Genomic DNA, 288,358 nt, shown 5'->3' on the forward strand with positions numbered 1-288,358 from the left:
ATCAAGTCACATCTAACACGGCAATACAAAAAGAACAATCAGAATGACTTTCTTCTCAATGATAACATACTTGCAAACACCAAATGGAAGTGAAATCCAGGGAGGATAAAGGAGTAATACCAATGGCATGCACCTACAAGGAATAACCTTCCTGTTTTCAGCAATGTGATCTACCCAAGCACCAGCAAACCTCAATGTGCATCTTCTGTGAAATAAGAGGACAATGTAGCCTCAGCAAAGATTTTATTACTCTTTCAGATCAATAGAAGTTCAGAAGTAGTTTATTAATAAAAAAAAAATAAAGAAAAAAAATGAAAGAAAAAAAGTAAAAAACAGGCTTTTTCCTGATTTCTATGAGAGCACAATTTTCTCTCTACTGCATTTAGCTGCAAACATTGCATGCCACTCTCCTTTCACCTGGCTCCCACTAGAGCTGACCGCGGCAAAACTAGTTTGCCTCATTACTGCAAAGCACTGATTTAGCTGAATTATTTTTTGGTATGAAACTAACACAGTTCAGATGAGGGACACTTTTAATAGTTCTTGGAAAGCCAGATATCAAGGCTAATAGGAGTTAGAGCATTTCCAACAACTAGCAAAAGTAGAAGAAGCTCAAAGAAATATACCATACAAGTGTGAGACTGTCAAAACCATATTTAAGCCATAACATAATAATGAGAAGGAGCCATGGTGGCACATTCAGCTCTTTGCTTCCTTTTTGGAACTGTCATTCTATAAATTCTGTTTATCATCTCTTCTTTAGCTAAGGGTTGATTGAAACTAATCTTAACCAAGACCACTCACTCACCCATAGTTTCATAGCATGGTAATAGGGTTTGAGAAGCATGAGTGGTTTTGCACAGGGTTTGTGGACATATCCGCTGGGGGGGAGGAAAAATTATTTTTAGACATATTCTGATGCATCATGGTGTTTATGTAGAAAATTTAAAAACAGTTGGTCAAAGAAATTTTGACTTTTACCATGTTAGCACATGAGTGAGAGCTGACTCATTTTTATTATCTGAGTGGGTCTCATCTACTGGAACCATCATTTCCAGTACTCATATCTTTTATTTCTCACATCATCAGTTATTCATCTGCTGCATCTGTCTCCCACACATATTTCAACTTTCAAGAACCAAGAATAAGGGAAGTGGGAACACCCTATTCATTCCAGTATGCAACATAAACCACTGCTTTGGGGTTTAAATATGAAAAGTAGTTGCAGAACATTATGAATACTAGTCAGTTAGCATTTCCCAACTGCTTTGTGCAAAGGTGCTACTGAGCACAAAAAGAAGCCCCAGCAAGCAGAGGCTTTAACAGAGAAGAAATCTTTGCTAAAGTATTTCAAATAAAGTAAGTTATGAGTGATCTTTAATAGAAAAAAATGTACTTTTCACAGAGGCATTTTCACTTACTTGAACATTAATAAACCTGAGAGTTTTGTTGCATGAGATAAATAATCACAGAACCATAAACCTGAAAGACAACTGAAGACATCATGTAATGAACACTCCCACCCTAGGACAGAACAAGCCCTAAATTTGTTAGTTCTTCAAAACCTTTATCAAGCCTCTCTCGTTTTCAGTGATGGAAACTGTGCCATTTTCCCAGGCATTCCTGTCCAAGCGATTCACTATTAATTTCTTTTCTAAGTTTATTCAAACCCAGTCCTTCTTGTCCTAATCATTAATGGTGTGAGGACCAGAGTTTTCCTTCTAAGATCACTGCTTACTGTTACTGCTTACTGCTTACTGCTTACTGTTATGGAAAACAAGTAATTTTGAGTAAAAGCTAACCTTTTTTTTTTTTTTTTAAATAAAATCTAGTATTTGAGATTTCAAAACATGAATGTTTTTGTTTTTGTTTTTGTTTTTGTTTTCTTTTACACATGCCTTTACTTGCTGGTTTTGCTTTAAAAAAAATGCAATAAATCAGACAAGGCAGACTACTCTCATGAGACTAGAAGGCTGATTTCTACACCAGTATGGTTTCAGAAAAGTTAAGCTTTTAGATTTTTATCTAAACCAAGCTATTTGAGGTTCACCCATCACTTGCTAGTAATCTAGCTTTTCACCTCTAGAGACTTCAGTTTAAATCCTGGTTTAGGTCACAGTGAAAATGACTTTGGTGGTTTGCATCCTAGCGGACTTTTATCAACATTGAAAAACCACCACACAATCCAGCACAATGGGAAATTTTTGCTTAAAAGAAAGCCTGGACTGGAATACCAGAGGTCATTACAAGCGGAGACAGAAATACAAGGCTATAAGTACATGGAGAATTTTGAACAGCACCTGACACAATGAAGTCTAGCAACAAACAATATAAATTATCTGCTACCTTAACAGGGGCATATTTATTATATATTACACTCATACCTTTTTGACTTAGTAACTTCATGTATCGTTCAAAAAATCTCTTGAGAACCTCATAATGAGCAATGATAAGAGAAAAGAATCTTAGACACTGTACTGTAAATTAAATGGTTAGCAATATGATTTACCATTGCCCCACAGAACCTAGCTGCTAAGAAAATGATTTGTTGTACAAAAATATAGCTGTATGAAGGTATGTTAAAAAGATTGATTCTGTTGATCTCAAGGGAAACACAGAAATTAAGCACAGTCAGAGAAAATGGCAATTTTTAGGCCAGGGTATGGATTTGACATTTAATGTTAATGTCTTCCTCATCTTTCACTCCTGTTACCCTACCCTTTCTCCTTCAACCACATAAAAATTCATCCTCAGCTGCCTTGTAATAAATAGACAGAAAATGAAATAGAGACACGCTCATATAAAGACTGGTGCTAAGAAAGAGTTCCTTCATTCAGCTGTTCTAAAGCTGCAGATGACAACAGCAAAAGAGAGAGCTTTCCTGTAACTCAAGCAATTAAATGAATTTTCCACCAATTTTCCTAAAAAGTTCACATATGGTTTTGGAGTAGATATGAGAAGATTTTTTCCCCAAGCAAGGGTCTGAGGAAAAACTGAACAATTTTACACTGTGAGAATCAATGTCCTTTCAGCTACAGGCAGAACGCTGCAAATTCTATGATTTGTGGTGCTGGAGTTTCTGGCACATTTCGTCATAGGCTACAGGTGGCTTTCCAAAAAATCTTAGCTTGTATCAAATAGAATAAATAAATCAAATAAAAAAGAACAACTGCTCTCATTTTTCCTACCATGGTTGCAGTAGTAGGTTTGTATTTTGGAGGGCCACCTAAATATTAACAAAGCCATTTTCCTGACTTTGCAGTCTGCCTTAATCAAGATTGGCACGTGTGAAATGTCACATACATGTCAGCAGAACATTAGCCATCAATAAAGAGGAAGACATCAGAGTGACCCACACCACTTTTAGAAGTGGACCCTCACCATAATTTTCAAACAAAATTTAATAAAAAGATAAAAACAAACCACATGAGAACTAATGATTTTATCATTAATTTACAAATGTAAATTTAAAAACATCTATTTCTCTGGTGCTACCACGGCTTTATCTATAGTTATATTTCTGAAGAATTCTAGTTCAAGGTACCTTATACCTTAATGACAGCTTTCCCATACAATTGAATCTATGGCATAATGCAATAAGCTGAAAAACAAACAAAAACATGAACATGTTGCTACAATAGTTTTCTTCTACTCATTTCACAATTTTAATAACAAAATATCAGTTGTGAAGCTGGATCAAAATCCAGCTGTTCAGTCCCTTGTAAAGGGGCCAATAGTTTCGACAATGGAAAAAATTAAAAGTATTTACTCAAAGGTAAAATCACAGAGAAGTATTACAACAGAAACAAAAGAACTTACAGAAAAGGGAAACCATTCAAAAGTTATGAGCATTAGCAGAAAAAATGCCCCATGGGATTGTCACTCCAGTGCTCCTAGAACAGGAGGGAGGACAAGTTACAACAGGAAAACAACTTTTCCAGAGAGTTAGAAAATCAAAGGCTGCAAAGAAATCATGTACAAAGAAACACCCTCAAAGTAGCTGCACTGAAAAACGACACAGCAAATGCACACCTGACTTCTGTAGGTGAGAGTACAGTCAGAGGGACCACTGATGCACAGCTAGTGTATGAACCTGTGGAGGAACAGGGAAATCTCATGAACTGGAAAATATGAAGATGATACAATTTAAATTGAGAGGCCCTGGTGGCTTACGCTATTATAATTTAATAATTTGATCCAGAGCAGGACCAAACAGAGTTGAGTCCCACCTCTCACATTCAGTACTATATGTTGCCACTGCTCATGAGGCTAAGGTACTAAGATTTAACATTTTTCTTAGAGTGACTTAACAAATTATAGGCTTGATTGCCATAGAGGAGAAAACAATAAAAAGATCTATGGGGACTGAAGAGAACAGTACTTGGAAAACTGGTATTTAGGCGAGAGTTGTAAGTGTTGATTCACAAAAGAAATATCAAGCCCTAGTGCCTTCCAAGGAAAACCAGAGTAACAGGGCAGGGAAGCCCTACACATATTTGACTAGAGACTTCTGCTTTTGTGACCGGCCATTTTTTTTTTTCCAGTCTACAAAATCAGTTAGTTTAATTTTGTGAATGAGCAACAGCATTGGTTACTGGCAATTATTTTTATTTTAGGGTTGGATCAGTTTAGAGGGCACAACAGATGAGTATGAATGATTTGTGATTAAGCCACAGATGTACTTACCAGTAAGGGTTTACAACACTGAATTTTACTGATCTCCAAATATGTATCAGCTGGTGACAGGTAAAAGAGTTAACATTCTCAGTAATTTATGGAAACAGTGAAATAAAAATGAATGTAAATTAAATATTATTAAAGTTAAAATACATTATTCTATTTTTAAATGGGGACACAGGAGAGCAGATGGTATGCAAGTAAAATGCCCTTAAAACAAAAAGGCTCTTAAAAGCCTTTCTGCTGCAATGGAAGATAATTTGTGGAATAAATAAAAGAACCTATGTTCAAATTTTAAAAGAGTTCTTTTGTCACTACAAGCAGAGAAATTTTTTTTCTCTTTTATGATGGCATTTTTGATGTTCTACATAGTTTTACTTTCATGGTTGCTGATGCCCATCTCAGAAACATGAGGGACCAGCTTTCTGCATTTGACATGTCTGATCATAACCCCATTAACTTTCATCAGGACAATCTAGGAAGCCTCATGCTGTAATGCCTTCAAGGACAGGAGTGGCTCATCTAGCAAGCACCTGCTTCTCAGTTCACAGCCCTGTTGATAGTGCTTCTTTTTGGATGAAAATTAATCAGAAGATTTGATTTGCTTCTTTTGGACCATTAAACTTTTCAATGTGTTTTGTTTTTTTTGGTTTTTTTCTTTTTTTTCCTTCTCTCAAGAACATAAATTACCAGATAGGATTTCTGCACCAAATTCCATTTCAGACAATGACAGCTTGATGAAGACCTACATGCCCTTTTGATTTGATATATCTTTTCTATTGTCAATGTGCTTCCTTGCTGTAATTTTCAACTTAACTGTAGATGCATTTCAGTGATTGGTAAAGTGTTCTTGAGCACATTCAGGATCTTTGGCAAGCTGTAGCCTGCTTCCAAATACCTTATAAATGCATATCCAATGCAATTATGAGATAGTAGCTTTAAAAACAGAGGAAATAGTTTCTCACAGAACATATAAATAAATTGTAGACTTCACTGATACAGGTTTATGGGTTGAGTTAAAAAAAAAAAATACTTCAGATAAATCCACGGACAATGCATCTGTCAGCAGCTATTAAAAACAGTAGAACAGACTGAACTTGTGGCTAAGAAAGTACTTATGCCTCTGACAGCTAGAGCCTGCGAGGGTACTGTGGGAAAATATTGTTAACTGGCATCCATTAGTGCCCATGTTGGAGACAAAATACACAGGGCCAAAATACAGGGCTGGGACAGAAATCATTATGGCCAATAAGAGAACTGAAACAAGGATTCTCTAGTCCTTACTATATACTAAACAACCTCTGACAACTAATACGAGTTGCTGATGTTAACCTAAATAACCTTAGAGATGCGGCAAGAGAAGTATCTAATGGATAATATACAATTTTGAGGGGATGCCTATTCACAGGCATGTGCTTTCTTCTCCTGTCTCCTGCAGAGGTGAGCCAATAATCAGAAAGGAAGCAAGTACCATTACAAGAATAGACAGTCATGTAAAATTGCATCCGTTCTCCATCTGTTGTCATTATGGGAACGCTAAGCTTTCTGCCTCCAGAACACAGCTACAACATGAGGAACAGCCGCAGCACATGGCGAGCTTTGTCTTCATGCCAGGAAAGGCTACAGCAAAGCTTACAGTTAGTCTTGCGACTATTGGCTGCACACTCCATAGCTGCTCCACATGTTAGTAGAGATTTTACAGGAGATATAGGAGCTTTTCCTTCCTCTTGCTTGTCAGCCACACCTCCAGATAAAGTCAGTAAGAAGCAATGGGACTGCAGTTACCCGGATTTCTTGAGCAGTCCCCAGCTCAAGGATAAATTTGGTAATACTGTATTCCAGTGTATATTAACTTATATATTTCTTAACAATTATAGAGGAGGACATACCATGTTTGCAGTGTTGGAAAATTATACACATCATAGATTATAGTTAACAAAAGCACTCTAATCACTAGTACTGTAAGCATGGGTGAGTTATATACTATAGTCACTACTTAGAATCATGGAATAATGGAATGGCTTGGGTTGGAGGGGACCTTAAAGATCATCCAGTTCCAACCTCCCTGCCATAGGCAGGGACACTGACCACTAGATCAAAGCCCCAACCAACCTGGCCTTGAACACCTCCAGGGATGGAGCATCCACAGCTGCTCTGGGCAACCTGTGCCAGTGCTTCACCGCCCTCATAGTAAAGAACTTCTTCTTAATATCTAATCTAAATCTACCCTTTTTTAGTTTAAAGCCAATCCCCCCTTGTCCTGTCACTACACTCCCTTAAAAAAGTCCTTCCCCAGCTTTCCTGTAGGCCCCTTTTAGGTACTGAAATGCTGTTACAAAGTCTCCTTGGAGCCTTCTCTTCTCCAGGCTGAACAACTCCAACTCTCTCAGCCTGTCTTCATAGGAGAGGTGCTCAAGCCCTCTGATCATCTTTGCAGCCGTTCTCATTCTAATAGGTCCACTTCCTGGATACAATGCAAATCTGTTTATTGTACATATTAATTACTGAACAGAATATTTTAGAGACAAAAGAAGTCTAGATCTACATATAAAATCACTTAGTAAAATATGCATTCTCTAGGTCATTTCCTAACGTGGTATCTTGGCTCTTTCAGAGTCACTGGCAAAATTACATAAACATATGTAAAATGGAACTCCACATAAACATTTTCAGTGAAGACTGGATGTTAAAGTGTCAGATTAGACGAACAATATTCTGCAAGATTCCATCCCAGTGATAAGAATGACTGAATGAGCAGGCTGGGGAGAAGTCAGAGCACTGAGATACTTGGGTTTGTCTTTCTGCAATTACAAAGATGAATTTAGTTGAAACTGTTCTGCTGTCTGTGGCTTTAATGAAGACCACTTGCTTTGCCTAATCAAAAAAAAAAAAAAAGTATATATTTGAAAACCAAAAATATCTTGGTTTAATGACGCACATAGGCAGAAGTTTTTAAGTGGGTAAACTGCATAGCCTCAGTGCACCTGTGCAACAACTGGATTTAATCTATTGAGGACTGTATTTTAGAAGCCATTGCTGGATTTTAGGCTGGAAACTAAAGAGTGCCCCACCCAGTCATGTCCCAGCCCACAAACTACTTTTAACATTTCAGTGAGGGTAGAACAATCTTATTCTGTGGGTTAAAGAAATCCAGGGATGATTTATATGTTGTCAGGAGTTTAAAGAGGAGAAAAGGCAACAGGGAAGTTCTGCTGACAAGAAAATAACCTAATCATCTGGGCTAGTGCAGCAAACCAGAAGATCTAAACTTATCAATAAGTGTGATTGGTATTTATGCTAGATTCATTACAGAACAGATATGTACAAACAGGATTCTGATCAATACCATGCAAGTCAATAATATACACATTTTCATGAGAAATGAGCTGCACTTCCTCCATATCTTTCAACTGTCATACACGTGTCAGTATTTTAACAGTCTGTACCAACAAACATATATGTTAGACATAAAGATCAAACACTCTGCCCAAGGACCAAGGACAAATAACTATCAGCCAAATGACAGAACAGTAAGAGAGGCTCTGAAGCTTCAAGGCTTTTTCAGCAGTGATTTAGGAAACCTATCTTTGGACTCTTTTTTTTTTTTCTTCTTTTTTTACCCTTCCAATCATGGGTAAAATCTTGATACCACTGATATAAGTGGAGCCAGATTTTTAACTGTTAGCCCTACCATACAAATCCATCTGTTAAACAGATGGTATGAGATCATACCCTGATCTCATACCTTCTCATGCACAGTATCAAGCCCATGTGATTACATCTGAAGCATCTAGAGCAAAGGATCTGAACACAACACAACCACCTCAGCACCATTGCTTCATCAGGAAGATGAGCAGAGCTCTCTTTGCAGCCTTGCAGAGGCTTTTCAAACAAGACCATCAAAATGTTGTCGCCTGCTTTGTAAGCTCTGAGACTTTGACACTTTCTAAAGCTGAGGGCTGGACCAACTCCTTGATAAACTGCCCTTTCTCCCTTCTATTTTTGAAACCTCTCTACCAGCATTAAGTGTGACTAGACTGAACAGTGATATACATTGTAGTAAAATTAATGTAAACTATTACTGAAAAAGTGTCTCCCCTTACCATTATGATTAAACAGTAAATCTATGGCCATCTGGAAAAAAATATTCCACAAGGAGTGAATCTGATCTTGTGACCTTTCCTACTTGTCCAGGTGCTAATGTCACTTTATGCTCTAAGACAACATCTTAATATTACTCAGCAATGTTCTACTTTATATAATTTTTTGAGGATTTTTTTATTTCTTGACCTTCCCTTTAGATTACCTACAGAACAAAATCCTATCTCATATTCTGGCTCAACAAATACCTGATAATAAAGTGAAGATTTTCTTCAGGAGGGGTTGATGAAAACACACTTATCCTGCAGCCTTCACATCCCAGTGGTTAGACATCCATCTAGGGGTGGGACCCTGGATTGTGTTCCCTGTTTTGGGGCCTAATTATATGTGACCTGAAGAGCTATTGCAACAGAGATTAAGAAACCTCCAGAGCCCAGAGACCAGGACCTAGCTCTGGGAGAAGCTCTGCATTAGATCAAATAGGTCATTCAAGGCTGAATGAAGTGGGAACACTTCCTTTTCATTTTAATGAGTGAGAGGGAGCGATAGGGAGGGAAACTTTCTGCAGTTGACCTGAAGCTAGTGTTTTTTCTAAAAGTTTTGCTGAACTGGAAAATCAACTTTTCACAAAGCCCCTAATCAACATAGGCTTTCATGTTAAATACAGATGGATTAAAAAAAAAAAAAAAGTATATTATATATTTTTCTTAGATATACTATTATATTATTTTTTTCTTTCTCTGCTAAACTTTCTCCCTGGAATTAGCTTTGCTAAAAGTTTGACCTCAGCCACTTAAATGTGCAAGGTGAGTCTCCTAATCCTATAGTGCAGCCAATCTATGGAAATAGTAAACCTTCTCATTTTACAGATTTACCAATGTCTTTCAGTTAATGATGCAGAAAAGAAGGATTTCAGCCTGTGTATAACTGAATTCTGAAAGGAAAAGCAACATACTATAAACGTGCATTTGAAAATACAAAATAATCAAATTCCCAACCCTTTCCCCGAGTAAAACAGATCTCTGAGTCGCCAGTGATCTCGGGCGAGAAGACCAAGTCAAATTCCCACAGTTTGAGAACATGTATATGCCATTTACATCTGGAAACACACAAATTGTGGTATTATTTGTAGCCTGAAGGTTTTGCCACAATAGAAAATGAGAGGGTCTTTCTATCAGTGACAAGCCCTTTCACATGTCCTTGCACTGAAAAGAAAGGAATGCCAACACACCAAGTCCCTTCTGCATCCCCTGTTACCATATTTTTCTTTCCCATGCTCATCTTAGCCAGCTGTTACATTGTTCCAGCTCATCTTTATTTGAACAGCTTGATGATATTCTGGAACAGCAAGGTGGACTGCGAAGCAGTTCCCACCCTGACACACTTCTCTTGCTGGTCTCGGCCATATTTCATCACACAGATACACAGGGACAGACAAACAGCTAACTTAACAGCAAAATCTTGACATAAGTATCTAATGTTCTCAAGTTTGTTGTATCTAATGTTTCTCAGTGTTCCTGATGTTGGAGGCCGAGATACTACTGCAGTATTATATTTAGCCCTGTTCACCCATCCCATTGCACTTATATTGTCATGAAAAACTTTGCAAAGTGAGTTCACAGAGGATGGTTAAATGCTCCCACTTTGGTTCTATAGCATATTACAAGGGAATGAAAGCAACTGAAACTGAAACACAAAGGGAGGAACGGATTTTGTAGTCTTTATTTATTTGTTTGTTTGTTTGTTTTTAGATAAATCCACCAGCCAAAAAGGAACCATACTGCCATAGCTAGTATTGATGACTGCATGTCCAGAAAAGGTAATATAAATGGATAGACTTGAAATCAGTGAATCTACGTTGAGGTTTAATCTGCTGATGAAGGCTTTGCTTTATATCTCTGAAAACTCTATACTGCACAGCTCTGTTTTTTTATCACTTCTTGTATAGAAAATCAAAACAAAAACTTAACACCTTATCCTGCAAAATGCAGCACAACTCACTCCTGACAATGAGAAAAGGAACAATACTCTATTAACTTAGTCCAGGAGTATGCTAGTCACAATCATTGCTTCAAAATAATTCAGCTTTCAATTTAAGGAATGGCTTTCAACTCTAATTTGCTCAGAAACCACAAAAACTATGAAAAATATCTGTGAGATAGTTTCACACCTAGATACTTGTAACTCTCATTTGGGCAGAATAACTGACTAATGATGGGGCACTGGTTGCTGTGAGCTGCAGCTTTAGGCACAGAGAAAGACCTGTCCCACAGAAGAATAAATTGTCACTAAAAAGCTGCCAGCCTCAGAGAGCAAAACACTGTGTTATCCAGAGGATGGAGGCACTAGAGAAACGGAAGCATAAGAAATGTTAATTCTCTGGCTGCGGGAAGGTATAACAGCATGTGTTACTAAATCAATGTACTTGCTGTTGTGCTGTTCCTTCCCAAAACAGGAAACATAACTCCTGTAGAAAATTACTGCCAGTCAGAAGATTATGTGCACCTACTCAGGCAATTACATTCGATAGCTAAATATCATGATTTGCTTTAAGAAAAGCGGATCACTTTGGCCAAGTCCTCCCTCTTGCCAGAAATGACAAATCTCTCTGTTAGCTACATGCCTTGCTCCCAAGCCATTCATCTCACAATAGGTTCAGTTGCGACGGATGTAACTTGTACTGGCAACCACCAGCACATATCATCGTGCTTCTTATGCAGCTGCTCATAACTCCAGGCCTCTCCACAGCAATGAGCCTTCAATCAAAACAAATTGTTTGTTTCTTTCTGACCACAAGAAGAAGTCTGGTTTCTTTGTTTGCTTTGGCTACATTGCCTGAGTAAAAACACTATAATGCTAGGAACGCCACTCAGCCCTCTCCAAAGTTAAAGCCATAAGGTTACAGTTTACAGTTCTGACTGACAAAGCAAAATAATTCACAACCACTTTTGAGGCCATGGCCCTCATCAAGGAACCCTTCTCTGTAGGCTTTATTCATACCAAACTCCCAAAAAAGCACGAAGGTGAAGATACTGAAGGGTTTCAAAGGGTGGCATGAGAAAGGGGTTTCAAGGATGGCATAGCTCACAACACAGGGACACCTGAGCTGGCTTGGGAATGAAAAGCAACTCAGGGACTGGTTCACTCTGTCCCCAGCTCCCATGCCTCCTCCACTCACCCTGGGCTGTGCTACAGGGTAGACATACCAAGGGGAAATGATCTGCTTTCCCTCCTCTATCAACAGGCTAGAAACAGAAAGAATAATAACATTTGGAAAACTTATTTTCTGATTTTCTGATTCTTATTTTCTTACTTCACCTGGCTGCTAGAAGAGCTATTCTGAAACCTCCCATTCCTTCATGCTCTGCTCTCTGCCCTCCAAGTCTCCAGATCCCTGGCACATCTTGTTTCAAAACAAAGCCACCCGCAGAAACATGATAAGCATGGGTCCAATGCAACAACTAATGGAGACAGAGAAAAACTACACCAGCCTGGGACAAATCTGTAAATTTAAATACCATCTTTTATATCATCTAATGGTATGTCAGAAGATTGTTACACAATCTGAAAGAGGGTAACACAATGTGGTTTCCTGACACTGGGAGGGACTGGAGCCAGTGACTCAGGAGGTCCCATCCCTGCCCATGCTCTTCTTTTCTTTCCATGCTCCTTTCTTGCTGCCATGCATCTAAATTTAGGCTGTAAACTAATTTTAATTGTAAGGGGCATGGGGTTGATTCCTTTGAGTGTCAAACACACTGTAGGAGCAGGATAACTAAAACACAAATGCTTATGTAAATTCATCTTTGATTTTGCAATCAATTTAGTTCACTAATTTGTTGCAGAAATTGGCTGAAGTAACGTGCCAGAATTTTTACTGCCTCTGCCATAAAACTGACAAGCCTAGGTTTTCTGTTTTTGTTTTTGCTTCCTTTCAAACGCAATAACTTCCCTTTTCATAAAATGCCAACATATTCTTTTAAAACTGTCAGGCTGCCATCAACCTGGTCATGATCCAGTGCCAGGCCATAGCCAGACAAGATGAGTTACAAGGTAATCTTTTACCTGCCAAATAATACAAAGATATTGGCACCTTTCTCACGGCTGCAAATCCGCTCAAGGGGCCACAGAAATTAAAAACCTAAGAATCACTTCTTCCTGTTTTTGGTGTTTGCCTTGCAAGAAATGTGTCGTTCTGCAATGAATCTAATGTTTTCATTAATAGCATGCTGGTTTCTTCCCTTTCTCCAAGCCCTTTCCTCCACAAAAGTCTTGGATATGATTTTAAAGAAATTGAGGATACCCTGCCCCCTCCAAGTTACACACTAGATTCCTGAAAACTGGTTTCAAGGAAATGCTACTCTGGAGATGAAATACAAAGCAGCTGCAGAACTTTGGCATGGGAGACTGTACAAATGCCACCAAAAACTGAATCATTGTCTCTGCCTAACTGGAAGTGTATCAGTATTCCTATCCAGGAAGGCCATGCAGCAGTGGAGATTGTCCCTTACATCATGTAGAAAGAATAGTACAGAAGGCCACAGACCTTGAGTATTGATTCAGTTTCTTCTACATAATAGTGACATTGCAAACTGTGGCTCTTAAAGTCTATCAGCAGGTAAATTAACACATCAATGTAGTCAGAGTTTTAACAGAGATCTTTAAAGCAGTGATAGCTTCTAGTTTCAGGACTGCTCCTTCTTTATTGGCTGCTACAGTACCTCTGCATTCCTGCTGCTTTTAAATGAATCATTTGAGATGTACTTGAGCAGTACTGAATTTCCACCTCCTACCTTTGTCCCTCATCTGAGATCTCAAAGGAGGACACATAAGGAATTTCATCATTCTGAAACAGCATCAAGAATTGGGATGAAAAAAAGTGTCTCCATATACCACTTAGCCCACTACTCATGGAGCCTGTGGACTTGCATGTGCAAAGAATGTATAGGGATTGCAAGAATATCCATTTAAGTGCTGCTGGAAGAATTCTTCTCCTCCTCCTCCTCCTCCTCCTCCTCCTCCTCCTCCTCCTCCTCCTCCTCCTCCTCCTCCTCCTCCTCCTCCTCCTCCTCCTCCTCCTTCTCCTTCTCCTTTTTTCTCCATGATCTTAATTGTATAACCATAAAGTATACAGAGACCATAGCAACAGTAGTGCATCAACCCTTTGCATGCTAGTTTATCGAGCAGAATGGTATTTCTGGTTGCCAAGCTGAGAGAAGTTAGTCTGGACCCTGACTGAAGTCAAGCTGGTTTTCATTTGGCTTACATACCACCACCAAAACCAGAGATTCTTAGAATCAATCAACTCAATATGGACAACTGCCTGTTTCTAATGAGGTAGAAAAAAATTAAATAAAAGGCAAGCTTTGCATTCATAGTAGCAAAATAGTTAACAATGCCAAGACTTGCTCCAAAACTGAAATACCTGCACACTTGGGCAATGCCCACAGCAATAAAAATAATAAATATTATTTTCTTCCACTACAATAAGCATATAGGTATATGTTATCAGGTGTTTGCTAATAATTGTATGTTACAGAGCAATAACGAAGCAGAATGACTTTCCAAGGTAGAAACATCCTCTGGAAAGCACTGGTTTAAATAGAATACTATTGATAATTACTTGCTATTAGCACAAATTTATAGGTGCATCCACACGTGCTACTTGTAAAAATGTCCATACAAAAATTATACTATCCATCACACATATCAATTTTGAAAATTGGGATGATCATTGGAGTTTAGTAAGCTCTGGACTCTACACCTATTATTTAGCAACAGGCCATATACATTTAATGAAGGATTTGGGTGAAGTATCATCTCTGGAAAACTTGAATAAGAACTCAGAGTAGTAGGTTGTGGCCCCCAGGCTCACCAATCCCAAGGCATGCAAGAGAGATGGTAGTTGACTATCAAACATGCTAATTTTAGGCTGTGAAGTTTGAGACAGGTATGCAGATGATGACAGTAAAAGTTTTTCAATCCTGCTACCCAGCTCAATCATCCCAGAAGCAGGAAAGGAATGATTAAAGGACAGAAAAAGAGAAAGGTCACGCAGCTCAATTAAAGCATGAAATGATTCAGGAGTTTGTCTAGTTCAGGCTCAAGAAGTCCTACGAACCACTCACCAAGGGAAACTGATATCCAATAAGGAACAGCAATCAGATGAATACACAATTTACACACCATCTAGATAAGAGATATTTACCTTCAGATAAGTTTAAATTCAACTACTGAAATCAAGTATTTCTGGTCTCCAAAACTTTCATGACTTAGACCAACATCTTAATAGCTCTAATCCATGTATCTGGGGACAGGGAATAAGAAAAATAAAAGTCACCACAAAACAAATTTAAAAAAAAAAATCAAAATCAAACATACCTTGAGGTACCTTATGCTCCAAATCAGTCTGTTACTGGATACAGAGCAAGATAAGGTACATTCAGTGAGGAAGTCCTCAAGCAATCTTCTGGCTATACAGTACTCCAAAAAAGTAGTCCTCTTTTGCTTGCTCAGTTTATTTCATCTGAAGTGTTTAACTAGAAAATGGGATTATATTAAAAAGAAATTTCCAGGGACAGTTTCAATTCGGCTGCACTCCAAAGCTCAGTGCAAAATATTAGACATGCAAGTTATAATGATGGAGAAACCAAAATTTCCACTCTTAAATTTATATAGTATAATTAGTAACAAATCTCTGTGGAAAAATATTTTAAAAAGATTTTAGTGGTTAAACAGCACCTTCTTTTCTTATGACATAATGCTATTCTTTACATCAAATCTAACCTCACTCAATGGTTACTTTAGATTTTAAAGTGGAGCCTAGTAGTATGAGAGGATATTAAAAGTGATGTAAAATTCAATTTTACATGCTCTTCAAGGCATCTTTAAAAAGTGGTAAAGGTTGTCTTGATGTTACTGGAAGCCAGTTTCTTTGCTAATATATGAAAAACTTTTAAAGGTTACATTCATCTGGGAAGCAGCAACATACTAGCATAAGACTTGCCAGTGAATCATGTAAACCAGATGAAAACATACCCACTGGATTTCAGTGTGCCAGGAATCAACACCAGAAGCATTCTTCTCTTGAACTCTCTGTTAGTCTCTGAAATGGCCCATTTTAATCCCAAAGAACTCAGGCAGACAAAACACCGACTACCCTATTTTGTACATCATGACCACAGCTCCAATGATTTTGGACAAAAGCAGTGTGGAAGAGAGTTGGGCAGAATTAAAAGGGAAAGTCTGAAAAGTGTCTCAGTGAGCTGACCATCTCTTCTTCGAGGTGAAACCATGTGAAAGTACCACTGCTTTTGTGCCAAAGCTGCAATGACAGAAAAAAAAAACCAAAAGACTAAACTTATAAAAGACTAACCAAACTTCATTCTTAAGCAAAGGATTCCTTCTTCTAAGAAATATGATGTTAGATGTATGGATACTGAGAATTAATTACGGACAGGGATGTAGGTGCTGTATGCGCACAGAATATAAAGTTGGTTCTTTTTTCAAAGGACTTCCAAACAAAAAGTTCAAGGGAGAAGATGTAGATCCAGGCAGACAGGTAAAGGACAAAAGATGCACAGGGACAAAGAAGAAGAAAAAAACATTATGAAAGTAGCAGCAACTAGCTACAGGCAAAACTTTCTTTATATGCGTTCTTGTAGAACAAAGGGTCATCAAAGAATTTGAAGCAAAATGACATCATATATGATTCTGTACGATTATATAAGAATCCTCTAAGTTATGAATAGCAGCAGTAGGAGGGAAGCTTGACATACTCAGTATATGGCAATGCATCATTTTTAATAATCTTTGATAAAATAACTCAAAATATCATCAACACACCTTGAGCATATGGTGATTTTATAAAATTCTTCTTATTTGTTTTGACATTTCAGCCTTCACTATTTCTATATTTTTTAACATCAATGTTGGTTCACTCTTGCTTTATTTTATCAGGCAACATTTCATTAACACTTTAAAACTACAAGTTTCCTCAGAAATGCCTTCAAACATGCAATTTGGATGACTGCCAGTCATGAAAACCCACCTCTAACTGAAAAGTATTAAAAAATGGAATGGACTTTGGAATGGAGAATATGTCATTTCAGTTGCCCAAGTCTTACAAAAATATAGCAAACATGAGGAGTAAATGGTGTGCCACAGAGAAAAGTCTTACAGAAGTTGCTTGCTTAAACCAACATTTTTTTCATGGGTGCATTCACACTCACGTGTTACTGGTGAGTAAGGCAGTGCCAGTGCTCTGAATATTACCAATGCCAATTGGAACTTTAACTGTATTGAACATATCTGCATCAAAGGAAATATTCCCACAGTAGTTTCACAGTCTACATCAATCCCTCCACCCATCTTGCATGCTACAAATGGGAAATGATCATTTTTCTCAACATAAAAGGGTGTGAGAAAAGCCTAAAAATCATTTGAAACATTTAGCTAGCAACTGTTTAACAAGTAGTTAACCTTTGATATGTATCCTGTTTTCCACCATGTTCTATAAGCATGGCAGAGCTCACAGCAACACTGAAGTAACTTTCTCCACTTGAAATCTAAAGGTATTTGTAAACCTTGACAACTTTTTTTTTTTTTTCCTCTTGGGTCATTCACTTCAAAGAGAAAAGGAAAAAATCAAATGAAGAAAAACAGGGCACAGCATTAGCACTGTCCTTTTCACTCCTGTTGCTGACCAGGATTTAGGATTAGCTTCCTTTCAGAAATCCTCTAGTGTTTACCCTCTGCAGGCCCAAAGAGAAATAATGAAATTTTGCTTGTTCCTCTTGCTGGAGGTTTAAAACATGACCAGATTTTAGGAACTGAGCTAACAGAAGCAGGAAATATTTCTCACAACTAAGTGCTTTCATTGCATTCTTTCCCAGCATTCATGGGACAGGAGAAAAAATCAAACAAACAAAAATGAACAAACAAACAAACAAACAAAAAAAACAGAAGACCAGAATTAAGTAGAATAAAGTGCTTACCCTGACACCTGGTCATTATTAATTACATAGTTAATCAAACTGGAAAGGCCACACAACCTCCTAATTTAAGCAGAAACTTGGACAAAAATCTCTTCTTTTTTTTATTTTTTTTTGTAGTGTTTATCTTCCATTGCTTTGTGTGTGTAGGCAATCAGAAGCTGTCATTTTCAGAATGTGTTGGGTGGGCAAGAGTCAGAACTGACATATTTAACTTGGGAGGAGGAAAGGTGAGATTTACAGTGAATGGCAGGAGGCAGTAAAAAACTAAACACCTGTCATATTAAATTGAAAGAAACCTGCTATCTACCAAAACTCTGCTGAGCACAGTCTGACCCCGCCTACGAGGAGCTTGAATTACAGGATATTTCTTGCAGTGAACAGAAAAATACTAGGGAACCCAAGTCAGGAGTCAGGCCGGGGAGTATGCTGTCTGTCTGTCCCCAGGGTGACAACTTTTCTCCCAGTGCAAAAGGAAACCCAGCCAAGGAAGAATTTTCTATTCGCATAGCAAACTTCCTTTTTCTCCCTTGGCTCCAAGGCTGGGAGGAGGGTAGTTGTCCTATCATCCATAGCAATGGTCACCTGTGAAGCACTGCCCCCTTCTCGTGTAGGGAACCTGAGACAAAATGTGCTGTATGAAGTTCAGATTCTTCAAAAAGCCAGGGAAAGGATAGGTTTGTCAACAGGGAGAAACACCGCTGGATACATAGTCAGTGTACAGTGGCAGAGGGAAGTGGGGAATGTCCTTGCATCTCTGTTCTCCTTCATTTACAAGAACAGAATTACAATAACGCTGTCCATTTTGTGCTAGGTGAGAAAGCATTTCTTACCTTCCCAAATCTATAAATAACCACTTGGAGAATGCTTCCCAATGACCAACACGAAGGTCCTCATCAGAACAACTTGGGGAAATCAGAACTCATGCATCCAGAACTGGCCTAGTGCAGCAAGAAGCTGGATTGCTGCATGCATGCGGGGCATACACTGAGTTCTTGGACCTCAGCTTATCGCTGTGTTTTGTGGCTTGCTGATGAGAGACTATGGCCACAGTTCTCTTATCAAAAAAAAAATAAAATATAATAATCTGAAGCAGGACTAACATCATCAGAAGTACTACATCAGGGCACAGGTGTTAGGAAAATAACAAGCTCTGTGATTACTTGACAGAAGGATGAAAAAACAGATCCACTAAAAACTACTACATAAGAGCATGCTAGGTTAGACCAAACAACTGTCTGACCCAATACCCTGCCTCTGATGGTATCCAGTGACAGATGCCTTAGAGTAGGTGTATAAGAATTGTGGCAAGAATAAAACAATCTTCCTTGAAATATTCCTTGCCAGCTTCCAGCAATCCAGGCTATTATGGGGAGATTTAGAAAAAAATATATATATATATTGTGCTGATGTGCTTTATGAACCTGTGCTAATTGCTATCCTTCTGTACCTATCCTAGCATGCTCTCCTTTCTTCTGCCCTTTAGACTGAAGCACACATGAATGGCATGTATTACGAGTATACAGAAAAAAAAAAAAGTATCCTAAAACATTTTTTTTTCCACAATATTTGTTTGTTTGTTTCCATATATCATCAACAACAGAGACCAAATTCAGAAATTAAACTGAAATACAGGAGATATAATGTAGGAGCTACTCCTTCTGCATTTGCAAGAACTAAACCATTTGATGAGCCATTAAAGAGCTAAGCACGGATGACTGAGAGGTCTATCACTGACTTTTAAATACATACTGAATATGCTATAATTATTTTCATCATCTTATTTACAAATTAGTCAAAAACTTATCTGAAGGCACAGTTACTTGTAGGAAGTAATGGCAAGTATAAGTCACAGCCTTAGCAGAAACTACTTGCTTTCAAATGTATTTGGATACCATTATCAAAAGTGCATGCATGCAGCTGAAAGGTTGAATAGCTATAATTGAGGGGAAAATTTGGCCTGGTCTCTAAAATCAGGCTAAAATTACAGTTAGAGACATATTAAGTACAACTTTTTTTTTTTTTTTTTCCCCCTAAAGCATCAAAACCATTAGTTTCCTAGCTTAAATCTCTCCCTGAAAATGCACTTTAGAATCTGATACTAAACAGCCCAGCCATAGTCTCGATACAAAATACAGTACTACAGATGACACACTGGGAAAAATAAAACAAAATTAACATACCAGTGTTTGTGGCTGGACCACTATACCATTACTGGCATTTTGCTTATGTAGTGATTCCATTGGTGTTTTGCATTACATGGCAAAACCATAGGTTCCCCTTCTAAGAAAAGAATTGCTTAATGTGCCAAATGGTACATCTGGAGAGAAGTACTGCCAGACTGTAGTGCTTAAAAAGAAAAGAAAAGAAAAAAAGAAAAGACAGAGGCCTGCTGGTTGTTTCTAAATGATGCTCCTCACAAAATTCCTACTGAGAATCATATTTTGGTATTGCCTAAAGCTTTCCGGCTGGAAAGCATCTTTAATCTATTATTCTATGGCTTTTTATTTTGTTGGCAAATCTTGTAGCTGCAGGGGAGACGAGTGTGGTTTTGGTGAGATAACATTTGTTAGTAGTGCTTTGCTTTAGCTTTTTAATTAAAATATTCTGTTGCCTTCCACTGTCAGAGACACTATGAGGCATAGAATTTGTTTGATCTTTGAACAAGTAGTGTAAAATGAAGCCTTTTGCCTTACCAGTGTGGATTTAACATCATATGGTATTCAAGGTTCAGCACATGTGTCTGAAAAAACAGAGGTAGAAAGAACCTACTAGATCATATGTGGTCTATTATAACATTTCTCTGAAGTACATTACACTACTTCTGTATGAAAGGTAGGCAGCCCTTCCAAGCAGTGACTTCTGCTACTTCTTTGGCAGGTTATTGCACAAATCAAGCTGCTACTGGCAATGAGACCTCTGCCGCGGGGGGCCTCTGTGCCCCTTGTCTATGGTTAGAAGTCTCTGTGTGGCTGAAAGACTCTGACTGCAACACCAAGTGGAGACCTGAGGTGTAGCAGAGCTCCATCCAAGGTTTTTTATTTCAGTTATCTTCAAATTAGGCCTCCCTGTTAACAATGTATGGTTTCCAACAGTTTCACAGAAAGAAAAAAAAATCTCAAACGTTTAAGACTGGGAACTCAAGTTTGTATAGAATGATCCAAGCACTGGACAGAACTGCTATGAATTAAATCCAGTGATATAAAATATAACCTCTCTCAGCAAAAGTAACATAACATACGTTGTAGAAGATGCTAACGCAGCAAGGCACACAGGTAGTTAGTTCATGGTAGGTTCAAGACATCACCGAACACAGCTGTCCCAGCAGACAAGGAAGGGATAAAAAGACTCCTCAGAGCTTCACTGTGTTACTAAAGCTGTGCCAAACCATCTGAGAACACAACTGTGCAAAGCTTCAGTAGTTTCAGAAGCCAAAGGAGCTCTCTGGTTTTGAGGTTTTTAACAGCCCCTGCATTACAAAAGGCAATCCAAAGGATATGTATGATTTGTTTCCAGTAAAGGTGAGTGATATTTCCAGCTGAATACCTTCCTGATTTGATGGTTCTAGGCTTACTTTCTAGAGTTTTTGGAAAGAGACTTAAATTATAGATCTCCAAGCAAAGGTTCCCCAAAATATTTCTGTACAGTAATTTTGTAACCAGCCTGAAATAGTCTGTGGGCCATATTAAATTCTCAGCGGAGAACAGATGATGCCTTCTCCCAGAGTATTTAACCCCACCAAAATTTTAGAGAGGAAGCTGAGATAGCTGAGACAGGCTACTTAATCTGACAGTACGAATGCTTCAGGGATTACAAATTGGTGCATGTGACAATGTAGACACTTTGCAGTTAGAATATTTTAAAAATCTATAAAGCATCGTGTCACTATTACTAGCTCACATCATTTGTTTATGGCTGGAAGGGGGAGGCAAGACATACCTTTCAGGGTTATGTCACTTGGAACTTGCCATTATACTGCGAAATTTCCTATCAGTTAGAACTAGGACACTCATAGAGCCAGGTTGGTTAGACTGCTGGTTTTGAGTGCCACTGTACTGAATGCCACTGTTGAATGTACTGCAACACTGACTGCTTCACTGCCAGTTCAGGCATCTGATTGTGTTACAGATGTCCCTTCAGTTCTGCTGGGTAGATAGACTAGTCCAGTCTTTTATTAGGTAATTATCACTTCCCATAGTATTAATGAATACTTAAAATTTTAATGAATAAAATATTGACCTTTTCAAGAGTCTCTATCACCATCTTCCCAACACGGACACACTGCCAACCTAAACAGGACATTTCCATTTCTTTATGTGAATAGTGTGGATTGGTTTGACATTCATCAGTGCTTCATACTTCTGGAAGCACCTTGACACAAATATACTATGCCCATTAAAACAGAGACTAATTTTGCAAATAAGTCTACTTCGGGCAATAGGAGCTAGTTACTCATCTGTCCTCTAAATATAGTGACGTTTTTCCTTCTTAGACTTCAGTTCCATTATTTTTAGCAAAGATCATAATTTTTACATTCCAGGTGGTAGTTTTGAGGATCACTCTTTAGTTCCTGAAGGAACATGTTTGAACATTGATCTTACCTAAGATATTTCCCTTCTTTGCCACAGAATATTAATGGAAAGTTGAATGAAGAATTCAGAGCAGTGTGCCTGTCTGCAGGTGGATGACACTGGGTCTACATTTAGACATAATTCGCTAAACGTTTAGAACAGCTTTGGAAGACTGATAATTGCAGAGACTGATGTTATTTATTTTTATTGTTATTTGTTTATTGTTTATTGTAACCTGTGCTTCATTTTAACAATCAGCTCTGAAGTCTTTCCAGTGACATTAAAGCTGCATCTCTTATTTTTGTGTCAGACATAAGGTCTGCAAGTATTGCTCTCACAACATACCTCATGAATTTCTGTTATACTTATTTGTATGTAGTGAAAACATTATTTTTGAGGAAAAAAAACAATGTAATATAAAAAGAACAAAGATCACAGTGAGAATAGATGTGGCATAGTTTTATCCCATGATAATGTAACAGTTCCTTAATATTTAACTTTTACAATATCAGCTAAATTAGATACATGCTTTCAGAGACAAACTGTTCCAAGACTAGCTGTTTCACAGACGGTGGATGCAGAGATTAAGAGACTGGCTGCAAGTAAAACAGGAAGTCTGTGGCAAAGTCAAAAACTGATCCAAGAACTCCTAATTCCTATCCAGTGTCTGAACCACAAGACTATCATGTCCTCCAACTCGTATTATTATCTTATACCTGTATATATTGTCTGTTTTCAACATACTCTATTAAAAGAGCTCAACACCATTAGAAAACATCAGTTTTTATCTCCTGTAACCCCCATGTTTGGCCTCACAAGCCCTTACCCCACCCAAAACTGGATGGACGTCTAGGAGCCCTTTCCATCACTGCTCCAAGACACGCAGCACTGACAGCCCACCTTGTGCCAGTCCTATAAACACATCCCCACAGACCTCCCATCACCTCCCAACCTCCTGAACACAACCTGCCTTGCAATCCATTTGCTAAACGTGCAAATTTGGCCATATTGCTGTTGATCTATGTGTGGTACGTGAGGCATCTCTGCCCGTTAGTGTGGGCAAGGTACTTGTGGTTGGAGGCCTCTCTCCTACCTGGTCTGGGAGGTCCACACTCACCCTGGTGCCCAGCAGCTTCATCTAGCCAGCTCTCGCTGAAGGAAGGAGCTGCCAGCACTCTTGGAGGATTCACGCAGTAGATCTCATCTCAGAACTTAAACTGTAAATGTGTTTCTGCAGAACTTAAATTCCAGAGGAGAAAACCCCAAAGCTTTCACCTTTTATTTGGGATAACTGAGAATATGGAAACTGAGTGATTGTAAGGGAAGGATTCAGAAAAATTACAATCAGCTGTTAACCACTTAATGTTACTGCTTGTCAATGGGAAATAAATACCAGACATTTGTGTCTTTGAAAGCCTCACTGATGTGATTTGTCTAGAACTGCAAAACACACACCAGAAATAAAATTCAGGAATTCCCTACCATCTTATCCTGCCACCAGTCACCACAAAACATCTCTCTGCATCTTGATTCAAACAGAGAGTGCCTCACGTTCTTGCTAAGTGAAAAGGGATTGCAGAGGTTCAGAAGCCAACAAATCCAGCTTCCATCGATCTGGTAGAAATGCTGGGGGAAAAAATAAATCTGAAAAATATTTTCTGTAGAGCAATAAATTAATACAGAAGACTATGGTAATTACAAAATTGTCTTTTAAATGGTAGTTATTTCCCTTTTAAAAAATTCCTTAATTTTCACTAACATACATACATGTGGTTATTGTGCCATAAACCAGTTCATCCAGGTTTGCTTCTATTAGACAGATTCCATAACTTATGGTAGATCAAAAATGGGTAGCTGGATCCTGTCAATGGACACCAGGCAACTTGCAATTAAAAAAGATTTTTGGAATGGACTTTCCTAAGTAACCATGCAAAAACCTCATATTGATTATTCGAGTTCAGTGTTCTCCCTTTCCCAAGGGAAAGAACGTAAAAAACATGCATTTGTTAACATCAGTCAGAAAGGAAGTGGTAGAAAGAATGTCTCTTGATGCTGTTCTGTCAAATGTTATTTCCCAGCTCTCAGTATATACTGATGTTTGAAGTGAATCTGTGTAAAGGGTAACTTTGCTAAACTTCTCAAAATACCCACTATGTTGATTATTTCTGAACAACAAAATCAAAAGTAGGTGATAAAAGATATACAAAAACAATGACACGTTCTCTATCTTAATCCATCAGCAGGAGCTTACAGAGCCTATCTGACATTGTATTTGAATTCCATCAGCACCAATGGGAATATGTAATTCAGAACAAGAGTTTATTTCAATACTACTCCTAATTTCTGGCTCCCTTGTCTAGTTTGACCAGAGAAAAGTGAGGCAGCTGTGCAATGGCAATGACAACACGTAAGGAAAGAGGATTATCATTAAATAGACTTTATCACATTATTTATATCACAGACATAGAAATGCCAAGAAAATACTAACTTCAAACTATTGAGATAGTCTAAGGGTGATCACTCTGAAAAACAGAATACCTTACTTGTGCTACTCATGAATTTATTTGTGTTCATCTTAACAACCATAAAGCAGAAACAAACAGGTCTACTGTGGAGACTAATGCTGTTAATCTGATCAGAAACCCCTGGAAGACAACATGTCATTGGTACGTTATCCTCTTGTTGCATACCATATCTGACAATTTATTGATAATTTATTTCTCTGACTATTTATTATTACTCCTCGGTAGATCATGCACATTGAACTCCAGTGAACAACAGGCTCCAAAACAGCACACTCCTAAATTTACAGTCTTATGTGCTCTGGTAATGATTAAAATGAGAAGGGACAAAATGTAGAGTATTTTCTGTGAGGGTTCATCTATGCAATAATTCACACAATTGGATTTGTAATCCCATTGACATTGTTATCTCAATAATAAGCCAGGTTTTATTTTTAGGGAGTGACAGGAAATACTGTGACAATAGTGTATGAAATAGGATGTATCTATTTGGCATTCAGTACCTGATAATTGCTAATGCTGAGGGTTCGAACAGTTCAATCAATGATTTCTCTTAAAAGAGAGAGAGGAGGAAAAAAATCATAAATGAAAGGAGATACGTGACTGCCACTGAAGAGCAATTAGGGTCCAGCATTTGGAGAACAGTCAGTGTATTAGGCACTCAAGCATTACTCTTCCCTTTGTATCAGCTTCTACACAATCCTCCTCCCATCTCTAACACATTCTTCACAGCAACAAATTGTCCCTGGCATGACCCATGTTTCCAGCTAATGAAGTTCTCCTCTGTTCCCCCTCATTCCCTCAGAAGGCATCAGTTTTCTATTTTAAAAATATCAAGTCACCCTATCTCAGCTGCATTATAAACAAAGACAAACAAAACAACCCAAAACAGTTTTGTGTGTGTGGAACAAGAACAAAACACTTCAAACCCAAAGAAGTTTCCAATAAGCCACTCATTGAAATTCAGGAAGAAAAAAACCCAAAGGGTAAAAATACCCCCACGTATCCAAGTTCTCTGAGGCCATTTCTTTTCCTCATCTGTGTTCCATCATCTTCTTCCTTATCCAAAAAAGTTGTGGTGTCCGTGGGAGTATGAAAAAACATTGGTGTGACCACCAGAAGGAACTCTCTGGCAGCATAAAGCCATGCGTTATCCCGTCTCCAGGAACTCAGCCTCACTTCGACAGTCATAAATATTCTCTGATGAGAAAGCAAAGGGTAGTCATTCATCTAGACTGAATAATACTTTAAAACCTTGAAAAAAACACACTGGGATCCATGCTCTGTCAAGAGACAGAACTTAATATCCATGGGAAGCAACTTCTGATTGGCTTTGCGTGGCAATTACAGCCTGTGGGACACTCAAAACTGCCCACCTCCAATGCTGGGATAATCCAGGCTGGGAAGAGTGCTGGGCCTTGCCATTTCAAAGGTCCCATCCCACGTGGAGGTCATTACATTTATCTGAGGGCAGGATGAAACTTAAAAACCTTCCCAATTCTTTCCCTCGTTAGAATACTTTCCATCCATTTTTGCTGGTCTCATCCCATGTTTAATATTTGTTCGAAGCCAGTCTTCACATTATGCAGGCCTCATTAGGTGTAGCTCCACAGGGTAGCAAACTAAAATACTGTATCGGCGAGAGTGATAAGCCTCGACTACATCACTAAATGACACACAGATGCATGCAGGCTGAAGGAAGCATCCAAGCACAGGATAGCTTATAAATGATAGCTAATGTATACTATTAAAGGGTACCCAGAAAGTTAGGTCACCCTTTCAGATAAGCACTGCCTTTGGAAATTTTCAAAACTTTACAAAACATTTATGTACATGTTTTTAAATGAGAAAGATAGAGAAAAGACTCATTACTGATTTAACTGTATGCTGAACCATGTATTCAGAGATCTAAATTCCACGAGAGCATTACCTGACATCTTGCTACATAAATATTCTGCTTGTGCAAGCAGATCCACAAATGATCATTAATGTAGTCATAGTCTTGCAAAAATTATTGATGAGAAAATTATCTTTACGGCCAGCTTTCATTTAGTCAAGGAAATTAACAAGGAAATTTAAAAAAAAAAAAAAAAAAAGAGAGGAAAAAAAAGATCTAAATGTAAATCACTCTTCTCCCTTGGCCTCCCTTTCCATCTCCCACTGAATAAGTTAATATATTTACTATGAATAAATAATAACTTTATACTCACCTTCTCCTTTTATGTTAGTCTTTTACATTAAATGTAATGTTGGCACTCAAGGTAGAAACAGGTAATAAAACTGACCTGGTTATTAGTCAGTGTAGTTTCAGAACTATATTCACATTTCTTCCTTTGAGAATGTAACTGATTGTTGACACAATGGAGGCCAAGCATGCATTTATGGTGCATGATATCATTGTGTGGATAATAGAGGGAGTTTACTTATTCCACAGATGACTGCCACAAGAGAATGTAATTGCTCAATAATGTGTTGATGTACCCATGGGAAGGATTTAAGTCATCTGAGACCTGTATTGGTAACTTGCCAGGAAACCCAGCAGTAAATTTAATTTGCATGAAATGGAAGAATTGTAGCCATCTTCCACAATAAAGATAAACAGAAGAAGGGAGGAAGTCAGGAAGAGCCAAAAAGACACCAAAAATCCAGAAATCGGTTAGACTTTCAGTCATCATAAGTAACTTGGAGGCATAGTGCTTAAAATAAATAAATAAATAAAGTTATCAAGTTTCTGATTTAAAAGACTAAGAAAAAAAACACATTAGATTAAAAATAAAGTTTCTTTATTATTATTATTTCTTTTAATAGAGGTCCAGGATGTGGAGGGTATTGCCAAGTAGCCATAAGATTTTGGAAAATGTCGTCATTTTCCATGAGGAGACATCTATGTTGCTATCATCTATCATGCATCTTAGCATCTATCATGCTACTTAAAGAAAAAAAAAATGGAAAATTGAATGCAAAGTAAAAGAGGCAAAAAAACAGTTACCTGGATGCAGGAAATAAAAGCTCTAAGTGTAGAAAATTTTTAAGAGGAGAAGTCAACACAAGTGCAGTGTACTCCAGAACATAAGCTGAAAAACTATTTATGGATGACAAAATCTTTGTACCACTTGCAACATTACTTTATTTTTTTTTTTTTAATATATCAAGTTAAAGCAGAATATCTGGCTGATAAAGTACGAGTGAGACAAAAAAACACACAAAGTAACAGCCAAAGCAGAGTTAAGAGCTCACTGAACATTACAAATCTAGTAGCATAACACAGGATCAAGCCAATAAATAGGAATATTTTCAACTTCTTAAGGACACGAAGAGTCATAGGGTGAGAATATAGCTTAGTAGATGCTCAGTTTTAAGAACCTAACTCCTTCCATTGATTTTGAGAAGGCTTTCCAAACACTTAAATTTCAGGTACATCCATCCACTTTTTTTTTTTTTTTTTTTTTAGTGCATGGAGTTCTTGATAAAGAATTAATCTTTGGATATGTTGAGAAGCATTTTAAGCCAATGGAAATTGCAGCTCTCTCCTGTAATGAAACCCCTAACAATGTAAAGAAACCGTGATGTTATAACAAAGAATGACCCAGAGAGCCCTCGCTGTCTAGGACTAACTTGGAATTTAAAGCCTGTCCCAGTGTCTGCCTGGAGTATTATTCCTGGATTTTCAAAACCGATCTCCACAAGACACAGCTCAGAGGAACCTACCCATTCTTAGCATAAAATAGTTCAGACCTCCGCCCCCACTCTAAGTCAAATGATCTGATCCAATGAGATACATCATGTTATGATGTGATGCTCAGATAAGGGCCCAAACGTAACCTACTCTACTGAATAATAAATAATAATAATAAATCCTGTACTACTATGGCTAATTTCAGGTTATTTTTTCCAGTGGGTCTTTTCCTCACAGCCCTCACTCTATCCCTTCCCCTCTTCCCCTAATCTGATTTTTCCTATTTTCAAACATGATTTAGAAAACTGCTTAATGGCAGGTGGGTGGAGGCACTCCAGATAGCATGTTTATTGGTAGCTCAGCAGTTATTTGTGGTTGGCGTTTTTGGTTGCCCACAGGAATTTCCAGGGTGTTGTAAACAGATGTGGGTTCTTTTCTGCTATATAGATCACACCATAGAAAGATATCAAATGGAAAAAACAGATTATGAATAATGCACTAGTGGCAGTGTTTGAAGCTCAAAACTTTAAAGACTAGCCTTCAAAGTTATGGTTTTAGTTGTTAGGTATGGACATTTAGGCTACTGGATAGCTTTTGAAATCAGAACATCACTGAGAAGTTTTCCAAGTATTTGGAGTTCCATACAAATGAGGTGAAAGTGGGTTGAATACCATAATTTCAAAGCTAGTTGCGCACTCACAGCACTGCCCTAATCCCAAATACTGCTTCTTGCCTTCTTCTCCTAGGTATCACACTCATTTTCTTTTATGTTAGTGAGACACCTAAATAAATCTTCCACAATATTTTGCCATTGTAGTGTTGGCAAACTAAAGAGGAGGGCCTTAAGGGTATGAGTGACAAGGTAGACCAGCTGCTGGTACAGATTAGTAAAGCTCCACTGATCTCAGGCTAGCTCACATTAGCCAAGAAATTTTACTCCTTGTTCTCTTTTACACTTTTACTGGTACAATTATGCATAAATTACTTTTGCCATGTGATTTGTGTGTGCCACGTGCTCACACAACAGACATATGGTGGCCTTTCTTCCCTTGAGGTTAACAAGCAGCACATGATTAAAATCACGTTAACTCAACAGTCACTCTTACTCTGGAATTGCCAGTTAATGCTTTTTCCGTCATTTATTTTTTCAGGAGGGTTTGTATACATTTGTGTCATTCAATTTTAGTGCATGGCAGGTTACAGCAGAGCTTTGATTCATAGCCGGACATAGATTATTTTAAGCAGAAGGAAAAATGAATCCTGGTTTCAATAGCATTGTACTGTCATCTTGCGGTCGCAATGCTTGGTTCCTAACCCTTATTTGGAAATGCCTTGAACAAGAATTTGATGTGAGCAGGAAGAAATAGTGATTGCCTCACTCCTGGGGCTTTGGTTTGTTTGGAGGCCTTCTTCCTGCGGCTCTTGCGACAAGAGAGAGATTGACCTTGCCAACTGTTCCCACTTCAGTTCTCTCCATCTCCTTCCTTCATGAGAGGACAGCATGACTTCCTCCATAAAATCATCATTATTTAGAAGACTCCATCTCCTCAGGCCTCCAGCACTATAAACACTTAGTCTAAGAGAGATTTTCAGTGCAGTGCTGTGTACAGCTCTCCTTCCTGCATAAGCTTTAAAGGTGGAATGCTTTACTTCTGTCTGCTACTGATATGCATCCGTTTCACAACTCAGGAAAATCATTCCAAACATCTTCTTGGCTTAATTCACTTTTTCCAACTTGCAAACAGCAACCTTTTTTGCTTTATCTTGACTGCTCAAGATACCAGCCAATGCAGGATTCTCCCAGTAGACTCTTCCACTCAGCTCAAGAGTGAATTTCTTGAGATTTACTAAAACAAGAAGAGAAAGCTGTGAGCTAGGCTGCCCTTCAACTCCAATTGTGCTGCTCCCAAGCTAATGCATTGCTCTCCCATCTGCCTCCTTGCATCCCCCTACAGGCTACAAAGCCATATTTCAGAAAGACGCACAATGTACATTCAGTCCCAGTGATGTCTGACATAGTCATCCATCAGTGCATGAACAGAAACAAAGAAATAATAGTTGGCTTAACTAGTTACCTGGAAGTGTGTAGTGTGAGGATATCCCTACCCTAAATCAGACTCCAAATGAACCCTGTCCTTCTCCTTTAGAGACAATATATAAATCTCTTCTTATGCAGATTCTTCATGACTCTTTCACAAATACCAGGAATAAAAAGCTTAAAATCTCCATTTCTTGTTTCTATTTGCAGTCTTCACTGTAGTCATTTCACTCATTAGAGAAAAACACTAGTACAGTCACTATTGTTACCTTCAGTTTCAGCTTTTGTGTTTGGGCTACCAATACTTTGAGAGAATGTTTATTTTTGCAGAAACAACTGTTAACACTAAAACTTTAGGGAAAATTCACAACCACATTGCTACAGTGCTCAGTTCACTATCTGGGAGGAAAAACATTGTATTTTGGTTAGAATTGTGTTACTATTGATCCCTTACATGGAATTCTAAGTATGCATATTGAATTCCACATTTTCAGAAAGAATTACATACAGCTTAAAATGTTGTAAACCATGTTTACTTCAACTATTTCCATATAGAGATTGTTATGATCTTGCAATGGGTTTCCACAGATAGACTTATGCATATGTCTGATGCATAATAGGCATCAATCAACTTAGTACCAGAAGGGGTATCCTCTGTGGGCTCTGGGATCCACTTGTGAACCTATCAGAGTACACAAGAGGGTTATACTCTAAAACTTCCCAAAGACAGTATATTGACTGCAATTTATTTATTTATTTATTTATTTTTATTTTTTTAGCTGTACATATTTTAAAACGTTGGAATTACTCACTTTACCCTCACACCTTCAATATGGCTAAATTTTATTTTGGCTTCAGAACAGAATTAAACTACTTGCAGAGAAAAAAAAATGTAAAAATGCTTCAGAAAGAGATGACTGCAAAATGATGGGGATAGTGTGGAAACTTGCAACTGACAGCTTCTACTGGTATGACAGATGACAGAAAATAGAATGAAATATCAAGAATCCTAATTGTGGTAGACTTAGCACAGATGTTAGGGGACCGATCTCATCAATGATTGGTCCAACCACCAGGTATGGAGATGTTAATGAATGCAGGAATTGATAAACTGCAGAGGAAAAGCAAAACAACAGCAGAGTAGTGACAAGGCTGACAGACAAATACTGTGGGAGTAGCAAAAGTTTGTCTCCCCAGAGGGACAAAACACACATGCATATGCAACCCAGACAATGTCAAAGCCAAGTTTCTGCTACAAGACTCCAATAGCATGGTGCCTTGGCTCTGCTTCGGGAAAGACCACCTCTAACAGCTGAAGACAGTTCAATGGCTAATTCGGTTCTTTGCCTCACTTACTGATACTGCCAACAAGGCTGCTGATTAGTACTAACTGTGATGGTGGTTTCTGTGATGTGGACAGATGCTTGCGAAAAGCTGGATGGAGACCACCAACTCTCTTCATATAGGCCACTAAACAGCCATCTGAGGGTAACCACTAGGTCGCTGGCAACTTGGGTTAGATTCAAACTAGTGACTTCGAGGTGAAAAGGCTCCATATTCAATTACCAGTCCCCTGAGTCATCCCATCCACCCTCTATAGTTATTTCAGAATGCTTTGGTAAGCAATATCTGAGGACATTACATGTGTTCAAAATGCTAAAAATACACATCTAAGAGGGAAGGGAAAAGATCAGATAACCCCAAAGTAAATTTTCCTTTATTTTGGTCAAAAAGAAATAATTATCCTAATGATTTAGGATATCCCATCTATTATCCTAACACTCCCCACCCCTCCTCCCCCCCCATATGAAAGGGCTTTTTTCTCCCCCTTTGCTGCCCCAATTCATTTATTGCAAATATTATTAGAATACTAAGAAAAGAGAGAGTGTTTTGGGAAAAAAATATATATTTCTTTTACTTATTTTCTAAACAGTCAAATCAGCAGTAGAAAGAATGGAAATGTACTTGATGGTGGGGGGTGTGGGAAGGGATTAAAAAAAGCCCAGCACTAAAAACGACGACTCCCAGGGATTCTGCCTAGGGCTTCTCAAAATTGCAGACTTGTTTTAAGAGTGACAGTGCCCTCTGGTACCCCTGGGATATGGTATTTTCAATGCAACTCCAGAGTTCCAGCAATCTATTTTTGTCACCTATCCTGGGATCTGACAACTCTCACCAGGGGCTCAGTTAAACAAGCCTCCAGTTTTTAAACAAAGTGGATTTTAATTGAGAAACACCTGTGGTGAGAGAGCCCACTGGCATTATTAAAAAGCAAATTTATCACAGTGAATCATAGAGGCAGGGGGAGGGGGGTGAATAAGCAGGGAGGGGGTGTGGGAGGGATGTCCAAGCATACGTCATACCTGCAGCACAGTACCATTCCTTTCATAAAACTCCCTTGAAGAAATGTGTAGAATTTGACTGCACACCATGAAGAGTGTTTTTCCCAACAAGCTGTTCCCAGGGTGTTGAAAAGCTATCATTCATAAAAAATTATTGAGGGGGAAGGAGGTAGCAAAGGGGAGTTCAGAAGGCCAGGGATGCCAATGGAAACCACAGAATGAGACCCTCTGTAAAGCACACACCTGTTTATGGCCACCATAATAGCTTAACTAGAAAGCTTAAAGTTCCAAATTGCGAGGGGTAGGAGAAGGGGAGAAAGAGAGAAAACATAATGAAAGCTTGTTCTAACATCAAAATACACTTTAACCCATGGAGTGCAGACTGACAATGGATGGCTGCAATTTAGAAGAAAGCACTGACAATGCAAAATACACTTCAGACACATCTTGGTATCATTAGATAGACATGAGCTCAGGCCACAGATTGGAAGAAGCACCACTTTATAGAGTATGTGGCTAAAAAAAAAGAAGATCTTTAAATAATATTTAGTGTTGGCCTAGACAGCAGTTGACAATAGAGTAAGTTCCAAGGTCTGTCTAAATGCATTGGTAACTCCTGTGACAAAGACTTTACAAAGCAAGTAGAAGAGAGTGAAGCATCAGCCACCCTGCAAAGATTTGCACGATATGCAAATGTTTAGAATGACAAAGAATGTGCTGTAATTTTAATGACAGTGTTAGTGAAATCCCTTGGTCATTTGTAATAGCGTTATGCATGCACTCTGTCCTCAGTGAACAGTAAAAATGACGTACACAAGCTTGCTGGCCCAGGTGAGAAGACTTGACATTAAGAATGAGATTTTTCACAGGTATTAGTGAGTAAGTATGCTGGTTTCCAAAAAGCAGCTAGGCATTTTCATCCATTATTCCTTTATGAAGTGGTTTTGTTGTCATTTTTACCAAGAGTTCCCAAAACTTCTTGAGAAAACAAATCTCAGAGTGAATTGAGGGAAACCACAGGCAGAGTGAATAGACATATCTTGCACTGAGCAGGGTTTCAATCATTCTTCCTCTAAGCCTTTATCTCAGGTATTCTGAGCAAGGCTGGAAGGTGGCTTTTGATGCAGCGATCTTAGTCTTGTTCATAAATGAGCACTTCTGGCGGAACCCATCATGATGGGCCTAGAAAAAGCAGAACATGAGTTTTGCTGTAGGTCTTTGATGAGGAACATAGGGTAATAAAAGACAGTCGTATGTATGCCTCCCAGTTTCTTTTCACTAATGATGCTGTCCCCTTTTTCTTCCCCTTCTTGAGTGTGCACACATTACATTTTTTCTTTTGCCTTTTTCTTACGAACAAGCCTTCTGAACATTGCTTCTAATCAGAAATAGGGACAGTCCATGGTGTGCAGAAGATCCTTTTCACATGATTATTTCTCTGAACTTATGTTTGTTTCCACTCAAAAATGATAGGAAACTTTCAGGTTTAGTATAAATGTTATGAAAATCACCTGACATTTAAACAAGACCAAATTCAACGCAGTGTTTCTTACTAACGAAGCTTCAGTGATGTCTCTAAGACATACAAAGCAGTATTGGGTTTTGGTGTTTCTGAACTCAGATGTGATCAAGTATGCAGCAAAAAGAAGGTGGGGTTAATTTTAAATGCTCTTGATTTCCATGTCTTTACCTTCAGCTGCTTTTACCTTTCCTACAAAAGATGTGAAAAGATATAAATTCTGATTTAAATATTTTGTTTTCTATTTACATATTTTAAATAAGTAATTATTTTCTGAATTACATATGACTACTAGAGTAAGCTGTAAGGCTGCAAAAAACGCTGAGCCAGACAGCAGAATATCTTTGATTCTAATAAAGCAACAGAAAGACACAGGTAGCTAATCCTGTCCAAAATAAACTTGGTGTGAAAGTAGATATTGCTTTGATCTTAGACTGGAGAAGGAAGGATCTTCCTAAAGGCAGTTTTGGGTTACAAAAATCTGAAACTGTCAGAGTCTGGAAAGAATGATGCTAAATAATCATACTCCCTGGTTTGTTTTTACAAACAGAATGCTAATGCATTCCCAATCCTCTAGTAGTCCTCTCTTGGTTTTGAACTACCAGAACTACTCCCTTTCTCACCCTGTAGGGTCCACTTTTATTTGTTGCTGCAATCTCCAGTTTGAGTGGTTCCTTACTCCATGTTAGATGGACATCAGCAGGCAGCCCACAGAAAAGTGCAGAGAAGCTCTCAGTTTTTGATTTCTTTTGCCAGCAACACGCTAGTCAGGAGCAATAGCTGTTGAAAATGGCCATGACTGGAACAAAGACAATGCAAAAGCAAATTCAGCAAACAGTGGCTTGGCCCTCCCAAGTCTCCATTGGGAATGCATGAACTAAGGTTTTCCAAAGCTTACAACGTGGACAAATTTGAACTGGATTATGACAGAAGGAAAATACATAGCCATCATTTATATGAGGAATAGTTAAGTCTTTTAAAAATTTACTTTAAGGATACTATTAACATATGCCAAAAAAAAAAAAAAAAAGCATTAGCTTCTCATTTTCATAAATTACTGCATCTTATCAGAAATCACCATAAGAGAAAGTTCCTGTAAAGAAACTAATTAACCCTGAAGAGGCATGGAAAATTTCCACTTGAAAGGTTACAATTTCACCAAGCTACAAGCAACTGGAAATGGATCTCAACATGGAAAACATTATTTAACCCTAAAGAGGGACACTGCTAACAGGTCTGCCCATAAACAGCAATCACGACCTAAATATCTTCCACATGTAACTGAATAAGAAACACTCGTTTTGGGGTATACTGTAAGAACAGTGCACAAACACTTTTATCCAGCTGTGACTTCAACATACTGCAAAGCAACCCAGAAGGAAATCAGGAGAATGGAGGCAATCCACCTAACAAAATTGCTTCTTTCCTTAATGATGCCGGTGACTTGTCCGTCTCCGCACCCAAGCAGCAAGGCACAAGGGTCCAGCACCTTGGACAGCTCTGCCGGGCCTCCACGTGAGCGAGGCATGGAGGCCTCGGAGGCTTCGCCCACCACTGCACTTCTGGGCCTCCCCTTGGCTGGCCCAGCAGCTCTCCAATACCAAAATGGTGCACACTGCAGAAGGAAACCATAGTGATTTTAAGGAGGAAGCCTAAAGGGAAGGGAAAATGGCTTCTTTTGCATTACTTCACAATTTCTCACCCCTCTCTGCTCCCAACATTTACTATGAAGAAGTTTATTTACCGTACTGTAAGAAGACAGCAAATTCTAAGTCAATATAAAACAGTGATGCAGATAAGGCTAGGTACAAAGAAACGTTTAAAATAGTTTTAGGTACAGCCTCATATTTAGATTGCTTTTATTTGGAAATAAAGGGGAGAATTTTTGGAGTCTTACTACCCAAACACTTATATCAACTTCAAAAGATATATCAAACTTCAAAAAAAATCAATTGTTAAATAAAGATTGTGACAATGGCACTAAGTGCCAGGGATTATTTTTTGTTCGTTGCATTTACAAAAGTTTTACAAGTACTTTAGGTAAAACAAACACAACTTACTAGAAGGAGTAAAAATTCAGAACTCTGCAAACTTTTAAACTTATTTCTCGCAACTGATAAGAAAGCTTTTTAAAAAGCTCATGATGAAAAACTAACTCCTTATTTGCTTTTAATAAAAAAATGGACCTTAAAAAAAAAGATCTGATCACTACTGTTTGGAAGCACTCGAAAGCAATAAGATGGTCACAAGACTTGATCTAACTGTTCTGCCCCTTTACAAACTCAATAAAGCTTGCTTTTTATGACTGATTGCTGTGCTGTATTAATCCTCTAGCATATAAAACAAGCCTATTGGAGACTTGGACTGCACTGGGGGAGGACAGGGAAGCTGTTGTGTTCTGAGAATTAATCCATCTAGGAAAATCAAAAGCCAGCCACTCACAATACAGTAATCAGCATGTTCTCTACTGTGAAAGCCCTACATTTCCCATTTAGAAAACACAACTATTACTGCATTATACACTGAAACACACAAAACCCTTTTAGTTATTTGTGTTTGTTATTATTTGGTTTATATTTATGGGTTTGTGTGTATTCCTTTGGTGGGTGCACAACCATCAAGTTTAAAAAAAAAAGTTCCCTATTGCTTAAAAGGAAAAAGGGACTCCCACCGCTTTTTACACAACCCAAGTTCTTTCTGGATTTGCTTTGTGAACAGGATTTTAACTCTTTATTACCCTAAGTAAAAGGAAATTCTTTGCATTTTTTCCTTCACATATGAAGTTCATTTTTTGTTCAGGATAATTACTTTTTCTCACTTTGTTAAATTATCTAACATGAGTTTCCTAACTAGCATTGCTAAAATAAATGTGCCTGAGGTTTTATCATTCCTCAATTGAAATCTGCTTCACTTTATTCTAGGTACTATTATATTTGATGCTCCTTTGTTAATAAAAGCTTCATTCTTTCCTTTTAGAGTTGAAAGATGTAGCCTTCCAAATAAAAAAAGTGTGTTTTTATAGTAAATTTTTGGGAGGGGTTATTTAGGTGCTAGAACTATGAATTTTCAATTGTGCTGTGAAGATGAAAATTAAAAACAAAGGAACAAACAAAAAACAGAAAACCGTCTGTAAATATTATGTAACATAGTAATTTAACTGTTAAATTAATTCTGGCCTAACTATAAGAATTAAGGCTTAGGAAAATCATTCAGAAACCACAATCTTATAGAGCACATGCTCAGGAAGAAACAAAACCATATCTTTTTCCATTCAGGTAGCAAAAAAACACCTGTATAAGAAATGACTTTATAAAGTTGGCATTTAAACACAACCATTTTAAACATCCTCTGAAATGTTCTTGTCAAATTATTAAAAAAAAAAAGTGTTTTCTAAAACAATACTTTTCTCCATTTCTTTTTAATTAGGTTGTCACTAAAAGCAACAAAACTTAAGAGTCTTTATTCCTATTGCCATCATCCCTTTATACACATTCTTTACTTAATAAAAGGCTAAAGAATTAGCAGTTTTGTATCATTGCCTTGAAAACCAGAAGGTAAAATCCCCCTAGATCAATTCCATTCCCATCTGGTCAGCATGGTAGATACTAAAGCCTTATGACTAAACTGAGAAGATCTTAGTAGTCTGGCTACACTCCTAATCATTACTATACATTTCTTATAGTTCAAGGTACTACATACTTTTTCCAGTTTTGAAGTCAAAAATGGGATTTGAGGAGCTGATGCACATGGCTCAGTGTCTGTTACACATAGTTTAAGGACACAAACTTGTTTTTCCAGTGAGAGTGGGATTAAATGACAACAACATGAACAATTTAACTTTTCTGGGACCTTTCTGCTAGACAGAATTGAGGAAAACCAAATGACAGCAATGGCAAAGATCTAGAAACATTAATCTGCAATTCTTGTTTGGTTTATACATGGAGGCTTACATTTCTTGACTGCCAGGACAAGGTATGGCACACACAGAGTTAACCTTGACCCCCCCCCCCCCCCCCCCCGCACCCCACCCCAGACCTCCTCCCCTTTCTCAGCCCCCCTTCTCCCACCCATCTCATTCATGCCACATTCCACAGTGGCAGGGTCCAACAACAATATAGGAGGGTACCCAAAATGAAGAGGCAGGGCCTTCCATTCTTCTGCCTCTCTTGAATTAATTAACTGGAAATGAGTTTTGTCAATGTTTTGGAAAGGCAGAGGGGTGAAAAGAAACTGCTAGAATTAATCACAGTGAGAAACTACCTCTTCAGCAGTCTGCCAGAGTTCAGAAAACCCATGAGAAGTGCAAAATAAAAGGAAAGTGGGCTGACTTACCATCCAAAGGAACAAATAAAATTCAAACAAACACCGAAGTCTCCAAAACAGAGACATGCCCCAGTGCAAAGGAATGTAGCATCTGTTGCTGCAACAGCTACAGCCTTGTTTTTAATATACTTGTCATGAAGACTGAAAGGTACCAAGGTAAAAAGACATTTTACTAACAATTTAAATTGCTGAAGGCATGTTGTTTAATTCACTAAATATTTACGTACATCCAGTGTTCCACTGTTCTTTATATAATATAGGTATTTAAGCACCATGGTAGAAGACAAGCAACTTTCATTGTTTTGCCCTGATTCAGCACAGATCTTTTAAACACAGAAGGCAAATTGCAAGGCAGATATTTTTGCTATGTTTTTAATGATAGTTATCTTCAGGTTCATGGAAATTGTAACAACTCAATATCGCATGCATGACATCTTTCTACTAATGAAATGAGAAAGTAATGAAATTTCAATCATCTGAAAAGAAGGATTTTTTCCATAAATTCATTTACATTTCTTGACTACCAGGACGAGGTATGACATGTATTTAGAAAAAAATGTACTATGCTGTATACTGTAAATTACTATACTGTAAAAATGTACTATGTATTTAGAAAAAGCGTAAGTGTCCTTTTGTTTACAATAGTGAGGGAGAACAGTTGTTTGGTGATTTCTCTGAGAATGAACAGAATGCATCCAACTGACTGGAAATAAAACTGAAGAAGCCTTGATTGTTTCAGCAGGAAAAATATTTCAAATGAGAAATCTTTTAATGATTCGACTGTTCTTAATTTTTTGTTCACAAAGGCTTTTTTCTGACAGATCTCAGAAGTAACTTATCATCTTGTTTCTCTATCTCTAAACCCATATGCTCAAGGACTGAATTGTCGGCCAATCCTTTCTCCTCCATCCGTGCAATAAGCTCTTGGTTTCTCTCATTTTGTTCAGTGAGATTTCGGATAGCATATACTGCCCACTGGTTCACAACTGTTGCACAAAGTTAAGGATCATTTTTTTGTGTGTTTGTTTGTTTTTCTTTCTTTTCTTGTAAAGATGAAACAATGATTTATTAACATTTCCCCCCAATCCATCAAGCCCAGAAAAACAGTAGAAATCTAGTGTTTGAAAAAGACACATACAGATTATGATTCTGAACTTGCAAATACTTGCATACGAGATAATTTAAGCTTAAATGAGGTATATCCATTAACTTCAGGCAAATTTACTAGGTTTTACCTTGAATAAAAAACACACACACAAACACACAAAAACAAACACATGAACTGCAGGAATTGAAAGGACATTTTTTAAAAACAGAATTATAGTTAATTGAAATGTTCTAATGATCTTCCTAGCATTATTAAAAACAAACAAACAAACAAACAAAAAATCATTGTACTTACAGTCCTAACACCTCTACACTGCACATTCAAGAACTGGCATAATAAGCTGTAAGTCAGGTACAAGAAAGAGGACTACTTTCACCAAAAAAGTTGAAATGTGGGAAAAGAGAAATACATGTTAACAACTGAAAATAGCACAAATAATGTGGGAGACCCTTAAAAAATATTAACCTCTAATACTATCTATGTCCAGTTCTTTGCGCCTGGGTACTTCTACAAACTCGCCAACAGACAAGACACTATGATCACCAGCAGGTAGCTCCTACTCACGTTTAAATGGGCACAAGCTGCAACTTATTCACTTTCTAAGGTGGTCCCTTGAGGCCAGGATTGAGGCACATGTCAGGGCCATAGACAAAGGATTTAAATTCCCAGGATTATCAGTCAGGCATCTTCCAAGTGAACTACAGTGTTCATTTTATGAAGTGTCAAAGATGTTAGCTCCAATTCTGCAGCTGAAAAGCTATGTGATGATATAATCTTTCCCAAGTTACCCATATGGGAAGCAAGCCATTCTGAATCACATGAAAGTGGTTTGCCTGCAGGGCACCAATTATTTACTACATGTAGCTTCACATCCAGTAGAAGAATATGCTTAATTTACTCATCTCCTTGACGTCTTTTGGGTTGGACAGTGTCTAAGCACAGAGATGAGATAGTGCTCTTACAGGCATTTGCCAGGGGGTGACTGGAGGGGAAAACTCAACGGGGGAAGATGGGAACTTCAGACAAACGAATAAAATGCATGAACTGGACTTTCTTACACAATCTATCATAACAGCATTTGGAAAATCCAGCACCACTGCACACGTTCTTACAGTAGCAGTCTTATTACTTTGTAAGTGTACCTTACACTGACTGCTGTGCCTACCTTGCTCCCATCTCCAACTGCCCCTTAGCTTTACACTCATTCCGCAAAGGCAGTCTGTCATGATAGGCTGTTTAATGCAACAAGCAATGTGAATGAACATCAGCATGTGACAGGAGCAGCTTTCTTAACATGAGACCTTATCCAGCCTTCACAACCTTAATTTTAAGACAGGAAATGACACAAAAGAATAAGGAAGACAAAAAATAAATAAATAAAATATGAGACATAAGCTAACCACAGCGCTACTTAGATGCCAAAAGAGAATAGAGAAAGGACTGAAATAAAAAGCGTATATGGAATCCTCAACAGAGAGAAAGGTTTAAATGAAGAGTAGCTTGGCCAAATGTCACAGGAAACACACATGCTAGGGAAAAATTCTGTATTGCCGTGAATCTGTGAAACAGCCCATTACCTTTTAATAGTAGTTTACATTTATTTTCACATTCAAGCAGCCCAGAATTGGAAATCAAAAGTGGTAAAGGAGTAACAACCGCAGGGCTTTTTTCTGACAGTTTTTCAGACCATCAGGAAACATGCTGCACATCTCCACCATTAAAAAATATATATATATATATACTTGCATAAGCAGGATCCAGATGGGATAGTGACAGAGTAGAGAAATTAGGAAAAAAAAAATCACATCAAGCCCAAATAGATGAACATGATAGAGAGAGTATCAATGTATTGTCTTCTGTCCATGCATCACTACTATGGGTTAGATGAAAAGAAAAGTGCCAAAATACATATATGTTATAAGTTGAATACTTCTACTAAAGATTACATTTGAGTATATAAACCAACAATAAAATATCAAAAAAAAAAACAAAAAAAACCAGAAGCAGAATCTCATTCAACAGCCCCAAAGGTAAGAATGAATTTCGGAACGCTAAAGTATACCAGATGATGAATGCAGATGAACAAGCAGAGGTGGAAGAAGGCTGATACTAGCAGGTCTTCCCTGGGTCTTGTTTAGGGCATTTCACAAGTGCCAGAAAGTAACATGAAGGTCTCCCAGCAAGCTGTGAGAAACATGCTATCACCCTCCTTGGCTCTGCTCCTGGGATGAGGTGCAGATTTCTCCCATGTTTCTAAAACACAACACTGAACTCCACTTGCATAAGAGAACACTTCCCTTAATAAAACTAATAATAATTTAAAAAGCAATTTTAAAACAGTGACAGTTTTCAATAATGCAAAGAGTCACACAGGAAAAAAAAAATACTTTTTTTTTTGTATTGGCCTTGGGAATAATCCTGTTTCCATCATCTTTATGTTCTTCAACACAAAAACACTGCTAAAACGCACAGCAAATGATGTTCTCCTATTATCATATCCATTCATGCCTACATAATATCTAAGACATCCCCATTATCTTATGAACTCTATCATCATTATGGTATTTATCATTATTGACTACTGTAGCTGAAGCTGCAAAATGTTTTCAATAACGTTTTCACTCATTCAAAAACTCTTTTCTGCATGTAGGTTTTCCATTGCAAATTCAATCATGAATATGCATGATTTCCCTTGTTCACATGCTGTGTGAGGCTAAGACCTTTGGATGGCTGTGTGCAGACCTAGACAGACTTAAGTGTCAGCAGAGATTAAAGCTAGTCGCCAGCTAATATTCACATTACCCTCTTGCTCCTCTCCAAAGATAGAGACACAGAAAGAAAATTAAACATATTCTAGAGTCTCTAATCCTACCAACACTTTAAGCACTTTATTGTATGCTCAGCTTTAGAAAGAGAGCTTCTAAAGTTTCCATAGTTACTACAAATAAGAGCATGAGCCTGTTTGTTGTGAAACTGCATAAAGGAAAAGAACTGCAGCAAGCACAGTAGATCTCACTGTATAGCACTGTCCAGATTTCTCCAGCAGTATATACTGCAATGTCAAATTAATTAATATTATAGACAAGGAAGTGAAAATTACATCTCTCTGTCACAGTGGAGAGGGCATACAGAAGAAGTTAAAATTTTCATTTCATTTTACAGGAGCTTCACTACTGGACTACTTGTGTTTAGGTAATGAAAGTAAACATTTGTATACATTTATAGCAACTCTTTTCCAAAACCATTCTGTACTGTATGCTATGGGATTCTTAAGTTATTTATACTTATACAAACAATAATAAAACTGAACCAACTTCCTCTGTGTTCCATACTCATGTAAGAAATTTTCAAATAGCAATTTAAAGTTAATCATCTAAACTGCTCTGGGTCATTACTTCAATTGGCAGGGAGGAGGCATATAGGGGGAAAGGAAAGGTGGTGTCTGTCCTAAAGGATGAAAAATGTTGCTATGTGGAACCAGCAAACTATGAAAAACTAAACCCCTTGAATTCTGTAGAAGTTTTGCCATTGACTGCAAAGAGAACTTCTCACAATTCTGTTGTTTCTTTTCTTATGGATTCTGCTACAACAGGTTGCCAGAATCAATGCTAGCAATAGCATAGCTACTAATTCAGGAGTTTAATGCTACATGAAAGTACAATTGCCTGCTGTCAGGAGTCACTAACGAACACCCTATTGAGACGAATTACTAGAAGGAGGACTTATAAAACATTTCCCAAGGAGAGTATTCCAGCTCTTCATTCTCATATCAGGTGCCCCAATTTGGACAAAATGTTATTGGTAAGACTATTGCATCCATCACCTCTATGAAATATTCTATAAAAAAATTTGGATTCTACAGATGAAAAATAGTGGACATAATTATTAATGAGGCTTGAATCTGACTAGGTAAATACACAAGAATGCCTAAGTAATGTTGAAAGTACACTGCTTGAAAAAGGCAAGTGGCCAGTTTTCAAGCAAGTTTAGGATTATCATTAACTAATATAGGCTACTGAAGGGTATGGCAAGACTGATATACATATGTTGCTATTCTTAAGTCCCCTTCATATTTATTATTTCTAAATATAACATCCTTGGTGAAGAGTTTGATATACTACATAGTTTATATACACACACACACATATATATATATATTTGGTCTGTTTGTTTCAGTTTGACAGTTTCCTGAACTACATTAGACTTTCTGTAACTAAATGATTACTTAGGAAACTATCTTCCATAAGAGTCAATTTTCTGCATTTAAAAAAAAAAAAAAAAAAAGGATATTCTTTGTGTGATTCTATTACCTCATTTAAATCAGATTTTGGACTATTTAAACATTAACTTCATTTAAACCAAATATAGGAAGAGATACAAAACCTTAATAAGGCAGACAACCCACGCAGTTTGGAACTGCAAGAGCTAGAGCTGTCCTTCTTCTCTAAGAGCTTTTCTGGAACAGGTCTATAGGACTAGAAATCAGAGATAATGAAAATACAGTCCTTGCTAACTATATTGCTTTCCTGTCTTCAACACACAATCCAATTCTCACTGAATGTTCTACAGACAAGAATGAAATACTAAAGCATCACAGTAAAAGAATCACTTCCACTTACAGGCCTGACTGGACTACACTGAAATGAAATAAATGATCTTTTCAAGAATTTCAAGTCCTTTTAAGTACTTTTGTATCACAGCAACTTGAAGACAATTCTTCTCACTATTTAAAGAGGTCTATAAACAGTGACTGGCACTGTTAATCACAATTCAGATCAATGTGCCGTGGTTGACCACACATAGTAGACAGTCAGGATTTTGGTCCCTCACTTAACAGCCAAATTGCTTACAGAGTGCTACAAGTTTATTTCTATTGGTGATTTTAGTAGTTTTATGCTGTCCTAGAAGCTGTATAAGTTGACAGAAATTCCTTAAAACTGTTCCTTTACTTTTACAGACCTTTTACTTCTGTTTAAGACATTATCAGAAAAAGCAATCACAGAAAACAAAGATCTAAGAGTACCATCTCAATGTATTTACTTATTTTGAAGAAGTATTTCATATTTTTAGAATGTATGCTTGGGAATCCATTTATTCCTGACATTACATTATCAGCATCAGAAAAATTCAGGAATTCAGCCTAGCAAACTTGAAATTCTCTGCCTAGAATTTACAATAAAGAGGCCTTAAATATTTTGGTTTCCTGTAGTTTTACTTAGCAGATTCCATAGCAGTTAACATCATCTATGATTGCAGTTGCCACATTCTGGATTTAAAAGCTGGAAACAGGCAATGTGCTATCGTCCAGAAATGTCCTTCCCTCCCCTGCTGGACCTGGTTCTTGCAGAGAAAACACAGTACAGCCCATGTTATATAAGCGCCTCCGAGGTGGAGAGACGCTGGAAGAGGCATTTATTCCTTATCACATTTTCTAAGGATAAGTTTTGCAGCACCGGAGAACCGAGAGCAGAGGTTCACTTCTACTGCAACTCCCACCTGCTTTAAGAGATCAGTAGGAGGGTTGGACCATCCATCTCCAAATTAGCTTCAATCTCCACCACTATGTGGCAGCAAAGCTTCACTGGAAATGCACGAATAAGGTACCTGCAACCAGCCCTTCTTACTCCTCCTAGCTACCTTTATTTACATCAGTGTCCAAACGTCCTACCTATTAGCTGTTTCTTAAAGCCTACCATATGGTATACAGGTTCCTTTAAAATGGGATTGATGTATGACAACAGAAAGGCGTGTTATATCTCATATATAACTTCAACTGAAAGTTAATCTGTCTAAACATCTACAGCCAACAAATATACTTTAAGACCAAAATGGACAATTACAACTATTTTGTCCAATGCATCTGCTTTGAATACAGACCACTGAAATATAAGTCACTCTTGAAATCAAGTCAATCAGTTTTGTTTTATGTACAAGATATTTTTGTGCCATTTTCTGAAACATATCTAATCTTGACCAGGAGATTTCACTGTGTCCCTGAATAAATTATTCCAGTGGGTAAATATTTTCATTCATTATAGCCTGAGATTTTTTTTTTTAGTTTACATTTATTTAAAATTGTTTCCAAACACTGATTTCTATTCTAGATCTAAAAAAAATAAAAATAAAAATAAAAATCACAGATCCTGATCAAAGCACTTGGTAAGGATCTTTTGAGAAACTGAGGAAGATACACCAAGCTTTGCAAAATTCTTGCACCTCTTCCTTACATTTGTATTTTTCAGTGTTCCCTCTGAAGCACATTATGCTCAAATTTGCTAATTGGCTGATTACAGACGAAACATGACTTGTCAACCCCTTTTGGCTTTTCTCTCAGTAATTCCAATACAGTGAAAAACAAAGCCAGACAACATCCAGCTACCCTTTCACGCCTAGCTACGTTCCAGCAAATAAGAGTCCTAGCTCTTCATTTGGAAATACTTTTTCAGCACTGCTCAATTATGAGGCAGACAGACCCATGTCAGGATGCTCCTTACTTCCAAGACTTGCTTGTCTGCTTGGAACTACACACAGCACACATCAGTGATGTTCAGCTAAATAGTACCCAACGTTCACTAAATGGCTGTTTACTACTGCAGTAATTCGGGTTACTAAGCCATTCATATCTAGAGAAATTTTGGTTAACAGGTCACACCATTTATATACCCAGACATTTGATCCATACCCTATGTGCCTCCTTTCATTTTCTACAGGACTTAAAAAGAGAATACCAACACACCTTAGCATACTAAGAAATTAAACAATTTCTGTCAAGTACTATAGAGCTACTAAAACCATAGTACGTGTTTAGCTATGTCAGGCTATTTTTTATAATAATGTTTTATGCCAAAACTTAAAAAACTTCAAATAAAATAAAGCCATAACCTCTAGTTTGTTTTACTTTTTCCTGTACTCAGACTTGTAATACTAGCTTAAAACCATGAATATGACACATTCATTTTTACTGCTTAGGCTGCCAAATTTTTAAAAAATTATGACTTACATGTTTAATAGAAACCCATAATTTATGAGTAACTATAAATCATCTGTTTTAAAACAAAGAATCACACTCTTGATCAATTTCAAGCTAATGTGCTACAGTTACAATATTCTGTTCTTACAGACCCTTCTATTACACTAATCCCATTTTAAGAATTCATGACAACTAAACCTAAGTGCCAGTTATCTATAACAGAGAGTTAGCAAACTGTTACATCAAAGAAAAAAAGCTTCAATTTGCTGTTACTTAACTGTTAAAATTGCCTCAGCTTACTTTCTTTTCCCAGGCACAGAAAAAAATATAAAATTCCATTAAGCTGAAACTCACATATCAAATTATTATTAAAACCTACCACAGGCATTGAGATGTAAAGCACTGAAGCACAGGGGGGTGGTAATTGTGTTCACAAACTGACTAAATATCAGGCAGACTATAGTAATTTCAACTTTCCTTGGACGTGTAAAGAAAAAAGCTCCACCTGCACAAATATATTCATGTGAATTTATATGCATTCACACACACAAACAAACAGCTTTTCTAAAACCCTTTTAAAATGGAAATCATAGAAGTCAAATAAAATTCTCAAAAATCTGGCACTAGACTGGAAAACACAACTTAGTTAATACCTAAGAGGTGATCAAGCTAATTCCAATTTATCACTCAGAAGGCTAAGGTAGATGATGAGATAAACTGACTTACAATTTGGATAGAAACTTTTTCTATTTATAAACTCTAGAAATTCGTCTACATATATAGATTCTGCAAGGATCTGTATGCTAACTCATCTGTCAGCATTGTACTCAAGCATTTTGTTCACTCAAGGTCTCTGAATAATGTATGTGGCATAATTCCCACCCCTGATGCTTTCAGTAATTTCAAATGTCACTTATAATCAAATCACAAACAATCAAAACAATGAAGGTAAGTGAAACTCCAATTCCAGTCTCATAGACACTAGATGATATTCAGTGTGCATCTAAAAATAACATCAGTCAAACAAATGGGTGTTTTGAAAGATGCAACTAAATCATAACCAAGTTTTTTCTCATGTTTTGCAAATAGCCATTAGCCACAATTGTATCTGCTATAATTTCAGGAAATGCTTGCATCTCCTTGAAGAAATCTCAAAACACAAACAGACAAGAACAAATAAACAGGATCAGTGGTATGGACTGCAAATATATCCTTAGTGAGACAGAAAGGAAAGGCTATATTTTGGAAATAGAAAGAACAAAGTCTAAGCAAAGATCTGGGATAGAGACGGAAAAAGATTTAAGGATCAGGAAGGAGCTACATATGACAATGCACCCACCAGCTGAAATTACAGATTGGTTTAATAACAATGGCAGAAAATGGAACAGCAGAAAAAAGTCAGAATAAAGATGTTATGCAGAGCATTGGCCGTATTACATCTGAATATTCCTTGGAGGTGTGCAAGAAACAATGTCAAGACGACAGACTGAAATATGATAAGGCGGTCATAGAAGGCAGTCCATTCTCAACAATATTTTTGAACCACTCCCAACTTTATTAAAAAACAAAACAAAACAAAACAAAAAAACTTTGGGTCTCAAATTTCTAGTGCTCTGTCGCAGCCCAGAGGGGAATTTTTCAAAAAGTCTACAGAAAAATCAATCAAACTGTTTGAGCTATAAAAGCAGTGAAATATTATATTTTCTCTGTTTCTTTTTTTTTTTTTTTTGGTGCTTCTGGTAACTAAAGATCCACTTTCTTTCAAGAATTCAAGGCTGTCATGGATTTAAATCCACCAAGAGAATTAGGACAGAGGACAAATATGACAATATTTGGCTTAGAAATAGAATTATTAACTTTAATTCCTTACATTTCCATGCATGAGTTGGTGCCTACAGAGATTATTCTTCTCAAGGGATTGCACATATTATAATGTAACATTTCAAAGAGCCTTCTTGCATTCTGTATACCTCTGTTAAACATCCTCCAGCTCTAAGAGGGATCCCGTACATCACACACATTTATTAATGAAGATAGATGTCATTTGCTGGAGCTGTGTAGAAGTAATACACTGAAGAATAGACTCTATATTTACATGTCCTCAAAACTGTTTTGGCATTTTATATATTCTCAAGAAAACCAATACAAACTTTCTTGTGAAATTTGAATTCAAGTATTTTTATTACCAATCATACCTCAAATTGAGGAATCAGCAACCTGAGATATGCCATTAGGAATTAAAACTTTGTTAAATGTCCAAACAAAATTAATCCATGAACAGTTTTGAAAGAAAAATATCTATAAATTAATTCTGAGAATTATTTTAGACATTTTCACCAGTGTGTGTTAGGCAACAACCCCAATGTGCTTGGCAATTACGAGCTAATTAAGACTTCACAATGTAGCATCACTTTGATTTACCAGGAAAGTACCCTAAAGTACACAGTGCTCTAAAGAACCTGATAAAATCATATTATATATGAAATGCAGCTAGAAATTTAATGCCAGAAGCCTAACTCCCAATGTTCTTTCCCAATCAAGAAGCTGTAAAAAGAGAGACAGAAATTTCGTTTCCCAGACAATCTTTTCGTGCAATGCACACTGCATGCTTCCTGTGGTCTAATTTAAAGGGGACTTTGCATTTGACAAAAAAATATATTTTATTCTTTGGCAACAGTGTGAATTACTGATCAAGCTAATAGATAGAGATGTAGAACATCTCACAAGAAAAACCTACATTTTTTGTCTCATTCTGAAGTAGGTAGATATCTTCTTGAAACAAAACAAAAATTTCAGAAGTGCTGTCCACGTCAGAATTTATATCTACCAAATATAATGCTTAAAACTGATGAAGCAGCTTTTTTCTTGGTTCTTCTGTCACCTTTAGGTGAGTTCTGTTCAGAGTTTTCAACATACAGAAAAGACAAACAGCAGCTTAGGACATGGAAGCTACATTATCCAAACTCTTCAGACGTGAAGTCAATCTCAAGAGTAATCCAAAGTAGAATTAAATTACACAAAGGCCTCCTGTACCTCCTCAACAGGGACCATGGACTCAGATCCTGCCTCCTTATAATAGTCCCACCTTGGACACCCCATTCAATATCCTATAGAAAAATCCCGATTAGCATGGAATCCAAACCTCTCCAGTCCACCAACACCTCTGTAAGAACAAGACCAGATACTCGCAATGAGTATAAAGACACCCTGATGCATAAGTGCCAGAAATCAGTATTGGTCGAAAGATGACCTTCAAAACTAAAACCAGAAGCTTTATTTGGGAATAGCTGTCTTTTTCCCTTTTCACCATGAGGAATAACAAGAAGGCTGAAGTCTTCTGGGAACCATTTTCAAAATGGGCCCACTACTGCTGCTGAAGAATCTGTTATTATACAACACTAAAGGATTCCCTAGTGAACCACACAGATCCCATTGGCTCCATTAGAATCAAAAAAAAAGTACAGCTATAAGGAATTCACGGTAACCTGAAGGAACAGGATTTGGTCTGTTGAATATGGTGAAAGAAATAAGCCCCTCTCAGAGATCATTCTTATTCGATAAATAACAATACTTGTACCTGTTCCAGCTTCTAGCCTGATCAGTTCACCTGAATGTAAGTGTAAGATACAAAGAAGAAGCTAAAGTTTGTGTATATGCCATCAATCAGAAATCCTCTACAACTTTCAGGGTTTTAAAGAAGAATTCTCAGCACATAGGAGTTGAATTGAATTTAATTTTCATTCTAGTTCCACCTATAGTAATTGGCTGCTACTGAGCTGCTATTTTATGTTGTCTTTGGCACTAGGAACCTCTAAATCCATGTCAACAAATTTTGGATCTTCACCTGTGCTGACAAGTCCCATTCTTAAATTGCCAACCTGTAGGTCCTCAGCCACTGCTGAGTCACTAGAAATTGAGTTGATACCTTTTTATTAGTGTCATAGTGACAATCAGCACTGGTTTACAGCAAATAAGATTCTAACAGTGCTCCGTGTCTAAGCATAAGGGCTACAGTAGCAGCAACCTGTGATAATGCAAAACTGCAGCCCTCTGCCAAAGAATAAACTTCTGTTTATCTCAGGTAGCCTTCAGATTTGTGCAGCAAAGCAGCTGTCAATGGGATGAGGAAATGGGCAGTTTCTTCCAAGTGGACAGAACTTCACAGGGCATGGAGAGAGTGATCATTACTGTTTTCAGCAGTACTCTAGTTCCTTTGAACTAACTGTATCCACTGAAATAATGTTATTTTATGTATGCTTATGAAAATAGAGTCAAACAGTTCACCTCAAATTGGTGAATGCACTGACAGTGCCTACAGCAAGTTTTCCAAAGAAAGGCAACCAGTACTGATGGAACATTATCCTGCTTTTTCTTGCCAACATAAAAGATTTCACATCTTCATGAAAATGCTCAACTATATCATAGTTTATTCTAAAAAGTCAACTTGCACTCATATTTTTGCTTTCCACTGGCTTCTATTCAGCTGTGAGGCTTTTTCACTCTATGTGGCCTGTTTTAGGTTGTACTCTGTAACTTAGGAATAAAATGTCTGTCAGTTCCCCCAAAAGTCTTTGCTGGCATCTCACAAAAACAAACTGCCATCGCTGTAGACCATAGCAACTTGATTTCTTCTAGCTTCAGCCAAAAGTTTCATGAACCACAATTATACTTGCTGTTGCCATCAAGTCAGAAGTATTTTCAATCTACCTCTTAGATGACTTTCAGACTGAATATAAACTTCAGACTGAAGCTTAGGCAAGGAGTATCTGAAAATTAACTCGTATTTTCTACACTTTCATCCATTATTCAGACTAAGGACTCTATGTATGGATATCCACAGCAACCACAGTTTTCCCTTTTACTAAAATTCTTATTGCTGAAAAATAAGCAGCTGGGTGTACTCATACATGCAAAAATGCACATGCACACATACTACACCATTTTTTTTTCTTCAAGTATGACTTCAGTTTTGACTAACAGAAAAAGATGCCTGATTAGGGATAACATAATACGGACACTTACATAAGGATAAGGTCTATTCCAATTCAATTCAGTCACAAAATCAATTTGAGAAATCAAATTGAGAAACCCACTATAAGAATCTCATAAATTTAAGATTGGTAAGCATCCTGAAAAATCAAGAATATTCCACTTTCAAAGCTGCATTTCACTTCTCATCTTCAAATTCTATCATTAACTAACAGGTATCACTTTGAGTGCCTATTTATTTATGATAAACTGAAAACTCTTCAATAATAAACCGGACAGTTTATTTGCAGTTTTTAATAAACACCGTTTTTGTATGATTAGAGTCAACAATGCTTTAATGCTTCGATCTGAATGGGCTGGCCTCCCGCCTTTTGTTTGTGGTAAGCAAGTGGTATCTGTGAAAGGTCAGAAAGGAAGCTAGAAGGAACAGTAAGAAATGAGGAAGAGGTCAAAGACAATGATGAAAAGAAGGGTTCTTGTCTGATACTACTGCCTATCAGAGATGAGGAAGATGGTGGCTCAGGAAACAGAACAGAAGACTTTTTATTCTAGATCACTTTTTCAGCCTAAGTAATCTGAAAAGCTGGATCTGGAATAAACTTTAACTGATATTACCCAGATAGGCATTTCAAATCCACTTTGCTCTTTAGCAGCAGGTTTTATTTATTTATTTGCAAACACAAGGCACATAAATAAAACCAGAATGCTCCCAACTTCGCAGATGTAGAGCAAGAAACTGAATTTTCAAAGAACCTATCCTTAATCTAAAGGTAAACAAGTAGTTTACTTGTCCAGAAACACCTTTTTCTTTCTTTTGAATACAGAAGGACAACTATGATTAGGATATGACAAATACAAGACAGAACATTTAAAGGGCACAGAAAAAGTTAAAGTGGCATTCAGCCTTCTTTGACGTTTAACTCTTCTGACCCCAAGGTCTATAACAAACCTTATCCCCCACATCTTTAATTATTTACATTTTCCCCCTATACTAAAAGCCTGATAAGTAAAAGTTGAAAATCTAGCATCTCTCAGTATTACTCCAGTCAATTTATCTGGAACCATGCAAAGTTACAGTAGTTGAAAATTTAACATGCTAATTTAAATCTTTGCAAGATGTACAGAAAGTTTGTTCTTTGGGGTTCATTATCATCTTCACATCCATTATTACTGAGAGTCTTTTATTGTTGTTATATCGTAACAATTCCTATAGGAAAAACTACTGCTTGTTAGCACAAATTTGAAAGATATAAGTCTGTTAGAGATGTAATTAGACAAGGTAACACTGATGCACCAAAAGAATTCAAAACCAGAAAGCTGAAGTAACACAAACATGCCAGCTGAACTTCAGTTAACAATCTTATAAGCAATGAACCTCCTGATATTTCTATGCATATAACAAAGTAGTTCAAGAACTCAAAGGACGTGATTTTAAGGCAATGACAGCTTTACACGGGAATTTATTTTGAGATAAGAGCAGACCTATTTAGTCTTTCACTATGCTTACATATGCTATAAATAAAAAGATTTATTAAAGGATTTCTCCTCTCAAAGGTAATAAAAAGCTCTTAACATCTAACACGGCAGTCCACCTTTTCCTCATGAACTGCATACTTTATTAATTTTTTTCCCCACCCAGAAAAGGATCATGTCACTTCTACCACAACTACACCTTTCTTTAGAAGATTTTGTAGGTATGACTAAGAGGTTGATAAACCTCAGTTGATAAAATCTACAAAATCTGTATATTAACTCTATTTTTAAGTGAAAAATATAATAATATCTAAACTGTAGAGCTTGGATGTCTCCAAACCAGACATAGCTCAAATGAATATGTGCATCTACAAAGACTCTAGGAGGAAATTTAAGATGTTCTCATATTAAAGGAAGCTGGTTGAAACTTTTCCAGTTGGCTTTACACAAGGAGATGTGAACAACACAGCCTGAAACCACAAAAACAGGCACTAGAAACAAGAATGTAAAGAGAAGTTTCTGTACAAGACTTCCCAAAGAAACCCTTGCTGAAGAGCTACATCAAGCTTTCCCTTGCTGAATTCTACATCCTCTTGGCAAACTGCAGCATCATTGAGTGGTAGTATACCAATTTCAGCAACTCTCTCAACATTTAGCTCAAGTTGCCTAAATATTTCCTTTTAATTAATCCTCCTTAAAAAGAGAAAAGAGACAAAATATATTCACTCTGGATCACAGAGTTAGATTTTGGGCAATTTTAAGGCGTTTCAATTTCAAGTAAGTAGGCTTTCAAATCAGTATTGCTCTGTTTTACAAGCATCACAAAACAGATTTGTTCCAAGCAGAATGGGGTGCACAGGGGGAGAAGGGAATCAGTCATATCTCTTCAGAGGAATGTTATGCAATGGAGCTGGACACCTACATGCTACTGAGGCCTTGGTTTGTGGTGTCTGTTAGTATCAGAGCGTGCTACAAAGCAGATAAAAGCAGAGATGGATACGAACTTCAAACTCCTCTTTCGTTTTCCCACATAAGACATGCTGAGAACACAGTAGACAAGGCATGTTAAAGAGACAGTAGAGAAGCAGGAAAGCATTAACTTCATGCAACACAACAGTGCTTGGAATAATAACTTTACACCAAAACAATAAAATAGTAGCCAGGAACTGTTCACCAAAAGCTGACACAGTAAACCTTGCAACAGCAGGCTAGTACTTTTCCATGTACCTGCAAACTGCATGCTATGAACCAGTGATGAAAGCTCATAATAAGAGGTGTCACTATGACAAGTAAGTCTTTAAAATTAAGTTTTATCTTCTGGTAAGAGGTTTATAGTTCAGCCATAAATTAACAGCCTGTATCAAAAGGTGTAAGAAGTTTCACATCGCCCAAAATGCAGTAAAGGCTCCCACTTGGTATTTTATTTTCATTTCACTCAAGGTTGTAAATTACAACTCTATCCTTTGAAGACTTCAAATTTTATTCTATTTTACTAACAGCTAAAATGAAGGAATAATTGTAGAAAGAGATTCTAAACGTTGCTGCATAAGCCGTGCTTTCCAGCAAAGTAACAGTCATTCAGGTTCAAAACTCCTTACTAGGTTTTCTCAAGGCCGTTCTTCTGTTTGGAGAAGAATAACTTCTGCCCTTCCCTCTGCATCCCTGCAGTGCCTCTTACCAGAATGGGACCATAGAAATACTACTCTACTACTCAGTGCACTGTCAAGAAACACACTATCAAGTCTCCCTCTATATGAAAAATGATGAATGTAAAAACAGTGCACATAAAGCAACAGTGATAACTCAGATGACGCTCTCAATTATACACATTTTCATTCTGCAGCTTGCTAGCCTTGTTTCTGTGCTTAGAATAAGTTCTCCACAGGCAGATTTAGTAAGCACATAGAACTGATGGGGTACTTATTACAGTCTACTGAATAGACATCAGTTGAAACATAAACTCCAGATCTGACACAATGACAAAACAGCCTTAATTCAGATTTCTATCACAGTTAGCTGTGTGAATTTACATTGTAAAACAGTAATATTAATTATTTTAGGAAACAGAATACAACATTTCAACTAAGTGTCCAGTTCATGAATCCATTTTCACAAATTCACTCGCTTCTCAACCAAGCATTTAAAAACAAGCTAGAATCCTAAGGCCAGTTAGACTTAGGTACCAAGTGAAAGCAATGCTAACAAACATATATTAAGCTCCTCTGTCTTTTTTCTTTTACTTTCCAAAAATATGTCATATTCAATAGATTTGAATTCTTCCATAAAGGATACAAGGATTGTTGTCATCAATGCTGCAGTTATCCAGGATCAGGGGAATGCCATCTAACTCATATACCTAAATAAAAACAAAAGATTAATTTAACAAATTGCTCAGGAATACTAACTATGTTTCATGCAAGAAATAATGCAAAAATGTAAAAGGGACATCTGTTTCATTGAAAATATTAGCAAAAATAAATTGCAGAGTAAATTAGGTATTATTAACAGAAATTATCACAAAATAGTATTAAAAGCAGATATTAATTAATTAATTCCTCCTTCAGCTACCACATGTTTGATTGAGGTATTTTTCCATTAAAGTTCGGTGTCATATGCTCCTCGCACTGAGCCAGAAAAGCTACACTTACTTGAAAGGTAACGCCTGCTTTCAGGAAGAATCATGGAAAACTACCACGTGAATAAAAACATAAGAAAAAAGTTGTAAAATACATATACACATACACACGCAACTGCTAGCTAGTGTGGAGCCGCTTGTCCTCTTTATCTTCTGCACACAACCTTCAAAAGCAATGTGTTATCCGTATATACCTAAGCACAAATTCTTTGTATCAAATGAGAGTCACTGACTTTTTTCCTTTGATAAGGTCTTCATTACAGTAATGGCAAACAAGTAAAGATGACATCTGTCTTTTTTATTTTATATATACAAAAATGTGAATTCTTGAACACCAATTTATTCAAGTTTTGTGGATGACATAATGGCACAGAGTTCTAATGGATTCATACATGCATACCTAACCTCATTACCAAGAAGTGAGGTAAAGTTGGTGTTAACAATACATCCATAGCATAGGTATTTTAAGAAAAATACATTCCATAAGAAAATTACCTATTATTTTAAGATACAATATAATACCATACATTGTCATGCATATTTATAGCTTTAGGAATTGTTACCTACTTAAACAAAAACCTGTTCTGAACTTTCTGTGGAGTTTCAACCTTTGAAATACCTTCTTAAAACATAAGCATTTATTTTTAAATGACAAAATAATGCTATTTTAAGAAAACTTAACCACATGAGGATTAATTATATCCACATATTGTTAATATTCTTTAAGCTGTCTGGACATAGTTGTGAGCAACCTGTTCTAGATGAACCTGCTTTTGAACAGGGAACTTGGACAAGAGGTTCCTCCAGAGGCCCCTTCCAATCTCAGCCATTCTGTGATTCTGTGATATCTAAATCATACTTGTTCAAATCTTTTTCTTTCATTTTTTTTTTAATTCCTTGAAATTTAATTTAAAACCAAGAACTGTTGCACAAAGGATTTTAGGTAGAATATCAATTCAGGTTGTGTCATTCAAATTTGGCATTTCTCTCTCTCATCTTTTTTGCCCAAGGTCAAAAGCATTTCTATGTATCATATACAACAGTGGATCAAAATTTATTCTGCAGGATGGATCAGCTTTCTGACATGGTAAGAGAGTGAAATTGGGTAGGAGGAAATTAAGATGTGATATCCAAAACATATTACCAATCAGAAAAACAAGTTCAGAGAGAAATTTGAACATACTCTTATGAGTTCTTCTTTAGATAATCTCAAATTCTAACATAAGAAAGTAACAATAGCAGAGACAGAGAAGGTTTAAATTCAAAAAAAAGCAAAGAGCATTGCCTGGTCTTAAGACCTAACTGGTAGATCTGTGCTAACATGCATGACTATACCTATATGAAATGCAGTTAATAAAGCAAGTTTTAAAATATTAATTCTTTCCACAACATTTTTGTGTGCTTTCCAAATGTCATGCATCACGTATGATGTCATACTTCAAAGCTTGAACAAATGCTGACCTTTTAATAATACAGTGGTTGTGCATGTTTGGAAAACATTAGTTCTTTGATTTTTATGCTGTAGCAAGACCCTGATATGCCTGTAACGCTACCTTTTATTTTTCACCAGTGTAATGTTGAACAGTACGAATTAATCTAGATTAAGCACTGTCAGCTAAAATAAAGTATGTAATCTGTTTCAGTGTGATTCAAACAAGACATTCAATTAACAAAGTAAGTATTCTGCAAAAAGTAAAATTAAAAAAAAAAAATGCTTCAAAAATTACAGTGGGATTATAATGAGATTCGTTCAAAGTGAAAACAGGAGCATCAGACCACAACCTTAGCGATACCTTAATTTAAAAACAACTCACTAACAACCACAGTGTTACACACCCACTGAGAGTCTCTTGAACAGCATGCAGTTTTACCAAGTTAAGTCTAGCTTTTGTTACGAGTACCCCAGCTTTAGTATGTCATCCGTGACTTATTACACAGTGAAATGCAACAAGGAAAAGAAACCTTGCCATGTGCCCAGGACAAATCTATATACTTCTCAGAGAGACTCGTGAGGTCAACTCCAAGAGCTCTGATTCCTGAGCAACCACTGCTGGAGAACTTCCAGTTCATATTGGCTGTTCATGAACCACCAGCTGATCCATCAAAACTGCATTTTATGGTAACCTAAAATTCATGCCAGTGTACTGTAATAATCTGGGCTGCAATGTAAGCCAGTTCAGCTCTCCATGTAGTAGAGCCAAAAATGGAGTGCCACAGATCAAAGGAAAGAATCACCGTCCCCCACCAGGCTGACCCACTTGCATGTTGAATCTCTCTCAAATCTTCTCATTCTCATCAGCCTGAAGAAAGGGCAGTTACTGTAACCTTCCACAATGGCAGATTTTGTAAATACCAAGAAAAACGTCATCCTAAGCCTCAACTTCTTACACAGATTTATTGAAACTGTACTGCCCAATATGAAGAGTTTAGTGAATTTTTCCAAGTAATTATTGGCCTTAGAGTTCTTCCTTTGAAGATAAATGCAGTATGGAGTAAGGCTGTGTACCTTTTCCAGAGACCTTCTGCAATGCTTGGGAAAGGAGTCAGTATTGTGCAAGCCTCAGATCTCACTTAACATAAAGTGCAAAAATATCCTGAAAAGAAAACATGTAGCAGCTGGTGTGAAACTGGCTGTAATCCAACCAGATTTCCAAAGAAAATATAGGCAGAAACTAAGGAATAGGACAGTTTCGGTGTCTGTCTTATTATTCACATTACCTTGTGTTACAAAAGATCATTAAATCTATTCTCCATTTACATTACCAACAGCATAGCTGGCCAATAGCATGGAATTGCACTAGACCTTAAAAACACTAGGTTATTTTATTATGTAGAACTATGGTTTTACATACACATACAAGATATACACACACACAATATATATACATATGAGATGTACATATATCTTAATCTCATACGTACACACATATACATATATCTGAGATTATAAACCATACACAAATATTTATATATGGTTTATTCTGAATGCATTTAAATATTAAAGGAAGCTGCAGTCTATGTGTAGGCTGAAATCTTTATGTAAATTTAAAAAGTTACTTAAAACAAGCTTAAACTTAAAAGCATATAGCTCTGTGGTAGTGATCTCTAGTGCTTCAGTCAAGTCAATACTGCAAATTTTGCCTTAGTGTTATTGCGTCAGTTTCTGAAGTTGTTTTCTAAAAACCAGAAAAATGGAAGACTCAGCATTCAAAAGCAGGTGTCTTTCTCTGTCGGTTAAGAAAGATATCTTTCATAACATAGCTTTATACTACCTTTAACTTGTTTTCTGTACTTGCCTTGAAACACCATGAAGATCTATATCATGTCAGTGAGAAATTTAACTGTAGGACACTTAAAAGAAAATGCTTTCCCTAGGGACGGAGTGATTGCTGTATTTTTTCCTCACATAATTTCTCTTTCTCTTTACCTGTAATTTAATAGTCTATTTCAATTACTTAAAACAGACACTAAGCAGAATGATTTCAACCCACATACACAAAGCTACTACATAAATATTAAACAAGAGCTTATGAAAGTCACCAAACCAGACCATATATGCCCACTGCTCTCAAAGCCAAGGAATAATATATCGTGTTTTATTTGGATGGTTTGGGATATGCAAGTCCTGAGGGAAAAGGCATGCTTTTTCTCTTGAAAAACAATGAAAAAAAAATCAGATCCAAACTAAACCTTTTATGTTATCCCACAAAATTTGCATATATAATACAATATGTAACTACAGTCGCTAATATATAAAGACACTATCATACTTCAAGAGATTCATCTGAGCAGGACTACCTCTGATAATCTCTCTGTATTTTCTTATGAAGTTCATATAAGTAATTATCATTAACATAATCATTCACAGCAGAGCCCAAAGAATGTATAGATTAATCATATATTGTTTCTTGAATCTTTCCCTCTAACAGCAATGGAGCCAAGCTTGGGGTAAGAATGCAAATTCTCTAAGCATGACAGTGCTTGTTGCAGAACAAGAAACCTGCATACATCTAGCAAAATGCAACCAGAATGTCCAGGTCCAGTAGCTATACAGACAACAGCGAAACCTCCATCAAAAATACTCTCTTCAAACAATCACCAACACTTCTGGCATTAGAAACATTATCTAGTCAACTAAAATAGTAGTATTACACAGTAAGAACGTTTATGCCTTTAGATAACAACAGCTTCAACATAAATTTTCTGCCAGAATGCAATTGAGTCAGTCTCTAATCAATGCAGAAGGCAGAATCAGAAGTATGCTTGTTTCAACCACAGAAATACTTCTATTTCTTAGAAGTTCTGTTTGCTGTAACTACAGATAAGCAAAAGGAAATGTGTTCTCACAAATAGAAATGGACTACTAATAGTTTCAATAATCCCTGCTAACACTGTCACTCTTTTTACATATTACTGACAAGCACATTGACAAATAGCAAGACAAGGTTGTAGCTTTAAAAAGTGTGTTGGGGGTGTGGGTAATGGCAGTAAAACACACCTCTCTAGAAACAAGTTGAAAAACAGAAACAAGCAATAATTATTTACATGAAGAAACTCCAGATACTACATTCTTTACAGATGACCAATTTCCAGCCAGAAAGAAGTTGTGTCCAACAATGCTTAGCTCCAGAGTATTAAATTTTGATTCATATTATGGAACATTATGGAAGAAAAAAAAAGGTTTCTGTGAACTACTGAACCAACATACTTCATGTTTTTATGGACTTGGTTCCTTTACTTCACTCTCTGTAATGCTCCTAGTTCTGCCACACAGCTGAATGTGTAGAAACACCCAAGAACACATGGTTCAGAGGTACATTTGCTGATCAGCTGCCAAACATCAGCCTTAGTTTGCAATGGATCAGGGATTGATCTGCCACTATTCAACCTCCCCTACCATGATCATTGCTTTGGCTTTCTCATTTACCTATTCACTCATTCTCATTTCTGGTACCCATATAGATACATTTTTTTGTTAAATTTGATTTAAACCAGCTAATGGATATAAGAGCCGGAGGAGGAAAAGGAAGGGAGAAGGGAAAGAATAACACATCTGGGATGGCACAACCACAGAAAACCTAAAGGACATATTAAGGTCATTGAAAAACCTATTGACTGTATTTTCCCTTTTCTCTTATTACCCTAGATTATAAAAATTATCTTCTTTCAACATATGTTTTGAGCTGAATCATCAAAATACCAACATTGATCTTACATGAAGCAACAGATGGATTTAGTTAATCTTTGAACTTACCTTCTAAGGAAACTACATTTTTTTCCCTACTGTGTAGCATGATGTATGCCTGATAAGCTTTTCAGAGGAGATGCATGAACCTTGTCATTTGAGACAGCAAAGAATCTATTCAGATAGTTTCTGTCCAAATCGATAATTCTATGAAGTTTCAGAAAAATCAAAGAGAATTAGGGGATCAAGGCTGAAGCATCAGACAAAGGGTTGTTGCTACTGGTTTGTACTTTACTTGAAGGTTGATGCAGGCAGAGAGAGTTCCTATCCTGTTTAAGATCTTTATCAGAGAGCTGGAGGAAGAGAGAGAATGCACCCTCACAAAATTTGGAACAACTCCATACTGCTGATACTATTAAGAACCTCTCAAAATTCAGTGATGACAAATGCAAAGACCTGTGCCTGGAATAGACTAATTTCTGACAAAGATGCATGCTGGGGACTGGCTGGCTGTATATGCAGCTCGGCTGAAAAGGAGTCGGGGACAGTAGGCCAAAAATAAGCCAGCATGCTCTGGTAGTGATGAAGGCAAACAGCATCATAAGCTGTATCAACAGGAACACAGCCAGTAGATCAAGTGAAGCAATTATTCTCCTTGGTACTCATTAAGCTGCAATCAACTGAACGGGCTGAGGCTATGCAATGTGAAAAGAAGTTGAGGGAACTATTTTTATTTTTTTTTTAGGTTGGAGAGAAAAAAGCTTCAGGAGAACCTGATAGATAGCAGCCTTCCATGCCTACAAGGCAGAAGACTGAGCCACTCTCCTAACTCAGGTTTGCAGTGGTTTATCAGAGAAAATACAGTCATAAAAATGAAACAGAGAAGGTTCAGACTGGATATAAAGAAAAAAAATTTACTATGAGGATATGGAGCAGGTTGCTCACTGACACTGTGGATTCTCTCTCCTGGGGGTCTTCAGGACTTGTCTGGATAAAGATCTGAGCAACCTGATCTGAATTGCAGAGAGATCTGGACAGATTGGAGAGCTGGGCAAACACCAACCACATGAAGTTTAACAAAAGCAAGTGCCGGGTCCTGCACTTGGGACTGGGCAACCCTGGCTATATGTACAGACTGGGCGACGAGACGCTGGAGAGCAGCCCCACAGAGAGGGATCTGGGGGTTGTGGTTGACAGCAAGTTGAATATGAGCCAGCAGTGTGCCCTGGCAGCCAGGAGGGCCAACCGCATCCTGGGATGCATCAAGCACGGCATTGCTAGTCAGTCGAGGAAAGCGATTGTCTCGCTCTACTCTGCGCTGGTGCGGCCTCACCTCGAGTACTGTGTGCAGTTCTGGGCACCACAGTACAAAAAGGACATTAAACTATTGGAGAGTGTCCAGAGGAAGGCGACAAAGATGGTGAAGGGCCTAGAGGGGAAGACATATGAGGAGCAGCTGAGGTCACTGGGTCTATTCAGCCTGGAGAAGAGGAGGCTGAGGGGGGACCTCATCGCAGTCTACAACTTCCTCGCGAGGGGGAGTGGAGAGGCAGGTGACCTATTCTCCGTTATCACCAGTGACAGGACCCGCGGGAACGGTGTTAAGCTGAGGCAGGGGAAGTTTAGGTTGGACATCAGGAAGAGGTTCTTCACCGAAAGGGTGGTTGCACACTGGAACAGGCTCCCCAGTGAAGTAGTCACTGCACCGAGCCTGTCTGAATTTAAGGAGAGATTGGACTGTGCACTTAGTCACATGGTCTAAACTTTTGGGCAGACCTGTGCGGTGCCAGGAGTTGGACTTGATGATCCTTATGGGTCCCTTCCAACTCGGGATATTCTATGATTCTATGATTCTATGATTCTAATTCAGTTTTGAACAGGAGGATGAACTACAGATCTCCTGAAATCCCTTCCAGCCTGTATGACTGTAAGGGTAAGACACTTCCATCTCACCCCAACAAAAATAAAAGGGCTAAGACCATGAGAAGAAGCATAAGCCCATTATTTACTTTCCATTTGTTCAAGACAAGGTTCATTCTACCCTAATATGAACTTTTTCTTTTGGTTATAAAGCTGGAAAGAGTAGCTAGAATATTTATCAGATTATGTAACAACCAGAAATAGTTCTAGAAAATATATTATGATTCTTGCCCATTAGTGGAATAATCCTGCATATTCATTGACCTCTCACAACAGAGAAATCTTAAAAACAACATATATTTAAGATGCCAGAGTGTTCATTTAAATGTATTCTTATATATATTATATATATATTCATATATCTTTGAATTAATTATCTGTGAATGAATAAATTGGATTTCTCAACGATCCAAACTAAAACAAGCACATCTTTTCTAGACTACAAGGTTAAGAGTTTTGCACAATCCAATGTATTGAAAAATAATTGAGCTGGCTGGAAAGAAAACAAATAAAGTAATCAAAGTGAGGTCTAAGACCGTGATACACGACAAAAGAGAGCAAAAGCAACATGGTTAACCTAATGCAGAAGTTTGCTAGGGAATACAATATCCTTTAAATAGCTTCAAGGAAAAAAAGTATACTGTCTATAGTACAAGAAATAATGGGCCTAAAGGAGAGAACATTCATATTACACGTTCAGAAAATATTTTTTTAACAGTAATGGTTAGTCAAACACTGCAATGCACTGAAACATGAGACCTGAAGACTCCTGGAGTAGGTTTCAATATTGCAAATCTCCACAGATGAACAGTCAAATCTTAACCATGAATACTCTAACCACTCCTGCTCTGGACAGGTGAATAGTTATGACCCATTAAATCCCATCTTTCTGCAAGTCTGCAGGACTTTTCCAGACAGAAAATCATACTAGACTAGGTCACGCCAAAGAAAAGTGTCACCATGAAGTGCATGCTAGGGATTTGCTAACAATCTTTGGTCACTGTTAAAGATATGTTTAAAGACTTCTGAATGTACCTTATCGGAACTACGTAATGACCACGCAATGAGAAATATATCCTTGAGGCCCTGCCACCAGACAGGCTCACCAAGAGGAGTCACTTTTCCTCTAACACCTGTTCAACAAGACAGGTGATAAGTAAGAGTAATTGAACATCTGGACAGAATACGGCATTCAGATTTGTGTAACAGAGCAGCTTAATAGGAGGAGGAATAAATCAGCTGATTAGGTTCTTCCACACCTATGATGGTGCTGAAAAAAAGATTTCATCTTGTTAATTTGTGAGTTTGTTTTTTGTTTGTTTTGTTTATCCAAGCAGCAGAAGTGACAGGAGATACACAGATTTTACTTCAAAGCAAAAAAGAACACTTCAGTCCCTTAGTGCTAGTGTATTCCTAGGCCTACTGCAGACTACAGGCACTTTGGCATAGAATAGAGGTAGTTGTGGCTTGCAGCAATCAAGTCTATTATTGGACTTCACCACATCCTGCAGATCTACTGAAATACTTGTGGACAGAGGCTCCTTTCTCCAGCAGACTTGCCTGGCTAGTCTGAGAGCTACTTGCACTACTGTGAATGACTCTGAGTGCTATCTTTATGTCCATTTAAGTGAAGGCAGTGTCCCCAGAATACTCTTCCCCTTACTGTACTGTTAAGCCTGTACGGCAAAATCGGCCAACTGTTTTAATATCTGAAATTCAGAAGTCATGGCAACAAAGCTTATTGCTACTGCTACATTAACTTTGGATATATTCTCTCTCTACTAACATTATTTCCTGGATAGACATTAGGTTTATTTCAGCTCTCCCAAAAAAGGTGACCCTTTCATCTTTCTGGGATGAAAATAAAATTTAGAATCTAAAAGCAGGATTTCTTTGTGATATCCTAAAACTCTCTGAAGAGGACTGGTTTAGAAGATAAAGATTTTATCCTTACAGAGGTGGAAGGAAAAAGAAGGTACCTAGCAGTCAATTACGACTCAGCCAAAAAAAGCAGAAGCTAAAGAGTGTCCAGCTACTAGAAAAGGGTAACAAGCCACTTCAGTTGCTGAATATTTTTTCCATTAGTCTTTCCAAGGCAAAACACAGGAGTTTCCAGCCATTGAGATGATAATATAAACACTTGAGAATTCAGAACAGGTTCCCACAAAAGACAGTAACACAATTGGTTCATTTGTTTTTAAACAATTCAGCTTTCATCATTCACTTATTTACAGTTCCTGAAACAGAAACCGCTTTTCATGAACAAATAGATACTGCCACAAGGAGCAGCCTTTTTTTTTTTTTAAAAAAAAGGGTTAGATCTGCTACTTAAATGGATAAAGTAAGGTCTAACACAGCTGGATTTCACTTGAAATACCAAATATTTTCTAGTGCAGTCTTTGCCTATCCTAGCAGCTGGAGTAAGAAAAAGTGATGCTAAGTATCACCCAGTATTAAATCCCTGTGATTTATATCACTTGAATTTGTACAAATTTGCATCAACAACAGAGTATACATGACTATTTCTAGTCACTCACTATCTTATTCTCAGCCCACTAAAGCCAGTAATCAGACTGTCTTTGTTGATTTTCAAAACACTGTCATAAAAGAGGTTCTCCTAATTTTTCTTCTTTCACTGGAACAAAAGAAAAAAGAAAGTTAAAGGAAATTAAATGTAAAAATCAGCAATGTGACTAGAACTGTGCTGAGGACAAATAAAATATCATTGAAATTTCAAGATTGCATTTTGTTCCAAATCAGAGTGAAAATGAAAGACTTCAAACTATTCCAGAATTATGAAAAAATACTGAGATAAAGGTTGGGCAAATCACATGATTCATTTCAGCCATTATAACTATCAGTCCAATATGAAATTCCAAGCCATTTGGGCAAGCTGCCACTGTTTCCATGGCTAGGATATTTTTGCCTTCCTTGTCAAGATTAGCAAAGCATTTTAGGCGTCTCTCAATTAAAATGAGGGAGTTTTGTTTATTGGTTTTTGTATTTTAAGTTGCTCATATGTAATATATATATCATGCTGGAATAAATTTTCTTCTGGATAAAAATTCCAGACATTCAATAAAATATCCCAATTATGAAAATCATTTAAAGAAAAATAGCTTACCACCAAACATTTCTGTTGATTTCCTCATTATCTTTTACGCATGATAACACTCTTCTAGCCACAAACTGTCAAAACAGTTGTGAGAACCTCTATTAGCCTCTTCACTCTATTATCACAGTATCACAGTATCACAGATTTCTAGGTTGGAAGAGACCTCAAGATCATCGAGTCCAACCTCCGACCTAACACTAAGTACTCCACTAAACCATATCGCTAAGCTCTACATCTAAACGTCTTTTAAAGACCTCCAGGGATGGTGACTCCACCACCTCCCTGGGCAGCCCATTCCAATGCTTAATAACCCTTTCGGTAAAGAAGTACTTCCTAACATCCAACCTAAAACTCCCCTGTCGCAACTTTCACCCATTCCCCCTCGTCCTGTCACCAGGCACGTAGGAGAACAGACCAACCCCCACCTCTTTACAGCCTCCTTTAAGGTAACTGTAGAGAGCAATAAGGTCGCCCCTGAGCCTCCTCTTCTCCAGGCTGAACAAGCCCAGCTCCCTCAGCCGCTCCTCGTAAGACTTGTTCTCCAGACCCCTCACCAGCTTGGTCGCCCTTCTCTGGACTCGCTCGAGCACGTCCATGTCCTTCCTGTAGCGAGGGGCCCAAAACTGAACACAGTACTCGAGGTGCGGCCTCACCAGAGCCGAGTACAGGGGCACAATCACTTCCCTAGACCTGCTGGCCACACTGCTTCTTATGCAGGCCAGGATGCTGTTGGCCTTCTTGGCCACCTGGGCACACTGCTGGCTCATATTCAGCCGACTATCAACCAATACTCCCAGGTCCCTCTCGGCCAGGCAGCTTTCCAGCCACTCATCTCCCAGCCTGTAGCTCTGCTTGGGGTTGTTGCGCCCCAGGTGCAGGACCCGGCACTTGGCCTTGTTGAACTTCATACAGTTGACCTCAGCCCGTCGCTCCAGCCTATCCAGATCCTCCTGCAGAGCCTTCCTGCCCTCGAGCAGATCGACACACGCACTTAGCTTGGTGTCATCTGCAAACTTACTGAGGGTGCACTGGACGCCCTCATCCAGATCATCGATAAAGATATTAAAGAGCACCGGCCCCAGTACCGAGCCCTGGGGGACACCACTAGTGACCGGCCTCCAACCAGATTTGACTCCATTCACCACAACTCTCTGGGCCCGGCTATCCAGCCAGTTTCTAACCCAGCGAAGCGTACGCCAGTCCAAGCCCCGAGCAGCCAGTTTCTTGAGGAGAATGATGTGGGGAACTGTGTCAAAAGCCTTACTGAGGTCAAGGTAAACCACATCCACAGCCTTTCCCTCATCCACCAAGCGCGTCACTTGGTCATAGAAGGAGATCAGGTTCGTCAAGCAGGACCTGCCTTTCATAAACCCATGCTGACTGGGCCTGATCGCCTGCTTGCCCTGCAAGTGCCGCGTGATGACCCTCAAGATAATCTGCTCCATGAGCTTTCCTGGCACTGAGGTCAAACTGACAGGCCTATAGTTCCCCGGGTCTGCCCTGCAGCCCTTCTTATAGATGGGCGTCACATTGGCTAGCCGCCAGTCAACTGGGACCTCCCCCGATAGCCAGGACTTCCGATAAATGATGGTAAGCGGCTCGGCCAGCTCCTCCGCCAGTTCTTTCAGTACCCTCGGGTGCATCCCATCTGGCCCCATCGACTTGCGCACATCCAAGCTCCGTAGCAGGTCGCCAACCATTTCCTCATGGATAGCGAAGGCCACATCCTGCTCCCCATCCCCTTCCACCAGCTCAAGGCACTGGGTATCCAGAGAACAACCGGTATTGCCGCTAAAGACTGAGGCAAAGGCAGCATTAAGCACCTCAGCCTTTTCCTCATCCTTAGTAACTAGGTTTCCCCTCGCATCCAGTAAAGGATGGAGATTCTCCTTAGTCCTCCGTTTCGCGTTGATATATTTGTAAAAGGATTTTTTGTTGTCTTTAACGGCAGTAGCCAGGTTGAGCTCCAGATGAGCTTTGGCCTTTCTAATTTTCTCCCTGCACAGCCTCGCTACATCCTTGTAGTCCTCCTCAGTGGCCCGCCCTTTTTTCCAAAGATTATAAACCCTCTTTTTTCTGCTAAGCACAAGCCGCAACTCTCTGTTGAGCCAGGCCGGTCTTCTTCCACGCCGGCTCGTCTTTGGACACGTGGGGACGGACCGCTCCTGTGCCATCACGATTTCCTTCTTGAGGAGCGCCCAGCCTTCCTGGAATCCTCTGCCCTTCAGAACCACCTCCCAAGGGACTCGGCCAACCAGCGTCCTGAGCAGCTCAAAGTCAGCCCTCCGGAAGTCCAATACAGCAGTTTTACTGGTCCCCTTCCTGGCCTCGCCAAGAATAGAGAACTCTACCATTTCGTGGTCACTCTGCCCAAGACAGTTTCCGACCACCACATCTCCCACCAGTCCTTCTCTGTTTGTGAAGAGAAGGTCTAGCGGGGCACCACCCCTGGTAGGTTCGGTGACCAGCTGCGTCAGGAAGCTATCTCCCACGCTCTCCAGAAACCTCCTAGACTGCTTTCTCTGTGCCGTGTTGTGTTTCCAGGATATGTCCGGGAAGTTGAAGTCCCCCACGAGGACAAGCGCCGACGATTTTGCAACTTCTGTCAGTTGCCTATAAAACTCCTCATCCGTCTCCTCATCCTGGTTCGGCGGTCTATAACAGACCCCGACCAGGAAGCTAGCCTTGCCGGCCTTCCCGTGGATCCTAACCCACAGGGATTCAACCTTATCATTCCCAGCCTGGAGTTCCACAACATCAACATCAAAAGATTCTCTAATGTAGAGAGCCACGCCACCACCCCCTCTGTGCTGCCTGTCCCTCCTGAAGAGCCGATAGCCAGGCATTGCAGCACTCCAGTCGTGGGAGCGGTCCCACTATGTCTCCGTGATGGCAACCAAGTCGTAGCCTGCCTGCTGCACCATGGCTTCCAGCTCCTCCTGTTTGTTACCCATGCTGCGTGCATTAGTGTGGATGCACTTCAGCTGGGCCATCGCCTTCTTCCCCGGCCTAGCCATCGTTTCCCCCGGCACAGCTCCAACAAGCCTTGTTTGAGCCCCGTCCCTCTTCTTACCTAGTTTAAAGCGCTCTCTATGAGTCCCGCCAGCTCCTGGCCTAGGATCCGTTTTCCCTTTGGAGATAGGGACCCATCTGGGGCCATCAGGCCGGGTGCCGAGAAAAGCTCCCCATGGTGAAAAAACCCAAAATTTCTGTGCTGTCATATTACTCATGACAACTTTGGTACTTCACGTCTCCCACGACAGCCTGCATACCTGCTTTGGTGCTACACTCTCTCAGTATTTCAATTGCTCCTTGAAACCCAGTTCAGCTGAAATAACCCTGAAAACTGCCAACTGCTTACAACTTTGAGTAGAAATGGAAAAGAAGCCAAAACAATTCAAATTCATACCTGTACTCTCTTGATTAATACATACCCTCACTGAGGCCACATGTCATCACTTTCTCCCATTAACACAGTATTCTGAAACTCCCAACATTAGGGATCAAAACACTTCCTCAGAACTGTTTGAATTCAGCAAGCAAAAATAAATACCAGATACACTATGCTCCAACAATGACTTTAGTAGTGTCCAGGATTACTTGACATTCTCTTTTTATTTCAGATTGAACCAAGGGTTTAAAAAAAATCAGTGTCACACATATAAACTAATCTGTGGCAAAGATATCAACACAATACTCAAATGATGAAAATAACACGTGGAAATAAATCCAGGATTATTTCAAAACATATAATGAATCGTGCTTGTGATTGCTGCATTTCATGGTAAATTTCTGCAGCTAAATACAACAGCATGTCATACTGAATTGCAATGTTTGGAGCGCACTGACAGACATAAGACTAGAAGCAAAGTACTACCACCCAAGTGGTGGCAATTTCCCATAATAACACACCCCAGAGTTTCCTATTGCAATTATGAAATGACTTTAGTAGTAAAAAAATGTTTTAAGGAACTGTAAAGAGTAAGTTCAGCATATTTATATCATCCCAAACTTCACAGCCAAGAAGTGGGGGAAAAAAAGGAAAACAGGAGAAAGCTAGTAGGCTTGAAAATTGAAAACAGCACAAAGACATTATTAATGATATTTACTATTCTGTTTCCACATTCCCTTGTATGCAGGGCTTACAAGATTTTAGTGATGAGTCAAAGAACAAACCACCAATTTTCTACTATGTGTGTAAACGATGTGCACTCTATTACATGCAAGTGTAAAGCTATCTTTGATGGCAATTATATTTTCACTAGGTTAAAGCATAGTAAAATAAAGCAAGTGTTTCAGGAAAGGACTGTAAAATACCTTTCTATAACTCTACAGAGACTGTAAATGGTAGATTGCAGGACTCAACTGATTACTAAAGGCAGAAGACAGTTCAATGGTGTTTGCTGTTTGTGTTTTAAATCAGACCAGCCAAGGAAGCCTTCAGAAGACTTACAATGTGACACAACTTCATTTCTTAATACTACAGGACAGAATACTTCTGACTGAACAATGCCAACCCTACCCATCATTTTGTAAGAAATGTTACTTTTTCCAATAAACATATAAATAACAGAATTATGTTTTTTCTTTCCAAAAGAAAAAAAAAAAAAAAAAAACAGATCTTGCAATTACAGTAATTGCTTTGTTTCAGGACTACAAGCTGTGGTCTCAAATTTCTGCAAGGCAGTAAGTACAGCCTGCTGGGGACAGCTTGAAAGGAAATCAATGCAGGTGCCTAAGTCTGAAGTTGTGGGGAAGGAAGTTTCAGAGTTTCAGATCTACAGTGTTTGGCTGAGACTGTTTTATATCTTCTTCCCAATGACTAACTTTATTTCCATATGTTACCTTCACGTCACAGTGTGTTCTTCATCCAAAACAGAACAGGTGGCACATCTTTTCAAACAAAGCAAAGCAAGAACGCTTTCTTTCATTTTTCAAAAAATAAATTGGCTTCTTTTTTATCTTACAAGCCAATACAAAGTATCAGTTCTGTCTTAGTACTTCCACTTAAAGGTCTTCCATTTCTTCCAAGAAATTTTATAACCAAATTCATCATTTTTTCATTTATTTATTCAATGCGTAGTACACAAACCCCAACAACTTTTACTGCAACAATCAGTAAAGGTAAGAGAATGTTGAAATGTTCTGCTTAACTTCATAACAAGGACTAGGTCATCTTTTAAGGATGATCCAACATCCTGCTCTTTTCAATCCTCTTTCACAAGCTCTGAAAACTCAGCTACCAGTTTCTTCCCCCAACCTTGAACAGAAATTAAAACCTATCACATTTGTTTCACACATAGCAATAACAGACTGACTGACAAGTGCTGCAGTTCACATATTAACTTTTTATGCCTCTTTCTGCAATTGTGCTTTTGTAGAAAGCACCTACTGCAAAGTAAAACAAACTGTTTGTAAGCAGTGTCAAAAATAAGAAGTGTTATCATAAATTAAATGACTATAAAATGAACAGAGTGACCTTTGGTGCAGTGTTTACAAGGCAGACAATTTATTCTTTCATGACTGAAATAATGCCACAAACTACTTCAGCAACATTTTTGCTGGGAAAACTAGTCATACAATTTACAAATAAAAAACGCTTTTGCTTAAGAACACTGCCTGATGAAGATCACTCTCTTGAAAACAGAGTATTTGAGACAGCCTAAATGATTTCTTACACATTGAAACCAAATATCAAAAGAAACCAGAAAACTTTCACTGAAGTATTTAAGAGATTTCATGATTTTAATACAAGGGAAAGGTGTGGCATGAAAAAAACACTTTTCAACAGAAAAAGTGTTAAAACACATTAAGAGAGGCTTTATTCAAGTTAACAATAAGTAACAGGATGAGTATATTCTTCTCGTGGCATGGCACCCTGTGAAAAAAACAACGACTTTCAACAAGTATTATTTTGCAAATTTGATTTTTAGCATTTATTTCTCAACAGTTGTTTTATATAAACTAGTCACTTAATGAGAAGTAGGGACACAAAGGTGTTTTGCACTGCTAACCTACTGTGGTGTGGCTAGCAGTACTACATGCAAATAAGAAAGTGAAAATATCAATGTATGAGAACATGACAAAGCAGCTTTTTCTGTCATTTAAGGGAAAAATATTAACCTAAGGTTTCTAAACTAGTAATAGTTGCGTTAAAGTGTAATTCTTTACGAGCTTAACTAAATATGTGGGGGAAAACCCTCTATGAGCATACTATTCAAGCATTTAATGTTCCTCACATTTTAGAATAAAAAGGTTTTGCTTTGGAGTCTTTTCTTTGTAGCTCGTATACAAACATATCCTCCAGCATTTTGCTAATAACGGTATTTCATTTTTAACTGAAAAATGAATCTGAATGTTGATCCTTTAGTTACTGTTCATCATTTTTGATACATGCAACATCTTTTGCTAACCTAACTGCAGCTTAAACTGCTAGAGAATTTTCCCATTGACAAACACTACACTGCGCAATTCTGATGGCATAAAGTTTTTATAACTTTTCCATTATAGTTTTGGAAAGTCCCAAATTATCAATGGCAAACCACAAAAGGATTCAGAAAGTAAACTAAATTGTACTCTGTATAATAGTTAGCACTTGGACCTTTCCAACAGTTCTGTTAACTGTACCACTTTTACAAACTTCTACAAACAATACATAAGAGCAGAGTAAAATCCTTATATCTTACAGTACACTCTTGTGACAGCTGAGGAAATCAGCTATCAAATGACATGGTCCACTTGCTTCATAGCTCATCTAAACTGCATACTAAAATGCCACTACAAACTCTGTATGGCTGTCCCCCAAAGCACCCTTTGACAAACAGATAAATGCAACACTCAAACTTCCTGCAGGGTGAGAGCTATCTGTGTTTTCAGACCTATTTTAAAGAAAAACAAGCTACTGAAAAGGTTAGAAAATACAGAATGCCACAGTCGTTAATAGAGGAGCAGGGTATAGCAGCTTCAAAACCATGTTCTGTAATTCAAGAGACCTAGAAATGAACTAATAAGTTGTCAAATGTTTACCTGCAAAGAACTTGATTTCAAGTGAGTGCCTCGATTTTAGATGGCTCAAGCCAATGAGACCTGAGGTCTAGTTCCTCCTACTGTGATCAAAACAACTACAAGAATCATTACAGAAGATGTAGAACATTGGGTAGAAGAAAGAGAAAGAATCATCAATTGTTAGCTAAACAATATACTAGTGAAATCTGAAGGCTCCAACAAACTTGGCTTGTTCCAGCTCATTTCAGCAGAGTTTCTAATTGCATTAGAAGAAGATACAGGGTACCAGGCTTCAGCACTGGCTTGTGGCTGCCCAGTTTGTCTACTGTTAGGGTGGTCCCTGAGTGGCTGCTGACTCATGACAACTAACACTCCTCTAGACAACATTTGGGACTGGTTGGGTATACAGCACAGGCCTTGGACTCTTCCCAGCGAGCGGTATGGGAAAGGCAGTTCTGTGATTTAATTTTGGTGCGGAAAGACTGAGGTGGACGTGCCCTAAAAGGACAGTTCTTTCATGTGGATGTGAGCCATGCCGCATTTGGCAACTTGCCCTCAAGGTTAGAAATGGTCCCTAACACATTTTATTTACTGTATCTGCTAGGGACTAGCCCAGACCTCACATGACATTGACTGTATTTCTTTGCTGACAATCCTGACTTATGGAAAGTCAAATGATTATTCACTACATTTACCTGAAATTCTGAGAATATGCATTTTCCTTTAACGATTCAGCAACCGTAACCTTTGCACAGGATCAGAATCTCTTATTAAGATAAATTTAGCCACCTTCTTGAGATTAAGATCAACTTCACATTTAGTAAAGAACCCTGATGTTGTGATTTATACATCTAAAAAAGCCATATATTTAGTATGTATGATATACAATAACTCAGGTATGCATGCTCTAGCACTAGATTTCATGTTGAAAGCTTGCTAATGCCTCAGGCTCTTCAACGAGATGATACATGAAGCTGTACATAAGTAGACTACATACCAGTTTCTTAATTTACCTCTAAATTACAACTATCAGAGTTTTTTTCAAGTGTTTGTGTCTAAATTTCTTGCAGTCTGGTAATAACAACTGCAGGTACTGTGAAAGTAAAATTCCCAGCTTCTAGCTGAATTCATGCATCTGTGATGAACAGAATTCTATTTTTTTGCAAATGAATTTGTAATGGTGTTGTTCAAATTGTTTTAACAAGTCTATAATAAATACATCCTTCAAAACAGACAATTTAAGTAAAAATATCTTGTAAAACAAGGTATATATATCCACAGGCAGAAAGCAAATTGTATACAAAACTTAAAATATTTTCTTTAGTTTTATTTATATTCTTATTTCCTTTCCCCTCTTGCAACAAATCATGAACTTCACTACAGGTTTGTATCTATGAAATCAAGACTGCAGATTCTATCTGAAATCTAGAAAGACCTCTTCAAGGTAGCTTCATTACTCTACATTAAATGTATATATATAAATAAAACACACACAGCTATTACAGCTTCTTGAAATGAAATACACATATGCACAGGAAGTCTTCCTAACAAAGTCCATGAAAGAAAAAAATGCTATCTCATGAATGGAGCCAGAGGGTCCATTTCAATAGCTGAAATGTGTTTAAAAAATAAAATAGTGCAAAGACAGATAAGAAATGATTCTTTTTGAATTCTTAAGGTCTACAAATCACTATACATTCTTTTTCTGGGGGGGTTATTTTGTTGGTTGATGCTTGTTTTTTGTTTTCATTTTAAGAACAAAGAAAACATCTATAGGATTTTATTAATAAACACTTTTCTTTGAAGTTGATTTTCAAAGGGACAGGTCGACACTTTTATAGAAAAGCCTGAAGGAGTAGGTTGACAGTAATGGTGGGTCAGAAGGTGAGAGCAGAAAAAGCACTGAATCAGAACACTGAAAAAGAACTGAATCAGCTGCCACCAGTCCGGTCTGTCATGGGGGCATTAAAAATTACATTTTTACTTTATAAATGAAAAAAGCATTTTTTAAGCTTTTCTCAGCAGCTGCAAATTCTAAAAGCACTTTAAAGAAATGCATGAAATAGTGAGGTGCTCATATGAAACTATGACTCAAAACCTGGAAATAAAAGAAGGGACTCCCAACCACCAAATTCTCCAGTTGCACTGCAAGTTCCAGAAGAACTGGCAGTAGTGAATGTCCTCTTAAACTGCATCAACTTCTCATGACTGGAGCTGTGGGGAGCTGGCATAACTGAGGGCACTAATTAGACCTCATTGGAAACACACCATTACATTAACATCTTAAGTTCAAGGGAACATAAGCTAGACCTAAGTTCAAGGGAACTTATCAGTTCTATTACTAATTTTCACTCAATTATTTCCATTTTTGTTGCAGGCAAAACACTACATTTCTGTTTATTATTTTTTGTTACTACAGTGTAGAACAACTGCCTGAAATAAATCCTGGAATATTCCTGAATCAAAATGCAAAATCTTAACTTTCCTTGACCTACAGGGTGAAAGAACTTTAGAAAAGCTAGAAATTGTTCTAAAAAAAAAAAAAAAAAGGAAAAAATTTGGAGGTAAACGTTGCAGTACCATTACTACAACTGAACAGAAATGTCACCAACTTCAGTATGAATTCACTGAACTCCATAATTATGCTTTAGAACAGTAATTTCTAGACCAAAATCTGATCCTTTCTTACTTTGTCACAGAAAAAAAAAAAGTAAGCAACTCAAATATTTATTTTGTGAATAATACAAAAACTTTGATTTTCTAAAGATAAAGCTAATCCACATCTTAACTGCAATTTCACTATTTTGAAATATCAGTCAGATTGTAATAACGTAAAATAGTAAAAATAGTCTGAATATACCACCTAAATAGTTACTGGACTGAAATGAAAAATACTGGATATTTTTACTTCAGAGATAGTCAACAATCTAGCAGTTTTTGTTACACTTAAAAGCAGAAAAACTATATTCCTGAAGTTATACAAGCAGAATGAATCTCTAACTCAAAATACTGCAACAACATTGGTTATATCCGTAAAGATTCCAAACAGAACATTTACATTGATTGCTTTGTTCCTCAGAAAACTGTCCTCAGAGGATAATCATTTCCATGATTTGCACTGTATCTAAATTGCACAGTAAAATACATACAGTGCTTGCGACTTGCATAGTTTTTGGCATTTGCAGTTTGCAAAGTACAGATGATTTGTAAAGTAAGAATTTTCAGCCTCTGTAAATTCACATAATTTATGTTCATATTTTTTTCTTATTTTCATATATTTTTTTCAGTGATTATTAGTTTTTGCTTTTCACATCACTAAGACTGCCCCATAGATCATTTTGAGAGATGACCCAAAACAGCGTCTTTCCACCAATGCAAAAAGAGCTAACAAGGTACACAGAACTTACTCTGTATTTCCCTTTGAACTTAGTAAAGCATCTTTTTCCCAGATACAGACCAAAAGTTATGATTTTTACTTAAGAAATTAGTCTCATATTTAGAAATTTATTTCACAGCATGTACTGAGAAATACAATCTAAACACCACTTGTGGGAAGATCAGTAATCAAGTACATATAATAATGCAATTAGTTTCAAACAGAAATATGCATCGCCTTCCATATTTTTCAAGGCACACACATGGTAGTAGATTGCAGCAATTGATGAGTCTGGGGTGAGGAGAATGTATATTTATGCATATGTTTATGTATTATACACACACATACTTGTGTATACATACACGTATAAATTATACGGATTACAGACATAGAATCAGAAATTGGCTAATTTCTATTGATTATCAATTTCCTTATCCCCTAAAATTATGGAAAATGCCTTGTTTCAAAAATAGGAAAAATACACAGTAAAACGGGAACACCATTTTGATAGGTTATATCTGCGATTTTGGAAACAAACTGTTACAAGCACGAGTGAGTAGTCAACTTACACACAAAACTAGAGCTCTCTTCTGTACTTCTTCAGATTACTAATTTTTTTCATCTAGCAAGACATTTATGATAACCCACAAGAATGGTTATGTAATAGTTACTATATTGAACTTTAAACTTGCTTTATTTTGCAAAGAATGATTTTTGGCTCAAACCATCCCTTAATCATGTATCAAAACTGCCAACAATTTGTATACGTATTTTAGCCGTTTGGAACCTTCACATGCACATTTGTTTTCTCTCAATTCCCAATCAGTGGCAAAAAAAAAAATGTGCATTCAGAATTTGAGACTGTGAACATGCATTTGAAAATTTAGCAAGTCAGTCTTGGAGACAAGGACGGTCTGGGCATCCCATGTTTGTATTACAAGTTCTCTTTTCCAAGCAGATGCATTGCTGCTAGAGGTGGGTAAACAGGTGTGCAATACTGTTGTCTGTTCGGTCGCATCATCTCGTTCAGTCCATTATCAACAAACACTTAACCTTTTCCTATTCAGTAATAAACTTACTTGCAAGAAAAAAATGCCATTTGAGTCATGGTTGTTTTCTTGGATTAGAGAAGGAATGTATGACAGAAGCAGTCCATCAGGATGTGTGATGGAAGCAGTCTGTGTTGTGGCATTTTCCAATGAGAACATGTGGAGAGATGACTGCAGAAACCTTACTCTAATCAACTGAAGCTTAAATCAAGCCCTTATCTTGGCTTTTACAAATCCAGCTCATTCTGCATTTCACAAATAGCAGCAGATTAATTCAATACCTTGGTGCTCTGAATGTCAGTGCAGATCACTTGACAAAGTATTTTGGCATAGCTCGCACTCCTGTACTACCTACATACAGACAGTGATCCACTCAAGAAACTTAAATAAAAATCAATAGGTTTTCCAGTGCAATTAATAGATCTTTGGTCAGTATCCCTCAATGACCTTTCAAAATCCTTCCAGTAAACCACTTCTGCCATAACAATATGAACAGGTCTGACTGACTGCACATATGATGTGTGAACTTGGAGACATGAAACTCTAAATATGCAAATGTTAAATAATGAGTATATTTTTTTTTTATCTTTGCCACTTCTTCACGAAAGCATCCAGGGTCTTTTTGATTAAAGAATATTTTTTTTTAAAACACGCAGTCAGTGCAAATTGCCAAAATAAAAATACCAAAAGACTGTGTAAAGGGAATATTAAGGCCATTCTGCAAAACTCAGAGAGAAGATCCTTGCTATCTATGAAGTCACTGAGCAACGTGACAATTAAAATACTTGATCAAAATCTCCTTAAAGACTATGACAAGTTTTCCTCTGCTCACTAGTTCTACCACCACATAGAAAAAAGAAGGCATGAAAAGCTAGCTTTCTTCCAGTTCTTGGCTGTTGATAGCAAGGATATTAGATAATCTATAGCTAATAAAAGGATGCCAAAGTAATCACCACTGTTATTTTAATGTTATCAGAACCCTTTAATAATATCAGGGCTCTTCAGATAGATAGCCCTGCATTTCAAACAGAAAGGTAACTGAATGGAATCCTGAAAACAAGACCAGAACAGATAGCACCTTTGCCTACATGGACATGTGCATCTTCCTTTCCAGTCCCCCTCCCTCCTCCCTACATGCAAATGAACAGCAGCACATGTTCACCTAGTGAAGATACTACTTAACACGATCTGTGACACTGTACTATGGAAATATCTCTCAAATGTCTAGTTTAAAAGAGCAAAACATGAACACAGAGAATACTGAATGCCAACTAGGATGATGCTTAAAAACACTTTGGTGCAGCAATGTTTTACTAAATCTATAGCAATGGACAAGGAAGGACTTTTGCTTTCACAATGTTCACTTGTAACCTTCCCTCCTCAAAATTATATATTCGTATTTATTATGATTTCCTAAGAAATCTCTTTATTTATCAGATTTGACAAGCATTTCCCAAGTTGCCATCTATTCACAGTTGTAGTATGCGCTTCTTTTAACTTTGAAAGAACACCCTTCACAGGTTACCTGCATCTCAAATACTAGAACTGCATATTTAACAGAGCAGCACTAGCTCAGCACCACAGGGGCAGCTCTCTGCACTCCCTGCTTCTATCAATTATATCACCACAGAGAATTTGCGGTGCTACTAACCTGTTGAGGGATGCAAGAGACAAACAGCAAGTTTGTTGCCTGCAAGTAGTTGTGGGTCACTCTGTCTTTCCATTCCCACTGCCCCCAGCCCCACAGGGGTCAGGAAACCCACTTTGACAGGAGTTTGTTTGTTTCTCTTTTCCTTCTTATATAAGTATGATCTTATGAGTGTAAATTTACAGCTGTTAATCACAGTCTCCCCTTCTTGCTGCAGAAATGATAAAAACAAAACAGAATTAGGTTTTTGGCTGCCCATGTGCTACAGGAATAATATAACACTGATGTCACACCAGTGTATCAACTCATTTCAACAAGTAGCAAAACCAAAACACTTTTCTGTTCTTTAATATTTCTCAAGTGTTAGCTATGATCAACAGATTCAAATCGTAAATACTGCAATAGACACATATAAAAGGATGTGGAGTGCATAAACTCCTCAAGTGGCCAGAATGAAGAATTTTTATACTGTTTTTGACTTCCAAAGATTAGAAATAAAATTTTACCAGAACACAACACATACAGCACATAGGCTGTTAGTGTAATTGCTCATCTGGTGGGAGGGAAAAGCAGCCTTTACTACTATTTTATCTTGTACCCTTTAAATTTATCTTATTGCTTCCACCTGCAAAGCACAATAAATGTAGCAAGTCAAGTCACTAAGTCATTTAATGGACCCAAATTGTTTACGGAGAATTTGTGAGCTGTTTTTCAGGTCTGATACCAATATTTTTCCTTTTACAAATCTGAATGATGTAGGAACTGTACAGAAAATTTTGGTCCAAAATAACAAGAAAAGTCAAGCTTCAGTATCCAGATATATCACTCTCTTCAATAAGTGAAGTATCTATATTTGAGAAAATAATTAGAAGCCTGGTAACAAATAAGTGAAAATGAAACTATCTGGGACGGTTTATGTTGGAAAGGCTGCACAATTTCAACAGACCCATTTCCTCTATGCCCTAACATGATCATGACATGCTGAAAAAAATAGGCTTAACACTCAGCCAGGTAGATTCTCACTGTCTAGGAGAGCACACACACTAAAAGCACTTAAAAAAAAAACCCTTAAAGTAAAAAAAAAAAAAGAAAAAAGGGTGTTTTCCCCCCACAGTCTTTCCTTCTGCAGCCTTTAATAAGGCTATTCAAGTACTTTGTTCTCTTTGAGCACCAGCATCACTAAAATTCATTCAAATATTGCCATGCTGAACAGCAAGGAGCAGAACACTCTAGAACTACAATTCAGAACAAACAGCATCACCTAACGGCAGAAATTCAAAATTGCAGGTTACAGACTGCATTTTCCTTTCTCTTCCCCAAGAAAAACAGGGTAAGAGGGGGAAAAAAAAAATAAATGCTCGGTTTCTTCCTAAAGACTAGGTGCTCTGATTTGGCCTCATGTGTTTCAACAGAAGTTTCAGCAAACAATTTTCTGGGCTGGCAAGAGAAGGTATACTGGTTAAAGACAAACAGGCAAAGAGAACTGAAGGCTCACAGCTGCTTTTTTGAGAAGGCAAAGCCAGGCTCAAGTCTTCAAGACATTACAGCTCTAGAGAATCTGATGAAAGGCTGCAACAGGAGTCCTTTTGTACACATTTGGTACAGATGTACAAAGGCACAAAAGTCTCCATGTGCTCTTTACACTGAATGTTGCACGGAGAACCACTAAAACCAACAGTTACTGCAGCAAATTCATCACAAAATGTGATCTATCACATATGTCATGCTCCATTTCCCTACTGAAACTATTTCATTGGTGCTTCCAACATATGAACTGAACTAACAGATTACAAGTCATGCTGATCAAATCTCAGCATCCAAGAAAACAAGAAAGCCTCTTTTTTTTGCTTGCAGCTATGTTTACAAACTTTAGGATTGTCATAAAAAATAGAAGCTGAGAAACTTCAGTATCTCATAATACCCCAAACTGTAGTAACTATCCAGGAAACAGATTAAAAGATGACTGATTCTTGTGGCTCACAGATAATTAAAACAGCAAACACATCTTCTTGTAAATGCAAAGGAAGAGAAAGTTGTATTTATCCAAAGGGAACATATTCAACACTCAAAGCATTATATCATCATCCCATTGTGAAGTCTGGTAAACTTTAAAAAAAAAGTTATATGTGTGATGACAGTCAAGAAAAAACACGGGGAAATACAAAGTTCATGCTGAGGTTAGAACAATGAAAAACAACACAAAACTAATGAAATTCCCTGTTATAGTAATGGAAAATATATGTCACTCATATCCGACACCAATAAAACTGGAAAGAATTTGGATTAACAGTTCAAATCTGAGCTAGAGAAAAAGTATTAAAAAAGGTAAATATTCTTCCACAGATGGTGGTCTTGCCCCCAGCAATCAATAATATGTGCAAAAAGCAGGAAGCACATATTAACTCCTTTCCTGCAATACAAGGCACTGTAAGTCTTTTGAACCTACTTTTTGTATTATGTTAGCCACATCAGAAGGTGGTGATTTTAGTAACAGTTTTCCCAACATTGAGTATCCCAACCAAATTCCATTCTTCACCTAGGAAAGAAGAAGAAACATTGCTGGCTGATACATTGCTCTTCACTTAGCTCTGAGTGGTATATGGAACAAAAAAAAAAATAAAAAAAAAATTGAAAAGAAAACAACCAACCTCTTTTTTAATACTGCAAATACTTCACAAGCTACTATAATTTTAACATTCCATGATGTCTTGCTAAAGCATCTGAATCCATACTTGGAGAAGTAAAAAACAAGTTGTCATGACTTCCATACTCATTCTCTAGAACTTAGGACACATCACCTCTTATTTTCATTGTCTCAAAATATAAACCTGGAAAATGAAATGATCAGGCTGATCGAGACAGCTGAAAAAAGTAAAGACATTTTCTGATTTCAGTGGACTTTAAACCAGGGCATTTGCTCAAAAGATGCCGAGGCTATTCTTGAAGACAGAGTATGGCTGTAAAGCCCAAGAGAACACTCATTTGTGTCATAATGAGGGTAAAAGTAATACACTGTAGGAACTGCCTGCAAAATCCAAGGACATCTTATTATAAACCACACATTATACAGGTATGCTGATTTATTCTGGTTTTACAGAGACGATTCCAGGCAACAATGACTGCCACACAGTGCACATTCCAGGTAAGTATTATACCAGGCCGTTCTATAAACCAAGTCTAAAAAGCCTGTAACAGAATGAAATGCTCTCCAGCAAACACTGAATTTAATTCATGTCTGCCACGTGCCTTATGAATATCACTCAGCCTACTAGACTGAGAAATAAGTTGTAGGAACTTCTGAGAATTCTTCCTTATAAAGGTCAATATCTTTTTAGATTTTGGTCTGCATTAAAATGAGTCCACAAACTACTTGTCTTGAACAGGCACATTAAATATCAATGTTATATATGCAGCTTCAAGCACTTGGAATAAGTGCTTATTATAACTGCTTGAAAAAAGTATGGAAACAACTGTTTGACTACGGCACACTGAGCTTTCACTTTAAAAGAGTCCTGTGCTGCACCACTATAGTAATAAGGTTCAACACTAAACAGGGTTCAAAAATAGAACAGGTCAACAGGCCTAGAAGTTGGTACTGACTGTTTAGAAATGTATGCAGAGTCATCTTGTTTCAATTTTGAATCTCAGAAGACATCTAGCCATTTTACTCTTTTCTATTATTTCTGTGCACTAAAATTAATTGCTTTGATTTAAACTTCTAGAGCAATCCAACATCTTAATTTAAAACACTATGAACATCAAAAGAACAATCCTCCTTGCACAATGTTTCTTTTACTCCATAACATCCAAGTTCTGTTCTTGCTTCTGGCAAATGTATGTTGCATAAAACCATTATTCAACAGCCACATTCACATAGCCAGAAGAAAATCTAGATTACGTTTGTGTATATTTGATGTTTGGTCAGAGTCTCAGCCTATGATTCTTGAGAACATAATATATGGATTGATCTTTATACTCCTTTACCTGTTAGATGATTAGAGTAATCCTCCACATGAAGCAGGCCAATGATAATCAGTACTAGAAAGGAAATAGGGTACTCTGCATATGCCAACCTTCACCTGATCATTGAGGATATCCAGACAATCAATATGTGAAGATGTGCGTACATAGTATACAATTTATATACTAACTGGAAAGTGTTTAAAATAAAAACTAAGAAAAAACAACAAAAATAGATTATGAGCTATTAAAGTTATCTTTAATATGAAAATGTGACTGCACCTAGTGCACCTGAGTTATTTGCAAGAGAAGTTTCAATGCACTATATGATCAAGGCTTCAAGTGTAATGGGTCAAAATGTACAAGTCACAAGGAGCCACTGGATCAATCGCCAAACATTGGTGGAGGGGAGTGGGGAGTAGGGACAGGACATGATTGAACATTAACTTGTTGCCTATATAGGGGCAACATAACAGAACAGAGCATTGTATTAGTCTCTAACAACAAATGAAAGACATTTGCATAAACAGAATTCAGCACTTTATAAACTATACTGCATGAGGCATGCATCTCTGATCTCAGGGAATAAACACCAACACTTTATTGCTCATGTTGTTCCACCACTTAGAGATCTCTTTTTTTTTTTTAATTACTTTTTTTAGACAGTCTCCAGCACGTGGATGAAAATCTTTAGTGGATTTGGCACTTCACTAAGACTTTCTGATTGGGATAAGAGCTGAAGACTAACATAAAATCCATACATGTATAGGACTAGAAACAGTTACATTATATGTTGCAACAGATACTTTAAAGACCCTCAAACTTTCTACTGGTGGTATCTCAATACTATGTAGGCACATAGCTCATTTCCATAGCAAAACCTAGGCTTTTAAAGCACTTGTGTGAGAAAATTGATTTTAAGCTTTAATGATGACTTTTACAGTGCTATAGCTAGACAAAACTTAGTTAAAGGGCTCAGTCCTGCAGCACCCTGAACATTCTTTTAGCAAAGCCTCGAAACATACGGATAGCTACAATACCAGAATGGTCCCATCCAAACATTTCAGTCAGTGAAACTCTGCATATTTTTACAGTTAAGCATGCAACAGTTCACCACTTTACAGAGTTCAGATCCAAAAGACTCCTCTTTTCTTTGCTCAACTTTAAACCAAGAAATGCTTCAATTTTAGGAATGTTTTACATTAGGAAAAAACAAACACACTGATTTCTTCCTTTAGAAATTATGTATCAGCAGTTTAATTCTATTCTCCCTCTCTCAACACTGTATGTAGATAAATGTGGGATGATCTTCGTTGTAAGTAACTCCAAATACTCCCATGCCATGCCGGGAGGAATATAATTACTTAAAATAGTTAAGTTAAACCTGAACAACTGTAACAGATAAGCACATACAATCTTCAAGACAAACTCAGGTGAGAAAGCCGTTTGTAAAAATAAAGCAAGATATTAGTCTTCAGTTCGAAACCTTCTATTTTATAGTCACTACAGCAAAAGAACTAAGTTAAGAACCTGAATGGTGACAATTTGATCTATGAATACTGGCATCTTTTTCTAATTGCATTCTAACTGGATTCACTGCACACCCTGCCCCAGCAAAGGAGAGAAAGGAAAACTGAATTCCAAACAAGACAAATCTTGTTCATATTTTCAGGCAGAACAGTCTTCAAATTAAGGGACAAGTCTTATATAAAACAATTTGGCTTAAATGTATATTAAAAAAATCCAGGTTATGTTAAACGGCATCCAAATCTTTTACTTGTTACTTTGGTTAAGACTAATGTAAACTGTAGAAGCTTTTTTTTTTCCTTTTCTCACAAAAAAAAAACCCAAAACTTCCTTTCTCACTGTTGCATTGAGAAAAGAAGAAAAAAAATATATTAGCAGAACTATTGCTGTCACCTCAAATAATAAACAGGCCTGTCAAAAAAATTTCCCTCATAAATTGTTCACCTTATTAGAATGATACCATTTAGGTAAGAAGGTGCCAGTCAGATACCAAAGACAACTCCATATTTTCTCCTACAGAAACAACTGAATAACATTACCAATAAAACACATTCTGAAATCAATATCCTATCAGCGTGTCCATCAGCATCCCAATTAACCAAAATGTTCTTGGCATAAGGATATGGATTGCTTTCCTTCCTTCTAAAGTGATCAGTTTGTGTCACATTGATTAAGAGACATCTCGAAATCATACCGATGCAGATTCACCAGTCTGCAGGGGACAGAGATCTCTCAGTGGGTATCAAATTGGCCCAGCATATTAACTTTACTACTAGACAAAGTAAGCAAGTAGTAATAAACTATCATATCGGTAATGACAGTGAAAGACATCAAAGCCAGCACAACCAGATTACAGCTCCAAACCCAAGCTAACTGCTTTGTTCTTACTAAGTTAGGCTTAACCTTGCATTCAGAAACACCACGATTTTTCCCTTCAGGATCTCTCTCAAAAGGTAACTGTACAGAATGGTCTCATCATGCTGCTGTTCTGCCAGCTGGCTGCTTCACCTTTGCAATGAACACAGCCCCTGTCTCACATTTAGTTTATTCCAGACAACTTTGCATCCCTCAGTGACGGTTTTCACTGGACAGAAACCCTAGGCGATTCAGATTCCCCCGTTTGATCTCAGATGTAACAGTGAACTAGAGTTGAAGAGTGAATAAAGATGGCAATTAAACTTTGTTAATCCTTCTACTTCTTTTCAGTTCCCTATTTACTAACTCCAGCAAGGTTATGTGATTGAAGTCTAGGCAATTCCTCTCCTTTTATAAAAGAAGAAGGAGGAAGGAGGGAAGAGGGAAGAGGGAAGAGGAAGGAAACAATGTAGAGTAATGTCTACATTATTCTGTTCATTATTCAAGAACTGATGACATTTACTACTAAATGAAATCAGTTATATTAAACAAGTCATACTGCATAAACATCTAACAATATAAACAACACTTTAGGGAAAGTTAATAAGGTTGTTCAGAGCAGTATCACAATAGGGAACAAAATTAGTCATCTGAAAATAAATGCCTAAGGCATCCCTCCGAGTAAACAGCACAGATTATGTCCACATGGCAACACTGAGGTGCTCAGAAGGCAAAACAAATGAATTTTCACTTTTCCTTTTGACAGCTTCATTCATCAACCACCAGCCAAAACTCCACTCCTTGGTCAGCCTGAGAGTTCACCTCCTTCCTTCCTATATATTTAATTAAATGCATCTTTGTGAAAGAAGCACTGTAGTGGGTTTACGTGGCAAGGTTTTGGTAGCAGGGGGCCATAGCGGTGTTTTTTTGTGAGAAAGATCTAGAAGTTGCCCCATGTTTGGTAAGGGCCCCACTGCTGGCCAGAGCTGAGCCAATAAGTGATGTTGTTTTGCACCTCTGTGAGAGCATATTTAAGACAGGGAAAAAAAAAAAAAAAACAAAAAAAACGCTGCGCCACACAGCAGCTGGGAGAGTGAGAGGAGTGAGGAACAGCCTCGCAGGCACCAAGGTCAGTGAAGAAGGAGGGGGAGAGGTGCTCCAGGCGCTGGAGCAGAAGTTCCCTGCGGCCTGTGGTGAGGACCATGGTGAAGCAGGTTGTCCCCCTGCAGCCCATGGAGTACCACGGTGGAGCAGGGTTCCACACTGCAGCCCATGGAAGAGACCACGGTGGAGCAGGTGGACCTGCACCGACGGAGGCTGCAGCCTGTGGAAGACCCCTGCCAGAGCAGATTCCGGGCCGGACCTGTAGCCTGTGGAGAGGAGCCCACGCAGGAGCAGGTGACCTGGCAGGAGCTGCTGCCAGTGGGGGATCCGGGTTGGAGCAGTTTGCTTCTGAGGGATGGACCCCATGGTACGGACCCATATCTGGAGCAGTTCTTGAAGAGCTGCTGCCTGTGGGCAGCCCACGCCGGATCAGTTCAGCAAGGACAGCATCCCATGGGAGGGACCCCACAGCACAGGGGACAAGAGTGACCAAGAAGGAGCAGCGGAGAAGCTCTATAGACTGACCATAACCCCCATTCCCCTGTTCCCCTGCGCCGCTCGGGGGAAGGAGGTGGAAGAGGGTGGATGGGGGGGAAGGTGCTTTTGGTTTCTTTCCTTTGTTTCTCGCTTCTCTAGCTTGATAGTAACAGGAAGTAAATTTTACTGTCTCCCTATGCTGAGTCTGTTTTGCCCGTCACGATAATTACTGTGCGACCTCCCTGTCCTTATCTCAACCCTTGAGCCCTTTTCGTCATATTTTCTCCCCATTCCTCTTTGAGGAGGGGGAGTGAGAGAGCGGTTGTGGTGGAGCTCGGCTGCCCACCTGAGTAAAACCACCACAGCCACATGTATGACAATAACTTGACAGCTTTTCCTCCTACAGCGAAGCACAGAAAGCACAGAACTGCACACCCAGTGCAGGATCTTTGCAAGTTCAACATGCAATTAGCTCGACAATTGGTATCTTGCATACAACCACTTTATTTGTTCTTCTCTCCTCTTCCTGGAAATACGTCTGCAATTCAGGACTGTTCAGTAAAAGAAAAAAAGGAAATAATCATACCTTATAAAGAGTTACCTCAAATATTACTGGTTGCTTATTCTTAATTATGACAGCACTCAGTAAAAACCATGCAATGACAATCCTTTTTTCTGTAAGGCATGTTAGAGATGCCAGAATGTACTGCTGACAGAATGTACCCAACTTGTATCAGTCCATACTGAACGTTATCAAACACTTTTCTTACAAATATCAAACCATCCAGCCTAACAAAACATGGAAGTGGGCAGTAAGCTTGGCAAGACCAATTTTTATAACTGCATCTCAGTTTACAGCTTGAATTTCTGTCCACTCCCTTATATCTTCAGAACTTGTCACAATAGCGTAAGTAAAACTATGAGGAAGAAAGTTGTAAGGAATGCATTCCTAATTCTAACAGAATAGAAGCTAAAGAATGCATTATAAAAACAAATAACTTTAAAACAAAATGAACAAGTAATAAAGCACTGGTAAGATATTTTGCTGTTCCAAAGTATTACAAGATTTTTCACAACTGCCAAAACAGTACACTAAGACCCTGCAACTATTGTTCTTACAGCACGTGGAGACCACAAACGGAGACAGAGAAGAAGCATTTGCAGAGTAATTATCCTCCCACTACTGGCACTCTCTGTTTTAAAGCAACAGAACTGTCACTAGTTCTCCATGCAGTAGGACTGCACCGTCATGCTTCAGGACACACACTGCATGAGGTGTAGGCTGGCTCAAGACCCACTTCCCGGAGAACATGCAGGTTATCACTTGGCTCTTGAAGATGCCCCAGAAACAGTAATGCAACTCTGTCCACTCAGACGGCTTAGTCCAACCCACCGTTTGAGCCCAGAGTCATTGGGAGCTACTTATATTTTCAGAACAAGTCAGGCAGGCCAATGCCATGCATGGATCACTAAGGTTACACTGTTTAAAACACATATAGCTCCTATTATATTAGTGCTTTTATTATTAAGGGTGTGATTACTGCATTTATTAATGCTTTATTATTGTTACTGGGAAAAGAGGTCTACTGGGACTGAAAGTTACAGAGAAATATTAGATAAAACAAGTGTGAAAGCCTCAGCTCGTTAAAGAGAGTCAGGATATTAACAGTTCTGTTTAACAGTTTCTCATAAGCCACATGTGATCGTCTCATGTCAGGCAAACAGCAAAACTGACTGAAGAGGAAGTCACTTCCCAGCTTGTGCCACAGTAAGTCACGCAAAAGCAACAGCCAATGGTACAGCCCAAGGTCTCAGCCACGTTAATAAGATACTTGGTTTGTTATATAAAACACAACCCACCTTGCATTTTATGTTACTTTTGCTCTGTAGATGCAGTACCGTATATAAAAGTAAGACCTACACTGTGAGATATTATTCTGAAGAGGGAGTCTGAAGAGAGACTTAGGAACTCAGGAACCAACTTATTTCCATTCAGTTCTAGGTATGACACATGCATCACTTTGAAAAATTCATTCACGTCTCAAAACTGCAGTTTTCTTATTTCTGCAGTGAGATGGGGGCTATTTGCCTCATCTTCACAAGCACGTGTTTATGTATGGACACTGCCTTAACAATGACAAGTGCATTTATTAGAAGAAATTTAAAATGCATGAGATATGCTGAAGGTATACACGTGTTATCATACTGTTGGCATTTCTAAAGTTTCAACAGCACTCAAATAGCATTCCATGATATCACACACAAGAATCTAAGTAATTTTCATGACAGCATAAAGCAATAATATTTGCAAGCAGTTTAAGGCAAGTTAATATCCATCTTCCACTGAAATCACTGTCTGCATGCCTAATTGCTCCAGGGGCCTTTGAAAATGCCAGCAAAAATGAACATAAGTAGTAGAATCATCACTTTCAAAATGAAAGCAAGCTCCACCTCCCACCCCCAATATCATAAGGTATTCCACAAAAACACATTTCATTTACTTAAACACCTATTACATCATAAAGGGTCAGAGACAGAGCTAAACAAGAGCATATAAGAGGATTAATAATTTTTCAGAATATTCAAATTCTTTATTCTGTATGGAAACATGAATGGGAAAAGGGATCATCATCACCATATTTCTCATCCATATGCCTGTATTATTATCACATGTGAAACAGGCTAGCATTTATCAGATTTTCCATCTTTCCATCCTCTAGGAAAAAATAAAAAGACTAAACTGGAGCTGTCTGTCATACACCATGAAAATGCCCTACTGCTGATTATAAATGTCTATCTTGGTAGACACTGCAGCAGTTGAAAACAGATTTGATGGCATCAGTACAAAACAAAGCACCACCTCTGTAAAATGAAGAAATCACAAAGAAAATATTTATGAAACAAGCTTCTAGCAGATTGATTTTTCAGTACTCACTATCTTGATAGCTCCTTGGTAACACAGAATTAGACTCAGTATCTCATCATATGCAACTTCCTGCAGAGTAACCAGTATTAATTATTGTATTTTTAGTACTTGCTGACATGGGCCTCATTTAAGCACCATAAGAGGGAAGTAAAAGTACTCCATTATCTTCTCTACTCATTCTTTGATACAGTCTCTCTTGTATGCTTTTCATTTTCTAGCCTAAAAACTGCTTCTTTGAGAGCAGGTGAAAACTTTGATTCAAATTAATAAAATAATGAAATAAAGGGAACTGTGTACATATTTCCCTGTACACAGCAACCTGTTTGATTTTCTTAAGTGCTCAGATGAACCATAAGACAACATTTTTTAATTACTGCATTTCCTGCTGAAATTAAATTAGTCTAACAAATCTTGGAGGAAAAAGTTTCATAGTTAAGAACATTCTGCTATTCCCCTTTTTTTCCTCACTGGAAAGCAAAACTGATTTTCCATAAAGGAATTCCAAAGATAAAGGGATCAAAGTGATTTGAAGGAAGCAGACCTACATTTTTTAAAGGGCATGAAAAATTAAAGGGAAATAAAAAATCAATAGGGACTAATTTAAAGATTAAAATTAAGTTTGTGCAATAATTGCCACCTATTTTCCTTCAAAGTGAGGTTGAAGTTTAGTCTCAGACATTTTAAACAACATGCAAATATGAAAACAATAAAGGAATCAGGTACTGACTTGCAGTCTACAGGACTGATGCAAAGTGTAGACAGGCACACATTATACCGCTGTTAAAAAGTTAACATACCTGTTACAGTACTTCAAGTACACTCCAAAAAAATCACCTCTTTTACAAACCTAGTTTTAACCTCTATTTGTAGAACAACAGTATCTTTTAATCAGTAATTAAAGTCGTGGATTAATGTAGACATCTGTTCACATGTGAGGGTTTTGTGAGAAAAAAGCATAAACTTACCTTGTCTTGGTTTCCCTTACTTTTGTAACACAAATTTCCAATCAAACGAATGAGATGAGATTTAAAACCCACAGCTGGATGTGAAATTTCTTCTTGCCCTGTCATTGCATGTGTAGCAGTGAAAATATTTACAGCCTGTTTCCCAGCAAGATGAGTTAATCTCAGGATATCTACAGAAAACAAGAACATTTTATTTCATTACCAAATGAAAATTAGTATTACTTTGCAAAGAGCTTTACTACCATTTCTTAATTGTTTCACTCAAGAAAGTCAACATGATTTCATACATCTAGGAATATATCAAAAGAACTTCACAAGTTTCCTTAATTTATATTTCTTAATTTGTGTCAGTATATACCATACAAGGCCGTCCCCAAGGTCAGAAGGTATTCTGGAATCCCTTTCACACACTTACATAGTTTACACATGAAGGCTGAAGGCTGGTTCCAACCATCTTTATTTGCACAGTCACAACTTGTGGGCTGTTGATAATTCTGGCATCATAAATGCAATCTGCTTCTTGGTTTAAAAAAGTCATTTTCTAGAAAACTTGTTTTAGTTCAAACTTCTCACATCAACAAAACTTATAGAATAACTTTTTTCTTTCTTCTCCAGCCTGTTCCAGCTCTGTAGGATGAGAAAGGATTTCCAGTACATCTAGCACCTTGATGCATCATGATAAAACACTGAATGTCATAATTCTGTCAACTGGGAAATAGTAATTTATATGCATGGTAAATGCTAGTTTAGAGCAACTAGGATTTTTTTTTTTTCCTGAGATGGTCAGAAGAGAAACCAGGAAGAAGTGAAACTCATATAGTACGTTTCATAATCTGTGAAAACAACATTCTACAAAGACCAGACCATGAAGAAAAGTTGAAATCATATGAACATCTGAGAATTCATACAGCTGAGAAGTGAATTCACTAAAGGCTGTACCAATATTTAAAAATTAAGAAGTACTTTTCCTTTAAAGCAACCTGCAATACTAACAGGTGGCCCAACATGCCACTGTCCCTCAGACAACTGAATGACAAATTGATGCTTCAGGCAACTTCATTGGAACAATAAAAATGTAGCAAAAACAGGTTATATCACTGATCAATTTAGTAATTAAACCCTATGCTCTTTCTGCTCCAAATATGACAACATCCATAGCAGAATGTACACTAGATTTCCTGGACTTAAATTAGAAGAAACTTTCTAAGTCCTCATAGGATTATTTCATTCACAAATGTCTGAACCTAGAAGAAAAAAGAATCTCTGTGCTGATCTGGAGTTAACTAAGTCTCTGGTATTTTTAAATATAAAGCTGTAATAGGGCCTAGTGGCCCTATTGTGGCCTCCCATATGAGAGTTAGCACTTATATTTGTTCCAATTTTTGAACTAGGAAAACCAAGATCTCCTGACCCTTGGAAAGAAGGAAACAATCAAAGAGTAGTAGCCCCTAAATAATGTCATTGGAAAGTAGCTGATAACTCAATCTTCTTTCATGGAAATTCGCTTGTTTTTTTTAAATTCAGAAAAATCAGCATTATTCTGCATACTTCTCATCACGCTCACTTTGCATGCTTTTTTTCCTTATGATCTTGCTATTTTCCCACACACAAACAAGGAATTCTGTGGTATTCCCAAACCTTCTGCCCTTCCCTTAAGGGGGACAAGCAGAAGAAAAGATTTAAGAACGAACACAACAAATCCAATAAAACTCAAAGTTTTATTATAGTCCAGATAAAATGCAATGAGGAACGCATCTACAGCGCAGAAAAAGGTGGAAGAACAGCAAGACTGGCCTAAACTGGTTGCTAAACTTACTGATCTGCAACTCCTTGAAATTCTTTTGCATAGAAAGACATATACAAGCATTCAGATGATACAATGCACAATATTGCATTTCCTCAAAACACACACACATAAGATATACCTTACTTCAGTCATCTTAATGTAAGCGGCAAAGTTATACACCTGTCATCAAACAGAGATGTGTTGCTGTTGGTTTTTTGGCTTTTTTTTTTTTTTTTTGCAGCAAGGACACAGACTACCCCAAAATATTCATAATTAATATCTGTTTCAGCCATTTTTTAAGGCAAAATACTTAACATTTCTCTTTAATATCCATCAAATTTTTACAAGTTATTCAGAAAATGGTACCATATATCAGCCTCAGAAAGTGCTACCATTTAGAAAGGCACAAGTCAGTATACGTACATATACTGACTTATATACATATGCACATCCCCCTTCCTCCTTGAGTATATAGGGTCTTTCTGGACCATCCTGGCTTCCTTTTATATGTGTACAAACCTTAAGTTTGTTGTTTCTTGGCAAAAGAAAGCTTCTTTTAAACTAACCTTTCAAAATCACAAAATTTGGCTAAGAACTTTCAAACTGTACTTAATTTCAGGAATTTGGGAAACAGAATGGAACAGGCATGGAAAAGTCCTTTTTCTTCTTCTTGAGGAACTTCTTCCACACGCATTCAGTCAGTGGAAGAACATAGGAAGCAGTTGTCCTTTTGCACAACTCTTACTGTATAAATAGCGTATTGCTGAGAGTTGAATAAAGGCTTTGTTGGGTAATAGCGGTCAACAGAGCAAGTAGAGCAGCAAAAAAATTCCAAGAACAAATCAAATATTTGAAAATGTAGATTAATTCAATCTCCTATTTATTTATTTTATTAAAAGGTCAGAATCGTAATTACCACCAGTTGCAAAAAACATGTTTTCATTTACTGAGCAACATGATTTGAAGCCAGGCAACAGCTAATGAACTCTGCAGCTTTCACTTACCTATTGCTGTTTCAAGTAAACCAGGCGAAGCCTGTAGATGCTCTAGTTGGCCGTTGTTTGATGTCATTTCACAAAGAACATCAAGAAGTCGAACTGTAACCAGGGCTTCCTATAGATGAAAACTACATTTCTGAAAATGTTTTATGAGGGATCACATAAGAACATAAAAATACGACAATCTACTAGAGGACAGGAATTCTCAGCACCTCAGTTTCTTTGCAGGTCTTCTCAACTGCCAAGAAAATTTGTCTAAAATAAGGGTGTCTTTCTACAATAATGTATTACATTGCAGTAATTCCTTTTTCTACTAACAGTGTTAAGTGTGCCCTAAAAAATCATGGGGAAAACAAAAGAGAGCAATATGGGATTTTTTTTTAAACAAAAACACAGTATCTTCCAAATGCAGAAAATTACTAGCTGAGAAAATTATTTCTGTATAAATGTTTTCTTTAAGTTTATTCAGTAGGACCGTCCCACTTTACAGACACAAACACCGTCTGCAAGACACTAATTTGTTATCCGCAGGAATTCTGTAAAGTTCTGTGGTCAAATGAACTTTGGCTGTGAGAATTTACATTATTCTTGGGTAAACAGGATTGGGATCATAGATGCAGCACTTTGGTTAGGTATGACACACACTATTTTATTTGCGTATTATTTATTCAACCAGAGAACTATTTTTTTCTCACGGGCTGAGTTGATGCGTGCTTAGAATGACAATCCAGCACTTACAGAAACTACCTTAGGATTGAACAGCATAATTTTGAACACCGCATATTACTCACGAACCACATCACGACTGCAAGATAATTCTATGGAAGGTACAGTATGTAAACTAGAAGTAGCCCTAAAAAGGTTCAGACACAGGTTTCATTAATTATTCCTGCATGTCTTTTTTTCTTCATATCCAGGATAAAAAGATGTTTACATACCAATAGCATAATACTTTGAATCCAAATAAACAATATAGTATAATTTAAATAATTGGCACCATTATTTAGTGATTAAGGACTAAGATTATATTCATTCTTTGCCCCTTCCAACAGTCTTTGAATGACAGCAAATGGCTATATAGTCCAGATGCTAAAACCGTATTTCTACTTTCTTCCTCACACAGGTGTACAATCCATCTTGCCCTAATTATTCAATAAATTGCTTTTAACAGCAGCAAAACAGTTTTTGAATAAATTGTTCACTGTACTAGCATAAACATTGAATACCCCAACTGTATTTCAGAGAAAGTAAGCCAATATTTGCATTTTTCATCTCATTTTGCATTGTAACAAGACAGCAGCTTAACCAAAAGACTCTTTCAGCTCATATGCTTAATGCTTGTCTTTGAGCAACAAATAGTTATCACAGAACCACAAATTGGTTTAGGTTGAAAGGAACCTCTAGAGGTTATCTGGTCCAAACCCCCCCGTAACTCAAGCAAGGCCACCTAACGCAGGTTGCCCAAGACCATGTCCAGATGGCTTTTCAGTATCTCCAAAAAGGGAAACTCCACAACCCCTCTGGGAAGAGTTGCGCTTCACAGCTGTAATGCAAACTAGTATCAATAGGCAACTATAAATCAACAGCCCTTACTGCCTATGTGTGCCCCACTGCGCACTTACATAAAACAAGCTCTGTAGCAGCTGACATTACGACTAAGGTGTGGATTTTCCTTTTCTCCCCACCCCACAAATCTCTGTGGTTATTTTTCCCCCGGGTTTCTTTTTCCTCTATTCCTGCAGAAAAGAAAGTCAACAAGGTAGGATGCTCTCTTATCAAGCTTAGCAACAAGATACTATTGAAAAAACAAAGTATTTTGAAGCCTGACAGACATCTTCACTTGGATATAATCTGAAGAGTAAGGAAATGATTGACAAGTTTTTAAATAAACACATTTTGAGAGAGATCCAGAAAAGGGTTTCTTAAAAAGAGATGAAATAACTCAAAATCAAGGGAAGGGTTTTATTTTACAAATATAGTTGAAAGTTAGTGAAACCAAACTGATGTTGAAGTCAGGCTTATGATGGAAAAGCTATTTTAAACATTGGTTTAAGCACTGCAGAAGCATATGATTAGCTTTTCATTGGTTTAAGATGGAAGCTACAAGACCTGAGGCTCCTTAGGAAAAAAAAAAAAAAAAAGCAGAGTCTACATATAACAAATTAAACTGGACTGGACACCGAGATGACATTTGGGGAGTCAGGCCAGGTCAAGGACTATTCCCATAAGACAGTTTTCAAATGTGACCTCCTAGTTTTGGAGGCTAAGACAGCTTACTAGTACAGACATTGCCTGACCAAAGCACTTGGTTTCAGGGACAAAGTGAAGTCCAGGCAGAGTTTAGTTTAACATCATAGATGTTGCCTAAAACATTTTTAAATGACAAACCCTACATGTACAATTTTTTTCTTTTTAAGTTAACTCTTAGGCAAAACCTACAATATTTACCTAATCAAAGAGAAATTGGTGCAATTTTTCATCACTTTTAGTATGAAAGTTTTAATAACTTTTTTCTTTTCCCACGGCAAGCATGTGTCATGAATAAATATATATAAACAATATACAAATAACACACACTTCTTAAAAGTTATCCTTGACATTTATCTCCCTTTATTCAACTCTTTATGACTTACTTTGGGGTCATTAAATGACCCACATTACCCACCAAATAGTGGTGCTCAACTTATCATATGTCATTTTTATATGAGAGAAGGATAAAAAGTCAGTGTCAAGCAGGGAAAGTTATACAGTAATATTGTCAATACTGCTGTCCTAGCACCTTCAAGTTGGACAGAGACCTCCTTCTACTAGGCACAAACAAAAGTTTTTTTCCAAGAACTGAAACCACGGAATTCTTGGAAAGCAGCCACGTAGGATTAGAAAGGAAAAAAAAGAAAAATGAATAAAAAAAGATAAAATTGTCTCAGTATATTTCCTCTTACTGAGAAGCTGATACGTTTTCCAGAAGTAGTCGATTAAGTTTTGTAACTTAGACTATGCAGTCAGTTGAGTTTCAGGGAGAGTGGGAGAAGTGGAAGTTGTCCTCCTTAGACAAATAAGGAAAGACTCCTGTGTGTTCTTTTTCTTTCACACCCAGCTATCATCTCCTTCTAAGGTGGTTTTTGGTATCTCTTCATAACACTTCTCAACATACATGCAAAAATCTTGCACCTACTTAAACTAGGAAAAAATCAGGAAGCACAGCGCTAGCATGATTATGTAAAAGCATAGAAAGATAAATATGTTTCACTTTTATCATAAATTACAGCTATGACAGCTGTTGAGAAGAGTTTCTACAAATTAAACTATTACAGATTAATTTCCTTTAATGATAAAAGCTTCCAACTACATGCATAGTAGCAATTTCAGCACGCCAGTGTTCATCTGTCAAGACAAAAGCTAGCTGTAACTTCTTTTTTAAATGTATTTTTTGAATTATATGAAAATACATTAATTATACTTCTGAAACAAAGCATAATTAATTGGCAAGAATTGGTGTTTAACTAAGCATATGATTGACTGAAGTGTATTTGGTTTCTCAGGCTTTGAGTTTTCTGGCTAGTTGTCTTAAAAAAACAACTTGTCCTCAGTTGAGCTGAAAAGATGTAAAACTATATGAAAGACATCAAGAACTGAGACCAATATTACTGGCACCGCCTGCTCAGAATACAATGACCTAGCACAACACAAATAAGGTCACTGCAAGTTACAGTGTCAGTTGTTTTCTGTGCTCCCAAAGGCATTGTTAGGTCTTTAAGCAGCTTGTTGAAAGTAAAAGGAATAACAGGACACCAGATTATTGGAAAAGATCTTTCTACCCTTCGATAGCCTAAACCTCCTTACTGTACTATATGGTGTGCCAAGTAGCCAGCAACTCTTGGATACTTCATAAATAGGAAATAAAACAAGGCCATCCAGAACGCAGCTCTGCATCAGATACTCCCAAAATGCAGCCCACAAGCCATTTGTGACCTATAAAAGTCAGAGGAAAAAGGGAATTCACTGTGGCTATCCTCAGCAGAACCAGTTCATTAAGTCTGAAGCAATAATAGATTTCTTCCAACTGGACTGGAGTTCGGGCAAGTGTCTGTGTGCTCAGGAGACAGGAGCTATCTGCCACTAAGAACCCTGCAAGCTCTGCAACTTGATGCTGTGGACCCAAGCTGGCCCCAGGAGTATCACCTTGTTAGAAGCATGCAAGGCCCACTAAAGAGCCCCAGATCATCGGGAAACAGGGAAGAGTCCGTAACTAAAGCCCTCACTTCCATGAAGGATCACCACACATTTCAGACAGCTTCCCTGTATTGAGCCACTCACACAAACAGCTTTCCATGATCAGAACTTGATGTTCTGGGTCCTGAAATGACTTGGAAATCACCTGTCAAAAAAGCAGCCAAATGCATTGTCAAAAATAATATTTGGGAGCTTACTGATGAATGAAATATTAAATGACCACCAGTTATTTAACAAAAACAAACAAACAAAAAAGCCCTAAGATTTACTTACTTTAGTACTGCTAAACGGAATTTACCTAATTTTTACCCCAATTTTAAGGAAGAAAAAAAAATAGATGCTGCTTTCCACCTATGAAATAAATATTTTAAGTTCTGATACATCTTTGAATAAAATATAATTGACAGACTAGAACTATAGAAGTGATCCCTAGTAAATAAATAATGATACTAAAATCCAAGCATGTGACAACTTGAACATTTTTAAAATTTTGAGACCTTTAACATTGTGGTAGATTTGTTTCTGTCTCAAAGTATCAGATCCTTGGTCATCCTCAAAAGCAAAATTAGGCTGCTGTCTTACATATTCTCTTGTGAATCCTACCATTGCTTTTCCAAGAAAGAAAACTTGTGAATGTGGTTAAGAAGTAACCGTGATTTTAGGTACTAGTGGCAATGAACCCACTTCAGATTCCAATTCTGTGTTTGTTTGCTTGTTTGCTTTAATTAGTCATACCTCATCTTCTGCATCTGCTGCAGATGTTAACTTGAGTACAGCTTCACATTTATCTCGGAAACAGCTTGCAAGGAAGTCAGCAATTCTCATGAACACATTCATTTCTTCACTGGTAACTGAGTTCTTCTCACTCACTTTTGACATTATCAGCTCTAAAAAAGTAACTCTAGAATCAGAAGACAACTTGTTAATCAAATTCACTAAGCCTTATAGAATTATCAGTGGAATAAGCAAACAGTTCTTTAAAATGATCTAAATAACCAGCATGCTACTAACACAGCAGACTTTAAAAAATAAATGAACACTGCCAATCACTTCCTATTCAAAGGTTTATTTCTGCATACCATTAATTTAATTTGTCATCTAATAAATACAATCTAGCCAGATGGTCAAGTCAATATTTTTCTCAAGTCTACTTCAATTTCTAACTTCTTATGTTCTAACATAACATTAATGTGAGTGCATATTCTGAGTGTCTAAAATTTCCACCAAAACAGCTTTCATAAACTGTTGTTAAGTTCAGTGAAACAAACGCATCCTCTTTGACAGCTTCTATTTGAAAATATCAGCTTTTCAGAGCCCTTGCCTTGTACACAGTCCTTTACTAGTTCTCCTCCCCAACCCAAAACCAATTCAGAGCAGAAACAGGGGGAAAAAAAAATATGTACACTCAGCTCCATGCAGCTGTTTTACAACTGCCTCTAGATGGACTATAGTAAATCCAAGTTAATTATTCATATACCCAGTGAGAGTAATTCAGTGTATTAAAAGTAAGTGGATACATAACATAGCTGCTTTATAAAACATACTCAGGTCATTTATTTGAATGGCTTTAATGTTGTTTTATTTCCAATATCCCTTCATGCTGTTAGGGCAAATTCAGAGTATTTTGTGGAAAGAGAACTTCAACATGGCAGAGGTGTACTGCAGCTTTGCTGCTAAACTTGAGCACAGAAGGGAGCATGGGTTAGTGGATTTACACTGTAATTCTCTCAGTCTGAAAGAGGTCTATTTATTGAATGAATTCAAGAGCAGGCTCAGGCGTTTCTTTGACTAAAATATTTGTAATTCAGATGGAATGACTGACATTTAGACATTTAAACATGTGGAGTAATTCAAATGCTTTTTTTCCTTTTTTTTTTTTTTTTTAATTTACCAAGCTGCTTGTCACAAGGGGGAGAAAAATGTCTTTTTCTGTGGAAAATTCATGGTCATTGCTTTATTAACCTCAAAGAGCTCACCCCTATTAATCAAGTAACAGCTACTCAGTTCTTACTAAACTCAATCCCAAATGTCATTAATATAAATGCATTAAACAATCACCTGAATGAGCACAAAAAGCTTTCTCAACACGGTAGCACAGAAATGTACTCAACACGGTAGCACAGAAATGTACTCAACACGTTTGGGAAATGGTGGACTCAAGACAGAAGGCTGTCAAACACCAGTAACCTCTCTCAGGCCTCACTTAAAGAGCACCAACACAGTACAGTCATTATGTTTTTCCTCTGGGTTAAAACTGGGTACCACATACTTGCCCGTGTACAAACTAGCAGTCATCCAACATCCCTAACTGAACAAAGGTTTTCAGATTTGGCATGCTATACTAAAATAAAGTTAACTGCACAGTTATGTCATTCATCCCCAAAGCAATTTTATACGCCAGTTTTTACTGCGTTTAGAGCCTCCTTTCAAGTGTATGCTCAGCTAAGAAAACAGGCTACTCACAGACTTTATAATTACAGGAATTATTCAGATAAAATATTATCTTCTGCATGACAGCATCCCAGACAGCTATCATTGCACCAATAATCCAAGTAATACATGTTTAAAATAGACAAGCAATCCTTCTGTAATGAAGTTGGAGGGTCACCCCATACTTGCATAAAATGTATTAGTGACACAGAATTATTGCCAATAAGAAAATTTTTAGCATTACCTTTCCTCTTGCAATATAATTAGGTGCCCTGTTAGGCAACAATAATCCTTCTGGAGAAACAGGAGTGCCATTTAGAAGAAATTACATGCAGGTGGTGGTTTAAGTTCTTCTGTTCTCTTCAGGTATTTATATGTCAAGACTGTTTTCCTAAATTGTCTTCCAGGCACAGTCATTCAGGACATGCCCATTTTTCCTCTGAATTTCAAGCAAGTCTTTCCAATCAGCCAACAATTGCCTGAGAACAACGTTTTTTGTTCTGATGCAAGTTCCCTTACATTCCTTTCTTCTATTGTCCCTTCCAGTTTTCTTCCAAGACTCCCTAGATTTTTTTCTAAGTTAGTTATCCCTAATAATGCAATTCACTCTTTTCTTTTACACAATCTCACAACTGTTCAGCCATTCAGGTGATAACTAAATGCAAACATGAACAAACTAACTGCCACAACAGATATGACAACTGTTAATATCAGTAATAGCATGTCTCACCATGAATTTTGGTAACACACAGTTCAATATCTGAATATAAAATTGTATGATATGATTATTATATTTCTGTTTGGAAATGATCATGCCGGTAAGTGTCATCTTCCTTTTCTTTAGGCACCACTTAGGAAGATCCTTGTCAATCTCCTGCTTTTTTTTCCCCATATTCAAATTTAATCCACTTTGTCCTTAATCTGACCAAACTGGCAAGAACTTAGAACAATTATTATAAAGTATTTGCAATCATCAATAAACACATCACTGCCTCTCAAAGTCTGCAAATAAACCATAGCCTTAATGTACAACTTAAATGTAGAAGTCCATTATCACAAATTAAAGTGAAGCTAAGCTCATCTAAAAACAGTATTGTAAAATTCCATCAATTTTATTATCAATAAATAATTTTTGCAGCAAGTGCAAACAGTTTATACCATCTTAAATGCCAGACACTTTGGACATTCCTTCTCTGAGACTGGGACTCCTCTACCCTGAAGCACTTCACTAACAACAACGGTTCTGTAAGACAAGTTAGGCCCTGTCTCAAAATACTCCGACTTTTCTGGATATGTACTCCAACGTCCAGATGTGTAGAGACGGGATCAGGAAAGCCAAGGCACAGATGGAGCTGAACTTGGCAAAGGATGTGAAGAATAACAAGAAGGGGTTCTACAGATACATAGGCAGGAGGAGACAGGCCAAGGAGAGTGTTCCCCCTCTGATAAATGAGATGGGAGAACTGGCTTCCTCAGACATGGAAAAAGCTGAGGTACTCAATAAGTGCTTTGCCTCAGTCTTCACTGGTGGTCAAGTTTCCTATGTCTGTCAGGACCCTGAACCTCGAGGAGAGGGTGAGAGGAGCAGATTCTGTCCCACTGTGACAGTGGAACAAGTCCAGGATCGCCTAAGGAAATTGGATGTGCATAAGTCCATGGGGCCAGATGGTATACAACCCAGGGTGCAGAGAGAGATGGCTGATGTGGTTGCCGAGCTGCTCTCCATCATATTTGAAAAATCATGGCTGTCGGATGAAGTCCCTGGTGACTGGAAAAAGAGAAACATTACTCCCATTTTTAAGAAAGGGAGAAAGGAAGACCCGGGGAACCACAGGCCAGTGAGCCTCACCTCTGTGCCTGGGAAGATCATGGAGCAGATCCTCCTGGAAGACATGTTAAGGCATGCACGAGATAAAGAGGTGATCAGAGACAGCCAGCATGGCCTCACCAAAGGCAGACCTTGCCTAACCAATCTGGTGGAGATCACTTCTATGATGGAGTGACAGCATCGGTGGACAAAGCAAGGGCAATTGATATATCATCTACCTGGGCTTGAGCGAAGCCTTTGATATGGTCCCTCACCACATTCTTCTCTAAATTGGAGAGGTATGGATTTGAAGGATGGACTGTTAGGTGGATGAAGAATTGGTTGGCTGGTCGCAGCCAAAGGGTTGTGGTCAACGGTTCTGTGTCTGGGTGGAGGCCGGTCACAAGTGGTGTCCCTCAGGGGTCGGTCTTGGGACCGGTGCTCTTCAACATCTTTATCAATGACATAGACGACAGAATCGAGTGCACCCTCAGCAAGTTTGCAGATGACACCAAGCTGAGCGGTGCAGTCGATATAATAGAGGGAAGGGATGCCATCCAGAGGGACGCGGACAGCCTGGAGAAGTGGGCCCATGAGAACCTGATGAGTTTCAACAAGGCCAAAAGCAAGGTGTTGCACTTGGGCTGGAGCAATCCCAGGTATTTATATAGACTGGGAGAAGAAGAACTTGAGAGCAGTCCTGCAGAAAAGGACTTGGGGGTCCTGATGGACAAGAAGCTGGACATGAGCCAGTAGTGTGCGCCTGCAGCCCAGAAGGCCAGCTATGTCCTGGGCTGCATCAAAAAAGGGGTGGCCAGCAGGGAGAGGGAGGTGATTGTCCCCCTCTACTCTGCTCTTGTGAGACCCCACCTCAAATACTGCGTGCAGGCCTGGGGCCCCCAGCACAAGAAAGATGTGAAGCTCTTGGAATGGGTCCAGAGGAAGGCCACTAAGATGATTAGACAGCTGGAGGACCTCTCCTATGCAGAAAGGTTGAAGGAACTGGGCTTGTTTAGCTTGGAGAAGAGAAGGCTCCGGGGAGACCTCATTGCGATCTTCCAGTACTTGAAGGGAGCGTATAAACAGGAGGGGGAACGCCTGTTTATATGTGCTGAAACCCAGAAACCCAGAATTTACCTTCAGCTATTTTGGACCTGTAAGTATTACAAGATCAAAAACCCACCCTAAGATAGACATAAGCAGCCCTGTAGCAAGAAGTGGTTCCAGTTATACTACTTGAGTACCCATTTCATTGCTAGCAATTTGATCAGTGGCTACATCATCCACTGAGGATACTTCACATGAAAAAACACAAAATCAAAACTAAAGATGCCAATAGTCATGCATCCTAAAAACACCTGAAAAATTTGTTCTGTATTTTTGCTATTAATTAAAGCAAGTACCCTTCTTAAAAGGGTTCTACGCAGACTTGTGCATTTTGAAGATTTTCCTATGTAATTCAGACTATCAAGGTATTAACTTATGTTGAACACACTCAAGGCTAACTTGGATTAAAGCAGTATAGGCTTTTTCTAAATACTTCTGCCAAACACTTGCACACATGCAGGGGAATCTCAAACCTGGCAAAGAATTCAAGTATCGTTACAATCTATTGGCTCAATACCATAGAGTTTCCACAATAATCACTTGCAGAAACAGCAGGCATTGTCACATCATCATACATTTTTCAGAGTGAGAATACCATTAAAAGAGCTAATCACATTTTCACAGTATTTATTCCAGGACGTGCACACTCAGACATACAACACCAAATTGCTTGTATTTATTTGGAAATAAAGCAAAATTGCCCAGAAGTCAGGAATTTGTCTTTTAATTGGAAATTCAGATTCCAGATCCACTTCTACAAAATGAAGAGCTACTTCATGGCACACACCATGGCCACAATATCACAAATGTACTAGATTTCAATTACAGGAAATTCTTTGAATAGTGCAAATAGTGCAAATACTGCGGTTATGCAACTGCATATATTTTGGTTATCTAAGGCAACTGCCAACTTAAAGAGTCACTACTAATGTATGTATTAGCAAACTCTCTCAGCGTAGTTCTTTTCAGTAAATATATTTAAATTAAACATATTTAATGTGCATGATAGAAAACACTAGCTGAGAATTACCATTTATTCATGAGTTCAAGCTGCCTTTCCCAGACACCTCAATACCGCATCTGTCCTTTCTTCATTTAATATGACTCAGTCAGCCTTACTGGACACCAATGCGGCACTCTTGCGGTGAAGGCTCCTTGCCTCATTTTGAAACAATGAATTCCCTATGCTTTGGTTTATACGGTCACTTTTTTCTTTAGTTAATGACAGTCAAAATGTTTTTATCTGAATTGGATTTGTCTCCTCATATATCTCAAAAGAATGCATTCTTAAATATGCTACAAAGTTACATAGAAAGATGCCATTGTAGGTTTTTCTTTTAGCTGAGATGTTAAAGCATTATTTCTGTAACACTTACTTGCATACATTTGACAGTAAATTAAGAAGCATCAAATTCACAACAAACTGAACTGCAGTTCTTTTTGAAAATGAGTTCTTTTTGAAACTGCAGTTTTCTTTTTGAAAAACGTAATGGAGTTTGATTTGCAGAACTCTTGGGACTGGTGATAAATTCAGTGAAAATGCTGCAAAAAGCCATCCCACATGTGAACATACATACGTCTACACAAATATACCTTCTGTCAATGTAGCTGATCACCATCTGCAGCACAGTGCATGCAATGAACCCAGCTGAGACCTTTCTAGAACTGATTAGGTCTACTGCTGTAAAAGCAAATAAACAACCTAACCCAGTCCTGGCTGTCCTCAAGGGGATTACAAAAACAAACAAAATACCATTCATAACACCCACAAAAGAATTAAATCTAGCTCATTCACTTAAAACAGAATTTTCCACTAAATACTTGGTAAAGGAACCCCTACCTCCAGGCATGGTAAGCACACACCTCATATTAGTTCCCATTTGGCCAACCTGAATAAAGGGAGAAAGACAGTATGTCCCTCCTTGTCATTCCCATCCCTTACCTATACATTAATAATATTTTATCTAGAGGTCTCAATCATACACTTTTTCTTTTGTTTCTTTATAGTCTGTCTGAACCATCATTTGTGATCACACTGCGGCTTTAATCACACCAAAACCACAGAAAAAACGAGATACAGACAGCTTTGTTTACTGCTTTGTGTTTCACCTGCAAAAACCATGGGAAAAACTTGCAGTTTCCCTGGGCTATTGGGGAATGAAGCAGCCGTTTTGAATACATGAATGTATGATCACAAGATGTGATAATATTTTAATAATATTTTCAGTAATGAAAATATTAAAAGATTGAGTAATCATGGGCATCTGTACTTTTTTTTTTTTTAGTTTATTTTTTTTAAAGGTTCTGCTAACCAGTATTAGTTGTAATTCCAAGTTTAGTAAAAGCTTTCTTTCAATATCTTGTAATTACAACAGGGGCATGAGCAGCTGAGGACACTTCATATACAGCTATAAAACACTGCAGGGTGTGGTGCTCTTATGAAGTCAAGGCACAGGCATGAAATCTTGTCTTTTTTTTTTTTTTTTGAAGTATTTCTTTACCAAGTAACGGCGCCAACCTGGATTCTGCAACCCTACATAAATCACTGCCAGTTGTGGCTAAGCTGTAATGTTAACCAACCAATTTAAAACCATTACTAACATTGAAACATGTATTTAGAGATTTTGTGCCAACTATGAAACCACACAGTTTTTCAGTCATGTGAACAGGATACTCTATATGGAATGCTAAATACTAAAAGCCACATTGGTTTTTGGGGTTACCTTTCTTGATTGCTCAGTTTGGCATAGAGGACTTTTACCAGCTCTGGACATTTTAGCAAATGGTCTGTAACAATCAGGAACCTAAGGAGAAAAAAAAATAAATATATATATATATATATATATATTACTGGTTCTACAAAAAAAAACAAACAAGCGTCTACATATACTCCAACTGGTGCTGCCGTAGATGACTATGTGACATGCTTCTTGCCCTATTTGCTGATAGATACAAATTGTCATAAACTAATTGAATATTGTTCTCCCAACATTTTCCCTATGATAGCAATGGCCATTTCCAAACAATTCAGCACACTTTTACTCAAATGCTTGAAGGAAAGCTAGTTAAATTATTTTGCCAGTTACAGAAAAGGAACACCACAATTCCAATAATAAATCACTAATTCAATTTTTACATACCTCAGCAAAAATCCAAAGTTCAAGCTTGAAAACTGTTATAACTATTAAGCTGTTACAACACTGTTTTAAGTCCACCAGTCATGAAAAGTGTCCAAATAAATTTTCTTTTAAAATAAAATAAAGTAAAAATAAATCTAGCAAAGCATCAAAGCAAATGGAAACTGCTTTGTCAGATGTAAGGCAGAAAAATACTGTTCTTAACTTACCAAAATAGTCCCCTTTTTTTAATAGGAATATAAGCCAATATCCAAATCCAACCCCTTGCTCTGTAAGGGGAGGAGGTATGTTCTGCCCTTGTGTTAATGCCAGTATTTACACTGATCACTTTCCCAAGTATCATTCACAACAGCCAATAGTAGATGACAGTCATCTAATTTAAACTCAGCCATGCACCATTAAAAAAAAAAAATCCTCAAATTATATTCCTAGCAGTACTGAGTGTAATGTATACTGCAAAAGCAAACATATACCTACCTATGAATTTTTGAATCAGTGTATTACATACAAAATCATTACTGAACAAATCTTAGAACGTCCTCTGAGCTTGTGAAGCTACTGTTAAAGAATAGCTAAAGCACGATGAAAACCAAGCATTTTCAATATTCCCTCCATGTCCTCCCAACATTCCACTTTCCAAATAGCCTATTGAGTATCAGTAACATACTACATAGCTAAGAGGAAGATGACATAGAAACCTTATAGCTTTAACAAAGTATTTTTAGGACAAATATTCAATGATAACTGGGCAAATAGGAGAACAAGAAGTCCAAAGATAGCTATAATATTTCTAATGATAACTGTGAACTTAGCTAGCATCTAGTTCAGTTATTGTAAAGTAGACTTTTTTTTTGGGGGGGGGTGGATATTTTATGTTGTCCTTATTTACTGATATTTGTATACACATTTAAAGAAAAAATAATATAGTCATATGAAATCATCAACTTAAATTTGGCATTCTGAGCAGCGTAGCACTGATCCAAGAGTTTTCTAACACAAATCTGAACGTATAGACTTCCCCACAGTCACCGGCACAAATACATTCCAACACTGAGAAGCACAGACACAGACATAACACCACAATTTCATCAAACCATCAGCATGGCAGTCAAGGGAAATACTTCCACCGTTCCTGAACTGTTATTCATGGCATAACAGCCATCTACAGTTAAACCTTCAGGACGATAACTGATGGCATTTCTTAAGGATTAGAGAGGAAGCACAGGCTTCTATCTGGAGCCATAAAAGGAAACAGAAAACCACAATAACTTTAGCTGTGCAGAACACAGTAGTATTTACCCTCATAATGTGCAACTTTCAGCTGACAATGAAGCACAGTAAAATTGCATTTAAGGAACAATATGAGCCCCAATTTTTCAATTTTACAGTTGCAACTGTAAGTTTATACCTTATTTTGTGATTGATATTACTTTAGGAGAATCTTGACTATTTGTTCTGTAGTTAAAAATAATCAATAATTACCACAAAGATCTATAATGCTACTAAGTGCACATTAGTGATTACTACTGTGAAGTGGTAGATCTGTATTTTAGTCATTATTTGGTCTAGACTCTTGCATTTATTCATCTGCATCTTTCACATGCTATGGACTAGACCTCTACTGCCTGAGAAGCTTGCAGTATTTCAGAACAAAGTTTCTGCTTATAAAGGTGCATATACTTCTGTATGTGCTTCTTATCCTTTTAATCTCAAGAAAATATGTAAACCCTCAGAAATTCCTCCTTCTATATTTGATTTTCTCGTTTACCTTATCCACTTCCTACATTACTGCATCATAAAGAATACAGCACAAACAAATTTTACAGGAGCATCACCAAGAGAAGTCAACAGAAGAATTACTAGTGGACTAAAGCACTTAACTCGAGCTATCATGTCCAGAAATTCTGGTGGTAGTTAAACAAGGGTGCAAGAAATTAAAGTTGATATTTTTAGTCCTCAGCTCTCCTGTTTTTCATTTGGGGTAAAGGAGAAGAAGAAGAGGGAAAGTAAGACCATCCAGAAGTTTGAAATAAAAAAGACATTTGGTTTTGGATTACTGACTGAATACGGCATTTCAGATGCACACAAAAGGCTTTGGTAGTAGACTTAAATTCTCTTTGGGGGCCAACAGCAGACTACTGGGATAACTGGGATAAACTGAGGACCACTGTAATTTAGTGAAGGAAATGGTGAAAATTAAAGTTGTTATGCAAGTGTAACACAGTAACAAATGAATAGTGTTAAATATGCCAATTTTCTTGACTTAAAATTAAAGTTAAAAATTGTTTGGCTAAAATCCTAAAAAAATCAAGTGCTTACATAGTAGATAATAGAGGAGATGTTCAGTTCAAAGACTTAACAATAGCACAAGGGCTGCATTGTACCACATGGAACTTGAGCAGCAGCCAAAACGAAATGGTATAAGCTGTATTTGCACTCAGTATATTCCAAATGGCCACTAAGCTTGCTCCAATCAAAGGCGGGTGTAAGCAATCAGCTTTATCATAAAACGTCATGCTCCATATTAAGTTGATTTGATCCCATTAGCAAGTTTAGAGAACAGTGTCCTTGGTCTCAGAAAATGAGGGGAAAAGTATAAATGTTTTAGTAGAAAGAAGAAAGATATTGCGATTCTGTTTGATCAGCAAACTTCTCTTCTGATCTCAAAAAAAAAAAAAAGTGTATTTCACCATCCCACAATAAAGCCACACCATCCAAAATACTTAAGAATGAAATAGCATTTTTTACTTGAACAAACAAGCATGACAAAATCACCCAAATTTTAAAGAAAAGAAGAAAAATTAATCAGACAGCCTTTCAAAGCTATATCACAAGCCTTTTCACATTTTTAAAACCAAACAAAAACAAAAACAAACAAATGCCACACCACAACAAAAACCAATGTGCTTCATACAGAACTGTTTGTAACCATAACACATTTGAGAAGCAGAAGTATTTTCTGGCCTTGCACAAGAACATAAGCACTCTATCAAAACCATTTTAAACAAGCTATTTAATAACAGAGTACATGTGGTGTTAAAGATCTCTAGAAACAAGATAATTCACTCTACTCAAACACCAGCATTAAAGCACTTCTTGCTCAAAAAAAAAGAGTAAGAAAAAATATTTCCATATTTAGAGCTCAACATCAGAATGTTCTTCTCCTGTGTTGAAGAGAGCACAACAGGGAATTCTCTTCCTTCTTCAAAAGTCGTTACCCATAATGAATACATACTCCTTGTAGGCCACAACATGGTCCACTAAGTCAACTCTCACATCTAGAAGACTGAGTTCAGATGACCTGTACTGTTTCTCTGATTCAGAATACACTCCTGTTCAACTTGATAGCTACACCTGAGAGGCACTGAAGAGATTTATTTTTACTTATATGCAAAGTTGGAATATTATTTTTTTCTGAAGAGTTACCAAGAAAAAAATGGAAGATTATTACCAAAAGAATTACTTCCCATTCCTCTGTCTCCATAAAATATACACAAAGAAAGAGGTGACAAGACAAATAAACATGTGAGGCTGAGCTTTGAAGGACTGGGAAAATCTGTGCCAATACCCTGCTACTGCAAATAGAAAAAAGCTACTCAGATCTCTACAATTAAAGAGACTTTTCCAATTGTCAGTACTATTTAAAACCACAGTTGAACTTGGAACCTGCAACATAACTCTAACTTTCCTAGAATTAAAAATAAGAATTACTTGCCGTAGAGTAGAAGGGGGCGGGGGACACCCTGGACTGTCAGAGAGAAGAGACAGAGCTGCCAGCCCAAAGTGAAAAAAAGGTAACATATTCTGGTCTCTGTACCACATGCATATCAATTAAGCAACGAGCACTCTACTGAGAAGTTCCATCTTTGCCTTTAAATATGTGCCCATGGGCGAGACTCCTTGCCACAGGAGCACTAGTTTCTGTCCACACTTCTTTCCATAAGCCAGGACAAAATAACCAAAGGCAAAAAATGGGGAGGGGGTGCCCCGCATCCTAATCTTTACAGTCATCATTCAGCTGTGGTCTCAAAAAGAGAAAGTGGATGTTCAGAAAATCTTACTTCCAATGCCAAACAGCTGACCACACTCTTAATATCATTTTTCTGGAAGCCAAAAGGCATACTATGCTTCTTTTTAAAATGAAGGATTTTTGTTCCTCGCTCTTCAGGAATCAAAAATACAACCTGTTTTTTCTTTTCATAGTAGCTACACTGCCCTGTGCACACACTTGGAAAAACTGATGACACAAGCTATACACTCATCTCTAATGGAGCCACCAAACTATTTCTAAAATAAACAGCTTTTAGAATACACATTGGTCTCAGTTAGGATAAATTATAATGTACTTTTGTACTACTTTTTTCCTAATTATTTTACAAAACACATATGTTTGCAGGTTCAATATTCTAAAGTAGATTTCATGTAGCATTCTGTGCTGGTTTCTCTTCCAAATACAGTAGCTTCTAAACTGTGCAACACACTTTGCTGCTGATGATTAATACCAACCCAAAAGGGAGTAGATGTGGATGTTTGGGGAAACACAGAGGAATGCCTTTTTAAAGGCTGCACAATTTTCCAGAGCCTAAGGCACAGCTCTCTGCACTTTTAAAACAAAAAAGTTTTTACAGAAAAAAATGGCAACGCTTGGCAGGCCTTTCATCACACTGCATATATAACACCGGATACCACTTGTGCTTTCTTCTTCCCTTGGAACTGCAGCAGAGAGAGTTATAGAGGGCTTTTCAAACTTTGGTAGTAATCACAAGGGAATAGATTGAGTAGGAAACATTTCAGTTACTGAACAGTGTGTTCCAGCTTTGTTTCCTAAGGGAAGGATCTGTCCAATTCCCAGACAGCATCCTTAGGTAGGCAACAGCTGTCAAAAGAAAGCAGCACTGCAAAAAGAATATTAGCTTATGGAGTAAGTATAGTTGCTTACATGTTTAAGATATGTTCAACTTAATGTGTCAACACTTTAAGAGAAGAATACTATGCATGAAAATACTATTATGGAGGTATATTGGAAAGATGAAGATACACAGAAAATAAATTATTGTCTCACAGGGGCTTGAAAACCACACTTATTCATTTGAATGGAATATAGGGTGGAGAAAGTAAAGCCAAAAGATGCATAATGTAGAAAGACTGATCATTGTTTAACAGACAGATCTGTTGTTACTGAACAGATAAAAGAGAACTAACACTAAAAGAAAAAAAGAATCACAAGAAGGTGGAAGAAAAACAGAAGAAATTTAGAGGTTTAAAAGCTCTCCACTTGCAAGACAGAATGCGAATCCCACAACTGTGAGCATGAGCAGAGCAAGCTGGAAGCCAAAGAACATAATCAACCCCTCAAACAAGGAGCCTGCATTAAAGGACAAGGTCTCAGGACTAAGGACAGGAACAATCACTTGTACACCCAAGCTGTAGCAGCATGGAAGTTTTCCCACCAAAGTTAGCAATTATTTGCTCCTAAGCTAACAGCCTAAATAGTAAATGCACAGTAAAAAGGTCCATGCATTTTCTAGAAAACAACTGCACAGCAAAGAACACTTGAACAGACAGGATCATTTAATTAGTGTATGACATAAATCAAACTAAAGAAAGGATACTTACTAACTTGTTTCTGCAGAGCCAGTGTCTTTGCAAAGATATACACTTTGATGTATATTCTTTAACATAATTCGCCTTGAAACATTCTGAATGCAGCAAGCTCTGAGCACTCTTTACAAGCCCAAATAGAGATCCAAACATTCAGGACAAGACAGGTAAGTTTCAACAGCTTTCAGTCCTGAAAACTTCTAGTTTCTTCTTGCTCTAACATTTTAGCCAAAGGCTACAAAACAAAGGGGTATACATCCAGTCAGATTATGTTTTGAAGAACCTCGGTTAGAGATGCATGATCTGCCTCCTCGGATCATTGCTGCTGGTCTAACTCCCAAGAGCAATCTCAGAAGAGTGCCTGGTATTCAAAATTACAGGACTGCTAGCCTGAAACAAGTTAAGGAGCTGTGTTGACTAGAAGCAGTTTAAAAATACATTGCCTAATATATGTTAATTAAATCTATTTTAAAGTGCCATTCAGCATCTAATATTAAAGATGGCAAAGGCAGCAATGATAAAAAAAACTTGGAGCTGTTCAGAGGATCAAGCTTCCAAAAAAGAGGAGGAGGTTCTTAAATCAATAAATATTTATTAAATGTGGGAATTACATTCTGCAACTTCACAGATTTCAGAGATAGAAGCATTTCTGAAGCTTACAAGTAACCACAAGCTTAATGAAATGGGACTTCAGATCATCTAGTATGGATAAGGAGGTATGATCACACAAAAGCTGAATACAAAATTTGACTGGGGCATTCCTTATTGAACCAACTTAGGTCTTAAATATAGCTGTTTCTTAGCTCAAAGCATGCTACAGAAAACACTTAATAAAAAGTATGTATCACTCAAAGACACACATAGGTATGCATCACAGTTTTCATCTAAGTTCTGAGGCAATTTGTTATGCTGTCAACCTACAAACATCTTCTCAAAACACATCAAAAATCTCAACATGCCAATCATAAAACACCCTTTTTGTTTCAAAAAATGCTTAGAAAGTGGATGTCTTGCTTCCCCCCCCACTGAATAGATTCATAAATTGCCAATCTGAGGCCTTCTCTCTCATAAGGCACCCCCTTAAGAAAGTACAGCCACCAACCTGCAACACTCCAGACATTTCCTCTTTACCAACAGGAAATCCTTGTTTTCTACTGAACAGCTCTTGATTCAAGAAGTAGACAAAAGTGACAGGGGAATCCCGAAAACTACGTCCTGCCTTCAGAGATGCTTCCTTTGCTCTTTAACTGGAAAAGTGTGTTATTGCAGACAGCACAGGAATTACAGAAGGTCTGCTACCAACAGCTGCTTCTAGAAAAGGAAGCTCTGAAAAACTGTTTATCATAATCTCAGATTTTCTCTGACAAAGCCTTTCCCTACAGAACTGTTGCAAGACTGGAGGGAGAACTACTTAACAGAAGTCAAAGGCATCACACTTTGGAAGAGGTTCCTCCTAAAGTCTCACCTAAGAACTCTTCCAGCTTGGACATGGAAAACTGGACCTGTAAACATAAATGCAGGATCACAAACAGAGGAGGAATTGCCAATTCACTGAAAAAAAAAAAAAAAGATTTTAAAGATGTGCTTCCCCCTGTTATACATCAAGAGCAGAAAACCCAACACTTATTACTGGAATGAAGTAGTAAGGACACCATGAGAGAAACTACAGTTAGGCTAACGGCCGTAAATACAAGCATTCATCTTGGATATTCTCTTTGTCTTAATGATTCACGGCAGCAACTGGAAAAATAACTTGAGCATCACAAGTGTTTATTTGTGGAATTCATTGGAAACTAACTTCAGAGGAAAATTAATTCATAAGTTTCAGTACATGATAAACAGAAGAAAATCATGAATAATTGGTTTGCCTATAACCAAAACTGTCCCGATATTCAAAGAAAGATTATCAATACTTAAAAGCAGCATTTGACAGCAAGAAAGCACAGCCAAGATGAATAAACACACATACACTTTTTAAGCGATGTAATACGAATCCGGATGCTCAAACTGAGACACAAGAAGGTAGGCAGGAATTAAGTAATATTTTTAACTTTACAAGTAAGAACATCCTAAACACAGTCATATATGAATCTGGCAGTGAGCATAACCTCCTGGAAGAAGAATAGTTTGTATTTCGGCTCAGCCAAAAAACGCCAAAATAGCCACTTCAAAATGGTTGCTGTGCACTGTGGTAGCCATGGCACAAGGGACCCAAACCTTTACAACAAAGTACTGGTTTTGTTGCAAATACCACAGCTATGTAAATTCATTTAAGCAATCCTAGTGGTATGTACTGCAGTGAGAACTGAAGTACAGCTCCAAAATTTTCAATGAATTGCTGACAAAATATTTTTTCTACGGTCCAGCCAGAGAGCTTAGCTTAACCTTCTTAAGAAAAGGGACAGAAATCTCTTTATGCATTTTTACCTGATTGTATCTCACACACAGTTTTCCATATCAGAAAGCAACTTAATTCGCAGATGAGAAAAAATGTGTTTAGTAATGAACCAAGACTGAGTCCAACCTGAGAAGACTATATGAAATAACAAAAATGAACCCAAAGCAACAGCAGCAATAATATGCCAGAGTCCAAACTTACACTAACCTCAAAGCAACAGCAGCAATAATACATCAGAGTCCAAACCTCAATATCCTCAAAGCAACAACTGCATTTGACTTTCACACATTTCATTGCAGAAAAGTACAATTCATTCAATATCCAAAAATGGCTCATAAACAGAAGACTCTTATTGAAAGAATAGCTGTTCATTATCAGTGTAAGGCACAGGAAAACCTGCACAACTGTAGAAATGCTGTCTCCTTAGGACAGCTTTTACATGTCAGGATCAACACTGACCCAAGGACAAATCTTAGCTCTCTACTTATCCTTGTCAGAAAGTGTTCTTATCACCAAGATAAGAACATACAACTTTCCTCAGCCAGAGTAAATACCATTATTTCTATCAAAATAAGAAATCCTGTTTATTGCTCAGCTCTTCTCTTCACAACAGAGTACGTGTTAGGGAGTCACTTCTGGACACCGTCAAATCTAGTTTAAATTATAGTTCAGGCCATTCACACCTCAAAAGCTCATGCATGAAAGAGCTGAGTGCACTTTCTCTGCCTGATCACAGGAGAGGAACTGCACTTTACGATACTAAATGGAGCAATGAGAAGTCCACAGCAGGTTTCCTAGAGAAAGCAGATGCAACATGTTTGGAATCAGTAGAACTTTGTCCTAAATTTGAAGAACCAGCAAAGAAAACTGCTGGAGTATGCAGGAACTGAGAAAGTCAGCAGAAGAGCTGGCTGGCTTACTTCCTGGTGCTCGGCAATAGGAGCAAGAAAGTGAGACAGAGGGAGGGGGGGACAGAGGGAGAAGGGTTAACCCGATAGCATCATTATATTACGTGGATATATCTGTCCATATTTCACAGCAGGAGAATTAGTGGTAATAAAGGAAACAGGCTTTCAGACCCACCTGAAGACAAATTATATTCTCACACTCTAGAAAAAAAAGAAAAATCTTTGGGTGAGAAAGGTTGGCTGTGTGGCATCAGGTGGAATAATCCTAAAAGCTCTTACACTATGTGCTTTACAAATTGAAAAAGGCAAGAAGATAAGAAGAATCCAAAGTACAAGGTCGCAGTTACCTTGTGAAAACGTAGCCAGCTATTCACAGGATTAAGTGAATTCTTTGTATTCCTCTCTAATTAAAGCTAAGTAAGAACAACTTGTTGTCTGTGAAATACATTGTGTTAATACTGCCAAGACAGCCGAAAAAAAAACCTCTTAATAATTCGTGATACAGATACTTTAAAAAAATTTACAATGGTTATTTTATTTGAAACAAGACTACTAACTTGCTAGGCTCTCCCTGATCTTTGAGTACTCAGAACTACACTACATAGCATAGGGTCCACAAGTTGCATTGTCTGGTCTAAGATCAAAGCATGATGTTAGTATTAACACAGTGACTAATGGCTAACTGGAATAACAAAAAAAATCATAACCAAAACCAGAAAACAAGATTTTATTTCAATCAGCATTCCATAAGACATGGAACTTACTAGCAAATTCCCACTGAAAATACAAAAAATAAACCTTTTACACCAACAAACCTTTTCTGTTTGGATGTTTTTCATTTTGTTTTGTTTTTAAAAATAAAGAAGTACATGAAAATGTTACTTTCTTACCTCTACCCCACACCGAATAGTCCGACGATAATCCATGCACTCAAATATCTAAATACTGTAGTTGCTTAAAGAATAGATTCTTTTATTTATTTATTTATTTATTTTTAAGTCAGCTCTAACATGAAGAAAGAACATATTTTGCCATCTAAGTTGCCCTCAGCTGTGACATACTATCCACAGTAAGAACAGATGAGCACAAGGAAGAACCAGGGAATAACCATGTTTCTTGAGACAGGAAAAGAAAATGGAGAATTAAGAAGCATAAACACAGGGAGGACAATGAAATGGTGAAACAATTACAAGATGCATCAAACAAAAAAGCTAGAGCTATGAAGAGACAGAAAAGGCAGCACCTGTTATTCTCTTTTTCCACTTTCAAGGTAATGTTGTTTGAATACCTATTACATATTTGATACTGCACTGTTGAAATATACTTTGTTTTGTTTACATTTTACCTGTGCTGACTCTGAGAAGTGCCTGCATTACTGAAATAAAATGCTAAGAAACATATACTACAAACTCATGACTTTCTTTCACATGGGAAAAATGATAATTAGGTTTGAAACTAAACCAGCCAACATTAAAGTACTATGAAAGAAAAATGAACATATAATTTTCTTAATGCATGGTAGATACTCCTTTTTTTCTGTATATTTACTATATGAGAAAAATCAATACTCTGAAAGGAATTAGAAGACAAACATTTCATAACCGTGTTATGACAGAAATACTCTTCTCTACTCGTCTCTTCTCCTTCATCATGGTCTTGCATGGAAATTTGCCCCTTTTTAATCTCGAGACTGAAGAAGAAAGACTTTCTCTGAAGAAAGACCATTTCCCACCCACAGCAAACATGCAGAGCAGAGTTAAGATATTGACTTTATAAGTTAATAGAATGCACTTCAGACTAGAAAGATCAGAGAAACGGATAGCTCAATTTATTTTGCTGCTGCATTTATTCTGCAATTGCCTTCAAAATACAAATTTGATAGCATGACAACCTCTTCCAACCCTCCCTGGCTTTCATATCTTAGTCAAAATATATTTTAGCATATCTTCAATACATAAAGAAAATGAAGGATAATCCAGATAATTATCTGAAAAGCAATCTATTTCACATGTGTTTATATTGACAGGCCAAAATTAAAGACTCAGTTTGTCACTTTTGAAATAGAAGTCTGGTCACCCGACTCTGAAACTTTAAGTTTGCTTTCTGAAAACAATTTATGTCATAAGCAAATTGACCTGGTTATAAAAAAAAGCCCAGCCACAAACAAATTTTGAAGTAATTTTTTCAATACCGAAGCAAGCTATTAAATGACATTTGCTTTTCATTCAATCATCTTAACTCTGTTTAGAAGACTTTCCAAATAACTAGTAAAGCCTCAACAATTATTCCTAATTAAATTTTGAATTTAAACATGACCTTCAAAAGAAAGATACAAAAATATACAGAGTTTTGTTTTCATTATCCTTTTTCCCCCCCACTTGGAATGCCTCATAAAAATTAAACCGAATTATTATGTGCATCCTTGCTGACAAACAGAACATTTCTGAAATGCATAACTGACAATAATATTTACAAAAATGGCCATTAGCAAAGAAATAAAATAAAAAGCTCAGTAGAACAATGGAATAAAACCACTGATTATATACTCTTAAATTAAGAAAAATCAAGCTTAAAAGATTTGCAAACAAAATGTGTTTCTGTTTCAATATGAAAATGATTACATGTTGCACTAGACAACAGATTTGTAAAAAAAAAACACAACACCTTTTCCATAGTACTCACAAACCATTAGTCATACATGTCTTTTGAGTATCCAATAGCAAGAGTCTGTAAGACTATATTCTGACTTAGCCTTCTTTCAAAAATCTCCACAGATCATCATATAGGTATAACTAACTTGCATTCTGGAACCCTGTTTCATTAACAAAACAATTCAAAAACATTGATTTTAGAATTTGTCTACATCGTCAACAAATCATAGTCTTATTTTAACAGAAAAAGTCAGTAAAAGTATTCTGGAAGTTATCGCTATACCAAATTAATAGCTTCTACATAGATCTTCATTTGCTACTTAGAGTCACAAATTTAGATATTTTAATATCGAGACTGATGCTAGGAGAACCCTTATTTAAGAAGGAAAAAAAAAGTCTAAAGATACATACGACCACTCAGACTCCAACTGCTCTTTGTAGACTTTCAGGACACGAAGAGCCACAGTCAAGTTCTCAGGATCCAGTAGTTCTCTCACTTTCTCTGAATTAAGGCAGGTAAACAAGACCATACAACAATAGGCAACAATTTTCTCATCGCTGTAAGTTAAGCAGGTCCTTCAAGAGAAAATGACGTTAAGAGAGTAGGTTAAAACTCATGCTGGAAAAACACACTAGGGACATTCAGCGTGTTGAGTTGTTCTTGTCTGATGTCTTTTTGTGAATCGTGAGTTTGCCATTGCTTAAGAGAAGTCAAGAAGAAAGAAAACTTAAGAAGTCCGCTGCAAAGAAAAAATCAGATTCTGAAGGCCAAACTTAACAGGCAATTTACAAAACCAGTACTAGATTTGAGCTACCTGAAGTTTTAAGAACTGAGTGAAACTGTAAAAATTGTAATTATCTGTTTCTATAACCGTAAGATCTTCCTACACCCAGCGCTGACAAGTGGGCTCCAAAAACAGAATCAGAATGAGTACCAAATTCAATAAATATGCCTTTGTTATTAGCCCATTATGAAAGATTTTGCCGAATACACTAATAATATTGTCACGTGTCAGTATAAAATGGTTTATGTAGTATTTCATGACACATACGTCATCAACCTCTGGGAAGATATTTTCATAAGGTTAGGATAGGGGCAAAGGAATCAGAAGACACAAGGATTAAGTTTTGTTCTTGGAAGCGACCCGCTTATAACTAATAGAAAACAACTCTGAAATAAAGTTTATGATTGAAGATCATCATTTTAAACATAATTTTCTTCCAGTTTGTGTTAAATGAAATCAATTTACTGTCAGTTCAGAACAAGCAGGTTTTTAAAGGACCTGACCCTGAGGTTGACTAACAAAAAAAACATCTACAGGATATGGTCTCAGCCACCCCATTTTCCCCAAAGTTATTTTTCAAAGCTTTATGGTGCTAGTAGAGACACAACTGTTGCATACAAAAGATTTGAATATAACCACAGAAACTACAGTATAAAAAAAAAACAAAACACATCCATGCTTACAAGAAGAGATCTGGGAAAGCACACTTCCAAATGCTATTCTGGGAATCTCCATTTCCTGCTGCAATGTTTCCAAGAAACTGGAGGCTACAACGAAAAGCTGGAAAAACAAACAAACAAACAAACAAAAAACACAGAAAATATTAACATTCTGGAATTGTAACCAGAACAAAACATTTTTTTTTTCCAATTCAACTTACATTAATATCAAATATTGGCCACTAGTGATTACAAAAACTAAATGAGTCTGCAAATGTTTAAGACAGATCAAAATCAATGAAAGCTTAGAGTTACAATTAGTGCAAACTGAAGCAGATCCATGCTGAGCCAGTAGCTGCCACATGGCAGTGGCCATTTTGCCCCTTCCAGATTTGAGGTGGCTTTCTTCCTACTATTAAATTAACACAAATAGGCTGCTTGTCAACACTCGAACTCTGCAAATGCTACTCTGCCTGCTACTAAGGAAGCTCCCCAGGTACTCTCCCCAAGCTGGCCAAGAGATTGCTTGAAAAATTAGTTTCAGTAGGTAAAGCCAGAGCAGGAGAACCCAATCCATTCCCTTGCTACCCACTCTAAGTTCTAGGTAGCTGGACGAATCTTTACATGACAATGTACTCAACACTTTCAGATTTCTACCCCAGAGAAATTAAAGCCAGTACACCAAACAACTTTGCATCCCATTTTAACACTACTTAATATGGCGTATTTCAACTATTATTGCAAATGATTTATTTCAGCCTCCTCTCAATACAGGCTTAAAATCCAGAAACAAGATACTTCATCATACATGTTCACATCCAAGAACGCCCCCCTCCTCCCAAGTCAAAAGATGTGAACTAAGGTAAAACAAAAGCATGAACTCACAGACTTCACAAAATTAAACATTTTTGGCACTAGCGACAACTTTCAATAGCCTGATCCTTCTTTAACGTTGTCAAAGTAACTTAAAATCAAATACTACAATGCAGTTTAGCAGATATTATAAACAGCAGCCTGTTACAGATGGAGGTGACTAATAATGTCACATTCTGAAAACATAAAATATGGTATCTTTGAAAGGTGCTGTGCCAGCTAGCAGACAGATCTCCTACAGAGGTCTTGGCATATGTCCTCCTGGGAACAAAAAGAAAGCAAGTCTAAAGTGATGACACTTGGGCTTAAAGAATAGTAAATTTTCTTCTTCCGTGTAACTTATTTACACGCAAAATATGTATGTCCTTTCCATAATGCATTTTGAATCCTCTTCTCCTTTTCTCTTTGGTTCTTAGTATCTCTGTTCTCTTTACCTGCACATCTGCAGGTTTGTTTGGTTTTTTTGTGTGTTCTTTTTTTCCCCTCTGCCCATCATTGTTCTTCCATTTCTCCCATCCATCTGGGAGACTGCTGACTCAGTTTTTCTGAAGGACAGCAAGCATGGGCACGCTACTCTTCTAGCAGACATCTTATGGAAATATTTATCTCCTAGAAAAAAACTAACAAGGCAGAAGTCCTAGGAATAGGGTATATTTCTCTTGGTGAACTCTATTCTACTGTGAGAAAGACCTCTTGAATAGGAATGAGGTTATTTGGTTACACTCTGATCTTTACCTGACATTTGCTTGACCTTTTCCAGACATCAGTTACACTTCTCATTAGAGACTAAGCTGTCAAAAATACCTCAGATTAGAGAAAAAAATAAAGATCCTTTAAATATTGCCATTCTTACTGTAACAACTGTAATAAGAAAATATTTGCAATATCATAATAAATTAACTACAAATTCTCCATTAATCACACATTGGAGTCAGTATTTGTGAAAGCAATCAATCAGCACAGTCCTCCTTTGATCCTGATTTCCTGAACAAGTAAGAAGGATCCAGGAAAGATCATGATTCTGCCAATGCACCATGAAAAATGAAAGAGTTTAATATTTAAGCGCCTGTTTTTAACCAACAGTGGCTAACATTTTTCTTTCAATTAGAGGACACAAATCAATATATGAGTAAGTGCATAATCTGTGAGACAACAGCAATTGTATCTATTCACAATTAAGCAGAAAACGATGTCTCAATATTGCAATGTTTCCTTATGCAAGTAATCTAACTGTGAAGAATCTCAGCAATTCAAAAGAAATGTGTGATTCTACAAACACCTGATGTAACTGACCTATTCCAGGAGTAAAGAGAATGGAAAACAGTACCTAGCTCAGAATCCGTCCAACCAAATCATATGCTCCATCACAGCAACAACACAACTGCTGCACTGCTTCTACAGTGCCTGGACTTCTTTTTCCTGCCCACCCCCCAAAAAATATTTACATAAAAATATTTTTCTCAGAGTGCTCAGTGTGATGTCAGCTCAATGGCACATGCCAACCATGGTTAGTGTACTTAAGTGTGAATTCTCATCTAGTAGTCACAGGTGGAAAGCCAACTATGAACAGGGGGTGAAGAGCATTCAAGGTCGTTATGGCAGCACAACCAGAGCAGCTCACCACAGAATGTTCTCTGAATCACACTGCACTAGTATTTGCATAGATATGCATAAGAGAAAAAGAGAAAAAGTGAAAAAGCACACTACTACCACATACGTACACACCTCAGAGGTGCACTTTGTGATGGTGGAACACACAAATATCGGATAGGTCGCATTTATATCCAAAGATGATTTCACATAAAATGTACTAACCTAGTACCAATACCAGCTAACTACTTTTGATCTGAGCACTGAAAAGCTATACACTGGCATTTACATTTAAAAAAGTGGGGGGGGGGGGGGGGGGGGGGCACAAAAACAATAAAGCAACTAATTGTTAATTCATAGCATGAGTCACAGGTATGCATGAGTTAAAAAAAAACAAAAAATAACACACTACAATAAAAGTGAAGTATTGCATTCCTAATGTTGGAAGTTTTTTTGTAGCATTCAACTTGCATGCTTCTCTAGTTTGTTTTGCATCTGGTGGACTTGAATGCTGCAACACATCATCCAACTGTGCTTAGAAATCTCTAGAATAAATTTACTGCTTTTCTCCTCTCCAATAGCTCATTGTCCTTTCAGCAAAAACAACAAAAATCAAGAAGTTGATTATTAGGTCAGAGTTTATTACACAGTATACCAGCTGAAACAATGTTGCTATGCATTTAATAATATTTTCTGAAAAAGAGGGAAAAAAAGACTATTTCACTTTTTTCCTGAAAGCTTACAGATCTTTATGAAGCTAAAAATGATTGCCAAACACTCTTTCCAGCATTAGCTATTATTTAGGAAATACTGCTCAAAACAATTATACAACAGTGTGTCCTTTCCATAGGAACGATTTCTTTAACACCTAAGTCCATCCCCCTAGCCGTTGGTATCTATAAGCACTGACTTTAACAAATGATTCTGTATCTACATGCACAGCTAAATTTTAATTTAAAAAAAAAAGTTACACTGTGTGTGGTCAACAAGACTATTTTTAAGCTGATGGTCAACCACTGCAAAATTACATGTACTAAGATTAAACTTCTGATAAACAGATTAACCCCAGAGTTGAAGTTTTTCCCCCATTGAGATTTCAATGGTTCCTATAAAAGCAGGATGTTCTTTAGCAAATGCAAATACTCAGATTACACATTGCTTTCACAACCAGCCTGCATTGGTTATGGAGGATTTTCTAGGTTCTACAAAAAAAAACTCTTTATAAAACAGGGCAACACGTACAATGGGAAACATTTTTCCTAATGTATTTTGGTATGTTTGTCTACATGTAAACTGATGTTTTAGAATCACTCAGTACCATCCATGGAACAGGTGAGTCAATTGGTATTATACAGCTCTGCACAAGGATAGCTTAAATGCACTACAGCAGCTCAGTACCTTCAAGAACATAGCTCCATTTTTTCCTTTCAGTCTCTTACAATCATGTACAAACTGAATCAAACTATAGTACACATTTTTCACTTAATTATAATGCAGTACTACCCAGACAGTCTGAAAAACAGATGTGAAGATTTCACAGGCCTGACCCTGCATCTTGCTCCTTACACTTCAAAAGTAATTTCAAAGCATCATTTTCATTTGCAGAATCAGATGAAAACAAATACTTGAAGTTATTCACACATTTAAGCATCATGTTTTAAAAGTAATACACTGTTTCCTTCTGCTCCACATTATTAGGTGATAATATTTCCAAAAAAGTTACCGAAGTTCCAGTACTGAAGTTAAATGCTTGGTAGCAATAAATTCTTCTGTTAACAAGATTAAATGGAATTTCCCCCCCACAGCCTTCCTGATTGGGCTACTACACACAAACATTATGTTATTATGCAACATATTTTGTTGTAGTGGATATTATTTAGAAGTTTATATTCATACGTGCTTTTTAGGTCCTCCCTACAGAAAGCAAGTTTTTTTCCTGGTGAGTAATTAGAATTGTGTTTTGAATTCCTACTACCTGTTCTCTAGTCGGGAGCAAAGAACCTGTAAACACGCACACCAATCACTTCGAAAAACCCTGACCTCACCTACAGAAACTTGTAACAGTCATGAGAAGAGATTTTCTTTTCTTTTTATTTGGGGCAGACAGCACAGATAGCTATAAATACATTACTTAGTCTTTTGCTTTCCTCGCTCATCAGAAAGGCCATCTATGTAATGAATTGTCCAATCGTAAACTGGCATTACGTAAGCATATAAAATAAATCCAATCCAAGCATGTATGAAGACATACAACATCAAATGCCAGGCTGCAAACATAAGGCTAGTGAACTTGCAAATCTCTTAATGTTTTGCTAGCCATTAGCTATGCATGAAGAGATAGTCGGTGTGCCCTCTCTACCCTGGCTGCATGCACAAAGATTTACAAGTCACCACCTGCTGACAAACTGCACACCTTTTAAGAAGCCTGTGAGCTTTGCAAATCTGATTTGTGGACTGTAAGACATAACATAGACCTCCTTCCATTGTTTGTAAACAATTGCAATATGTTTTGTGATATGTCACTATCACTGGAAAAATAAAACCTTCAACTCAGCATAAGGTGTAGACCTCCATTAATATAAAATGTTAGTTTCCACCACTATCATCCAGTCATTGCTTTGTTTCCTTGTGGCTGCAAGTTAAAGCAACTTCCAGCCATAAAAAGAGTTATTTGCCTCTTCACCACCATGAATCATACCACAAATACTGATGAAAATGTATTTTCCTTGGAAAACAGTCTGTCTAGACTACTCAAAATAAATGTACAATACCTATACGGGCTCTGTCATTTAAAGTTATTAAAATAGTGCTTAGTATTTTACTTCTGTAAATAAAATGAACATCTAGCTACAGATTATATTTCTGCCTCGATCGTACTGCACTTGCTGCAATGCAGCCTAATAACCCATTTTTACCATCTGTGGAATACCAAGAATGTTGTGTTTAAAAAGTTTCTGGTCCCACTCTATCTCCTCCACCTTGAAAAGAAAACAAGACTTAATTTTTTTCTTTCCTTCAGAAATGCCAACTCTAATATTAACAGAACATTATGTTCAGTAACTGGACAATAATTCTGGTTTTGAAAGATAAGGGTCTAGGCAAAAGATCAACTTTTTTTTTCTTTTTTTTTTTTTTTGCCACAAAGGAGAATGTGCCTCAAAACAAACAGGAAAAAAAACATGCTTTGCAAATGAAAAGTTACAAGTGAATTAGAAGGGAGCTGGAAGCAATTGTTAGACAACGAAATTAGTCTCTAACATGAACTAAGTTCTAACAAGATCTCAGAATGGTAGATTCCAAAGATTGTATTTGTGCATTTACCAGGAAAAGAGTCAGTTGGACAGTCTACTGCCTACCATGAAATCAGTTTGATACTGATTCTGATTCATACAGCACTAGCAAAAGCTTATTAAATACAATGACTGGACTGTCCTCTTTACGTTCTGTTATTTTAATTGCACTGTTTTATTTTTAGAAAGAAAAAAATAAAGTACATTAATTTCTTTAAAAACTTATCTATTGAAGTCTAAAGGCATAATAAATGGGACTCCTGTTATAACCCCAGAAGTAGCAAAAACACATGCTTGAGATTACTCTCCTATGTAAAGTAAAACATATGTAAGTGCTTGCAGACTTGGGAATTGTATTTATAAGCTTCCTACATGCATCAGGATGTAAAATCTTTTTTTTTTTTTTTTGGTTCAACCTAAAAGTTGAGTCTAAATCTAACCATGTCTCTTTAAAGAGCCTGCTCCAGCAAAATCAGCAAGTTTGAAGTCCTGGGGAGTCTCAACCTGGACTTAAACCATGCCAGGAAACCAAGAAAAATAACAAAAAAGACTGGCCACCCACTATGCGTTATTTGTGGCATCTAACCATATGACACACTACTACATGATACCTTGCACAGGTCTAAAAAATAAAAGGAAATGATTAAAATCTAAAGTACTAACCAAGATTATGACCAAACTTCTCAAATTATTGTTACTATGATTGTTATTTTTGATGGCATACTGTAGACATCATTTCGTTTAAACCAAAATTTCCATTCAAGTGCTTACATTTTCTTTAGAAGAGTTAAATGATCTTTTTCTATGGAAAGGATATCAGACTTTTTTCTACCTTGAACCACTTATATTGTATATTTGGGTAATAACAGATCATGGTCCTTTTGTAATAGGCAGAGATCAACAAATAAACTTACTTTTGGCATAGTTACTTCCATATCCACTTTAATACACAGCAACTGTTTTCATGTACATGTTTTTTGGGCATTACATTTTTATACACATTTAAAGGTTACTTGCTTCTTCTCATCTTCTTGTTACGGTCCCTTCCATATCCCACAACATCAAGTATGCCCAGAGCATGGAAGAAGGGGAATGAACCTGATGTCCTCTGGCACAAATCTTGACACTTCTTCCCTTCTACACTGGCAGTAGAAAGAATTATCATTAAGAAGAGATGGAGAGGCACGAGGCATTTCTCTCACAGCACAAAACTGTTAAAGGAAAGGATGCTGCAGAATGAAAGAGTTTCATAGCTTGTATCTCAAAGGCCACAGTTACAAACAGCCCCTTCCCTTTCCATCAGAATCATGCTCATGTACCTGGAGAGTCTGGAATTTGTGACACAGCTGTGATAATCATAAGGTTTGAAGGATGTCACGGTGAGCTTTTATATAATTTTAACTACTTGGATTTTGATACAAACATGCAACAGTTTATCCAAAGACATGCAGACGCCTCACATTCTTTTTGCCTGGATCATCCTCCAGTTCCCTTCCATCCCCCATACATCTTCACTTTCTCTGCACGAAGGACAGCACTCTTGGACATCTGCAGAAGACTCTTTAGAAAGGGCCCTTCCTCAGTAAAAGTGAAAACAACTAAATATAACATAGACAGAAGAAATTTAAGACACTCTATCTTTGGGAAGCTGTCGGCATTAAAAGACTTGTTTGCCCTGTTCTTCCCATCTTGATCTTGAAGTCCTGGTTGGGAAAAAACAAACAACAACAACAAAATCTTTCTGCGGTCATATCCCGTAATACCATAATGTAATCTTAAATGTAAAGGTATCCTTTATTTCTTCTCCTGCTTCTCCTTCATCACAACCACAAGACTGGAAAGAAGCATGTGGCCCACACTATACAAATCATTGGAAATAACCCCAGGATCCTGTCCAAAGCGTAGCGGCAGGTTATGAAATAAAGACTGGCTCCTCTCTGATATAGAGTGAAGCTAGTAACACAGGCACCAAGCAGATGCCGCAATGTCAGACCATCAGAACTATGATGGCCCGGTTCGTGCTAGAGCTTCCCATGCAGCTGCTGATTCAGCATAGGATATGAGAGCAGAGTAGAAACACCACAGCCTTTTTACCTAAAGAAAGAGACAGGGAAAAGTTTTGTACCCATAATAGAAAAACTATTTTTTTCCACACCTTTACCTTTACAGTAAACCAATGGTCACCATGTTAAATCTACAGATATTTCTGTAAGTTTTGATTCACGTGTATTCATGCCCTGCCTCATTATGAATCTTTCGGACATATTTGCTGGTAGGGTAGGGTATAGCAAAGAGAAAAGTAGGAAGGAAGGGAGGGAGGAAGGAAAGGGCTTACAGAACACCGCGTTTAAAAGTCCACCGAAATACAGACACTGCTGTTCATTTTAAGCCTCAACCAAAGTAACCAGAAACCATTCTAATTAAATAGACATCAGCAAACTCCCATTTCCTTTGTGCTTCCAGTGGATATCAATCCACATTTTAAAACCACTGTGCATGTGTCATAAATCAGCAACATCTTGGCAAGCTATGCTAGAAAGCCTCCAAATTGCAGGAGCAAGAAAAAAGAAATAAAAACACGAAAAAAACCCTACACACACACACACAAAAAAAAAAAGCTATACACAATGCCCAAGAGCAACTAGCAACTAGAAAAAGGAACCCTACAAGGTATCCCACTGATCTACTTGTTACCATTTAAGGATAGATGGATACCATTTAAGGATAGATAAGCTCAGATTAGTCTCTTTCTTCGAAGGAGCTGAATGATCGGCATCAACCCTAAAAGTCACTGTCTGCTGTCCTACCAGTACAGCAATTAAAAAGAATTTCCATGAACACCAGGGAAACATCAGTTTGATCATCAGGACAATCAACACCACACTGTTGGAAAGCACTAGCTTTTTTCTGTCACTGTTACAAAGACTGTTTTCTATTACATCCAATTCAAGCATGTCAGACAGGTGAACCTCTCAAGGTAACACAGTTTAAACTAGTCAATCACTGCAGAAGCAACAGGAATCATGTGGAGAATCAGGCCCAAAGTAGGAGGGGAAAAAAAAGGGAAAAGGGTAGGTATAAAGGGCCACTGGACTCAAACTCGGTAGGAAATTTACATCAGAATTAGGAAAAGGGTGGTGGTTTTTTTTGTTGGTGGTGGTGTTTTTGTTTGTTCTTTTTTTATAAGAAAGCAAGAGTGGAGTTTCCTATGTTCGGACACAAGATTGAACAACTACAATTGCTAGTGGTGTCAGGAGTCTAGAAGTGATTCAGGTCCTCCTCAGGCTTCTGTTCTCAGGTTAAAAGCTCCATCCACTCTCCCCACCCCTCCTTTTTTCTCATCAGCACAAGAAAATATTGTATTTAAATAGTGTCCCTTGTCCTAAACCTGCCTTTTGTCAATGCATTTAAACTTCCTCTCCTCAAACCTCATTCCGCTCAAAGTGTTACAAAATAAGAGAAAGAAATTAAGGCACACGTAAAGTTTCCATATTAATACTAGAAGTCACAGCCACGCCATGTGAACGAACCCAGAGGTATCATGCTGAAAACAATGCAGCACTGACATTTACTCAGAATGACAGTTATTGCTGTCTTACACAGATGCAGTTTACTGTGCGAGACAGGCCAGGCACAGTGATTAAAATCCAGGCCCTCGAGGAGCACGGCAGCCCTGCACAGGGAATTTGTGCCTCATACACTGCACAAGATTCAAAGCGTGCAAGTCCCACTACGCAGTACAAGAGTTAAACCCACAGCACCAGCAGCTGAAGAACTGCAGGCAGAGGCAATACTACATACACAAGAGCTAAAGAGAATTCAGCGTTTGCGAACTCATGACAATTCTGACGTGTAGTAGTCCAGGTTTGGCTTTTTCCTTTCTGTGGACAGCTGAAAGAGGTGTAAAAACTGGCTCTTATTTTGCAGTTCCTGAAAAAAAGCCAAAGAACAAAGACCTGGAACAAAGACCTGAACCAAAGGCCACCCAAGTCAGAGTCCTTCCACTGCCTTTAACGGATTTTGGATCAAACTGTAAAGACAGAGATCCTTCCCATCCACCAAAGGTGACATCATGGTGACATACCTAAGAAGGGTGAAATTTGCATGGCTGTCATCTTTGCAGTAGATGTTCTGAAGACAGACATTTAATTAAAAAGCTGTGAAAATATTCACCAAAAACACAGCACAGAGAATAGTTCTAAAGTTAAAACAGTCGTACAGGCAGGACTGAAGGTGTTGTGTTGTGTTTTGTTTTTTTTTCTACACCTGGTAACTTAAAATCACCCAGCAGAAAAAAGGCCTAAGTCCTCCCTGTACCATTAACTAGCAAAGGGGCAACTGTCTGTCATTAGAAAACCTCATACTTGCCTCATAGCATAGATGTTTCTGGGAGATGCTCACAGTCACCTTTCAAAAGTACCCAGACACACATTTGATTTTGAAAAAAAAATAAAGATTAATGAGTTTAACACAAAGAAACAAAAAAACAAACAAACAAACAAAAAAAAAACAATACCAAGAGAACAAACCAATTGCTTAAAACTTTCCTTTTTGGTAAAGTAGTAAAATGCTCTGAGCTATAATAATTAGGGGATAGCAAAACTCTAAAAACGCAGGATTTTTTAAAGCTATGGAAATATGAGACTAAAATCCCAATACAAGTGCAAATAGCAGTTTACGTCTACCAGATAGTGTATCAACTGATTGTTAGGGCATACACTCTGCAAATGCTACAAAGACCATGAATATCCCAATATTATTTTTACAGACTGGAAAAACACAAAGGCCAAAAACAACACCAATAACTCAAATAAAAACTCTTGCTTATGTTTACATAAAAGTTTGATGAGTATAATATATTCATCACACTCCCACAATTATTCCCCGAAAATACTATAAATATTATTTTGACAATGTAATTATAGTTTTTACTTTAACAGTGGCAGCAAAGTACTGGCACCATTCCCCTACACAAAAAGCCTAGACAGACAAAGCAAAGATCACACATGGAAACTGGCAACTCTTAAGATCAGGGCTGCCTCTTATTTATACAACTAAAAAAAGTCTGTTTAAATTAAAACCTGGTTTATTTAGATTGTAGAACATAAGTAGCTTAATTGTGCTAAGGGTAAGCAAAAGGAAACCCCAAACAAAAAAATAAATAAATGGAGGTGAAGATTTTTAAATTCTCTTTTCCTCTGAGCAACTAAGGCCTGTTCCATTCACGGTGCTTTTGGGAAATTAACCCCATGGATTGTGAACCCATTCAGGAACCTCTCTTTCCCACTTCCTCTCCCTTGAAAGAAAAGCTAATATGACTATGTGCTTAAATTGATAAATTTCAGCTATCAACAATTCAGTATTTTTGACCCTGCAAGACAAGTAAAATGGTTCAAGTTTTGTAAGCATCTACTCTCTTGTTCCATGTAAATCAGCACATATCTGACTTGCACAACAAATTTGCAGCATATTCATTTCCAAGATTTGCTCACAAAAAAAAAAAAGAAAGAAAGAAAGAAACCACAAAACAAACAAACCCAACAACACACACAGAGAGTTTTGTCTACTCCTCCAGAGATAAATATAGAGAGCATAGATGTAGGAAGAGAGGAAGGATTAGCTTTAAGAAGGACAGGCCTGTTGGTTTAAATTTAGTAGCTATTGTGTTTGAGAATCTCCAGGATACAATTGAGAAGTTGCATCTTCTCCAACTGTAGTTACATTACAATCAAAGCCATATAACCAAGTCTGTGTGGAGACGCTTGATGTTAAAACAGCAAGAAGAGGGGGAAAAAAAAAAAGAGGTCTCACTGGGTGAGCACTGGATCTTTGCTCTACTATTAAGTCTGTCCAGTAAAATTTCACTGCTGCATTATGCTTTCCAAGCATATTTAAAAAATATATTTATTTTTCATATATAATATAAAATGCAATCAGTAATTTGGAAATTAAACTGTTCAGTGCAACGCGATTAAAGAACTACAGAAAGCAGTGAAAGCAGAACGCAAATTTTTTAAAGACTAAAACAGGAACATGAAAGATACTGAACAGGAAATAAAACAGAAGCACAACAGATAAGAGACAAACTTCTTTGGTCAATATTGGCATACAGTAAAAAATATTTAGGCTCTGTATTTGACTGTTCTGTTTCTCTTTCCTATTAAAGTACATTGTTGAATGACCAGTAATTCCAAATTATGAGGTATAGGAAAAAAACGAGAAAGTATCAAAAATAAGCCATAGTTTGTTAAAACTCTTAGGCCAGTTATGTAAGCCCTAAATGTCCTGATTTTCAAACTAATTGTTTCTGCACATGAACTAGTTGGATACTTTCTGAAAAAGTCTGAGTATTTACTTCCAGCTCATTTTCCTATTGCCAAGATATAATATTTTTAATGGGACGAAAAAAACTGCTGCTGAGGCAGACTGGCTTGCAGGGGAAGAAAATAAATAAGTAAATAAATAAATAGATTAATAAAAATTGACAAAATTCCAAGAGCAATTAAGGACACAGGACTTCCCATATAAAAATGTAAAAAGGAAAACCAATTTAGTGTTCTTTGGCAGATTTGAGAATGTCACCTTCCTCTGCTTTTCCATACCCTTGAAATTAACCAGTCTCTGTTTTTCAGTGCAATTCCGATTTCCAAATGGCTGACTGCAGATTTAGGAATAGGTTAGAAGAAAGAAACAGCTCATGTTTAATTTTACTCTAAGAGAGGACAGAACTAAAAGGTTTATTTCTTCTCACCTTTCTTGAGGAAGTAGAAATCAATTGAATCAGTAACTGATACTAATTTATTTTTGTTTTCAGGAATACTTTTGCAAAGATAACAACTGTAAGTTTCTTGTTTTATTCTCAAACTCTCTTCAAGAAAAAAATAAATGATTAAACAATCTGTTCTATAAGCCCTTGAAAATGACTTCCGATTGTGGGAATAGAAATGTTGTTTTTGCAGTGTTACATTGTATAGAAGGAAGGAATGTGGTATTGAGATATGCTTACAGTGATAAGAAAGCTCAGCAGGTGACCTCCTAAAATGCAGACAACCAGACTCCTTAGAGCAATCAGGTGAAAATCACTATGTTAAGTCAAGCCAGATAAGGGGAGAAAACATTACCATCTCAAAAACAGGCCGGCAACTGAAGGCCAGGCATTGTCTGTGAAGCATCAGATAGATTGTGAACCTGGATTACCAACTCCAGTGGGGAAACAGGGGAGGGTCCTGTCATCAAAAAGTACATAAACTGTGTTTTGGAACTAGTAGGTGCGCTCCTGCTTGTGGGACGCCCGCCATTGCAATCACAAATAAATCACTACTTCACTGAGATCCTCGCCTGAGCCTAAGTCATTGGCTACGGAGTGTTTCTCACAATTTGGGGGCTCGTCCGGGAGCCAGTCACCTACCGGGGAGCCCCACCGCCGCAGCAGCAGGAAGGCATGCCCTGCTGATTTCAGCGGTCCTGTGCATCGACGGTGGCGGCTCTGCGGAGAGCTGACAGAGGGCCCGAGACTGATTAAAGAGGCAGGATCCGTGAAGGAGTGGGGAAGGGAAGAAGGTAGGCACTCCGGGTTTTAAGAATTGATCCGGTAACTCTGTGCACAGACCAAGGTAAGAAATATTAAGTATTGCCTTGGGGGTCGGGTGAGACTCTGTGTGATGTGTGACGTGTGACTGAGACGTACTTTTGTACGAAGCGAGTGTGGAGTCCTGATCCGCGGTTCCGTAACTCCGCGTGGGGCGCGGCCGGAGACGGACGAAGCGTGAGATAAGGGAGAGAAAGGAAGAGTCTCGGGAAATTTGGTGTATGGTAAGCCCTTGCACAGGGAAGTGCTTAGCAATACACCAGGGAAATTTGGTGTGCGGTAAGCCTCGCACGGGAAAGTGCTTGGCAGTACACCAGGGAAATTTGGTGTACAGTAATCCTTGCACGGGGAAGTGCTCGGCAGTACACCAGGGAATCTGGTAAACTCATAGGTGTGCGGTAGCCCTTGCACGGGGAAGTGCTTGGCAGTACACCCCCATTTTCCAGAATAGGAAAAATGGGAAGTATGAGTTCCAGGGGACAGGGAGATATCCCTGGGGGAGTGCCTACCGAAAGTTCTTCCTGAAGAATTATAAGAAATTGGAAAAATAATCTCAAAATTGGAGGAGATAGTAAAAAAAAAAAAAAATGGTTAAATATTGTGTATTAGTCTGGACAAAAGAACCAATTAAGGAAACAGCAGTATTTTGGCCAAAATACGGGCCTGATGAAAATTCAGGCTTGAAATTTATGTGTAAACAATAAGATTCCTTTTTTTTTGGAGGAGGAGCCAAGTTATGCTCCCTATAATCCTAATATTGCACCGGTGGCAGCAGCAGTCGCTCCAGGAAAGGAGACAGGGACTGCAATTAACGCTGTCCCTAGAGAAGAGCGTACTCTAGGCTCTGGCAAGAATTAGAACAAGGTAGAAGAGGTACTGATAATTTTGCCTTCCCTGATACTAACAGTACTAGCACTAACTGTGTATCCTCTTAAGTGAACTTCCCCCCCTCCTTACCAGCAGAGAGGTTAGGAGTTTCCTAGGACCTGACTTATACTCTTGGGGGGGGAATTATGTATATAAATATGTTGTTTACAGGGAAAGAAATGGGAATGATCAGGAGGAGAGCTGCTATACAAAAATGGGAAAGAACTCATCTTCCAGGACCAGGGGTAATACTGGCAGGGCAGAAATAACCACTTGCCGATCCTGGCTGGAAGAATAATAGTGTGCAACACAGAAATCATATGAGAGACTTGGGGTCAGAATGAGAAAGTACTTGGGGATGAATCCTGAGGACCCGGTATCCCAAGGGCTCTTGAAAGTTCATTTTGTGATTGAAGCCTGGCAAGATGCACAGAAAATGCTCCAGAAGGTGGGGGGATGTAGTGAACAGTCACTGGGGGGCCCTCCTGTGGGAGGCCCTGAACGTGTGTGTCAAGAGGGGAGATGAGAAGGAAAAGCAGAGAGTGAAACTAATGGTATTGACAGTGTAGCAGGTAGTGAGGCAGAGGGTTGGAGAAAGAGGAAGAAAATCTTCAGGAGGAGTCAAGGCCAGGATGGAAAACAGGGGAAGAGAGATGAAGGAATGGCAGGCAAGGAAAGCTACCCGTGTTGTGGCCTGAATCTTAGCAGGGACAGGCTTTGATGGGATGTTTTAAGTGTGGGCAGGCTGGCCACTTCAGGTAGGAATATCCGGAGTGGAAGAAGGAGGAGAGAAGGAAAATGGGATGAGGGAGAAAGGTATGGAATTAAGCTGGCTAATGACTGAGACTTTGGAGAAAGTACAGGCTGGAGAAAGATAGGAAGAAGTGTTAAAAAGGGTTATTAAAGGTGTTAAAGGTGTGGTATGTAATGTTTGACAGAGCTGTTTTTTTGAATGAGTTGGGAAAGTTGAATGAGCAGGGAAAGAGGATGTAGGCATTATCTAAGTAACAGTCTAGAAGTTTTGGTATATTTGCTGTGGTGTTTGGTCAGTTTCCCAAGTATCGAGAAGGGGGGGGCAGGGGGGGCAGCCTGCTCCACCAGGGGCCTCTCCACAGGCCGCAGGGGGCTTCGGCTCCGGCACCTGGAGCGCCTCCACCCCCTCCTTCTGTGCTGACTTTGGTGTCTGCGGGGAGGTTTCTCACTCCTCGCTCTCCCAGCTACTGTTGAGCAGCAGGTTTTTGTTCGTTTTCGTGGATGTGCTCTCACAGAGGCACAGACTGTGTTGCTCATGGCTTGGCTCTGGGCAGCAGTGGGCCCCTCTGGGGCCGGATGAAATTGTCCCTTATCTGCCACAGGGAGGCTTATGGATTCTCCTCGTGGGGGCTGCCACTGCAGCCCCCTCCCGAACCTTGCCATCAAACACAATACACAGGGGCAGCTAGGTCATTACTGGCCTGTAAAGTATCAGGGATTAAATTAACTAATGAAACCCTAAAAGTGATGGGGGTAGAAGGGGCTGGGATAACAGTGCCACCTTTGGGGGATACCAAGCTGAGACTAGGGGATAAAATGATCTCTGGGCAATTATTGTATGTACCCAAGGCAGGGACTAACTTGTTGGGAAGGGATTTGATGATGATATTGGGCATTCAAATAGTAAATTGGTAGACTGGAATAACAGTGGTATTAATGGAGTGCTCTCAGGCCCTGAGAGCAAAGATATATTCACCTCTGACTGGAAAGACTCTGAAGTGGGGGCGGTAGCAACAATACATATGGACAGTTTTACCTCAGGGGTTTACAGGGCCACCGATTAATTTGGGCAAAGTTCTAGAACAGATTTTGGGGCAATTCCAACCTCCCGAGGAGCTATGACTGTTACAAATATGTGGATGATCTTTTATTGTCAGGACAGGAGAAAACAGTTGTGAAGGAAGCTACTAACAAGCTATTCAACTTTCTGGGAAAGCAGGGCTTGGGAGTATTGAAAAATAAATTACAATATGTAGAAAAAGAAGTCAGGTATTTAAGGCATCTAATGTCTGAGGGAAAACTAAGAATAAATCCAGAGATAATTCAGGGAATTGTTGAAAACTAAGAACTAAAAAGTTTTAAGAGAAAGGGTTTTGTTTTTTTAAAGGAATCAGGAGCCACGAAGTCTGAGGGAAAATGGATACTCCCTGATGGGAGAGAAATGCTGAATAAAGCACCAATGAGGCAAATATTAATCGTTTTGCATCAAGAGAGTCATTGGGAGGTGCAAGCAACATGTGATGTTGTGCTAAGAAAGTATGTCTGTGTAGGAATATACACTTCAGTGAAGCAAATATGCAGAGGATGTACCATATGTCAAAAGGCAAATAAAAAGGTCATTTGTAACTAACCTAGAGGGGGACGGGAGCCAGGGATTCGACCTTTAGAAAGTATACAGGTAGACTTTACTGAGTTACGTAAAGGAGGGAGATTTAAGTACTTGTTTGTCCTAATTGACCACGTGACTGGATGGGTGTAAGCTTTCCCCTCTGTATCTGCCACTGCAAACACTGTGGCTAAGGTATCACCGGAGCAAATAGTCCCTAGATATGGGATAGCTGAAAACATTGATTCAGATCAAGGAAGTCATTTCACTTCACAAGTACTGCAAGGGTTAATGCAGGCCTTAGAGATTGAGTGGGCTTTTTCACACCCCCTGGCACCCCTCCTCTTCTGGGAAGGCAAAGCGAATGAACCAGACATTAAAGAAGCAATTAACTAAATTAGCGTTAAAAACCCAACTTCCTTGGGTAAAATGCTTACTTTTAGCACTCCTACAGGTTCAAACAGCACCAAGAAACGATATAGGAATTTCACCGTATGAGATGCTGTTCGGATTACCCTATCTGGGCAGAAGGGATGAGATACCACAATTCGAAACGAGAGAGTTTTCTTAAGAACTGTATTCTGGGGTTGTCCTCTTCTTTGTCATTTCTCAGGACCCGTGGGAAATTGGGTCCTGATTCAGACCTGGAAAGGATCAACTCTGGCCCGAATGGGAAGGACACTTCCAAGTACTACTAACCACTGAAACAGCCATAGGAACTGCGGAAAAAGGTTGGACTCGCTATACTCGAGTGAAGGCATCCATCGACCCTAGTACCTGGGAAGCTGTTCCTACAGAAGACTTGTTGGAAGCTGAAATCGAAGAGAAAAATCTCATAGTGGACTCTGAGCGGGATAAGAGCTTGCAATTGTAAACTAACCTTTTATTTTCACAGGTAACTAATGAGTGTGACTTGTGATTGAGAGAAAGGACTGGCATATAGTGAATTGAAGTGTTCCCAACGGGGGTTTGTTATGGTAGTAGTGTATATCTTATTCTTTGTATTGATAATTATTTGGAAACCTAAGGTTTAAAAATAATGACAGGGAAAAATCAATTATTAATTTTGTTTTTAGTGATTGATCTGTCATGTTTGCTTGTGAGGTGTTAGCTTGTGGAGATTTAAATGCCCAACGACAATTGAGCAGAGAGAACAAATAACTGGTAGAGACCCAACAGCCAGATTGAGAATAGCTGTATGGAAACGATCCTCTATTTCCATCAGAGAAAGGGAGAAACTCAAGGAGAAAACAGGAGAGAAAACAGGAGGCCTTCTTTGAAATGCGGCAGTTCAAACATTTGAGATTGAAACAGGGTATGGGGATTTGAATGCCTGGATAGCATGGGTCAAATATACTGTCCAGAGTCTCAACCATAGCAATTGCTATGCTTGTGCCTCGGGACGACCGATTGCCGGGATAGTGCCCTGCCCATTGGGGTGGACCAAGGATTCCCAGGGGATGCGATGGATGATTGCATTGTACCAAGAAAAGACTGCCTGGGGAAATGAGGCCTGTAAGTCTCTCTCTTTGTTGTTCCCTTCCTCGCATGATAGCAATATCAGGGTTCCCCCTGCATTCTCTACAGCTATAGAAAACCATACAGCTTGCCTCTCACGGCAGGGTGTGAGTGCTACCTGGCATCTGGGAGAATTTGCCTTGTGCACGAGGACCTTGAATGCTACCAAGGACTTGATGGGAAACTGCTCAAGACTTGAGATCCCCAGGGCAGATCTCTGGTGGTACTGTGGAGGGAAGATCTTACGGTCCATCCTGCCATCTAACTGGGGAGGCACTTGTGCACTTGTTCAATTAGCTATACCCTTCACCCTGGCATTTGAAAGAGAAACATCACAAATACCCAGAAGAAGTAAAAGAAGCTTAGGAGTATCATTTGATGATAGAGCGTACATAGATTCTATTGGGGTGCCTAGAGGAGTTCCTGATGAACATAAAGCCAGGAATCAAATTGCTGCAGGGTTTGAGTCACTGTTCTGGTGGGTAACAATTAATAAAAATGTGGATTGGATTAATTATATCTATTATAATCAGCAGAGATTCATAAACTATACAAGAGATGCGATAAGAGGAATCGCTGAACAACTAAATGCCACCAGCAAAATGGCTTGGGAAAACAGAATAACATTAGATATGATGCTTGTGGAGAAAGGTGGTGTGTGGGTGATGCTGGGCAACCGTTGTTGTACTTTTATCCCTAACAATACTGCCCTGGATGGCACAGTAACTAGAGCATTGCAAGGGCTTACCACCCTTGCCAATGAATTGGCAGAAAACTCAGGAGCAGACACTTCCATCACAGGATGGTTGAAATCTTGGTTTGGTAAATGGAAAGGGATGGTAGTGTCCATATTTACATCCTTGATTGTAGTAGCAGGAGTTTTGACAGCCATTGGTTGTTGCATTATCCCCTGTGTAAGGGGACTTGTCCAGCGGTTAATTGAAACTGCACTTTTGAAACAAATGACCATGGATCCACCACCCTACTCAGATAAGATGATGATATTAGAGGAAATGGAAAGCAAAGAAAGTGAAGAAGAGGAAGACATCTACCAGATTACATCTTAGAGAAAAATTTTGCAAAAATCAACAAATTATAAAAAGAGAAAAGGGGGGAATTGTGGGAATAGAAATGTTGTTTTTGCAGTGTTACATTGTATAGAAGGAAGGAATGTGGTATTGAGATATGCTTACAGTGATAAGAAAGCTCAGCAGGTGACCTCCTAAAATGCAGACAACCAGACTCCTTAGAGCAATCAGGTGAAAATCACTATGTTAAGTCAAGCCAGATAAGGGGAGAAAACATTACCATCTCAAAAACAGGCCAGCAACTGAAGGCCAGGCATTGTCTGTGAAGCATCAGATAGATTGTGAACCTGGATTACCCACTCCAGTGGGGAAACAGGGGAGGGTCCTGTCATCAAAAAGTATATAAACTGTGTTTTGGAACTAGTAGGTGCGCTCTCCTGCTTGTGGGGTGCCCGCCATTGCAATCGCGAATAAATTACTACTTCACTGAGATCCTCGCCTGAGCCTAAGTTATTGGCTACGGAGTGTTTCTCACACATTTAAAAACTTTTTAAAAAAGGATAAGATATCCAGTGCAGCTCATGGGAATTTTTGATCTCCCCTTCCCCACTTTTTTCTAAGGATCCCTCATAACTAAATGTCAACAGGGTTTTCCATCCTACTTGGACTTGTACACCTTATAATTAAGTGGTGTTTTAACACAACATGTCCTCACCTTTATAAAGAAATTACACAGAAATTCTTTGATTACAAAGAAGTCAAATCTCTCTTGCTCAATAGTGTGACGTTCTCTTTCTGCAGACCTCAGGAAAAGGGTTTTGTTTTGTTATTTCACTAAAGATGAAATCCTTCCATCCCATCTGGCTTTTGCAAGAAATAATGCACCTGGGAGCTATATATAGCCTAGGTTACATTACTACTTATTCTTCTAGCACACACGCCCTTATGCATTTGTTTTTTTTTTTTTAATCTATAAAGGAGCGATGCTTTAATTTCTACAGTGTTCCAAACTCAAAGGTTACTTATTGCCATTTATTCTGCAAAGTAGTTCTCTTCAGCACTGACAGATTAAAACATACTAAAGTACTTTCCAACGCACTTTCTTCCTACACTATGACGAACCCAAAAGGCAGCAATGGGTCAAGAGCAACTGTTTTTTTTGATTAAATGAAAGAAAATACATATGATGACTGATCAGGTCCAAATCACTCTGAGCACTGAAAGAACATTGGCTGAAGCTGAACCCAAACAATTATAAATGCTGGTGGCAGGCAGAGGGGAAAAAAACAAACAAACAAACAAACAAAACACCAAAACAAAACTAAAAAAAAAAAAAAAAGAGCTCACACACCAAAGGTTTCAGATTCAGTGTGGTGGTCTTTACCTGAACAGCACCACAGGCCTTCTCTTCTGCTCAAAGCAAGAAACATTTCTTTAGAGTTCCCCTGCAAGTATGTGGCATTTGAGGGTACTTTAAAACCATTTCAAACAAGATATTCTGTATTTCCCCCACACCTACCCTCAAGAATAGAGGTGTCAACAGGTGTTAGACATTTTATAGTCATATTGCTAAACCTCCTACCAGAAAATGCTCAAGTTACTATAGTAAGTGCAGTATTAAAAGTCTACATAGAGTCGTCTTTCATCACTGTCTTTACAGGAATGTTTTAAGTGCTGTTCTGAATAGAGCAGCTATAGCAGCTTAGCTACATCTGAGTGCTTTTCAGAAACTTGGAAGCAAAGACAAATTCCTGTACAAGGATCCGACCTCATCATCCACTATAATTTACCCTGCATTTCTGGATGTGACATTAAGATGAGCAAGCAAACCTTCGTACTACAGCTAACACATCTGGACACAGATTTTGACAGAACTCTCCAGGTGTACCCATGGCAACTGCTGTTAATACTCTCCTGTTAATGCATGTTTATGCAAAAAACGCTGGTTGGTTAAGATCCGTACAAACTTCGAGGCATGGCATCAACTCAGCATACCAATAACAATACCTATGCTACTTGGTTTAAAGCTAGCCCGAGCATCACCATCAGCCTGGAAATGAGGAATGCAGGTCTAAGGCTCAGAGCACCTCTCTCAGGCACACACGAACAGTGCAGCATTGCTCAGTGGCTGACACAGTGCTGTTACACGCAGTTCTGTTCCAAGTACAATCAGCTCATTCAGAGAACTTGCACAACAAATTGTCCCTCACAGGGTAGCAATCAGGCAGTGCCTTTTCATCCAAGAGGACAGCAAAGTATTTTGGCAGTTAAATACTTTTAGGCAATTAGGTTGGAATTCAAAGCACGTTCTTCAGCATCTGCAATATTTTGAAGTGGTGAAAGGTATTTACAAACAATAAGATTAAAGCACATTCTGTCAAAAAAAAAAAAGTCACTGAAAGGATCAGCCTATTGAACGTAAGTTTGCTTCAAAACAGGCGTGCCCTCACTGCAATTTATCCAGGAGAAACAAAACAAAAAAAAAATCCCTTTTTTCCCAGATTTCAGAGATGAATCCTACATCCAGACTTCACTCTGGAATCTGAAGATACATCATCCTGACAAACCTCAATATACCTTCCCACAGGTCTGCTAGATTTTATTGGAAAGTTTTAAGATTTGCCATAGGAAAAAGGAAAAAAAAGTCTCCTAACCAAACCACGACACATGCTATGAAGTGAAGGAGATTTTCTATCTGGGCTTCTGACAAGGATATTTCCTATGTCTGCTGCAATCCCTAACATACTGAACTAGTTCTTAGCTCTTAAGAGATCTGGGTCTGCTTAAGTTCAGTTAAAGTTCATCTGGCAGCTTCATCAGCCTGCTCTTCTGGCTAGTGTTCTTGGTCTTTGTACCCACAGCAGAAAAAAGCTTGTTATGATGAAGCTATTTTTAAAGATAAATAAATAAATAAAACAAAAGAGATGTGGAGAGGGTACTATGGAAATGCTACTAAACCTATACTCTGTAGAGATATTTTTTCACAAGAATATTTAGTAAAAATTTAAAGAATTTATTACCTATTTCTTGGAAGATCATGTCTCAGATCAGTTAATCAGGAAACAAATGGACCCTCTTGCATACAGAATTTCCACAAGTAAGTATAGTTCCTGTATTTTCAATCACTATTCAAATTAATTCTCAACTGGGAACAGGAGGGCAACATTTGTTATCTCATCTGTCTTCCCACCAGCAACGTCCCAAGCTTCACAATCTAAAAAGTTAAGTGCCACCTTACACAATCTCCCACTTCCTAAGCTCATTGCATATAGTTTTAAGAACACCAAGGACCAGTTTTCAGATACTGCCGATGAAATACATCACTTCCATTTCTCTCTGCATGACTAGGAAGTTCTGTCTCTAAGAGAGAAGGAGGAAGGACTGCCAGAGCAGTAAGAAAACAGCACAGTTACAAGTATGTGTGACTTATCTGACACGGATCTGTCTTGACCCTACATAGAAGGGCTACAAATCACTGAACAGTTGTTTAGCGTCCTTGCCCTGCAACTCCCTACACTCATCTAATTGTTGGATTTCACTGTGCTTGCTACTACTTAAAGAAGTTTCCCTTCTCCAATTGCAACAAAATATAAATTGATCAACACAAATTACAACTGTGTAATTTAAGGAAATACAAGACAAATTAGGCTATGGAGTGCAACTAAAAGTGTGGGAATAAAAATGTTTTTGCAGAGTTACATTGTTTAAAGGTAAGGAATGGGGTATTGAGATATGCTTGCAGTGGTAAGAAAACTTAGCAGGTGACCTTGTAAAATGCAGACAACCAGACTCCTTAGGACAATTAGGTGAAAATCACAGTGTTAAGTCAAGTCAGATAAGTGAAGAAACATTACCACTTCAAACAGTAAAAAAGTCAAAAGAAATCTGAAATTTAACAAGCCAGCAACTGAAGGCCAGGCATTGTCTGTGAAGCATCAGATAGATTGTGAACCTGGATTACCAACTCCAGTGGGGAAACAGGGGAGGGTCCTGTCATCAAAAAGTACATAAACTGTGTTTTGGAACTAGTAGGTGCGCTCCTGCTTGTGGGACGCCCGCCATTGCAATCACAAATAAATCACTACTTCACTGAGATCCTCGCCTGAGCCTAAGTTATTGGCTACGGAGTGTTTCTCACAATTTGGGGGCTCGTCCGGGATCCAGTCACCTACTGGGGAGCCTCACCACCGCAGCAGCAGGAAGGCATGCCCTGCTGATTTCAGCGGTCCTGTGCATCAATGGTGGCGGTTCTGCGGAGAGCTGACAGAGGGCCCGAGACTGATTAAAGAGGCAGGATCCGTGAAGTAGTGGGGAAGGGAAGAAGGTAGGCACTCCGGGTTTTAAGAATTGATCCGGTAACTCTGTGCACAGACCAAGGTAAGAAATATTAAGTATTGCCTTGGGGGTCGGGTGAGACTCTGTGTGACGTGTGATTGAGACGTACTTTTGTACGAGTGTGGGGTCCTAATCCGCGGTTCCATAGCTCCGCGAGGGGCGCGGCTGGAGACGGACGAAGCATGAGATAAGAGAGAGAAAGGAAAAGTCTCGGGAAATTTGGAGTACGGTAAGCCCTTGCACAGGGAAGTGCTTGGCAGTACACCAGGGAATCTGGTAAACTCATAGGTGTGCGGTAGCCCTTGCACGGGGAAGTGCTTCGCAGTACACCCCCATTTTCCAGAACTGGAACGTTAGCGTGTGGTACCCTGCAGGAGGGAAATTTCTGTAGAAGCACACTGACAAGGGCTAGGAAAAATGGGAAAATATGAGTTCCAGGGAACAGGCAGATATATCCCTGGGAGAGTGCCTACTGACAGTTCTTCTTGAAGAATGATAAGAAATTGGAAAAAGAATCTCAAAATTAGAGGAGATGATTAAAAAAAAAATAATAATGGTTAAATATTGTGTATCAGTCTGGACAAAAGAACCAATTAAGGAAACAGCAGTATTTTGGCCAAAATATGGGTCTGATGAAAATTCAGGCTTTAAATTTGTATGTAAACAATAAGATTCCTTTTTTTTTTTCAGAGAAGGAGCCGAGTTATGCTCCCTATAATCCTAATATTGCACCGGAGGCAGCAGCAGTCGCTCCAGGAAGGGAGACAGGGACTGCAATTAACGCTGTCCCTAGAGAAGAGCGTACTCTAGGCTCCGGTAAGAATTAGAACAAGGTAGAAGAGATATTGAGAATTTTGCCTTCCCTGTTACTAACAGTACTAACACTAACTGTGTATCCTCTTAGGTGAACTTCCCCCCCCGCCTTACCAGCAGAGAGGTTAGGAGTTTTAAGGAGATGAAGTCTTTAACTGAGGACCCCAACAGGCTAGCTGAACTATTGGACCAGTTCCTAGGACCTGACTTATACTCTTGGGGGGGGAATTATGTATATAAATATGTTGTTTACAGGGAAAGAAATGGGAATGATCAGGTGGAGAGCTGCTATACAAAAATGGGAAAGAGCTCATCCTCCAGGACCAGGGGTAATACTGGCAGGGCAGAAATAACCACTTGCCAATCCTGGCTGGAATAATAATAGTGTGCAACACAGAAATCATATGAGAGACTTGGGTCAGAATGAGAAAGTACTTGAGGATGAATCCTGAGGACCCGGTATCCCAAGGGCTCTTGAAAGTTCATTTTGTGATTAAAGCCTGGCAAGATACATAGAAAAAGCTCCAGAAGGTGGGGGGATGTAGTGAACAGTCACTGGGGGGCCCTCCTGTGGGAGGCCCTGAACGTGTGTGTCAAGAGGGGAGATGAGAAGGAAAAGCAGAGAGTGAAACTAATGGTATTGACAGTGTAGCAGGTAGTGAGGCAGAGGGTTGGAGAAAGAGGAAGAAAATCTTCAGGAGGAGTCAGGGCCAGGATGGAAAACAGGGGAAGAGAGATGAAGGAATGGCAGGCAAGGAAAGCTACCTGTGTTGCTGCCTGAATCCTAGCAGGGACAGGCTTTGATGGGATGTTTTAAGTTTAAGTTTAAATTCCTTCAGGTAGGAATATCCGGAGTGGAAGAAGGAGGAGAGAAGGAAAATGGGATGAAATATGTTATACTGATATGTTGTTTCAGCATCCTGGAGGGAGAAAGGTATGGAATTAAGTTGGCCAATGACTGAGACTTTGGTGAAAGTACAGACTGGAGAAAGATAGAAAGAAGTATTAAAAAGGGTTATTGAAGGTGTGGTATGTAGTGTTTGACAGAGCTGTTTGAAGTTGAATGAGCAGGGAAAGAGGATGTAGGCATTATCTAAGTAACAGTCTAGAAGTTTTGATATATTTGCTGTGGTGTTTGGTCAGTTTCCCAAGTATCGAGAAGGGGGGGGCAGGGGGGGCAGCCTGCTCCACCAGGGGCCTCTCCACAGGCCGCAGGGGGCTTCGGCTCCGGCACCTGGAGCGCCTCCACCCCCTCCTTCTGTGCTGACTTTGGTGTCTGCGGGGAGGTTTCTCACTCCTCGCTCTCCCAGCTGCTGTTGAGCAGCAGGTTTTTGTTCGTTTTCGTGGATGTGCTCTCACAGAGGCACAGACTGTGTTGCTCATGGCTTGGCTCTGGGCAGCGGTGGGCCCCTCTGGGGCCGGATGAAATTGTCCCTTATCTGCCACGGGGAGGCTTCTGGATTCTCCTCGTGGGGGTTGCCACTGCAGCCACCCCCTGAACCTTGCCATTGAACCCAATACACTGGGGCAGCTAGGTCATTACTGGCCTGTAAAGTATCAGGGATTAAATTAACTAATGAAACCTTAAAAAGTGATGGGGGTAGAAGGGGCTGGGATAACAGTGCCACCTTTGGGGGATACCAAGCTGAGACTAGGGGATAAAATGATCTCTGGGCAATTATTGTATGTACCCAAGGCAGGGACTAACTTGTTGGGAAGGGATTTGATGATGAAATTGGGCATTCAAATAGTAAATTGTTAGACTGGAATAACAATGTTATTAATGGAGTGCTCTCAGGCCCTGAGAGCAAAGATATATTCACCTCTGATTGGAAAGACCCTGAAATGGGGCGGAAGCAACAATACATATGGACAGTTTTATCTCAGGGGGTTTACAGGGCCACCGATTTATTTGGGCAAAGTTCTAGAACAGATTTTGGGGCAATTCCAACCTCCCGAGGAGCTATGACTGTTACAAATATGTGGATGATCTTTTATTGTCAGGACAGGAGAAAACAGTTGTGAAGGAAGCTACTAACAAGCTATTCAACTTTCTGGGAAAGCAGGGCTTGGGAGTATTGAAAAATAAATTACAATATGTAGAAAAAGAAGTCAAGTATATAAGGCATCTAATGTCTGAGGAAAAACGAAGAATAAATCCAAAGAGGATTCAGAGAATTGTTGAAACCTAAGAAAGAACTAAAAAGTTTTAAGAGAAAGGGTTTTGTTTTTTTAAAGGAATCAGGAGCCACAAAGTCTGAAGGAAAATGGATACTCCCTGATGGGAGAGAAATGCTGAATAAAGCACCAATGAGGCAAATATTAATCGTTTTGCATCAAGAGAGTCATTGGGAGGTGCAAGCAACATGTGATGTTGTGCTAAGAAAGTATGTCTGTGTAGGAATATACACTTTAGTGAAGTAAATATGCAGAGAATGTACCATATGTCAAAAGGTAAATAAAAAGGTCATCTGTAACACACCTAGAGTGGGACGGGAGCCAGGGATTAGACCTTTCCAAAGTATATAGGTAGACTTTACTGAGTTACCTAAAGCAGGGAGACTTACAGATTCACAGAATCACAGAATCGTCTAGGTTGGAAGAGACCTACAAGATCACCTAGTCCAACCTCTGACCTAACACTAACAAGTCCTCCACTAAACCATATCACTAAGGTCAACATCTAAACGTCTTTTAAAGACCTCCAGGGATGGTGACTCAACCACTTCCCTGGGCAGCCCATTCCTATGCATAACAACCCTTTTGGTAAAGAAGTTCTTCCTCATATCCAACCTAAACCTCCCCTGGCGCAACTTTAGCCCATTCCCCCTTGTCCTGTCACCAGGCACGTGGGAGAATAGACCAATCCCCACCTCGCTACAGCCTCTTTTAATGTACCTATAGAGAGCAATAAGGTCGCCCCTGAGCCTCCTCTTCTCCAGGCTGAACAATCCCAGCTCCCTCAGCCACTCCCCATAAGACTTGTTCTCCAGACCCCTCACCAGCTTTGCTGACCTTCTCTGGACTCTCTCGAGCACCTCCATGTCCTTCTTGTAGTGAGGGGCCCAAAACTGAACACAGTACTCGAGGTGTGGCCTCACCAGAGCCGAGTAGAGGGGGACAATCACTTCCCTAGCCCTGCTGGCCACACTGCTTCTTATACAAGCCAGGATGCTGTTGGCCTTCTTGGCCACCTGAGCACACTGCTGGCTCATATTCAGCCGACTATCAACCAATACTCCCAGGTCCTTCTTTGCCAGGCAGCTTTCCAACCACTCATCTCCCAGCCTGTAGCTCTGCTTGGAGTTGTTGTGCCCCAGGTGCAGGACCTGGCACTTGGCCTTGTTGAACTTCATACAGTTGGCCTCAGCCCGTCGGTCCAGCCTATCCAGATCCTCCTGCAGAGCCTTCCTGCCCTCGTGCAGATCAACACATGCACCTAACTTGGTGTCATCTGCAAACTTACTGAGGGTGCACTCAATCCCCTCATCCAGATCATTGATAAAGATATTAAAGAGGACTGGCCCTAGTACTGAGCCCTGAGGGACTCCACTAGTGACCGGCCTCCAACTGGATTTGGCTCCATTCACCACGACTCTTTGGGTCCAGCTACCCAGCCAGTTTTTAACCCAACGAAGCATATGCCAGTCCAAGCCCCGAGCAGCCAGTTTCTTGAGGAGAATGTTGTGGGAAACAGTATCAAAGGCCTTACTGAAGTCAAGATAGACCACATCCACAGCCTTTCCCTCATCCACTAAGCATGTCACTTTGTCATAGAAGGAGATCAGGTTCGTCAAGCAGGACCTGCCTTTCATAAACCCATGCTGACTGGGCCTGATCACCTGGTTGCCCTGTAAGTGTCGCGTGATGACACTCAAGATAATCTGCTCCATGAGCTTCCCTGGCACTGAGGTCAAACTAACAGGCCTATAGTTCCCCGGGGTCTACACTCCAGCCCTTCTTGTAGATGGGCATCACGTTTGCTAGCTGCCAGTCGACTGGGACCTCCCCTGATAGCCAGGACTGCTGATAAATGATGGAAAGTGGCATGGCCAGCTCCTCCGCCAGTTCTCTCAGTACCCTCGGGTGGATCCCATCCGGCCCCATCGACTTGCATACATCCAAGCGCTGTAGCAGGTCGCCAACCATTTCCTCGTGGATTATGAGGGCCACATTCTGCTCCCCATCCCCTTCCACCAGCTCAGCGTATAACGTAAGTACTTGTTTGTCCTAATTGACCACGTGACTGGATGGGTGTAAGCTTTCCCCTCAGTATCTGCCACTGCGAACACGGTGGCTAAGGTTATCACTGGAGCAAATAGTCCCTAGATATGGGATAGCTGAAAACATTGATTCAGATCAAGGAAGTCATTTCACTTCACAAGTACTGCAAGGGTTAATGCAGGCCTTAGAGATTGAGTGGGATTTTTACACCCCCTGGCACCCCTCCTCTTCTGGGAAGGCAAAGCGAATGAACCAGACATTAAAGAAGCAATTAACCAAATTAGTGTTAGAAACCCAACTTCCTTGGGTAAAATGCTTACCTTTAGCACTCCTACAGGTTCAAACAGCACCAAGAAACGATATAGGAATTTCACCGTATGAGATGCTGTTCGGATTACCCTATCTGGGCAGAAGGGATGAGATACCACAATTCGAAACGAGAGAGTTTTCTTAAGAACTGTATTCTGGGGTTGTCCTCTTCTTTGTCATTTCTCAGGACCCGTGGGAAATTGGGTCCTGATTCAGACCTGGAAAGGATCAACTCCGGCCTGAATGGGAAGGACACTTCCAAGTACTACTAACCACTGAAACAGCCATAGGAACTGCGGAAAAAGGTTGGACTCGCTATACTCGAGTGAAGGCATCCGTTGACCCTAGTACCTGGGAAGCTGTTCCTACAGAAGACTTGTTGGAAGCTGAAATCGAAGAGAAAAATCTCATAGTGGACTCTGAGCGGGATAAGAGCTTGCAATTGTAAACTAACCTTTTATTTTCACAGGTAACTAATGAGTATGACTTGTGATTGAGAGAAAGGACAGACCTCTAGTGAATTGAAGTGCTCCCAAGGGGAGTTTGTTATGGTAGTAGTGTATATCTTATTCTTTGTATTGATAATTATTTGGAAACCTAAGGTTTAAAAATAATGACAGGGAAAAATCAATTATTAATTTTGTTTTTAGTGATTGTAGGCCTCAAAAAAAGCCTTGGTTAATTGGCAACTTGGAAAAGGCATGACCAGATAATAGTAAGACAGGATACCCCGTAAAAATATGGGTGAATGTGACAGAGGGTTATGTACCACAATCTGTCATGTTTGATGCTTGTGAGGTGTTAGCTTGTGGAGATTTAAATGCTTGATGACAGTTGAGCAGAGAACAAATAACTGGTAGAGACCCAACAGCCAGATTGAGAATAGCTGTATGGAAACGATCCTCTATTGCCATCAGAGAAAGGGAGAAACTCAAGGAGAAAACAGGAGAGAAAACAGGAGGCCCTCTTTGAAATGCGGCAGTTCAAACATTTGAGATTGAAACAGGGTATGGGGATGTGAATGCCTGGATAGCATGGGTCAAATATACTGTCCAGAGTCTCAACCATAGCGATTGCTATGCTTGTGCCTCGGGACGACCGATTGCCCAGATAGTGCCCTGCCCATTGGAGTGGACCAAGGATTCCCAGGGGATGCGATGGATGATTGCACTGTACCAAGAAAAGACTGCCTGGGGAAATGAGGCCTGTAAGTCTCTCTCTTTGTTGTTCCCTTCCTTGCGTGATAGCAATATCAGGGTTCCCCCTGCATTCTCTACAGCTATAGAAAACCATACAGCTTGCCTCTCACGGCAGGGTGTGAGTGCTACCTGGCATCTGGGAGAATTTGCCTTGTGCACGAGGACCTTGAATGCTACCAAGGACTTGATGGGAAACTGCTCAAGACTTGAGATCCCCAGGGCAGATCTCTGGTGGTACTGTGGAGGGAAGATCTTACGGTCCATCCTGCCATCTAACTGGGGAGGCACTTGTGCACTTGTTCAATTAGCTATACCCTTCACCCTGGCATTTGAAAGAGAAACATCACAAATACCCAGAAGAAGTAAAAGAAGCTTAGGAGTATCATTTGATGATAGAGTGTACATAGATTCTATTGGGGTGCCTAGAGGAGTTCCTGATGAACATAAAGCCAGGAATCAAATTGCTGCAGGGTTTGAGTCACTGTTCTGGTGGGTAACAATCAATAAGAATGTGGATTGGATTACTTATATTTATTATAATCAGCAGAGATTCATAAGTCATACAAGGGATGCGATAAGAGGAATCGCTGAACAACTAAATGCCACCAGCAAAATGGCTTGGGAAAACAGAAGAGCATTAGATATGATGCTTGTGGAGAAAGGAGGGTGTGGGGGGGGGGGGTGTGGGTGGGTGGGTGGGTGGGTGAGTGTGTGTAACACTAAGCAACCATTGCTGCACTTTTATACCCAACAATACTGCCCCGGATGGCATAGTAACTAGAGCATTGCGAGGGTTTACCACCCTTGCCAGTGAATTGGCAGAAAAATTAGGCATAGTTACATCCTTGATCGTAGTAGCAGGAGTTTTGTCAGCCGTTGGTTGTTGCATTACCCCCTGTGTAAAAGGACTAGTACAGTGGTTAACTGAAACTGCACTATTGAAACAAGTGACCATGAAGCTACCACCTTACTCAGATAAGGTGATGATATTAGAGGAGATAGAAAGCAAAGAAGGTGAAGAAGAAGAAGAAATCTACCAAATTACACCTTAAAGTTTTGCAAAAATCAACAACTTATAAAAAAAAAGAAAAGGGGGGAATTGTGGTAATAAAAATGTTGTTTTTGCAGAGTTACATTGTTTAAAGGTAAGGAATGGGGTATTGAGATATGCTTGCAGTGGTAAGAAAACTTAGCAGGTGACCTTGTAAAATGCAGACAACCAGACTCCTTACGACAATTAGGTGAAAATCACAGTGTTAAGTCAAGTCAGATAAGTGAAGAAACATTACCACTTCAAACAGTAAAAAAGTCAAAAGAAATCTGAAATTTAACAGGCCAGCAACTGAAGGCCAGGCATTGTCTGTGAAGCATCAGATAGATCGTGAACCTGGATTACCCACTCAGTGGGGAAACAGGGGAGGGTCCTGTCATCAAAAAGTACATAAACTGTGTTTTGGAACCAGTAGGTGCGCTCCTGCTTGTGGGACGCCCGCCATTGCAATCACAAATAAATCACTACTTCACTGAGATCCTCGCCTGAGCCTAAGTTATTGGCTACGGAGTGTTTCTCACAAAAGTAAACAAGATTAGGAAGTAAGAACAATGGAAGAATGGCAACAATCAGCTATCTGTAAGCAACACTGTAAGTGAAAGGTCTAAAAATGCTCTTTTAGTATACGTATTAAAAAGAAAGAAGAATTATTACAGGGATGGTTGGCTCACAGGTGGAACTGGATTATCTTTATGTGCCATATTGAGGAATTAACTAGTTATTTTTAGACTATCTGAGGCCTTAGAGAGTTACTCCAGGAAAGACATACTAATTTACCTTCAGTTTTTCTGGCCCATTGCCTCAATGGCGTAACATGTACATCTTTTTCCACATCTGGACAGAAGAAGTACATTACAAGCATACAGGAATTTATCTAGGTTTTTACTGAAGAAAAAGAATGTGATGCACCGGTGTCGTGGTTTTACCCTTCTGGGCAGCTGAACTCCACCACAACTGATCTCTCACTGTACCTCCTCAAAGGAAGATGGGGAGAAAATACAATGGAAAAGGGCTCAAAAGTTGAGAAAAGGACAGGGAGATCACTCATCAGTTACTGTCACAAGCAAACCAGACTCAACGTAGGGAGATTAATGGAATTTATTGCCTATCACTAACAGATTAGAGCAGCGAGAAAATAAAAGCAAACTAACTCCTCCCCTCCCTCCTCATCCACCCTCTTCTACCTCCATCCCCTGAGTGGCACAGGGGAATGGGGGCTGCGATCAGTCCCTAACACTGCATATCCACCACTCCTTCACGGTCACTCCCTTCCCCTGCTCCACGTGGGGTCCCTCCCATGGGATTCCGTCCTTCCCAAACTGATCCTGCGGTGGCATCCCACAGGTAGCAGCTCTTCAAGAACTGCTCCAACATGGCTCTGTACCACGGGGTCCATCCCCCAGGAGCAAACTGCTCCAGCACGGGTCCCCACAGGCAGCAGCTCCCCCCAGATCCTCTGCTCCTGCATGGGTTCCTCTCCACGGGCTGCAGCTCCGGCCCGGGGCCTGCTCCTGTGGGGGCTCTTCATAGGCCACAGCCTCCTCCAGGCCACATCCACCTGTTCCACCGGGGGCTCCTCTATGGGCTGCAGCGTGTAGATCTGCTGCATGTGGGACCCATGAATTGCAGGGGGACAGCCTGCTCCACCAGGGGCCTCTCCACAGGCCGCAGGGGAACTTCTGCTCCAGTCCCTGGAGCACCTCCTGCCCTCCTTCTGCACTGACCTTGGGGGCTGCAGGGCTGCTTCTCACTCTTCTCTCCCAGCTGCTGTAGCCCAGTAGTTTTTTCCCTTTATCCAATCTGCTCCCACAGATGCACAACTAACATCACTCATTAGCTTGGTTCTGGCCAGCAGCAGGTCCCTTCGGAGCTGCGTGGAACTGGCTCTGATCTGAAATGGAGAAGCTGCTGGGCTCTGCTCACAGAGGCCACCCCTGCACCCCCCTGCTACCAAGCCCTCACCACATAAACCCAATACAGCTGAAAATTTGCGGCAGGGTTGTCTCAGTAAAGATAATGAATATTAACCATGTATATCATAAGTGGGCTTAAGATAAACTATTAAAAATAAGTTATTTTATAAAAATAAGGGTTTTTTTCCTAGCAGAGAAGGTGTAAAGAAGTCTAGATTTAATTGAACAAATCTTAGAAATTTTTTAATCATAGCTCGTTGTGGTGCATCTCCTATTTTTTGCTGCTTTGATCACTAATATATCATCCTAACAGGCATTTCTTCCCCTCCCTGAGAACCACCACACTGGTTACAGTACTAGCCAAGGCATATATATACTTTATTTCATTTCTTTTTTTATCCATCATAAATTGTAAATATATTGAAATTTCCTTCAAAAATTACCATACCACTCAGAGACTTAATGGTTACCAATGGATAAAAGAGTGAAAACAAATCACAGATCAGGTTAAAATATTTTTTCAGTCTGCATCAAGATTTTTCAATCTCTCTTCTTCATAAATACAATAAAGTTGGAAGTTCAAATGTATTTAGCCTACAATGACATGGTTTGGGAAGTTTTCACACAGAACAAACTGAAACTTTACTTAGTGTTGTTCACTCTGCAACACAGAATTACTTCTTTATCCTTTTATTTTATGTAGACTGTTGCTATGGAAGCAACTTGAAGGTTTTTAAAAGACCTTAAGGATATAAACAGACATGAAGATTGATCATCAGATTCAAGCACCAATTTAAACAAAGAAACAGGACACATACCCAGATGAACAACTTGAAATGTTCTGCTTAACACCTTATTATCTGCTAGAACAAAATATACATGGGACTCTTTGCCTTGTGACCTTATTTCCCCACATGAAATACAAGGAGAAGAACGATGAAGCAGAAATATAGTTAATAAATACAGTAACACTAATTTCATGGGTTTCTTGTTTCAACAATGTTTTCGAAGTCCAATTTCAGAATTTACCACATTTTTTGAATGTATAGCTAATAATCCACTGTTGAATATAACCGTTAACTTCTGAAGCACACCCAATGGAAGGAGATTAAGGTAGTGCCTAAAGCTCATTACAGATATTTCCCAACAAGATCAATACTACATACGGTATCACATGAACCAACTATTTGGGGTCAATATATCAAAAATTAGTTGTAATTCAAACTCATTTTGTCATATAAATCCTACGTTGAATGGCTATGTAGTGTAACAGCCACAAAACACTTTTTTATGGAATTATTGTTAACAACCTTCTGGTCAATTTCCCACCCCCTAGTTCTCAGTGGTGTTAAAAATGTTTTAAAACATCCTCTAGCTAGGAAAAGGCGTCTGAAGCAGTTACTCAAGTTGCTGTGTTTTTCCCCCTCTTTTCTGCTGAATACCATTCACTGCTGCTTGCTCAGATCCCAACAGAAAGGGAACAGCACATGTCCATACAATAGCTCATCATGGAGGCATCAGCTGCCACAAAACTGAGGGGAAAACCTCATGCCATGTAAGTACCCAACAAAAGGTACATCCCACTCTCCTCCAGATGCTGTGAGGAACCACTGATTCCACACTACAACTCCTGATGCTGTGAATAAGCTGAAGGTGGGAAGTCCAATTCTCCAGGACAGCCTTTCAATCTTACTGCTGTCAATGACCATACTACAGACAATTTCATGCTGGGCAATACCAGCTACCTAGTTCCTATCACTTTTCCTTTTCTCCTACTGGTCTACAAAGGGGTTCACAATCGTTTGTCAGGACACTCTTGGCCTTCATGCCTTTTCCTGGGCAAGACTGACTCTGTGACACAGCTTGAGAGTCACTCCTCCTCTTCACATTCATCGAGCAAACACTCCTGCCATCCAGAGGATTTAGTCCTTGTCCTCCTCCACTGAAGGACTGTGCTTGCATTACCAGTCTGCCCCTGGAAGAAGGATTGCAGCAATGGATGAAGGAGTGAACATGGCTTAAGCACAATGCCATTACATGCCTGAAAGGCTTCATTTTGAGCCAAATATAGTAGCAAAAGGAAAAACAATATCCTGAACTTCCCCAGATTCATAAAGTTGTTCAACAGCAGGTTACTCTAATTTCATTCTGTAGTTTCGCTTTCACAAAATTATAGAAAAGCAGCAACAGGAACCCAGTAAAAACCTCTCCCATGTAACAGCAGTGAAGAGAAATAAAAGCAGCAAGAGAAACCAAATGTTTCCTACTCTCTGCAAACACAGATGGCAAAGGGGGTCCAAGACAGTAAAGTGTGATCCAATGCCCTATATCAAGCTTAACATACCCACACAGAGAAACGCAGAACATGAAAAGAAATACTGAAAATGCCTTAATTTTTGGTGAAATGAGTTTTGTAGAAATCACTAGTAATAACCGGCATTAGGCAAAAAGGGTACTAAGACATTTTTTATTCACTATATGAATGAAAAAAACAAAGCCAAAAAAACTCATCCACTAAGGACATGTAAATAGTACTCAAATCGGTATTTAATTCTTGGCAGCTATTACCCTGGCCACCCAGCAAACAGTACATAAATGAAAACAAACAAAAATAATAACAACAAACCTCACAGCCAAGATTTGTTTCCTGGAATCATATCAACTATTTCAAGTGCCATCAAAATAAAAAAAGGAACATTTCCTTATTTCAGTATGTGCACAAATCAAATAAAGAAACCGCAAAACAGAATATATTTTGAATGGAGGTTCTATAGGAACTTTGCCTTTTCCTAGTTCAAATATCCTGGGTAACGAAGTTTCCACAAATCTTTAACAATCTACAGGGAACAGCTGAGGGAAAATGCAATGGAATTAGTCTGGGGAAGAAAAAGAAAAGAATAAAAGGAAAAAATATCTGGGGCTGAGATTTTTTTTTCAAGTAGCATAACAGAAGGCCCACTTTTTAATCAATATTGAAATACCAACTATGCACACACACCTTTGCCTTTCTATTCCACCACCCAGATTAAGGAAGAAAGAAAGGAAAAACAGAATTAGCATGTTGCAGTTCAAGAAACAATTGAGTTTGCTTATGAAAAAAAAAGTAAGGTGACATCATACCACCACATGACTTTCCACATAAAAAATACAGTGCAGATGTATTTAACAAAATCTACAGCCTTACCAGTCAGTAACGGTTCTTCTTTGATTTGTATTCCATCAAGCAGTTTGATCAAACGGACGGATGTAGTAATGAGACCCAAGTTCCTGTTATAAAATTTGAAAAAATAAAGAACATTTCATATGAATTATAACCCAAAAAAGCAAAAATCCTCTTCACTTTAGTTACTATCAAGTTTTTAACATCTTCAGAAATTCTGAAATATTAAAGAGTTTTTCCTACTGGGTCTGACTGTATCAGTGGCCAGAATACTGCCATCAGAAGTGAAAGGAACTGGTTTACATTTTGTTTCAGACTTCTACAGTCTGGTGTTAAATATCTTGTTTTCTTTAAGATAGAAGATTTGTATCCTTTCTCAGTTCTTAAGACTTCTCCATGCCTTTCTAAGAATACATTAGAGAAAGAACATCTAGAAAAGAGTAAGTTTTCACATTTTCACAATATCACCATTCAAAATAATTCAGACGTAATACACTATTCCTGGTTGCCTCAGTTTATGTATTATCTCTAAGTAAGGTACATTCTAATGATAACCAATGGAGGGAAGGCACAAAATATGAATTGCTTTGAAATCCATAGCAACTATATTATGTGATTACAGTTCTATATCCAATACAAGTAGTTAAAGAAGAGATGCCATACTTGAATTTTTATAACTTTTAAAGAATAGGAAACAAACACAATCAAAAGCTTATATATTTATTTTGAGCTTTCACATATCCTTATGGATAACTACAACATTCAGCTCCCGGACCAACAGCTGCCAATGAACAATGATCAGTCCAGACATAATTGCTTCCTCAATGAAACCTGAGTTCATTTAGTGTTGCAGTAAAAAGCAAGAGTAAATTTTAGGAAAAGCCACACAAAAAGCCCATCACCTACCCTCTCATGCTGGCGTTCTTCTTCTATGGAATGATGCACTAATCCCCCACTGAACCTTCAGAAGACACTCTTTATTGAATAGTGGGAAAACTTGAGGCTATTGATGTATATTTGACTTCATCAGACTGCACACTAACAATTTTGGACACAACACATTCAGACTTAAGTACTCTTCCCTTCAGATTTTGCTATTCTTCTAAATCCAATATTAACACCTAGCAGTTTATTCCTGTAATTTAAACAGTTTTGTTTGTTTGAAGTTCTAGCATCCAAGGAAAGCCATGATATATGCTATTTAGTAATAAACTGCAGGTACTTAAAAACCCTTAAGAAGTGATTGGTGACTGCTATCAAACAAACGGGGTCAATTCACAGGGAAACATACAAAACCCTGGGCAGGAAGCAAGGAAGATGAAGTAATCCTTTATCCTTGCTCTAATAAGAAACACAGGGTGACAGTAAATATAAACTAATTTACAGCCTGCCAGAAGTGAGGCCAGTTGGAATCAACAATGACAAAATAATTCTGCAGCCAAAAATCAGCAATCCTGGAGGTAGACAATGTGTATGTCAGAATGTACATGCAACAGGGGTTAAAAAAAAAAGTCAAAAAATACATTATAAATGGATGGAGTTTCAGCTTTTAACTCACTTGTGTACTTTAGTAGTTAAGCTGTTTGAGAAGAGATCAGTCAAGATAGAGTGACTGAAACTTCATAATACTATTTCTGCCAAACCTCCACACCCAGGCATGCAAAAGTTACTGCAAAAATATCACATCATCACAGATGAATGCAGAATAATTATTTGTCTTCTGCAGATGTTTGTTAGACAAACAAATTATCTTTCCCATTATGCTCTACGACAGAAAGGAAACCAAGGATGCATTTATAGATATCAAACACATACATGCACACCAGTATATGTACAATCCATTAAAATCAAAACATTTCCCATTCCTTCAGACCCCAAATTTCTTCATAGCATGCAAAACAGAGAAACTGGAAGGAACAAAGCTTCATATTCCCCAGTAGTTTCAAAGTTATTAAACAACCCATGTGTCTACAATCATCACATTCTTTCCAATAAAGAATCAGTTTTGATTTTGGTCAAAAAAATTTGTAGTTTTTCTTTTTTTGAATATCTGAATGTTGCACACTTCAAAATCAAAGGCACATAATTTTTCTTCCATTCACAACTTTTAATCGTTCAAGATATTTAATCCTTAAACAAGCTGTGCATTTGCAACTGTTTAAAATCAGCACAAACATATGGCCAATATGTTGTTAGCTCAGAGCAGCCACTGTGGTGCATACACCATTACCTTACTACAAAACCAAAACAGTACCCAAAGAGTGACCTACAAAGCCAATCACTGCTACAAACATCATCAGAACTTTCTATACACACAGGCCTCCTGCAAATTAAAGGGAACTGCTGTTATTAGCATCCAGCTTCCTAAATGTGCAAGGCTATGCTAACTGCTTAGAGAGGGTAAGTAAGCACTACGGGTATTACCAGTGCAGAACACATTTCTGTTTGGAAGCAGGTTTAATATCTGAATTCCATTAGAAAGTTAAAATTAGACCCATTAATGGGTTGTACTTGTCATGCTACTGAAAAGGACAATTCTACTACCTCCCAGACATGTAATTCTGTTCTCTCTCTTTTGTTAAGGTGAGTGATTAAGGAACTACAATACTTTACAAATAAGGAATCCAGGCTGGCTGAACAACCACCCACCAAAAAATAACAAATATATTTTCTGTCAGATCAGTTTCTTGATCCACAACATGATTACAAGTGCTAGGACTGCCAGAAGCAAACATGTACGAGCCTGAACTCAGATTTAACTTATTCTAAAACTAATGCTTTCTACAAACAGCCCTGCAACTTCTATGGCATTAACAAAGATTCTGCCCCAGCACAGAAGCTGGAACTTTGTCCCATGTCCCAGTTAAATTTTATTTAGCTCAATAAAATTTGAGAAGTCCCAAGAAATTACATTTTATGACTGTATTCCAGTTCTTCATGAACTAGCAAATTTGAAACAGGTCTGTGTTTTGGTTTTGATTGGTTGGTTGGTTTTAGAGTTTCTTTTGAATAGCAGGTAGACTACCAGGTTTTCAGTTATGACAGCTAGCTGTATCCCAAGCATCCCTTCAATGTTATAGCAGGCCCAGGCAAAAAAAAATAAAAATAAAAATAAAAATAAAAATGAGAGCCTGAATAATTTAAGCTGTCTGACTTATTAGCATTGACATTAACTGTACACTTGTGAGGGTTGAAATGTAGAGTTCTACATAGTGTACTTCGCCATGGGTACTAGACTGATCTATATGTACTTAGAAAAAATACTAATCCTGTAACTGACAATTAAGACTGCTTACTTATTCATTACATTACCCCCCAAAAAATAATGACAAGAATGAGAAAAATGTACAGTTCTACAGTGAAACTTATGAAAGGTTTATATCATTTGCATAATCAACCCATACTAAGAACACAAATGCTTCCTTCTATCATTCATCAGTGCCCCAGACTCTGACCTACAAATAGGTCAGCTATTTTTGTTACTTGCATATTTCATTTCAAGTGATTGAATCAAACAGGAAATACCAGTTAATAAATCAACTAACACAGCAGTATAAAATAAGAATCTCTACATAAAACTACACAAACATCAGACGGTTATAATTTTGTACGGGTTAAAATGGATCAAAACTGTACCTCATGACATCTTGATTCTTGGCACACTCAACACAGGCATTCCTCAGACATCTGAAGCATTCTGCTACAAGCAACAGACAGGTGTCTAAATCCAGCAGTTCACAGGAGTCCTTGTAGGCCTGTTCAATTTCATTCAAGGCTTTGGTCAGGATTTTGAGAAGATCCTGAAATATACTTTCTTCTGCCGTTTCTCTGAAATAAACAAATTTGTAGTAAGCACAAGAACTGCTCTGCCACCAAAAAGGATCATATTATGTCAGTTATATTTCTTGTTCTTAACACTAAGGTATTTCTGCAACAATATGTAACTATCCTTAGCATAACAAGATCCTTCAAGTGGAAAGCACAAAGAATGTGTTCACAATCATCCCACTAGCCTTTTTAGGAAAAGACTTTGTATTAATACTACTAATACTAATATGATTAATACTAAGGCTTAGAATTAATGCTGTTGCCTTAGTATTTCTCACAGCTTTCCAACACCACTTCGGAACCACAGAAACAAACAAAAAGTCTCTGTATATAGCTTGCTTGATTACACATGACACTGCATATTGTTCTAAGTATCAGGAATTGTTTTAACTAGCAAATGCAGCTACTAGCACTAGATGTTTCAAAAGAAAAAAATGTACCAGAAGCTTCATTATAATAGTCTGCCATAAATTTCTCCACAGCAAGAAGTCTTGACAAAAGCAGGTGTCTGCACTAGCCATCATTCTGAAGAGTGTAAATCAAAGTCTAGAGGGAAAGCCCACTCTCTACTTCAGCAGACAACTACCTCAACACAAAAAATACTACACCACTACTTAAAATATCAAGACTTAAGATAACAGTACAAAACCATAACAACAATGACAACAATGTGAATGGATGAGAGAGATGCTGAAGCACCTAACAGTTCAATTCACCAGATTCCCATGACTAACACGCACGTCTGCAGGTCTGTCACACAGGCGTGTACATTTCCCAAGTGCAGCTATCCACATACTCTTTCCCCTCATTTTATGTTCATAAAGGAGATGAGGACAACCCATCAAAACCATTGATAAGGCATTTTTGATATAGCCTGCTGGTGAAAAGAAGCCACACCTGTATCAGTACCATGAATTTACTCATCCAATACTTTTGACTGGGGAAAGGGGGGAAGGAAATCCAGTTGCAGCTTCCTCGAAGCTTAAGCAGACCTGCATAGTGCTCAAGATCAAAACGGGAAGACAGGTTCTAAGACATAAGGTTGAGAAGTAACTCCTACGCTAAGGACAGAAGAAAGTAAGATAAAAAGGAAAGTAATATTAAACAAAGTATGTTCACACAGAACACAACACCATTCCTAAAGAACTTTAAAATTTCTTGATCAAACAAGATGATACAGTATTACCTGGGTTCTGCTTCTCCCCCAGATATCCTCACCTTCACACAACTAGAAAGTGTATCTATCCTTTATCAAAAGTGATTACACTTCCATAAACCAAATCACATACGTAAATATTAAATTACTAAAACATCCGATCTACAAGAAATACTTATTTTACACTAACACCTCACAGTGGATCAAGACCAATACCCTTACACTATCTCCAGCTACTTAAAAAAAGACACAAAGAGAATCAACAGTACCACAACAAAACCACAACACAGTATCAGTGAGGATTATCTATAGGGGAAAAAAAAGTTATATTTTTCAAAGGAGTAATATTGAGGGGAAATAGAATGGCACAAGAAAGACCAAAAGCAGACCTGGCCCTCAGTCGTAAACAGAACTTACATAACCAGAAAGGAGGTTTGGAATTTGGTTTGGCTTTTAAGATATAAAGACATCACAGGACTCGAACCTTCCACTTACAAAAAGTGCTGTGGCTCCTGACACTTCATCACAAATATGCACGCCACAAGAAGATTAAGTGGCTGGTGTACCAAAGTACACATGATAAATGCACAGACACTTTCTTCTACACATTAGAAGAGCTACAGTTTGGTAAAGCAGAACCAACTGGGTCCTGTCCCAAACACTCAAAAGCCATGTTTTCTCTGTTGAGTGACGATGTCATACAGAACTTAGATACAACACTGAGATTATTTTAACATAGGAAAATTCTTAGTCTGATTGCAGTTTCCTTTATATTTGTCTGTACCACCTGTTGGATTATCACTTGAAAAGGGTCATTTCCTGACACAACATCAAAATAAAGAAATCAGTAGTCATGGCAAGATGCATACTAGTATACAACATTCAATTATTTTAAACAGATAAAACAGAAACAAAACCAAACAAACCAAAGGGTAAAACACAAAAAAAAGCTGCAAGTACTTCAGTGCGTGTTCTAGCAACACTTTCTTCTGTTGAAAGCACAACCTAAAGTCATTCTGATCCTGGAAAAGTTTCTACTCTTGTTAGAAAGTTACCTAGAAAAATGACAGTTTGGATCAGATATTGGATCACAAAGGTTTCAAGATGTTGTGACAAATTTTCTCTTAATATTAGACTGAAACAGAAAAATTTCAATTAATACAGAGCAACAGTTTAGGTGTTCCAATTAAACACAAAGATGAAATTTTTGCCTGTCTTAACAGAGCAAATGAGATGTACACAAGGAATCACCTGTCCTCACTGTGAACATAGATGTGGATTATCACATATCAGCAAGGAGAGACAGTGGCGGTTTTTTGTGGTGGTCCTTTAGGGACCTAGGAGTTGGACTCGATGATCCTTGTGGGTTCCTTCCAACTCGGATATTTTATGATTCTAGAGAAACAAAGAAATCGAGTCATCTGCTTAAAGGCGCTTGAAGTCCCAAGTGAAGCACACAGGAGACTTGAGTTCAGCTGAATTCCACACAGCAGTCTCATAGCTGGGACATTATTTTCCTTCCTGTATTTGCTTCTGAATTACAAACCACTGGCATTCACTTTTTATTATTATTATTATTATTATTATTTTGTTACCACAAGCGCTGAAGATTTATCAATTCCATAGTAACAAAAGGATTACCACTGAACATCCCAAGTACCAAGCGGCCACTGGATTGTTCTTTCTAGTTCAATAGCGCCAACAACATTTCCCACTGTATTTCCCAAGTTGTTCTCATGTCTATTCTGTCACATCCTGTGGGATGCAATTGCCTCTTGGAAGAGCAATTACAGTGTCTCTCTTCAACCTGACCACCTGTACCCAAAGAACTTGGCTATTTGGGGGCTATCTACTCTTCTGTCAAAGGTGGCTGCAGAAGTTTCAAGGAAGAAGGCAAGAAACAGGCAGGGAAAGCATCAGTGCATAAGCCCAAAATTTGCACAGGTCCTTCTGTCTCCCCAGAGAAATAGACAAGAAAACCAAAGGGACTTCCCCTTTGGGAAGAGACCACAAGCGAGTGGTTCTAAGTATAACCTCTGCACACACACATGCAACTTCTAAATGTGTATTTATTTAATCAACAGAAATTGTACCGGGAATTAATAACAATACAATTTTATACTAAGTTAGGAAAGAAGAGATCAAACCTTCTACATGTTACAGCCTTCAACTACTGTTACAAGGACTGAGCATGAGCTCCACACCAACCTGTGCAGCCTCCTACCTTCCAGAAAGAGCTGAAACCACTATTAGAAGCACAGTCACACCTGAACCTCTACACGTCCAAAGAACTCTGCTAAAGCTAACAGCGTTGCATAGCACTGCAAACATCCAACCCTGACCTCAAAGGAACAGCAATGCTCCACATCAGCTTCTTGCTTTCTCCAGTAACAGTATGTTTTCACTGAAAGTTACAAGGCACATCCACCTTTCCTCCCAATCAAGCCTGCCCTGCTGCACAGTAAGGAGCCTACAGAGACCATCCTCACCCCAAAGGTCATGCCTGGGCTGCAGCTGAGCAGGATGAAACTACTACAGGAGCACCTTACCACTCTCTAATTACACCTACTCATCCCTCCAGGATGCATTTTGCCACTAGCAGCTGCATCTTGGCCCTAGCAGCTGCCACTCTCACAGGAGCCTTGAAGGACAACTGCTATCGTGTGTCCTGCGACCATGGGACCCCAGAGGAGCAGCGACAGATCACGCCAAAGCTGACCCCGCTTTCCAAGAGACGAACCCCCAGAGCTCGGAGCAGGCGGCAGGGTCCTCCCCGGCCCCCCCCGATCCCCGGAGCTCCCTCCCCCGGCCCACGTGGCGGCCACCGGCCCCTCCTGCCCGCTACCTGGGCTGCGCCTCCCGGAGCAGACCCGTCACTGCCCGCACGCTCTCCAGGCGAGCCGCTGGGGCGGCCGCCATGGAGCGGCCTAGCCGCGCCGCCGCAGCGGGCAGCGATCGCGATCCCGAGCCCGCTGCCGCCATCGCCAGGCTCGGCGCGGCCCAGCTCCGCCCCCCGCCGCACGGAAATGGCGGCGGCCCAGGCCCGCGGGGCGGCCCGGGTATTGCCTCGCTGAATGGGGAGCCAGCGTTTTATCCCGATATTCGTTTTTTCTAAGCGTTTGCTGCCGCGAAGCGCCGCGGAGGGGATGTGGGCCTCGCGCCCGGCTGGCCTGGGGGCAAAATGGCCGCCCCGCTGCTGGGGGTGTCTGGCCTGAGCGCCCGGGGCCGTTTTCTGGGAGCGCGTTGGGTGCAAAATATTACCTCAAAAACATCCTTGACGAGCTAACTATGGGCGTATCCTTCTTTCAAGGGCCCTTCTTTCAAGGGTCAGCCTCCTTTCAAGGGCCCACGGTGGTCGTCGGGGCCTTCTTCTGATTCTTACGGAGCCTGCAGGTTAAATGCTTGCTGTGCGCCATAAAAAGTTTTCCCGAGTCTTTTCCTTGCTGTCGTCCCATTCACTTTGAGAGATGCTTGCTTCTAAAAGATCCAAGCAGATACTTCAGTATGTTTTAAATACACATACAAAAGGTTAACATATTTACATCAGGATAAAAATTCAACTTTCCAGCGGACAAAAAGATTAATTGTAGCCAAATACCATGGAAAGCCTCTCTAGACTGGAACCAAATTTAATTTTCCAAAGGTAGATGAAAGAATCTGAAAATAATACCTCTAAAAGAAAGTGCAACACACACACACGCACGCACACACAAAAACAACAACAAAAAAAAAGGTTGTTCACTTCCCCCAGTTCACATCTTCAAGTTTCTGCAAGGCCTTGCTGTCCTGCACAGTTATTGGAGGCCTTGTGAGCAATACTTTGCACCTCAGCAGCAAAGAACTGGTGGGAATTTTACTCTACCATACCAAACCTAGTCAGTGCACAATTTATGTTTAAAGGAAGTGTTCTGCTTTTAGAAATAAACCTGCATTTCTTGGGTTACCTTAGGGGAGGGCCTTTTATAATATCCACTGTCAAACTTGTTCATATGTTAGTAGGTGCCATTGCCAGGCCTTCTCCTGATAATGACTATGTGTTTCTTATTAATGCACAAAAAAGTAGTTGACAGCTCTATATTAGAAATAAGTTGGTTCAACCAACAAGTAGAATTTAAGTAAGTGGAAGATGCCAGGCAAGAGTAATGACAATCATGCAAGTTCTTCCTTTTAACAGCTCCTATTCATTTTAATACTTGTTTGTTCATGAGTGAACTAAAACGTTTGTTTTAACTGATACTTGAGTCTGAGTGAAGCATCAGGATCATCCTGAATACATCTGGATATGTGGTGCCTGGAAGTGCTAACTCTGGGGAAGATTGGCTACAGCACACAGTCTTTGTGTAACTTGCACATGCACATTTTTTCCCCCTAATCATCATTAATTTAAGAGGTTGGTAAAAGCCATATTCAAGTCGCTAAAAAGTTTATTTCTTTTCTGCAACACAGTTCATTTTTTTTACATTGCTACATATATAAACTCTTCTTCCCTCTATGGATTCATGAAGTCTAATTCCTGACATAACTATGAAGTCAACTAGACAGACCAGCAGTAGCCTGAAGGTGATTATATCTCACCTAGTTATCACAGGCTAAGCCAGCTAAACAGTTGAGGAACTTGTATCTGTTTGAAGCATGTCTTCCTGCAAAATATGAATTTCTTTTACAAAAAGTTGAGACATGGAGATTCACTGAGACAGTGAATCCACCAGTTTATCTGGAAATCTTTGTTTTATCATCTTCACTGTTAAAAATACAAATGTGATGCTTCTAATTTAATTTATCTGGCTTCAGGTTCCAGCACTTGGTATGCCATCCTGTTCTGTTACTGAAGTGTCCTTTTATAACCAGCATTTTCCCCTGTGAAGATGTTTAATCAAGTATTCTCAGTCCATTTTTTTTTTATAATTAGACAATTTAAGTAAAACCTTAAGTGCAAGTTTAAACTTAAGTTTAAAACAACTCTTACTGGAGGGCATTTTCTGCAGTCTGCAAGTCATTTTTTCCACCTCTTTTCCATACCTCTGCAAAGTTCTGGACATTCTTTCTAAAGTATGTACTCCAGAAATGGAAACACTTCTACTCTCTCCCAAACTGCTTCCTCCATATTCTCACTATTCATTTTCACCCATTCAAGCATCTTGTCTTTCTTTCCCACAGCATTGCATGGGGAGTGCCCATTTCACTTCCTTGCACACTGTCACTGCAACCATGCCAGTGATCACCAGCGTAAAAGCAGTAGGGCCAGCCAGCCTGGCACTGAACATGCTGTGCATGCACCCCTACCATGCTTCAGTTCCAGCACATCCAGGGTAGGTTGGAAGCACCACACAAGGACAGATCAGTATATATCTGTGTAACAATATTGTTCCACACAACTTCTTTGAAGCAAGCAGTAGAGTACACTAAAATCCAACAAGATAGTTCTATATGAACTCTGAAAATGACCTGTAAATATGTAATTTTTGTATCTGATTCCTACATTGCTGGGGAGGGGCACAATTTGGCCGTCATTCCAGTTTTATTCATCATCATTGTCTTTTACTTACCATTTTGCCTCTCTTTTACAAAACACAGATCTAGTAAGCAACAAATTTTTATTTACCCCTTATAAACCTTCATGGTTATTTTTTTTTTCAGTGACATGATGTTTTAAGGTGACAGTTAACCAGCTTTTACTCCATTAAGAATATAGGTTTATAGTAACTGACGAGTTATATTGCAAAATAGTTCAAGTAGCTGAGAACACAGACTAGACCACAGATGTCCAAAGCATCACAATAGGGAACATCTCTAATGAGAGTTTAGATTTTGTTCCTGTTTCATCAAAAGCTTTCACAATCAGCATTATTGATTATTACTCATAGATCCATGTGAAAATAGTTTTGCCTACGTATATGATCTCTCTTGAAGTTTTTTTCTGCATTAAATAGCTGCAGTGGTTTTGTTTTTCCTCATTTTAGTCATGCTTTCAGTCATTCTCAACACCATTACCTAAGCCATCTTTGTAATAATGCAATGCAATACTTTGAGCTAGGACTCCCCAAAAAAGTTTTGAAGACTCTCAGGGACATCAATTTTAAAATTTAGTAATTGTTATCAGATTATTTACAGCTGTTATGTCTTGAGCTCATCTTTACTACAGACAGTGTTTTGCACTTGAATTTTTTAAAAAATTATTTGTAGCCTCCCGCAGCTAAGTCACACAGTGTTACTTGTTTTCAATAACTAAGTCCAAAACTGATCAGAGGTCTTTGCAATTTAGTTCTGAACTACTGAATTGACCAAAAGGAGTCCAGCATGATCATTTAAGATCTTTCCATCTTTTTTTTTTTTTTTTTAATCTAGCAGCTATTTTACAGAATAGGCCTGTGCTGTGCCCAATTCTGTGGGCTCAGGCATATCTCCCAAAAATCAAATCTTTCCCCAAAGGAGCTTACAGTCTAAGTAACATTAGTTTGTCTTAGCATAGATTTAGAGAACTACCAGAAGGAAAACAATCCACCCAGAGTTGACTATTCCACCTGAAAACAACGTAAGCGCTACTTTTAAGAGTTCTGTATGAAATTAAGATGTAGATCCAAATTTTGAGGCACTGCTGTTTGAAGCTGGACACTAAGAATGATCTGTCACAGCTGAGACTCCGGAGGGAGACAGTTCCCCTGGTTAGGCAAATGCTAGCTCTGCAGGAGGATCATAACAAAGCATATTGAAGACTTTGAATCCTCAAATGTTGAGAGATGGTTGTTCCATTTTAATCACAAGATGTACATTACCCTGGACTTTTTTTTATTGAAGGTAATTTCCATCAGAAAATAAAATGTGAGCTCTGGAAAAAGTTACTTTACACTAAAGAAACAAATCCCACAGCATGTTGTATTTCCGGCATAAATATTAGTTTTCTGTCTCTTATTTGGGCCTGTATTAGATTAAGTATGACTTGGGCCACAGAGCTTTGAAGCTGTAGACCAAAGCTTTTATTTTTGGTTTAGTATTTAATAGGATCCAGTGAAATTGATTGGGAAATGCTTTTGATTAGCGATTGTTGCTGAGCAGTGAATTCCACTGTGGATCCACCGTGCAGTGCCATGAAGCACCCCATACCCCCATGCAGGACATCAGTTTCCTACTTAAATGAGGCAAATTACAGTAATTGGCTTAGGAATTTTGAACAATAAGATGACTAGGAGCACACCTGTTAGGAGATAGCACCATCCTCTTAACAACCAGAGGTGGAACACAGATTTTATGTTTTTTTGGGGGGTATTCAAAAGCTATGAAGAATGCATATGAAATGGTTACTGCAGATACTGCAGACTGTCTTAATCCGCAAAATAGCTATTGCAGTCTCAAGCCAATAACTCAAGAGGTTATTTGGCTTCAGATGAGTTGTTGCACACATGTACAAAGGCTGTAAAAGAGCGGTTTCATTTGATGTTGAGATGTATGTGTCACTCTTTTTTATGTAATAGCAGAAATTAATTTAATTCTTCATGTGTAAGCAATCCCTCGGTCTGGAAAGAAAGCCTGCAAGGTCCTGGAGGAGATGTTCAAAGCGCTTGCAGTTTGTCATGAAAATGAATGGTGTCTTCCAAGAAGTACACAGGGATGAAATTTTGTCTGTTATAGTTGTCAGGCTCAGAGTCACTGCAGATACTCTCACCTCGTTTGTTTGATGCAGTCCAACTTCCAGAGTGAATGAGAAATTTCATAGCTGTTATCTTTCCTTCACAAAGTTTTTATGCCACATCTGCATGGAGTGTTTTCATCAGGATCAGCGTCATCATCATTGTGCACATGTACAAGCATATGGAAGGACAAATCCTTACCCTATCCAACTGGAATGGAGAGATGCTACTTAGGATATCTGTTAACCAATATATAGTTCCATAATAACCTGGGAAATTTCACCTCAATCAGGTACCAGTTGATTTATATTGCATAGAATTTAACTTTAGGTTTTGGTCTGATATGGCAAGAAATGCAACTGTAGGAAGGCTGGTGCTAAGTGAAAGGAGGCTATGTGTACTCTATCTTACATAATCCTGCAATTTTCTGTGTATAGAGGACACAGAGATTGTCCTACAGATCAACAGAGCATGTGATTATCAGCCCTGGGAGTATAAGGACTGCATCTACCCCTGGCTCATCATCTCTGAAGTTCTTCATCACTCTAACATGAACCTGTAAGGCATAGTTAAACATTAAATCAGGAAACACACAGGAAAGAATATTTTTTTTTCTCCAGTTGTCTTTAGCTTTGCCCTTGGCAGGAGCTCCCTCAGAGGACAGAGGAAAAGCCAGTGCTGCTCTGCCACCTGCTCCCTTTCCCCCTTCCCACCCTGATCCACCCTGCGCAGCTCTGCCCACATGGCTTCCCATCCTAACGGGTTACATTACACACATTTCACAGCTGTTGCCTCTCCCATGATCAGCCGAAAATATCTTGGGCTGCTTGAGCCTGAATGCTAGCTGGCTGGGCTTCCTTCAGAGACCTAAGGAGTTCCTCTTGCCTCCTTTCTTTCTGCTTTCTCCTGGCTCCCTCGCCTGCTGCGTGACCTCTTCCCTCCAGTTCATTTTGATTTAGTGGTGACAAGAAGTGATTCCCATGCTGCCAAGGAACAAGGAAAACAAAAACCATGGCCAGGGTGGTGCATCCTTCTGTTTAGAAATTTATTCTCATGGATGGAGAATCTCCTTACTACAGGGCTTCAAGCAAAAATATATATATATATATATATAAAAATATGTTACCACAGTTTAATGCCTGTAGGAAAGGACAAGGAAATTCCACACAATGCACAAAGCAGGGAAGGGCATCTCCCTCCACAGAGGAGGTTGTCATTGGCACTGATCATGAGAATAAAGAGGAATAGATGGTTGTGGGGAAGGTGGCAGTAAGTGGTGTGTTTGTAGAAGGCCATGCCCAGAAATCAATTCTGCTGCACAAAGACATGATATCTGAAGTAAGTAGTTGCAAACATTTTTTTAAAGATTTTGTGGGAAAGGAGGATTCTTGAGGACTGCAAAGGTGAGTCTATGCAGTTACTGTTCTCTTCTTGTGACCTTTTCAACCATCCAGTGTTATTTTAAGTCCTAGACTCCCATGTGAAAATGCTCCCAAGAGCAGTGTTAAGTTTGAAATTTGTGCTATATAATATGGATTTCCCATATAAATGCAATCAGATCTCATCTCTCATGTGAAAATCTTAGCTTTTCCTGTGTTTTGATAGCAGCAACAGTTTTTCTGGACTTCAGCAGCCTGGACAACTAAGCATCCAAAAAGTAGCTATTAAGTACATGCACATAAATCACTCCTGTGCTCTCATGTCCAGTCCTGAGCTCATCAGGTTTTTGTGCATTCCCAGAGTGATAACTGTCACAGGGCAGAGAGTTCACCCAGACTCACAGCCTGCGCGTGCAGTGTGTAGTCACTCTCCGCAGGCACATTAAACCTGACATGCTGGGCTTGCATTACGTTTGCACAGCTGCACATGGGACACTTACCTCTTGCAGGCTGCAGAAGCCATCAGTCAGCATCCATGCACAGCGCTTCCAAAATCCTCTGAATGATCCTGGAAATATTACTCTGGTTCTGCTGCTTGAGGAATTGAATTCATCTGCTAAACCTGCAGTCCAGCCTGCTGCCTTCATCTGTCCTGTAAACATATTATTGGAGTGGTCAGAATAGCTTCTGAAAACTGATTTTCTTCACAGAAAACAATATCAAATATCCCTCCTAAGGAACTGAAATAAACAAAAAGCTCCTCAACACCTGGCCACTGTCAGCAAGTAAAAATGCATGTACTTAAATATGTTTGAGGAACTCACAAGTGAGGTAGTCCTCAAGAATAGATGTGTCAGGTTTGGCCCTTTATGAATGGATGAGTGAGGGGAAATGCCCACAGGGAATCCTGCATTACACTGTGCTGCTCCCATTTATCAGCACTGGTGGACGTTGTCAGTGCTGAGAAATTTGCTGGAGGGAGAAGTCAGGGACTAAAAGAGCAAAGAACAAGAAAAAACAACACGGTGACTCAATATCTCTCCTATTTGGGGTTACTGCTAGTGACTGGAAGTGAAGAGTTGTAGCTGTGATTCTAAGCACACTTTTTAGTATTAAATAGGGCTCAAACTTCTCAAGGTCCATCCACAGACTGACATCTAGTGGAGGTAAGATACGGGCTGCAGAAATGAACTTAAAATCATCTCTCCAATCCTACCGATTGAATGACTACACTGAATATTCACTGTGGATGTTCAATTTACTTAAGTTACTAATTTCATTTGTGAAAAATAATTTCATAAGTGAATCCATGAATCTTTATTATGAACTAAAATCACAGGAAACAGTTAAATTCACAAATTCACAGCATTTCATTTAGCCTACATAGACAGAAGGCTAGGATCTAAGCAAATCCCATTAGAAATCCCATTAGAGTTTAGAATGTTTTCCATACTGGCAGGACTGTACCAGCATATAAGCTTTATAAGACAGTGCAACAGGTCTGGGATTTATATCTTAGGAGTAAAGGAAAAAAAAAAACAACAAACAAACAAAAAACAAACTCCTGCAAAGTTTGGTTTTGAAGCATTTATGGAAGCTAGTGTTATATCACCTTCAAGAAATAATATTTTAGAAGTTGCTATTGGTAATTCAGAAGCTGCCACATACATCCTCTGTCTCTCTCTAAAGAGAAACTATATCCAAGGAGAGCTATTAGATGGATGATGGACAGTTGCAAAACTGAGGAATACAGAGTTCAAATGTCAGTTCTCCAGAATCTTTTCCTTTGGGACTAAGGGTGGAAGACTAGTACAAATTACTGAATATTATTTTTTATATAATTCTTTGAAGCACAGGAAGATCTAGTTTAAAATCTCAGTTCTCGTTATTTTCTTAACATTGTGATATGCCAGCTTTTTCTTTTCTCCTTTGAGAGAAACATACAACCTAAACTTTACAAAGAGAACAAATATTGCTATAGAAGTAACGTTTTCAGAAGATCTGCAGATTGGAAGATGTTTTAATGCCTTTAATTTCAAAAGCTTGACACAGAAGAAATCTGCTGAAACTTTGCTGTCATCCCTGTGAACTTGAAAAGAAGAAATTTGTGTTTCTTTTAAACTGAAATCCAAAGACTGTCCACAAAGTTCATCTACTTATAAGGCTGAAAGGGAGCTTTGATCCATTCATGTTTCATATGATTTTTTCCCACAGGCTCATGTCAGTAGACAAAGGTTAAGTGATCTATGTATTATTATTATTTTTATACCACCATCTCAACTTCCTTAAGCTGACACATATATAAATTAAATTAGATACTTTTCTTCTGCATATGCTGATTATAAGATTCAGCCTCTGCAGAAGTCATTATTTTTATTTACATGACAGGATTCTGATTTTCTAAATTTAAAACAAAAAAAAACAATCAATCAAACAAAAAACCCACTCCTTAATGCCTGGGTATAATAACACTATGGAGCTACATGGAGATACAAGAAAATTGTGACAGAGTGGATCGTCCAGCTGTCGACCTGTGCAGAGTCCTCCAAAAACCCAAAACTCATACCAATAAAACCAGTCACCTGTCTCTGTGTCTGTCTTTTAAATACATTATCTACTTGCTAGATCCAGAACACGTGTTTTTTATTAGCCTCTTCCCACATCATTTACCAGCCTCCATATGTGCCTGGTACCTCAATAACACTGCATGCAGTTATTAAGTAATAGAAATTAATAATTAAAATGAATATTAATTATTAATACCATGCAAACACAGACATTCAAGACTCTGTCGGGGGTGGGTGAGTCTGCTTTTTGATCTGAGCAAGTGCTGATATTCACTCTATACAAATACCGGTTTCACTGGAGGGGTAAATAAGAAGAAAACAGAGTGGTGAGTCGAAGGTGGAGCCTCAATTGGCAAGAACTACATCTGGGATTATATTAATCTAAAGCCTCCCCTTTCTTCTTGCCCATCATTTTTGTTACCTGGGACTCTGCAATTGCACAACACTCCAGGTCTTCCCGTTAGTCTTGAGAAAACATCTTGTCTCCCTTTCTGTGTGGTCCTGTTTAAAGGCAGGAAGAAAGGGGGAGCAAAAGAAAGTATGGCATTTGAATCTGATAGACTTAATTTTTTCCTTTCACTCATGCTTGCCCCACACTGATGACATGGCCATATTTGCCTCCAAGGTGAATGTTCACATTGGTCATTGCTCCAGTGCAGAGGAACACACAGGGTATCTTCAGGAACAAAAGCAGGATGAGATATTTCTTGTGTAATTGATGCAGTGTAAGAGGCCTAAGCTCCGTGGGCTGCACACTCTGCTCTGTCACTTCTGTTTTATGCCAACATAATTGAAAACTGGAGATGTATCTTACCCAAAATCTCCTGGGCTGTTTTTTTCAGCTAGAAAGAATTTCCATCCAGCCACATCTGGTACAACATACTAAACTAACATACAGTTACCTCCTAAAATGTTGCTTACACCTGCACACACATGACTTCTGAATACAGAATGTAGTTTCCCAGTACCGTCATGCTCAATTGGGCAAAAGAGGAATCAACTGATAAACCAAAAGCAGGCAACAGAATCAGCTTTTCTCAGCAGAGGACAAAGGCTTGTAAGACCATCATGTTAGGCAGAGTATGGTGTGTATTTTCATTCCTGAAGAAAGGAGTGCCTGCAACTAGGAATCTATTATAAATCACGTTTTTAGTGAGACTGGCAAAGCTGCATAACTCTGGCCTCGGGGAATCTGTCTAATTTGTCAGCTAAAATTCAGCCTCCTGTTAGAAAACTAGTCCATTCATGCTTCGTGAAGGTTAATTACCCATGGAAGGAATCTGTTCGGGGAACTGTCAGCAGTGATGTGGTGTGGTATAATCATTGGGCTAGAGCTTCCAAGGGGAGATCAGGGGAGTTTCCCCTGCTTGTTGTGCCATGCCTTAGCCATGCAGCCCTTCTCTCTTCTCTCTCCTATATCTGGATATGTCACTTCACAGAAGGGTCAGCAGGATGCCCAAGGAGAGAAGTCTCCCAGTGCAGCGCCTTGTTTCGCAGAGAAACTGCTTGTTCTGAGTAGCTGTCTGTCCTCTGTGTCTGGAAGTTAGCTGTAGTTGGCATGGCCTAAAAAAGGCAAGATTTTCAAAAAAAGTTCCCAAAAAAGAGATGAGTTCTTATGTACCCAAGTCCTACAGACATTCAACAGAAACTGCTTAAAACTTAGTGTCACTTATGTTTGAAGAGAGAAGGAACATGAATAAAGTACAGCGAATGTGATGTTCCAAAAATAATCGTGGGAAGAAGCACTACTTAAATTCTTAAGAACTTATTTGTGTAATCATTCACGTACATTATGAACTGGAAAAAATCCAGCATTGAATAAATTACTACAGATTTAACACTTCATATATCAGAGAATAATTTTACTTCTTTACTGGACTAATGAAAGTAATTACAAAGATTTTCTAGCTGCAAATCATAGTTTAATTCCATTCCATAATGCTATACACAGTGTATTTTTTTTTCTTCTGAGAAATAATCCTCTGTTTTTGTTCCTAAACTTGGATAAGCCAAATACCTCCAGCTCTGTTTGTTCCATCATTGTAGCATTTTTAAATGACTGTGTTTTAGCACCACTAAAAAGGTATCCCAAACTTAGAGTACATCACTAGAATAGTGATGAAAGTGGAAAGAGTTGCTGGAACAATGGTTGGACCTGGGGAAAAATGATCATTCACAAGTATTAGCAACGATTATGAACTAGAGGTTCAGTATCTCTCAAGTCCAAGATCTGTCTGTAAGAAAGATCTTGAATTGAATTTTTAACTTACTTTAGGAGTTATTCATCTTGTAGAACAAACAGGTCTCCTGGACTGAGTTAATCTTATTTAAAAAAGAAATAGTGTATGAATAAGATAAGAATATCTTGGGAAAGAAAAAAAAAAAAAAAAGATATGTGTAGCCCCAAACTATCCTTATTTACTTTTGTTGTTATAGAAAGGCTTAGTTAAAATACACTGTTACCAAAAAATGTTTGCTGCAATTAAAAATATAGTGCAGATTGACCAAGTAATCCTTAATTAGGCAGGGTGCTGAAGCCAATGCAAGTTTGCAAGAAACTGAGCAGTCATCCAAATTGGGATGATTTGCAGCCTCACTATAATGCCTGTGTTTAAGTTTCTTGGTGTATCAAGGCCCCTCTGTTTAATTTGACTCCATCAAATTTGTGTGTTTGTTCTATTAGATGGCATCAATAACCAGTCTCTTCTCAGAATGCTGTATAGAAAAGGAACATAATTGTCTGAAAAGAGGCCTATTAAGTGTTTGCTTTTAAATCAAAGAACACTTTTGAAATATTAAATAAAGAGGGACTACAATATATAAGTCACTCCAATCCATCTCAAAAATACTGACGCACATTAATGATTTACTTTGGGCTTATATATCTGTTTGCTTTCGTATTCAAAAAGCTGCATTGTTGTCTTAGTAATCCCAATATCTCACAGAATTTAGCCTATTCTCCATCTAAAGTACACCCTCTTAAGGAAATTCATACAGGTTCTCATGAGAGCACTTTTCCTTTTTTCCCCATTGTTTGCAAAGGAAGAAATAATGACTTGCTTTGTTTTGAATGGGCCATTTCTGTCTTTTCTTCCTCCCCTCTCCCGTCCCACTAATGACATCTGAGATTTAAACACAACCACAAACTCACAGTTTAACAATGTTCACAGTCTTAAGCGAGTTGTGCTGCTTTACTGATGTGCCATGAAGAGTCTTTCTAATAATTCTTCTCATTATTTTAGAGGATACCTTGATTCTCAACAGCCTGGCCTGTCATAAATTCCTTTCAACAAGGACGATGTAGCTCTGCTGGGATGTTACAGGAACATCATTAACTGGGGCGTGTTTCAGCCCCTCTTGCCATCTGGGGCCTTTTCAGCCCTTTGGCACTTGATGCAAAGGCAAACATCAAGAAGAGGTTATCAATGAGCCTTGCACCCCATTTCTGCTCCATGGCATTTCCTGGCAGGAAAACAAGGGTATAGGAAAGAGCAGACTCCATAAGAAGCCAGGGTTGACTCGAATTGTCTGCCATGAAACCGTCTGGCCTCTCTCTTGTGCTGGCAGTGTTTGCCCACAATCCAGATCAGGGAGTTGAGCCAGCCGAAAGCTATGGCTGCAGACTGATGTTGGAGCTTACACCTCTGGGAAGAGTTCGGAAAGCTCTCAGTCCTCCCTTTCCCCAGGTGCCAGTTTCCAACCTCACTCTGTTATTTCAGGTCTAGCAGTCACCCAGCTGCAGAAGGAGCCAATTCAAGGGCTGATCCTGCAGGAAAACTGGAAGCTGACTCCAGGACTCTCTGCCGTCCTTCCTCCAGCCCATTTTTAGTTGCTGGTGTCCCACACCTCAGCACCCCCTATGCTGTGCTGTTATGAGTGTTTATGTAGCTACACATCCATCTGATTGGTGACCTGGTATGACTTTTCCATTTTTGCCAAATCATTTTTGTACAGAAAAGTTCTTGAAGTTGGTCCATCACACAGTGATTCAACACTCACCCTAACACAAGGGAGGAGGCAGGGATGTGCAGGAATGAGGGACTGGAAGGTAGAGAGGGCAGGACACGACTAACTTGCACTACTGCCCTTCCCACAGGATGTGACAGGGTGTGAGATTTGGGGGAGGCAGAGCAGAGCAGGAAAGGAAGGTAAACTTTTTAGTTCATACCGGGCAGATGGCCACACATACCGCTGACTTACAGCTGACCTAGCCCAACCTAGATCCTAAGCAAGCCACAGGCAGCTCCCAAACTGGAAAATTTCCTCCCTTTTGTCCCCCTGTCTCCAGCCTGGGGCGGCGTGGGCTGCACACAAGGCAGGGAGAAGCCAACCTGAACCTGGAAAATGTTCCTGAGAAGGGGTGGATGGGCAAAACCCTACAGCATTCACTGAGCAGGTACAGCTCAGCCCCAGCCACACAATCACCCGCAGCACTCTGCTAAAGCCAGAAGCAGCAAGAAGACTTGTTTAGCACTGTGGTTTACATGACAAATCAAAGTTTGTTCCAGATGTTGACTATTTTTTTTTTAATTAAGAAGATTTATTCGTAATGATGTAGAAGAAAAGAAAGAAATAAGTGCAAGCTTGAAGCTTCAGAAGGGGTTCAAAGCTCAATATTATTTACTTGCTGCATAATCTCTTCTCATCACTCATTGACCTCTGGCAAACAAAGTGCTGAGCTGACAGCAACGTCCAACTTCCTTTCTCAAGCCAAGATTCTCAAAAATGCCTTCTTTTTGAAGTTGTATTTCAACCTCTGCAGGCACTCTGTCCAAAAATATCTCTTCAAAATACTGTTCTACTTGCCTTGTGCATTTAAGAGTCTTGCTAAGAGGACGGTAAGTTAGGTAGATTGTTTTTAAGCATGAATAAATGGGAAAAAATCTAAAAGAAGTGAAGCTAGCCTGTTTGTATAAAGACAAACTGTTTTCTTACTTTTTTTTTCTTTAATGTATAAAAATGTCATCTTAATAACCACAGGGTTTTTCCAAGGGGAAAAGAAATCTCAGATCCCTACATAATGATATAAGATATATGGAGAAAGGATTGATTGTTTTAATGATTAAACAAAAAGAAGATGTGTAAATGACTGAAGAATGTATCAGGGAAACATTAACTACAGTTTCTCATTGTGTCTACCTTTGAGTTCTTAATAATTCATTTAGATTAGATGCTTAGGAGGACTGTCTCAGTTAGTTCTCACTAACATTAAGTATACAGATAATGAGTGTTGTTTTTTTTTTTTTTCCTATTTCAATCACACACACACAAAAAAAGAATCCCAAAACATCAGACTTTGTCCACTTTGTGAAAATTTATAAGTCTGTCTTAGATCTGATCAAAGCTTTCCAAATTTTGGATGATGTTATCCTCTTAAAATTTTGATTTGTTCATTACAATTTGTTTAATGAGTTCAAGTAAGAGTATTGTTTCTGTTCACACTGCAAAAGAAGATATTTTGTAGGCATTACCTCTACAAGATGAACAGCCTTCAGCTGAGCACAAATGGAAAGTAAATTGCTTTGGAAATGGAAGTTTCTCAGGGATCTAAAAGCTCATACAAGGAAGAGCAAATTGTGACTAGTGTGTGCAGGTGTTATTCCCTTCTTTCTATCTGACCATTTCACGAAGCTCTGAACATCCCTACTAATTCACAGGCACTGGAGCTTAGCTAGTTTGCTCTGCATTGCATGGTCCTTGGAAAGCTTTTACACTTTCGATCATATTTAATTCATGAATACTAATGCAAATTAAATCTCTTCCCCACACCAGTCTGTGAATATATTGGGAAAAAAAAATAAATATCCAGGTTTGCCCCTCAAATGAGTACAGCACAAATACTCTAAGTGCAGTATCACAGCTTTTCCCATACTGTGGCAATAAGGTGAGAAATAGCTTGGGTCTCAGCTGGAACCCAGTTTTAAGCACTTCCACTGGTGACACTCAGCAAAGGCAGAATCAGAAGATGGTACATGTTGAAATCTGATCAGTTATCTGCTGTTGGCGCAGGACAAATTCATCTCAGGCAAACTACCTATGAAGAGGTGTTATTTGTACTGGATGTTGCGGAAGTGGTGAGAAAGCCACGACTGTCTGTAAAAGATGCGTAAGAACAGGAGAATCTCTGTCTCAGGGAGTTTGGCTGTTACCGGGGGGTTGGAGGGGTGGGGGGGGGGAGATATTTGAACTGATGTCCATAAAGTCAAAGGTTCTGCAATTCATTAGCTGTTCCATGTGCCAAGCCTCTCTATCCCACCATTTCAGATTTACCTCACCAAAGAACATGTCTTTATATCACACAGTGAAAGTTTTCTAGCTGCAATGCATGGGTGTGAGTTAGGGCTAACCTGGGGGAGTAGCAGAGCTATTACAGGAGCCCACCAGTGCTAAAATTGGGATGGAGTTATAATGTCCTCCTTGGCACGTTCTTTTCTTCTTGATCCAGTTGGCATCTTTCTTAACTACTACTCATATTAAGGGTATATTATCTTCTCCTCCATGAAAGCTTAGCTCACAAATTATTGGAAAAAAGCCCAAATTCCACCCATGTATGACCATTTCCGTGTTCCTCCCTTCCCACCTCTGCAAAAGCCATCCCACAAAGTTTGCTCAGACAGCCCTGGCAGTGCCTGGTGCTGTGACGCATTTTCGATGTGTGCCTTTCAAAGAGCAGAGAGATGTAAGAGAGGAAGCTGTGGCTGTGCATTAGAAAGCAGAAGCTTTGTGTGCAGTTTCCTCCTTGCCTTATCAGTTTGGAAATGAGGGAATGGGGGCAGAAGGTAGTTTCTGGTTGGCACACATATTCTCCAAGTTCAGTTTATCTGGAATACACATGCTTGTGGTTCATCCTCACAAATGCCACATCAGGCCCAGAGCCAATACAAACACAAAGTCTGTCTTCAATATATAGAGTGAAAATTAAAAAAAAAAAAATAGTTCCAGATCGCTCCAAATTAGAGTGTGCATACAAAGAGGGGGAGAGGGGAGACATGGGAAGGAGGAGAAGAAGAGGGCTCTGACATTTTTGCAGAGTTATGCTGAATTCAGGCTTTAATAGGTTATGTTGTAGAAGGAACAGCTATTTTTCCTAGTTGGCATGATTCAGAGTTCATTATAATACAAATAAAAGCATATTCAAACACAGTAGGCCAAAGATCTCAAAGTAATGTGTCTTAATTCTTTACGATAAGAATTTTCACAGGACTTTGTGGGAATGAAGGTGCCTGTACTCCCTATAGATTCAGGGAGATAGGAGTATTTAATGCCCCACACTGGGGTGAAACCTCCAGGCTTCATTCCTGAAAAAGACATGTTAACAACTGACATGATATTTGTTTATTTTGTCTTTAGAAATACTGTAAAAGTCTGCAAAAACACCTTCCCCAGAATCATGTTTATAAAAACATTCAAACCTGACATTTAATTAGGCTGGCTCTTGAAGTCTTTTTAATTTTCTTGTATCTTGAGATCCATTCATCCATTCATGAAGCAGAAATAGCATGAATAAAATAAGGTAGAGCAAGAACTTTGCAAGAAACACTGCAACTGAAATGGATTCAGGCAAGTGTTTGATCACAACTGAAGATAGGAAGGAAAAAAAAAACCAACACTTTGCTTGCAGGTGGTAGGTCACTAAAAATTAAATTAAAATAAAATAGACCATATAAATTAATAAATTATTCATGGCAATTAGTTTGCCAAGCATAAATCCACAAAGTTTTCATTGAGAATAAAGATCCTAGTCTGGTTTCCTGGCCTGATTCCAGATAAGGTAATTACATTGTGCCTACTTAAATTTCCCCTTCAATTGAGCATGATATATGTGTCTTCCTTTCCAGAAACTGTTGTCTGACAAATCTAAAGCCTGCCACTTGCCTTTCGATGTTAGATAGCTTTGGGTTTTACTACAAGACTCCATGCCTCTACACCAGTAGGCTTTGTATTTCTTAGCCTGATAGCACTAAAAAATAGAGCTCAAGTCACAGCGTTGCTAAATCCTAGTATTTCTAATATTTTCATGCAATTAAATATTGTAATGCTCTTGAGCCCAGTTTCAGCTGTACCATACACACACAATTCAGCCCAGAAGGGCACAAGCTTTCCCCAGCCTCCAAAAGCTGCTGCGTGCCTTTGCCATTAGTCAGGAAAAAAAATTCAGTCTGGCTATCCTCCACATATATGAAGCTCGCATCTTAATGCTTCCCTGTGGGCTGTGGGTTATCTGTGTGTGACTTCACATTTCAGAGCAAGCTTGAAAACTTTTCCAAAGCAGCTGAGGACTGTTCCTACAGCTCCACCTTTTGGGAGCTGGGGATGAGCCAGATTACTTGAGACGATTATTTCTTTAGTAGAGAAGGACTTAACCTTGTTGTATTTGTGGCTGACATTAATGTCTAGAATATAAAGAATAAAGCACACTGGAGAATTCTAAAGACGAGTAGCTTCCTCACATAAAGCCCTAAAATCTATTATGGTGGTTATACATATATATATACACACACACACACATATATTTCTGAGTAGTTCCTGAAGGCTACTCAGTATCAGTAAGGACACTGACGTATATACTTCTAATCATCATAATAAACGTGCTTTCATCTGACCTTCCTGCTCGTGATTCACTTGAAATCATTGTGCCAAATTGAGATGGAAGCAAGACAGACCATATCAAATATAGCAGCATCTAGTCCATGTCAAATTCAGTACTGTTCTGGTACATTTGAGTCAAATTTGCACACTCACAAAAGACTGAGACCTAGAGACTTCATGAAGTCCTTTTAAAGAGGGCCCAGCACATGTCAGGAGGAGATGTTACCCTGTATTGGTGGGACAAAGACATCTGAAACCCATGCAGGAAGCAACCGGGATGCCACGAGTTTCCAGACATCTGGATTTGGATTACAGCACGTCTACCTCTTCTGGAAAAAACAGGGCTGTGCTGGAGGCTGCAGGAGGGCCTAATCCAAAGCCCACTGCACAGTATGATACACACAGCTTCCAGTATGCTTCCTGCATAGTGGGACTAGATTCAAGTTTGTGGTGAGATTTAAGATCAAAAGATACTGCAGTATCCAAGAGTGACCTTTAAGAGTAGAAAAACCCCACAAAATAAATCTGCTCACTTGTTGATTCCATAAAGTGGAGGGATGAGTGAAAAAAGTTAGTAACTCACAGATCAACATAATATCCTTCTTACCTCATTTTACTATCCAGCCACGGATTAAATTGCTTTGATGAATATCAAGCATGTATTTGCCTTTCATCGCTTTTCATGTTCTAAACCTTGCCCCCAGACTCAACATCTCTGTTTCAGACTACTAAATATTATATGTGCACAGGAGCAATTTTGTGTGTATAATGATAGGCATGACTGTTAAATTGGTTTCCAGTGTCTTTCAGGCTGCATCCCTGTAGAATTGCAATTAAACACTTGACAAACCACAAGGCTATGCTAATCCTGCTTCAAAAATCTCTGATGGTAATGATGGCAGCCTGCCTTACTTCTCCACCAAAAGACTGAGAGACCCAGTGTTACTTCAACTCTTCTTAAAAATACTCTGTTTTTCCTTTTGGCTCTGTGGTTCATGTTTCAGCTGTAACATTCAGCCTCAGTTCACTATTGCTCTGTAACAATCTCTTCTTTGTTTAGCCCTACTACCTCATTTCTCTCTATTAGCCTTTAATCCCTGTCAGGGTTTCACCTTTGCAACGATGAGGTCACAGCTCATGTTGATTGGGAAAGGAAATCCTGATGATTGTTGCTGACAGAAAGCTGATAATGCTGTTTTTGGCAGCAATAAATTCTCAGTCTCTAAATGAAGACTAATCTTTCAGCCAGAAATCAGCTCTTTCAGTAGTTTTTTTGGCCTCATTCACAAATATTTTCCCATGCTCAAGCTGGTTGACCTTTGGAGCATTCAATGCACCTATGTTATTGTGCAGAACTGTTTTCCAAGGATCAAAGTAAGCAGCCATCTATCAGTGTGAGTCAGGTGAAATTATGAAATAAACCAATTCCTCATTGGGAATGCATTACTCAGAGCTCTCTGTAGCTTCTGCAACTGTAAGCACAAAATTCATATCAGCTGCTGAGCAATTCTGTCAGCATTTTTATTTCTTCAGGTGACTTGTTGTCAGGACCAGTTTGTGTTTTATTTATTTATTTTTTTTTTCAAGACAAAAGTGCATCATGCAAAGAGAGAAAAGAGGTGAGCAGGAGAGGTATGTGCTGTTAAATTCATGTTGCTGCTCTGATGAGTGATTCAATAAAGATAGTTCTTAAATAACCCTGAGCAATGCAGATGCTTCTTTTACAACATCATAAATGCTGTCTTTAGCATGGTTCACCACCTTAAATCAAGCATGGACATTGAATTATCCCTTCTCAGCTGTAGTATGCATTATGTGCAACACCTGGGACCTCCTGAAAAGACACATCTCCTTGCCAGCAATGAGCTGCAGGAAGTTCTCTAATGGTTGAACAAGAACAAATTTATTGGAAATCCAAAGCTGAAGAGCAAACAAGAAGTTGACAGTACTATCAAAAATTAACTTCTGCAAATTACATTCTCTTTATTCTCTGTTGCTTCTGTTTCCCAAACCAGATGCTCCTTCAGCACACTGAAGGAGGTAATCTACTCTAGAGTATTATCTATGTAACAGAGCTTCAGTGCTCCCAATTGCAACTTCTTTATGCATGTATTCATTCCTGGACAGTTGTATCCAGGTACAATGCCCAACAAAATGTCAAGTTGGTGGTTGAAAACTTCATTCTCTTCAGTCCAATCTGGCTATTGTTTTTGTCTCTACATCAGGCTATACTCACTCCTTTGATCAAAGTAACCCTGGACTTTGGTCCAAATGCAGATTTGAACTTTACAAATTGGGTCTTCCCCAGTTAACAAAGTAGGCATTTTACTCCCTTTCCTACTAGCAGTAACAAAACTCAGTGCTCCTGTGCACAGCTGGTAGCATTTTAGTTAGGCAATCCCTATGTAATCTATTATAATTTTTTTCTTCCTTCCACAGCATGTGGGTCTTCCAAATGGTGAAAATCAACTATTGCCTGACTATAATTCTCCACAAATATGGGTTGCAGCAGGGCTCCCTAGGGGAGCAATTCAGGTGCCTGAACACAGATGTGCAGTGCCATTTTGGATTATTTAGGCTAGCTGAGATGCCCACAAAGGGCTGGCAGATGTGATGTAGGAACTATGGAAGACACACCTTTCTGAAGGGGCAGCTAGAGCCTAGGTGGGGTATAAAACAGTCTCAAACATCTTAACTTATTTCAAACACCTGAATCACCCCTTCAGCCCCTCCAGGAGACACTGCACAATTAGAGGGGCAGATTGCTTCTGTGCTTATTAGCTGAATGCACTGTGTATGTAAGTTTGCCTCATAGATTATCAAGAGTCAATACATGATGGTATAGAAACCAGCAATTCAGTGTCTGCACTGGCATTCCCACCCTTACAAGGACAAAACATCAGTGTCTTTGTATTTTATTCCTTATGTCTACAGGTAAATTCTTTATGTATCATACATGTTTGCATCTGTCTGCGGGTATCATATTTTCCAGTCTTTTTGTCAACTAAATTTACTGGCCTCTGGGTTAGTCTCTTTAGAATGAGAAACTGAATCTTTCTTCCTTGAATTATTTTGACTTTAGGATTCTTTCCAGTCTTAGTTTATTGAAAACTCTAGCATTTGCTACACTTCATCTGTGTGCAGGAGAAATTTCTCGGTAAAGAAATTCAGCTGAACTAAGACCCCTGACTGGACCTGGCTCACGTTCCCTGCCAAGAACCCTTCTTCGTGCAACTGAATCCCACTTTCTCTCTGGGACAGCTCAAGAGCTCAGTGACTGCAACAAACAATGGCTATGGGTCAGACCAACGGTCTAGCTCTCTATCTTGGACCAGAGAGTATAAGCAGGAAAAATGATTAGGTAAACTCAGCCCAGAGTCCAGGGAAATGCTGTTCTGAGAAAGCAGAGTCTGTGGAGATGAAGCACACAAAGCAAAGATGCCGTCTCCTCGGGCTAGGAGACCAGCAAGGAAGTAGGAAGGGTATAAGCAACTGGGATATGGAAAGCACAAGCAGAGATGGTCACCTAGCTAACTTGGTTTCCATTACCTGCCTTGACTGAATAAAATTGAATTTCCTTAATAACCAGAGTGCTGTCTGAAGGGACTGTGCTGGCTAATCTGTCCCTTGTTTCTGTCCTTCATTTGTATGCCCTGGGATGTTGCTGAGATGAAGTAGTGCATTAATGCATGGACAAATACACTCCAGCATAGAAGTTAAACTCAATAGGACCTCAGCATCATCCTTCCCTTTCTCCCGCCCAGGGCTCTACCATATCACAGAGCTTGCTGTTTTGCACTGACTCCTTTGAGCATCTGGCCATTTTCTGTCCATACTGCACAGCTCCGTTTCATAAAATTTAAACCTCAGACTGAATGGGTATATTAATACATCCTGAAAGGGAGATGTGTGCGTAGATATGCTAATTGGTGATGGATAAAATCCCAATAGATGGTACTTATTTCTCCTGGACCAGATCAAAATTCCTTCTCTGCATTGCAAATCAGGTTTTGCAATCTCTTATGCATCGCTTTGCAAGCAGCTCTTAACAAACACACTATCCTACTTTTCTTACAGATCTGTTGCTGAAAAGGACACATCTTATGCTTTTAAAGTCACTTTTTTTTTTTTTTGGTATCTTGCATTTTATGCAACAGTATAACATAAAAGCTAAAGAAAAAGGAGGTAATCCGGATACTGCTGAAACATAAACCCAACCCATCCCAACTGGCATCATGAATCATATCAGGAGGGAAAAATAAGCAGCTCAAGACATGGAAAAACCTTTAAGGAAGAAGAATTGGGAAGTCAAGTACAGTGCTACTATTCTGCAACGCCATTTTAATCCAGTTACACAACTATAACTGAGTAATTAAAGTTGCCACAAAGCGTTCTCCAGCTCCTCACTGACCACATTATTCCCCTTTCAAAATATAATCACTTAAGCTAAATTAACCACAGCAAAATTGTCACAGCTCTGTTCTGTTGCAGCTAGATAGCATACCTTTAATCATTCTCAAGCAGTGCAGCTGAAGGAGGACTCTTGCAGCAGAACAGCTTGAATGCCACACTACAATTACATGACAACTGTGGAGACTGAGAATTGTTTTGGGTTTCAGAAATTTTATGTAAAAAAAAAAAAATATTTCTTGAAAAGCAAGCAGTTAATTTCATCAGCATTTTTACCCCATTGGCTGCAGACATTTCTCTTTCAAAACCTGTTTTCCATTCTATGATTTCTTCCCATGTTTTTGTCACCTCTTTTTGATCGAAGGTTATATAACAGTTACTCCTGGGTCCCCTTCATTGTACTTGGCCTCTCCTGGAGGAGGCACATAATGAAAGGCCAGCCTAGTGCCTGAGAACAGGAAGGCCTGGCAAACTGGGTATTCCAAGGCACTGAGAGGCTGCAGAGCTGCCCGATCCATGAATCCTACCTGAACTGAGGCAGAAATTTCAGAAGTCAGCTTGACGCATCAGGTCTGAAAACATCAGACTTGTTTTGCCTAAGAAACTGAACTGATCTTAGCCATAGAAAAATTCTGCCCAAGCACTGAATTTGGCAAGATCCCAATGCTGAAGGGAGTATTGCATAACAGGAAGTGTTGAGCAGAAGTAATGGTAAGCTGCACTGCCAGCTCTTCCTATAAAGCAGAAAAGAAAAGCTGGGAGTTTGCCTCTCACTATCAGTTACCATGTATTTACTACTTTGCAGCACATGGTGGTTTTGATCTGTGCGATGTTCTTCATACTTATAAATGTACCTCTAATAAAGAAAACCAATGTGCTTTCAGGTAGGTTTGGAACATGGCTTAGCCTGCCTCTGAATTTCCTGCAGAAATTGGGTACTCCACTAGGAGGCTGACAACATTACAGTTTTGTTTTGTTTTAAATGATTTATTGCCAGGATGCAATAGATCAGTACCAGCTGGCTCACCAATAGAGCAGTGACTTCCTTATCCCCACCTCTTAGCAAAAGTTTTATGGCTTGGGACTGACAGATCTAAAAGGAAAAAAAAAATGCCAGACCTCACACAGTCTACAGAGAAGAGGTTAAACTTTATTTCCTGGAGTATCAACCAGGTTCTACCCACTGGTTGATAAAAAGTCCACATTTTGAATTGTGTAAAGAATGTAGCTGTTGTGTGGCACTCTAGATGAAGTCTGCTGGCTTTGAGGCCGAAATCTGGACAAAGGAGTTAGAGTCACAACAAGTGTAGGTACACAAAACAATGTGTAACTTAGTTTTATAGTAAAGCCAGGATAATATGTATCTACACACACAACCCTGTGCTGTTATTTGTAGCTGCTTTATTGCATTTGTGATCTTTTAAAGTAATGATCTATATAGCCGACTGCTAAAAGCATCTGAGTTAAAACACCCTCCACAGAAAAGCAATTTATTTATTATTTTAAATAAAGACCATGTAAAAGACCTTGTTTACAACACAAATTCTGTGAGTTGTATTGGCCATAGTGATAGGACAGGGAAGTGCCATGCAGCATTTGAAAAACTGAGGAGCAGGATCTTCTGAAACTGGCTTTCAGTAAAGCTACCACAGGGTGTTTTGAGTATTATGGAGCTGCTGTCTTGGGCATACAGCTCCTGGTCTGGTTTGAGCCACCAGAACATCTGATCCCCATTGAACATGCATAAAACTGAGCTTGGCCAACAGTAACAGTAGCTGCTGTGTCAGTATCAGCTGTAGGTATATCCTGCATTGTATGTGTGAAGAGGCTTTCCACCAGCAGCAGATTAAGAGCTTTGGTGTGAACAGGTAGGGATTTTTTTGCCTGTTCGGTGGAATGCTAATATTCAGACAGAACAGATTTGTTTTCATAAAAAAGTATCTGGTTTCTAGGAAAAAAAAATCACTTCTGTGCAAAAGCATGAATGCCCAGCCCCAAGAATGTTGAAACTGAAATAGAAATGTTCAGTTTTTGGTACTCTACTACAACATCATTGAGGAGGCAGAGTTTCTGTCCTACGCAGAATGGAGACTACATTTTTCATTATGCACCATCTGCCATCATGGGGGAAAAAGTGGCATTATCATGAGAGTTATGGCCTGTAAAAGAAGCTCTGCTGTTTTGGAAGGAGCATGCACTTTCCTCTTCCATAGCCTCTTTCCAAAGAGATATATTTCAAATAAAGTTAATTCAAAACCTGAATCATTGAAGTGAATTTCATTTGACCTTAGTAGTATGATTTAGTTTTGGAAAAATCCACTAACTTTTGAAGGAGGTGGACAATACATTCTGGAATGTTAGATCACAGGTCCACCTTGTTGCATTATCTTATCACTGGTAGCAACCAGTGGTGGACATCTGGGGTGAACACAATGGATTCTTCCCAACAAGACACTCTCATCCTCCAGCAATTTGCAGCTGAGAGTTTCTGAGACACAGGCAAAGTCTCCACAAAGAGTATCCCTCCATGAATTCTTCTTCCCAGAAAAATCTGTGCTGACATTTTTGTAACCTTGTGAAATTTTTGTATCTACGGTATCTTTTAACAAGGAATCCCACAGCTGAATTATCCAGCATGAAGAACTGCTTCTTTTTTGTTCATTTTCAATCTAACCTCTGCTAATTATGCACTTGCAAACATTGTTTGTCTTTTCTTACGTGTTGTCAAATGCAATATGCTATCACCTTTACTGTTAGATAGGTTCTTTGTGGCTGTCATTATCAAAATGTCATGCATCTGAATGAAGTTCATATAGCAATATCCCTATGAAACAGAAAGAGTGAAAGTTATCTGCATTAGTATTTTAAGTTTGCACTGTTAGAGCACTTCTGAAGTTAATCTCCTGATTGTCCCCACCTACTCTGCTTTGGTTTATACTGTGTAGAGGTTGGAGTAACAGAGCTGGATTCTCACTGGATGAAACTAATATAAAGATGAACACCAAGGGTCCAGCTTCATGAATGCTCAGGATTAAAGCAGGATTAGACTCTACTTCACACAAATGAAAAAAACCTCTATAGGGTGGGTGAGTTCTGATGGTCAACATCAGCTCCTTACCTTCAACTCTTTCAGTCTCCACATCTGATCCTTCTGTTTCACTACTTGCTATTGTAGACAAAGCCTGAACAATTTGCTGAAGGCCAAAAAGTATGTCAAAAGCATTGTGAAGACACAGCTCAGCCCTTCTGAGTTTCTTGTTCTCTTCAAGGTATGTAACAATTATACATCCAGTTATAACTTACTGCATCTCTGTTATAACTTATGGCTCATGCTAGATATAGCCTCATATCAGGATGCGCATCTGCTGTCACCAGCTGCAGCCAGACAAGATGCCCCTCATCCTGTGGACCTGTCCCTCATTTTTCTTTTCCACAGAAAAGTGCCTTTATTTCAATGAGCACTACAATGAAATGGGACAAGTCCACCCACTGGCTTCTGACAAACCAAATTAGTTGTGGATGATGATATAGCATGACTAATAATAGGTCAGCAGTGCAAATACTGTGAGGCCAGAAAAAATATAGCATGGTGATGACAGTCATTTGGTGCTGAAAGGATAAATTGGCAGTATTGCTTTTCAAATGAGATTTATTGACCATAAGCTGAAGGTGAAGAGGCTGCAAGTCTTTCTACTGTCAGACTTTCTTCCACAGTTTAACAAGTATTTGCTCTGTTGTGGAGGATGATTTACAGTTAGTTGAATTATAGTGCACTGATATCCTATAGGATATCAGCATTTCTACTCCTGTCAGCATTTCTATTCCTCTGTCACGATTGAAGGGCCACTAACATTGTCAATTTGCTTTAAAATCTATGTATTTAATTTCTGGTTTAAGTTTAAGGCTGGGCAGCAGGGAAGTCCAACTTTACTTTCTAGCAAGTCCAATATATTTTGGTTTTGTGTTTTTTGTTTGTTTGTTTGTTTTTGTTTTTGTTTTGGTCAGGAAAGAGCAATATTTAAAAAATGTATTTCTGTAAATATTTGGGCATGTACTTATTTGTTATATAGCGAAATTTTCTGAGGAGTTTAAGGACTAGACTAAAATAGCATTTACAGGATGCCACAGATAACTAATCTGTCTTGACTCTTAAAACAATCTCATTAGGCTTCTGCAGGCCTTCAGGAAATCTGACCATGTGGGAAAAGGTTTGGGATCTTCAGAGTCTATTAAATCTCTGTATATATCCTCTCTTCCCCCCATCCCCAAGATTTTCCTTTCTGGTAAATAAAGGATAATGTTTATAATAAAGACTCTAATGCATTTAGCACTGTAAAACATTCAAAAGAAAGGGACAAAAAGGAAGCGGATGGGGTGGAGACATTCAGTCATTAAAGAAATTGGGAGTCTTCCCAAGTTAAAATTAATGCAAATGCTCCATTGACTTCAGGAAAGCAAATTCAGGCCATGAACTCTAATTGAAAGAGAGTAAAAGCATATTGTCTGGACAAGACATAGTTGCAGTGTTCAGTTCAGAGATGGATGTTAGTCATTTTAGTATGTTGTGTTCATGAGCCAAACACAGAGCTGCAGTTACCTGAGGGTGAAGTTTCATAAATTTGACATAGTGGCTTACACAATATTCCAAAGAAATGTTAAAGAGCATGGCAGGTAATGAAGAGCTGTAAAGGGCAGGGAGTAAGATGACTTGTGTATACAATTAAACTTGCAAAGGAAATTAAATAAGCAGAACATGATTGCCAGGTTTGTATTTAGCCTGTAAACAAGCTATAATATGACTGTTTGAAGGGGGACTTTCTGCAAGTCCTCCTTCAAAAAACTGATGTAAACTCTTTAACATACTACAAATAACTATGTTCTTGTATTTCCTCTAATCCCACATATTCAGGACTTGAAACCCTGAGTGAGACACCTGTGGTTTGAAGGTTATTCGTTGAGTTTATCTGTATCTGATGGTCCCTGACATTGCATTGTAAGTTAGTCATGGCTAATTTCGTTATAGCTAGGTTTTATTAGTGTTTTTGTGTTATGACATCTTCTCTTTGAATGAACACTATCCTTAGTGCATTTACCTTGTGTTTACTTTTTTCAGATGCCTATGGTCTAGAGCAGAACTCAATCCTGTTCTCTTAAACAGAGCTGTGAGCACAGGTAATCAGAGAACCGTTTTGACTTCCAGCAATTTCCCAACCACTGTTAACAAAGACAGGAAAAGTGTTTGTAACTTTCCTCTGTCAAATCAAGACTGTGCAATCTCCCTCCCAGTCTGGTGATCTGTCAATTTAATAAGACTGTTTTATCAGACTCCTCTTTGACTGAAGTCTTCAAATTCCAGGCAAATGGAGCAGAACAGTGTGATTTAGAGTTTTGCAGTTAAAGCTCACACCAGTTTAAATAAAGTCCGTGATTCTGAAGTTAATTTAGTTCAACAGCCTTTTTAAAAGGATTCAGTTACAGACCGTTGCTGACTTTCTAGTAAGACTCAAGGGAACTGCAGGTAGAATTGAGTTCCTTCAAAGACAGTTTTCTTGGACAAGGTATCAATGGTCTTTATTCATGGCATAGAGTTAACATGGTTTCCATGCTCAAGATATTTTATTTTTGTAAAATTCTCCTATGTATATTTATTAAAACATATATTTTTTGTAAAAGATGCAAATTAATGGAGAATTACAGAATATGACTAGTAGAGTAGAGGATGGATAGTTCTTTCATTCCTACTTCATCAGTAACTCATCCTGAACCAAAATCTCAATGTTTCCTGTGAATGGGAGAAAAACATTCATAAAAATCTTTTTCATATTTACTAGAAAAATAATAGTATTCGAAAACTTCCTAGCCAGCTGCTAGCAGTTCCTACAGATAGATCCATAAAGATGGATTGTGTGAGACACTCAGAGGTCTCCCCGGGTACAGCTTTTGGCAGACTGGGAGGTCTAATGCTTTTTCTGATAAGAACCAGCCAAGTGATAGCACCTCTCATTCATATACTGGAGTTTGTGGTCTATAAATAACTTATCTGATTTACATACGGGTAGCTATCAAATGCTCTTCTCTCATCTGAGCAGTTACACTGATACTATCTGGCAGCCACTCAACCACTTAGATGTAAACCCACTGAGCTGAAATTACTTTAATCAGATGAAAAGGGGAAAAGCAAATGCATTAACTGCCAATTCTCCCCAGCTCCTTCTTAAATTTTTCTGACTACATTGCTGTTCCATTTTGGTCAGTTTTTACCTAAGCATTTTCAGTTTCTTTGCCCAGTCCCTTCCTGGTCTGCATTTTCCATCTTTCAGCTAAGTAAGATCATACTGAAAATTCATCCCTTCCCAATTTGCTTCATTGCTTACAGACACCTTCCCCTATTGATAGCATCTGCTTTTGCTTATCCTCTGACAAGCATGGTGAGATGACAAACTTTTGTCTACACAATTTTTTATTTCTTTGTTATCTCTGCTAGATTAAGCCTCATTTTCACCTTTCACGGTGGCTTGTCAACATATGGTTATGAAAGCCCATCCATATTTATTCTCCTGAATTCAATGGTGAAATTCCTCTTGATACCAATGACTGGCTCTGACCCACATGAATAAATCCAGCCCTTGCCTGTCAGAGACAGAAGGGCAGCATCAGTTTAGATAAAGCTATGCCAGGTGCACCCATGCTGCACCTCCCCACCATAGCAGGCCCCAGAAGGGCTCTGAGGTTTAAGGTACCCTGGACCGATGGGGTTCCATGTGATTAAAGAAAAAAAAAAAGAAAGTCATTTTAGTGGCAGCCTAGATGACCCTGGTCTTCACCCTCTCCTAGAAGGGTATGGGTCTCATGGAAGTCCTCTGTCATAAACTACGATAAACCAAGTAATAAAAACATTCTTATTCCCCAATGAAGTCTCTGCCAGGCAAGGTTTCAGTACAACTTGCATTTATTAACAAAACACCAAAACACTGATTTTTCAGACACCCATAAACGTAGCCTCTAAAGATAGAAGAGAGAGAGAAAACACAGTGCGAAGAGGTGAAACGCTTGCCTGGGTTTACTTTATAAGGTCAGATGCCTGACAGAGCATGAACTTTTCATTGACCTCAATTGATGCCCATTTAGGCTTTTAACATTATTGCCGGGAGATGAAATAAAACAATGTCCTGACCCCAGAGCAATCCTGGAGAGTGATTTGATTATATTCTTTTAAATAGCTGAGGAACACCCCACTGGGCCTCTCTGGCATGCACCAGAGAAACCATCCAGACCATGCCATGGCAGCCAAGCAGATAGGAAGCCAGGTCTTACTCAACAGGCACTGGGAAATTAATGGAGCTGGAGTAGTTTACATGTGCGCTTGGTGTTAAGTGGACTGTAAAGATGCAGGAAGACCTTTCTCCTGTTGCAGTCTTGTTCCTCCCCTACATGGGCTTACACAGCTCTCCTTGGCACCCCAGAGCCACTACTGGACCTCCCAGCACACACCTGTCTGTACAGCTCTGCCAAGCGCTTTCTGGCTGGGAGATGAGACTGTTGGCTCTTTTTTCCTCCTCCTGATGTCAGTAGAAGAACCCACTGCCTCTGTGTTTTGGAGGTGACACAGTCCAGGGAAGGAAGGTGGGTGGCAAGTGTTTCTAGAGAGGTATCAGAGAGGTCCTGCTGACCAGTTCACTATTTGACCTGCTCATTCTGCCTCCTGTCTCCTTACAGAAAAATTCTTGTAGGGGCAGCCCCTAGACCAACTATCAAGTGCAAAACCACCACTGAAGTCAGGTCTCTATATCCAGCCTCAACTGCCCCCTTGTCCCTGGTAAAAGTCTAGGAAATCTTGTGGGTTTGGAAAAAAAAAAGTAAATGGTCAATGTCATTTAATGAGAGCAATTTTTCAGCCACCCACGTCTATCAGCTAACTGTAGCCAGACATCAAAAACAAAGTCAAGCCTGAACCACTGATGATTTTGGTCTAACCTTCACCTACAAGGAGTTCAGGGAAGCCCACATGTTTTCAGTCTACATTAATGCCTTCTTCTTGGCTTGCTAAGAGAGCTGCTTTGCTGCATATTGCATCCACATAGCCTTCATCCACAAAACCTGGGTCTCTTTCTGACATGGAGCCAGAAGTTATAAAAATATGTTGGCTTATGGGGGCAAAAAAGCTCATTTCAGGTTGACTGACACAAACATCAGCAGCTGAAATACTCTTTCCAACTTCCCAGCTGTCCCGCATCTGAGAAGCTTGAGGATGTGAAATAAGGGGTCAGGTGTGAACCTTACTCAGGGTAAGGAACAAAAGGAATTATAATCATCATTTAGAAAGAGATGAGCAGCCAAAGGCAGATGAGTTGGAAAGAACCCATCTACCTGCATGAGCTGAAAAAAGGTCACTTAAATAAATCTCATATGTATAATTCAAGACAAAACTCACTGTTACTAAAGAAAGCATAGTTTACTAAGACCTGTCTCTATGATAGGGACTGATAAAAAGAGTATACAAAAATCAGTGGCTATGAATCAGGTCTCTAATCCATAACAGATTAAGTATGTTAAGTTAAAGGCTGCAAAGTCCATCTCTGCTTATATTTTGGACAGTTGCTTACAAAGTATTTTGTCATCTGTTGGTTGTTTGCATACAGCAGATAACCTGATGCTTCAGGGTAGAGCTGGACAAATGGTCACCAGCTCAACATGTACAAATGTACAGCAATTTTTCCACTTTGTAAGGAAAAAACATTCTTTTTCTAATTTCTAAATACTAGACAGCTGGCCACAGTTAAAGCACCAACTAGTATTTTTTGGTTAGCCTTACTTAAACACATATTTGTAATTTTCAAAACCTAAACTGTAGTTACAGAGTTATGATGGTATCCATTACACTGGTGCTTTTTTATCATTATTAAAACTTCTGCCCAAAATGCTGGCAGTATTAGAACACTTCAGCAGCATATAATTTAACTTACCTCACGTCCAGAGTTGAGGGTGGTCCCTCAGATCAGGTCCAAGGTCACCAATGGGGCAGGTTTGCTTTTGCCTTTGGTAGGTTCAGTGTGACTAGGGGAACCCAAACACATTTCTCATTTATCAGCTCTCCCTCATCAGCCCTGTGTGGCCTGCATCACATCTCACTCTTGTGGGGACCATCAGCTAATGGCAAATCAAAAGAGTTAATCACCATCTTGCAAATCAACCTGCAACGTTCACTTTGTACTAATTGCCAGGGCCAAGGCATTTATCACCCTTTGTGTCAGATACGACACAACTATTTTATTTTATTATTTTTTTTTTTTAATGTAAAGGGGTTGAGGAAATCTATTTCCATCAAAGCAATGCCAATACCAGTCTTAAGCTAAATGCAATAACCATGCCCTCATTACTGAGGGCTCTCAAACACTTTGCATGCTGTTGAACCTCATATTACACCTCCACTTGGTGGCAATTGTCACAGAGGGGGCAGTGACCTGCTTCCTCCTGCTGCAGAGCTGAACAAGTGGGAGGCTGGCCCATCACAAAGGCTGAATGCAGCAGGGCAGAGGCAGGCGCTGGTAGTCCCATCCTCCTCATGAGCTATCTCACACCACATAGAATAGCATCAAACAGCCCAACTTCTTAATCTTCACTTTTTATCACTTCCAAGTTCATATTTACCTATGTGACATTTAATCAATCTCTTTCAGTTATTGAGCACAATTCCAGGGAAGAGCCCTTCGCATGCTTCTGGGCCCAAATTCTTCCAGAGAGCAGCCAGCACTTGTTGCAGGAGGGGAGGGGAAGTCCCAGCTTGCTGTTGTTCAAAGTCCTAGGACTGCTGATGGGACAAGCCAGCTCTGCCACTTGTCTTTTGACACAAGCAGTCTCCAAATTTCTTCTGACACAAGAAGAATGTGATTGTAGCATGAGTACATGGAGGAGCCATGACAATTTGTGGCATGTATGAAGATAGTATTGGTGGGATATGGAATTTGTCTGGGAAATCTGTCTGCAAGTGGTTCAGGCTCCTTGAGGTGGCACCTCACAGCCCTACCCCAGTGCCACCTGCTGCAATCTGTTAATCTGGGACCGTGATGAGGGACTGGCCCTTTCCTTCAGCAGCACTGGCAAAAGTGTCACCAATGATTGAAGCTTGCAAAGAGCATGGCAGATCCTCAAATAGCCATGAAGGCCTGCAAGACAGCAATAGATACCAGCCAGTTCTCTCACACACACACACAGAAACACACAGAAAAAAAGATCCAGAAGCAGAAGCAATAAAGTCTATTTAAAAATAAATAAAAAATAATAAATACAATAAATAAAAATAAAGTCTATTTAAATCTTACCATACACATTTATTATTTCTTATAATTTTCCTGTTGACATCTGTGAGGCCAAGTCTGATACCAACGTTGTCTCTGGGATCTGCCCATATAGATGTGCTCACATGCTGCTCTGCATTAGCCATGGTGTGCAGGGATATAACCTGGACCCTCTGACCCATGGTAGATGAAGCACGATTCAGTCAAAAATATTGTTTGCCATGAATGAAGGAAGCTCAGGGACTCCCTGCGTGGCCTGTCTTCCAATAGGGAATGACAAAGTACCATCCCAAATGAAAAAAACTTACATAAAAGGAATTTTGAGTCTTCACTGTTGCCCCATATTGGTTATTCTATCTCAAATTGAGAAAGTACATGGATTTAATTGTTAGAAATAAATTTAGAAGAGGGTGGCCATAAAGTATCCCACATAGGTGAGGTGTCCATCCTGGTATAATCTGTATGTGACATAGAGTGCTGAGGTAAAATGTTTGGGATATGAAAGATGTGCCTCTGGCTATCTACAGTGATCCCAGGGTAGGTTTTCTTTCTGCAGCTCTTCATGATCTCTTTTGGGTCTGGTGGATGTGTTTAACTTCAATTGCTTAGTTTCAAGTAAACACCCAGACAGTGATAGAAGAAAAAGAAAAAAAGAATGTGGGGAGTAAAAATAAGAAGAGGGGAAGAGAGTCCATTAAAGGGAAAGGAGGGGTGGTATATGAAATAGGATAAGGTGAAAGCAAAAAAAGGGGGGCTCATTACAGAACAGATAGTGCATTCTTAGCCACAGCAGGAATGAAAAATCTTTCATCAGATCAATGATTTTGGAGACTTGGTGGGTGTACTTTATGTCTCTCTTGTCTAGGAGCAGCCATTTCCACACAGCCTCACACCTCCTGCACTCACCACAGGCAGCAGGAAACAAAGACGCTGAGAAATCAGAAGTGATCCTGGGAACAGCTTTGGAATTTGCTGCAGTTGCAGACCAGGGAGGAGTGCTCAGCATCTGACCATACGGGTAATTTGAGGGAAGGGCATCCTCCACAGGCACGCAGGGTGGCCCGGGGAGCCCCCGCTGCAGTGGGCAGAGGCTGAGGTGCGCAGAGGGCAGAAGAGGGTGCGGGAATGACTGCAGGTAGGTTTGAAACCTCAGGCACACCTGGGGCTGTGAGGCATAAGTCAGGCTCTGGTCCCCTCGCGCTTTCCCTCCTTAGGAAAAGCAGCATTTGTTCACTGGCTAAGTGCACACTGGCCAACCAGAAGTGGCTCTGGCATTTTTATCAAAACTGTGCTCGTTTCAGGCTCAGCCAAGAAAGAACAATCAAGTGCTATTTTCAAGGGTGACTGACTGCAAGCCCTTGGAATGAGCATCTCTAGGAGACCTCATCTGACATCTTTTAAAGAGCCAGCAAAAATCCCAGCGGAGGAAAAGAACTTTTTGTTGTTGTTGTTTTGTTTTGTTTTGTTTGTTTGTTTGTTTTTGGAAAATGGCCTGTTCCACAAATCAAAAGGAATATATTTAATTAGTTCGGACTGCGTGTTAAATGTACTGAAAAACAAAAGCAGATCAGCAGCCAACGGATTCAAACTTGAACCTTTCTATTGAGAACACCTTTAAAATAGGAAGACATAGTGTCAAGATGATAGGTATACCCACAGCAGAGAAAAATTCAGAATGCTTTTATAAGCAGACTTTGATTTAAAAAGAGGAAGGGGAAGGGGAAGGGGAAGGGGAAGGGGAAGGGGAAGGGGAAGGGGAAGGGGAAGGGGAAGGGGAAGGGGAAGGGGAAGGGGAAGGGGAAGGGGAAGGGGAAGGGGAAGGGGAAGGGGAAGGGGAAGGGGAAGGGGAAGGGGAAGGGGAAGGGGAAGGGGAAGGGGAAGGGGAAGGGCAGGGCAGGGCAGGGAAAGGAAGGGCAGGGCAGGGCAGGGCAGGGCAGGGCAGGGCAGGGCAGGGCAGGGCAGGGCAGGGCAGGGCAGGGCAGGGCAGGGCAGGGCAGGGAAGGGAAGGGAAGGGAAGGGAAGGGAAGGGAAGGGAAGGGAAGGGAAGGGAAGGGAAGGGAAGGGAAGGGAAGGGAAGGGAAGGGAAGGGAAGGGAAGGGAAGGGAAGGGAAGGGAAGGGAAGGGAAGGGAAGGGAAGGGAAGGGAAGGGAAGGGAAGGGAAGGGAAGGGAAGGGAAGGGAAGGGAAGGGAAGGGAAGGGAAGGGAAGGGAAGGGAAGGGAAGGGAAGGGTGTGGAGGAGCAAATTTATTTAATATTGATTCTACTGAATTCCAACAGCCTAGTTTTAAATTCCATTTGGAATTACCTCAATTCATTCTGAACCCCCCAAAACTAAGTTAAACTTCGTTCCTTAGCATCATTTGCTTGTTTTGAGATGTGCTTAATCATCATGCAAAGACTAGATTAAAAGGCTAGATTAAAATATTCACTGCGTGAATATCTTTTCCGGCTACTCTTACAAGTAGCATCCTCAAAATTTTCTAGCAAAAATGTTAAATGAAACATATATATGGATTAAAAAACAAACAAACAAAAAACAATGAAAATATGATTTTCTGCATTAATTATTATTTCTGTGCTGGTCTAATACAGCACACAGAACGCATACAAAATATGTGATCATTTTTCCAGACACCACAATCTCAGACAAAAAAAATGCAGACAAGACACTTCAAGCAAGCTGAGATCCGTCGGTCCTTTGTCCATTTCTGTAGAGGAGAAGTCAGGAATCTTTCACAAAGCTCCCTGAAATAAGTCACAGTGACATGATGTAACAGGAATTACTACCAGGGAGGATGTGGAGGAATTTGTGCTCCTCTGAAATGTACTGCAAGGACTTTGAGCCCCAGTACATAAGCTGCTGTGGACGGTGGATTGTGAGCCCTGGGACTTCCCATAGAGGCAGCCCCTGGAGAACCTGGCTGCAATGGGGTGCCAGGGTCTACAAGGAGCTGGGCAGGATGCACCTGCGCTGCTGGGTGCTGCTGGCCACCAAAATTGGTGCACATTCACAGCAGTCCATTGGGGTTGGACTGGGAGCGACCTGGAAACCAGACCTTAATTTATCTGCATGTGGCAAAATCTCACTCCCATAACAGCCAATGTCTGGGGGTGCCCCTAACTGGTGTGCACACAGGGTCAGGTCCCAAGCAGCATGGCTCTGCTTACCCAGGAAATGAGGCAATTAGGCATTTTACAGCAGTTTGCAAGTAGACTCTCAAATGCACCTGGGGCACAACAACCCCAAGCAGCACTACAGGCTGGGAGATGAGTGGTTAGAAAGCTTCCTGGCAGAGAAGGACCTGGAAGTATTGGTTGATAGTCGGTTGAATATGAGCCAGCAGTGTGCTCAGGTGGCCAAGAAGGCCAACAGCATCCTGGCTTGTATAAGAAGCAGTGTGGCCAGCAGGTCTAGGGAAGTGATTGTGCCCCTGTACTCAGCTCTGGTGAGGCCGCACCTCGAGTACTGTGTTCAGTTTTGGGCCCCTCACTACAAGAAGGACATGGAGGTGCTCGAGCGAGTCCAGAGAAGGGCGACCAAGCTGGTGAGGGGTCTGGAGAACAAGTCTTACGAGGAGCGGCTGAGGGAGCTGGGATTGTTCAGCCTGGAGAAGAGGAGGCTCAGGGGCGACCTTATCACTCTCTACAGGTACCTTAAAGGAGGCTGTAGCGAGGTGGGGGTTGGTCTGTTCTCCCACATGCCTGGTGACATGATGAGGGGGAATGGGCTAAAGTTGCGCCAGGGGAGGTTTAGGTTGGATATGAGGAAGAACTTCTTTACTGAAAGGGTTGTTAGGCATTGGAATAGGCTGCCCAGGGAAGTGGTTGAGTCACCATCCCTGGAGGTCTTTAAAGGACATCTAGATTTAGAGCTTAGTGATCTGGTTTAGTGGAGGACTTGTTAGTGTTAGGTCAGAGGTTGGACTAGGTGATCTTGTAGGTCTCTTCCAACCTAGACGATTCTGTGATTCTATGCCATAGAAATACATGCATGCCAGGTGAAACCCATCAGGACAAATGCCAGGGACATCCCCGCAGGACACTTAGCATTCAACTTCACATGGAAGTAACTTAAAATATTTTTCTTTCTCAAAAGCCTTGTAGTGCTATTAACTGGTCACTCATGCTCAGTGAAACAAATTGTATTTAAACATCTTCTGATGCTTGCTTCTGGAAGGAGCTGTATTCAGAGGTGTACCTACATATCAGCTGATTTAAGGCAGCCACTGCAGAACTGGTGGCTTTGTGCCACTCTTCAGAATTATATATTAACTGAATTCGCTTTTCAGTGTATATGCTTTTTTAGCTGGCTTGATAGTCAATATTTTAGTATTGACTGTCATCCACATACACCTGCTACAGATCATTACAGAGTCACTGGATTAAATCTGGAAACAACTCTATTTTAATTCCTTTATACCAGCATGGATGTGAGAACACAACTGCACTGAACCTGCTTCCCTAAGAAGTGCCACAGTCTGCCACATGCTGGTGATGCTGATATGACTCAGTCTGCCAAAAATTCATCTTGTGCCATGTTTTTCACTCCACCCTGCATTGCACAAGGCAAGCCTTCTAACGGGGGATTTCACATAGGTCATGTTTGCAGCACTGATTGAATGCATATGTTCAGTCCATGAAGCAGTCCTGAGCAGAATAGGCAAAATGGATGCTGTAATATTTTTCATGGGCCAAAAACAGGCGTAGTGTGATTTTGTGGCTGAGACAGGAACACATCAATGCTGCACTAGCTTGAAGTAATGCATATATTCACAGCTATGACAAGCTATTTACCATGCTGCAGTGTTGCAGTCAGTCACCAATGGCTTCCAGGAGTTAACATATGTTAAAGTTAGGAAAGTTAACCTGGAATAACATGCAGGATTTCTGTCCAGCTCATGAAATAGCTTTTGTCACCACTACACCTGCTATTAGTACAGGGAATGTACTGATTCAAGCATTATTATGAAATGTTTGTTCTTCATTGCCAGTGTCCTTGGCTTTCATATCCTTTGTAAAAGGAATAAATATGCTAGGATTACATATACTATGATATTTTGCCTTCCCTATCTGCTAATAAATTACAAATCTATCAGGAAGTGATTTTTAAACTGAAGAAGAAAAAGTAGACTAGCCTATAAGCAAACCGACCTCAAATATTCCCATTTTGTTACTCATCATTTTATCTATTTGAATAAGAAAAAGGCTGTGGCCCTGCTTTCAGGACCATCTATGTACACTGAATGCCTTCTCAGGCAAATCATCCTAATCCCACTAGAAATAACTCTGAGGCAATTTTTTTCTGCCGTAACACTTCTCCCAGAAGCAGCCCCTGTACCAGACTAAAAAGTCTTTCCATTTATGCAGGATGCCCAGCTCTGGGGAGAGCAACCTAACACCCGCTGCACTCCTGTTGGGAATCTGGTTAGCACCTGTGAATTTTTAAATGCTTTTGTCTCTCCATATTCATATTGCATCAAATAAGACAGTTTATCAGGCAATTTTATTGTATGTAGTATCTGTACTTGTTTATTATTACTAACAACACTCATTCTTTTAGTGGTGTGCGCTTGTTTTTCCAAGGCACATAATATCATTCAGTGTATGACTGAGCAGATGACTCTTAAAAAGCAGTCTAATGAACAATTGGCAGTGTATACTTATTCTTGTTGTTTTCTGCTAAAAGCTCATTTACATGTGATTCTCAGAGTCCCCACAAGTAAAATGTTTTCAGTTTGTATCTAATCAATCCAAACAGAGAAGAGCATAAGAAAAGCCCTCAAAGTGTGTGGATCTGTGATAATTTCTAAGAACGTTCTCCCACTGAAACAGTTTTCATGGTTTGCCAATGAAAACTACAAATAGTTTTATTTTGTCTCATTTCCAACACATTAAGATTTGTTGTTTGTTGTTTGTTTGTTTGTTTTTCTATACCTGTATTGACAGGTTTAGATGAGACAAATATTTAACCTAGTGTTATTTAATTTTTCTATCCTGTTTTTCTATGCTGGTCTATTAAAAGTTAGGACATGTCAGAGTGACCATGGCACTAAGCACTCGCTCCATTTTTGATTATACACAAAACATAGAATCATCTGCTGGATGAAAGTTCTCGTAAGACATCAGGACTATTTAAAAAGCAATTCTCAAATGTTATTTGGAACAATGCAGGAAAACAATTTTCCAGGAGGTAGCGGTAATCATTTTTCTATCCTATTTTTACTCAAAAATGCAGACAGACGAAGGGAAGAGGTGTACGTGTTGGGTGGTGTGTGGTTTCTCCTTTACAGGAAAAAAAAAAAAAAAAAAAGTATATTATTTTGTTCATCAGCTTGACCCTAAAATTAGATTTCTGTTGTCCCAAAGTTCTTTCCACTGCAACTAAATACCACTTACAGGGGAAATAAAGGATCACAAATTACAGTCTAGAAAATCATATGGAAAGAGTTTTTATATTTTTGGTACTAGGGCTACTTAGTTTTCCTATACTGGCAAGAAAAAGAACTTGACAATTTAATGTGAATCTTCCATCCTCCTTTTCTTGTAGTCTGTTAGCATAACATAATAAAATATTGGCTTTTATTTCCAGTCTAAATCAAATCTACCTAGGCTATTAATCCCTGAAGTCAACAGTACCTCTTATAATTTGGAGATTTCCAAAATTTCCATGTTGAATGATGAAGGTCACCTGCTACAATGTATTGACTTCACAGCATTTTTCTACTCAAATATGGTAAATATTTAGTGAAATCACATGGACTGTAGAGTCAGACACTGAAAAACACTTGAAACATTTTAAGCTGATATTCTAAAAACCAGGCTATGTATGGGTTTGGGATGCTCTGTAAGTGGGGAATCAAATACTGTCAAAAGGGTATTTTTTAATCAACATTTAGTTATGAGAATATGTTACCATAAAATCTTAATTTATAGAACGAGAAAGCTGAAGGCAAGGAATTTTTCCTGCCACAGAGAACTGCATGAAGTCTGTATGTATACAATAAAGTTGCAATGTCCTTTTATTTGCAATGGATCAGAGTGGATGGTCTTTTTTAGTCTAACTCAATGTCACTCAGGTCAATGGAAAGATTCCCTTTAGCTTCAGAGGCTTTTGTATAAAGGAAAGAAGCAAATGCCTAGTGCCACTAATGACCAAACTAGCAAACTATTTTGAGTGGGGAATGTGTAATATACACATATAATTCATTTGCTTATAGGATATATATTTTTGTATATTATACTATTTTTTTTCTCTTAAGCAGAAGCTATAGCATACTTCTGATCTGGCTTTATTTCCTCGTATCTTAACAAACACAGCAAACAGAAACATAAAGCTATTTATTTTCTGTTCTGTACTAAAAAGATGCATTACTTTGATGCCCAAAAAATACATTAAAAAAATCATTCATTTGTGAGAGTTTCATTATCTTATTACATATGCCTTGGTTTGGTGCATAGGAAGTGTATAGCTTAACATGCTAATCTTATTACCAATTTTAAAAAGGTGTCAAGCTTTCCTCTGCAATAGACGGGAGATACAGGTTTGAGTTTCCCATGTAATGCTGAATACAGATGAGCCTGGAATTCAAACAACATTCCTTACACTCATAACAGGTTAATTTCAGAGAGAGTTATTTGTTTAATTAGAATCAAACATAATTTTACAATCAAATAACAAGTACAAAAAATGAGTAATTTTTTAATATGTGCAACGGCTTGTTAGTCTCCTCCTATTTCTAATTTCTTTTGTACTTCCTATTGTAGCCATTACTGGATGGCGCTTTTTTTAAATATCAAGGCTAAACTTTTCAGAAATGATTAGTAATTATGGGTGCCTATTCAGAGTTATGTTACTGGAGCCTAAAAGTGAATATTCAGCACTTTCTGACAATCTAACTCCTTTAAGGTAACTCACATTGTGGTGAAATAACTAGCCCTTACCAAACTCCTTCCATCCAAAGATACCATATATTCATCCCAGTGAATTCTGACATGTATTTTGTTCCACATCCTCAGTTGCTTATTTTATCAGGCCAAGGAGCAACAGTTAAGATCTGCCTAAACATTTAGAAAAGTTTTAAATTTCTCTAGGTAGTTGAACACTTTTACACACTACTTATTTATACACACAACTAAATCAGCTCACTTAATTTGCCCCACCCTATGTTTAATCAACATAATAGCTTGTTATTTGTCTTAAACTATAAAACAAATATTTAAAAATAAAACAAAAAAGAACCACTATTGGGTTTTACAAACAAGTATATGACATAATAGTTTGTGGTAATGACTTAGGTTGGAGCAGCTTCCTTGTCTGGGATTTTAAAAGCTCTCTCAGAACCAGTACTCAGAGACAAAGATGTGAACATTGACAATATTACGATGAGATACCACTCCGCCCATGACGTAGTTCATCTCCAGTTTCAGGATGGCATGGAAAGGTCCAACAATGGGCCGCACCTGGCGCACGACACCTGTTGGGATGGAAAGAGGTTGCTGACATTAATAAGAAAATCAAATAGTTTTGGATGAGCTATAGCCTGTTTCACTTCAGCAAGAGAAAAATTCCCTTTCATTTTCAGTATAGCTGAAGGAATGTTACTTTATCTATTGAATCAGTAAATAGCATGCAAGAAAGCTTGTGAAATAAAACTAGATATAACTTTTGAATCAAAATACCTTGCTGAAGATCTAGAAATAGCACTAAAATGCTGCTAATGTCAGGAAATTAGTAATTTTTTTTTTAACCCTTAATTCAGAGAAGCAAAGTCTGTAAGCTTTCTTCAGCCAGCATCCACATTGTCCTGAGGAGTACAACACCACCCACATCTGGGAATGCCATGCAATTTTTGGTATCGTGTTGTGAACCTCATTCCACTTGGAAAAGTAGAAATCAGTTGTAATGGTAATTACAACGGAACAATACAATCAACATGCTCTACATAAACAACAGATGACACTCATTTGTAAATTGTTAGTGTCATATTGTTGGTGCAAAACTCCACAGGAAACACTGGAAATAAAAGCAGGCCAGTTTAATGAGGAAGGGGGGAGTATCATAGCATCATTCCGCACACGGATGGTGGCTGCTTCCTCACCAGCATCAGGGCTTGATAATAAGGAGGGAAGTGGTAAAGAAGAAGTGAACTGCATGTTTCAGAGCTCCAGTCCTTTGGGTTGTTTTACCCGGAGGAGCCCCTGTGCTGGCATGCAGCAGGAGAGGGACCACTGGTGCTGGGAGAGGTGGGGGCTCCACAGGGCCCGCAGGAGAGGTCTTCTCCAGCCAGGCCTTGTCCCACTGCCACACCCAGGCAGCAAGGCAGGCCAGGCGGCAACCAGCTTCAAGCAAAAGTCCAGATCACCAGGTAAGTTCATGGTGATGACACAGGGCCAAAGTCAAGGCAGGGAGTCAACACATGGGTCAGAGTTGAGGACAAGAGGACCCATGGCTGTGATCAAGCTGAAGACCAGCAGGCACTGAAGCTGAAATGGGGCTCCTCACCTCTGGGCAGGGCGTGGGGGAAGCCTGTCTGGGCCACAGAGACTTCAATAAGTCCTCGGGCTCTTGACAAGATGTGGCTAAAAAGAACAGCATTAAAACTTCAGACCTACACAAAAGAAAGTCAACGGGAATTTTGCCATGGACTCCAATAGGCTCAGGATCAAGCTGTAAACACTTTCTCACTTCACATTTATTTTCGATGCCCAGTGTTATGAGAGTATGAAGCTACCAAATTGCTCACATTCAAAAGGGTGTATTTGAAAAGGCTGAAATCCCCGTGAACCCATGGTCAGCCAGCAGGCACGGGGAGTCTAGCTGAGATCTCCCTCCTCGGATGCTTCCTTCTGAGAACGGCGTTTGATTCAGAAGGAAATACACAGTTTAAGAAAGGATTGTTTAAGACATATTCCTTCTGCATGCTGAGGGTTACGCTTCACAAGCAGGCAGCACACCAGTGCCTTTGTGGAGTCCCAGCCGAACTCCCACAGCAGTCCCCTACAAACACATTCTCTTAAGATTTGTTGGGAGGGAGAAACATTTGCTTATTCAGGCTGTCAGCACCTTTTTCCAAGGCTGGGATGACATTAGTTTTGTCCTGTTTAAATACCAACTAATATCTTCAGCATGCAGTAAAATTGCAAACTTTTCACCACATTCACTTTGCTTGCCATATTCGATGAATACACTTTCCAAGCATTTTTTCCTCTGCAATTTATACGTACATGCATATACACACACATACACACATATATATACTTTTATATGTATACATTTTTTAGTTTTCTTGGCCACTCTCCTGCACCTTATAAAAACTACCGGGCTTTGCAGACGATATATTGAAAAAGAAAAGCCTCACTTAAATTGCCCTCCCTTTAGGGTAGCGTTTAAAGTATTTTGCTAACAACACATCGCATTATTGCAGGCACTGCTTTAACTGACAACCACGGAAACACGCAGCATTGGAATCGCTCAGTACTGGCAATTTGTTTAACCCACCCTGTTACGGTCTCATGTAGTGATCACCAAGCCTCAGATGGCAAAGGTTGCTGGTTTCATTTAGCAACCTTTTTATAATGCTCTACATTTTCTTGCTCTACTCTGTCTAGAAGTGAGATTACAAATTGTGTTGGTTTTTTTTTCTGATGTGATGCAGTTCTACTCGGGCTGGTACAGCATAAGCAGGTGTTACAGTGCAGCATTTATCCATACACTATTGACATAGCCTTCAAAGCAATTAGTAACTTTCTCATTCTTATTTGCATGCACTCTGCTAGTAGGAAAAAAAATGGAATTTCTATTGTGAAGGTGGAACAATTTTGTTTCATGGGGCAGTGCTTTTCTACCCAATTCTTTTTGCTGCAGTTTCAAAATCAAGCTTACTGCTGGTCTAGGAAGCAAATGCATGTTAAGACAGCTATGAATTGAAGGAATGCGTAAGGAAACAAAATACTGTCACAATATTGATTTATGCAGTTTGTTCTGCCAATGTCCTAGATTGTCCTGAAATGAAATTCAAAACACCATTCCAGAAGGATTCTTTCCTCTCTCCTAACAAATAGGATGATGCAGTCAGATGGGTGTGTGCTACAGCATGTATATAAAGCTGCTGTTATTCTAAATGTGCAGCAATTTCCTCTTCTAATATGTTCAGAAATGATGTCAGGCACGCAGAAAAAGGAAGGGAGGGAGGAAGGAAGGGAGGAAGGGAGGAAGGGAGGGAGGAAGGGAAGGAGGGAGGGAGGGAGGGAGGGAGGGAGGAAGGAGGGAACGGAAGAGGGGAGGAGGGGAGGAGGGAGGGAAGGAGGGAGAGAGGGAGGGAGAGAGGGAGGGAAGGAGGGAGAGAGGGAGGGAGAGAGGGAGGGAGGGAGGGAGGGAGGGAGGGAGGGAGGGAGGGAGGGAGGGAGGGAGGAAGGAAGGAAGGAAGGAAGGAAGGAAGGAAGGAAGGAAGGAAGGAAGGAAGGAAGGAAGGAAGGAAGGAAGGAAGGAAGGAAGGAAGGAGGGAGGGAGGGAGGGAGGGAGGGAGGGAGGGAAGGGAGGGAGGGAGGGAGGGAGGGAGGGAGGGAGGAAGGAAGGAAGGAAGGAAGGAAGGGAGGGAGGCAGGGAGGGAGGCAGGGAGGGAGGGAGGGAGAACCCTGAAATGTTCTGTGGGACAAATGCATATGACAGGAACACATGATTTTCAGCTCTTCAGGACTGACTCATTGAGAGCTTCCAGTTCTATATTTATGGTGATGAATGCCAGAATGTGAAACCTGAGCTTTTTTTCTCAGCCAAACTCAAGGACAAACACAGATGGAAGCCATGCAACCACAAAGCTGCCCAGAGCCTGAAACCTGGCTGCATATTTATGTAGTTCCCAGTGATCCTGTTACAATGGTTCTAGGTCTCAGTAATGCCATTAAAGGTCACCTGCTGTAATGTGTCGCTGCCTTTTAATGCTACCTGTGATTCTCTAATGCCTCTGATTCTCTAATGTCTTGTGCCACTTGTCAGGTACTAGGGAGGCATAACTAGTCCAGACCCAGACAAGGCCAGTAGTGCCTTGTGCCTTCTCTCACAAAAACGGGAGTTTTAAAGCGTTTCACTCAGACCCAGTACATGAAGTACGGCTGAATGAATCAGTGAGTATCTATAAAGCATTTAACAGAGGATCCATTTGAAGATGGCACGTGTAATAAATCTGGATGTTTTTAAGTGAAGTGGATTTTTCAGTTACTGCAACATTTGCATAAACATGCTGTTCTACTATGCCTTTTGTCAGATGAATGCTGGGTCCTGATTTGTGCTCCTTCAGCATTTTTAGCTGAACTTTAAGTACAAAAACATAACTTCATAGTAATAGGAAGGTTACAGCTTTTAAATGTACTGAAAAGAAAATCATCAGGAGTAGTCAGCACAATTTAACCGAGGGGAAGTCATGCTTGACCAGCTTGATAAGTTTCTATGGTGAAATGACTGGCCTGGTGGATGAGGGAAGAGCAGTATATATTGTCTACCTGGACGTCAGTAAAGCTTTTGATGCTGTCTTCCTTAGGAACCTCACAGAAAGGCCGTGAAGTATGGACTGGATGAGCAGACAGTGAGGTGGACTGAAAACTGACTGAATGGGCAGGCCCAGAGGGTGGTGATCAGTGGCCCAATGTCCAGCTGGAGGCCAGTAATTAGCAAGGCACCCCAGGGGTCAATACTGGGCCAATAGGAATCTCATGAAGTTCAATAAGAAGAGCAACATCCTGCCCCCTGGGAGGAACAACCCCAAGCACTAGTACATGCTGGCAGCCGACCAGCTGGAAAGCAGCCAGGCAGGGAAAGACATGGAGGTCCTGGTAGACATCAAGTTGAACATGAGCCAGCAACGTGCCCCTGCTGCAAAGAAGGCCAATGGTATCCTGGGCTGCATTAAGCAAAGCATCGCCAGCAGGTCAAGGGAGGTGATCCCCTCTATCCAGCACTGCTGAGGCCACATAGATGAGGCTGTGACCACGCCTGGGCTCCCCAGTACAGGATGGACATCGAGCTACTGGAGAGAGTCCAACATAGGGTCACAAAGATGATTAAGGGACTGAAGAATCTCTCCTACTAGGAAAGGCTGACTGATATGGGACTGTTCAGTCTTTTTTTTACCAGTCTAAAACCAAAGTAGCCAGATGGAGCCAGTCAGAGGTGACATGGGGATACCCGCAGAGGGGCATATGGTCCTGGATTACTGTAGCAGTGCACACTATCCTATGAGTCATTCTCTGCAGAATGCCAGACAAATAACGCTGATGTTCATTAAGTGACCTGAAAACAGGGTGCTCTCAAGCATCAAGATCAGCTGGTGTTATCTGGGAGCAAAGCTGCAGACTCTACAGTTGGTAAACAGGGTGAATTTATTTAAGCAAGTTCACCCACACTTTTCCAACACAATTAGTTTTCAACTAGATTGGTGTTTTGCACAAAAAAAAAAAAATAACCTTTGCCTATAGAAGAAAAAGTTTATACATAAAACTGGGTAAATAACTGCTAATAAATGAACAAAACGGCTCTGATGATTTGGGAATGGTGAATATTCAGTGCAGCCAATGGTATTGCAAAGTTTTCACAGCTAACATAGGTGGTCACTATATTTGCATGCACCTCCTGAGCTACATATAACATATACATATACTACTAGTACACCATTGTGCTTTTACAGACCAAACTATCATGGGATGCCACTGCTAATGTCTCTATGGCTCAATGACAAAAGTCAAAGGAGATTCTCACTGCTGCTGAATCCCATGTGCCATAAATCTTGAGTATCTGTCTACAGGCACACTTAAGAGAGTGCTGTTACACTCAAGTCTGATGTGCTGCTGTTGCTGTTTATCCTCTTCAGTTCAAAATCTGTGACCCAAACACAGACTCAATCTACAGAAAAGCCTAAATGCCACAGGCCAGGCAGATTATTTTCCATCAGCTCCAGCTTATTTGTTTTGCTTTTTTGTTAACTGAGCAGAGATGTTATTATCCATACCAAATCTGTTTGGGTATTTTCATGGTTTGCTGACCTTCTCCGTTTAGAAAACAACAATAAATCTTCTTTTTCTTGCTCACTTTGCCCAAATTGGAAATAGGATCTACACCAGTCCTTTCCATCTGCTGACCTGTCAGAGCAACAACCTCAGCTTGAAATGCAGTATGTTTTTGGATGCCACAGTTATTTCTGCAGTGATTGTCTGACCATGGCCCAGAACTTCTAAAGCTCTGTAATTAACACATTGAGCTGTTCTCTTACTCTGTTTCTTCTCCTTTCGTGTTGCATTTCAACCTTCTCTAAGGTAAAAGCATGTCACTTTTAATGAAGGTATTCTTCTTGCAAAGCATCATATATAGTGAAGACATTAACCTAAATAATATGTAATATTTTTTTCAAGTGAAAATAACAATAACCAGTACCTTAGAGACACCATCACTGGATTACTGAGGCTCTGCTTATCAAAGAATACAGGATAAATAAGACAGCAAGGTTAATATTGTTAATCTTCCTAAGACTTTCAGCAGAATTTCTATTATTGTAATCAGATGCCACAGGTATCCTTTGGCTTGTCCATACCCCCTTAAGATATCATTACATTTCTCTGCTTTGAAATATGTGGCACCCTCAGGCAATTCACCTCTGTGTCTGGTTTCTGCTTGTATTTTTGCATTATGCAGCCAATTCGCTAATAAGCTCCATTTTGAACTCAGGAGAAGCACTTCTGTTTTGTCAGCACATTAACCCATTGTTGTGGTTTAACCCGGCTGGCAGCTAAACACCACACAGCCGTTCGCTCACCCTCCCCCCTCCCTCTCTGGGATGGGGGAGAGAAACGGGAAAGTGAAGCCTGTGAGTTGAGATAAAGACAGTTTATTAAGACAGGAATATAATAATAACAATAATAATAATAATAGTGATAATGATAATAGTATTAATAATAATAATGTGTACGAAACAAGTGATGCACAATGCAATTGCTCACCACCCGCTGACCAATGCCCAGCCTATCCCCGAGCAGCCAGCCCCCCACCCCGGCCAGCCACCCCTATATATTGTTCAGCATGACATCAGATGGTATGGAATACCCCTTTGGCCAGTTTGGGTCAGCTGTCCTGGGTCTGTCCCCTCCCAGCTCCTGCTGCACCCCCAGCCTGCTCGCTGGCAGGACAGAGTGAGAAGCCGAAAAGTCCTTGGCCTGGTGTAAACACTGCTCTGCAACAATTAAAACATCAGCATGTTATCAGCGCTCTTCTCATCCTAATCCAAAACATAGGACCCTACCAGCTACTATGAGGGAAAATTAACTCTGTCCTAACTGGAACCAGGACACCCATTCTGGATGACAAGTCCCTGCAGTATCATGGATTACTGTCTGGTTTCCAGAAATCCAGACTCCTGATTCTGATTTCTGTGCTAAGCTCACTGCCCAATATGCCAAAAGAACACTTGCACTACTCTTTAAAATACTTCGTTTTAGAACTTTTTTTTTTCACTGCTAACCACAAAATCTGCAGAAATTACGCGTGCACTGAATCTGGGTCATTGTGTTCCTTACACCACTTGCGGAACACTGCATTTGCATTTTCTCCAGAGAAAGTTCCTCTAGCAGGGATCTCCATACTTTGCCAGAAAGCAAAATGGAACCAATGAGCATGAAGCTTATTTTCACATTGCCACTAGAAAGGGCTGTTTTAGGAGAGAATGCATCATGGTATGTTTTCTGTTCCAGAGGTGAAGGCTGAAAGATTTTCCATGGGGAAAGATCTGTGATTCTATTCAAATGTTTAAATCTGTAGCATCACAAGAACAGAGTACAGAAAGAAGTTGCACCCCTTTAAAAGTGTTGCTCCTCAAAAAGAAATTCTCAGATAAACTTTTAAGGATGCCCACAAAATCAAGCAGAGAAGTGTTAGTGGGGGGGCAAGGGATCAGAAGCTGGAGGGAGAGGCACTAGGGACAGCTGATTACTGGGGAGCTGTACCTGATGACTGCTGGAAGAGGGGATGTGCTGAAGTAAACCTCTTGCCTTACTTGCACATGCATATGCAGGCATATGTATCTGTGTATATATAATCAAAACTACTGCCAAATCAAAAGCTGTTCTTCCAAATAACCCATGGGCTATGCTTAGGAATGTACATAAACACAGTTATCAAAAATGTGATCAATCCCCTCAACCACATTGCAAGTTTTGTATTAAGTAACAAGCACAAGACCTCTTTTCCTTTTACCACCTTCCCAAGCTTTTTCCCATACACAGGGTAATGGCTACATTGTTTTGTTCTGGTCATCACATGCCAAAGGATAGTGACAAAACTGCCTTCTTTTTTTTTTTGTTTTTCCTTTTGTGCTCATAATAAGCATACAGCCTCCTTTCTGTGATTCTTCTCAGGTGGCAAGTTAACACAGAAATGCAGCTTTTTACTGTCAGTTGAACCCAACAACATTACCACATTTTCATTAAAACAAGACTTCACACTTGACATTATAGGCAACTACTAATTTAGCCAAATTTTCTGAGAATAAATGATTTATTCAGGAAAATTTGCTAATATATATATTAAATGTAAATATCTATAAATATTTATTTTATATATATAAATAAATAAAATAGTAGCAAAACAAACTATAACATAAACACATATATATAAATAAAATATATATTAAATATATATAACTATATATATATATTTACATTGTTTACTTCTATGATTTGTGGTCAGCTAAAAACTGACCACAAACTGACTAAACTTTATATGGATTGTGTGGAATTACTGAGGGAGCATGAACTAGTGAAAAAAAGAACAATTCACTTTTCTGAATCATTATTCTACACTGAACACATTAATCCAACCCTCAATGGAATGAAACACATCTTTTTTTGAGATCTATTTAAAAAGAAACAAAGTGTAAAGAGTTATCTAAAATAGAAAGGATGGGATGTATATTTGAAATACCAAAGGCGGACAAACAAGTCTGAGCATATCTTATTGTTCACTTTTCCTTCAAAATAACCACTCACAGCTAGTATTTGTGTGTGTGTGTTTGCAACCTGTCCATGCATTATTAAAATTAACTTCCACGAAGCAGAAAATGAAACAACAATTGAGAGTTAGTCTTCATTCACTCTACTGGAAGTGGAACTACTGACCATATTAAAAATATATTTATTTTTTGCATTAGTTAGAATTAAGTGCAATTTAGTATATGAAATATGATATGAATTATTGTGTGGAATATGGTTCCATAAGAATGTTAATATCATCTGCATTGTAAAATAGTCATAGACGGCAAAGGGTCTAAGGACTGAGGTAAGCTAAAGAATCTCATAGGATCCTCTTGGTACTTCTTATGTGTGATGATGTTTCTTTGTCCCTGCTGCACGGCCTGTTTCACTGGCTCCCTAGCTCTGAGATCCCCAGAAATTCCTAGTCAAGTATAAGCCAGCGAGGCAGGCAGGAGAGCATGGCTGAAAAGCTGAGCAGGGTATGAGGCTTAACAGGTGAGAGGTAGGAATACATACTAGGACTGAAAAATGTATAGCTTTCTCATGCAGAATGCATGTTGTTTTGGTAGCAATACACTCATTTCTATTCCTGAGATTATCTGTGAGATAAATAAAATCCTGTGTAAGATGCTTAACAGCACAAGCAAATTATTTTTTCCTCTATATTTCCTAATCCTCAGGGTACGAGTCTACAGATGTGATTATAAGTGAAAGCTGAAGTCCATCACAATATGTGTCCCCTTTGAAAAAAATACAGTAAGGTTCTTCAAGAAAATATGCTATTATACGGTGAGAGTTAGTGCTATCACTTTTCTGAGGGAACATTTGGGATGAGCTGCTAGTGACACCTATAAGAGAGAGTTTTCAATGATGCATAAAACACCTTACCATTTTTCCTCTATCTATTTTCCATGTGATTGAAATGGACACTTGGAACATTAAATGACTAATTTGGAAAAACTCAAGTACAAGAGAGAGAATGTGGAGAATACGGGAAATGAGAGCTGTCAAGCTGGAGCCTAACCTCAACTGAAACTCAGCTTACCTATTGGGCTTTATAAGAATTTCCAAATTATCTCAGCTTGTGTTCTGAAGTGCTACATTTGGCTATTCCTAGACCTATTAACTCTTTTTCCTCACAAAAACCCCTCTGGTCCTTTGTACAGACTTGTCAGAGATGAACAGCCCTAGCTGCCATGACACAACAGTAACTACCCTTTTCTAAGGAATGGATCTTTTGAAATCACAAAAATAGCCTTTAAATAGTCTGCTAGCCTGTGTCAAGCCACATGTGTATAAGATTAAATACAAAGGCTCTCCCTTAATGTTAGAAAACTTATTTAAGCCCTTGTGGATGTTGCAGGAGTGAAGCAGAAAGGTTATCTCAGCCTCCTGGAACCTAAAGCCATTGCATGGCTATTAAAGGAAACTAGCCCCAAACATCTGTGAATTAGCGTTAATGTGCAATGAACAACTTCTTGTAGGGGAAAAGCATGCTTATGAGTTTCCCTTAAGCAATACAGGAACACTGATCTCCTCATGTTAATGCAAGATCCTGAACTATAATTTTAAATTTGCTTTTCTCCTCAAGGCCTCTTGCTTTATACTGCTGTCCAAGATTTTTGAAATTAAGAGTAACATCTCAGATGCATCCGCGTATGACCCTAGTCATAGCTTCAAAAGAGATGTTCAGGCAATTAGGAAGTTTAGAGCTAAGGAAATGAACATTGCAGTGGCTATTTTAAAAGGCAGTGTTGATAGGATCATTCCAGAAATGAGCAAGAAAAAAACCGTCCAGCCATAAATAAATGCTTCCTTGGATCAAACCATAGACAGTGAGTTGCAGGTTAGGCTTGAATACCAGACTATATCAGTCTACAACATGTAAATACATATCTATAGTGTGAAGCCAAAACTAGAAAGCCAAATTGTTTTTTTGGCTCTGCAGACTTCATTTCAAAGAAGTCATGTTGAGATCTCTAAGGAAAAAAAAAAGTTATTTCTTATTCAATATTCATTACAAATATGCAAACCTCATCAATAAGGTTGAAAACCAATTGACAGCCTGGTCACAAACAGAAAATATATAGTTTAGGCTATATTATCCAGTTTGTTTTTCTGTCAAAATCTTCGGTGCTCTGCGTAAGTTAAGGTATAATTTAATTCCTTTCCTAGAAGCATCTCTTTATTCCAAAAGGTTATGCCAAAGTAATGATTTTCAGTGCTTAAATTACTTCTGTCAACATAGTTACTTACTGACCTATACCATGTCAGGGGAGAAGGCAAGTGAATCTTCTGTTGGATAATTCGTTCACGTATCCAATCCTTGAAAATATAATGCTTTAAACATTGCACATTAGGGAATGTCTTACTGCATTTGGTAGAGTAAAAACTGCAAAACATTTCCTTTCATAGCAATCCAGTCATGTCATGGTTTCAACGTCACCACTATCAGAATCAAAGAGTAGTTGAGAATGGAAGGCACCTCTGAAGATTTTCTAGTACAAGTCTTTGCTCAAAGCACATTCACCTACAGCATGTTACTCTGGGCTGTATCCGGTCAGTTTTTGAATACTTCCAAGTACGGGGACTCCAAAACTCTGTGCAACTTGTTCCAGTGTTCAACCACCTTCACAGTAAAAAAAATAAATAAATAAAACCAAAAAAAAACTTTTTATCTTACGTTTAAGTGGAATTTGTTGTATTTCAGTTTGTGCCCTTTGACTCTTGCCATTTCACCCAACACCACTGAGAAGACTCTGGATCTATCTTCTTTATTGCCTCCCACCACATCAATCAGATTCTCTACGAGCCTCCTCTTCTCCAGGCCAGACAGTTCCATTCCAGCTCTCAGCCTTTCCTCATATGGCAGATGCTCCAGTGCCTTAATCCTCTTCAGCACCTTCTCTTGAACTCTCTCCAATATGTCCATGTCTTTCTTGCACCAGGAAGCCCAGAACAGGACACAGCACTCCAGACGTGCCTTACCAGAACGGAGGGGAAGGATCACCTCCTTCAACCTGCTGACAACAGGATCCTAATGCATCCCAGGAAGCCATTGGCTGCCTTTGGTTCATGATCAACTCGGTGTCCACCAGGACACATAGGTCTTTCTCACAGAGCTTTCCATCTGGTCAGCCTCCAGCATGTACTGGTGCATGGGGTTATTCCAGCCCAGGGGTAGGACTTTGCACTTCCCTTTGCTGAACTTCATGAGATTTCTGTCAGCCCATTTCCACAGCCTGACAAGGTCCCTCTGCATGGCAACCCAACCCTGTGGCCTATCAGCCACTCCTCACAGTTTTGTGTCCTCTTCAGACCTCTTAAAGGAGCACTCTTGTCCCACCACCCAATTGATTAATGAAGATGTTAAACGGTATTGGCCCCAGTTATTGATCCCTCAGATACACCACTGGTAACTGGCTACCAGCTGGACTTTGTGCTGCTGAACGCAACCTTTCAAGCCTGGTGGTGCAGCTGTCTTTCAAACCACCTCATTGTCTACTTATCTAGTCCACACTACCTCAGGTTGCCTATGAGGATGTTAAAGGAGACAAGAGTTGAAAGCCTTACTAAAGTCAAGATAAGCAACATGTACTCTTTTCCTCTCATGCATTAATCCAGTAATCTCTTCATAGACAGCAGGTTGTTAGGCATGATTTGCCCTTCATAAACCCTTGCTGACTTCTTCCAGTCACCTTCTTGTCCTTAATACGTTTGGAAATGTTTTCCAGGTGGACTTGCTCCACCTCCTTCCCGGGGATTAAGGTGACTGACCTGTGGTTTCACAGAACCTTCTTCTTGCCCTTCTCTTACAGAAGAGAAAGAGTGACATTTGCTCTCTTTCAGTCTTCAGGAATTTCCCTTGATCACCAAAGTCTTTCAAAGATAACTGAGAGTGGCTTCACAATTCCATCAGTTCCTTCAGCACTAGTAGCTGCAGCCCATCAACTCCCACGGACTTGTGTATGTCCAGTTAGTTTGAACATTCCCTAACCTAATCCTCCTTCAAAAACGGTGAGTTTTTCTTGATTCAGACCTTCCAATTGTCCTGAGGGTCCTGGGACTCCTAAAAGTGAGCCTTATAATTAAAGAATAAGGCAAAGAAGGCACTGAATATTTAGGCTTTCTCCATGTCCTTTGTCACCAGGTCTCCTGCCCCATTCAGCAGGTGGCCCACATTTTTCCTAGTCTTCCTTTTGTTGTTGATGTACTTGTAGAAGCCCTACTCATTGCCCTTCATAGCAGGAGGCTGTGCCTCTATAGACAGTCTCACAGGCAGTATGTTCCTCCACTCCTCTCTAGTTCATGACTGTGCCTAAAGGCACAATCTAGCTGTCAAATTGCAGGTATTTCCCAGACCAACAGATGTCTGCTGACTTCAGATAGTTAATGCACACCTTAGATTCCTCCATCTTTCAAAAGCTTAACAGCCCTTTTTATTTTTTCTCTTTTTTTTTTTTTTTTGTGAAAGCTATCTATATTTCTCTCAATTATTTGTGACAATAACAATATAGACTCCTGCTATGTGGTGCTTTATAGTTTCAGATATAACCTGCTTTATTAATAAGTGGCTGTTCTTTGGAAAATGAAATACTTCTTGGTAATCATCACTGCAGGCATCAAACCATATACAGAAAAATAGCTCTGAAGATATCATTAATCCTGGAACTGCCACACCTGACAAACATAAATACGGTTAAAGGATTCAGAAAACTCATTAATCAAAATACAAGTACTGAAAAAGATTTCCTCTTGCTTTGAAGTGTATAGCCCTCATAGCATTGTGAGTTAGACCTCCATTCAAGTTCGATGGTGAGCATTTCATAAAATAATAGATTTAGAGAATTAAGTTTAGAGTTGGATGTTAACAAGGTTCCCATGCTGGTGCAGAACAGCTTCACAGGAGTGAAGCTATACAAATCTTTGCTGAAGTATCTGGAGCCAAGACTTTGAAAAACATGCTTTTCAAACATTAACATTCCAGATTTTTATTCAATTTCCTAAGAAAATGGACTAGGTTTCAACTGTTGAGCGAACAAGTGCTTATAAAATGCTTTAAAAGTGAGTTTGGACACATACAATTACACATACATAAGTCATACGACACTCATGGCAATTTCACTGTTGGTTTAAGGTGATCAAAAAATAGTGGTCCTGCTATATCCTCCACCCTGAAAAATAAAACAGAAGATTGCCACACAAGCTCTAATGCAGACAACAGGGAAAATGCTGAAGTGTTTTTTTTTGTTTGTTTGTTTGTTTTTTCAGATGTGGAAAGGTGAAGATTTTCCTTTTGAGCATCAACAGAACTCCGTAACACCTAATACAACTCCAATACTCCCTATTATGGAACAGAAAGGCAATGGCAATTTAGGTACCACAACAGTGAATATTGCACCAATGGCATAAACAGGACTCCTAATGACTCGAGTCCAGCTGGTGCAGTGTTGACTGTATCGGCATGTTATCTCCAGGTCCAGCAAAATGTCTATGTTCACAAATCAATTCAACAACTGCTACTTAACAGCAGAGCTCAGAGATATACCATATCCTTTTCCAAGAGGTGTAAAGGAGGATCAGATGTAGGGCAAGACACCCTTCAGAAAAAGAGAGCAGTATAACTACGAGAGCTTGTGCCTGTGACCACAAGCAATGCCTGTTGCTCACGTATCTAACATGTTCATAGTATCTATTGATCACACTAATCATTTATAAAACATGTAAACACAAAGTTCTCATTTAAAGTCTGCCTGAATAATTGTGCCTAAATATAATAATTGTGTGTGTAATTGTGTCCAGGTACTCATGACCTCTGAACTTTTCACCTAGGGTACAGGTCATCATTTAGTTTAGCTAAAACTGTTTAAATCTGCTTCTTTTTCAGCCTTTCGTTCCACCTCTGAAGAAAGGAAAAATGAAGAAGGAAACTACATCACAGGAGTTACGTTTCAGCAGGTACCTAAGGAAACAGGATCTTTTTGATTAGCCTTACTCAACAGATTAGAAATTTAGGATTCAATTTATTATAAATGTTATCCTTCAACCACTCAAAAAAGTTGAATTTCATTAACACCTGGGCTTGTCTAGAAAGCTTTGATTGCTGAAATGCATCAAATAAAAAGGCAATAAAGAGGCCTCATGGTATTAATACATTTTTGGCCAGAAACAAATGGTAAATATTTTCAAAGCTATTATCTGTCATGTTGGATCTTAGGGAGCCTTGGTATTATGAAAGAATTAAAAACAACCTTTGATTTTACTGAGGTTTGGCTAGTTTACAAATAATATGATCTTTATTAAGGATACCAAATAACTTCAGAGAGATGTGCTCTTATCTTGGTTTGGCCAACTTGAAGTGCTTTTAGATCTCTGGCTTGCCTTCCAGCCAAACCTCGCAATGGGTTTTAATGTTGACAATGCTGCGAAATCACTCATGCCTAAAATGCAATAACTGTACTTGAAGTAGCCTCATTAAAAAATAGCTTCCACCATAGATATTTTAATCCTTCCTATTCCACCTCTGAGAATGCAACACGCTTTGCATACTATAAGAATCTTATGTATTACAAAAACAGGTGGAAAATCTTCCATGCTGAATGTGCAAAACATTCAAAATCACATATATCAGCTTTCTGATACTTTATTTTCACAATCCTATTTGTGCAGGGTTTAGTGCCCATCACAGTAATACCTGAGTGCTTAACATACATACAGTTCCTCCATTTAGGGAGGGTGGCTGAGTTTACCCTACCTTGTCCCACTACCATGTTATTCAGTTTCAGCCAAGCTTTGATACAGTAGCATATCCATGACACCTGGGCAATTAATTACTGTAACCCTAAGCATTTCTTGGCAAAGAGCCACATTATGGAACCCAGCATAATATGGTTCTGTGATTCAATTTACCAAGGAAGAAAAAGTACCTAATCCTGAGGATTTGACATGAAAGCCTTTAGACAGCCACTCAGTCATCACCTAGAGGCGACAGCTCTGCTGGTGTTGTTTGCAGAATTTCTGCTGAAGGAAGCTTTCTGAATCTTAATGTGTGTTAAACTCTGACTAAATTCTCAAAATAAGGCTGAAATAAGGGGTCATTTCACCACATTTGACCCTTTTAAAAATAAAGGCGTTCTTTTTAAGTGAGCCATGCATCTGTGCATCATACAGGGAAAGATTTACAATATGTTTCGAGTTTCTTATCTTCTGTCTCCAGCTTTTATAGGGTGTAGGCACTACTGCAGGAATGAGATGCCTGCTATCAACACACAAACTCAGGAGCAGCCACAGAAGAAGCTGAATGAGTCACACATATTTCACACTTGCAGTTCCTCAGAAAAACAGGTCTCTGACTCCTGACTTCATGATACAGCTCACAAAACTTCCTCAGAGTTGCAGTATGATTTATTTGTCTGCTGGCTTTATGGAAACTGTAACCAAACATTGTGTGGATGAATGTTTTTGTAATAGTTACATCTTCCTACCCGAGGGGTGAAATGAATATTGATCAGGGAAGAAAATGTGATTAACTAGATACTTGCAATGTGATAGAGTGAAATCTGGCACTTGGAAGGTTATTTTGCTCAAGCATGAGACTCATTCTCACCAGAAAAGCACCTTCATTGTTTCTCAGATGCAAAATGAAAATTCACCTCCTGGTTTGCCTCCAGAAGAGCTCTTCAGCCTGACATTTTTTCTGGAAGGGAGGGAAAGCGCTGAGAGATTTGACTACAGCACAGTGCAGTCAGCAGCATCCCAAAAGGGCAGGTTCAGGCAATAAATCTAGGTTTCCCTTTACCACATGGCTTCTGGGCACCCTAGTCGCAAATGCGTAGCTACTAATTTCAACAGGGCAACCTGGCATAGAAAAAAAATCAAAAGATAACCTTCACTGAGGGGCTATCTTGTGAAAGGGGCAAGCCTGGCTGAAACCAGAACAAAGATCCTGAAAGGGACTTTTAATGTAAGGCTGCAAAAGCCTGTCTAAAAACCTGCTGAATTATGTCACTGCTCTGTGTGCTCGCTGTAAATGACTGGACAACGTTGGTTTTGTATTGCCAGACACCATTGTTGTTTCATGCTAATGACATTATAGTCAGACAAAAGGTGGCTATTGTTGCTTACTTTCTAGTAAGAGTATCCACAAGGGGAAATAACTTACATGCTGAAATCCTCGCCCCTGCAAACAGTGGAGCTCTCTTGGGTGCCCCTGCTCTCCCTTTAGCCAGGCTCCATTTTAGCACAGAAAAGCAGCTGTAGGTGAACTGCTACTTTCAGCATCACTGCCACATGAGAAAGCCCAAATCAGTCTGAGGATCTCATTATGCTAAATGCTGTACAAACGCAAAGTATGAGCCAGTCAGCTTCTGGCCCACAGGTAAAGAGACTACAGAAACAGAGCATACAGGAGAAGTGGAGAGAAATGTGAAGGTACTTGCCCAGCACTGCAGAGTGGGCCCACCGACTAAGTTTAGAACACATCTTTTGCAACCCAGAGACTCCAAATTTAACATCAGGCCACACAAACGTGTGTGGCAGACTCTGAAAAGACTTTGCTGTGTCTGGGAATGGCCAGATTGCTTGCAAGTTATGGAACTATCCCTGTGCTAAGGGCAGGTTTGCCTAAAAGTCAAATAAGCCTTCAGTTTCCTTCTCCCACCCCCAACCAGTATAGGATCCTGCAAGCACAGTTTCTTTTGCCATCTGTTTTGGTTTACCTTCTGCTCATGTTTTAAAGTCACTGTCCAGCCTCTGGAATATAGTAAATGATCATGATACCACAGTAAAAATAAGACTACTAATAAATCCGGTGTTTCAACAACAGCAGTTCAGACACTTTCTGTAATGGTTCAAAAGTAACATCATGAATTAATATGCATGGAAAAGAGCCTAGGAAGACAGGACAGAGTTAGTGGTAGAATCCTTGCAACTGTAACCGAAATCATTGCCACTCACAATGATTTCAGTTTTCTTTTCTTTCTGAGTGGCAGAAGAAGCATTTAAATGATAGGCACTATGATAAATTCAACTTCCTCAAATGATAACTTCAAGCAAACAATAAGGTATATATGTACAGGGCACAACACAAATCCTAGATCTGTTTGGAAGATGAAAAACTAATTCATTAACACAATGCATGAGTTATACCTGCTGCAACAGAATGATTTGAAAAATATGAATGCCTGTATATAACAATAGCAATGGAGAGCAGTAGTGCATATCTGTAAAATTATAAGTAACTGTGGATACCAACATATTTAAGCTCTAGCACAACACCCCTGAGAACCTCTACAGGTACAACTGAAATTTTCTAATTGTACTGGCTCTGGGTGCTTTTGCTAAGAATAGTATCATTCTGCTTCATAGGCAAGAAGAATATACACTTAAGTTAGTATCAAAAGTGATGGGGAAGATTTCAGTCTATCAGCACTACTTTTAGCTGTATTAAGAAATTTTAAAACCTTCCTGAAGCCTACCAGACTACGAGGTGGTATTACAGTCACCCAAGGAAATGAATGTGTAGCTGAGGGGGAAAATGTTTTATAGTACCTGATAATACCTTAGGCATTAATAGGACATTTTTGTACAGGTTGAAAATGCATTCTTCATTTTTCACTGACAGCTGGTTAAAGGAGGAATGCAGTGAAAAGTCTATAAAAGCTTTAAAAAAAATGGATAGCTCTGCACTTCTGTTTTTCTCCCGCCCATGCTAATAAGTGATGTGCAGTTGTTAACCTTAAGTTGTATCTATTGGATTCAGTGCCATCTTGGCCTGTAACCACACCAGGCAACAGAGAGTTTACACGTTTTGAACAATGGAAGCATGGAGTCCAGCATCTTTAATACAGTTGGGTAGAAATATCAGAGGCTAAGTTCTTTTTTTTCAGCTTGCGTGAAGTCTACACGCTGCCATTCCAGCAGGCTGGTTTTTGGTCCTTCTCTTCCATTGGAAGACTCTTTCCGTAGGGTGGCATTGTCAGTTTTTTGTAGTCTGTGCTTACTTCTTCTGGCTCCTCCATATCTGATACTGCTGGTCATTGATTCCCATTTGATGTATTTTCTTTCTTTGATTTTGCAGTACTGTCCTTGCCTCTTTCTGCTCCTACCTCAGTGGCTATTCCTTCTACATCTCCTTTGGGAGACCTTGTTCTTTCTTTTTCTAACCCTGCCCTGGGGCAGCTCTTTCCTCCACTGCTAGTGTTCTTTTTCCTTCCTCACAACCTGCTCCTAAACATCCTCGTCTTTTTGTACGACCTCAGCTCCCATCTCCTCAGCACCACCAAAAAATCACAAACCAGGCTGACAGACATTCTCCATCCAACCCTACATACTTCTCAATTTCTCTAACATCTTCTCCTTGATGTCTCAGTGTCAGCTTAATGGGATAACAACTAAAATTGATGAGCTGACTCTCCTCGCTCCACGATTCTCTACCAATGCCTAAGTTCTCACTTTCCTTCTGAAACTCCATCTTTAACAGCTCCTCCTCTTCTCTAAACTGTTGCCAAAAGAAATCTGCTGTACCTTTTCACATTTTTTATGCTGCACTTTTGAGAGCACCTTGTTCCTTTCCATTTGCATAAGCACAGCCCAGGTGCAGTTCCTTCTTAAGCACTCATCTCTCTCCTTGTTTGTGACAAACTAGCAAAAACATTATAAAAATGAAAGACTTCTGTAAGAACATCTTCATAGTTGTTTTATCTGTCTTTTCTCCCACTCTTAACAGTGTTCCCTCCTTTCTTTGAATCCCCTCATTGGTTTCCTCTGTTCTAAAATCAAGTCAGAGTTTACTACACTCAGCTCTTTCAGTAAGACTAGTATATATTTGCCTGCTTTTTCCGTATGCTCTTATGCGTTTCATCTCTCTCTGAGCTAGTTAATGTCTTTTCTTAAAAAAAAAAAAAAAATACTCCTGTAGAGGCTTTCTGTGTTTACTCTTGTAGAGAATGGTCACCTAATGGTGATCTAATTTCCATTAGCAGATAAAATAGCTTTGTTACACTGGTCTTTTCTCCTGAAATATTACACAGAATATTAAACATGCTTATTAGTATTTTTACCCATGCATCTGTTTTACTATCAGCAGCAAAAAAAAAAAAAGTCTTAAAAAGAGACTGAACAGATTCAAGAGGGATATATCAATAATGCGTCATTAGGCAGTCCAGATGTGTACTCCCAGAAGCATATAAACTGATGATTGCAGTAGTTGGACCATTATCTTTGGAGAACGATTCCACTATACCTGTCCGTTACTGGCCCATGTTGGACACTGGTTACTGGGCTAGCTGGACATTTTCTCTGCTAGAGTTCTTATGTTACATCCCCACAGTTCTTATGTTCTTAAAATTTAATGGTACAACCAATAAATCTTTCTGATATCACCTACGTCCTTCCTCTCATTCCATCCTTATACAAGCCCTTCCCCTTTCTTTATAAAAGGGACTCACTTTGTGAATTCCTGTGGACTAGGATCCCATCTTACCTATTTGTCTTGAAAATTTCCCAGCATTTTTATGGGAACACCTAACATTCTGATTATTAATAAAAAGAAAAACGATATTATGATGGGAGCAGCAGAACTGCTGCTGGCAGAATTATTTGCAATCCTAATTTAATACATACAATGTGCTGTCCTGATCCCCTGCCCCTCCAGGTAGTATCAGTTAGGATTTTGTTTTGTTTTTTCTTTTCCAATTCTGCTGCAGGCAGTTTACTTTGCAACTTCCATCCATTAATCTGAAGGTACTTTTACATAAAGGAATTAATTAAGACTCTTACATACAAGAATTAATTAAGACAGTAGTAGGCATGTTTTATCATCTCCATGTTGCACATGGGGGAACTGAGGTCAAGAAACCATTGCCCAATTCTTTCACAGAGCTGGGAATGTACTTAGGCATATATCATATCCTTTCAACCTGGTACAGAAGAATATCCTTTCTCTCCTAACACTGTGAGGTATATATTCAGTTTACAAAGTAAAATACTATTGACAGGCAGTCCTATTATTCAAAATGGAAACGTTTCCCCCAGGCAAATGCCTTGGCCAGTCAAATTTTGAAACACATCCTTCTTTCTTAATTTAGACGGAATGAAGCACACAGCATGAAAAGCAAACTAACTACTGTGGGATCTGATAACATTTATACTCTTTTAAAGAGTCAATCCAATACCTGAAATTTGTAATCTTATCATCCTGCTTTAACAGACTCTCCCTCTTTCTCAGCATTCACATGTATACTTCTGTTTGATAAAGAAAGAAATATAAACCTAATGACTTAACGATTTTTATCTATAGTTCATAAAAGCTTTGCGCAGCTGACCCTATACGATCACGCTTCCAAAATGCAACAGTGCCACCTTCGGATCGCACTAAATATGGCTTCTTCACAAAACTAAGAAGCACAGCAACGATTTTTCTTTCCATCCAGACAAATCTTGCTAGGAAGCCCAAAAGCACATGTATAAATCTGAGCAGAACCTGCACATTCATGTCATGAAGCACAAGTCTTCACTGGCAACTGTGGTCCTTTATTTTCATAAATAAACATTAATAAAGAGCAATCAAATACTACTATATAATAAGCCAGACCCGGCATATTCATTCTCTGAGCATGAGAATCACAGAATATTCCCCTGCCACTGCATTAGTGATTCACATGGGGCAGAGCAGCTGGGACCTGCTCCTGCTCTGTGACCTTCACATCATTTGCCAGCTACAAATGGGTATGTTGGGTCCCAGAGTGAGAGCCAAGCTACAGTAAACACTGGAAATATATTTCTGTATGCACATCTGTAATATACTAGATATGTGAGATGGATTACATGCTGCTTCATACAGTATGCATTATATCCTGCCAAAGAGCCTTGCTCTGAAAGAAACCTACCAGAAGGTATGACCCCAGGTTGTGTTGCAGCCCCTCCCTCCTATATGACGAGATGCAGGTCTAGCCACATGACCCACATACACAGGTAAAACTCCTTTTTAAGTTTCTTCTAAACCACAGTGTGTGACAGATCCCTTTTATCCTCAACAGAAAGATATTAATTTAAAACTGAACAAGGCTGTCATTTAATATCAAAACAGGGAACAGATTCAGTAAATTAGTCCTGCTATAAAGATTTGATTATTATTCAAAAAATCAACGCCATGCTGTTTAAACATGAAAGAACAGTTAATTAAATTTACAGTGTCTTTGTTGACAGACTACGTATTTTATATTTGGTTTGATTATAATGGACAAACACCATAATTTTAAAGCTAAGCCATTTGCATTGGTAATTAGAGTTAATCCTGAAAAAAGTCAAAATGCTTCTCAAATTAAAGTTTGGCCTCTGGTGTTTTGAATTTAAAAAAAAATGGTGATCTAAGTTCAAATTAGGCATATTGGACTGGAGAGGGAGAATTTTAAATCAATACAGGCTTGAAAATCAAGGTGTAAAAGAATTGCTCAATTTATTTGACCTTGTTCTATAATACTATTGAGACAAGAAAGTGTACTGTAAGCAGAAAACTGTCTACTCACCCACTGTCATACCATCCATGTAACGCTTGATGATATCAAAGGAATCTCTTAAATTTCCTTCTGTTATGTCAAATATGATATCTGCCTGGTTGGCTGGATACGTAGGTGTGATGGCACGAAGAAAAATAATCTCTGCAAATAAAGGGTATCACAGAGTGTACTGAGAAGTAGTGAAAATATCACTGAAAAAACAAACCAAAACAAAACAACATCATTTGACCCAGAATGACTTGTCCTCAAAGCCAGTGGAGGACAAATACTCCCCTGCCTTTCCCTTGGACAGTTTGTCTTTTAGAACAGAAAGAAAGAACTTTTGCAGGAAGAGAACATTCAGATAGATTTATTTTCTCCTCCTGCAGCATCCAAGAAGCCCTGAAGCCAAAACACTGTTACTTTACAGTCCAGAAAGACCACTCAGAAATCAGTCAGACTTCTAGCATGTACATAGAAAGGACAACACTAAGTATCCACAGGGTAGAGAGTGGAGGGGGACAAAACAGATAGACCCTGAACTCTGATTCCCTTAGGCAGTTGCACGAAGTATTGACACTACAAATTGTAGAGTCCTTTTCAGTGTTGGAGGAGGGATTTAGGTTAGTTTTCAAGCTTCTTGTGAAGGAGGTAAGTATTATTATTCATATTATTATCCTTGCTCTACAGATGATGAAACTAAACCACAGAGCTGTAAGAATTCACCCAAGGCCATGTGCTGAATTAAAGAACATCTTCTGGACTCTGGTATTACTCTCAGATTGCTAAGCCTCATCTCTTTTTATTAAATCATGATGGACTAATGAGGGAACTGTTTGGGAAGCATCCTGGGCCAAATCCTTAGCTCTGCTGCCAGTACACCTGGTAAAGCTGACAGGGTGTGTATGGGAGTAAAAGTGGCTATGGGGCATTCCTCCATTCTCTGTGATGTAGGGCCAGCTAAGGCCTGAAACAGGCCTGATGCAATTTACAGCAGCTCTATATATCCATGTTATTGGTGGCTAAATTGTTCCTATATGAACAACAACTGGGATGTCTCTTGCCCTACTCCTTCAGCCTGGAAGAGGTTGAGAGTGACTGATAGAAAAATGAAGAGTCAGCTTTGGCTCTCATTTAGGACAGCTTCCTGAGGAAGCAAAGCTGAGACTCTGGATGGATCAGAAACAGGATTTAAGATCTTTAAAAACTTTTCCAAAATAACCTTCCCACCCTCCCTCCTCTTCTTCTCTCCCCGTACCTTCATCATGAAATACGTTGCATTAGAGAAGCTAAGGTGAAGGCAGTCATCCCACCTCTGGATATGTAGGCAATCCCCAGAGAAGGCACCAGAAAGTGAATACAAATGCCAAGTAGCAAAAACTGCCTCTCAATCTGTAAATTTATATGTGAACTAAGCAAAGTGAGTGTGATCCTTCTGAAATTGCAGGACTTGAAGTCTCACAGAGACTGCAGAGGCTGAAGAAGCTGAAGAAATACGCAAAAATGTCCATCAAAGTGCACCATGTTGAGCTGGAAAACTCCCTTTATACAACTGAGCAGCTGCTCACTAGGATACCTAAAAGCTTTCTGGCCAGTCCTTCCCTTCCTTTATTTTATAGGAATTTCCCTTCTTTTATTTTATATTTTTAAAAGTAACACTATTTTTTCATAGGTCAAAAGTCAGCAAATCAGAGTACTAGACGTATAAATATATACTGTATTTTGTGATTTATGGCCTACATGGAGATAAAGGCCATACAATTGGAACAAGTCACTTGCCAATAGCATGCAACAGACCATAAACAGATGAGAGAAATATAAAGAATACCTACTTCCTATAGCAAAATGTGCAAAAGAGGGAAGAGAGAAGTCATGGGGTACACTGTTATTATGTGAGTAGATGTAAAGGGGAATTTAGACTGAGTATTTCCTATTTCCTTATACGGGGAAGCTGTATGAGTTAGAGCTCAGACCTTTTTTTTTTTTCTTTTTTTTTTTCCTTGTAAAATTAAAACTCCTAGATATTGAAGGTTTTAATTAAAGGAATAGTACACTGTAATTTTGAACTGTGCAAACATTTTACTGCACCGGTAGCTAGTCTGGCTTTAGGCAAGGATTTCCGGTGGAGGTTTTACATGTTGTAGTCTATTAAATGGAACAAGGAAGAAACCGCTTACCTTCAGGTCTTGTAAATTCTCTGAATGTGGGTAGTGAAATGACAGTGTGGGAAATTGTGTGGACTGGATCCAACACACAGTTGACATCGTTTGGTCGACAAGACTTAATGCAACGGATAGTATCTGTCTTTTCAAGTCTGACACTAAGAGAAACAAGAGAGAGATGCATATATATCCTGAAAACAAATCACTTTGTGTTTTGCAGTCTGGGGAGCTAGAAACTGATATAAAACTGATATATAAACTGATATTTTACCTTAAAAAACTTAAGACAGACTTAAGTAGATCATCAGAACTGTTGAACCACAGAAAAATTTGGCTTGGCTAAGAGTTGTTGTCAAAATCCCCTCAAACCCAATTTGTCAAGCCAGGCATGCAAAAATAGGGAGAATTGTAGTGCATAGGATACCACGTAAAGTCTCCTTACAAGTACAAACAGGACCAAAGGACTAGGCCCAGGTCCTCAGCTGCGGTGCCTTGTCATGGTCTCACCGATTTCAGAAGAGCTACACTTATTCACACAAGCCTCTTTGTATTCCACTTGATATCAGTCATATAAAGCAGAAACAATTGTTTTCATTCTGGAAATCTGTCAGGAAGTATCAGAAGGGCCCACTTTCTTTCACAATTTCCGGTGCAGCAAGAGTCAGAAAAGCCTCTTTTCAGTCTTTTTCACACACACACCCCTTTCCATCCAAACTGAGAAAACACAGAGGAATGGAAACTGGGGGAGGAAAAAAGTTAACCACCTTATTTAAAACCTCAAAAGATTGAATTCTGAGTTTGGGGAAGTGGTAAGGGTCATTTCATATTCCATCTCAACCAGCTGCTCATTCGTCCTTGAAAGTCTATTAAAAGTTAAATGACTTCTTCTCACCCTTGTCCACCAGAGTGAATTTAAAGTCACTTACAGTTCAAGAACTTCACACAATACCCGGTCTGTGTTCGTGAGAGATGAAAGGGCTGTGCTGGGACTTACAATGTGACTAAGCCCCACAAACGATCTCAACTTTGACCTGCCCATTTCTTCATATTTCTAAGTGGAAGAAAGAAAAGACTGCAGTGTCAGAGGGAGGGAATTAAAAGATTAAAAGGAAGAAAAATTCACTGAGTAAAAGGGAAAAAAAATGGAAGCTTTAGTTTGTAAGATACCTCTAGAAACAAATGGTTCTTACTCTTTTCAAAATGTGTTACCCAACTCCACACCTACAAGCTATCTTTTTTCAAACGTTCAAAGGGACTTTATGGCCCTATTAATAATAAATACATCAGTAACTGCTTATTATATGCTACCCACATTTGCTCATCAAAGAAAGCAAAGCCAAACATGCTGATATTGTATGAAGCTAAAGTAAAGATAAAAGAGAAAACATGAATCAACACTAAGGAAATCATGCTTCAACAGATGTGAACTGGCATAGTCTAAGGGAAGTCAATGTAGCTGGGTTAATTTACACCAGCTGAGTCTGGCTTGTTATTCTCATTCCATAGTTAATGCGTTCAGAGTGAAGCTAAAGAATGGAGATACAGGTCAGGAGAGATCTTTTACTTCTCACCTTCATCTAGATACAAAATTTCATGATTTCCTAAATATCTCATAGGAGACAGAACAGGACTTTCTGCTGAAATGCCTCATGCTGGCCATTTTAGAACAAATTAATTCTGTATATATGGACATAATAGTCTAACCTATGGTAACAGATTCCACCCACTTATTTTAAACTCTAGATGCCAAGTTAAGAAAGGACTTCCAGCAAGCTGACTCTTGCATCTTTACAATAAGGATGAGCTAAATTACATAGACTACATCCAGTGTAAAATAGTCTATTTCAAAATGCATAACAAATAGAATTGAGGCAAAACGTGTATCAATCGTGTTTGTTTCTCCCTCTCCCTCTTTTTCTTCTCTGCTGTTCATATGGGAGTTTAGTAGATGTTTACATATATACAGACATACAAACAAAAGCTGAATCTTCCATCTGTGAGCTGGGGTCACAACAGCCAAGTCAGGTTGGTTTTACCTTCAATAACGTGTTTATGAATCCTGAAACACTTCTTTAAAAGTTCTTCTCTTTGCCTTATAGAATAACAATGGCATCTTCTAAAGGTTTGAGGGACATCAATAATCAGTGGCTTGTGTAATTCGTTTTAGGCCTTCATGACTAATGAAGTAATGGTACAATATGTACAGCGCCCTAAATTTTCAAAGCTGTAGTTAAATAGAAAGATTTGTATGCAAAAACATTCTGGTGGGAGTGTCTTAAATGTTCAGTATGACTCTGCTTTTGTTCCTGCCTGGGAAGGAAAGGGAGCCTTACTTTCGACTTCAGCTGGAACATTTGACAAATATAAACATTTCTGAAATTCTCATCCAACAAAGTAATTAATTTGTTTACGATGAAGTCCTAAGTAAGATTTATGTTCAAAATTCTCCCTTCTGATTCACTGGAATAAAGCATTCTGACATGAATTAGGTACCTTGTGTATAGAAACAGGATCACCACGATCACAAGTGATCTGTGCTAGTTACTAACTAAAGCTAGTTTCTAGATTCAGTCACCTTGTAACTAGATACATGACAAAATTTTGTGTCAGCTCTATTTCTTTATACTGCTTCTCTCCCCTCTTAAAAATCCCTCAATTTTTGTGTCTGTCCAAACACAAAATACACATTTTTGTGTTTGTATTTGTGTACACAAAATGTACATTTTGTGTGTACTCTGTCCTCACCATTAAACTTGAGTTTGTGCTTTCATTTTCCACCGCCTGATTCTCTGATCTTTCTTTCACTATCTCTACAAATTGTTTCAGGTTATCCAGAATGCAGTTAGTAACACTTTTCTCTACCGTTGCTTTGACTGCACACCTTTAAACATCTTCTGGAACAATTTGTCAACCAGTATCCATTCCAAATTCTCCATATTTACTATTAATGATGTGCTCTGCTTTCAACATACATCTTCCTTTATCCTTACACGTCTTCTCTGCATTTGATCTTTTAGCTAGCTGAGAACTTCCTTTTTGCCCATGTCCTCCAATTGTGGATACTATGATTGACAAAACTTTCTTCCTGTGTGCTAAGAACTTTATTTACTCAAATTTTTCTTTGAAGTTGCCTCCTCTATCACAAATTGCAGTTTTGGAGCTGTTACCTCCTGCAGACTTTTTTTCTTTTATAAAAGAAGTAAATTAAGAAACAACTCAGTTGCACTGATTGGTTTGTATATAATGCTTTCCTGAATACATTTTTTTCTTTCTTTTTGGGTTCTGGTGACATTCATTGTCATATTCTCTGTTGGATTCAATAAGTAAGTTCTTTGGACCAGGATCTCTGATTTCATTTTCATTGGAAAGAACCATGCACGTAAGTGGTGCTACATAATGACACATTCCCAAAAATTCCAGCTACACTGCAGCATTGAAGCATCTAATACTGAGCTCTGTGCTGCTGAGTTACTTGCTGAATGCAATAAAATGATAGAATATGGTAGAGTTTTTCAATATTGAGGGCCAAATTCTCACACTCCCTTCTTTCCCTGCCAAACAAATATATATTAATGCTTGCAAAAATGAAGTATATTTTTGAATCTTTATCCTACTTAATTATGGCCTCATAATGAACTGGTAGCCAGAGGGCAGTTATATACAAGTATCTTCTGTGCCAGTAAGAATCCTCATTAGCTCAAGTCGAATGGGCTTGTGCTTTCAACATTTAAAGTGAGGACTCTATCCGCACTGGCAACTTCTGGCAGCTTTATAAGTATGCATCAACAGACTCATTAAACATTGGCATTCCTCTTGGGACTTGAACTCCTGTCAGCCAGCTGGGATAAACTTTGCCTTAGGGAACATGTAATACTCCGGCAGAGTGCTGCAATCATGTCCCAGTCTAGTCCTTGGCTCAAAACAAGCCCAAGAGCCCACAGCTTACAGCTAATAAAATAATTGTGTTCAGGTGACTAAGATTTGTGATCTTGGTTTAGACAGCTCCCAGTTTCTAACCTAGTACCTTGCCAGTGCTGTCTGTATTCACATAGGCAGGTGTTTTTAATATGTATTTTCACATGGATTATTCCTCGCTCATCTGCGGACTGACTGTTCTGCCTGTGTAGAACAGAGATGTCTGAGCCCAGGATGGTGTCAAAGAGCACTAATTTGTAGATCATACCTCTGCAACTGAGCTTTAAATATTTATCAATACAAGGACTGAAGAGTACAGTAAGTCCTCTTCCAGCCTGTGAAACAGAATAATTCCAAAGAAATTCCAGTTATATAGTCTACATAGTTCTTGACATCACAGAAGTAAGGGAAGAAAGATTTGGATATTGGAATTCTAGCTGACCTTTAAGGCCTGCTTCTTTGACAGGTGAAGTCTTTATAGTTGCATATTTATGAGGTTTGATATGGAAGTTGGAGAGATAAAAGCGTTATGGGACCAATATCTTATTCAAATATTCCTGTAGACAATTCTCAGCCTGTGAAATAGACAGGAGCTCTCTGCTACTAACTGAGTGTTGTTAGGAGTCCATTGTTATTTTGCCATCATTAGCTGTACAATTCCATGGAAATGTCACAGAAAAGAAGATGAAAAAATCTCTAGAACAAATTTTACAAAAAAGATTCTCTTTTGTATCATCCTTGGAAGGCAGAAGTGCAATTTGCACCTGGTGTAAATCAGCACAGGCTCACTGGCTGTAACACAGCAGCAATGTAACTGGTGCAACTTGAGAATCTGGCTCCACATTTTCAGAGCAACTTGTGCACTGGTGCATCTCTGAGATGCCAAAGACCTAAGTTATGACATTTTGATAGACTTTGATTTTCAAAAAATGCATTTGCCACCCATGTGATGAAACTCTCTAATGATGTCTCAGCAAATTATGTATCTATCTTGTTTTGAAAATTTAGTCTTAAATATATGCAGCTGTGTATTATCAGATGAGACCAACTCCACTATTGTGTAAATCAAATTAATAGTTTCAGTCCTCAATATATTCATATAATAACCTCTTCAACACCTACTTCTGCTTTTTATAATGATGCTCAGTACACACAAGGATCTCCCAAAATTGAGATGTTCAGTGATGGGGGAAGGTGGAAAACTGTAATGATGATGGCAAATAAAATGCAAGTGCAGCATGCAATAGATGAACTAAAACTTTATTAAAATTGGAGGAAAAAATAGCTACTCTCAAAAGAGAAAATGTAGCAACTTATGCCTCAGAGTTAGGGATCAAAGCTGTGCAGAGACAAAGACAAAAAGTTTGGCAATAAATGTGTTGATAGTTCCATGGCGAGAAAGTTGCATTTGAATTGTCAGAAGAAGGTCTCTGGGCTCTGTGATTTGCCGCTGCATGACCACAATGCCACTGTGGTTGTTCACTTTTTTTGTGGTGAAAAAACCCTCCTGGTTCCCGCTGATGATGGACAGCAGTATTTTATCCCCAGGGACAGCACTGGAAGGGCCCATGCGGAAAATGTCGGTGGGTACTTGAATGTTGGTAGGAAAAGAGAGGTGATAGTAGGTTATTCTCAGAGGCAGGCTCTGGCACTCCTTATTTTCATTACAAGGCAAGCGCTCACAGCGACTGCAAGAAAAGTGAGAACACAAGACAAGAGGAAGATTAGCGTACATTTAGCAAGCGTGACAGGATAGCAAGGGCAGTGGGGATGGGAAAAGATATGTTGACTTGCATACTGTATCCATTCTTCAGCCTGGCATCTCAGTAACATAGCAAATGGGCATTTATTAAATAGGGGTGAACTCGTCTGCAGTTGGTGCTTTTGGAGGAGGGTTGCCATTTTCAGAAGTGTGTCAGATGTTGCCCTTTCTTTGCACGCACAGATGGATTGAGTCTGGCACCGCAGTGGTGAGTTTATCTGCATTTGAACAGCTAAGCTCTTCCTCAGGAGAACATCAGCTTTGTTGTTGTTGCTTAAGTTTTATTCTCTTGTTGACTGGACATATGTCCAAAAGATCCTAAGATCCTAAGTGATTATTGAGTTCACTGTGTCCTAGTTGGGATGTCCTTTTAGAGTTGGATTTTAAAACTGAGCAAAGTATTCTGAAATGCATAGTGTAGGGTTAGAAGGAATTGGTATTTCTGAGAGAAGAGACAATATGGATACTGCACTATATATTCATCATCTGACAGCATTCAGAGGAACATAAAACTTGTTTCCAACACTGCTTGTATATTCAGGTTTATTTGCTTTAAAAAAAAATCTTCCTTCTTCTCATGTAGCAGAGTATTTTTCTGTGCCATGAAGAGAACCAACACATCTAAACAAGAACTGAAAAAAGATGCAACAGCCTGATGTCTCTAGCATATCCTACACACTCTGTCCACTCTTACACAGGCTCAAATCACAGGAATGATGCTGGTGAGTGAGAAAACTGTGGTCTGCTAATGGCTGTTTTCTTTCCTTATCACTAAGCACTGTATTCTAGCAACAAGTCCAGAGAACTGAAAAGATTAACTATGAAGGCTGAAAGTGAACAATGAACTTAGTCCCGATGTCAGCACTGGAAATCCTGATCTGTATGAAGAGAGCAATCTCATCCCTTTCTGTTACTGAGAGCAGTAAAGTTTGTCTTGTACAATGCACATACCTGTGTATGCCGTATTTATGTCACAGCTAATGAAGAACATTGTAGTTTACCAACATAGTAATCTGACACATCATGCTACCTGGTGGGTTTGAGAGGTGGTTACAAATTTGCATAAAAGGAAAGATTACATGAAGTTAGGATTAAAGATATGCCCAATTCACCACATTCAAGTTGGTATCTGAACACCCTCTCAGACAGATGCATGGAAGTGGAGGTAGACATGACAACTTGAGCTGAATGTTGACTCTGCAAAATTTGGGGATGATCAGGTAAGGCATTTAGCTCCAAATTTGCCTCATGAGCAGCTATGAATCAATTAAAAGTATCTACAAGAGTCTCTGAACCCAGTAACAATATTCAATCCACAGGCTGAGATTTTGGAACCTAACCTATTTATTCATTTCTTCACAGAGAAATGCTCCAGCATGAAGGCATGGTTTGCTTCTTATTACCTCACAGTGTGGTAAGAAATCTGACTGCCCATTTCATTATTTTATTTTGTCACATTAAGTTGAGCTCCTAACAGGAGTAGCTGGTATCAAAATTATACGCAAAATAATCATTTTCAAAAAGAGTAGTTAAAAGCAACCTCAGTTCTTCAGTTAATGCTTTTTGTGTTTTATGTTCTCTTCTAACACCACTTGCAAACCCAAAGTACAAAGCAATTCTTTGAAGACTTTAATGCATTCTTAATTTTATTCATGTGTGTAAAGATCACACACAAGTCTTCACGGGATGGTCATCTAATTAAGTGTGGATATTCCTGGAATATTTTCAGGTATAGTGAGTTCTGCATTCTTTTCCGAAACGTCATCACTAACTCCCCTAAAGAGAATTCCTTAATTTTGTCAAAATAATGAAGCTACTTGGTTTTGTTGAAATCATGAAGCAAGCCAACACATTAATATCTTAGTTGAAAATGCTTTCTCCATGTAATCTTTTCAGAAGCACAAATATGCTCATAAAAATGCCATGACTTAATTCTTTTATAAAAGTAAAACATGTTTTGTAATAACCAGATCTTTATTTTTTTTTAAAGACCAAAAAACCCTCAAATCTCTCAACTTCCTAAGATTTGGAAAAGGACATTCTGTTGATTCAGAAAGTTATTTGTGGAGACAGACGTGCCTGTGGCTAGGAGTAAGAATTATTCAAAATTCATCATCTTTTATCTTATTCTTTGGTGGTGCACACTACACACTGCACACTTCACTATGGGTTTAGTTAATGTGTGCTAATTTTTCCATCAAATAACCACAAAGAAGAGATAGCAAATATTATTGCTTTCAAGAGCCAGAATTCATTCTGGGGTCATGCACCATAAAGGCAGTAACAATGAGCATTTAAATCACGGTGTACTCTCTAGACCTTATTTAAATGCTACCAGTGGGAAGAAGAAAATCACATGGTAGGGGAATTCAGCAGCCGACTGGTAACGAACGAGTAGCCCAAGACCCTGGGTGCCACTACAGCTCTGTAGCATCTCACGATGGATGAAGTGGCCATGCAGCCACTGTGCCTGGCCACCACAATGCGTCGCTGTGGCCACAAGCACAGGGGAACCTGTGGGAGAAGGGGAGGGCTGGAAGAGGTATAGTGATGCTGCCAGAGAAATGCACACCGCTTGGCAGTGAGGGGGTTTTAGATGCATCTTAGCAGATCTCTGCAATGAAACGCATGGGTTAGAAAAATAAGTGTATAGTGCTGTTGAATGCTTATTCCTGAATTAATTCCTGATTATTTTAGCTTACTGCTATTTAGCTCAATTATTCAATTTTAAGTTTTTTGTTTGTTTGTTTTTGCTTTTGTTTTTTTACTTGGCTGAAATACTGGCTTCAAGAAATTACTAATAGTTTGAATTTTGCATACCAAATACTGGTTACTCATAAAGGAAAATTAAACTATTAAAACAAAAAAGATATTATCTTAGAGAATAAATACATCTAACAGAAAATATTCTTCCCTCCTGTTAATTTCTGAGCCTGGTTTTCACATGGTACAGAGGCAATTCATTCAATTTTGCCAAAAGAAGTTGAATGGTTTACAACACTTTCTTATACACTGAAAGTAAAAGAACTTTTTTTTCCAGGATCTATGGTTTTGTAATTTACTTTATATATGGAAAACATCTCAACTTGCTAAATGACAAACCAAGTATGATTACCAAACTGTACACTACACATTTCTGAAATTCAATCCTGCAGATTTCCAGAGCTGGAACAATTTTCTGCACTGCCTACAATATACTCCACTACAAAGGCTTTCCCTTGATAGTGTGGATATATACTCTGCATGTTCCTCCTATCTGGAGCTGAAAACTTTCAAAGAGCTTTAAGCCATAGAAGACACAGACCCATCTCCATTTTGCCCTCAGCATTGAGCCTTTATGTGCTATCCTATGCCCTGGCAGGGATGTATGGACCAGATGACCTCCAGAGGTCCCTTCCAACCATAACCGTTCTGTGATTCTGTGATCCTTGATTCATTCATCCATCTTTCCCAACTGGGCTCCTTCCTTGCTTACTGCCCTTCCTGCTCACTCAAACCTTTGGCATCAGGATCATCAACAATGCGCTGATCCTCTTCTTCCTGCTCCATTCTCTCCTGGCTGACACTTGTTCCTCTCAATTTCAGTCTCACAGTCCTAGCCCCAAAACATATACTCGTTTCCTCAGTATCTCTGTGCAGCCACCCCAAAATATTCCTTGCTCTGATGGTCTTCATCCAAACCTGGCATTAATCACCCTTTACCAGAAAGGTCCTGACCCTTTCCCCCATCATAACCTGCACTGATTTCCACAGTTTATTTCATCTTTGTCTCTGAATTTTTTATACAATTTTACTCTCCACCCCTGAAGCATCTCCTAGATTCATTTTCCTCACCTGCTCACACCTTCAGATCTGTCCCTCCCTACATTCAGCCTCCGCCCTAAGTATGCCTTTCCTTCTTACAGAGCTGGCTCTTCTCTCATCTGTGCTAGAAACACCTTTCATGAAGTCTGGGTTATCTTTAAAAGCACAAAAGAAAGAGGCTCTGGGACTGTCAGGGTCTGCAGTGCCAGGCCCAGGACAGGTAGTAGCTAAAGTTACAGAGATCAGGCTTCTTTCCTGTGGCCATTTGTGGGAATGGGCTCAGACAGTCTGTGAAGTTGGCGCATGCACATTTTAGACTCCTTTAAGAGGCTCATGTCTGCTAAATCGGAAGAGGATTGTTTGCTGATAAAATAGAAAGACATCTCTACTGACAAGAGGAATTAAATTGTGTTGAGAAGGATAGTCAAACACAGATTGACAAAGAGGCTATGAAATCCTTATCACTGAAGGACTTTAAGCAAAAGTTAAACACCTTTCAGAAATACTCCAGGAAGTCCTGACACTCCCTTGACACACACGGGTAATTACCCATCCAGGTCCTCTTTTATAAGGTTTATGAAAAAGAGCTAGCTGCAATTTTGCAAAGATTTTTAACTTTAAAAGTTTCACAGAGTTTTGGTAAGGATGACAAAAAGTGCAAAAGTAATCCCCTAACAAATTTCAGATTTCTGCTCCAAAATCTGACAGCAAACTCAACGAAAAAATAAATTAATTAATCAATGAAATTTCTTAAACACACAAACCAATGTATTCCTGCCTACCCTTGTTCTTGGAAATGAGTGAACTGCTTTGGCAGAAATTTACCAAACTTGCGCCTGAATTAGACACCTGGCATGTACAATTTCAGATGCTGGTTATGTTTTGGCAAAATTCTAAGCAGTTAAAAACAGGTTCTAATAATGAGAAACAACAGGCAACCTTAATAACATGCAGGCATGTCTAAAATACAAAAATATTTCCCAATCTAGCTCAAAGCAGCATATATTTCTGACACACCGCTGTAACTGCTCTTTATCTTTTCTACTATTTTTCTTGGCTTAAATTTATATTACAAATGTTTGACTTCAGTGTCACAAAAAGAGAATTTATTTGTTATCCAATTTGATAACAAAAAGTGTTTGGTAAGGGCAGTGCAGCAAGTCCTATTGTGAGTAGCTGTAAATCATACCTATCCTTGGAAAAATACCAAGCCTATAGGCTTATGAGAAAAAAAATATATATACAGAATTTAAGCAAAATAGTTTAGACCATCAATAAAATTATTACATTAAGGACCAGACCATGCCAGGCACTTTGCTGGTCTTTGGGGATGCTTACACAGGGTGTTTGCTCATGAAGCTGAGAATATCTGTAAGCTGTTCTGAGCTTTCAGCCTATAGCATCTGACAATCCTGCAATTACCTCATCTAACAACAATCACCTCTGCTAAAACCACCATGCAAAAATCTCTGCTTTAAAGTTATTAGGTAAGGAAGTTTCTGGATCACTGAGAGTGGTTGCCCGTACATAAGAATTTTAAGGAAAAATAAGAATGAACTTGTATTGGTAGGACTGAGACTTATTAAATTATAGCTGTTCCAAAGAAAATTTGGGGTATAGGGTAAAAAGTTCTATGGCGCGTCAACTTGATGGGAATAGAAAACGTGTTGTCTTTCTTATGATAGGCCAAGTTGGTGAAACTGGAATGTGTTTTGAATAAAAAAGAGAAGAAACCAGTATTTCTAATAAATAGGATGATATAAGAAGCCAGATATTTTAATTTTAGAGTCCTGGCACAAGGTTAGGTGAAAAAGTGATTTAATGTCATTATCATGCAAGGACTAACAAAGACATGCTAGCTATCAGTTATGATGGCTTACATATGCCAAAAATTATACAAGAATATTTAAATTAATTTGGATTAGAAAGGGCACTAAAGAACAATCTTAAGGAACTGTTCCCTAGTGGGAACAAAGTAACCCAAGACACACACCCTGATACTGGCATGCTGGTATAATAATAATAACTGGCTAAGTAGGAGAGTACCTATCTGCCCATTGAACTAACTTGGACATTTTGCAATACAGATAATTAACTTGTATTCTCTTTGGTTTATGCAAGCACATTTTTGACAATATATTTAGTAACTTTGTCTGAATCTGTCAAGAGGTGAAAGCCTAATAAATCCAAGATAATCACTCAAAGACTTAAAATAATTAGAACTTTACTGGGCAGCTACAGGATTTGTTTCTGATTCACAGCCTAATTATAGCCCTAGCACATCAGAAGAATCTCTCTACGAATCTGAGTTAGGCAGAGTAAGTCATTATAGAGCTGCAACAGCCCAGACAGAAAAACAATTCAGACATCCTATTACTTCCAAAAAAAATCCCTAACATCTCAAATAGCCATTACTTTCAACACATCCATAAAAATATAGAAAAGAAAGAAGATGAAATGGAATATGTGTTAACAGCTATTTTATAAAATGAATTTTTCAACTCTAGGATGTCCATAAGAATAAAAATCTGCTAATTCTGCTTTGTGGCCCATTGCAAATGAGGTGGGTTTTTTTTTTGAATTAAGATAGATACAAATAACACATGATATTAAATAAACAGTACATCTGCATCATGAGGCACTTCTTGTTTACTGACGAGACCAACATAACTTAAAATTTAATTACTATTGATACATCTCAAAAGCGTATTTTATAAATATTTGTTTTTATACTATGAAATCCCTCTGCAGCATTCTGATCAAATACGTCTGCTATACCACTTACATGTCATTTTACAGCTTAAGGTTTAAATGGAAACTAATCAACCCCCACAAAGTCCCTCTGAGGAAGCTGGAAGCACCAGCTTCATTCTACAGAGAAGGTACAGAGACGGTGGGTATATGAACACTGGTTGTGAAGAGCAAAATAGCAAGCTGATAACCAGTGTCATTTATCAGCTTTCCTCTCGAGCTGATGCATACACTTACCTGGGTGTGAGATACACAGAGAGTACAGGAGTACAGGGTGGCCATAAAGCCATAGGGCAAGTGGAAAAGCGGTCATCTGCATCAGCCATATAGCTATGCCACCGAAATTTTGAAATGGCTTCTAGCTAGCATTGCCAGCACTACAGGATTGGTGTAAATGAGCTGCCAGCTACCCCTCCTCCCCTATCTGTGTCTCGTATTTTCAAGACCAGAATAGCTTTCTCTGACCTAGGTTAAGAGCCAACATAAGAGATAATTCTACCACTGGAGTATAATAGTAAGCAAAGGCTGAGTGTGACAGAAAAGTTAGAATTTTGAAGCTGAATGTAATCCTCCTAACAGGTTTGCTGCAAGGTAGCCAGAGAGAGAACATCAACATACGCTTCTAGAGAACATTATAATGCAAACCATTGCCACATGGCATCTTTTTAAGGGAATATCTTTTTTTTTTTAGACTGAAATAGGACCACGAGAAAAGGACCAGACCTGTGTGTGCAAAACTTGGGGTAGGCCTAACCAATAAAGTATGTATTTGCCGGAATATGTTACATATTCAGTCGCAGTGTGAGGAGAATATGCCACCAAAAAAACGTTGTACCTTGAAAAGAAAGTACTTACGTATCTCCAGACTTGCGGTAATTTTCTGGACATTCCAAAGACAGACAGCGAAAGCCCCCCTGGATATTAAAGCAGGTCTCATTGAAAGAGCAGTTGTGGGTTTCTGCAACACACTCATCAATATCTGCCAAATGGAAAAAGGTGAGTGGGTTAAACACATGCTTTTCCTCTATTTGCAGGTGCCATATGATGAAAGTATCACATTAGGTACTAGAGAATATGGGGTGCAATTAAACATTATTACAGGATTAAGGAGAGCAGGAAGAAAACTAACCCAACCAACAGGCAAGAACAAGAAAAGGAAGAGCAGCAGTGTCACTAAGCGGGCAAGACTTAAATATTTGCTGAAATGTCTACAGCATTATGATATTTCCTTTTAACAGATAAACCAATTCATATAATTTCACAGTGGGAATCTTCATTGAGTTTGCTCAAGTTCTTTAAGAGCAGTATAAAAACATTACTGCATTCTATAGGCTGTAAAAGAAATTTCTATTGGATCCCATTATTTATTATAAAAAATTGGTCTCTCCAGATTTCAAGCTGATACTGACTGTTTTACTTCTAGTGCTGCAGGACTATAAACACAAAACCTTTCTAGAACTCTTTAGAAGCCCACAATCCAGTTACATCTCCCTGAACCCATTGAACGTACCTTGGCAGTTGCGTGCATTGGGTGCCAACCTGTAACCGGTGGAGGGACAAGTACACTGAAAGCTCCCAGGAATATTAATACATCGAAAGGAACAGATATGACCTCCAGTAGGTAAAGCACATTCATCAATATCTGCAAGAGGAAAACACCACTAATTTACTATGTCTGCACGGCATTTTACTAAGTGCACATATATGGTGTTCATGCTGTGAGGCTGAAACACTATTTCATGATTATAACTAGTGGAAAAGGAAAACAATTATTGATTAGGGCCACAACTATCTAATGAAGGCTGTCAGGAATAAATGGAGGTGTGAAGAAAATTAAAAGCAATCGAAGGGCCTAAGAAACAGTCTGCTTTTGTCTTATAAATGCAATAACACTGTAAATACGGTGACACATTATTGTACTACTTTACTAAGGGGGCAGAGAGGAATAGTATTATCCCTGTTTTAATAAAAAGAAAATTGTGATGTTTTGCCCAAGTTCTTACTGCGTATTACGTCCTAGATATCATAGCTCAAGTTCAAGATCTTGTCCACTGGGTCACACCCACATTCTCCTATTACTTGATCAAAGCCTACATACACATTAATTCAGAACCAGCCACAAAAGGAGGATATATAAAACACCATGTAATAATATTGTATATTACGTATGTAACACACAAACATGTTTGTATATTCACTTGCTGAAGCCAAGAAATTCTGCTAGTTGCTCAGTAACAAAAATTTTTAAAAAGGCACATTTCTGACCAGTTACGAAAGTATGTGAAGTTATAGTTCCGTGTAAACAGCAAAGCTGACACCATACAATCAAGCAGAGATATTTCTAGACAAAGGCATGGGTGGGAGACTTTTATTAAGTACAGGTTCATAGTTTCGCAGGAAAATACCAAACAGAATCAAATGTTAAAATGCATCTATTAAGAGTCTATTAAACTGTTTATGTATGTCATGGCGTGAACAGAAAATGCTCAAATCCTTTATCTGCAAAGACAGTTCTTACCTTCACATGAAATCCCATCTATGTCACTAAGCTGAAAGCCACGGCGGCAGTAACACTGATAGGAGCCATACACATTGGCACACTCTTGACTACAGGGGCTGCTCTCACACTCATTTAAATCTGAAATGCAAAATTATACACCTGAAACCCCAGTTTCTTGCTGTATTTGTCACTCCTGTTACAGGACTGAGGCTAAAGTTTGGTTTCTTTGGTTTTTGTTTTTTTAATAATTAAAAAAGGATGGTTTACATATTACTGAGTAAGCTGGAAATAATGGGCTTTGGTTGTATTATTCTCAAGAGGGTCTGGTAGTATAGGTTACTGTGTGCTATTATTTCCCACTATCCCTCAAGGTGCGTGACTTGGAGGGAGTCGTTAGGACCACACCTGCATCTTTATATTTGGATATCAGCAAAGCTGGTTGTTAAACTCTTGAATCTGATCTAGTCACATCACTTGAAAATGTGGTAAATACAGACACATACACCTCAGCATGATCCAGCCAAAGGACAAAATATTGGAATTGTGGACTACAGCAGTCTTGATTAATCATAGCAGCATTCATGCTATCAAAGGGACAACATCGGGTTGATTTCTTGTACCAATCCAGAGCAGTCTTATGAGCTAAAATCAAACAGGAATAGCTAAACAGTGACAAGCTACATCTCACACTATATACCTAATGCATATAGCCATACCTTCACATGACCTGCCATCAACTGAAAGTTTGAATCCCATGGTACAAGTGCAGTAGTAGGAACCAGGAGTATTCTCACACTTGTGAGCACAAAGACGGCCTGGATAGCGTCTGCATTCATTGATATCTGCAACAATAAACATACAGAGATCTATATATTGGCTGGCTTCCTTGAAGTAGTACTCTGGACAGGACCATGGTTTTGAGTTTTATTTTTATTTTCCAGACTTAAAATTAGAGAGGGAAGGATTTACCCAAAATGCCCATCATTTAAAAAGTACCCTTGTGCATAACTGAATTAGCCAATATAAAGAAGAAAGTCATTTTGATCTTCCAAAGGAATGTTTTGCTGCAGGTGCCTACAAAAAAAGTCACGCAAAACAATTACATGCACTCTCATAATCTTACCTTTTAGCAGGATAACAGATAACATGTCGACAATACTAATACAGCTTCCTTTGAAGTATCAGCATGTCTTTAGTATGGTGTTAGATTTATACAAATAATACAGTAGTCAATTTTATATTTAGATGAAAGGTTATGCAGAAAGCCATAACATTCTTTATACAGGCTCATTTTTTAAAATGCCATGGTTGGATTTACTTAAGTTGATAGGTACAACTTACCAACACAAGTTCTACTGATGACATCAAAAGAATAGCCAGATTTGCACTCACAGCGATAATTGCCCGGGGCATTTATACAAACATGTCCTTCGCCACATGGCTGATTGGAAGATAAGCATTCATCCACATCTATAAAAAAAGAAAATGTGATTGTAAGTACACTTATGAGGATTCAAGCCGAGAGAAGAGCAACATGTTAACTCTTATTTCAGATGCATATTTGTGTGTCCCTTCTATCTGTAAAATAAAGTATAAATTCTTGCTGCCTTACAAGTGTTTTATGGGCTTTCTTTAGTGGTAGTTGTAAGCTTTTGAAACAGAAAGTGAGACTTGGATCTAGCTCCTAGCTTCAACAAGATCAGAGTAATAATTGCAAAATTCTGAATGTAAAATTCTTACAGAACAAGGTATCTCTCACACATGTGCTGTAGATCTTGATAGGACTTGGGAAGGAAAAAAACCAAGAAATCAAGAAATCAGATAATCTTTGGAGGAAATTAGGTGCAAAACTATTTTATTATGAATATTCAATATTCATGGAACCTATTTCTTCACCTAAGGTAAGATGTCAGAAGACCACAGTCAGTTGTGCTTTGATAAACATTTACAATAATTAAAAATGCAGGCAAAATACCTCTCTTTGCAAAAGCTACCTTAGTTAAATGCCAGCCCACGGCATATCTGCCTTTCAACCTTATTTGAGTGTCTTCTGAGAGACATTATGTGGCAGGTGGTCCTTGCGTTATAACTATGTACTGGGGAGATTTTAGACCACACAGCATTGTTCCAGTATATTAGTATAGTCACAGACAATGCCGTTTTGAGGGGGGACAATTGTCACTTCTGTTTTTCTTAGTGTTTTATGAGTAATTTGAAAGACAGAGAGGATCTTTGTCACTCTTCACTTTCTGTGACTGCCATGAGGGAAAGAACAGGATCAAGAACTGGTTCTGGGAACAAGTGAAACTTAGGCAGAGCTCAAGAAACAAGTAAACATAAATGGTTCGTTTTCTGTAAACTTTTTTTTTCCTTCAGAACTGTTACTTACCTACACATCTCGTTCCATCTTCATTAAGATGATACCCTCGGCCACAGCTGGGTGAGATTCGCTGGCAGGTGTATGAGCCATCAGTGTTAATGCATATCTGCCCAGCTGGACATGGCATGTTGGTGCTCAGGCATTCATTGATATCTACAAGAGTACAGTAAGCCAATGTAACAATCTGCTGTCTAATGATGTTTCAGGTAAGATGCTTTTCTTACATCCCTCGTGGTTTGAAAAGCTCTGCTCATGGGAGCACAAACATTTGTGTCATTTAGCTTCAACAATATTATGCCTCTGGCGTGAAGACTGGGAGAGGTACAAAGGGCCCAGATCCCATTCAAAAGCTGAGGAAATTGGCTATAGAATTTGTCTTTGTTTAAAGGCCTTTGCAAGTCATCCCCCCCAAGATGTACAAACAGATGATGAAGAATTCAGTTTACCAGCTCAACCAGTTATGTTGCAGTCTATGCGTGAGGATTACAGCAAGTGAGATGTAGTAAGTCATATAGGTAGCAGTAGTCTGCATTTTTACAGAGAAAAACTACTTCTCACAGGTATTCATCATTAATACCTTACCTCATCTCATAATAGGTTGTCCATGTAAACATTTAAGAACTTGAACAGCTCTTTTTGTGTGTGTGTGTGTGTGTGTGTGTGTGTGTATTCACTATGCATCCCTCTACCATCCATGAAATGTACGGGTTTTTTGTTTTTACAAACTGGACATCATATCAGTTTGTGACAGATTTTGCCTGGATAAAAAAAAAAAAAAACACACACACACACACAAGAATAAAAAATGAAAAGCAAAACCCCAGAATACGTAATGAGATGAGACTAAGCTATATCAGAGTGTGATCTGGTACAGTTTATGTAACCAAGAAGGTAAGAAACGCGCTGTTACCCAAGGTTAGCAATGTGCTATTAGTTCAGAGAAAAGGACTTTCAGAGTTAGGAATAAGTGACTATAGGTGATTCCAAAACAGCCTTCAACAACTGGAAATGTTAATATATCTAAGACCTGACAGTCTGTAGGAACAGTCACTGCTTGTGAATGTATGGACATGCATCCTAAAACTTTCAGCAATATCCAGTTTCATGTGCCTACTTCTCTGTCCCAAGTTTTCCTCCTTATCTCACTCGTACGTGATCATTATTTTTCACAGTAGTACTGCTAACTGTCAAAGAGCTACTGCTTTCCAGTTGCTACAATAAAAAGCAAAGAATTGCTTCGTTGGAAAGACAGTAAAGCTTTCATACTCTTTCCCCCTCGATACCATATAAGGGAACATTTGATTAAGTTTGTAAAATTAGCTTGTGAAATTGTTTTGCCAATTATTTTGAGCAAGTTCATACCACTGCAAATTGCTGTGGATTTACTAATGTCAGTGCAGACATGGTAACTTCTACAGCTGTGGACCTAGTGTTGGCTATGGCATATAAGTGTCTTCAAAGGGTTTGTTGTACACAACAACCAGCTCCCTTCAACTTGTTTGCAAAATTTTTGCAATTTTATTTTCAGCCTCAGTGTTTCCAGTATCAGATTTCAGCACTACTGAGTACAATATGGTCAGGAGAATGTGGGGCTGACAATGAGCTAGAATTGGCAGCTGCGGCTGCTCAGCCAGTTCCACAAGTCCAAAACACACCATGCCGCTGGGGGGAATTTAAAGTTAAGTTGAGACTTGAAAACACTACTCAGGGGAATAATTGATAGATTTGTAGGTCACATTAGACAATTCCATTTAGAGTATGCTGGAAACCAGTGATCCTAACATATTTACTGAAAGGTTTTAACTCTGTTTTGTAGGAGCCTCAGAGTAACTTAACAGGTCTTGGAAACAAGGCATTAGCACAATAGATTCTAAGCAGTCTTTAAAATAAAATAAAATAAAACTCCTCTCCACAGTGTATGATAATTAGTCCCTCATTCTCACACATAGTAATATTCTTCATAAACCACAGCTAAAGGTGGATAGGTCTAGCTAAAGGTGGACAGGTCTAGAAAGATATCTGTAGACCCTCTGCATACTAATATCAACAAAGTATGTTACAGAGGAAACCATAATTTACAGTTTTTTATACTAAGCTTTAGCTAAAACTTTTTGAATAGAGGGAGATTAAAACATACCACTTTACCCAGATTTTGTTTCAGATAAAATCTCTGAAGGCTTAAGGAAAATGTTCAAATGCAGCCAAGTGCCATAAGTACCCAAATCTCATTAAAAATAGATATTTAGTATTTAAGTCTTATTTAGAGGTCTTTCATCTGTAAATCTTACCTGTGGGACCAACCCTGTCTTTAAAGAAGCAGAAAAAAGACATAGCAGAGCAATACATATATACATGAAGAATGACTTGAGAAGCTCAGAACTTACCCAGTGAAACTACAACTTAACTCCTAAGCATCACTAAAGTATTCACTGAGATAAGAGTATGTCTTACCAATACAGTTGCCTAGCGCATCTTGTATAAACCCATTCATGCACTGTAGCTTGGGTCGGCAACGGAAAGATCCTGGAGTATTCTGACAGATAAAATCGGGGGGGCAGTTATGAGTACCAGTCTCACATTCGTCAATATCTGGTACATCACAAAAAAAGATTGTTAGCAGGAGTTTGACAAACTTTTTCATCACATTTAAAACATAAGACAGTTTAAAATGTCAGACAGATTAATCCTCAGCATATTTTCATGCAATTCAGTGCAGTGAACCGGGATCAATCTGAACTGTTGCTTCAAACAGAATCTCAGTAAAAACATATATAGGCACGTATGTGTTTATTATGCTATTACACATTTAGTTCTCATAACTAAATGGTTCAAAATGACTACAAAGCATCTGAAGCACCATGTTCAGCAGTGTTCAGTCTTGATTCAGCACTGTGCTTATACATGGGCTTAACTTTGAAGTCAGTAGGACTTAATTAGGTGTCCAACTGCATTTTTAATTTTAACCTTAGATCCAAAGTAGACATTGTTCATTTCTTTCAAAAGTGAATTAACTAACCTTGACTCTCATCTATATAAAGGTCTCTTTGCATTATTTTCCTTTAAAATGCATACAAATATTATTTACGTGCACTTTAATATTCCATTCTACTGCATTACAGGAAATAAATATTTGTGAATAAATTATGATTCAGACAAAGCAGACAAGGGCTAACAAGGTTTCATCCATGAACGTAACCTAGTCCACATAAAAGTGACTAAAATTTTATGTTCACCACCTCACAATGGGAAGAAATCTCCTAAAACTATTAAAATGCAGAAACTTCCTAGCTATAGCATACCTTGGCTTTCCCATCTATGCTATGGACACAACAGTAGAGACAACTGCTTATCCCTAACGGTTGTGAGATTCAGAAAATGATTGTGGGGCCTACTTTAAGTTTAGTATGGGTTTTACATTGTTACAATTAATTGTTTTAAATCAACAGGGTTTTATGTGCTGCACAACTCAGTAACCAGACAAGTATTTTCCATGTCATTTTGCAAGGCATTTAAAAATCATACATGAAGATTATTCATTTTCTATTTTCATCACTATTAACACAATGTTAATAATTAACTTCACTACCATATCTTATCCAGATAAGAAATTTCTAAAGCTAATGGCATGCATAATTTAATGACTGTATTCCCATTTTTCCACCAGAGAAATATTGTTAATACTTGCTGGTAAACTATTTGTGGGCCTAAAACTGATGTCATTCAAATCAGCATGAATTTTACTTCAAAGGGAGCAAAGTTGGACCACAATACTTTCAAAAAACATCATCCATATGTTCTAGGGGTTTTGTGCTGTAGTTTGTTTATCAGCTTTTTCTTTTTCTTTTTTTTTTCCCTCCAATCTATTGTTCATCACTGATTACTCTGTGAAATAAAACCCTACACAGAATTTTGTCTGAGTACACTTACTCAATGGAATGAAATTACAGACTGTTTTTAAACAATTCTAGGCTCTGGGGGAACAGACCTTTTCGTAGTGGAAACCAGTTCTACACCATATGGTGTTTGCTGCCAATTTATCTTTGCAAAGGTAGCATGTCAGGTGCAGCTATGGATACATGTAACAGCATACTCTGAGCTAGATGCAACATGAAATCACTAATTTCTTTTTTTTTTTTTTTTTTTTTAAAAAAAGACTATTACCCTTGTGTTCAAACACAAGGCAGCACTGGTTTTAACCTTTTTTTACTTTTACATCCTCAAGAATGTTGTGATTAAGAAGTGAATCCGATTGTAATGAATTTAATCCTCCTGAAGACAAAGGCTTACTTTTTTTTTTTTTTTTTTTTTGTCCCCAAGATGCATCTTATCTTAGCATTTTCAAATTGAACTGCCTGGTCATTTCACTTACCACTTTGCACTTAGAAATGTGCAAACTTGATTCTTTGAGATGAAAATAAACCATCAGATATGTGCCAGGAGCAGGACTTCGGCACTCCACTCATTAAGAGCAACCAGTTCACAAGACAAGACTAGAACTAGCCAGAAGTAAACACCTAAAAAATGCATACAGTGTGAGTGTGGGTTCTTCAAAATCATCTGCTTCAGTCTGCAGATCAGCTCTTGTCACATAGCACAACTTGACAATGTATAATAAACACAGCTCTCTCTTCTGGAAGTCTTACCATAGTCCACAGGCAGCCTGTATTTGGTATTTGCAAAGTGACAGGTGGAAAACTACTGTCCCAGAAGAACTAGAGCTGCCTGTGTGTCCCTGTGTAACTACGGCTTACACACATATTTCCCAAAACATAAAAAGAGCAAGACATGATGATGGTTTAATGTTTGTTTGTTTTGGTAGTGTGTTTTTGTTGTTGTTGTTTTTGTTGCTGGGTTTTGGTTTTTTGTTTGCTGTTTTGTTTTTCTTTTTAAAATGTAAATCTGGAAGATTTCAGTTTCTCTGCCCAGGACATACCTTTACAACGACTGTCATCAGTTAGTTCATAACCAGTTCCACAGCTCGTGTCCCGCTGACAGCGAAAGGATCCTAATGTATTGACACAAGTTTGTCCAATCCCACAGCTGTGTGTACCAGTGATACACTCATTAATATCTGGAATATGTAAAGGGAGGGAGGGGATAGCGGATGGAGAAAGAAAGAACAAAAAAGAGTAAATAAAAAACACAAAACTACTGGCGAGAGCTGAGACCAAAGGCTATCTGTGGGCACACCTCCAACCACTGATTATTTTGGGCATCAGGTTACAAAGAATGGTGTAGGTTTGTCCTCACACTCCCAAAATGTGGCTACTCCTCTCTGTTCTTAGAGTGTTAGATGTTTTGACTAAAAGGACTAACAACTGCTGATTCACCGTACTTAAGAACAGAAGGAAATTGTACCAAGTGCAAGCAAAGGACCAACGATCACCTGACTGGGTCTAGTAGCAGATGATTATAACTATAGTGACTTATTGAATGCAGCAAACTTTCAGAAACGTTTCTCTTGCTCTGGATCCCACCCACATATGGCTTAAGGACTCCTCAGGCCACAGGCTGCAACTTTCTACTTTCTAGCTACTGATAGACGTTTGTGAATTTTTCATCTTTGTCTTGAATCCATAAGAGTATTTGGCATCCACACGTCATATGTAAGTTTTTTCTTTTTATATTTCACATTAGGCTAGTGTTAATCTGACCAATCATCAGTGTCTGTTTTATATTCTGAAGTTTGTATCACAGCTACTCACCTAGACCCCGTTTTCAGTCAATGAGAGAAAAAGGCATTTCTGATGAGTAACACTTTTTATCCTAGAACAGCTACTCAAAATATGTGAGGTGAACTGGAAGTGCTTGTTTCTCTCAACCAGGAAAAAAAAAAAAAAAAAGGTGCCTTGGCTGACTAGCTCAGAAGCAGATGTCCACATTATATACGTCTGAAGTCAAGCGTGATGAGCTCTATCCCAGCCCATTTCATCTGATGCCCGTTTAGTTTTTGTACTGGGAGAAAATGAACAACTCTTCCCTCTTGACTATTCCCAGGCCACTAATGATACACGCAACTTTCAACCTTTCTGTCAGTTGTGTCCTCAACAAGCTGAAGAATCTTACTCTATTTCATCTGTCTTATCAATTATTATCTACTACTCAATTATCATCTACTACTAAAATAGAACACAGGTATTTTATTTTGGCTTTGCTCACAAGGAAAAGCTAAAGATCTACTGTGTCTTCTTTTTAAGATTTCACCTCCTTTCATTGCTGATATAAACATATTCTGATCTCTTCTGACTGGATTTTTTTTCTTTCCTTTTTTTTTTTTTAACCTATTCTTGCTCTTTTGAAATAAGGGTGTTGATTATCGAGGTAATGATTTTAGTTCTTTTACCTTCACAGTTGACACCATCTGGTTGAAGTTGATACCCAACAAAGCAGGAGCAGACATAACTGGATCCTGTGTCTCTGCACTGCTGAGAGCAGGGACCACCACCTAATTGGATATTTTAAGAAGTCTTATAAAATTAGGATGCTCTTCACAGGGACTGAAACAAATCAAAAATTTACAGGATGCTTGCTGATTTATTTAGAAAACCAAATAACTAAATACACACATATTAGAAGAAGGAAAAGGCACTAGAAGCATTTGCAATTATTGATTTTTTTTCAGCACTAAAAATGAATACAAGGAGGAAGTAAATTAAACAGTTGCTCATAAACCCATCATTGTTACAAAGTGAAGGGAAAATGCTAGGAGCTCAGAAAGCTCCTCAGATTTTGCCTGATAAGTTATAACTTTGTATGATTACTGCTATACAATAGGGAATAGAAGAGGCATTACCACAAGTTAATGAAACATTTTCACTATTAGCTGCACTTGGCTTTATTTTCAGCCTTTAAATATTAGAACCATACTCCTGAATTAGCTACGACACATCCTCTTTCCTATTCAGCAGGCAGGAAACATGAAAGGGAAAAGAGTATTGTAGGTGACAACAGGTTTAAAGAACATAAAAGACTTAAAACATACTACGGGGATACTAAAGATCTAGTGAAGTATGTACAGGAATCACAAAGGACATGGAAGAGAGCTGGGGTTGTTCTGGCAACAGAAAGAGAGGACACTAAGAAATTTACACAAAATTTGGCTCATCATGAAGAAAACATTTTTTCTGATCTCATTCAGAAATAAATCAATATTAGAAGCTTTTAATATTCTTACAATAGAGAAAAGGTTAGATACTTACAACTGTTTGTTTTAAGAATATTGATATTCTTAGTACAAACAGATTCTATCTTTTTCTGTTTTTCAGGAGAACGTCTGGATAGGCATTAAACAAAAGGCTTGAGATAAGCACTATCAATGTGGGCAAATGCAGCTATTATAACTAAAACTTTCAAGTGAATTAAAGAAAAACATTTTTTTAATTATCACAGTTTCTAATGAGAACAGGGCGATTAATACACAACAGAAATTTTGGTCTTCAGACGCAGTACTGGCAAAGGCAATGACATTACAAGGAACAATAACTTTGAGGTTGAGATGGACAGTTACTGCTTTCTGAACCTCTGCTAATAATGTGAACTCCTGTCAGCCAAAGTAAAACCTATCATGGAAGTGCTGGAAGAACAGAATTTATTTCCTCATATACCATGAAGGTGCTCTAGAGCGAAGTGTTGCAAGTTCCACTGCATAGGAAATTTAAGCTTCCCGTGGTAAAGATTGGAAAATCACAAGTAATTTTAACTTGCCAAGTTTATCAGAAAATATATTGCAGACAGAAACTCTAATTTGTAATTAGTCACACCAATCCACCTCCTGAAGACGTATGATTAAATGACAAATGCAACAACTGATTACATTAAGAAATAATGCTAGGAAAATATGTAACATGGTGTTTTTTTTATTGTGATCTCTTGTAATTAGCAGCTGGAGACAGCGGTTAGAGACAGTTTGGGCTTTGTTAGAGCTCATGTTGGCTTTTGGTTAGAGCCAGTGTTTGGCTAATGACCTTAGTACATGTTTTAAACCTCTCTAGAGTGTAACAGCAATACAACATGCATCACAGTAAATCATCTCGCAACTGGAATAGAAGTCCATTAAATTGATTTTAGCCTAAATACATTACTTAGTTCTGAAATGCTTGTAGAAAATAATAAATCACTGCTATTGTAAGTTTATAGACATGTAAATCACACAGGACAAACAGTAAATCAGAATACTTAGCAGAACAATATCCCAACAACACATTCTTCCCAGGAGGCAGAACAGTCTGACTAATAAGGACACTAGCTGCTTTTCTTCCTTTCCTTTTTTTTTTTTTTTTCAGGTGATGTATCTCAAAAGGAAACAAGTTCCATTTCATATCCAATCACTCTGATCATCCAAAGAGGAGAATAAAGGAATGCACATATTTAATAGAGACTCCATCGATTCTGAAGAATCCAGAGTACTCCATGGGTTCAGCGAGTAACACATCTGCGTTGTTATCAACTAGAAGTTAAATAAAAGTTAAATGTATAGTCTAAGCTTCAGCTGGGTAAGTTTAATACCACCATGGCAGACAATGCCTTCCTTTAAGAACAACTGAGGCATCACATAATGGCCTACTATTTCATCTTCATTCTGTTCTTTTTACCCTTAACTAGACTAGGCAAAAGGTTTGGGCTAATCGCTAGATCTACACCTAGTTAACTTCTGTTGGAGACAATCACAAAAGAGCTGGCTAACAGGACTAGTCACCTGACTTACCTCTGCAGCCATCATGCAGATAAGGATCTTCTTGGTCTAGCTCCTCCTTTGAAATTTCAACTAAAAAGAGTAGAGAGAGACATTAGAGGAGAAACACTTTTCTTCTCACAGTAAAAGGCTGCCTGCTTGGGATGTGATTCAGACCAGTTCTGGATACAACAGGACAAAATTAAAGAGCATTATTTACATATTTTGCAGGTATTTCATTCTTAAATTTGACATTCAAATGCACATGCCCATGAGGCATTTTCCATCTCACTGATTCAATATGAAAGTCATGCTGTGATCACAGATTACATATGGGCTGAGATTTTCAAATGCAGGTTCTTACCATTAGGCTTTTAACCAGAGCTTAACCTGATTTTCATAAGACACGTTGTTGAGGCATGCTTGGTTTCCACTGACTTTATAGTAGCTTGGGGTACTCACAGTTTTAATGAAAATCAGATTAACCTCAGTTATTTATTTAGACTTCATTCCAAAAAACTCCACACCCAACTTTTGGGCACCTAATTATAGCATTCTTTCAAATATGCTTCATGATCAGCAGTACTTCTGCTGCATATATATGTCACGAGAGTCCTTTATCTCTATATGGAGGGCATAAAAGAGCTGAATACATCTACTGACTGAATCTACTGCTTAGCCAGAGAACTAGCTAATGGACTTTTCCAATCCTCACACTTCAGAAACGGTAGGCTGGTAGTGAGATGTATAAAAACACAATCTCAAAATACTCTGGTTATTGAGCAGGAAGCTTAGCGCCATTGCAGTACTCATCCGTATGCCTTTCAACCAATTTAAAAGCAAATACTTGGTCATGGATCTGGAAGCAAATCTGTGAGCAGTGGCACAAGGTTGGGTTGGACACAGACCTCTCAAGCCATAAGGATACATTTTGGTCATGCAGAAGCTGTTGAAAACAGTTTGCTCAAGTCTTGTCTGACTTTGTAGAGGACTCTGGGGATGCAGTTACCCAAGACTCCTCTTTATGTGACCAAGAAAGCATCATACATGGAGTCTGCCTTACTCTCTGCAGCAGAACACCTTGTGTGTCTTGCTACTGCGCAATACAAACACAAGGTACTAGTCTAAGAAGCTGCCATACAAAACAGAGACTGACCTCCTCTTCATGGCAAGGGAAGGTGCTGTTCAAGTATTCTTTGCTCTACCTTCCTACAGGTAATCTTTGTTGTTAATAGGGCTACCTGACATATGTCCAACCACGTTTTTTTCTTAGTTCAATGGTGAGAACTTTGTCCTGACCTGCTTGCTGACATCTTCATTAATGGTCATTGTAAATGCCACTTGCCCATAGAGGTAAGTGGAGAAATACTGTACATTATGCTTGTAATTCTGGATTTTCAGGTATTGATATATTTCTCATGTCACACAGATATTTTTAAGTCTGCAAATTCTTGGTATTAACACAGTAGTCTAGGTGCAAAGTATCTACTGCTGTAGTCATTTCAGTCAGTGCGAATGGACAAGGGCAATTCCCCTGCTGTGACAGCAGTACACAAAGAAATCGGCAAGCCAGTTCTAAAGGTTACTTGATAAGGGTGTACAGTGACATATGCCAGTTTTCAGAGACCTGAAAGAAATCTGCTAACACACTGGCTCAAGCACACCAGCTCAAGTTTTTGTGGTGGGGTTTAAGTGGTTGATTAGGGTGATGTTTTTAAAATCTGCCACTGGTCATCTTCAAGCCAGAGTGCATGTTTTCAGTGCTCAACAGCCCATGAAGGAGGGAGGCAACGTTCTACAGCATGACTTTCCTGCAGTTTCAGTTCAGTCTGTTAAGTGAAAGATGAAAAAAAAAAACAGGTCTGTCAGTGTCAGTACGTCCACACTCACTCTCTTCAGCTCTGTGGACTATGTATGGAGAAGTGTGTCATGAGCTGCTGCTGTCCAGATCTCCCTCTCATCTGACAACATCGAAGTAAATGCAGAGACACAATGTTGCCCAGAAATGTTCAGTTCTCCTAGACAGACTAAGCATTTCAAATCTGTAGGCATTTGCCTCACACAAAAGGCAACATTTGAATTCTGCATAGCTAGCAAATGCCATCTGGCTTTCAAACCCAATTAAAAGAACCAATAAAAATAAAATTAAAAATTAATAGCTTATACTCAGTTTCTAAGATAAGGAACATCAATGGCTGAAATAACTGTATTACAGTTAAGTTCTGATACAAGGAACTGAGTGACCACTATTTAGCTCTTTTAATCTCTTGTGATATACATTTCAGCCATCACTAGCAAAAAAAAAAAGAAAAGAAAAAAAAAAGAGGGTCAATATACATGTACATTAAATTACTCAAAGGAGGTCTCAAGTTAGAGGAATTGCAACAGGAATTGTTTAAAGTACAAGCGCTCCTTGTACCCCGTATCATTTCCTGTCTCAATCTTTCATAGTTTGCAAGGTAAAATACCCGGTTCCTTTTTAGGAGCATCATCACTGATGGACACATCAGTGCCTTCTTGCCCCTTCACACAACAAGCTCTGAAGACGATTCCACATTGGTATCCTATCTTCAGGTTGGGTTCACAACTCTGTCCTTGAACTTGGGCAGTCTTTCCCAGCAAACAACAGTAACAACATTTCTGTTAAAAAAAAAATAAAAATAAAAGTCACATTTTCGTCCCAGACAAATCACTGCAAGTTTTCTCAGTAGTTTCAATAGTGTTATCTCACCTTGGCAAACTGCTGGAAATTTTTCCTGCAAACTCTTTCAGAGCTTCTGGTATACTTAGGTTCAGTTATTTTAATCTATAGTTGAGTTCAGTAGGCTATAGATCTGGCCTACACAGAGCCACACCTGGTACCCAAATCTAGTTCTCCTAACTATTGTGTATGTTGAATGTGTGTGCACAAATATACCAATATGATGATGTGGAGGACCAGAATGTAGGAAGGACCTATGTATATAGAATGACAAAGCTCCATGCCTGCACACCCCAGTTTTGAACAGCAGTGAACAGCAGGAACTCTTTAACACCTCTGCATCCCTTTTGTGTCCAGATCATTAAACTGAGGCATAATCAATAAAGTGTACGATTCAGTTTACAATTAAACTGCCTACCCAACTTCCCCCCCCCAGAATACCCTTCTCAAAACTAACAGACAAACAAGCAAGCAAATATAATTAATCCAAAGCTAGTGTTAACAGGTCATAAAGAGAAGCTTTTCTACTCTGGAGAACAGACCACATGGTTAAGCATTATTTAAAAGCACCACAGTCCTGACATGGCTTCCAGCAATAAAATACGACCCACACCCTCTAGACATGCTGAACTGCAGCCCAGGGATACACCACAGAAGTGAACACATAAGTTAATCCTGTAGAGGTTTACTTTGATTTTTAATTAAGCAGAGCAGATGGAATAATAAACAACTAAACATTGAATTAAATTTCTGTAATTTGGCACTTTAAGCACCTCGCTTACTGAAAAGGAGGTAACCATTACATTTCTTTCACTACTTTGAAACTACCTATATTCTCAAGTTTTCCCATATAGGGCATTATACATATGTTTCTCTTGCTATATGGCACTAAAAGGTTCTTTTAAAGCCTAAAGCAGCATGAAAGTAAAATAATAAAGCATTTTTTCCTCATTTCTTCATTCTTTTTTTCTTTGAAGCATTCTGAATGAAGTCCATGCTGTAGACAAGCATGCTATTTTGTATTATTTTGTGTTTACTTCTTTTATATACTCAGCCGAATCCCTCCCCTGCTGCAGAATGCTGTATGGCAGGAACTCTTCCCTCCTGGACAGTACTGGGGTCTTCCTTTCATGCCCGCCATAATGCTAAGATGCACATTTTCCCTTATTAGCTACTGTTTGACTGGACAGTTCCTCACTACCTCTTTATTATTTTGTTCTCCAACTACATCTGTACAGTGGCAGATGCTCTGGTTTCATCACTAACATGTCTGGGATACTTCCATCTTTTCTGGATTTAAAAATAAAGACTTAATGATCTCTTTCAGGAATTGCCACATTTCTGAGGATTTATTTTGTCTAACATCTTTCTGAGGCACCCTTCTCAAAGTTTTTAACATCTGTCTATAATTTTGGTGGATTTCCAATTCTCACAAACATAAATTCCAGACAGAAATCAAAACCGAGCTGAAGATTCATTGTTTGACTTAAGCTTGTGTATTTTGATAACCAAATGTTGAATTACTGAGTACAGCTGATTGATGCCTTGCCAAACTGTCATAGTATATCCTTTTGGATATCCACACTGGCTTCTGCTGTTAGGCATATTAACTGACTCACATCTACTTTGTCTTGTCACATGATGCTCAAATTGGGAGTTAGAGTTTCCCTCGATGTTTTTGAAGAGAATGATCATTAATTCTGCTGTTCTTGAAGTGCTGAATAACCTTATGTTCTTTATCACCTCCAGGCTGAGTCAGAACTTAAAGAAAAATCTGTCTCCAGCTAATGTAAATCTTCAGTATTGAGCCTGCTAAATTTTGCAATGTCCATGAGAAACTGCATCCCCATTTAACATAACTGTATGCATTGAACCATTTGTTCAAGCCTGTATTTATTTTAATTGTGCATGATCCATCTTGAATTAAAAATTTGATAATGATGATGATTTATGTTGATATATCACTGGCAAAATGATTCAGAAATGAAAAGTGTCAAACGTTTTCTTAACTGATGTTTAGGGTAACTGAATTTTATGGTAATTGACCCTAAAAGATTCTGTACCGGCAGTCCTGAAGCCTAAGATTTCCTGTTCAACTAAAGAAATAAGATGGAGAAGCTGGTGGATGGCCTTATACTCAGAGCACACTCAGGACTCTGTATACCTGCATATTGTTCTGCATCTTATTTGTGAACTTGGAAAGTTGCTTATTCTCCTTTTCTCTCAGTTATTCCACTGTGGAATGGTAATAATATAACAGTGATATGTCTGGTTTAACTGATGTTCTCAGAGCAGTCTGGCATTCTGAGACACAAGGCACTATGTCATTATAACCATCACTACCCTGGTAAGATTAATCTCAGTATATTCTTTTTCACACTAATTCTTTCCAGGATTATTAGCCTATTCTGAAGGACTCTTACCCTTCAGTTTGGGATGCAGTCTAAACTCTATAGAACTAAACTCTAGTTCAGTTCTCAATGTGTTTGCAGCCATCTTCCAGAGGCTGCCAGCTGCCTCGAAGCGTATTGTGATGACCATTCGCCCATTTGCTAAAACCACTGCTGCCTTCATGGATGGTATTACTTAGGTATCAAGTGGTTATTACACACTTTCACTGCCTCCAAGTCTTTGTTTCTTAAGCAGTCCTGACAATAATCTCCAAGATTTTTCCTTTGCTTCTCCTGTGTTATTAGCAAAGGTCTATGCAGCATCAAAGCCATGGCTTGATCTTCACGTTAGCATTGGACCAGATGACCTCAAGAGGTCCCTTCCAACCTTAATCTTTCTGTGATTCTGTGACAGAACGCTCTGTGGCCCTCATGCAGTCCAATGATCCTTTCACTGCTCCTATTCCTTGCCTTCTCACAGAAAGGAATAAAGATGGGAGCACAAGCACATACTTCAATGTCATACAGTTACTTCAAAAATAAGCATTTACTATACTTTCCCGATAGCTAAAGTTGACTGCCTTGAGTGAAAAATCACTGGTGTCTAACAAAATGAAAATGAAGTTTATATACACACACGCACACATTTCAGTCCAGCAATAGTTACATGCAAGAAGTCTGGAAATTTATGTTTTATATGATTAGGAAGCATTTGAAATTGCTGTTGTTTATAAGCTCTGTTAATTAGCTACATTTAATAATAATTCTTTATTATTTATGTCACCATTTAAGTTACCAAAGCTTTAAAAGTAAACCATGTACTAACATTGGTTTTGTATGTCTGTCCACAAGAGGTCTCTCACTTGCTGAAATCCAGACTACTCAGTAAATTCTATGAAAAATGGACTGAGAAAAATACAAGCAACTCAGAGGAATTTTGCGTAACTTTTGAAGAGCTGAACAAAAATTAAAACAATGCTCAGCAGGCCTAAGTAATAAAACTTTTATGATCAACTAATATATACAAACAAAATATTCTTGACAAAATTTGAGAGAGAAGGCCATATCTTGATCTTTGGAAAAAGAAAACATCTAGGACAAATTTTGGGAAGATATCCAAGCACCTTAAAGAAGGTCAGATTTGTACAAATTTCCCCCCTTTTGCAGAGCTGCACAGGTAGAAGCTTTTGTAACACCATGTCTAAATCTCTTGTATCAGCAACAAATCCTGAACTTGTCATTTGAGGAAGATTTTAAAGATCAATGAATAATTTTGCATTCATTTTTTTCAAGGCAAAAAAAGCTAAAATTCCCAGAAACTGAAGGAGTAGAATTATGTCCAGCATTATTACCTATGCCTGCAGCCTAAAAGTGTAAAAGCTGAGGCAACTGTTTTCGTAACATGGCCTTTTTATCTTCTTTCCAATTGCATGTTTTGGATTCAAAAGAAAATTAGCTGTCTCAATTACTCCAGTAATCCTCATAAATGAGATACTAAACTACTCTTCCTGCTTCCTTGAAGGAGACAAAGAAGATCCAGAAGATTTCCTGTGCTACTTAAGCTAAACTGAAATAGACCAACCTAAGCAAAGTGAGATCCAAGCCCATGTGAGGTGGGCTTGATATGAAGTTAGTTTACCACACCAGGGCACAGTCACCAACTATATTGTATGCCTCCAGGTCATCACATTCAAAATGTTATCAGCAAAAGAAACGATGAATTGTTCACTGATACTAGATCATAAATCATCTATGTCCATCATGGATCAAGGAGATCATTTACAATAGTACTAGTACAGCTACCCATGTGTATCTAAGTGTTGACTATTCCTATTAGAGAGCAGTGGGGCAGAATGTGGGTCACAAAGGTTAAATAGCACTGACAACGTTTATACTAGTAAATTAAACAGGGACAGAATATGGGCTCTAGCAATGTCCCGCAGTCATCTCCACTGTTTAAATAACAGCAAGCTGTAATGGCCATTAACATCCTCTCAGACAACACTGAAGCATATTTGGGGGTTAGCACAGGCCAGAGAGCGTTCCCAACAGCCCTCATGCATGTGTTTTGCAGGGGAAAGATGCCAGTTACGTGACACGAGCTATGCTGAGTCATTTATTCTCAGGGCTAGAGATCAAGCCCCAGTCCATTTTATTTAATAATACAGCTGTCATCATGAAAACCTGCCATCTTTAAAGAAGCCTGGCCATTTTAAAAAACATCACTAACTTCTCCCTTATACTGACAAGCCCACATATGGAAACATCAATCCATTGATGGGAAAGTGTGTTTCCTTGAACAGTTGCATTCTGTTTTAGAGTTGTGCCTTGGCATGTATTTAAAACAGTGCTGCTATTATAAACACGTCTCTAGTAGCAAGCACTTGAATCCCCAGAGTACTTGCCATCACAATCTGTGTTCATCTGTTCCTAGCCCCTCAGCGTACTGACACAGAGGGCTAAATATTTTTTTTCTTACCATATCCAAGTAGGGGCAACAGGCTTTCTAAGGGTACAAGAACCTCCATGCCAGGAGGCAGGATGTATCCTACACATGGTCAAGAAGTGAGAGATATCCCCTCAGTGGTTCCATCATCCCGTACTCTACCATAGAGCTACATCATGCTACACATGCAAACAAGTTTGTGACAACCCAACATCTAGCTCAACAGACATGTCACCTTTCTTCTACTCACAGTGAGAATGTGAATTACTTCACAACCCCAGCATGGAATCATAGAATGGTTTGGGTTGGAAGGGACCTTAAAGACCATTTAATTCCTACCACCCTGCCATGGGCAGGGACACCTTCCACTAGACCAGGTTGCTCAAAGCCCCATCCAACCTGGCCTTCAACACTTCCACAGATGGGGCATCCACAGCTTCTCTGGGCAACCCAGACTCACCAGCCTCACAGCAAAGAATTTCTTCCTTATATCTAATTGAAATCTACCCTCTTTTAGTTTAAAGCCTTGTCCTGGCACTACACTCTGTGACAAGAGACCCTCCCCAGCTTTCCTGTAGGCCCCCTTTAGGTACTGGAAGGCAACTATAAGGTCTCCCTGGAGCCTTCTCCTTCAGGCTGAACAACCCCAACTGCCTCATCCTGTCATCATAGGAGAGGTGCCTTTGACCATCCTTGTGGCCTTCCTCTGGACTCGTTGTAATAAGTCCATGACTCATTCTAATAGGCACATGGGCATCAGTGGGGTCTTACTGCCAGAAATATGATCAATCTGGCATTTTAGAGAGCAATTCAACTTGTGAGTTGGACATTGTCTGCCACCCTCTATATAATACTATTTTTTTAATTCCCTTGTATCTTCATAACCACTGAAAGAGATCTGTAATAGGACCAGAACTGTCCATGACTGGGGGTCATGTTCAAAGTCATGATCTTACTAGTGGAACTTTCTTCCAAAAACACTCTGCAGGGTGGTAAGACTATGCTCACTTTCAAGAAAGGAGAGATAAAGACAAGAATAAAGGTGGAGGGCAGGGAACAGACTAACTAAAGATGCCACTGATGGGCATATTTATTCTAATATCAAACCCTGTTATCACAAGCTTATAGATGTATCAAACTGTAAATCAAAGTCATGTCAACTAAGGACATGCACACTAATTGGAATTACAAGTACACTGCAAAGATTAACTTCAATCCTACCCCTTTGGACCACCAATGCTGAAAACCACCAAGTTTGACCTTAGGCCATGAAGCTCTAATGAAAGCTGAGGACTGAATCAAGACTGAGTTTCTCACCCATCCCTTCCTACACTGTTGATGTACTCTCTTCATGCAAAAGTAGTTTCCTAGCCAATTACCCATTTGAGACTTTCCACCCTTTTGCATTTACCATTTGTCTTTTTTAAAATGTAATGAAACAGACTGCTTCACTCAAAGCAGGACTGTTCTCTTAAAGAAGCACAAAGCGGACAGTCAGCAGGGACAAGATGTGTGGGTAGGGAAGAACTGTTTATGTGCATCAGGACTGAGTAAGGTGACCTTCAAGGTCAACCCTTAATACGAATCTGGATAGCCATTTCTTAGCAGATGAATAGAATTAGCTCTGAGATCTCACCTTAAAGTATTCAGCTTCGCAGGTGGAATTTTCACCACTATGTGAGTCACACTCTTCACGCACATTGGCAACTTCGATCCCATCTGAACAGTAGTGCTCCTCCAACTTGCTGCGGCAGCACTGTACCTGAGTCATGCTGATAAGAGGGTGGAAGCAATGGGTTAAGAATGTCATAAATAGGTCAAGAAAAGATAATGCAGCAGGTTTTGACAATGTGCGCTATTACAAGCCTCTGAGAAAGAGGTTCCTATAGACATACATTTTACTTAAAAAGTAAAAATATTCTTCAGACGTGGACAGAAACTCTGGGTGACATGTTTAATACTGTTAAGGTAGTATGTTTAAGACAATTAAACTGTCTGTCCATCTTACAGTCTCTCACAACAAATTATTAAGTAAATGGATAACTTCAACCACATTTGACACTGGGCACTATCTCTAGGACGCTGCATTCTTGTAAGCTTTATCACAACTGGTGGCTGAACAGAGGATGGCAGGAACCCAATCAATGCTCCTACTATAGAAAGGAGAAGTCAGGCCCTGGACATTGTGAGAGCCTGCAATCCTGAGACCACTCTATCCCAGCGCCTGCTTCCCCTTGCTCAAACAAGTACAACACACTGAAGGCAGCTCAGAGCATTGCCCTGTGGGAGAACTGGACATACATGGAGAATTGAAGGTATCAAGGAAAGTCACAGTAAGAAACAGAGTGTACTGCAAGAAAGTGGTAAAGAAAGACAATGGAGCAGGAAACTAAGCTTTGTTAGTTCCACTGCTCATAGAATCATTTTATCCCCGTTTCAGTGAATGAATTGAAAACACTATCTCTAACTCCTTCCTATGGAAAAAAAAATCTGAGTGAGGAGGCTTTAAACTCTTCCACTCCTGTCATTATTCCCACTCAAGGAGATGTCTCCCCTCTCTCCACTCTTTTCTTATGTGCAACTGTTGACTAGCATTGTGGGTGGATCTTGCAGCTTAAAGCTCTTCCACCACTACCTCCTGTAAGAAACACTGGGGAACAGGAAAAAAAGTTAAAGAAAAGAAACAAATCAGATTACATATACAAGTATATAAGCATATCCATCTGTTTTCTGATAATGCTGTGCCACTCAGAATAAAGTTCCATGAGTTGCTAGGGAGAAAGGAAACTATCCAAAAGGTAATCCAAGCTGATAAATTATATTTCTAGTACAACCAAGGCACTTAAAAGGCATGCCCAGCTATGTTAAAGCTCTACAAGAAATGTTCAGATGGACCCTATAAATGCACTTTTATACCCACTGGCTTGGGAAACCTTACAACATCTTACAGACCAACAACGTTGAATACATTATCTTCACTGTTAACAATATTCACCATCTTTCTTTCCCCTCAACCCTGTTAACTTCAACTCATGAGAAAAATCTTTTCAAGGGTTACTAGAAATACATAAGATTGTGTATAGATATTCAGTAAGCCAATACCCTTTACTCTTAAAAATTCTTTTTTCACACTGTCAGAAATTTTGGAGGTAGAAGGAAAAGAGTTTAGCTGCACTACTGAACTGCATGCTTCTCCTGTTGTCATCTGCAAGAAGTAGCTTCCTGTGAATCACTCCTAAAGGAGTTTCACTGCTCTCGATGACCATAGGATGAGCTTTTAGCTCCCAGGGGTTATAAGGGAGCCACTCTGTGGCCAAGCCATCCAGTCCAGCCCCCTAAAAGCAGGGGACACACAGGGCTCAGATTCTGCTTCCCTGTGCATACTGGTGATGCGAGGATATCAAGCTACATTCCTGAAGATTCACAATTCTTATTTACTGGATTTTGTAATGCTCTGACTGTGCAGTTCTCACTTGGACAAAAACAGCTACAGGATTTCAATGCATAGGAACAAAAACTAGGTTAAGTTCATGAACAACTTATTCAAAAATAGACTCTAAAGTCATAGCTAGAAGTTATGCCCAGGACGGTAACTTTACTTGGCAGAATATATGAAGTTTTTGATATTTGATTTAGTTCAATTTTGGAAGAATATGCAGTTTTTTTGTTGCTGAGATTCCCTCTGAAGCAGAGTTTCCATTCTCTGCCCAGCTCCGGGGTGGTCTGCCTGTCGGGACTCTGGAAGCCTGTGAAACCTGAACTTCAAGCCCAAGAGTGTGAGAGCTGAGACTTTCCAGCTCCTTTAGCCCTCCAAGTCCTGTTGAGGATAGGGATATTAGCCATGGATAAACAAACAAACAAACAGCAGCAGTTTTTCAGTAGATCTGTTTGATTTCCAGTGTGGCTTTTTTTTTTTTTTCTTCAAATACAAGTCATCTCTTTGAAATCCCAGACAAATTGGCAATTCCAACCAAAACAAGTAAGTTTCTCAAAATGTTTCCCACAGCTGTATTCGTCATGTGGCCCACCCCAACCGTAACAAGGAATTAAACATCAATTGAATGGAAATTCTAGATTAAAATACCATTTGTTCATTCTCAGAACAACAACAATAAAATCACACTTCGTTGCCCAAATCCTACAGTGAAATTGCATTGGTAGCAAATGTTGCTTGAGACTGTAAGCACTTGTATGACTATAATAGAGGAAGAAATCCTTGAAAAATGGTAGAGAAAAATGCTACAGGAATCTGTACAGTACTGATCTCACAGTTGTACTTTAGTGTGCCCAGCTGACCACCCTTTTCCCTTTGCACACTGGCTCCCATGCTGATAGTCTCTATAGCATGTCACCAGAAGCAATTTAGACTACAAGACATTTGAGATTAAGATTATCCCTCCCTACCTGTTCAAAATTGTGTGTCCCCTTAGATTAGACCCTAATATAATCCATACTCACTTTCTGCTTCACAGCAGAGTAAAGGAGCCATCTCTAATGCTAATCAGACATCAAGATTTGTCTCTTCGTGTAATACCTTTTAACTCTTCCTGTGTAATTTCTCTAAAAAGAGAGAAATTTAAAGGAAAAACAGGAAAGTACTTATTTAATTAGTCCTAGTAAATAAAAAAAGCCAAAGGCTACTCCATCCTCATGTGCCATATTCTGTTTTTCAGTTAAAACAGTGTAACAGAACTTTACTGAACTAATTACTTATAATATGTATTTACAATATGGCTGAAATATTACTAGGATTAAAAATAGTAAATATGGGATATCTAGGAGCAGGCAGCCTCATAACTGACATTCACTCAGGATATTTGAGCTAAAATAATTCATTTTCTGGTCTTTGAAAGATGGATTTTATTCATGGCTCACTAACAGACAGAAATCACTCAGACCTTTAAAAATACTTATTTTTTGTTGTAGATGCTCTTTTAAAATTCAAATTATTTCATTACTACATAATTTGATTATAAATCAAGTTAAGAAATTGTTTTTCATATTTTCACTTTTGCTTTCTGTTAAAAGTTAACAAATTTTAAGCTACATGTCCATTTACCTCCACAATCCTTTCATCTTTCCTAAATCACTGCTAAAATAGTACAGATTTCCTAATCACCTATATTTCCTTTCATTTTACCTTTATTATAATTATCCTTCCTAGAGGATACACTCCTCAAACAGCAACGATTTCCTAATCACCTATTTTTTCTTTTATTTCTTTCCATAAAAACATTAAAACTTAACTTTGCTTTGAAAACAATTTTTCCTTTTTTTTCACCCTAATTTAGACAACAAAACCCCTTCACTATCCCCTGCCTTTCTCCTGCTTATTAGCCTGTCTTCAAACTATACAGGTGCTATTCATGTGCATAACGGAAGGCCTTTGACCAAATATATTAGAAATAAACTAAACTAACAAAAAAAGGCATGATTCCACTCCAGAATTATTTCGCCAAGACAAGCTGACTCTTCCACCCTTGGACCTTTCAGTTCAAAATTTAACATGCAACACAAGGGAACTCAGGAAAATGAAGAGCAAGAGCAAGACCTGGTACTATGACTGATACAACATGGCAAGTGAAAATACTAATGTGCCACAACAATTAAAACCATATATTTGATCATATGTTGTAAATCAGCAAGGGACTCAAGTAAAAATTAGTGATTTTATAATCTTCAAAGTTAATCAGCTGCAACCTATATCTAAACTGTAGTTTACTTGATAGAAGTTTTCCTAAAGGAAAGAGGTAAATTTATATTGATGCCATATTTTACATATGGAAACAATACTGTTAACTTTGTGGCAGAGAAAGGACTGACTGGTTTTATTCATGAGGTGAAGTTAGCAAGTTATCCTAAATGAGTGGCAATAAAACCCTGACAATATAGCATAGTGTCCTTCTGTCCCTCTGACTGTGAAGCCAAAAATGGCTGGGAGGCACACTTAGCAAGCTATAAGCAAGCTATATAAGGTAATAACTAAAGAATACAAATGCTCCAAAAACAACTTTAAAGATCTTTTTCAGACACAAAACTGTGATAACTTTCATGTCCAAAGCCTCAGGCTCTTCCAGGCATACAATGGCATAAATCGATAAATGTCTATCAGCAGTTAAACATCTGGTTCCTATCCCTCCAAATGCTCTTGTCATACTACTTCCTTGTGTTCCCATCTTGAGTCTGCATTCAAGGACTGCTACTTGTCTGCTTGGGAACATGGATCACCTTTTTGCTCTATTTTGGCAGAGCACCTAGCAGAGTGTTGTGTACCTTCTTCTTCTGCACATTCCTGCAACACTAATAATGAATAATGTTATTCCAAATGTAATTCCGAAAGGACTACACAATGCTAAAGACATGCAATTCTCACATGGAGATATGCTATTTCTGGCCCAGGAACTAAGTTCACTTGCTAAGAGCTCTGGGCAGGGGAACCTCTACATTTTGAAAGGGAGAAGATTTATTGGACAGGTCAAGTTCCAAAAATAAATGGCAGCTGTTTCCTGCTGCTGTGAGTTTGACCATGTCACAAGAAAATGGATGAATGGGCAAAAAGCTGCTGTTACAGCAGCCAAATATATAATTCATTAAAACCCTACACTCACATTTTCTGAGTCATGAAGTCATGAAGGCGTATATAACAATACTGTTACTTTCCAGAGTGATAATGCAATGAGCAATATGCATTTGCGGGTCAAGCAACCACAATAAGAGATTGCAGACATGACTGGACATTACTGGGAACCTTGCTTCAACTTAAATGAAACCCAGTAACAGCAGCCAAGTATACCTTATGAATTCACGTGAACTTCGGACTGACGGCTGGCTCACCTTCGTTGTAGGTCAAGAAAGCAAATATATCTGCAGTCTGAAGTGTCCCATATGCACTAAGTTATGCTGATACAGATGTTAAGTTCCTCAATAACCACACGGGAATTTGGGGGCTGTATCCTGAATAGACACCAAAACCCAGAACCTTCCGCCTGTTTCTAAGAAGCACAGCAGATGCTAGAATGGTAGTACTTGCACGGAAACCCTTCCTGATTCCTATGAATGCACTTTAAATGGTTGGAATCAGGTCAAGTGGTTTCACTTTAATTCAGTAAGGCAGCTTATTCCTCATACAAATAAAAGAAAGGGTGATTTAAAAAGCAAAAGAAAATTCTAGGAGTGGGCCTACTTTGAGGGAAGGACTGAATCTGAGATGCCATTATGTTTTAAATCCTAAACAAAGGATTCAAAAACTGCATGCAATGTCTGCCAGAACACGTACTCACACCCAGCCTGTTCTGTGTTGCATGGTCTTTGCAATGTAACTATGCAAAATCACTTTTACTTCAGTAACTTCATCTCTTCACTTCACAATGTATTTTTCCCTTGCCTTCAACTGCTAACCTTGTGAACCCAAGCTGAACATTGTGCTGGTTTGCGCATGCAGGGCAAAGCAACAAACCTCTGGCACAATTTATTATAGAATTACATAATTTATGGCCCAAGAGGCCATAGTTTTTTAAACATGTTTTTGTTTTGTTTTTTCAGATTGTTTGTCCAACACCATGCTGCACTAGATAGTCAGAAGACCCCAGCTGTGGTTTAAACAACCAAATAAATGACAGACATCACACATCCTGGCCCCCAGCAGCTCCTGTTGTGTAGGTGTCTAAATAGGAAGCAAGCTTTGAAATCTGAAGCTTTTTTTTGAAATCTGTAATAAATAAGTCATCCTGTGCCATATTCTCCTCCTAGACCTCAGCAGATATAATAAATCTGGTTTTGGTTTCACTCATGTTTCTGTGCAATAGGAATGAATGTGCAAAATCAACATTGTTAACCAAGTGTGCTTGCAAAATGAATCATGCTCCCTCACTGATCATTCTGGCTACGGTTATACCAGTAATTAGCAATACAATTTGGCTCTTACTTTTGCGTCTGAAATAGCATCATAAGTGATTCTGCTGTATCTTTCACGGATATGCCAGTTAGCAACCATAACTGGAGTAAAATAATATTGCCATTAAAGAAAGTAGTCAAAGCTGCCAATTTTACTGAGTCATTTTTTAGCATGGAGCCAAGCTTCAGGGGGAGCTATGTTTATTTATGCTACAGTTATGAATAGATGCAACTGAATATATCCACTTCTATTTCTGTCAACTGAGTGCTCATGCCTCTCACAGAATGCTTGAGTTTACCCATCTCTGATTTACCATTATATCACTATAATTTACTTAGTTAGATACCAATTATGCTCAAAACTTAGATGAAGTATTAATAAGCTTTTTTTCAGTTTTCCTAAAAAGTCCTAAAGACTCTCTAAAACAGCAAACTTTGAAAGAATAAATTACAGTTACAGCAGAATCACAATTCACATTAATCAAATTATCATTAAATCATACAGATTCTTGCTCCCAGATTGTTCAAAAAAAATGGTTTCCTGTTTTTCTCGCCTGTTTCGTCTGTAACTCTTCTGACTCTTCAAGTATTTCCTAAATTGGGATTTAAGCCCTATCTGTCAATTCTTCTGCGTAAGAGACTGCCTTTGATGCCAATACAAATGCAAAAGTCAGAAAACATGAACAGACTTGACTGCAAGACTAATTCTTTCCTTAATAATCATTGATCCAACATTTCTACAATTACTGAGATTAAATCACTTTGCAATCCACTCGAGAAGATAGAGGTGGGTAATGCAATGTGCTTTAAATGGAGAGATGTCAAGTCCTCTGTGAAGCTACGCCTCAAACTACCAACCACAAATTGTTAGCTCCACAAATAAAATTAACAAGCTTATTTAATGGCAAAAATAACACAGGCTATCACTGAGAGAAAAAATATGAATGTCTCTAAATCTATAAGAGATTCAGTATAACCAAAATACTACTGTGCTACTAATTTTAACATTTTATTTCATTATTTCATTTGCTAGATAGCAAAAAAGTAATTAGTATCACATTAAATTTCAGTTGAATTAAGAAATTAAGTATTAACTAAAGGTTACTATGTTATACAAATACATTTGACAGAAGTAGGATGCCCTAAGTAACTAGCAATCTTGTGAGTTAAGCTTTAAGCTCTCGAATCCCGAAACACAACTAAGAACTGCAGACAATTACCCATGTGGCACCACACAGAATAAACAGTTTTGAAAGGCTGTTTTACATACATAGTTATGTACGCATGCAATCTGTATATTATTCAAAATGTTATTCATGTACATGATCTGCTGTGTTCCTTGAAAAATTTTTACTCAAGAATTTCAACCTGGGCTAGATTCTCAGTCAGTATCAACTGAAGATGTTCTCCTGACGTTAGCATAGCCATGCTGAGATACATGGAATGTAGGCTGAGTCCAAGTCCTGCAATCAGAGTACAGTGAAAAACCTGACTAAGAGACACAGCACACATCAAACAAGTTAGAGCTGAGTGACTCTGCACAAGACCAATAGCAGAAATTTAAAAGACCTAATGGAATTAAATTTGGTCTTCAGATTTCTCTAAGGTTAGATATGGATTTAGAAAATTTTGTTTTAAGAGCTAGGTGTTTCATACCTGCCATTCCCTCTGTTTTACATGAAAATAAAAATCATAGTATAATAAATAAAATACATAATCATATACCTGCATTCTCTGGACTCAGAAATTAATGGTAGAGAAGTACATATTCTGTTTTTGTTTGCCCATTCAATACCCTTGTCACAGCATTCTTCCATTGAAAGATCTGCAGAAGTGAGGAAAAAAAAACACAATATATTTAATACAACCTTAGTAAATGGCATTGCATCTGCCAATTAGAAGAAAAAGAGAAAGTTCATTCTGCCCTCCCTCATCTACACACAGAACAGTGCTCCCATCCATGGCCAAATGAGGCATCCATTAACACCTTGCAACCAGCCCAAGTACTTGAGTTACTCTGTGAAGCAAACTGGAACTTCCCCTGTCCTTCCAAATAAAGACACAGACCAAGAACTTCTGCAGAAAACAGTTCAGACAGAGTCATGCATAATAAAGGGTTATGTCCAATTGCATTCCTTTATTATCAAAGGTGGCAGTAGCAATAAGGAACCTCCAAAATCCTGAAGAAGACAAGGTAAATCAAATAACTGACTGATATGAGAGACAGATGAATCTCGTTATAAGTAAATTTACAGAACTATTTTTTCCTGAGGTTATTATCTAATTAATATGTTTCACTCAAAAGTGAAATATCTAAATGCAAAAGTATTGTACAGAGAGACAGAAAGCTATATAGTATTTTGATCACTTAATATATGAAAGAAAAATTATATAGATACCAATTGCTACCAACCCTGAAACTCAGAGGAAAAGCATACTTAAGATAATTATTTGTACAGAGTATGATTTTTGTAGAAATCTCTAATTGAAGGAAACTAAATACTGTTAATGAGCTGACAATCACTACAGGTTTGCTTCATATTCCAAGTGCAAAAGTTCACTGCACAGCAGGTGTATCAGAACTTGGAATAAAACATGAGTCATATTTTCCTATTAATTATCTTGCAGTCCAGATACTGAACAGCTCCTTGTATAACAAATACGCAATCTTTGTTTCATCTGTTTTTGACTGATTGACCTCACGGGTTGCACCCAGGAGTGCTGAGGGAGCTGGCTGATGTCATTGCAAGGCTACTGTCAGTTAACTTCGAGAGGTCATAGTGACTGAGAAAGGTTTCTGAAGAACAGGAGAACAAATGTCCACCCTAGCTTCAAAAAGGGTGGGAGAGAACATCTGGGGAACTACAGGTGTCTGTCAGTGTCCTCTCACTGTCTGGAAAGATGATGGAGAAAATCCTCCTGGAAACTGGTTCTGAACACAAGGACAAGAAAGTGATCAGAAGAAGTCAGGTGGGATTTATGAAGTGGAAATCATGCTTAGACAACCTCTGAGCCTTCCACAATGAGGCGACTAGACTGGTGGATGAGGGGAGAGCAACGGATGCTGTTTACCTTGACTTCACCATGTCTTTTGACACTGTCTCCCATAACATCCTCTTAAACAAAGTGACAGGGTACAGGTTAGGTAAGTAGACAGTGAGGTGGATTGAAAACTGGCTGAACAGCCAGGCCCTGAGCACAAAGTCCATTTGTGGGCAAATCACTAGTGGTGTACCTCAGGGCTCAATACTGGTTCCAGTACTGTTTAACGTCTTCATCAATGATCTGGACACTGTGAAAGAGCGCGCCTTCAGTCAGCCCAAAAATGATACAATACTGGGAGCAGTGGCTGATGCACCAGACAATTGTTCTGTCATCCAGTGGGACCTCAACAGGCTGGAGAGCTGGACAGTGAGGAACTTCATGAAATTTAACAAATGGAAATGCAAGTACTGCATCTGGAGAAAAATAGCCCCCTGGCAGCAGTACACACTGAGGGCTAACAAGCCAGAAAGCAGCTCTGTAAAGAAGAACCTGAGTGTCCTGGTGAACACCAAGCTGAACATACGCCAATGACCACCATGACCACCAGTGCATCTGTGGCAAAGACAGCCAACAACATCCTAGGCTGCATTAGGCAGAGCACCGCCAGCAGGTCCAGGGAGGTGACCCTTCTCCTTTATCCAGCACTGGTGAGGCCTTGCCTGGAGTACTGTAGCCAGTCCTGGGCTTCCCAGTTCAAGAGAGAGACTGACTTACTGGAGCGAGTTCAGTGCAGGGCCACGAGCATGACTGATATACTGGAGTATCTTGTATTTGGGGAGGCTGAGAGGGCTGGGACTGTTAGCCTGAAGAAAGCTCGGGGGGGGGGGGGGGGGGGGGGGCGGGGAATGGCGGTGTTCTGATCAATGTATATAAATACCTGACATGAAGAAGAGGGACAAATGAAGCTTCATCTCAACACAAGAAAGCACTTCTTTACTGTAAGAGCATTCAAACACTGGGTGATCTCAAGAGGTCCCTTCCAACCTACATGACTGATTCTGTGACTCATTCCTTAATGAAAAAATAAGTAAGACCTTTCCATCTGGATGTCTTGGTGCTGCACAGAGGAAGGCAAATCTCATTTAATCATTTTTGAGAGAGAGGCTGAAGTAAAGAAGGATGAAATGATTTGCCCAAATTACACAGCTAGCTGATGGCATTAACAGGGAACGTACATCAGGTAATTCCCACACACCTCTCTCCACTGGATCATTAAATGCCTCACATGATTCCCTCATTCTTAGCTTTGCTCCACACATATCTAAAAGGTACAAAATTCAATAAGCAGCAGCAGTCTGCATTCTGGTAATGGCAAGCATCCATCTCGTCTGGTCCTCCCTGTCCAGTTACAATGCTATTGTTCCCTAGGTTCTTCTGCTGAGTGTTACAGCCTCCCTCCACCTGTCCATGTATCCACATCCTAACCTACTGCAATCAAAATAAGTGGAAATATTATTTAACCTGTTCATGACCACATTTATTCTGACACAGACCACAAGGAACTTATAGGAGTACCTCAACTGGTATATCTTCATACATGGAGCAATAAAGAGCAGCCGAAAGCAATTAGAGAACATAAGCCTCCCCAGTATCACAGTTGCTTGCAGAGAACAACCTTTTTTCCTGACTAGTGATGATAATCCAACAATTCAAAGCAAAAGGGAAAAAAGTTTAATAAGATTTTGGATGCATCAATCATCTAAATGTTGGTACCCTTAAGGCATTTACCAGCTCTACTGTGCAAAGCTCTTGACTACTGAGCACATTTCTGGCTATCCCTTTTTAGGAAAGATTAAATCAAAATGGAAAATGTATTAAGAAAAGCTAGGAGGATGGTCAGGAGAAAAAAAGCCCTGTTATATGAGGAGAGGCTGGAAGAAGTAGACCATTTTAAGCCTAGATAAGTAGAGCTTGCGAAAGGATGTGGTTCCCCATCAACAAATATTATAGCAGTAAACAATAATCAAAATTATGGGATCAAGTAAAAAATCATTATATTTCCAAATGGAATTACATTAAATGTTAGTTTATTACACAGCTCTGTACTCATTGACCTAGGTCATCCTTCTAGTCTTACTTATATACCCAAAATATTGGTCAAAACTCTGTCATCCTGAAGTCAAGGCAGCGTTTCTTTTGAATTCCTCAGTGTGTCCAGAATTCATGCCAGTGTCTGAAAGCTAATTGTAGCTTATAATGACACAGAGAAAATCTGTCTTGTAAATAAATATCTCCCTGTGGTGAAAGACATACATTTGTGTCTGATCTGTTCTTTGGGAATAGGGACCCTGTCTGGTGCTCTCTGTTTGCCAGCGTACTGCTAACAAACTTTTCATGCATCAAATCTCATACAATGTGTTACAAATAACTGTGTTTTTTAGTGCTGTTGTCTGCAATTAATCCTATCCGTGTTGAAAAATGATGCACAGTTAACTAAAGTGCAGAGCTGGCTGCAGGTTTCTGCAGGGCTTTATACAAATGGGTCTTTAGCCAAGTTCCTCCCCAGAAGGACAATCCCTGGCTCTGGACACTGATTCTTCCCTCCCAGCTCTGGCAACACACCTCTACTCCAACCAAATAACTCAAGAATTCAAAGCAGGCCAAGCTAAGCAACCTCGTCTGTAGGAGTGTATCCAGACAAAGGAGGATTTCGGATAGATTGTTGAGGGAGAACTGTGGTCCAGGCTCATTTTTTTTTTTGTGACATCACAACTCATATCCTCCAAAGATCCTGCCAAAACTCTCTTGAGAATAGAGGGAAGTGAAAAACAAGCAGTAAAAAAAGGACTCCACCCTCAAAGCCATTCTTCTAAAACATAACAATAAAAGAGTGAAAAACATTTTCTCTAGCTTTGCAGTTTGTCTTTTAAAAATGGTCATTTGTGGACCAAGCTCTACCCTTTCAAAAATCTCTGAAAGTATTTGCCTCATACTTCCAGGTTCAACTTGTGACTGCACTGGAATTTATTCTAACCTTCTGGCATTAAGAGTTGTTAATGATTATTTTGAAAGAGGATAGACTTCTCATCTTGTAACTGTATTTTTCGAGTACTGTGGATTGAACCGTACATGTGCATATTCATGTGGCTCCCAGGTGGAAATCTTTGCGCAAGCAGTTCATACTGAGGCTATTCGTGCCTTCTTGCACCCTCTTCAGGGGAACCAACAGCATGGGGCAGCCATGGCTTGCCCTCAGTTCTCATAACCACAAGCTCATCATATGGAGCATCTGGAAAGGAGGTAGTAGAAAGCAGACAACAGGAACTATCCCAACAACATCTCAGAGAATCTCACTCACTGCATAAAAAAAGATGGTTCTTTTTTGTCTGAATGTAACCATGCAGCTTTTACTGGCAGTTGACTGACTGGCTTGTGGCACCTCTCAGTGTTGGAATGCCAGAGATGTTCAAGTACAAATTACAGTATTGCTTTTCTGAACCTGGTGCCCCTTCAAACTGTTTTGCCAAGTGCATAATGTTTCATGCAAGTCAGCCAGAGAAATCTCAGGCATCTGAGAGACAAAACATTTCTGGGAAAGGCTGATGATATTGTCTGTGTTCAGATGAAATATGCACTTCTATTTGGAGCGAAGAACCCTACAGAAAAGTTGTAACATGCAGGAATACACTGTGTGGTCCATTTTGTATGCTTGTGATGCAATTGTTCAGCTTTTTGATATCATGAGACAGAAAGATATGAAGATAAACCCAGGATCTGTTAAGATGGTAACATTTACCTTTCACAGATATAGGGATTTTGCAGGCTAATTTACTTATTCAGGACAAAATTCAAGCCTACTTTGGATAAAATCAAATGCAGCTTCATCACGGTCTTATCCCTGTAAAAAAATACGTGCAGCAGGGCATCCAAGAGAACTTGAGTTGTGAAAATTGTACATGCTAGTATGGCAACAGCTAGGATCCCTGTCATGACGTTAAAGAGGTATGTGTAGTATTCTGACAGAAATTTCAGGAGTCCTCTTCAGGGAAGAGTACAGTAGAAACACAGCTGGAACTCAGGTCTCTATTTTTAGGAAAGCTGTCATCAATAAGACTTATCAGATAAAAAGCAATTAAGGGACACAACTTAAAATGTTTTGTGCGCATGATGCATTCATATGCTAGCTCTATGCCGACACAGGCAAAAAGTGTGTGCATATGGTAGTTTTAAAAAAGGTTGATTTCTAATCTTAACAGGACTGCCATACTGTGGAGGAGTTCAAAGCAAGAAATGTGGTCAAAATCTGTATAACTTTAGAATTATATGATGTAATAATTGCTTATTCAGCTGCTACAGTGAATATTTTTTGCAAAAGAAAGATAAGCTTTAGAACGTTATCCAAAAGCATGATTCCTGGAATGAGAAACCCAGAATTGCTTCTGGGAATCGTGCAAAAAGTAAGCAAGAGTAAAAGGGAATGGACAATTTTCATGATACTAGCTTTCCAGACCAATCAAAAAGGGTCAGATTTTTTAAGTAACACTGTAATAGCAGCTATTCTGTACAGCTGCACTGCTGATGGAAAAGCCCATGTACAACCCAGGATTAGATAGCTGTTCATTACACAGTGCTGATCTATGGAACAGTTATAAAACTGTTACCACTAATTATAATATCAAACCAAAGCTACACCTCAGTAACAATAGGCTTATCAAGCTAGTGGTAGCAAAGCTTTCCAGCTCTTCAGAACAAGTGATGTGACCGTCATATTCATTACCTTCCCCATCACATAACCAGCTGTAGTTGGGAATACATTGGGAAGTAAATCCAGGTCAAGGTCCCTACTCCTTACTAAGGCATTTTCAATCTTTTAAGCACATTAATTAACTTTATAAAATGTGGTGCAGATCTTGCCCTTTACTCAATTTATTCTGTAAGAGACTCAGCACTCTGGAATGCAAGAAAACAGAACATGATTATCACTTCTCAGCATGTGCAGATATGATACAGACAGCAGATGGACTCTGTGAAAGCTCAGCACTAGTCCAACATGTTTCAGTAACAGTACGTCATCCAGAATTTCTGGAACTCAAGCTTACAACAGACATGCATTGGTTTAGGTTACCAATAAGAAAAATATTTTTTACTTTTACAGTGTACCTTTCTGAGGAAACCTTTCTTTTCTCGTTAAGAAAAAATTCTCTTACCACTGGTGCTCATCCATCTAATTGCCAGCTGAAAAAAAAATGCAAGGCTATGTACAGAATTTGATCCTCAAATTGACAAGATGACAATCTGTATTATTCAGGGCTACATTCCTTGTCTTCTGACCTCCCTTTGCATCTGTACTCTTCGGACAGACACAGAGAAACAGCATATCCCCTTGCCCAAGGCTTTACTGTGCTTTGGGTTCAGGGCAGACAGGCTGTGCTTGACCTGGTCTGCCACTGCCAATACCAATTACTCCTGAAACTATGACACCTGGCTAATACTAGGTCAACAAGCCAGCTGCCTTTGGAGCAGAGGTGGCAGTCCAAGTGCTGGCATCTGGGATTTGTAGTCTTGATTTTTTGGCTGTCCTTATAACAAATTGTAGAAATGCTCTTTCTGGCAATGAAAACACACTCTGGACAGCCATATACGGCATCAAATAAGACAGAGAAATGTTTACACAAGGGGAGCTAGCCGACTTGAAAGGTCTAACTGATAACAGAGTGACATGACAACTACTGCCTTGTTGCATCCTGAACTTGAGTGTAAACCTAGGGATTAGGCACAGAATAAAGGGTAGAGGAGACCTGAAACTATGAAGCAGACATCCACACAACAGAAAATCTGGCCTCACAAGTCCCTGGAAGGAATGCTTTGAATTAAGAGCAATGGAGTGATGCAGGAAAGCATACCATCCTCAGCACAACATGGTGTATTTGCTGGATCTCTTCAGACTAAAGTTGGAATTAAGATGCCCTTTCTCCTTTTCACACATAGAGAAACAAATAACATGAATGAATGCTTTTACTCCTCCCAAAGAATCTTCTCTACAGCTCTGTGAGAGACATATCAAGCCCTTCTGGCAAAAATATGAGTGGGTAGAGAAAGGAGTGAGTTGGGGGTTTAAAGGAAAAACTGGGAGTAAAATTATTTCAGGATTATTTCAGGATTATTTCAGGATAGCTGACATTGCTAAGAAAACCCAGTTAGCATACTAACAAAAGTAGCAGCACCCTAAAGGAAATGCCTGGTATGTTAGTCTGTTTAGTGGTTGGTTTTAAAACAGCCAACATTTTACTGGAAATTTCCTTAGCTCTGGAGAACACTCATTTATTGGGAATGTGGCTCTGGTAGTACCAGCAGTGGCCATCACACAATTAGGGGGATTTTTCAGATATGGCCAAACCTCAATTTATAAGCTGTCTGCTTGCAGTCTATAAAAGAAGCTATTAAAATTGTTGATGGTGGCAGCTGGTGATGAGGTAGCTGATGTGTTTGGTGATACGGACAAGCCTAAGGGAGGCAATGCTATAATGCAACATGCCTTATTTCCTCTGGCAGGGAAAGTAACTGCTTTAAGTGTGGGTTTTTTATATTGCCTAAGGTCTAATAAAAAAATCATTCAAAAAAGGGAGGCAATTGGCTACTCAAAAATTACAAAAGGCTCCACCTTTTGCAGGAAAACCATAAGGTATCCTATATGCACATCAAAAAACTATAGAAAATAGGGATGAAGGAGCCCTCTCTTTTATCTTGTCCTACCTAATACTCTCACGCAGAACTGATAAAATGTGATCAGTTCTAGGCAAATTTCTATTTAGTTGTTCATAACAATAGCAAGTGAGACTGCTTCCACAACCTCTCTATGCAATGTGCTTGTATTTCAAATGTCCTTACTGGCAGATAATTTTTACTACTATATTACCTTACTGTCCACTGCAAAAGACCATTTAAACCCACTGTTTCCATTACTACCTCAAATAGACAAGCTCTTACACACCTCAACCACCTTCTGGATAGCTGAAGCCTGAAAGTTCACCCAGATGTCTTCCCTGTGAACAAATTAACTTGAATTTTTTCATCATGCAAATAATGAAATTACTTCACACAAGTTGATAATCCTAAGGCATACCTTTTCTTTCTCATTTAGGAACAAATTATCTTCTCTTGATTTCTCCTTTCAAATCTTCAGAAAATATGTCACTGAGAAGTTTTATATAATGTGTTATAATTCATTTATTAGTAGTCCTGTTCATTTGTTTAAAGCCATGATCATGGTATGTACTGTAGTAAATGACAGTCTTTAGACAGACCTCAAATAACTTTGGATCAAGTGCAAACATACACATACATTTAAATTAAAGCAACTGAAATAGGAAGGATATGAAAACATAACTGGGCAGTGCGTCTCAGAGTGTAAAACACATTTATGCTCAAACACTCCTGTAATTTGTCATGTAAAATGGTTGCAGGAAAATCAATTTCATACTGGGATCTCTCTATTTTCTTCTGACCAGAAAATCAGCAATAATAATAACGTTTTTATATACTGCTTAAGTGAGATATATCTACTCTGTAAGCACTGTTATTGCAAATAAAAGATAAAGACAGACAATGATAAAAGATTCTAATATTGTACTGCTGCTATATTTAAAGAATAGTCTGGAAAGACTATATAGATGGGCACATCTATACAGCACAACGAGACAAGGTTCAAGCAACTAATAAACTTGGAAGGAACCCGTAGGCTTTACAAAGTAGGAACAAAATAAAGATTAATTTCTCCTATATATTTATATAGCAATGATTTAGGAAAAGTTCTCTTTTCGAGACATTTCTAAAACTCTGTCTTACATTAGATTTTCCTCATTATTCAAACTCTCTCTATATATATTGAGCTACAAGTTGATATCTACCTCTTCCAGGTTTTCTTCCAAAGTATTGACATTAGAAGTACTCAGTACTCTAAGCCTGGAGCTCAGACAGTGCTACGACCTTCAAAGCTAGAAGGCAGTAATATTTCAAACAGTTGTAGTGCTGGTAGCATTTGCATGATGTATCATTCCAGTGCTTAGTAAATACTAGGAAATGTCCTAAGAAACCTCAAATATATCAGTCAAAGTATTTCTATATCCCCACGCTTACTTTGGCATTTCTTTAGGTATTGCTTTCTCTACTACTAAGCTCAAGGTCTCAACCCAGATTTTGACAGTACTGAAGTGAACCCTTTAGCAAAGAATGCTTTATATGCTTGTGCAGCATGGGTTGTTTGTGGATGCTACCGTAATTCAGAAAATAGTATGACTCCAACGTACTTCCTGTACTTGTGTGGAAAATACCCAAACCTTCATCAACTCTTCTAGAAGGAAAATTAGAAACAAATTGGAATAATTGAAATGAACTCAAATGAAAATTCCTGAGAATTTAGAAATTCTTATTCAGTTCCTTTGTAAGATCCAACAACACATACTTGAAATCTGGAGGGCAATTTCTCAAAACCTTTAATAAGTCTAAAGTAGGCTATGCTAAGCACAAAGCAGAGACAGGGGACGCATAAGTGCTGAGAAGAAAAAAAAAGTGTTTAAAAAAAATGTAAAAAGTGAAGGTGAAAAGCTTCATTAACTGCATTAGCTGAAGATGTGCCAGTGTATTGAGCAAAGCATTAGCACTGGAGTTTGTTGTATCCTGTCAAACAGAGAAGAATTTCAACACAACTCTTACTGAAGCGTCCTAGTATCTTGCCAAGAGATGATTTCAGCAGGACAAGAATCATCACCCTGTCTGATAAACAGGCAGGTCACTGTCACAATTTTTCCTTTATTGTATGCGCTCTCCCTGTCACTGTAAACTAACCAGTACAACACCTTTGTAGACACTACTGGACTATTCCTTCCCCAGCTACCTGACACTACCCTGAATGTTTCTAAATTGATTTTTACTTACAAAATATTATGCCCAGGAATTCTTTACATTCTTCTACGGCTCTTCACTGATCTGTATCAACCTTTCCTCTCCTTCATATTCTGTCTTTTTGCTTCATATGTCCCCTTCCAATGTTTTTGTTCTTGCTCCTGTTGACTCCTTCATATACTTTTTTTTTTTTTTGAACATTTTCTGGACAACGTTTCTATTATTTCTTACCCTGCAGAGTCTTCTCAGTCTTCTGGCTCCACTAATACATTTTATCTTGGAGCAGTGTTATTCACTCTCCCAGTTTTATTACCTGTAATGACTCAACTATTAAAATCTCAGCTCCTGACCTACTTCCTTCCATCTAATTTACATGTATATACATGTGCTTGACTTTTCCCGAGTGCTTTACAGAAATGTTTGTCTATTCCAGCTAAAAAGATCAGCTAATTTTTTTTCTTCCTTAACTTTATTCATTTTCCTTATTCACTGTTAGCCATCACTTTTTGCTAACCGTATTCATGAACTTTTGTTCATTTACCTTTTTCATACTAAACCATTCTATCCCACCAAGAAAATTCTCACCCATGCCATGATTTTTTAATTCAGATTTCAACTCTCTCTTTCTTGACCTTCTCCATCTCATCCCCTTGTACTCTTTACAGGTATTCTCTACAACTAGTAGACCTATAATCTGCTTACTGAATTGATTTTGCCACCTACTTCTTATGGTCTAACCGTAACTCCTGAAATCAAATTTATATTCTTTTATGGTCCCAGGTAACTATTTCTGTGAAGTTCTGGAAGAGCTATTGACCAATCCTTCATTTCAGAAAATGTTAATAAAAATATTGTTGAACTTAAGTTGGTCTTAAGGCAACTATTTATTAAAAATGTGTAGAGTTGATTTGAAACTTGCAGAATGGGCTGAAGTGCTAAAATAAATAAATAAATTTTGAAAATCCATTGACCTGCTATCAGATTTTGCCAGAAATCTGACAGAATAGTATAAATATGCTGCAGTAACTTGATAAGCTAGTTTATGAATTTTCATCTTGGATTTCACTAACATGTCTGCTTTCAATTACACAGATGAAAAACAAGCATTTAACATTTTACTCTTCCCCTGATTGCAATAAAATGTCATGCCAGAAAGTGGACTATTAAAAGGAAATTCAAGTGAAAACTAATTTAGAGATAGCACTCAGGTTTCAGAATTAGACTTTTTGTTGGTATGTGATTTTTAGAGAGATATTATCTATGACAGCAGGCAAGAAAGAACAAACCTAGCCTTTTCTAAGTCCTACCTCCACCCATATACTTGTTATAAATTTACTTCTATAAAAGCACATGTAAAAGCCATGGTCTTAAAATAAAACTCATTCCACACACTCAGTGGAACATTTTCTTTTATTACAAACTATAAGCTCACCCTGAATAGCCATGTTTCCAGATGTTTAGTGAGTTAAACTGTCTGTGTCTGTAGTACCAAGACATGCCAAAGACACAGCTAGAGGATGAACTGTTCATACACTGACTGGACATAATGATGTGAGTAATCCATCTTTTTCAGCAGAGACGGTAGTTTATACCAAGGCAAATTTTTTTGTAACAAGAATGCAATGTTTACAGGAAAATCAAGTTGTGTTATACAGCCTAGCAGGTTTTTAAGATCCTTACTCTTGCAAAGAATTACATGCATAACTATCTTCACGTGCATTGGGCAGTTCCCCTTAATCCAGACTCTTCTTTTTTCAGAATGAGGACTACTGATTAATAGATACTGATGATTCACTAGTAAGGAAAAGCAATTAGAAAACTGACAGAAACAAGCTTAAGAGGAAGTTGTATTTCAGAAATATGTTGCTATAGCAACTTGGCAATTGTATCTTTAAAGCCCTCTGGAGATCATCTTCACCCCAAGCCCCTTGATACTAGGTGCACAGAGGAATACAGACTCTGCCCCAAAGAGCATACACTTGAATAACATGAATTCACTATGTAGTTTCTCTATTGGCCTGCAAAACACAGATGGCCTTGTGAAATAATGCAGAAAAGTTATCTTACAGCAACTACGATTGCTAGTAATTACTAAAGCATATTCACATTCTCAAAAAATATTTAACCTCAGCAGTCTACTCTTCAAGAAGTAGTGTCCTAGAAAAGGTTTCTTATCTGCTTTTAAACATCCAAATCTAATTTTATCCAAGTTACTGTTTTCAAAATTCTAAGGATGCAGAAATTCACAGTGAAATTAGAGTATTGATCTTTATTTGAGACTAGAGACCTAATGTACCTTTTATCACCAAATTTGTCTATACTTTGTGATAACAACTTTTGAAAACTTGAACTTATCTAATTACTTAGAGTTTTTCTAAAAAGTAGTGCACTAGTTAAGGCTAAAGGTACACTGCATTACAAAGTAAAGTTATTTAGTGTTTCACAATAATGGTGAAAATTACTATGTCCCTTCAGTGCATCACAGTCACAAATTTGCTGATGTACCCTGTTGTCTGAAAGAAAGTAGGCGTTATCCTGGGATTTTAGCACTAAACATTGCTTTCTTAAGCTTCTTTATTCTGTTCTTCCTTTTTTTAAAAGAAGCGGCTAACACCTCTGTGTCAAAAGCAAAATATCTGTGACAAGTGCTCTGCAATATACAAAAATATAAGAGCTAAAATACTGCAACGATACGAAATAATTTACTTCACTGGCTTTTGTCTGCGGCTGTTAAGCCAATACCAGGGACCATACGTTTGTAAATGCTTGCCTGGGGAATGGCATGGCCAAGCCTCAACTCGCAAAGGCCCCCTTTGGCGGTCCTCTAGCAGAAAGTCACTTAGCTGCGGGCTAGGATAAATTCACCGTCACATGAAAAGCAGCTTCTTTGCTGTATCTTATCAGTTATGTTTTTATTGTATTACTCTGCTGACTTAAATGAATATCCTCTGTTTATATAGTTTTAAGAGAATGGGGAAAAAGTGCATAATCTAGAAAGGGAAGCACGGCTTGGATCCAGAGCACTACTTTCACAAGCACCCCCACCACACGATATCATTCATAAATACTTCAGTATTTACAAGGCCCGTATGCTTTGCTTCACTATGCCTCCTCCTGCAGCGCGGTTCCACACTCTTGATCCCACTTTTCTTTGTGGGGGACACAGTGTGCCCCGAAGCCAGCGGACCGAACCAGCCCCCTCTCCCGAGGCTGGCTTCGGGACACCACATCTCGGAGGAAGCCCGGCGTTTCACGGGTCCCTGAACGAGCCGGGCCGGGCCGAGCCGGGCCGGGCCGCGCCGGAGGACTGTGAGGAACGGAGAGCCGCAGCCCGGCCGCCCCGGCAGGCACCCTCCACAGCCTGGGCAGCGGAGCCGGTCCACGCCCCGCCTTTCTGCTCCCTCACCCTCGTGGCAGCGGCGGGGCTTCAAAGCCTGCCCGGGGCCCCCCCGGGGGGGGGGTATGGTGGTCCCCACCGCCCCCTTCCCCGAGCCTTCTCGCCCCGCGGGGCCGCTCCGGGGTTCACCTCACGGATAGACAGACAGCCCTTACCTTGGCCGCGGAGAGCTGGCGGCAGCAGTGCCAGGAGCAGGAGCAGCCGCAGCGGCCGGGCCCCGCCGAGGTTGTCCATCGGCCGCCGGCGGGAGCACTGGCACCGAGCGGGGGCGGGGGGGGCTCGGCGATCCTGAGGCGGCCGGCGAGGATCCCCGCTTTTCTTTCGCTCTTGCTGCTTGTTTCTGTTGTTATCCCAGCCGCCCGAGACCGGTTGGGAAGGAGCTCGCAGGAACCCCCCGCTTGGTGGGCTTTACAAAGATTTAATTCACCGCCTGCCCGGTTAATTGCACAGCCTGCAAGTGCTCGGCAGAGGAGAGCAGCACTGCGGCTTGGAGGCAGGGACCCTATTGCTTCTGATACCCCTACTCTCTCCCCGCCACCCCCACACACGCTGTAAAAGTGACTCCCTTCGGCTCGGAAAACTTTGCAGATCCTCAGCGTGAACCTAGGGACGGCGTGACTGATTCTGCGAGGGAGAAATGCAGCAAATTCCCTCGGTGCCAAGTAGGAGAAAGCCACAAACAAAAAGCAAAGCGAAGCAAAAACAAAACAAAAGAAGCCACCTAGCAGGGAAGGCAAGGTTCAACCTCTGGAGAGATTTCCAACCCCCCTTTCGTGGTCTTTCCACCGATTTTACTCCACGATTACTTTTTTTTTTTTTTTCTATGAAGAGGGTTTTAAAAAGGAGAGGTATTCTAGAATATTTCAATGAAATTAACTGCAAAAAACTTCCCCTCTTTCCTCCCCCTCCTTGTAAAGAAACAGGATGAGAATTTCTACCCAAATGAGGCAGTCAGCTCTGCTCTGTCGACCCCCTCCTTTTTTTTTTTTTTTTTTAATACCCCTTATCTTATTTAAACAGGAACACAAATACTGATAGCGGTCAAAGGAAGAGCTGGTTTGAAAGCACCCAGTTGGCTATGTTGTTGCCAAGATCTTTCAGATAACGTGGGCGATAATATTTGCAGGCAAATGCATGTGGAAACAACTGGGGAGTTCATCACCCCTCTACACTTTGCCCTAAGTTTTACTCAGAAGAGCAGTTGGAAGCTACTTTATATTAACTTGGTCGTTGTGCCACAGGGACCCTGACTGGACTGTTCGTGTTGTAACCCCTCAATAACAATGTTAGAATATTCCTCCTCAAAATGTCTAACCGGAGGGAGGAAAAAAAAAAAAAAAAGATTTAAGACACTAAGAGTTGAAAGCATGCATTTTTTCCTGCACCTGATTACTTGCTCTTTCCTTTCCTTACACAAGAACAGAAAAATGGCCATATGGCCAGTGGTCCAACTAGCCAAGAGCTTGCTTTTGGCAGTGATGGTAACTGGTCACCAGAGGAAGGGTAAGACCAAGGCAAGCATGTGATGTTATCCTCCCAGCCTCCGTCTGCTTTGAGTTTGGAGCATTTCCTGTGTGGAATGCAGTTTCTGTGTACTTAGTAGCCCTCAATGAGTTTCTGTTCCAGGTATTTATCCAGTCTCCCCATGAGTTCTTGTAAACCTTTATCATCCAATATATCCTTTGGGAGCAGGTTTCGTAGCTCTGCCACTGACTGGGCAGAGGGCTGTTTCTTTTTGTTACTCAGCTACCTTCTTACAGCACCTCCTAACTACTGCAGGAAGAGACACCAAAGAACTAGCCTTATCCACTCTCTTAGTGCCATGATCTTATTTTGCCAGGTCAGCTTTTTGACGGATATTTCCTTTTTTTTTTTTCCCCTGTTTTATTGGGAGGAGGCAATTGGAAAAAGGGAAGGATGGAGTATGTTTTACTTCCATTCCTTACACACAACTGTCTATATCTCTCTTCTTTAAACACCCTGTTTTTAAGTTTAACATCAGTTATAGCGACACTTTCACAGTGTTTCATCACAACCTCCACACTACAGTTTTTTACACATCAGACAGCTGCAGGAGGCAAGTGACAAAGATGACACCTTGTTTGTACCAGCTTACTGAACCTGTGGCATCTCATCTATGGAATCCCTGGATTGAGTTCCATTGTGGTTTATTTCACTTTAAACCCACTCCTAATTGATTAAAGGTGAATAAGAAGAAGTTCACCAGTTTGACTAAATCACTGTAAAGTCACACATAATAGCTTGTCCACACATGGACTTACTCTGATTAGCACCATGTGTGGACATGATTAATCTAGAGTAAAAATTCCTCCTTCCTGCTTAGTTTGGCACCACAAGCTGTTTACCAGAAATGAGGCAAATTCAAGTAACAGTTTTAAGAAATATTTCTACAAACCATCACAGCTATAGTTATCTCAAGATCTGATAATAGTTTTTTGTTGGTTTTGTTGTTATTGGTGGTTTTTTTGCATAATATTAATGCACACTTCTCGTATAAATTGGGACTCTCACCTACAATCAGATTCGGTGGCCTGGAGTACATGTGATTCTAATTACTGACTCCAACCTTTGTAATAAGCTAAACCGTGCACTTAGGGCTCAGTTCAAAGCTCCTGGAAGTCAATGGAAAGTAAGGGCTCATGAGAGGGAACATTTTGCATAACCACATTTTTTCTTACATCTGTTTGCAAAGGCCCTGTAATCCTTTGTGTAGCTTTTAAAACAAATTCTTTAATGAGGATTTTATTTTTACTTCAGAAGAATAAAAATCATTTGCAGAAGCTCAGATTAATGAGTAATGACAGCGTAACAAATCATTGCGCAAGTCATTTCCAAGGGTCTTGTTGAGAGTAGATACACACAAGTGGACTCACAAAGAATTTTGAATTACTCTAACAAACCCATTACCATCTACGGCAGCAGGTTCACAGTTCTTTCTTTATTTGTCTACTTACTTTCAAGGGAATAGCAATTCTTGAAATGGCCTGAATAAGCCTATGTAAGGACATCAAATTCTGCCTGGCGAACAAAGCTGCCTTATTGTCCCAGCTGTTGTACTTCCTAGCCTTTCTGGTTAACTGCAGCTCCCAGATCCTGCCTTTTTTGTTGTTGTTGTTGTTGTTTTTTTCCTCCACCCATCTGTCCCAGAAGTTGAGCAAAACAGAGGGAAAGGAAATCGCTTTATCTTCCCTGTTTTGAAGAAGGATATTACAAGGAAGAAAATAGATACACCTGGAAATGAAATCTATCTGTAGGTACTGAAGGGAAACTCATTGGCCCCTATGGAAAAAACTGAAGCCATGTTTTGTCTCTCATTAAGGAAATGTGCCATACTGAAGATGCATAAAAAGGCCTCTTTTCTCTTCTGAAGAAAAATATTACTCCATTCACTGCTATGGGTGCACAAGGATTAAGAAAAGCCCATGGAGATCTTACCATCTCTCAACATTAAAAAAAGACCTCATACTCTACAGTAAGCAAATCCATAGCTATTGGAGTACAAATGAGTCACTCAGCTTAGCTCCAAATATTAGTATATGCAAAGTACAGCTGGCACTCAGCTCTTTCCTAGAGAAAACACTACCAGAAACTTTTCTGACTTAAAAAATAATTAGAATAATAAGGAAGATATTCTATTTGCAACACAAGGAAAACAAGT

General features: G+C 38.9%; 2 protein-coding genes and 2 long non-coding RNA genes across 13 annotated transcripts; 1 reads left to right on the forward strand and 3 right to left on the reverse strand.

Moving 5' to 3' along the window:
* Positions 1–22,426: 22,426 nt before the first annotated feature.
* LOC125179866 (uncharacterized) lies at positions 22,427–38,412 on the reverse strand. Its single transcript, XR_007157795.2, has 3 exons — positions 35,063–38,412; positions 26,795–34,102; positions 22,427–26,064 (listed from the first exon to the last, which is right to left on the reverse strand). It is a non-coding gene; the product is annotated as an uncharacterized lncRNA (long non-coding RNA).
* A 706-nt stretch (positions 38,413–39,118) lies between these two features.
* Positions 39,119–164,067, reverse strand: ATXN10 (ataxin 10). Of its 6 annotated transcripts, none has more exons than XM_048046886.2 (13): positions 163,912–164,067; positions 159,303–159,494; positions 155,691–155,773; positions 119,574–119,670; positions 118,517–118,681; positions 106,134–106,214; positions 98,802–98,967; positions 97,677–97,805; positions 93,840–93,948; positions 91,050–91,219; positions 81,682–81,771; positions 55,595–55,658; positions 39,119–39,748 (listed from the first exon to the last, which is right to left on the reverse strand). In XM_048046886.2, the coding sequence occupies exons 1-13, from the start codon at positions 163,920–163,922 to the stop codon at positions 39,561–39,563; spliced, it is 1,545 nt and encodes a 514-aa protein (XP_047902843.1). In that variant the 5' UTR covers positions 163,923–164,067; the 3' UTR covers positions 39,119–39,560. The 6 variants fall into 6 exon arrangements, with proteins under 6 accessions (XP_047902843.1, XP_047902838.2, XP_047902841.2 ...); XM_048046881.2 differs by lacking the exon at positions 163,912–164,067 and adding an exon at positions 163,496–163,784; XM_048046884.2 differs by lacking the exons at positions 106,134–106,214; positions 163,912–164,067 and adding an exon at positions 163,496–163,784.
* A 22,919-nt stretch (positions 164,068–186,986) lies between these two features.
* On the forward strand, positions 186,987–197,220 carry LOC125179865 (uncharacterized). 2 transcript variants are annotated; one of them, XR_007157793.2, is made up of 7 exons: positions 186,987–187,737; positions 188,166–188,306; positions 188,396–188,489; positions 190,130–190,213; positions 190,334–190,392; positions 196,381–196,533; positions 196,817–197,220. It is a non-coding gene; the product is annotated as an uncharacterized lncRNA (long non-coding RNA). The 2 variants fall into 2 exon arrangements; XR_007157794.2 differs by having other exon boundaries at positions 188,166–188,302.
* Positions 197,221–202,838: 5,618 nt separating this feature from the next.
* Positions 202,839–285,583, reverse strand: FBLN1 (fibulin 1). Of its 4 annotated transcripts, none has more exons than XM_013184707.3 (17): positions 284,835–285,577; positions 271,122–271,221; positions 263,140–263,275; positions 256,435–256,606; positions 254,000–254,059; positions 251,639–251,740; positions 250,229–250,366; positions 247,747–247,884; positions 245,305–245,448; positions 244,257–244,385; positions 243,632–243,757; positions 242,934–243,053; positions 241,926–242,057; positions 241,271–241,394; positions 228,199–228,341; positions 226,052–226,183; positions 202,839–203,989 (listed from the first exon to the last, which is right to left on the reverse strand). In XM_013184707.3, exons 1-17 carry the CDS (start codon positions 284,911–284,913, stop codon positions 203,850–203,852), a joined length of 2,115 nt encoding a protein of 704 aa, XP_013040161.1. In that variant the 5' UTR covers positions 284,914–285,577; the 3' UTR covers positions 202,839–203,849. The 4 variants fall into 4 exon arrangements, with proteins under 4 accessions (XP_013040161.1, XP_066856068.1, XP_066856063.1 ...); XM_066999967.1 differs by lacking the exon at positions 202,839–203,989 and adding an exon at positions 204,055–205,094 and having other exon boundaries at positions 284,835–285,580; XM_066999962.1 differs by lacking the exon at positions 202,839–203,989 and adding an exon at positions 210,373–210,730 and having other exon boundaries at positions 284,835–285,580.
* Between the last annotated feature and the right edge of the window lie 2,775 nt (positions 285,584–288,358).

The sequence above is a fragment of the Anser cygnoides genome, chromosome 1 (assembly GCF_040182565.1).
Source record: "Anser cygnoides isolate HZ-2024a breed goose chromosome 1, Taihu_goose_T2T_genome, whole genome shotgun sequence".
Lineage (NCBI taxonomy): Eukaryota > Metazoa > Chordata > Aves > Anseriformes > Anatidae > Anser > Anser cygnoides.

Excerpts from the sequence above, each read along its gene's own strand:
- FBLN1 (XM_066999962.1), bottom strand. The coding sequence starts at position 284,913 with ATGGACAACCTCGGCGGGGCCCGGCCGCTGCGGCTGCTCCTGCTCCTG. Across the intron at positions 250,367-251,638 it reads AGATGGTGTCAACTGTGAAG|ATATTAATGAGTGTATCACT; the intron begins GTAAAAGAACTA and ends TACATATTCCAG. Across the intron at positions 244,386-245,304 it reads AGATGGAACGAGATGTGTAG|ATGTGGATGAATGCTTATCT; the intron begins GTAAGTAACAGT and ends CTTTTTTTATAG.
- ATXN10 (XM_048046881.2), bottom strand. The coding sequence starts at position 163,632 with ATGGCGGCAGCGGGCTCGGGATCGCGATCGCTGCCCGCTGCGGCGGCG. Across the intron at positions 93,949-97,676 it reads TTGGCACACCATATAGTACA|GAAGCCCTGGTTACAGTTCG; the intron begins GTAAGGAGGTTT and ends TTTCATCTATAG. Across the intron at positions 55,659-81,681 it reads TGGCTAACATAATACAAAAA|GTATATGAGTTAGATGGCAT; the intron begins GTAGGTTCAAAA and ends GTTTTTATTTAG.